Source organism: Psittacula echo, assembly GCF_963264785.1.
Source record: "Psittacula echo genome assembly, chromosome: 20".
Lineage (NCBI taxonomy): Eukaryota > Metazoa > Chordata > Aves > Psittaciformes > Psittacidae > Psittacula > Psittacula echo.
In genome coordinates this window covers 4,097,680-4,330,248 of record NC_137756.1, presented here as the reverse complement: position 1 = coordinate 4,330,248, position 232,569 = coordinate 4,097,680, and the positions used below count along the sequence as shown (strand labels likewise).

Genomic DNA, 232,569 nt, shown 5'->3' with positions numbered 1-232,569 from the left:
AAAAGGCCTGACCAGCCCCTGTGGGCCCCAAGCAGGTGTTTGACCATGCAGTCATGGATGGACCAGGGGAGACCTCTCACGAAACAGCCTCAGCCCTACCTGCACCTTTCCACACACGCAAAGGGGTGAAAGTCATCCTAATACTGCTTGCTCCAGCCCTGGCTTGCTCCTGCTTGGACATTGTGCCGTGTGCGGTTCTGTAAGCATGGACACAGTGTAAGAGTAACTACTCATTGGCTAATAGTAGTAAATGGAGTAGTAATGTAGTAAATATGCATAACTTTAACCCATCGTGCTGAGCACTGATATGCTGGAGGCAGGGCATTGGAAAACACACAGTGTTTTAAGGGTCCTATGGGGATTGTTAGGGATAATGCTTTGCTGTGGACATCCATTCCAGGCCAAAGCTGCAAGACAGCATGAGGAACAGCTCAGGAAGAACTGGGAGTATGGCAGCAAGCTTCAGCCTTGGGCCCCAAGAACCCATGGGGTACCCATTCTGCTCCCGCTGCTCCAGCTCAGGAGGCTCCCAGCTCTCCCACCCTTCCATCAAGGCCGAGGGGAGCAGAGTGCTTTGACAAACCTGATGAAACAGTTGAACAGAGCAGCCCGATAAAGACCTTATGCAATACAAAAGGGAAAATTACCACAGCTCGTCTCACTCGAGCACATTTCCTTCCCCCAGACCCACAACCAGCAACGCCTGCAGGGAGCCCCACCAGTTTTCCTAGCTTCACCCACTCCGGGGTTAGGGGTTTATGGCAGCAGCCAGCTACAGCCACGCTTCCAACCCAAACCATCCTATGATTCCTGGCAGGGCTGGGCTCAGCTCCATCCCCACTGGAGAGCTGCTCCAACACTCCCATCCTGCTGCAAGAGTTGCTATGATGGTCTCTCGCTACAACCAGCACCTTGGCTGCAATAAAACCAGGCCAGAGCTTTGTTGTCAAAGCTACTAACCCATGGGGCATCCGTCAGGGCTCAGAATCACTGCAAGCACTGCGATGCTCTGCCTGCTGCAAAGATAAACCCAGCTGCATAACTAAGGCAAGCAGCCGGTAAACTGCGTTGGTGTCTTACAATGCATTGTGGTCGTTCAATGTTAGCCTGCTGGAAGGGAAACCTAAAAAGCAGTTAACAAAAGGTTCACATTAACTATCTTCAAAAACCACCCAAAACTACAATCCTAAAGTAGCCGGTTCCTCTCTACCTAGGGAAGTGTTGGTGAGGTGTGTTGGAGGAGTTATTGCAGCCTGCACAACACAATGTGAAGGCTGCTTAAAGAAAACCCCACACAGCCCTGAGCTGTGCCCAGCATCCTCTGCCGAACGAGGAGACCTCACTACCCTGGCAGTGAGCCCTGCCACAGTCTGAGGAGAGCCAGCTCCCCATCTTCTTTGCACCCAGGAACCAGCTCCCAAAGGAATCCGTTTCCCTTACTGCCAGCTTTACTCGCTCACTGCCGGACCATGCTGGTGAAAGGTCAAAAGTGGGGTGAACCCCAGGGGTTTTGGTAGGGTCCCTGCCCAAGGTGAAGCAGGAGAGCTGCAGACCCCCCAGTGCAGCTCAGGGGGGAGATGAGCCCCAGCACTGGAGGGAGGATGCTTTCACAGGGCTTCGGTTGGGTTTTGGAGGGGAACGCACCCTCCCACACCCACGGCTCCGACTTCCTCCTTTCAGCCCCAGCCGACTGTAAGAAATAGGAAGGAAGGATTGGGGTGCGTTGCAAAGCTCCCGATGCCCCTCTGCTTTTCCCAGCCAAGCTCGAGAAGCTGAGACCATCCCTATCCCAGCTGAAGCACAGGACGGAGCAGAGGGCTTGATGCAAGGCGAGTACAGCATCTCCATTTCTTTGCTTCTGTTCCTTCTTTCTGTAGGGGGGGAAGCAGCCAGGCGACAAGGTGCTTTGGTAGCTCTGGTGTTTCCAGTGGATTTGGGTTATAATCCCTGATCTAACCTCTGGCTGCTTAGATGGGCTTTGGGAGCACAGCATGGTGTCCCTCCCACATGTGGCATGGTGTGGCCGTTGCTGTGCGCAGCCTTTGCAAAAGCAGCTTCCCTGGGCTGTAATGGTGTTGGAGGCAGGATTAAGCATGGAACTGCAGGTAGTTATCGAGGAGAGGGTGTCAGACCCCAAACAACTCCTTCCTCACCACCCCACAGGGCTGGAAAGCAGAGCAGAGAGGGTGCAGCATCCTCCCTCATCACCCTCACACATGGCCCTGGGGAGAGCAGCGCTGCCTGCGTGCCCACCAGCAGCACCAGGCAAGCACCAGGGCTGGGGGCAGCGCTGGTTCCCCTCCCAGGACATCCCTCTTCCTTGTGGGATCCCATCCACCATCACCCGCAGGATGTGACGGCTCAGAGGGGAAGAGGGAAGCGGCGCGGTGACATGGCGCGAGCCGGGCTTGGTGCGGTGCCACCACCAGCACAGAAGGTCCCTGCACCCCTGCGGGCCTGCGAGAAGAGGTGGGAGAAGGGATGAGAGCCTCGCTCCTTTCCTCTATCTCTCTGCGTGCTGTACACATGAAATACCCTGCTGACACCATTGAAAGCAGCGGTGGGGAAGGCAGCAGAGGCTGCAGGCAAGCTAACCCCGGGGACAGCAGGTCCTTCCCTAAATCTCCATGGCTCTTGGATGCAGACAAAATGCGGGGCACAGCCCAGGGGTGGGGAAAGCAGCCTAGCATCTCCATGGGATGCTTTTCCCAACACCACAGCCCCAGGTCGTGTCCTCACAGGCAAATGCGCGAACGCAAGAGGAGGCTTTGCACCCTGCAGCCAGTGTGGGTGCTGCTGTGTGGCTCCTGCGAGGTGTGGGAAGGCTTTAAGCGGTGCATTTTGCTGTCATGGCTCTCACATCCTGCTTCACAGATTGGTTTTGCACTTTTTGTGTCCTCATCCTGCTGCTGTTCTGTCACAGGCGACCTCAGCGCTGGAGAGTGTGGTGCAGGGTGATGTATTTTCTTAGAGACAGACATAATCAGGTCACCACAGGACTGCTGGTGACAGAGGATCCCTCCTTTGCTCCCTTTGCTCCCAGGAAGCTTTGCCAGCTCCAGGGGACAGGCTGTGCCCTTGAGCAGATCTCTGGGTCCCTGCTCAGGCCCAGGACTCTGTCCTGCATCTCTGCAAGCCATCACAGTGTGCCCACTGGGATCATTCAAGGGGTGATGCCCACTGGAGATGAGACACAAGAAATGGCTTCTCTGCTCTTAAAAATCCCAGACTGGTTTGGGTTGGAAGGGACCTTAAAGCTCATCCAGTTCCAACCCCCTGCCACGGGCAGGGACACCTTCCGCTAGAGCAGGGTGCTCCGAGGTTTCTTGTAGGTTGCCTCTCCAGGTTTCCTGCAGCCCCTTTAGGCACTGGAGCTGCTCTAAGGTCTCCCCTTCAGGAGCCTTCTCCTCTCCAGGCTGACCCAGCCCAGCTCTCTCAGCCTGGCTCCAGAGCAGAGCTGCTCCAGCCCTCGCAGCATCTCCATGGCCTCCTCTAGACTCACTCCAACAGCTCTAAATGCCCCAGAAGTCCTGCAACACTGGGCATGAGAATGCATCCTCCCATTGTGCAAGAAAACAGATGTTTAGCAAAGCACTGCAGGGGGGTTGTGGCTAACAGACTGCAAGACCTGTCTCTGCTGTTGAACACTCGTCTTATTTATAGCAACAGGATTGGCACTAGCATCCACACTTCCCCTTCAGCCCTCTCTATACTCACTCCTTCATGCTGCCCAGCAGCGTGCTCCATCCCACTGACACCCCCTGGAGCATTCAGTGCCTTCTCTGAAGCTGCCTTCACATTTTGTGGCTCACAAGCCCTTCAGGAGACTCTTGCCCTGCCTGAGCCGTGCCAAGTACGTAACATACAGCAAGTGAGAGATGCTCCACAGATGGAAAACCCTGGTGGCTTCTGCAGAGGACTCCTGGTGAAGCAGAGCCCCAGTCCCAAGCTGCCCAAGGCATGTGGCGCAAAGATCAGAGCTCAGGGCTAAGGAGGACCCCATGCCCCATGCAGGTACCAGGACAGCTACCAGAGCCTGGTAGCATCATGCCTGCCCCTAGCAGGGGTGCTCAGTCTCAGCACCTCTCTCCCCAGCCTGGGATGAGGTTGGTTGTAGAGCTCTGCAGTTCTGCTCCTTCACACCAAGGCAGGAGGATGGACTATGTGCATCCCTCTGCTCATCTTAATATATGAAAAAGAGGAAGAGAACCCAACATCCCAGATGATGAAGAGCACATCCAGAAGAGTCCCCATCGAGGGAGCTGGAGAAAACGCTGCTGAGGCCTATGTGTGGGCCCTGCTAATGCAGAGTCAGGATGAAAACCTGCTTTCTCCAGCCTGAGCACCGTAGGGAGGCAGGCGAAAGCAGAAGCCCTACTTGCTCTCTTTGAAGGTCACCCTACGTCACGTATACGCTCAGCCACCCACATACCAGTGAGCAATTTCCCTCCACAGCAAAAGGAAAGAAGTGGTGAGGTCTCTTCTGCTGCTCTCCCTACCACCAGCGTGTGTGGTTTACCTTCTTGCAACAAGGGAAAGAAATGACTTTGGGGATTAGAAAGGCAACCAAATCCAGCCCACAAAATGCACCCTGCATTACAAAACTCACCAGGACCCAGAGCTGGCTTACGTGGAGCTTTCCACTTTACTTCTGGGGTTTGAGAGCTTTCTTAAACCCAGTTTTAATTGGAAACTTGCCCCATCCCTGGCAGTGTTCAAGGCCAGGTTGGACACAGGGGCTTGGAGCAAGCTGCTCCAGTGGAAGGTGTCCCTGCCCGTGGCAGGGGTTGGAGCTGGAGGAGCTTTAAGGTTCCTTCCAAACCAATCCAGTCTGATGCTATGATTCTATTTTATAAGATGAGCCTGTAAGCAGGAGCCTCTAACCCCAGTGAGGATGAGGAGAAGAGCTGGAGCCCAATTAGGCACATTTGGCCAAGGTCACTGTCCAGCAAGGTGCATCCAGGAAGGTCCAACAAGGCCCTGGTGTCCACCCCGCCTTGATGAGAACTTTTACTCTGAAGTCAAGACCTTTTCCTTTGTTTCTTTTTTTACCTGAAGAGTTTTTACCCGTTGTCTGCAAGCTCACACAGGGCTGGCACGATTTGAAGGTGACACAAATCGGGGGCCAGCTAAGCACATCAAGAGCGTAGAACACAGACAGGGATGGTGCAGCTGGGACGGTAAATGATGCCCTTAAAACTCTTTGCCAAGGTGGACTGTGGTGGAGGAGAGGTGCCTGTGGAGGTGTCTTTGTGAAGAAGGGCTCTGCCCACCCATCACAGGACGGTCTTGGGACAGCCACAGCAGGGTGAGCTCCTGGGCCACACCGCTGTGAGGGCTTCATGGGGTGACCGCAGGGGCACCTCTTGCTGCCTGCAGAGCTGTGAGACGGGGCAAGGCTGCTGGAGCAATGCTGGGGAGGCTGGCTCCAGGGCATGGTGGGTTCCCCAAGGCTGCAGACCTTCACATCTGTGTGGCCCTGGCCATAAGCAATGGTGGCAACCAGCCTTAGTGGTCCTGCCACAGCTCCAAATCCATACGACAGCTGGGCACCAAACCTCACTGAAATGACACCCATCGGCCTACCTACACCTTTCTGCCCTTGGGAGGAGGCCAGACCTTCTTTCAAGACTGATCTATGATTGCATGATTCTAGATGAGGCTTTCAGTGCCATGAGTTAGTGGTGGTCTTGGCAGTGCTGGGGTAATGGTTGGACTTGATGATCTTGAAGGTCTTTTCCAACCTGGTTGATTCTGTGGTCCTTTGGTTGTCTGGTATCTTACAGAGACTGATGAGCTAAGAAAGGACATCCAGACGTCTCAGCGTCTGTTGGAGTTTCCCTGTTTTCTCATTCCCTTTTCACCGTGCTGTTAATCCAGTGGGTCCACAGGATGGGGGATGGCACTTGGAGAAGTTGGCAGGAGCCAGAGAGTGGTTGTTTACTCACTCAGGGCTATTTCGAACCCGATGACCTGCTTTTGGGATGTTGTGTCAAATATTGCAAAATAAGGACAATGTTTGTTGTTTCTTTAGGCTTTCTTATTCCTTTTTCTTCTTTTAACAGATTCCTCTTTTGTCACTTCCCCTTGTACATCCATCTTGCAAGGCTGGGTTTTGCTCCAGGGTTGCGCAGGGGGAAGGTGTTATGGGAAATGACAGTGTTGGTGGGCATGATCTCATTGACACGGCAGGACGAACACTGGGATATTGCTTCCCAAGAATGACTTCGCCAACTTCATGGGTAGCATGAAGCTTCTGGGATCAGGAGCTGTGCTCTGGGGCAAGAAGCAAGTAGTGTGAGCAGCTGAGACAAGCACTGTGCGAACGTGCTTGTGAAGAACAGGGTCTCTGTCATGCTCTGGAACAGGGGTGGAACATCCCCCTGGGGCCACCACCCCCTGCAGCCACTTTCTGTAGGGTTGAGGGCTCCCTTCCCTGTGACTGCTGTGCACAAGGTGGTCACAGCGATGCTCTGCTTGTCTTGCAGAAGATGTTTCGTGACCGCTGCCTTCAGCTGCCAATGGTGAGCTGGGTGCTGCTGCTGACCACAGGTGAGCTCAACTTGCCTTTCCTCGCTGCCTTCCTCCCTGCAGCTTATGTGGGCAGTGAAATAGAGAAAGAACCCAAATGCTGCCCAACAGCAGCGTGAACATGGCATTGAGAGGCGTGCAAGCATCAGATCCTGTATTTCCCAGGATGTGGAGTTAACTCTAGGTAGAATCATAGAATAGTTTGGGTTGGAAGAGAAGTTAAAGACTGTCTGATTCCAACCCCCTGCCACAGGCAGGGACACCTTCCACTAGAGCAGCTTGCTCCAAGCCCCTGTGTCCAACCTGGCCTTGAACACTGCCAGGGATGGGGCAGCCACAGCTTCTCTGGGCACCCTGGGCCAGCGCCTCAGCACCCTCACAGGGAAGAGCTTCTGCCTAACAGCTCATCTCAATCTCCCCCCTGTCAGTTAGACCAGCTAAGGGACAGCAAGGCAGGTGAGGACCCTGCCAGGGCCTCTAGTGTGGGTTTTATAGGCAGAGTTTGCTGAAGGCAACATGGGTGCCATGTGCTGGGTGTCAGAGCACCCCATGACTGCGCTGCTACAGACCAGCCTCCCCCAAGTGCCCCCCACACCAACCCCATCTTCCCTCTGTTTCAGCCTTTGCCATGGAATGCCCCAAGATCAAGGTGGGGACGTGCAGGGACTGCATCCAGTCTGGTCCTGGCTGTGCCTGGTGCAAGAAGCTGGTAGGTCCATGTAGGCTTTGGTGTGGTCGGCTCTGTGGCAGTGGGATGTCACCCTGCCCGCCCAGCTCTGCCTGCAGTGGAGGGGTGGGTTGCATGGTGGGAGACCTTCATGTCCTACCTGGTGGGTGGGGATCTGGCAGGCAGGACCCTTGGACCTTCCTTTCTCCATGCAGATGTGGTTTGGGAGGTGGGTCATCTGGTAAGGAGCCCGCTGACCTCCTGCTCCTCTGCTTTTGTTCCCTGCTGATGCTGCGACACGCAGAGCTTCACCAAGGCCGGCGAGCCAGACTCCATCCGCTGCGACACCGTGGAGCAGCTGCTGCAGAGGGGATGCCCGCGCAGCGACATCGAGTTCCCGGTGAACGACATTGCAACCACACAGAACAGCTCCTTGAGCAGTGACGTACAGCTTGCTCCCCAGGAGATGCACCTGAAACTGAGGATAGGTACAGGCTCCCTGGCACTCCCAGTGCCCTCCTGCTCACTCCCAGCCTCAGCTGGGACCACATTTCCTCCTCCTTTCTCTTTCCCTTTCCCCTTCTTTCTCTTTCCCCTTTCCTTTCCTTTCCTTTCCTTTCCTTTCCTTTCCTTTCCTTTCCTTTCCTTTCCTTTCTTTTCCTTTCTTTTCCTTTCTTTCCTTTCCCCTCCTATTTTTTTCATTTTCCTTTCCTTGTTTTCTTTTCTTTCCCTCTTCCTCCCTTGTATTTCTTTTCCGCTCCTCACAGCCCACATTTCCTCCCCTTCTCTTCGGCAAGTGACGAGGATCCCAGCGGGAGGGGGGTGCCGGGGTGGGATGTGAGCCCCAGCACAGCAGATGATCCTGCATCCCTGTTCCACAGGGCAGCCAGCTGTATTTGAGGTGAAATTCCGCCGTGCCATGGGGTACCCCATTGATCTCTACTACCTCATGGACCTTTCCTACTCCATGCTGGATGACCTGGAGAAGGTGAAGAAGCTGGGAGGGGAGCTGCTTAGGGCGCTGGAGAGCACCACCCCTTCTCGCCGCATAGGTGAGCCTATCTCCAATCACTGAGAGCTGGGAAGAGCCATGGGGTGGGATACAGGCAGCAGGCAGCGTGACCCATCCTCTGCAAGGCTGGAGAGCATTCCAGGGCAAAGGAAGTGGACATGGGGGCCAGTAGACTGTCCATGCCTGCTGGTCCCTGCTGCCCCTGACATTGCAGTCTTGGATGCCCTAGGGTTTGGCTCCTTCGTGGACAAGACTGTGCTGCCCTTTGTGAACACACACCCCGAGAAGCTAAAGAACCCCTGCCCCTCCAAGGACAAGCAGTGCCAACCTCCCTTTGCCTTCAAGCACATCCTCTCGCTGACTGACGATGCGGAGAAGTTCGAGAGCGAAGTAGGGAAGCAGTACATCTCGGGAAACCTGGATGCACCCGAGGGGGGGCTGGATGCTATGATGCAAGCAGCAGTGTGTGGGGTGAGTCTGTGACCCGTGCTCATGGAAGGTGGCTCTTCCCCTTTCCAGGTAGGCTTTGGAAGCCCGTCATATCTAAGTCTTAATTCAGCAGTGGGGTAGGTTACTTTGGGGGTTATGAGAGAGCATCTTAGCCCAGATCTCCTGTAACCTACCTCCCCCATGCCCACAGCGTGGCTGATGGGACTTGGCCAGGGCCATACCATGTCCTCCCAGCTCTGCTCAGGGACAGGTCTTCATGCCACTTGCAGGACTTGATCGGCTGGCGCAACGTGACCCGCTTGCTGGTGTATGCCACCGATGATGGCTTCCACTTTGCTGGTGATGGCAAGCTTGCGGCCATCCTGACCCCCAACGATGGCCAGTGCCACTTGGAGGACAACATGTACAAGAGAAGCAACGAGTTTGTAAGTACCAGGTGGCTGCTCAGCAGCTCTGCACCCTCAGCTGTGCTCCCTCAGGCAGGATATATAATGTCACACAAAAAGCCTGTTGCTGAGACCACAGCGTCACCATAACCACCATCGCTTGGGCTACAAAACCTGAACTGTCCACACTTTTGCTAGTGGGGGAGATTGTGCTGAATGAAGCATCCCTCTCCCTACCTAGGACTACCCTTCTGTTGGGCAGCTGGTCCAGAAACTTGCTGAAAACAACATTCAGCCCATTTTTGCTGTCACCAGTAAGGTGGTGGATGTTTACAAGGTAAGGAGACCTTCAGATGGTCCAGGTGCCTCCCCAGGAGGACAAAAAGCAGCTCTGCATGTCCTTCTGCTGCTGTGGTCCCCCCATGCTCCACCATCAGCACAGGGGGACCACTCACCTCTTTGCTCTCTGTTGGCAGAAACTCAGTGAGATGATCCCAAAGTCGGCAGTGGGAGAGCTCAATGAGGACTCCAGCAACATCATTGAACTCATTCAGGTGGCCTACAATGTAAGTGCTAGAGGAGGCTGTGTTTCACCCATTCCGGAGCAGGGAAAGGCTTCCATTGTGTGTCCTTATCATGAGGGAGCAGCTGGGATCTGGGCTTTGAGTACAAGACACGCTGAGTCCCTCTGCCCACAGCAAGCAAGAGGTTCCCACCTCTTCAACGCTGTTATTTGCCTTTGAGAATCACCCCAGGCAGCTGAGAGCCCAGGCTGGGATGCTTCCTGCCCCTATCTCCTAGGCTGGAGCGAAACCCTGCCCTGCAACTCCACACTCCCTTGCTTTGGTCTCCTTTCGGACTGATGGCACTTGCACCACCATTTCCCCACAGAACCTCTCCTCACTGATCATCCTGGACCACTCCACCCTTCCAGATGCCCTTGATGTCAAATATGACTCCTTATGTACTAAAGGCACAGCCACAGACAAAGCAAGAGGGCAGTGCGACAACATCAAGATCAATGAAGAGGTACATCCCCCTGCACAGGGAACATCCTGCAACCAGCAGGTCCCTGATGCCCATCCTGTTTGACAACATGAACCCAGCCTCATGTTTCAGGCTTCCTGGTCACATTAATGTCCAAAATGCTGTGGGATTCAGCAACCTCTGGTTACTGAAGCTGCCTTGATGGCCTTTGGCCCTTCCCTGTCTCACTGTGCACTTTCTAGGTTACCTTCAGAGTGAAGGTTACAGCCAAAGAGTGCATCAAAAGCCAGTCCTTCACCATCCGCCCCCTGGGCTTCACGGACACCCTCACGGTCCACGTGGAGAGCAATTGCAACTGCAACTGCAAGGAGCAGCCCGACCCAGCCGCCTGCAGCGGGCAGGGCAGCATTGTCTGTGGGATCTGCAGGTATGTGCCATCCACACAGAACACTGTTCCGAACGCTGCCGGAGCTGGGGAGCTGCTGGAGGGGGCTGTCAGGTCAAGCCCAGGGCTTGGCTCTGCAGCTTTGCACCAGTTTTCTCTTTCAGAGGTGGATTACATTCATGGACATGGGAGACACAATGTCTCTCCTGTTGGTGAAGCCTCTGCTGCTTTCCTAAGGGCACCCAACCGCTATCCACCCATCCATCCACCCATCTACCAATCTATCCAACATTCCACCCATCCATCTAACCATCCCTCAAGTTATCCATTCATCCATCCACCAAACCATCCCCTGAACAGAAACAGGTCTCTGTTTCACTCAAAATCCCACTCCTGGGTGCAGTTCCTGCAGGTTTTAAGGGCACTTCCTGGCCCCTTGGTAACAGGGAGGGAAAAAGACTAGATTTCCTCAGGAAATACTCCTCGGCAAGGGTCTGGAAATTATAACTCTAACAATAATTTCCAGGCAACTGTTGGGTGTTGTAAATAGGACTTGGGGACAAAGCAGTGTTTCTGAGGTTTCCTCCCAGTCAGCCACCCTGCTCCAGCATGGAGCAGCACCAACATGCCATGGCTGGGCTTTGGTGTGGCTATCCCAGATCTGCTCCACTTTGACTGGGTTGTGGGCCTTGCATATGCTCAACAACACTTCTTGTGGCCACTGACCTGGGCTCGCTCCTTTCCTTTGTTGGCAGCTGCAATCCAGGCTACATAGGAAAGAACTGCGAGTGTGACACGAAAGGCAAGAGCAGCAAGGAGCTGGAGGGCAGCTGCCGGCAGGACAACAGCTCCGTCATCTGCTCGGGGCTGGGGGACTGCGTGTGCGGACAGTGCCTCTGCCACACCAGCGACACGACCGACAAGCAGATCTATGGCACCTTCTGCGAGTGCAACAATGTCAACTGCGAGTTCCACAACAGCCTTCCCTGCGGCGGCAAAGGTGACGTGGCTCTGATGGGTTCTCCACTGGGGCGCTGCTTAGAAAAACTTAACCATAGAACCATGGAATGGGTTGGGTTGGAAGGGACCTTAAAGATCATCCAGTCCCAACCCCTGCCACGGGCAGGGACACCTTCCACTAGAGCAGGTTGCTCCAAGCCACTGTGTGAAGCCTGGCCTTGAACACTGCCAGGGATGGAGCATCCACCACTGTTTTGGGCAACCTGTTCCAGGAGGTGCTGATTTCCCTGCCAAACCCCAGATGGGTGGGTTTGAGGGTCCTGGGTTCCACCACACCACACAGTGCAGGGGGGGTGATGCTTTCCAAACATGGTCAGAGGGAGGGAGACCTGGTTCTCCGCAGCATCCTTGTCACATCTGAAAGGTCTTCCCATGCAGAGCGGGGCAGCTGTGACTGTGGGGTGTGCAAGTGCAATCCTGAGTACCAGGGCAGCGCCTGCCAGTGCAAGAAGTCAACAGAAGGCTGCTTGAACCAACACGGCAATGAGTGCAGCCACCGAGGGACCTGCCACTGCAACCGCTGCCAGTGCTGGGGGGGATATCAGCCCCCCTTCTGCCAGGAGTGCCCCAGCTGCCCCTCGCCCTGTGGCAGATACGTGTGAGTGATGCACATGGAGATGGCACAAAGGGTGGTGGGGGTCAGGCACAGGAGGTCCCTACCTGTGCTTTGGCAGAGCTCAGCAGTGGCCAAAGCCATGGTGAGTCTTGTCCCTGCAGAGGTGAGCTATGGTGACCTGTTTTGCAGCTCCTGCGTGGAGTGCAGGGCCTTTGAGAGTGGCCCCTTTGAGAAGAACTGCTCCCAGGCCTGCTCCAACATCCGTGTGGTGCAGAATGTGACAGGGGAGAGCAGGCAGTGCAGGGAGAAGGACTCCCAAAACTGCTGGATCTCCTTCCGCATGTTCCAGGATGATGGCAATGAGATATACACCGTCACCGTGGATCCTGAGAAAGGTACCCCAGCCCTGCTGCTCCTGCCCCTCCGCTTGGCGGCCTCAGCAGGGGCTGCAGCCAGACACCATTTGCCTGCCCCACAGAGTGCCCAAAGCCTCCCAACATCGCGCTGATTGTGGGCAGCACCATTGCCGGCGTGGCCCTCATTGGCCTGGTGCTCCTGCTGACCTGGCGGCTCCTGATGGAACTGTTTGACCGCCGGGAATACCGTCGGTTCGAAAAGGAGAAGTCCAAGGCCAAGTGGAATGATGTAAGAGAGCCCATCTGTACTGGTGGGCTGTGCTGGGACGCTTGTCTTCATGTGGTGGGGACATCTGGGAGGGACGTTCTTTTCAGTGGTAGCCATAGCAGACCTGCGCCCTCCCCACTGGCCAGTTTCACAGACTGGATGGGTTTGCAGGGTGCTAAAGCAGCCTGTGGGCTCTTCTGCCAACACTGTTGAGGTAGAGATGTGGGTGGGATGGGCAATGCTCCACCAACAACATGGACTCCTCGCCTTTCTCCCTCCAGGCTGATAATCCCCTCTTCAAGAGTGCCACAACCACGGTAGTGAACCCCAGGTTCAATGACCAGTGAAGTTGAGCAACGCCCAGCAGCACTGGGACCCGCTGTGAAATAAGGAAATGCCAAGCTAAGGAAATCCCAGACCTCCTCTCCTTCATCCTGTCAGTTTGTTCCCTTCTGCCAAGAGGTCACCAGCACACCAGGCACTGGCTGAGGGGCTGTACCGTGCCTGTGTCCTGGTGCAGCTGGGTTAGTGGAGCTGGGAGAAGGGAACAGACACAGCTTTGCCATGGATGGGACTGCAGATCTGGTCCCACCAGTGGGCACACACAACAACTCCTGTACCTGGTTACTGCCTCTCTCAGCTCTTGATGGCCTTTACCTTCTGGCAGGACTTTCAGACTCCAAAACCAGCTGAGTGCACAGAGCACTTCCAACATTGACTTGGAGCTGGAATTGCAAACCTGCCCTTTCCCTTGAGCTCTAGCAGGATCTGTTCCCACGCTGCTCCATGCCTTCACCTGCTGCACTGGTCCTCACCACTGTATTTGCACTGGTGTCTGAAGCACTCACAGCTGAGCTGGACTTGGAGGGTCCTCCAGGCTGGTGGTCTGCTCTGAAGCTTTCAGTGAGGTGATGGGCCCTAAGGGCCAGCGAGCACCTGTACCCAGACACAAAGAGCAGCTGGGCAACGTGCACTGAATCTTGTGTTGCTCCCCTCTCAGACCTACCTCAGGCATGGTTCTACTTGGGCTCCTGCAGGCTTGACTTGCCTCTGCCAGGCCTTGAGCCCTCTGCATCATAAGGACACAAAGGAGCAACTGAACTGGGAAACATGGGCACTGAGCACATGAAACCAAGTTTGGCCACAGGGTGAGATCTTTTCCCTGCTCTATGAGTGCATCAGACACACTGAGGGCCAGTCGTGTGCAAGATCCAGAGCATCTGCAGCTCAGCACTTGCACAGCAACTAATTGCTCTTACACTGGGGGGTCATTCCTGTGAAATAGCGGTACAATTCCATATTTTCTTTGAGTTTGGGAATAATTTGCATACAGCTGTGTTGTGTCCCATCTTCATTTGCTCTCTGAAGAGGTTTAATATTAATAAAAACTAATATATATAAAGTAAATACATCTGTCCAGCTAAGAATCAGGTGCAAGGGCAGCAGCTGAAGTGTTCTTCAGAGAGACTTCAGCAAAACCCTGCCATTGCCAGCAGCTCCCATCCATAGATACTGTGCCTGGAAAAGATGCTGGCCAGAGACACAAACTGTCTTCTACACTCATTTGCCATCTACATCCCCTGCAAACCAAAACTGACTCACTAAATGATGCAGACCAGGGCTTGGATGCAATGCCCATTGCTGGGGAACCGGGTAGAGGCTGTTATGTGACGAGACTGTCCACCCTGCTAGCAGCCACAGGTTTTGGTGCTGGTGCAGTGTGTGCAGAACAAGCACAACCACGCACATGCTTTGGGGGACAATCGGAGAAAATTAGATCCAGGCTTTTTCCAAAAGAACTATGATTGGTCGCTGCATTAGACGGAAGTATACGCTAGAGCACGTGCAAAATCCCCGAGGAAAACAGGGAGCTAGGAGGGTCCTTCAGGCCCCTGGTCTTGCTTTAGCCCAAAGGCTTGGTGGTCCCTCTGTGGAGAACTGATGGCAAAAGTCAGAAGTATTTCTCAGCCAGGTGTGGAACAGCTTTTCCGCCAGGCTCCAAACACTGCCCCATCTTTTCTTAAAGGTCTTTACTTTCCATCAGGAATAGTTGGACCATATTTCTTTTGACTTGGGGTGAGGATTGAGCCAGCTGAAGTCAACATGTTGATTCTGGTAAGAGCAGAAGTCAGCAGTATGGTGTGGGACACCCTAAGCAGTTCAAGTGGCCATTCTGCAGGCTGGGAGGGCAGAGTCATAGAATCACTGAATAATAGAATGGTTTGGGTTGGAAGGGACATTAAAGCTCATCCAGTTCCAACCCCTGCCACGGGCAGGGACACCTTCCACTAGAGCAGGGTGCTCCAAGCCCCTGTGTCCAATCTGGCCTTGAACACTGCCAGGAATGGGGCAGCCACAGCTTCTCTGGGCACCCTGGGCCAGCGCCTCAGCACCCTCACAGGGAAAACCTTCTGCTTTATCTCCAACTTGAACTTCCCCTGTTTCAGTTTGAACCCATCACCCCTTGTCCTATTGCTCCAGTTGCCGACAAAGAGTTCCCCTGTTACTGCACATAAAACCTGCACTCAGCCCATGCCACACCACACCACTCGAGACAAGGCTGAGATGAGGCAGATACATCTGAGCCCCTGCTCTTTGGCCACTCTGTGCCCTTATGGGCTCCTCCTATCTGAGGAACCACCACCTCTCCCAAGGGAGCAAGAGGCAGAGGGGCTGCAGGAGCTGCAAGGCCACATCCCCAAAGAAACACCATCCTCCATGCCTTCACTTTTATTACAGCCAGGACCTCCCCTTATATTTAAGTCACTTGTACGCCAAAGGGAAGATTTCCAATGTTCTTCAGATAACGGGACCAGCCCCACAAGTTTTCCATGCAGAAGCCCAAGTCCCGAGCCAGCCGCTTTATGAGGAGGAAGGTGCCTCCCAGTCCTGCTGCTCCGATGACAAAGAGCCCTCGATTTATTATCTGCAAGTGCAGAGAAAAACCCCAGCATCACCCCGAGGTTTGCTCCTACCTGTGGCACCAAAGTCTTCACACCTATCCCACCACCAAAGCAGGATGCTCAGGAGGGTCACAGTGTGGAGAGGAAGGACAGGCACCCCCACTGACCCACCTTCTTCTGCCATTTCCAGCGCTGAACCGCCTCGTGGTAGCGAATCCTGGTGAAGGTCACCTGTGAGGGTTGGCAGGAGCCCATCACCACCTCAAAGCCAGCCACAGGAGGAGGTGGTGGCAGCTCAGTTGGCGCTGGCCTTACCATGGTGTACAGCGGGACGATGGTGGAAGGCATGAGGGCGTGGAGGAAGTTGTCCACGTGCTTCCGGAAGATGAACCACGTTGAATTCACGTGCTCACGCATCTGCAACACCAACAGTCACCCCTTTGCAGGGCATCTTTGCTATTGTGCTGACTGCAGAGAGCAGAGCCTCCCCAGCCCCAGCGGCATTCTCAAGGAGCTCTTAGGCTCAAGTCTCCCACATGAGGACACAACTGCAGTCTTACCATAGGCCCTGCCAGCTGTGTGCATTCTGTTAGGACAAGAGTGTCACCAGAGCCACAAGTCAATGTGTAGCTTGCCTACCTCTATGTAGTTGTACATGGCTAAATCTGAGATGGCGTGGTCATCTGGCACCCTCAGCCTGGAGAATTCGGGGAGGCAGGCACCTGGGAGAAGAAAGCTCATGGGCAACTCCTCATCAGGGTATCCAGCAGGGATCCTCCTCTGCTCTTGCTCTCCTCACTCACCAAGGTCATTATGGAACTGGTCCATTAATTCATCAAAGACCAGACAATCCTCAAAGCCCTGGGAGGAAGATTAAAGGGTGAATAGGCAGAAGGAACCATGCGTTCACAAGTGCTCTCATGGATGCTCAGCTAATTTAAGTGTTTGCATGTGCAGGGTCTCACTGACCACGGCTACAGAGCAGGAGCCTTACTCCAGGCCAGAGAAATCCAGGGGGTTGCCTTTCCCAGCAGCCTGGGACCCACTTCCATGCAGTCCTCTGCCCCATGGCAAGACAGAACAACCACCCCATCCCTTTTCCTCCCCAGAGTACCACCAGGTCCTTGCGAGCAGCCAAGTGCATGAGGGGAGCTCAATACCTGCCAGTGCAGAGGACATCAGGCTGTGGGACAGCCCAGCCCTTGAACTCTATGGAGCTACACCCTAAACCCAGGTATTTCTGGGTGAAAAGATTGGGGACCCAAATGATGTAAGTGAACTTACTGCATTCATGCCCTGTCCATAGAAGGGCACAACGGCATGGGCAGCATCTCCCATCAGCACACACCGGGAACCAAGGTGGTAGGAAGAGCACTTCACAGATATCATGGCCTGGGCTGGCAGCAAAAAGTAATCCTGCTTCAGCTCTCGCCTTCAGGCAAAACAACAGATACTTCACTTGGGGGACCAAAGAGACAAGAAGAACAAGTCATAGAATCAGAGAAGAGTTTAGGTTGGAAAGGACCTTAAGATCATGGCAGGGACACCTTCCACTAGACCACATTACCCAAGGCTCTGTCCTGTCATGGATGCAGATTTCATGCGACATCCAAGCACAGGGAACCATGGCAATGTCAGCACTGGGATGCAAAACTCAAGCCTATTCACTAGGCTAATTGTGCTGGGAAAAATGTGGAAGCCAGAAAATCTATTTCATTAACCTATAGACCAAGTATTTTGTCTGCAGGTTCTAAGCTCTTCACACAACTTGAACGTGGGTGGAAAGGGTTCAGTCCCCAGTGCCACCAGGGCCCCCCAGGAGGAGCGGGATGCTCTGGCTCTCTGCTGCTACCCTGATGCCGTTGGCCCAGCAGTGAGAGGGTCCCCACTGCTGCTGGGCACTCTTGTGTCTCCCTGCCTGGATGCTTGTTTAGCCACAGTTAGTTAGCACCAGCTTCACTGGGCACCCTGTGCCAGCGCCTCAGCACCCTCACAGGGAACAACTTCTGCCTAAGAGCTCATCTCAATCTCCCCTCTGGCAGGTTGAAGCCATTAAAATGGAATAGGTCTGTGTCCTGCTGCAGTGCAGACACGATGTGGACCTACAGGCCAAGGGGGTCCACCCCAACAGCATTCACCACCACATCACCAGGACCTTGAGGCTGGGTGGGGATGGGTCCCCTGCCTTCATAGCACTGTGTTGATGAGCAAGAAGGGGAGATGGGAACACTTACTCTCCGATGAGGGGTATGGCATCTGGGAAGTAGGTCTGGAAAAAGCCCAGCACTTGCTCACCCGTTGTGAGCTTCTCAAAATCCTCAAAGGGCATGAAGAGCGTGCAGGTGAATGACTTGTCCTGTCAGCCAGGGAGGGAGGTCAGAAAGAAGCCCAGAGGCCACAGAGAGCACCTGGAGCTCAGTGCCCAGCCCGTCACCCAACAATCACACCCCGTGCCCCATAGTGGGCTTGCATACCCTGGGGAGCAGGCAGTGTGTGATGGCCAGCATAGGTCTGCCCTGGTGCTCCCATATCCAGTTCATAACATTCAGAGAGCTGGTCGGGGGGGGGTTGAGTGGACTCAGGTGCATGGCAGAGGAGTGCACAGGTACCTGCTTGGTGCTGTGAGGCAGAGGCAGCTCTGTGGGTCCTGTCCTGCACCCCTCCCAAGACCCAAGGGATCTGGGGTTCCCTCCTGGCACTGTGCCATCCCTCCCAGCCCCTGCCACCACAACCAGTTTATCCCCACAAGCTCCATTCCATGCCCCACGGGAGCATGGCCACGGATTATCACCATGTTGGGCAGCGCAATCATCATGAAGGTGTTTCTTGGCCAGATATGGAGGTAGTTTGGTTCCATGGCAAACTGAAAGAGAAGGAAAATCACCATGTGTGTGTCCGTGCCCTGCTCAGTTTCCCCAGCCCAGCCTCTGCTTCCCCTCCACACTAGCACACCAGCTGCCATCCTTCGTATCAATATCCATAGGGCCCCTTTCTGGAGCCTGATGCTTCTGGGAGACAGAACAAGACTAAGAGGAAAAGGCAGGAAAGATGGGCAAAAAGCTGACGGTTTGCAGTCACTGAGGTCCTCACAGACACATTCCTGTATCCCCAGGACCTCTCAGAGTTAGAGTTAACCAAAACATGGACCCCACCACTAAGATAGGAGGAGCTGTCTGCCTTCTCCTAGGGAAGTTTTAATCCCTTGGTTAAGCCCCAGGTGAGAAATCAGTTTCCCTAGAGCTTCTGTAGCAGAGCACCATGAGAGGGGAGCAGCCTCCAGGACAGGTACACTTACATCTCCATCCTTGGGAGGGATGCTCAGCTCCATATACCCGTGAGGAATGTACTCATGACTGTAGTTAAAACGTGTTTGCCTCATGAACTGCTTTCTGACTGTTGAGAAGGCTCCATCACATCCCACGATGAGGTCGTATGCCACTTCCAAGGGTTGCTGGTCAGATCTGAAAGCAAGAAAGCCCCTTGGATCCATGCTGCTGTGATTCCAAGGCCAGCTCAGCACTACTGGGCGCAGTCCTTCTGCCTTCTGCAAAATGCCAAGGTAACCCCCAGTGTGATAAATCTTGTAAGGGGGGATTGGCTTCACTGACTGGGAATCTCAGCATTAGGATAAAAAAGTATCCTACAGGTTATCAAAAGCACAACTCTGCCACATCTACTCAAGAATGCAACAGGCACTGCTGGCTCAGCGCTGCTATTCCATAGAGCATGAACACTGCAATGAAATCAGGTCAGTGAGGAAAAGCTTTCCATGACTTGGCTTCAGTGAGCACTTGAGCCCAGAACCACCTGCCGTGGGCTGGGCTGCACCCCCAGAGCATGAGCAGCAGCTCAGGGAGGGAATTCTGCCCCCCTGCTGCTCTCTGGGGAGACCCCCCCTGCAGCCCTGATCCAGCTCTGGGGGCAGCAGCACAAGAGGGACGTGGAGCTGTTGGAGCGAGGCTAGAGGAGGCCATGGAGATGCTGCGAGGGCTGGAGCAGCTCTGCCCTGGAGCCAGGCTGAGAGAGCTGGGCTGGGTCAGCCTGGACAAGAGAAGGCTCCTGAAGGGGAGACCTGAGAGCAGCTCCAGTGCCTAAAGGGGCTGCAGGAAACCTGGAGAGGGGCTTGGGACAAGGGCCTGTAGGGACAGGCCAAGGGGAATGGCTTTAACCTGCCAGAGGGGAGACTGAGATGAGCTCTTAGGCAGAAGCTCTTCCCTGTGAGGGTGCTGAGGCGCTGGCCCAGGGTGCCCAGAGAAGCTGTGGCTGCCCCATCCCTGGCAGTGTTCAAGGCCAGGTTGGACACAGGGGCTTGGAGCAAGCTGCTCTAGTGGAAGGTGTCCCTGCCCGTGGCAGGGGTTGGAACTGGGTGAGCTTTGAGGTCCCTTCCAACCCAAACCATTCCATAATTCTATACGACTAGCTGCCAGCCCTGATGAGTGACCTGTCTGTGTAAATGAGCACTATGGAGACTGGCACATCATTCCCTGCACAGCTCAGCATTGTATCTCCATCCTGCTGCCAAGCTGCTGGGGGTTAGAAGGTTGCTTCAGTTCTTGTCAGCCTCCCCAGGAGCCCTGCTGTCATAAGTGTCCTTTCCAAAGCTGACGCGGTCTTGCCCCCTCAGTAATCACACACCAGTTTCAAACCATGATTACTCAATTGTTTGAGGTTTTAGGAATGATTAAGCAGGCACTCATTGACCACAGCACTGCATCCCAGGCTGTGCAGGGATTACCTTTTGATGGTTAATGTCCCTTTCTCTGCGTTGCACCCCAGGAGCTTGTGTCCAAAGTACAGTTTGGTGTTGGAGTACTTCTCAGCAGCTGTGGAAATACAACTAAATGTAGAGGCTTGTACTGTGACCCCTCCTAGCAATTTCCAAGGGATCCCTAAATTATAGGGACTTTGCCATTACAGCAGGTTTCCAACAACTGTATTTCAAGATGGGATGAGGTCCCTATAGTGAATGGGAAATTTGGCCTGTCCTGATGATATACTTTGCCACACTGCTCCAATTCCTATTTATCTCTGTACAATTGGGGTTGCAGGAAGAGTGGCAAGGCTCAGGAGGTATCTCCTGCTTTGTCTGGTGAAGCTCTGGGGCAGAATCCCATGCCAGGAGCCATGAAGTGGAGACAACTCCTGCTCAAGGGTGAATGCAGGAGAGGTGCATGTGCAGAAAGGCCTTGAGGGGGACCTGTTTGAATATCCTTTTGTGTCAGACAAGCAGAGATTTTATCCTCACAAACACAGCTACGTCCCAGTTGCGCTTTCTGAGCACCAGGTTACGTAGAACTCATAGACAGCCTGGGGCCCAAAGTCTCCTGTTCAAGGGGCAAAGCCTAAATCCTGGGTGAACAGGGCAGAAAAGTATCTGCAAACAGAGCTGGCAGCCTACCTGTCAGCAGCTCTCTGTTCAGGTTTGCTCTGTCCACGGACAGGATGTACTGCAAGGCAAGCAAACACCATGTTTAGGAGGCATTGCTGGAGGATGCTCTGCATGGCCAGATGAGGAATGCCAATCCTTCTAAACAGCCGCACCAAAACCAGGGGGCCATGAAACCCTTTTCCTGCTCACAGCATCCTTCCAAGGAGTGTGAGCCCTGCTGTCCATCACACAGAGGTACAAACACCACCAAGACATCTCCAGAGTGACAGCGTGATGCCGATACCTGGTTCTTCTTCCCATAGGGAATAGAATACTTCTTCCCTAAAGGTGTGTGTATCCTTCTTGCCAGCATGGGAATGCCTTTGGACACAATCTGAAATGGAAGGAAGCACAATCCAGGCCTCTGGCCAAACTGGAGCTGCCAAGGGGAGGGCGCAAGTCGCCAAGGGCCATCCCCCCTCCTCAGATCACACTTCAACCTGGCCTTGAACACTGCCAGGGATGGGGCAGCCACAGCTTCTCTGGGCACCCTGTGCCAGCGCCTCAGCACCCTCACAGGGAAGAGCTTCTGCCTAAGAGCTCATCTCAGTCTCCCCTGTTCTGGCAGGTTAAAGCCATTCCCCTTGGCCTGTCCCTACAGGCCCTCATCCAAAGCCCCTCTCCAGGTTTCTTGTCAGTCCTCTGCCTTAAGTAGAGCCCAGGGTTGGGTGCTGAGCCCAGGGTTGGGTGCTGCGCCCAGCCTGGGCTGCCCAGGTACCTGCTCCTCCATGCCCACAGCTTGCAGGGCTTGGCGTCCTCGGTGGGACAGGGCCAAGTTAATGCTTCTGCCACGGGTAAAGCTGGCCATCCGGATATCTGCAGGGGAAAAGCAGCTGGTTATGGAGACACTGATACTACAGCATCTCCCAAAATCCCTACGGCAACAGCAGCAGGGCATGCGGAGTCCATGTGCCCCCACGCTGTGTGCGCAGAGAGCACATTCAGCTGTTGGGAAGGCAGCTGAGCAGCTTCAAGGGCTGATTCTTCCATGCCACCTCCAGCCTGTAAGAAGCAGCTGCAACCAAGCGCTGCAAACGGAACATTGCATCCCAACAGCTCCCTGTAGTGCTGGAGGACATCATCACTAAGAGCTGTTTCCCCTCTCAGTGAAGGGAGACAAGCAGTGAATGCCTGGCAGCTTGTGCCAAGACCCATCCTGGTCAGATGGAGATGTCTCAGCATTGGCCTGCTCCTCCTTTGAATGGCCTCACTCAGTGTTGTCTATCCAGTGCATGCAGCAGAGTATGCGCTAGATACTCCAAAGCTTTCAGAGTTGCATCTCAGCAAACCCATGGGCCAAACACTGGAGCAGGGTGGTAAAATCCATTCAATCCAGGAGGCAGCTAAGAGCAACCAGAAGTTTTTTCAATGTGTGGCACTGGTGGCATGCACAACATCCAGCAAAGAGTTTAACAGGTAAACCACTGTGAGTGTCACCTTCCACAGTGTCATTCTGACCTGCCTCTTGGCACTGCCATCTCTGCCAAGGTTCAACAGCATTGCACGAACATTCTTCATGCAGAGAACAACTTCCAGAGGCGAGGATTTGAATCAATATTTAAGCCAAGAACTTGAAAAGGCATCATTTGAGTAGCTTAAGGGTGGGTTTCCTCCACACAAACCAACACATTTCAAACAAATGCTCCTCCCCACCACGGAAGCTAAAGAGTGAAAAGAATATCCTTCAGGTGCCACACTTTTGGGTTTCATTTTCTTCCTGCAGTTTCAGTGAGCTCACATAGTTCCTCTTTTGCTTCCCCAAAAGCTGTTATCAGCAAAAGGACAGGAACACATTAATAAAGCAGCAGTGGTCAGGCTGAACTTACCTTCTCTGGCTTCATAAACATCGACGTGGAAACCTCGCCTTGCAAAGAAACAGGCATTTAATGCACCCACCTACAAGAGAAGGATCAGGAATGGCAGATGAAGTGTTTCGCTATTAGATACATCACAGATCACTACTGGATCATAAAGGGAAAGCAGCAGGCAGGGGATACAGTTCAGTATATACAAGAAAACCCTTTGATCAAGAGCCTTAGAGGACTTCTTCCAGGAGAGAAGTGCCCTGACACCCCTGCTGTGCCCACAGGGCCTCTGAGACAAGAGTCATCCATCAAAACTCATCACACAAAGTCACACCAAGAGCTAAGCCCTTCATCCAGACACAACAGGAGCTGGAGAGACAAACTCCCTGCTCCTCTCCAGACTAGGTTTATCTTTCTGGATAGAATTCAGGGTGCTGCAGCATTCCCTTGGGAACACAGCAGGGGAAGCTAGACCTGCGCAAAAGCAAGATGTCCCCTTTAAAAGGTCCTCACACTTGTGTCCTGCTTGTTATTTAAACGGATGGTTGTCTTTTTGGGGTTTAGTTTCCATCATTAATCACTGGCAGAACTACAGATTCTTGTGTCATCACTCCTTCCTAGCAGTACGAGGACCAAGAAGCTAATAACCAAAAGGTCAAAAGACAGAGTTAACGCTGCTATGCTGTCCTTTAAAGTAAGACCACTCTGCAAGTAGCAAAGTAGGCAAACCATTCCCAAGTGAAAATGGGCAGAGGGAAGCATTTCCTCTTAGCCTAGTGTTTACCAATAGTCCTCACAGACCATTTCACCTTAGTGACTTGGTTAAAGCCAGAAGCAGATGAAGGGCAGAGGATCTGGCAGGCCAAGAGAGGACTGTGATTTAATCTATCTACCTGGGCACTATCTTCCTCTGAGAGAAGGACTCTTGATGGCAGCATTTCCCCCAGCAATTCTGTGATGTATTGGTAGACACCATTCAAGACAAGTGCCAGCCACAGCCATGCATTACATCCCTGGGATATCTCAGCAGCAAACCTTTCCCTTGAGGGGAAGAGATGTTCTCCTACACAAAGCTGTCAGAATGAGCCTCACTGCCTTCCAACCTACCCCTCCATAACACCCCATTGTATGACATTCACCCCCCATCCACGCAACGCTTTCACAGCTCTGGCTTTTGTGCAATCACACAGCAGCTAAATCGAGTTTCCTACCAGACCACCGCCGACAACAGCGACTCTTTTCCCTCGTGGGTCACTGGTCTCCATCTCTGAGGCACCCCCAGTTGCAGGTTTTTAGTGCTGTGTCCCTGTTCCCTGTCCTGCTGCGCTGCCCTCACCAGCAGGGAGGAGAAGGGGAAGGACATGGGTGGCGGAGTCACATCTGAGTTCTTGCTCCTGTTAAAGTTTAACTCCCACCACAGAGGCTGTCGGTGGCTCAGCCTGGCCGTGGGGACAGGCACGTGGTTGCTCAGGTGGAGAGATGTGAATGTGGAGCTATTCAGCCACGTTGTGAAAGCTTTAAAGCAGTTTTCTCTTGAAAAGTGAAGCAATTCTGCAGTCTTCAAGGGCTTCCTACTGAAACACACCCAGAGCATGAGGAGAACCTGCATCTGCCAGGCTTCTGCTGGTGGTTTGCTGGGCTGCAAGTGCAGAGGACGATGTGGAGTAACTCCTGGAGCCCCAGGGGCACTGCCTGAGGGTGGGATATGGAACACGACACTTGCCCAGGGGGCTGATCCCATCTGCCAGGATGTCACACTGTGTGTGGCTTGAGCACATTGGGGTGTGATGGTGAGCAGAGAGTCCAGGCCTAACTTGCAGAAGGACTTGGATGAGGCTATAGGAGACACCTCTCTGTGCACCATTCCACATGCCTGTCCTTGGGAGGGGATGCTCTGCTGAGCCAACACTGCACACAGTAAGCTTTTAAAAGGGAGCCAATTACAGCCTACACACAACAGTTAAACAGCAGCAGTGGAAGCACACACATTAAATACCTTAAGTACTATTTCCTGCTAACTCTGCAATGCACAGGCTGAAACATCAGGTTTGTCTCAACAGAGCAAGGCCAAATCCATGCACAAGCACAACATCATTCTCCACTGCACATTCTGGTTCCCAGTGCAGCAAGGGATGGCTGCTCCTAAGGGGATAGGGAGCAAGCACCACACCATAGTCCCAACTCATGGTACCATGCATGGAAAGGACATGCAGGACAGGGTCGACAGCAGCCCCAAGCTTAAAAGGGACTGCTGGCTTTTGGGGTGCCAGGAGTCTCCCATGGGGCTGGCTGGGGTTGTTAGAGGCTGCTAGTGCCCACGGGCCCCGGCACTGCATCCAGATGAGTCTCTGCTGAAGACCCTCCATTGGATTTCTATGATCTACACAGCAGTGAATTGATCCACATTATCTGTTTGACTCACACACCCCCCAGCAAAGAAAACAGAGCAGAGAGGGCAAAGGGCAAGGTAGGTTTGACATAGTAAATAGATTATTCCTTTCGGGTGATCTTCCCATTAGATTCACTCACAAACTGCACCAGGCAAAACCAACATAAAGATGTTCTGCACTTTACACACGGGAGAATGTGGGAAGACATGGAGAAAGTTCTACTAATGCATGGGTTATCTTTCTGTATTAAACATCACCAGACTGCTGAGAGCATGAAAAAGCATTGCTTGATTCGAACCCTCAGTGAGCCTTCCAAGGAGTCCTAGGTGAAAACAAAAATACCAGGAGAGCATGGACCCAGCTTAAAGGCTGCCCTATGAAAAACCAAGGGAAAAAGTAAAGAAGGGAGAAGTTGATTTATGTTGCTGAAGCAAAAGATATGCCAATATCCAAGGAAGAACCACAAGATTTTATTTTGTGTGCTTAAATCAAGTCTAAACCCTGATTATATGAGGGAAAGATTGAGAAATAATGAAACAAATATATGCAATTCCAAGCTGCTTAAGTTAGCTTCCAACAGCTCTTTGGGAAGAAAGCGTTGGCCAGCTTTGTAAATATGAGATTTGGGAAGTATGGGGAATCAGAGCCCTCCTGGGGCTGAAAATGTGGATTGCACTTATTGCACCTCAATGTTCAAACCCTGCAGGAGCAGATTTCCTTCTATTCTTCTTCACTGGTAATTATTTATCTGAGTAGTGTGTGAAGCCAGTTCACACGGGTAGGGCAGAGTTCTGCTACTTCCTGTACCAACAAAGTGCAGTCTTACTGACACTAGGCTGTCAATCACACAGAACTGTTCAAATACAGGCTGATTTCAGCAATGCTATGGTCCAGTTGAGGGGAACATGTCCTGTCAGTATGTGGGCCACCTGCAACAAGAAAAATGGCTTTACTGTGTTGGGTAATAGCCAACAGTGCATCAGTGCATGCTTCCTGCAGCTGCAAAAGCACAGTGTAGATGTGTCAGATCTTATAACTCATGGTGGAAGGTAGCTGAAGAACAGGGAGAATCATAGAATCCCAGACTGGTTTGTGTTGGAAGGGACCTTAAGGTCCTCAAGGACCTTAAGCTCATGCAGTTCCAACCCCCTGCCATGGGCAGGGACACCTTCCACTAGAGCAGCTTGCTCCAAGCCCCTGTGTCCAACCTGGCCTTGAACACTGCCAGGGATGGGGCAGCCACAGCTTCTCTGGGCACCCTGGGCCAGCGCCTCAGCACCCTCACAGGGAAGAGCTTCTGCCTAAGAGCTCATCTCAGTCTCCCCTGTTCTGGCAGGTTAAAGCCATTCCCCTTGTCCTGTCCCTACACGCCCCTGTCCAAAGCCCCTCTCCAGGTTTCCTGTAGCCCCTTTAGGCACTGGAGGTGCTCTAAAGTCTCCCCTTAAGGAGCCTTCTCCTCTCCAGGCTGAACCAGCCCAGCTCCAGAGCAGAGCTGCTCAACAACATCTCCCTTTGCTGATTTCTGCTAACAGCTAATAGCACTATTCTGGAAGGAACCAAGAGATCTTTCCTGGTACAGATTACAAACCCATGTAAAAGTGAAACGGGTTGAATGTTTATCCCTTATAATCCCATTGGGTAAATAATCTGTTCAGGAATTCAAATCCCATCCTAAGGGGGTTATACAGACACCCCTGCCAGCAGGGCACTTATGCCTGAGGATGCAGCTGCTCCATCCTGTCCTTCTGTTCACAAAGAGCCATAGCACAGAACTAGCAGCTTTGTTCTCACTCATGTAACAGTGAGTCCTCATGCTTACCCCAAAGGCTCAGCCTAATTTACAAGTATGTTCCTCCCTTTGTACCGTTTTTCTTGGTGAGAGGTGGTAGGGTTTTTCCCCAGGAATTTCTGATTAGCAAAGGCCTCAGCCGTGTTGTAAGAACATAAATCCTACTGGATTTACATTAGCCTGAATGGAAAATACATGCAGCCCTTATTCAGCAGGTCTCTGCTGGCTTCATAAGGAGACCCAAACCCCAAACAGCCATGGTAATCGCTGGGTGGGTTGTGGCTCTGTGGCAGGAACACAGATTAGTATCATCTGTAGACCTCGTCTGACCCTCACGTTTATTCCGCAGTAAGCAAGGGTTAATTACTCAAGTTGTAATATTGATCACATCAAATCATTATTTAATCTGCCTCAACGCCACTGTTGCATTAAAGACAATATTCAGGGCTGGATTTAGTGAAGAACCACAAAGGACTACGTGGTCTACCTTGCTCTCCCCATCTGTGCAGGAAGGAAGGTGGTGTGGTTTAAACTGAAAAGTCCTTGGTCAGGGTAAGCACTACTCAGCAACACCTAGAACATTGGTGTGTTATCAGCATTGTTCTCAGACTAAAGCCAAACCACAGCACTGCACCAGCTACTACGGAGAGAATTAACTCTATCCCAGCCAAAACCAGGACAGAAGAACTAGAAGTTTATATCATGGCTCCCTGTTTACTTACGTGGGCAGGGCAGGGATGGTGCCGCTGGTCCAGTGATGTGCCGTGGATGTGGATGGGAATTGCTCATGGGGCACTGAGAGCATCCCTGCGGCAGGGTAGTGGTGGTGGTGCACCACAGATGGCCTGGGCCTGTCTGCTTTCACAGCCAGGGGAGCAGGAACCTGCAGGTCCTTGGCAGAGGGACAAAGGGTGATACATGAAAGCTGTGCCCCTATGAGAAGGGTCCCTGGCTGCTGGGCTGGGTTCCCATTCGGCCAGCCCTCGGTGAAGGATGTGTCTGGAGATGAGTTTTGCAGGCTCCAACACAGAAGGTCCAGCAAACACCTGGTGATATCCAATTCCACCTCTGTCATTCAGAGGCATTCACATTTAGCCCACTGGTCTACACCAAGGAAACACACAGTGACAGGATGGGCTGAGGAGGAAGGTGGAAACCAGGGGGACGCATGCTCTTCCCCTGTCACCTCCCTTTAGACACAAAAAGCTGCAGATGTGTCCACTGTCTCCTTCAGCACCACCATCTGCCCAGACATCTCCCCAGTAGCAAGGGGGACAGGCTATTCAAAACCAGAAACTGCGCGATGTAAGGGAAACAGAAAAGGACTTCCATGCAAGGCAATGCTTGGTGCAGCTCTGCCATTCCCACAGCGACCCACCCTCCACAACGGCTGACGAGGCCAGCCCTGCTTCTCGGATGGCCTCCTGGGACATCAGTGCCCTGAAATGTGAGAGCTGGCAGCTGCTGTCAGAGGCTTTCTGTCCCAGCAGATGCACAAACCCATCAGCTCCCTCCAGGCCAAGGGATGGGTTATGGAAGAGGATTGTGTTTCCTACCCTCTGTTAAACCCAGGGCTCGGGGGACTTTACAAATAGCATGTGGCAAAGATGCAAATGAGCTGGGCAAAGGCTGTAGGACTTTGGGAGTTATTTCTCAGTACCCAACAACCTTAATATCTGAGAAAAAGGAAACAAATGTGACTTAAAGCACAGGGAAATACATAGTTAGCCTGGAAAAAGAAGGGTAGGGAATATACCTCACTTTCTGCGACACTGGGACATCCCCTCCTCCCCAGCAATCATCTGCCCTTGTTTCTTTGGTAATAAATGCCACAGAGATGAGTCTAGAAATACATTTTCCCAAAGCACTTAAGGATGCTAAGGAGCTAAATCACCTTGTCATAAACAGCTTAGGAACTGGGCACCGAAGGATGTGTTCAAAATCATCTGTCTCTTATCAGGCACTGGACATGTTTTGGAAATAACCCTGTAGGGATCTACACCCCAAAATATCTGCCCTTTCAGAACTCAGTAGCACACCTGTTTAGCATCTCAAGGAGATCAGCCACTGCTCTGTGGGAGCAAGGATGCCCTTCAGACCCCAGTGTTGTTACCTGCTGTACAGAGTGAAGCAGGGAAGGGCTGGCTCCAGCAGGCTGTGTGAATGCCACTGGTGGCAGAGCCTTCAGCATCATGTTCTGCATGATGATCTGGTGCATCTGAGCGTTCTGCATGAGCATCATCTCTACCATATCTGGGAAGAGGTAACCCCAAGGAAGAAAGTAAGAACTTTAGCAGCAGCTGACAAGCAGCAGAGGCACCTCGGTAAGCAGTGCCCTCCGGTATATAGAACAGTCACTGCAACCAAGACATAGCAGCTGAAAGGGACACATAGAATCAACTAGGTTGGAAAAGACCTTTAAGATCTACATTATTATTAGCATTCTTTACCCAGGCAGTGCAAAATTAATGTCTATGAATAAGACTGTTCATACTAGCTTCCCTGTTTCTCCTCCCTTCTACAAGAAACTTGCTGTTGAGCATCGTCTGTCAAGTTTCCCTGCAAGCCCACCCCACTGGCTATGCTGGAGATGGGCTGAGCACTAGAGCTCTCTTGCTTCCTCCAGCACGGACCAGCTCCTTGCAGCGCTATCCATTGCTTCAGCCCACAATCACTGAGAGGTTTCCTCAAGCTTATATGATATTGCAGTGCCACCTTGAGAGTCCACTGCATGCATGTCAAATCCATTAACTATGGTCTCTGGGTCCTAATCACAAAGGATCTAGTGTGAGATGTCCCTGCCCATGGCAGGGTGCTGGAACTGGATGATCTTAAGGTCCTTTCCAACCCAAACCATTCTATGATTCTATGACCTGGGCAGGGGGAGGAGAAGGGAGGGGGGATTAAGAAAGAGGGAAAACAAGATCAAGGCAACTGTTCTTTTTTGAGGTCATACCAGAAGTAGTTCACACCTATTAGCTTCAGCAGTCATGCATAAATTGGGACTGTTTTATTTATAAAAACAAGCTCTGATTTAAAACTCCAGGCAGAAAGAGCTGAGAAAAATTGCAGTTTCATGAATGAGGATTTCTCTGTGGGATGAAGAAATATCTGGCTAAAGGTTGAGCCAGGGAAATCATCCCAGGGTTTTGTTCATGTCTTATTTCCCGGTAGCATCCAGCTATATTTAGAAACAAACTCTTTTTATTGGCATTGCACTATATCTGGAACAGTGCTTTTAGCTGTTCTGTCTTGTTTCCAAACACGGAGCTTAACAAAAGCCTGTATTGTTTGAGGAGATCGAGCAGCGGGTTAAGGGAGAGAAAAAAGAAAGGAATAAAACCAGGTTTTAGAAACCTGACTGGTAGTTTTGAAATCATCCATACACATGAGTTTGACTTTGTTCGTATTACTCAGTGCCATGTCTTGAGCTGGTTTGCTTTCCCAAGCTTCCCTGGCAGCTTCATCTGGCTTTGCCGAGTTTGTATTCCCTGTTTCTTTAGTTTCAGTGAAAAGAGTTTATCTGAAAGCTTCTCAGAAATGATATCTAATACATATAGCCCAGTGCAATTCCCACAGCCCCAGCAGCAGCCTCATCACAAACCGGCATGTCACTGACTAGCTTGGATGCTGTCCTGTGCCCCCTTCCTACTTGCTGTGGCACCTCCCTGCCCTCTCCAGCCTGGGTAGTGGGAGCTAGGTGGGTACTTTACCTTCTTTAATGCTTCCAGAGCGGGGGGCTGCAAAAGGTTGGGCAGGGGGAATCTGTGTGATCAGGGGAGGCTGCTGCTGAGGTAGCTGCTGGATGATGGTGGCAGGCTGAGGTGGCATCTGGAAAAGAAAGGAAAAGGAAGAAGTTGCTACTGGATTTGTCTGACTTCCTCATCTCTGGGGAGGAAGAGCGGTGGGTATCATCTGCCTGGACTTCAGTGGGGCTTTGGACATTGTCTCCTGTGAAATCCCAGCACAAGCTGGGATCTACTTGGCTGGGAAGCAGCCCTATGGAAAGGGGCCTGGTGGTCCTGGTAGACACAAGCTCAACATGAGTGAACAGTGTTCTGCTGCAGCAAAGCAAGTCACAGGGTGCTGGAGAACATCAACAAGTGCATCACCAACAGAGATAAAGATGTCATTATCCCACTCCACTCAGTGCTTGTCAGGCCACACCTGGAATACTGTGTTCAGTTTAGGTCCCTGCTCTACATAAAAGATGTGGACAGGCTGGAAAGGGTCCAGAGAAGGGTCACAAAAATGATCCAAGGGCTGGGAAGCTCTATGAGGAAAGGCTGAGAGAGCTGAGACTGTTCAGCCTGGAGAAAAGAAGCATCAGGGGAGACTTTATCACCATGTTCCAGTATTTAAAGGGTGGCTACAAAGAAGATGGAGACTCCCTTTTTACAAGGAGTCACCTGGAAAAAACAGGGGGTGATGGGCACAAGTTACTCCTGGGTTGATTCTGGTTGGACACAAGAGGAAAATTTTTCACAAGGAATAATCTCCCCAGGGAAGTGGTGGATTCCCCAACACTGGACACTGTTATGGTTGGGCTAGACAGAGTGCTGGGACATCTAGTCTAGCTCATGCTGTGCCTACACAGCAGAGTGTGGGCAATGCTCCCACTCCTCTTGCTACCTCCTTCCTGTGGTAAATCATTCCCACTGTGAATTTTGTGCTTTATTTGTAGGTTTTGCCTACGGCAGTAAGGGTCCCATACAACAGCAAGAGGTGTAGCATCCCCTTGAAATTAACATTTCCATACAGCTCCCAAGCAGCTGTTGTTTCAGACTGGCACAGCACTATGTCAGCGTTTCATAGGAGAGAGGATCCTTACCATCTGCTGGATAATCCTTGGTGGCTCCTCTGGAGCTGGAAAAGGTATCTGGTAGATGTGTGGGGCAGCAGATCTGTGGTTGTGACAGTGTCCTCCAGCTGGTGCAGGGGGCTGTGAAAGCTCTTCCAGAAGGTGCTGCTCCTGCAAAATCAAGTATCTTCCTAAAGAAAACCTAGTCAGAGAAAGGCAGGTAGGATTGTTACACTCTCTGGACTAAATGGGATTAGCCCCTGGAGCCTGCAGCAGGGCACAGCCTTGCTCACTGAATCACTGCTGCAGATACATCCTGTGTCTGATGGGCAGACCACAAGAGACCACTGCATGAAGAGAAGCACTCAACCAGTGCCTGCCTCTTCAGGAGCCTGCTTAGTAAGGTTCCATGGGATACAGCCCTAGAGGGCAGGTGGGCCCAAGGCTCTTGGTTGTTATTCAAGGATCATGTGCCCCAAGCTCAGGAGTGTTGCATCCCAACTAGAAGGAAGTGCAGCAGGAGGGCCAGGAGACCTCCTTGGATGGATAAGGAGCTGCTCAGGAAAATTCAAAGGAAAAAAGAGGCTTATAGAAGGTGGAAGCAGGGACAGGCGGCCTGGGAAGAATACAGGGATGTTGCCCGGGAAGCTAGGGACCAGGTGAGGAAGGCTAAGGCCCAGTTAGAATTGAACTTGGCTAGGGATGTTAAGGATAACAAAGGGATTCTATAGGTACGTAGCGAGTAAAAGACAGACTAGGGACAACGTAGGCCCCCTCTGGAAGATATCGGGAGAACTGGCTACCCAGGATTTGGAGAAGGCTGAGGTTCTTAATGACTTCTTTGCCTGGGTCTTCACTGGCAAAAGCTCTGACCGCACCACCCAAGTCTTGGGAGGCGAACGCAGGGACTGTGAGAATGAGGACCCAAGGCCCACTGTAGGAGAGGATCTGGTTCGAGACCATCTTAGAAACCTAAACGTACACAAGTCTATGGGACCTGACAAAATCCATCTGCGAGTCCTGAAGGAGCTGGCGAATGAAGTTGCTAAGCCACTGGCTATCATATTTGAAAAATCATGGCAGTCAGTGAAGTTCCCGACGACTGGAAGAAGGGAAATATAACCCCCATTTTCAAGAAGGGGAAAATGGATGACCCAGGGAATTACAGACCAGTCAGTCTCACCTCTGTGCCTGGCAAAATCTTGGAGCAGATTCTCCTGGAAGAAATGCTAAGGCACATGAAAAACAAGGAGGTGGTTGGTGACAGCCAGCATGGCTTCACTAAGGGGAAGTCCTGCCTGACCAATTTGGTGGCCTTCTATGATGGAGCTACGAAACTGATGGACAGGGGCAGAGCAGTTGACGTCATCTACCTGGAGTTGTGCAAAGCGTTCGACACTGTCCCACACGACATCCTTGTCTCTAAATTGGAGAGACATCAATTTGATGGGTGGACCACTCGGTAGATAAAGAACTGGCTGGATGGCCGCACGCAAAGAGTTGTGGTCAATGGCTCGATGTCCGGCTGGAGACCGGTAACGAGTGGTGTCCCTCAGGGATCGGTGTTGGGACCGTTCTTGTTCAACATCTTTGTGGGTGACATGGACAGTGGGATTGAGTGCGCCCTCAGCAAGTTTGCCGATGACACCAAGCTGTGTGGTTCGGTTGATACGCCGGAGGGAAGGGATGCCATCCAGAGGGACCTCGACACGCTTGTGAGGTGGGCTGATGCCAACCTTATGAAGTTTAACCATGACAAGTGCAAGGTTCTACACCTGGGTCGGAGCAATCCCAGGCACAGCTACAGGTTGGGCAGAGAAGAGATTCAGAGCAGCCCTGCAGAGAAGGACTTGGGGGTGTTGGTCGATGAGAAAATGAACATGAGCCGGCTGCAGTGTGCGCTCACAGCCCAGAAAGCAACCGTATCCTGGGCTGCATCAAGAGGAGCGTGACCAGCAGGTCGAAGGAGGTGATCCTGCCCCTCTACTCTGCTCTCGTGAGACCTCACTTGGAGCATTGTGTGCAGTTCTGGTGTCCTCAACATAAAAAGGACTTGGAACTGTTGGAACAAGTCCAGAGGAGGCCACGAGGATGATCAGGGGCTGGAGCACCTCCTGTATGAAGACAGGCTGAGAAAATTGGGGCTGTTCAGCCTGGAGAAGAGAAGGCTGCGTGGAGACCTCAGAGCAGCCTTCCAGTATCTGAAGGGGGCCTACAAGGATGCTGGGGAGGGACACTTCATCAGGGACTGTAGTGACAGGACAAGGGGTAATGGGTTCAAACTTAAACAGGGGAAGTTTAGACTGGATATAAGGAAGAAATTCTTTACTGTGAGGGTGGTGAGGCACTGGAATGGGTTGCCCAGGGAGGTTGTGAATGCTCCATCCCTGGCGGTGTTCAAGGCCAGGTTGGATGAGGCCTTGGGTGACATGGTTTAGTGTGAGGTGTCCCTGCCCATGGCAGGGGGGTTGGAACTGAATGATCTTAAGGTCCTTTCCAACCCTGACTATTCTATGATTCTATGATTCTATAGTGCAGTTTTCTCCCCACATGTCTTGAAGCCATATGGTTTTCAGCACAAGTGAAAAGCAATGGGGCAAAAAAGTGAAGAACAATCTGACAAAAGCCTGGAAAAATATTTCATTAATGGTAAGTACTCTCCAAAAACTTGAAATTGTAGAATCATAGAGCAGTTTGGGTTGGAAGAGACATTAAAGCTCATCCAGTTCCAACCCCTTGCCATGAGCAGGGACACCTTCCACTAGAGCAGGTTGCTCCAAGCCGCAGCTCAAGAACTAAAGGACAGGAAAAAACTGAATCCACTTCAGCAGTGGATGTGCAGATAACCTGACCCTTTCTGTTGTTTCTGCTCTTACCCTTAGCTCCTGCAGGAGATCTTTCCTTCGCCTTAAGGCACTTCGTAGCATATCCTCACATCTGTTCCCTGAAGGATGAAAAGGCCATTATCTTCTCAAAGGATCACAAAGACAGAGCTATTATAGCACTTACGTTATGAGATTTTGGACAAAGGTGTTATAAGAGAGCTTGACTTCTTCCACAAAAGGCTTTAGGCTACTTTTCTTGTCAAATCCATGAAGAGATAATGACTTTGTACCCCATGCAGACACAGCTGTCCAGCAGGCAACATAAAATAAACTCTCTAAAGCCCCTTTTTAACCTCCTGGCTTAGAAACTCATTTCAGCTGGAAATGTTCTACAAATACTCTGTACTTGCACAGGATGATTGTGCGAAGAGTAAAAGAAAGTTTGTTGTGACACATCCAAACAAACCCAGCTTTGAATGTCACCTTTGCTGTTTCTTTCTTGTTCTGAACCAACTTTCTGTTCAATTCTTCCCACTTACAGCTGATCTGGAACTTGCTTGAAGTGAAAATAAGCAAGAATATTTTCACATCCATTGGGAGCATCTGCTCTGAAAAGCATCACTTTGTGTTTTGAAACTAAGTTGGTAAAGGAATTGTTCATTTCTGGCCACAGCATTGAAAGTTTCCAACTATGTGTGTATCAGCTCAATGGATATGAGCCCGGAGGCCAAACTAGAAATATTACTGATTGTCTACTGGTAGCCTTTAATCCATAGATAATACAAATAGTGCGTATGTCATGCAAAGAAATGAATGTACTGTACACGGCATGTGTAGGTTCCAGGGAATATTGTTGTAGAGAACTTATTACTTGTACATGAAACGTCACAATAGTCTTTGGAAGGGTTTCATAAAGACACTTATTCATCACCTTGAGCCATTCACTAGCTTATATAGTTATTTCTCTAAGCTTTCCAAGTTTTGTAAGAAAGCTGGGATTCCTGACCTCTCTGCCCAAACCAAAGTCAGGATGTAACTATACATGCATGGTTTTCTGGTAAAATGGTTCCCACCTCTTATCAGCACAGTCCTCAAGACCAACTTTTTCAGTATAACAACTTATTTCATAAGCTGAGTCACATTTTTTATGCTGAAAACCATCCTCTGGTCTGCACAAGGCTGCACTGGTCACATTCAAAGGTGCAAAGCAGCATTAGCAGTGGATCATTCCTCCTGCCTGGATCCCTTGAAGACACACAGCCATCCTAACAACTCCTTTTCTGGGTCACCAAAGCCAAGCATGCAGCTGGACTGCACCAGGGGCTCACTCCTAGGTAGCAAAGCTAACACAAGTAGGATCTCCTGCAGAGCACACCTAGGCAGGAGGTCATTCTTCTGTCAGTGTTCAGCTGGTTGATCACTTCCCTTTGTCAGAAATAAACAGATGAAGAAATTCAAAAGATAAATGTAGGCAGCTTTTAGGGAGAAGATTTGATAATCTGGTGTGGTCTGAGAACATCACTAAGCCCTTCCCATATTATGTTCATAATGAGAACAAATGAGTCTCTTACTTGCAGCTGGAAGAGGCGACTCCATCTTCTCTAGGTTCTCCTGTTCATTTTCTAGTCTCTGTCGGTAAAACCACAACAAGAACTGGTTATGAGTCAGGCAGCAAAGCTCACAACAATTTCCAACCCTACCTTAAAGGCATAGGTTTGGGATGGAGGAAATAAAGCAGAAGTAGAGACAAGCAGTGCTTCTGAGCTGCTAAATCACAGCTAGTGACAGCTACAAGAAGCATTCATAGAAGTATGAAATGTCTCACTACAAATCTAGTTATGGTAAAAGAATAGTCATGCTTCCAACTGGCCAGACTATCCCAGACCTGGAAATTGATAACATGGTGAATCAGGAGACTTACACATCACTTCTTTTATAGGGCAGAGAGCTGGATCATATGAAGAACTTGTACAGTGTTATTTAAGTGACAGTGACTGTAGCACCACTGCACATTGGTCTGCCTCTGCTTGCATGAAAAAAGGGGCTCTCAATTGGCTGCAGATCCTCTTTGTATCTCAGTAGAAATACAATGATTTAAAATACAATGTTAACGCTTAAACATGCAAGAATAAAACAAAGAGCAAAAGTGACCACTGCAGAGATTTTCCCTTACCTTTTCGAGGAGTTTGAGTCTCAGTCGTGCCAAGTGATCCACCACTGAAGGATCTGCCATTGCAGTAGTCTCCTGGAAGAGCAGGCAGGCAAGAACAGGTTAAAAAGCTAAGAAAAGGCAGAGAGGTTTTCAATCCTCATTTCTTCCCCTCCACGATCTTCGTAGGATAATTCCATTAGAAAAAAAAAAAAAAAGAAACAAAATCAGATTGTAAGCAAATGAAGGAAGAAGAGAAAAGCTTTGGTTTCCCTCCGGTAAAACTGAGTACAGATGATCACCACAAGATCACAGACACAGCTTTTTCTGCCCTTTCTCTCAATGCATTTTTGTGCTGCAGATTGCAACATCACAGAAAGGTAACTAAGGGTGAATATTTGCTTGCTCTTAACTGTCACTAAGCCTGGCCCTCTCTGTTGTTAGTGTCCTCTAAGTAGCTCAGAGTATTGTGCCTGTAACCTGGCTGCTAAGTGTGTAGTGTCAATTCACAACATAAACAAGATAATCTCCAGGTGTAGAAGTTTACCTACCTTTTGTAAAGCAAACACCCAGCACATTAGTGGGCAGGAAGAAAAGAAAGAAAAGCCAACGGTTCTTCAACATAAGACCACTGATAAGCATCAGATTATGATCTTGCTGATTGATACACGATAACAACATTTATCTCACTGTAAGGGGGACTTTTGACATAGTTCTTCATACGAGTTTTCATCATCAGGTAGGAACTAAGAACTCAAAAAATTAAGCAGCATAGCTGGAACTCATCCTCGGATGAGTAAAAGAGTGGAGAGGCTATGGTATAACACCCGTTTGATTACCATCTCCCAAACAAACTGTAGGGTGTCTCCGTCTCCCAGCAAAGCACTCCCAGCATAAAAACCAGCAACATTTTACACTGACATCCATAAAATCAACACCAAAGCATGAGAAAGAAGTCAAGTAACAGTCATTCATTCTCAGTACCACTTTTTAAGACTGGAGAGCAAAGTTACAACCTCTTCCTTATTTGAAGGCCACAGCAAAACTGCAGCTGAGCCACTGCTGCTGGCTGGAGCAAATGATAGATGCCGTAGGATCACCTCCTCCAGCTGTGACCCACACAGCACATACGTACAATCTGCCCTTAAAAATACACAGGCTGGTATCTCTGGATAGGTCATAGAAACTGAGACATGGGGATCCCAAAAATAGCTGCGCTATGTCAGAGCTGGGGCTCAGCTTGCTTTGGCAGAGCCCAGTTGCAAACGCTCTGAGGGATAAGGCAGAGCAGAAAACCCTCTCACGTGCCAGCAGTTGTCCTGAGAAACCACTCTGTGTACACTTTAGTGCTTTAAAAGCCCCATAGATTTTGCTTCTTTTCTCTCCAGTATCTTTGATCCCTCATTCTTTGGGCAACAACGAGTTTCCCATTTATCTTAAACTTAAGCATAAACCTGGTTATGGAAGTAAACTGCATAAGTATTGTTTATTGAAGTGTTAGGCCAAGAAAGGATTACATTTAGATTGCTTTAAACCTAGATTCCTGAAAAGTTCATTGGAAAGCTTCTCATTTGTTATGTGAAATTTATACAAGTGCTCTCCAGGCATTTTTCCACACCCCTTGTGACTTGGAATCATAGAATCATTTAGGTACCCTATCCCCATTCAGATGCCTCTTTTCTAAGCAAAATAATCAGTTTATTTTGTCCTCACATAGCAGATTTCCTTTATCTATTGATCTCATAATTCAGCTGGGAAGGTATAACGGAAGAGCCCACACAGACTACTCCCATACCCACCTATTGGCCTCTGCTATCAGTGACTATCAGAAGGTGCTGCTTCAGCTGCAGCTATGACCACACTTGGGCTATACTGTCTGCACGGTCTCATGTTTATTCTAGTTGCTTCTCTCTTTACCTTTCTAACTCATAAACCCTTTTATGAGGAGGTGACCAGGGTTGTGGGCAGCATTTGGGCAGTGAGGTAGCAAAGGAAGCTACATTGGTGTCTCCAGATGACCACAACAGGTACAAGATTGCTGACGCTCTAAGTAGACTTTTAGAGTGCTGCTGAATATCAAGCTGATGTCTTACCATCAACTGCTGTCATACAGTGTTCCCAAGAATTTAAAATTCTAGAGCCTTCCTTGTAACACAAATAGAGGGTTGGAAGAAAGGTTGACAAAGAGAAACAAGTATAAATATTCAATTAAAAATACAGTGCCAGTGTTAAGCAAATGAGCCAACTATAGAGAAAAGGAAGAGAAAAAAACTTCTGCTTCATGTAACAATTCAATACTAGATAAAAATCATACTTTCCAGCACATCTGCTAAAGAATCAAGCTTTTCCCAAACTTATGGATGGCCTTGCCACAATGGGATCCCTACTGTAGGGACACCTTACAAACTGCTAATGTATGACTTGCCAGGAATGTGCCAGATGGTACAAGAGGATCTTACAGATTCCCAGCCTGGTTTGTGTTGGAAGGGACCTTAAAGCTCATCCAGTTCCAACCCCCTGCCACAGGCAGGGACACCTCCCACTAGAGCAGCTTGCTCCAAGCCCCTGTGTCCAACCTGGCCTTGAACACTGCCAGGAATGGGGCAGCCACAGCTTCTCTGGGCACCCTGGGCCAGCACCTCAGCACCCTCATGTGTTGCAATAACGTCCTATGTACATTTGAAGCTAAGCATACGAATAAAACATTACAATTAAGAGTTATTCCATGCTCTGTCATGCAACTGTGCAAGTAAGTCTCTTTGTTTACCTTAATTATGATTAAGCGCACTACACTAATCATATATGATACATACATGATACTTCACTACATTATTACTGTCTTCTTATATGACCATGGCAAACCACTAGTCTGCAAGTACCGCTCATTTGCTTGCAAGTAGGTTGCAGCAGCTCCCAGAGTTCTGTTATGGTTTTGTTGCCAGCCTGATCTTAGGTCCCTTTTCACATACTTCCACTTGAGTCAATTCAATTAGACTAGCACTTGAAATCCTGACATTTTAATAGACGGGGATATAAGAAGATACAATGCACATGTTGGTTATTAAAACCTCAAACAACAATAAACCAAAACCCAAACAAACATGACTTATTAATTTCAGTTTTTTAGCTGAAGCAAGAAGTCAAACAGTATTATTTTAAACCATTTGTTTTTCTCCAAGTGACATATTTGATTGGACAAAATTGCCATTATAAATGCCATATTGTCTTTTTTAGGGAACTTCTTTGCTCCGAGCTTACTTGTTTCCTTCTACTTCTCAGATGGTACCAATAACACAAGGTTTTGCACTAAGGAACTTCATAATTCAGACTTAGTCTCTTAGCACTGACTGGGGGCAAACTCAGGATCCTGGCTGTGATGTCGGAGGGCATGGCAGCACTACCAAGAAAAACACATGAACACCAGGGCTGACAAAGGAAGAGATGACCAGGATTAGCCTCAGGAGAATGTCCACCCAAGTCATATTTAATGTCCCTGAATGGCTTACTCATCAAAACTTCCATTCTTAGAAGAACAAAATTGGTTGTGAAGGAAAGTCAACACATATTGTCCCCTTGCAACCTCTGCAGTGGTTTAAAACTTAACCTTTACCTCAGCTCTGGATGCAGACAGGGGTGCCAGCCCTGCCTTGCTCCTAGTGTCCTCACCTTTCTCTTTGGAGCATTGAGCACACACTGCTCCAGTCTTTTTGTTGTCTATGCTGAAATATTTACCTATTTATATGTGGGAAGCTAAGAGATGGATGCAGAATGGTTTAGTCCGAGAATAAGAACATATTTCTTCCTACATTCATTTTGAATGATGGATGATATAGGCATGGGCAACCCAGATGGCACAGACACAGTTCACTGGAGCAGAGAGGTACAACAGTATCTGAATTCGGGGCAAAATCCCACACAGGGAAGAGCCGAACCTAATGGCTAAATGCATAGAAAGGTGCAGGGATAGAAAATGAGTTAATACATCATGAAGATGCATTTCAGTATTTATTGGAAAGAAAAAGCCAGATAGCAAGAGAGTATCTCCAAACTGTCGAGTGACAAACTGGATTAAAGCATGTGTTTTTCAGTATGATTTAATGACCTCAAGACACAAAGAAACCGCCACTTGTGTTAAGTGGTTAATTATACTATGTTAAGAGTATAATATATATAATATATAATTAACCTGTTAGGGTTAATTATTCTCAGTATTAAGACAGGAACACCTTACTTCTCCCTTGTTACCTGACAGTTACTTCCAGCCGTTCACTCTCCCTGCACTGGTTCTTCCTTGATGAAGGGATTCTACAGGTGAACTTACAGCTGCAATAAAAACAAAACAGGGAGATGCTAAAACCCAGTTGCAGAACACACACGGAGGGACAGCCAGGTGTGCTGCGAAGAGTAATTGCCCTGCAACTAAGCTGGACGGTTAATCCCGCAACAACACCTCTCTCTATCTCCAACAAGGCGAGGGACAAGGCCATCAACGCCGTGACCCGCGGCTTCAGCAGCGGCAGAGCGGGGAGAGCGAACGCTACCTCAGCCGCTCCGGAACCCGCCCAAACGGCCTCTGACCGTTGCTCGGCAACACCAGGGTGAGCTTTCCCGCGGCAGCCGCCCCCTCTCCCCATTGGCTGCTTCCCGTCCCTGGGCGGGGCCGTGGCTGGCGGCCCGTTTGAAACTGCCCACTCAGCGCAGGGCGAGCTGCGGACTGCTCCTTTCCCATTGGTGGCTGCTGAGGGGGCGGGAACAAGCGGCGGCAGCGGGAGCGGCGGCGGAGGGCGCGCTGTCCATCGCAGGCGCCAGAACGGGTGGGCGGGGCGAGCCTAACGGCTGCTCTCGGCATTGGCTGGCGAGCTTCGCCAATTACCGCACAGCTTCCTCTCTGCTCCGGGCGCGTAGGCCAGCCCCTGCACTCTCATTGGCCAGTGGGTGTGAGAGCCGCCTCTCGGTTGGCTGAGGCGCCCAGGTGGGCGGGGACAAAGCTCTGGGGCGGCCATGACCGAAACTTGTGTGTCCGCTCCGGTGTGAGAGAGGGGCCGTGAGGGGCGCGGGTGGGCTCGGCTCCGCCTCAGCGTGCCCCGCTCGCCCGACACATGGAAGCGGAGGAGGAGGCGTGGAGACGGAAGCTGGAAGCTGGCAGGGCCAAGGTGAGGATGGAGGGGGGGGTTTCTGTCATGTGGGGTCCGCGCAGGTCCCGGCCTGGCTCCCCGCGCCCTGAGGTGCCCTCGATAGGGGTGTTCTAGAGCTGCCTGCGGCATCGCCTCTGCCTGCCCCGGGTGCAGACGGTATATAGGTATTAGCTTTAGTGAGCAAGGAGCTGCTTAAAGTAGTGCGTATGTCTTCCCCCTGTTTCTGCCTGTTGGGTTATTTTGGGGGAGTTGCTTGGTTGTGGTTCGGGTTGGTTGGGTTTTATCATTATTATTATTTTTCCTATTTCGTTATTTATATTATTATTATTTCTCCTATTTTTATCTAGGATTCCACTCAGTTACTTGTGGAAATACTGTATTTCCAGGTGATACTCTCATCCCAAATTAGGTATTCTGTGTTTTATTACCTCAGTGGCTAGTCCTTACGTCTGCAGGTGGGTTAGTGGAGAACTGAGCTGTGGTGTTTCCAGCTGTGCCCTTAGAGAACACTTCACAAGCTTTGAGCTGCTCTGTGTCTGCAGTTAGGTGGTTTAGTAGGATTGTTGAAAGACCTCATAGTAATTATTGTTTGTATCTATATGATTAACACCTGATATAGATTAACCCTCTTAAATGAAAACTGCTGTCTTGAAAAAACTGGTTAGAAATGCTCAATTACTAATCCCAGCCTGGTTTGGGTTGGAAGGGACCTTAAAGCTCATCCAGTTCCAACCCCTGCCACGGGCAGGGACACCTTCCACTGGAGCAGCTTGCTCCAAGCCCCTGTGTCCAACCTGGCCTTGAACACTGCCAGGGATGGGGCAGCCACAGCTTCTCTGGGCACCCTGTGCCAGCGCCTCAGCACCCTCACAGGGAAGAGCTTCTGCCTAAGAGCTCATCTCAGTCTCCCCTGTTCTGGCAGGTTCAAGCCATTCCCCTTGGCCTGTCCCTACAGGCCCTTGTCCCAAGCCCCTCTCCAGGTTCCCTGCAGCCCCTTTAGGCACTGGAGCTGCTCTCAGGTCTCCCCTTCAGGAGTCTTCTCTTGTCCAGGCTGACCCAGCCCAGCTCTCTCAGCCTGGCTCCAGAGCAGAGCTGCTCCAGCCCTCGCAGCATCTCCATGGCCTCCTCTGGCCTCACTCCCGGCAGCTCCACGTCCCTCTTGTGCTGCTGCCCCAGAGCTGGATCAGGACTGCAGGGGGGGGTCACCCCAGAGCACAGGACAGGAGGAGAATCCCCTCCCTGAGCTGCTGCTCACGCTGTGGGGGTGCAGCCCAGCACACAGGGGGGTTCTGGGTTCAAGCTCACACTGAAGCTGGATCATGGGGAGTTTCTCATCGATGAGCAACCCTAAGTCCTTCTCCTTGGGGCTGCTCTATTCAGTCTCCCTCAGCCTGGGTTTGTGCTGGGTTGCCCTGACCCAAGGTGCAGGATTTGAGCTGTTATTCGTGTTCCCTTTCTGTGAATATACTGTTGAATAAGACTGGCTTGTCTGCAGCTACAGCTTTTCCCTGTTGCCACCCCAGCAGGACTGGAATGGGGGACTGTAGGTAGAAGGGGATAATTGAGGCTGCATGGAGCTTTGGGGAATTTGGACAGATTAGATTTTCCCGTGATGTACTGCAGCCCTTTCACTCCTGATATCTTTCCTAGTGATTGTCCTACAGGCACAGGGACATGGTCCTTTCTGCAGGGCACCTGTCTGGAAATCGAGCTGGTGTTGTCAGAGGTGGCTTGGAGTTGTGCTGTCTGCCTCAGATCTTTTCAGCTCCCTTCTCCCTGTGTTGCACAGAAGGCAAGGAAAAAGAGTTACTGGGAAGGGGGTGGGGTTGTGGCTGTAGCTGCACTGGCACAGCTTCATGGGGGGCCTGTCCTTGATGTATCCCACCCAGATGCAGCTATGGTTGCGACACTTCCCACTCCGCAGCTCCTCATCTGCTTGCCCTCACAGCCTTGTTATACACTGTGTGGACACAATCCTTGTTAAAGATCCATTGCAGGATTAGTGTTTGGATTAATAGCAAGAGAAAAAACTTTGAGAACAGGAGATTTTCAGGTTGAAAAGTTACATTAGCTGTGCAAGACTTGTGTTAATGTTTGTAATCCTTCTCAAAGTGCTATATCTGTCTATAGTTAGAAAAATGGGATGGACTTTCCTTGAATAAGTTATTAGTTTCCACCTGTTGTACAGCTGTTGTTTGCCATTGGGGAAAAAAAATGTAGGGCCTTGCATTATGTTTCACATTATGTGTGCAGAGCCAGTGTTGCATGTATTATTTTTCTTAACTATGTGCTAAATATCTCTTATCGAACTGTTTAAGACAAGTAAATTCTTAGCAGCTCTATCAATGTTGCTGCTCCCTGGTATCACATATGTGGTACACTGAAAGGAGAGGTAAGGGTTTAGAAAAGTAAAGATAGATGTAGTGCTCCCTCTGCTTATTAAAATGTCACAGAGATCTATTACTTGGCTGGCAGGTTGCTTGCACCAGACCATCTTCAAAAAACCCCAGGCAAATGAATGGAAGCAATATCCATGGGAGCTTATTAAACACAAAAATAGTATGTTAGGTATGGAAAGCAAATGTATGAGCTACACACTCCTTGCTATGCTTACACCCAACTTCTGACATGTATACCTGAAGTTGTAGAGCTAAATTATGGAACAGGTTCATATCGGGCGAATTACTGGAATAAATGGACCTTTGGTCTTACTTGGTGTAGTCCTTTGCATGTTCTTAACATTGACAGGCAGAGAGAGCTGGGCTGGGTCAGCCTGGACAAGAGAAGGCTCCTGAAGGGGAGACCTGAGAGCAGCTCCAGTGCCTAAAGGGGCTGCAGGAAACCTGGAGAGGGGCTTGGGACAAGGGCCTGTAGGGACAGGCCAAGGGGAATGGCTTGAACCTGCCAGAACAGGTGAGACTGAGATGAGCTCTTAGGCAGAAGCTCTTCCCTGTGAGGGTGCTGAGGCGCTGGCCCAGGGTGCCCAGAGAAGCTGTGGCTGCCCCATCCCTGGCAGTGTTCAAGGCCAGGTTGGACACAGGGGCTTGGAGCAAGCTGCTCTAGTGGGAGGTGTCCCTGCCTGTGACAGGGGTTGGAACTGGATGAGCTTTAAGGTCCCTTCTAACACAAACCATTCCATGGTTCTATTATTCTTAAGCCCATAGTAGGATTTGGTCATGCTGCTGAATAAGTGTGTTGCAGGACTGTAACTTCCTTAAAAAACTTCCTTTGGATAGGTCATGTTTTTGAAGGTTCTTTATGATAGAGCAGTGGGAAAGTGTTTCTCTTTCAGTTCTTTCCTTTTTTCCTGTTTTCTTGCTGCTGCCCTATTCATGAATAGAAATGCAGTTCTGAAAGGGAGAAATGTCCCTGAGCAAATACAGTACTTCCTTCCTGTGGGGCAGGCCAACAGCAACTTAAGGTGATCACATCTCTGCAGTGATACTCAAGTGCTTGGTATTCATTCAGATCAGCATCCTGAATCATGTCCCTGCATCACTTTGGGGGTGCTCACACCAATTGTGTGCCGTGGGCGTCTGTTGTAGCAACTTACGTGTAGCAACCTCTACAGTCATGCTAACCGCAGGCTGATAGTGCTTGAATCTGGAATTGTGAGCTGCTGGAGGGGGTTCTGCCCTCCTCTTATTTCCCCCTCCAAGTTTTTTTTTTGTCTTTGGCATCCTTAGATTTTAGTCTGTTAAATAATGACTTGGGGAAGGAACATAATATGAATGCTTTCCTCTTTAAAACAGTGCTCATGTTATTCCCTTTCATATAGGAATAAAATCTCCATTACTGAAATGTATTTAAATTATCACCTGGGGTAAACGTTGAATGTGATGGTCTTAAAGGTCTTTTCCAACCTGGCTGATTCTCAGATACTGTGACTAATTGGAAATTGTCATGATTTGGCAGGTAAATACTGACTGTATCAGGTACCTTATTAAACATTTATTAAACCTGCTTAATAAATGCAGTACTGATGGCCAGGATAGTGGTTGGGAGACAGAACAAACCCCAAGATTCAGTGCTGTGCTTTTATCTTTGGTTTTTTTCCACTTCAGTTTGGTAGTGTGCATGTCAGCCAACTGTGTCTCTCGTTCCAGACCGGTATGTGCTGTACCTCGTGTGTGAGAAGCCTTTGCTGTTCCTTCATTTTACATGTTTTCACATAGTCAACCAGGCTGGGAAATACCTTCAAGCTCATCCAGTCCAACCATTCCCCAGCACTGCCAAGGCCACCGCTAACTCATGGCACTGGCGGCTTCGTCTACACGATGTGTGGTCACTTCCAGGGACGGTGACTCCAGCCCTGCCCTGGGCAGCCTGTTCCAATGCCTGAGCACCCTGTGGGGAAGGATTTGTTCCTAATATTCAGTCTAAATCTCCTCTGGTGCAGCTTGAGGCTGTTCTTTCTCGTCCCATCCCTTGTTCCTTGGGAGCAGAGCCCAGTCCCTCCTGGCTCCATCCTCCCTTCAGGCAGTTGTAGGGAGCGATCAGGTCCCCCCTGAGCCTTCTCTTCCCCAGACTGAACCCCCCAGGACCCTCAGCCGTTCCCCATCACACTTGGGCTCAAGGCCTTGTACCAGCTCCATTGCCCTCCTCTGGCCCCACTCCAGCACCTCAATGTCTCTCTTGTAGTGAGGGGCTCAGAACTGAACACAGGATTCGAGGTGCAGCCTCACCAGTGCCCAGTACAGGGACAGTCACTGCCCTGGCCCTGCTGCCACACTGGTGCTGATATAGGCCAGGATGCTGCTGCCTTGGCTGCCTGGGCACAAGCTGCTCATGTTCAGCTCTGTCAGTCAGCACCCCCAGATCCTTTTCCATGAGCAGCTTTCCATCCACTCTTCCCCAAGCCTGGGGTGTTCCTAGGAAGTTCTTCCACTTCATCAGTTTGAGGAAGCTGTAGAAAACATTCTTGGCTTTTGTCTAAGAGCACTTGCTGCTTATGTTTACTGTATCTAAGAGACAGGCTCAGGTTTATTTGAACAACCTGTTTCAATTTGGTGCTGATGTGATTTTCTGCTGTGTTTCCTTTTCTGTGAGTATTGTTTTGGTCCTAATTTTTGAAGCATGTAAAGCAGTGGATTGAGGAGTAAATTATGTTCAGGTAGGCTGGGGAAAGCTGAACAGTGCTGCATCTGCTGTAGTTTTCCTGTCTGATGGCTCCTGCAGTTAATCTGGGATGGGGATGACACAGGGACCATGACACAAAACCTGGCAGGCTTGTTCTTTGCATTTTGGGATGCTGGTGTGGTGCTGGTTGTACCAGATCAGAAATGCCTTGTGGCTGCCACTTCTAACTGCCTGGACATGGTGAAATGACGTTGGTACCTGCAGAAAGGCCGGGTGTTGCAGAGAGCTGCTTTGGGTGCTACAGTGGATGGTGCTGTTGGTGTTCCTGTGGCATGCTACATCTTGGCTAAAAGTGAAGCTTCTGTCTTTGCACATGGAGCTAGAAAGCAAACTGAAAATTAACTCCTTCAAAAGAGGAATGATGGGATCTCACTGAGATGGGGAGAGTCGGTGTTAGATGCTTTCTTCATATTTACTTTATGTTGGATGAGTATGTAACTGATGATACTCTTATAATGACAATTCAATTTATGTAGCTGATTAAAAGCTTTGAAAACCTGATACTGCCCAGAATAGAGCTTTTCCCCATCCAATGATTCCATAATCTGGAATGTGTTTGACTCCATACTTTTATGGACCAACAAGTCTGGTAGTTCCATAATATTCTGGGGTACTTGGATATTTTTGTATCCTAGAACCACAGCCTGGTTTGTGTTGGAAGGGACCTTAATGCTAATCCAGCTCCAACCCCCTGCCACAGGCAGGGACACCTTCCACTAGAGCAGCTTGCTCCAAGCCCCTGTGTCCAACCTGGCCTTGAACACTGCCAGGGATGGGGCAGCCACAGCTTCTCTGGGCACCCTGGGCCAGCGCCTCAGCACCCTCCCAGGGAAGAGCTTCTGCCTAAGAGCTCATCTCAGTCTCCCCTGTTCTGGCAGGTTCAAGCCATTCCCCTTGGCCTGTCCCTACAGGCCCTTGTCCAAAGCCCTTCTCCAGGTTTCCTGTAGCCCCTTTAGGCACTGGAGCTGCTCTCAGGTCTCCTTTTAAGGAGCCTTCTCTTGTCCAGGCTGACCCAGCCCAGCTCTCTCAGCCTGGCTCCAGAGCAGAGCTGCTCCAGCCCTCGCAGCATCTCCATGGCCTCCTCTGCACTCGCTCCAACAGCTCCACGTCCCTCTTGTGCTGTTGCCCCAGAGCTCGATCAAGGCTGCAGGGGGAGCCTCCCCAGAGCACAGCAGAGGGGGAGAATCCACTCCATGACCTACTGCTCACGTATCATCTGTATTATGATTTCATATGCTTAACCCATATGAGTAGGACAAAATAAGCTTTGGTTTTAACTGTGCATTTAAAAATTCATACTCATTTAGATGTTTAGTCATGGCAAGTTTTCGTTCTTTAATGGCATATACTTTGTCTCCCTTCATTAAATGAACTGCCCTCTATGATGGCCTCTCTCTGCCCCTCCTTTCTCATGTTTTCTGATTAAAGCAGCTTCCTCTCCATTTTTGTGCAGGTTTCCTGCTGTCCCTTTTCCGCACGTTCTCAGGTTAATTGGTGCAATAGCTATTTTTGACAGATACTGCCATCAGTAAGTGCTCGAGTTAACACTTAATTTCAGAGAGTAGTGTTTATGTGTCACTGCAGTTTTATTTACTGCTCTGTTCATTTTGCTTCTTATGAGAGTCAACACAATCTGTGTTTAATCTGCATTCAATATTAATAACTATGGAAATAAGAGAACAGAATCTTAAAAATAAGCTATTTGTACATAAGCATCTGAACTGCTGATAAGAAACTGATGACTTTCTGCAAATGTGTCCTCTCAACAGACTGCTCAGTTTAGCAGGTATGTAACTGTGTATTTGCTGAGTAGCTAAGCTGGCAGGTAAATGTTGCTATAATGGCATGGGTGTAAGGAGAAAGGACTGAACTAAATCCACTGCATAAGTTGATGGAAAGAAACAGACAAGATTTTCCTGCAAGGTGGCTGTTTTGAAGGAAAAGCAAGTTGTCAAGCAGTGGATTTTTGTATGTCTTGCAGGTAGAACTTGGTGATTGTGTTTGCATCCCGTCATCATTTGACTATGTGTTTTATCTCATCACAAGGATACATTAACACTTGATAACTTGTGGTTGTAACCTTGGAGAAGGCTTTTTCCTCATGAGAAAGATGTCTGGGTTTATGCTGTGAGGGAAATGCTACTCAGTAATGCTGCCTAAACACAATGCTAGTGCTGAAAATCTCATAATCCTTTTTAAGCTGTTTAAGGTGCTAAGGAAAGTTGGGTAATAAATTCTGGCAGTGACATTCTTTGCAAGTCCCTGGTGCTTCGGCGAGCTGCGATAGTCTGATAAAGTAGAGCATCTGATTCTTCAACAGAAGATATTAAAATGACCTGGCTTAATTGATTTTCTATTTATGTCCTGTTGGCTGCTTTCTGGCTAAGAAGTTTTGCTGAATTCTCTTAAGGGGGTAGCAGGGAAGGAGCATGAGGATTCACTTCCGTTAATTTTAATCTTGAAGCTTACACTGGCAAAGATCTGTTTAGATGCATTTGGAGGGGGGTTATTGTTTTTGCTGTCCATGCAGAAAGACTGCTTGATGATGATTTTTTTCCTAATGATTCTAGTATATTAACAGCTCGTGCTTTTACTAATCTGTCTTGCTGTAATTCGGGATTGTCATTGACACACAAAGTTTCACTGAGTAAAATTGGATTCTCGTATGGAATTGAGTCTTTAGTACTGGTGTGAGGTTTCTTGCTTAATTGCACAGTTATCCAGTATGTGCTGAATGTTTAGGAAGTAGGAAGATAAGGCAGTTTTTCTGCAGATGTATATATTTTATGAAGATAGGATCTTCATCACCCATGAGTGTGTTAATCTTGTGGTCCTGCTTCCTTTTCCTCACTTACCTCTCCCTCTACCTCTTCCAATCTTTTCTGCACAGTTTGCTTACTTCAGACAACGAAAAGCAAAAGGCGACAACGCGCAGTCGCAGAAAAAGACGGCGAAGAGGAAGGGTTCGTCTGTCCACTCGCATGACCTTCCGCAGGAAGAGTACGCAGTAGCGGCCCAAGGCGCTGGTAAGGGTAGAGAGAGTAAGGGTGGAGATGCCAACCTACTGGAGCGTAAGGCTGGAGACACCAATCTACTAGAGAGTAAGGCTGGAGACACCAATCTACTAGAGAGTAAGGCTGGAGACACCAACCTACTAGAGAGTTATGCTGAAGACACCAACCTACTGGAGCTTAAGGCTGGAGATGCCAACCAACTAGAGCTTAAGGCTGGAGACACGAGCCTACTAGAGATTAAGGCTGGAGGCACCAACCGACTAGACCTTAAGGCTGAAGATGCCAACCTACTCGAGCTTAAGGCTGAAGGCACCAACCTACTACAGAGTTGTGCTGAAGACACCAATCCTATAGAAAGTAATGCTGAAGAGGCCAACCTACTACAGACAACAACAGAGACAGAGGTAAATCTTAGTATTTCTTGTGTTTTACTTCACTTCATTTACAAATAACAAGTATTCCAGGTGATTTTTAAGTAAAACTCAGTTTTACTTAACTGGGTATTTGCTCTCTGGGACTGTCAACTAGCTGTCACTGGGAAGTAAGTAAACTGATGTATTTCACTTGTAATAATTAACTCTCTTAAAAAGTGATGTCAGTTACTGGAACATCTCCATTGTGTGGACTGGACAGTCAAGGAGCTGTTTGCTGTTAGCCTGCTAAATTAAGGTCTTTCACCTCTCACTGCCATGAGCTTCTCTTTGGGCAGAAGAACTTCTCTAGTTATGTGGCTGTGACTCTGTGAAATGGCAAATCCAGACTAAGAGGCAAAACTGCCAGGACCTTATAATACACACAGTTAGTTTGGTGTTGCATCACTTTGCTGGCTCAAATGTGCTTAATGTTTTCTGAAATAACAGAATTTGTCCCAACATGTTCCAGCCATTGTAAAGCCAGTATAGACCTTATGTTATCTGACAAACTGGTTTAAGATGGGACTCCGCTTGTGCATGATGTGTTTCAGTTTTAGTTTTATACCAGCTGTGGATTAGACAGTCATGTCATACTTTCTGTCTTGTAATAAGAATAAGCAAAATGTAGTTTTGAATATGCTTGGGATTTTTTTATAGCTTGCTTCAGAAGCTAATGATAGTTTCACAAGCTCAGAAACTACAGGGCAACTCTTTGGCTACAACAAACTGTATCTGTCCTGATGTGGGAGCTTGTTTAAACAGTAATTACCCAGTGCATTTGAGCATGTTGTCTATGCAAAAACTGGCGAGTTTTGGGAAGGCAGTGCCTTCTGAGCATGATTTGTCTTCACAACATACAATCAGACCGTCAAACTAGTGTATTTGCAAACCTGTAGTAACAGAGTATGCCATTTGCATGTGTTATCCCACTTTCTCTTGTGAGGGTGTCCCTACATTCGGGGTATCCTGAACCTGTTAGCATTGCAAAGGCTTTTATGAAGCTTCATGCCAAGCTGTCTGCACTGAGAGGAAAGCATACACTGTTTTGTCACTTGACCATGGCAGTACCATTGTTACGTTTATGTGAACTCAAAGAAACAAAACAAAAGCCCTTACTGCTTCTCAACAGCTTATGTTCAAATAGCTGGTTTGCACAGCAAATGGGATTGCTTTCTAGGTTATGTGGAGAGGGCACCTCTAGGGAGACAGGAATCGTTTGGAAACTACTTTGTGCAGGTTCAAAATACAGGGAGGGCTCTGGGCTATGTTTTCTAAGGAGTCCTGCAGTCCTTGTGAATCCAGTGGGAGGTAAATATCTTTCAAGGTATCAAGCTAAGTATATGCCTCAGAAAATAGTACTGCCTTTGTCATTATCTGAGTGATTTTAGCATGTTTGTTAAATAATCATGGAATGGTTAGGGTTGGAAAGGACCTTAAGCTCACTTAGTTCCAGCCACCTGCCCTGGGCAGGAACACCTCACACTAGACTATGTTGACCAAGGCTGTGTCTAGTCTAGCCTTGAACACTGCCAGGGATGGGGCATTTACCACCATTAATTTCCTCTCAGTTAGTAAACGAATATTTCTTAGTCAAGGCAGGAGTGCTTAACTATATTAGCAAGCCACAGAAGCAGAAGATAAATATTGAATCTCAATGGGGAGGCTTAGCCCGAAATTTTTCAGTAGACATTCATGGTAACTTTAATTTTATTTACGTTTATTTTATTCATGTGAACATGGATAACCAGCTGAGTTTAGCATTGAAGTCTTTCTCTCACTGGCATGTTGTGTGACAAGATAGGCCTTTCTGGCTTGTGTGCTTAGGGTGTTTCTAAAGTAATTGTGTTTTTCCTTATGTATCTTTAAAATGGCTATTTAAAATGATGTAGTGTTTCTTCCATTTGTTTACTCACCAGGGGAGTGCTGACTTGTCCAACTGGGATGTACTGAATGATTGTGCAGCTGAAGTAAGAGTGAAAGAACACGTATTTAGTAAAAGATGCTGATATGTATGTCAAAGAAGAGTAGGATAACGGGTTACTAAAAAGATTAGTTACTGAGTATTGTTTGCCAATGTGATAAAATGATGCTATTTCACTATTTTACAGTGTAGAACAGGTACTTACCTGTAGATACATGTACTGGCTGCGAAATTGCTGGCTAACAGAATTAGTTCTAGTTGGAATCATGGGCCTTGTCCAGAGAAATTCGAATGCTGTTTTTAATTGAAAAGTAGGCTCATTTCTTAGTTGTTTCCTACATTAAAAACAAAAAAGTATTTAAAATAAAATACAAGATTCTGTCTTCTCTGTGAGAATTATGACAGTATTGCTCTCAAGAAACCACAGGCCTGACTGGGGCAGCTTCTGTCTTTGTACCTGTTTCTTGTTTTGCTGTTAAAGGCCATAGAAACTCAGAGTATGTTGAATATTTGTCTGCAGTAGCTAAGATAAAGTGGCAATGTGACTTGCCTTAAAGAAGGACATTTAAATAACGTGAAGACAGTCGATGCAGCCCCTGTGACACACAGGAACATGCTTCAGTGCCACAAATTGATCATGGGTCTAATCCCTGGATAATGAGATATACTGCAGCCTTTCATCTACATTTAAATTGAAAACCAAACAAAAGACCCAATAAAAACTCTTCATTTGTTTTTGGTGATGCTCAGTGTTCCAGTGGCTGTTCTCTCTGCACACTTGTGTATTTGCTGCCTCAGGATCCTTGAAGTATATGCCAAAGACGTATATCTCTGTTTACTCACCATATCAGGTTTGCAAGGTAGCAGTGGTGCTAGGACGGATTACATAGTTGAAATGGCTGAATAGGAAGGGGAGGTAAAAAGAATTACAAGTAAAACCTGGGACTTCCTGAAGTTCAGGGCTTGGCTTGAAGGGGTTGCTCATGTCCTGGAATCATAGAATCATAGAATAGTTAGGGTTGGAAAGGACCGTAAGATCATCCAGTTCCAACCCCCCTGCCATGGGCAGGGACACCTCACACTAAACCATGGCACCCAAGGCTCTGTCCAACCTGGCCTTGAACACCGCCAGGGATGGAGCAGGGAAGAGAAATCCTCTGCTAAATGAAATTTTGAAAAAGAACAAAAATCCTGCTTTCTACAAACAATTCTTAGTACTCTTGATAAATACGTGGCAATAGTGAAACTTACTCTGCAGATGATTGTTGGGATTTGCTCCATAAGCCATTGAAAGACAGTGATAAAGCCTCTAAATAGCACTTTGGGCATATAAATAAGGCCAGTAATATTTGTTTGTGGAAGCATGTCAGCTTTGATAACAGATGAAAGTACCAATACAACTGTCTTAAATGTTATCTGCTTGGTATTAGCAAAGTCTTTAGAAAAAGGTTTTAATAATAAACGTGTTTTAATTTACCCACATAGGGGTGAATGTTCTCTTTTCATTTGGAGGGAGGTGGAAAGAAAACCCTTTAGTATTGAGCTGTAAATGCTTTGCAGAGAAGACTGGTTTTGTTCATTGTCCTCATATGAGTATGTCCAGTCCTTTGGAAGTCCTGTTTCATTTTGGAGCTTTCATAGAGATGAATTATCCAGCAGAATCACAGAATTGTTAGGGTTGGAAGGGACTTGTGGAGATCATCCAGTCCTTTTATGTCTCTATGGTGAGTGATAGTATCTAAAACAGGATAAGTGTTGTCTGACTTTTCAGGGAGATTCTTACTCATTGAAAGACCCAGGGTACATCTGTAGTAAATGAATACAGTGTATTTTATGCATACAGTGAGACTTGTGTGGGAGTTCTGTCATCAACTTTCTTATGACTCTGTCTTTCTGTGTTCAGGTTAATGAGGTGCTGAGGAGTACAAGCCCTTGGAAAAATGAAGTATTAGAAGCCCAGCAACAAATGTCTTTGTTTCAGAACCGTATCAGAGAGCAAAATGCACATCTGGAGATGCTGCGTGAGAAAGCACATGACCTGGAAGTACAGCTTGAGTCTTCCCAAAAGGTAAAAACTGGTTGAAGTGCCTTTATAGTTAGGAGTTGTAGGTAGTTAGGGTTTTGGTGTTGTCATGCAAGCCAAGGTGGTGCTTTCTCGAGGAAGATCGTGTAATGAGCTTTAAGTTTGTCTGTAAGGTAACACTGATGTTTCAGGAGTGAAACTGCGCTTTAGCATGGAATTTAAAGTTTATTCTTCTGAAGGTAATGATATTCAGCTAAAGCAAAACAGCTGCTTACAATGTAAGTTCGGTTTTGGGTTTTTTTTTTTAATGAAACAAGGGATTTAGTTCTGGCTCTTGAAAATGTGCTAAGTTGTTGAAATTACTCCATTGGTTTCCATTGCAGAAGGGTTGCTCTTTAACTCTGTTACTCAGCTGTTGTATAACATGAAGAAATTTCCATCAGAAGCAGGTGCATCTGATTTTGAGCCTTTGGCACAGGGTGCCCAGGGAAGCTGTGGCTGCCCCATCCCTGGCAGTGTTCAAGGCCAGGTTGGACACAGGGGCTTGGAGCAAGCTGCTCCAGTGGAAGGTGTCCCTGCCTGTGGCAGGGGGTTGGAACTGGAGGAGCTTTAAGCTCCCTTCCAACACAAATCATTGTAGGATTCTTTGAGGCATGTGGGAACATCGCTGACAGAGGCTTGCAGTGGGGTGAAGGTTTCTGGATCTGCTGTGTAAGCATACATTAAAGGAACAGCCTAAAAGATCTGATTTCCTTTAAGCGCATAACCAGCAATGCCATGGGTAGAAGCCTTAAACTTTTAAGTGAGTCAGATGAGCCAAAATGTGAGATGGCTCTTATGTTAGCCTACTCCTGCCTTTGGGAGTAAATGGATGTGAGGTGGAGAGGCATCTGTAGCTCTGACAGTCTTTATTTTAGGTAAAATACCTGAAGTTTGGGACAGCCACTATTTTCTTTCTTTTTGGACTCAGAGGCACATCATTTGTTATTGCTTAGACAATTTGCTACTTGTTACCATATTTGTTACCAGAGTCTTTCAGTAATCCTTTCAACTCTCAAGGCTGTGGTTAAAAATCCTATTGCCTAGGCAAATGATACACCTTGCCCTTAATAGTAAGTATTATTTAGGAAGATACGTTGAAAGCACAAGGCTTAGGGAAATTAAGACATATTTCAATGGCATATTTCATATGCAATATTTCTTGTTTCAGAATACCAAAGATAAAGAAAATACATTTGCCCAAATGAAAGAGGATGTGGAAGATACAGTTCAACAGCTATGCGAAAGCACAGAAGAAGAAGATGTTAAAAGTCTCCAAGATCTAGTGGCATCAGAAAGATTGTCTGTACTACAACATACCCTTTTGCTCCGGGACTCAGAAATAACAGAATTGAAAAATGAAATAGCTTTATCGAAAATGAAAGAACAACAACGTATGGAAGAACTGAGAATCAGTTATGAGAAGGATATTTGCAGACAGTTGGAGAACTTGAGGGCTGAGCTGGAGAAGTGCCACAGAAGAGAAATTGCAGAAGCCAAGCAGGTGTATGAAGAAGAAATGATTTTAAAATATAAGAATGAATTTGAAGAGTTAAAAAGAGAACTCTGTGCTCTGAATTCTGAAGAGCATGTTCAGAGTTTGAATGGCATAATAATTGACTTAAATAGGAGTCTTCATGAGTCTGAAGTTAATAAAGAATCTTTGAGAAAGAGACTTGAGAACCAGCAGGAAGACTTTGAGAGAGAAAAATCTGAAATTGAGACTAAATACAAAGATTTGATTGATGGGCTGAAGTTGCAACTTTCTGATGCAGAAGAGCAGCTCAAAGAAGCTGAGCAATCTAAACAAGTAAACCAGTCCTCGAATGGAGAGATTCAGAAGCTGAATTCTTTCATCAAGGAATTAAATGAGAAGCAACTTTATGAGGCTAAAACCACTGTAGATGTAAGGCAAAAGCATGATGAAGAGATTATCTCCAATGAAAAGCTAATGAAATTGAGGGAAAACCAGGTTTTACCAGAGATGAGAGCGGAGCTTGATGAGATGTGGAATAAGCCACACCAGTTGACAGGTGAAGATGAGCTAGTTCATGAAGAACTAGAGTTCCAGCATGGCTTGGGAGTAGGCTCCTCAAGGGATCCGTTAGTAGAAATTAAGAATTCAAAGATCACGGAGAATAATGAAAATAGTGAAGGTGATAACCTGTCTCAAGAACACTTGCCAGTAGCGGGGCTTTTTAGTGGTGATGAAGGTATATTGGCTAAATATCTCATCTCCAGTGAGAGACCAGAAGAGTCGTATGCGTCCAGCACTTCTGAAGGTTATGCCATTGAAGAAGGTAGGTGCAGTAGGTATGGGTTAGACAGTATGCTTCTAGAACCCAGCAGAGATTTTTTATCTGCATTAAGCTTTGGCCTTGATGAGGAAATTCATCCTAGTGATCTGGCTCAAGAGACTTTTGAAGAGACTGAGGTGAGTGCAAAGGCCTTTGTTTCATTTCTGTCAGATGGCTCCCTGCACCAAAGCAAAATAAGTGACCACGATGGTGATGTAAAGGATGATGAGACAACCAGTTTAGTAGAGAGATGTCTAAAGCTGAATGAGCAGCTGCATGAGAAGGAGTCAGCCTTGAAGAAATCTTATGAGGAGACCCAAGAAGCTGTTGGAAAATGGGAAAAAGTAATGGCTGAGCTCTCCCAAATGCGTGTGGAACTGGATGAGGAACGTGAAGCACGGATCTCTTGTGAGAAACAACTTCTTCAGAAAGCAGAGAAGGAGAAAGAACTTGAGAACAAAATAATGTTTCTAATGAGGCAGCAGGGAGAGGATGGAGAAACTTCAACACAAGTGTCAAAATCCTCTGCCTGGCAAGACATGATAAAAGACCTCCAGGAGGAAAGAGAAATGCTGCTGGTGCAGCTGCGAGCTCAGGAGCAATTAGTAAAAGATGTTCAAGAGCAGAAAACAGCTTCCGATTCTGTAACAAGTGAAGTACAGTCTCTTTTTGGACGTCAGTTAGCTGCTTTGCAAAGTCAGAGGGATCAGATGCAAAGCCAGCTTGATGCTCAGAAGAATAAAAACCAGACAATAGCAGAGCTGCTTGGTCAGAAAACTGTGTCTGAAGAGACATTGCTAAAAGAACAGGAGCTGCTCAAAGCTGAAATCAATAATAAAGAACAAAATTTAGCACTCTTATTAGAGGAAAAAATAGCCTTAGGAGAGAGATTATCTGATGTGGAGGCGGATCTAAGAAAAGCAGGAAAAACACTAGCAGACAATGCTGGCATCATTGAGGATCTTGAGAGAAACATACAGGAACTTAATGCTGAAGTGAAGAACCTCAAGGAAATACACGAGTGTGAGAGACTGGAATATGAGGAGAGGTTAAACTTCAGCAACCTGGAAATCCGTAAACTTAATGCTGAAGTAAAGACTAAAAGTACTGAATACAGTGAGGAAAAAAGCCAGTTGACTGAAGAAATTGCCCATTTGAAGAAGGCTTATTTAGAGCTTGAGGCTCGCTTGCAAGAGTCCTTTCAGTCTGCACAAGCTGCACAGGAGGCACAAGCCAAGATGGTGAAACATTACAGAGAGGAAATGGATAAAATGGAGACTCAGCACCGTGCTGAGTTAACTAAAGTGAGTTTGACACACAAGAAAGAGGTAGGAAACCCAAGCAGGAGGCTTGGGATTTTGGAATGCTTAAGATAGACATTGTAAATGTTTATATGCCTCTTTGCAGATAGAAGAATTAAAGGCTGAAATAAAAGATAAAGTAGAAAACCAGCAGAAGTTGGAAGAAGAAAGAAAGGAACAGATTGCCTTAATAAAAAAGGTAAATGCTGTCCTTGGGTTGATTTCAGAGAAGCAAACTCATTTTGTGTTGTTTAAGCAGTATAAATGTTTTAGAGATGCAAATATCTAATAATTGGGTCTTTTTTTCCATGGTGTCTTTGATTTGGGGTCAGGAGGAGGGGAGAATTCTGGTTATTTTGTTGAATCAAGTTCTTCAGCTGAGTATTCTCTGCAGGTACATGAACGAGAGCACGATCGTGAGATCTCTGAGCTGACCATTAGACACGAAGAGGAAATGGAGAAGCTCCGTGCTGAGCTAAATAAAGAACAGCAGCTCCTGTTGGATGAACTTCGGCAGCAAATGGCAGCCACACACAAAGCAGAGATGGAGCAGGCTCAGCTCCAATCCCAGGTGAAACACAGGAATTACTGCAGCGGTTACCTGGCTGTTGCAAAAGAAGGCTCCTTGATTTTTGTGCATACAATGTGAACTCTTTTATATTGGCAGTCCTGGGTTGGACTTGATCTTAAAGGTCTTTTCCAACCTGGCTGATTTTATGTAATGCTGCCATAGAAGAGTTAGGAGTGGTGGGTGGTAGTAGATATTTTCTACAGGAGTTCTCCAGGATCCTCACTGTAATTATATTTTAATGTTGATTTTGAAGAAAACTGGATGCTGAAATTGGGTTAAAAAACCAAAATAAAGCAACAACCGAAAAACCCAAGCACCAAAACCAACCAACCAAAAAAACCAAACCCCAAAAGCCCAACTTTGTCATCTTTCATGTCTTGATGAGTTTAACAGATGGATTTAAAGAAAATACCAACCGCTTCCCACTTTTTACTTATCCCACTAATGTAATTAGGAATGCTTCCTGCTAAACTCAAGTGTATGAACCTGACCTTTTCCTCTCACTACGTACTGGAAATGGGAAGAAATGTGTCCAGTTTTAGGTCTAATTACAAGGTGTTGCTGTAGTGTTAAGAATTGAAAAGTTTGGTTGGTCTATTTTCGCTGCCATTTCTAACTGTTGAATATTTAACACTTCTTTTTAAGGAAGCATGGTGAATTTTACTTTACTTTTCCAATATGACTTCAGAATTTTGCTTCTTAAATTACAACCTCTAGCAAATATGAGGAATTTTTCCTAATAGACAGCAAAAGGTTGGGGCGAGCTTGTGTTCTGATCTGACATTGTGGAGAAGTGGACAGACACAAGGTATTTGGTAGGAGATGAAGTTAAGAGGCAGGTAGGGAAAGCATTTTGCACTGAGAATGTTATGCAAATCTTACTGTAATAAAAAAGCAGCTTATTTTCATGGTTCTGTCATTAAAAACCACTCTTTCCTCTGCCATGAAGAAATACTTTCCAAGTACAGAAAGACAAAACTTAAATGTGTTAAACTGCGTGTGAAAAAGGTGAAACTATTTGCTTAGAGGGGAGGGGGAAAAAAACCTTCTTTCTTTTTTTCTCCATTACAGACACTGCACAGCCTTGAACTGGAAGCTTTACGTCTAAGCTTAAATAACATGCATACCTCTCAGCTTGAGCTTACACAGTCTAACTTTAGAAAAGAAAAGGAAACTGCCCTGGTGGAACTCCGGGAGATGCTCAATGATAAGCGTGCTCAAGAGGTAGCAATTCTGCAGAGCCGCCATCAGCTGGAGTGGGAGAAGATTAAAGAGCAGTGTCTGAAGGAGAAGGAAGACCTAATGACAAAGCATCAGCAAGAACTAGGTATTAGAATTTGGGAATAATGGACCAGACATTGAAACCCCATCAGTATTTGTCTTCCTCCACAGGTTCCTGTCTTGGTGTAGAGGTGGCACATTAATACATCAGTATGAATGTAACCACTTAGGAGTTCTTGAATGTAGAGGCTGAGAAGAACTCTGAATCAGATGGTGGAAGAATCTGGGTGGGGAGTTGTGGACAGTTAGCTGGGGGACTGGAGGAAAGACATTTCTTCTCAAGGAGGCTATGAGGGCATGTCCCAACTAACCTGGGTGCTGGGACACTGTCTTGTCACTTAGATGATACTTCTTTCTGTTCTGGACCATTAGCTGGGTAGCTGGCACCAACTCTGAGTTTTCATTTCCCACTGGAACACTTGAAATAAGGTTGCATGCTAAGGCAGTGATACTTCGAGGCTGTGAGAAGGGGATTGATAGGCCCTTTCAGGGTTCCTGCAGACCAAGGTGGGTGCTGAACAAGAAGATGGAATCAATCTGGGGAGGAGCTGGGAAGGAAGAAGCCATTGGTGTCAGTGATAACTGAGCAGATAATAGCATCTGTCTTGCAGTCTGTTTCTTAAGCATTCTTAGAAAAAGTCTGAAGAGAGTTTCCTTCTTGCTGCTGCCTGAGATTCTTTTGCTGTATCTCTGGAGATAGAGATGCTTCGAACACTTCAGAGGGATGTGAACTGAAATGCTAGCATCTAAAATGACACTGATAGGCGTTGAATATATATCTTTAAGGTTGAAGGTATGGGTTTGAATAGAACCTGCTACCTTACACTGTTGCATGCCTACACCTGTGTTTGATGCAGAAAATGGTAATCTCGCTCATATTTCTACTTATCATTTAATCATAACATTGAATGTAAATTTATTAATAAGTGTTTTATTTCACAGTTGATCAGAGAAAGAAAATAGAATTGGAAATGGAAGAGAAACATACCCAGGCATTAGAGGTACAAATTCTGTTCTTCATACAAGAAAAAGTTAAACTCCTTTCAGTAAACTAGAGATGGTAGAAATCCTGTGTTTGCTACACCTTTATTGTAGAGGACAAATAAATGGAGGAGAAAAGTACTCCTTTACTGAGTATGTTTGCTTTAATAATGCAAATCTTCCTCTCTTAGGCTCTCAAAAGAGATTGGGAATTGGAGTCTGATACACATTTAAAAAACACGGTTGAAGAGCTGTCTGGAAAACATGACACAGAAATGGTGGAACTGCAGAAAACTCTGGAGATGGAATTAGAAAAAGTCAAAGCAGAGCTGGGTCATCTTTCTCTGGAGAATGAACAGTCTAAAAGTAAGTGCCATGGTGTGGGAAGCAGTTGTATTTATTGAACAATGGCAAAGCTAGCTAAGTGTTTTTAGAACCTGCATAAAAAGCAGATACAATCTATATCTATGTACTCAAAACCTGAGTCAATGGCATAAGACTCTTGAAAACAGGATGATACATGAACAGGCTGCCCAAAGAAGTGGTGACTGCTTCATCCCTGGCAGTGTTCAAGATCAGGTTGGATGGGGCTTGGAGCAAGCTGCTCTAGTGGAAGGTGTCCCTGCCCGTGGCAGGGGGTTGGAAGTGGGTGAGCTTTAAGGTCCCTTCAACCCAAACCAGTCTGTGGCTCTAAGTAAATGAAAAATTGTTTAAAGCCTCGTTGGCTGTCTCGTGCTTTGACTTCTATAGGGTGTGAGATGGACTATGTTTTCCTTCAAGTGTATTAAAGGGAGGTACTGTTTTGCTTCCAGCTGAAAACCAGCCTTAGCAGTTAGTGAATTAACCAAAATTCTGCTGATTATTATCAATAGCAGCTGCTTCTAACAAAAAACCCACTAGGTTTGCTCTGGGACTAGTTAAAGCTTAATGGAACAGTAGCTTTTTTAGACACTGTTCTGGAAGTAACCTTTATAGACTACTGTAACTGAGCTTTTCATTAACAAGTACATCTGTCTATGCCTTTTGCTGAGGTACAGATAGGAGATAGAACTAGGAAAAGTTTGTGTAGGTCTCAGAATCTGACATGTTTGTTGAGATAGTGGTTGACTGCCACAACAGTGTCAGATCTGCTGTCAGTGATGGCATATAAAGGAGGCAGAAGATGCAGAATGCCAAGAAGTGAAGAGAGATAGCTACTCAGGTTGCCTAGCTTCTGAGGCACTATGCAGGTGAGAGACATGGGAAATGAGGAATGTGCTCTAGGGAACCTTGCTTGAGCATGGAAGTTGGACTAGGTGACTCCTAGCGGTCCCTTCATCCCTTCAGCCATTCTGTGATTCTGTAATATTCTCTCCAGGTAATGCAAATGCAGTATTAAGGGTGTTGGATGATGCTGGCAGGCAGGCAGCAGGACCAGGTTTCAGAAGTGAAGCATAGCCTTTTTGGCCTGCCAAGGACTAGATGCTTTCACAGTGTTTGGCTCACCTTTGGCTGCTGCAAGAACGTGTTTGTTCTTCCCAGCCTGCACTAACTTCACTGGATTTCCCTGAACCTCTATCAGTAAAATCTGTTCTGTGAGGATAACGTGGCATCCCTTGCAGCTCACTGGGGCTGAAATGTGGTCACTTGATTGCAGATTCTTTCTGTGCAAGTCAAGATTTGTTGACCAGATGAGGTAGTAGCACATTTAGAAGATTCAGAGAGTGCTCAGTGCCAAGGCAGAGCATACTTGGCGTGAGCTTTCCTAGTCCTTCCTGTTCATCTCTTGGTCATTCTTTGTAGGATCTGAAGAAATGCTTGTTTCTCTGGATGTGGGCTTCTAGTTCAGGATGCTTGTTTGTGTAAGCAGAGAGCAGATGCTCATCCCTCCAGCGCTACTGTTGGTTATCTCTTGGCTAACAGCAGAGATGTGGAGACCGGGAAGCACTGTGTGGAGACTTTCAAATGCTTTACTGTTCAAGTGTTTTGTGATTCCCTCTGAGCTACCATTTTAGTCCAGAGACGTGCATTTCTATTTCAGTTGCATAAAAGCTGTGCAGGTTATTCAGTAACTGGGATGATGGGGTAACAGAAGTTACTTTTAATTTTAGTGAAATGTATAGAACTGGAGGAGCAGCACCGGTTAGCCATTACAGAATTACAACAGCAGCTGCAGGCTGAACATAACCAACTCCTAGAAAACATGAAGATGAAAAGCCAAGAAAAAGAAGAGAATCTTCAGAAAGAGGTAAAAAATAATAAATACTCATTTAGGGTGATTCTATATAGCAAAAACTAGACAATATACATGCAGTTTTGGTGACTTGTTCGTATTTAGGGATTGTATTGACAAATTAATACTCAGCTCATGAAGCAGGCAAATACTCTGGGATTTTCCAGTAATTCAGAATCTTTTGAATGAATTGCCTTTGTGCCGTTTGGTGCTGTTTTTTCGTCTATATTTATGTGCTTAATTTTCTGGTTCTTGTGTTTCATTTTTATGTGACTACTACTTTATTTTTGCCACTGCTGATAAATATGGCATCAAGAATAAATTTCTCTCTCTCAGAGGAGTGGGTCTAACAGTCAAGTGCTACTCCATATCTCTGATTGCCCGGATGAGTTGCTGAGATTGCCACTAAGCATTTCTACCTATTGCTGTCAGAACTGTCTGTTGCTTATCAAATAAGTAATTAGAATGAAACTGGTTTAAGAAGTTGGGGAGTTTTGGGTATTTAACATGTGTTCCGTAGCTGGAGAAACTTCAGGTCATGCATGAAGAGCTCAAGACTCGTTCGCAAGAAGAAGTCAGGCACCTTTGGTCTCAACTTGACAGTACTCGAGCAAATCGCCAAGAGTTAAGTGGTAGGTTCAGAACTGATGCCCTTTCTTTTTTGCCTCTTCTTCATATAGAAGTACACATTATTGACACAAAATACTTGTGCTCATGTACCAGAACACACAGATAGGTCACAGTGTTCTGTTTCTGAAGTGAGCACTGAGTCAGTGTCAGATGAGTAGTTGATTCTACATTGTCAAAAAGTATGGTGTCACTATGGAGAAAAGCTCCCTCCTGTGGTTTTCCTTTCCCTTCCCACTCTTTCATGCACACTATCAAAATTGTTAGTGGAAACCAAACATTTTTCATTGCAATATGAAATTAAGTATGAAATAGTTAAAAAAGGGGGAAAACGCTGGTCAGTGCAATCACATGCTGCTATTTGTATTCAGTATGGGAGCAGGTAAGAATTAAATTGAGCAAGCTGTTAATTGTGGGTAGGTAGTGAAGCTTACTGCTTAGTTTATGGCTTCGAGTAGTTTATTGTGGCTATTTTATTTGGAGATAATGAAGAGATGAATCTGCTTCAAAAAAAGGCAGAAAGGCAGAAATATTTTAAATTGTGATTAGGTTGTATCTTGAGGTAGAAGTGGCTTTTTTTCCCCCTTTTGTTTTGAGGCAAGTTAAATAAAATACGTTTTTCCTTGACACTCAAAATGGAGATTCATCATCTTTTGAAAGGCTATTAATTCTTCAATACAGAAAAGCCCTGGAATAAAGAGCTATCTAATTAAAAACATTCAGGTGATACTTTTGAAATCAGAATGAATGACAGTGTTGTTTTCCTATAAGGCTAAAAATACCCTCCTTTTTCCATGATGATGCTTCGGTTTAAAAAATAAACATATACTCTAAATCTAAAAGCAACAAAAGGGAAAACATTGTGCACAGCGGTTAAAGATAATAGGTTTTATAGAGTCATAGAATGATTTGGGTTGGAAAGGACCTTAAGCTCATCTAGTTCCAACCCCCTGCCATGGGCAGGAATACCTCACACTAGAATTAGTTTTATGTGTATCTGTATTAAGCTTATGAAAATGTTTTGAAGCCTGAGAGAAAATAATGGCTGGCTGAAATCTGACCATATGCTTTATATATCTTAAGATTTTTGTTTCAAGATGTCAATGTATTGAACAAAACTTTACTGAACAGACTGTAGCTTGACTTTTTCAGATCTGTTTTGATATTACAAAGTTATAGTAGATGCCAGTTTATAGTATATGCTGGAATTCTTATATTTCCTCTCTGTAGCCCTGATCTTTATTAACCTTTCAAATGTCTCTCCATGTTTCTAACTGCCCACATTCTTATTCTTTGGACCCTTTCTGTTTCTTCTTCATCTTGCTTGAGATGGTGAAGCCAGAATGCAAGTCCATGGTCCAGGTGAGGGTATCTCTTTTGGCATGTGAGATCTTAAAAGTGTTTTGTTTTCCTCTGCTTTTCTTCACTTGAGTGATCCTTTGGCAATGCGTTTGGATTGATTTGAGGACTTGTGGTGGTGGGTTCACTGCTCTGATGTACAAGTGATATGCCAGTTCAAAACTGTTAAACGCTTCTCAGGGTTAATGTTGTGCTGGCAGACTTTACTGGTTAGGCAAAACCTACCTGTGCCAGATTGGACTCCCCTTCTATCCCATTGCTAGTGTTACCAGTCCCTGCTACAATGAGCACATGTGACAATTAAGCAATATTGCAGGACTCTGCATGTTACTAGCCCAGACCTGAAACCCAAGGAAATGAGGAGGTCTAACAGTTTTCTGGTAGTTTTGATTCTTGTCGTGAGGATGGTTTCTCTGAATGCAGTGTAAATGGAGAACATAGGTTCACTGTCTTCTGAGGAGGGAACATTTTGTCTTCAGAAGTTTATTTTATTATGTAGCTGCTGGTATAACATTTTACCGCTGTCTCAACAACTAAAATATGGCTGAACTTCACAGAATGATTTAGCCTAAAGATAGGTATTTCGGAGTGCTTGAGTTGGTTTTGCCTCCATTCCAGAGCTAAAAGAGCAGCTCCTGGCTCGTGCGTCACAGGTGGAAGAAATAGAGCGTTTAAAACAAGAATTTGAACAGCAGTGTCAGCAGAGGAAAGGTGAGCATGAAGCTGAATTGGAACAACTGAGACTTTACTTTGAAAAGAAGCTAAGGGTTGCTGAAGAAAACCACAGAGAAGAATTGACTTTGTTGCATCAGAGACTGCAAGAGCTGAAGGACTATTCACTGTCAGAGTTGGAAATGAGTCAAGATCAAGCAGGGGACATCAGGTGATTATTCCTTTTCCCTTTATCTCATGTTGTGACAGCACTGCTTGCATTATGTTTTTAATACTAAAGATGATGTTAGCTTCCAAATATATTGGGATTGAGCATTAGGTGATCTGTAGTTAGAAACCCAGTGATGGAAGTCACAAGTGTTCAGTCCTGAGCAGTTATTATAGTTGCTTTGTGCCTACTTTCAGTAGTACATTGTAAATCAGCAAGTTCATTTAATTTGTGACACATTCCAGTCTTAAACTTGAAACCCCTTTTCTCAGTTCTTCTGTCACAGTTTTTGAAGAGGCTGCTGAGAAAGAGAGAAAGGATACACTTGTTCAGCTAAATCAACAGCTGGAACGACATCAGGTAGGATTTTTGATGTAATAAAGTTCTACTGCTCATTACATGACTTATATGAAAATTGATGTCAGATGTTAATTTGAGAGGTTTTCGAGACATAATTTGAGACAGGCTTAATTATTTTTGACAAGTGTATTGTAAATTATCAGTTCTCAGCCTAGCAGAACAGACGAAACAGTGTTCTGTGATTTTGTGTGCTTTGTTTGGGTTATCCTGTGCTAGTAAGGAGCTTATCAAGGCTTTTCTACACAAGTGCAGAGCTCATGGTGTTTCTCTTCTCTATAGCTTCTGTGGTAGTTGTGCCTTCTATTGCTGCCTGTTCTCTTCAAATGCAGTTGCTAATTTGGTCTCTCTTCCATTTACACACCTATTTTTATGTACCTCATTGTAATTTAAGAACTCACTTCTTTGCTCAACTTACTTGAAGTGAACAGAGCGTTTCAAAAAGGATTTTTCCTTTTGGTTTTGGTTTTAGATTTTTCTTTTTTAAATTAATTATAAAATTAATGTATTTTATTTTTAGTAAGGGAATGACAAGGAGAAAAGGCATCCCCAGGACAATGTGAGCTCCATTTCATTAGTAAATCACACAAAAAATGCATGAGTTATGAGAAATGTACACATCATACCTGTTTTATTGCTGATGTTTGATTACCTAGCTGAGTATGAAGCTGCATTCATAGTAGATGGTTATTTTAAGTTCTGTGGTGTACACAAAGGGCTCTCTTAATTGCTGAGAGTCAATAGTTTCTCTATCCAGATGCACGTGGGACTTCCCCCTCTATTACACACTCAAACAGCTCCTGAAACTCAGAACTGCCTTGTGGCATGGTTCCAAAGCATGTCTATCTTGAGGGGCTCTGATGCTCTAGCAGCAGATGGAGCACCAGGAACAGAGCAAAGCCAGCAGGTTTTTTGGAAACCAGATACATGCCTGTTGAGCAGGTGCTTTTTATTGCTGCTGTCACTGAAAGATACTTGGCATGGTTTCTTCAAAGCTGAAGATGTCTTTCTCTAACCCATTTCTTGTGTAGGAAGAACTTGCCTGTTTGCAAGTACAACTTAAAGAACAACACAGGTGTGAATTAGATTCCTTAAGGTCTTCCCTTGCACTTCAATATAAAGAGGACCTAATGAAAATTAAAATGGATCTGTCAGACAAATATAGAACAGAAATTGAGGAAATGAAAAGAAAGCATTGCTTAGAACTTGAGCAGCTCCGTGCCCAGCTTTCAGAAGAACATTTAAAAGGTAAGATGATCTGACAGACTGGGAAGTAAAACAGTAAGCTGCTTGTGGGGCTTATATTTTCCTCCAAATAGGCTTTTCAGTTTTTGATTTGTTATTATCTCCCAGGAACTATAGGGAACATATGTTAAACCCTGGCATTGAGCACTTTGCTTTGTGACTTTGGAAGCACAACTCAACATGGCCATAAAAGATATGGTGACCTGAAGTTGATTATTCTCTAGTAAAATGTACTACAGCTGTGGAGCTGATCAGGTTTTCCTTCTTGATGCCTGGGAGGGCACTGTCAATTCCTGAATTAATATGTATTTGAGAATTTCTTAGTCTTGTCTGTCAGTTATGTTAAATGTCTCCTCTATATGTGTGAAATAGGCCAGTTCCATAGAGTACACCCACTTCTATGTTCCATGCCTCTTCTGCCTGTGTTTCTTTTGAGGGTGTGACAGTGCTCTGCTCATTTAAAGTTAATATTTCCTTTTTCTCCTGTGTTTTCCACTAGTTGGCAGATGAACTAGGATGAAGTTTTTGAACACAGAGAAAAGGATTTCAGAGGAGCAGAATTTGGAATAGGTTTCTCTCACTGTTCAGGTTTAAGTTCCTCTTCAGACTAAATTGAATAAGACTTCCTTATGTGATCATAGGTTAATATAATTTCCTAACCATTGCTGCTTTTCTTGGGATTATAATTTATAGAAATATACCACCTTGTATTGATTCAATGTGAAATGCATATATTGAGGTGCAGGTTAAGCTATCATGGCAGTTGTATCTGCAGCGCTCATGTTGGAGCATAGTATGACTTTATAATCCATACTTTATAGCTGTGTGTTATATAGCTAACTGTAGCTATATTCCTTCTCTTAGATGTGGTAATGCCCCTCCCAAATCTTCGCTCGCGAAGCCAAGCCATCAGTCATAGCTATATTCCACTATATATTGGTTAGAAGGCTCAATATGACTTAACATCTGCAGTTATATTTCCTTTTTATTTTATTTTTAATACTAGACAGTATATAAAAAGTGCTTAAAAGAGAATGCTTAAAGACTTCTCCCATCTGCCTTTTTTGGGAAATGCCTTATGTAAAAAGCATGTGCAGAAGAGGAGGTAAAGCTTGCATGAATCTGCCATTACATTGCCCAAAAAGAAAGTCAGGTCCTGTGGCTGTTGCTGGCAGGAGGAAGGTTCTGCCACAGGCCTCATGATCCGTCCCCATTATTCTTTGTGTGTGGATACTGATACATTTCAAAGGTGATGATAAAATGGAACGAAGTACAAAATCATCTTGATGAGGGGTTCTTGTTGATCTCTAGTTAATATGGCTACTGATAAACTGCACAGCTGACAACATCAGCTTTATTTCTGTGCATTAATAAAACCTGTTAAAATCAAAGAAGGTCCAGAATGTCATTTTATTGTTTTGTTTTCTTTTTGCTTTTCAGAAATCACCAAACTGCACCTACGGAGTGCTCAAGATGCAGCACGTCAGGTTGAAATGGAGGTGGCTGAGCGAATGTCTGTGCTGGAGGAAGAGCACAAAGCTAAGCTCTCCCTCCTCAACTCTGAGAAACAGCGTATTGCAGAGCTTCTGGAAGAAATAGAGCACTTAAAGGAGGAGATTACTAAACAAAAAGATTCCTCTGTGCAGAATGAAAAGCATCTGAAAGAGGAAATGGAAAAGGTAACATGTATTACAGTAATGTTTAGCAGAGAGTTGGGCAAGCTCAGATGTGTTGGAGATAGAAGCAGCACTTATCGTTAAAAGTGTGTAGTCAGTGATGGTAGCTTCAGCTTTAAATGGACTTGCATGAGTACACACAAATATTGGAATACAGAAGGTCCTCATCCTGAACATCTCCCTGCAGCGCATCAGAGTGTCCTGGTGCAAAAGTAACATGGTACAGTTGCATATGGGGCTGTTCAGCCTGGAGAAGAGAAGGCTGCGTGGAGACCTCATAGCAGCCTTCCAATATCTGAAGGGAGGCTATAGGGATGCTGGGGAGGGACTATTCGTTAGGGACTGTGGTGATAGGACAAGGGGTAACGGGTTCAAACTGAAACAGGGGAAGTTTAGACTGGATATAAGGAAGAAATTCTTTACTGTAAGGGTGGTGAGGCACTGGAATGGGTTGCCCAAGGAAGTTGTGAATGCTCCATCCCTGGCGGTGTTCAAGGCCAGGTTGGACAGAGCCTTGGGTGCCATGGTTTAGTGTGAGGTGTCCCTGCCCATGGCAGGGGGGTTGGAACCTGATGATCTAAAGGTCTTTTCCAACTCTCACTATTCTATGATTCTATGTCATGTGGTAATGGAGAATTCAGCAGAAAGCACAGAGGCAGATGGAAAATATTCTCTGCTGAACAGGTCCTCTCTGAGAAATTTCTGTCTTTGAAGCAAATAACCAGAAGTAACTTTTCAGACCGTTTTTTGAGGGAAGAAGAGAGAATTGGACAAGAGATTTCTGCTTTGGCTTTGCTTAGGTGTAGCTCTTAGATTTTGTAAGTAAAGAGAATCCTATCTGGCACCACAGAGCCATAGAATTCTTCAGGTTGGAAAAGACCTTTGAGTTCATCAAACCCAGCATTACCGCTAAAGCATGTCCCTAAGTGCCGTGTCTACACATCTTTTAAATACCTGCAGGGATGATGACTCCACCACTGCCCTGGGCAGCCTGTTCCAGTGCTTGACACCCTCTGGGGGTAGAAATTGCTCCTGATATCCACTCTAAACCTCCCCTGGCACAGCTTGAGGCCATTCCCTCTTGTTACCTGGGAGAAGAGACCAACCCTCGCCTCACTACAAATCTTTTCTCTTACCTGTTAAGTCAGCTGTCCTGTCTCAGGATAACCTTAGCTCAGATGTTAATTCTTTGCTTAATTTGTTCTAGTATTTGAACGCTTGAGAGAATTAGATGGATGAAGCTCTGATTTCTCAAGTCCTATTTTCCTTCATTTTTAATGAGAAATAATGAGCATCCTTTTGCAGACTTAAAATCTGATGGAGAAGGCCAGAGAAAACAGTTGCAGACTGGAGATGACATGGAGGCTCATCTGAAGCTTCCAGTAGCAAAGCCTTCAGTACTAATAGTTATGTTATTAGATATTATTATATTATATTATAATTATATTAATATATAATTATTTAATATTATTATAAAATTATTAGAATTATATAATATATCATTATATAGTAATATAGTAATTATATTAATATATTAATAAATTAATATTATATATAATTATAATTAATATATTATTAAAAATTAATATAATTATGTTATATATTATATTAATTACCTGCAGGATCTTGCTTGTGGCACTGCTGGCTGGGTAAAAGATAAGTGTATGCAGAATGTGGTGTTTGAAATGAGCCTGGCCCACATGCTGATCCTCTGTCTGGAAATCCATGTTTTGCGTGCTGTCTGGTCTCTATCTCTCAGAAACACAGTGAACCAATTTCCTCTATTGTTTCTCCAGTGAATCCCAGAAAAATCATCATGGATTGTGTGTTAATCAAAATCCTTGGGGTTTTTGCCTTTTCTGCCTCATCATTTAGGTTGTAGCAGAAATGAATGCTTAAATATTTGTTCAAAATGAACTTTCTAAGGGAAAACAGAAGAGTGTACTTCATAATAATGTGATCTATTACTGCTTTTACACTCCTATGTGATATTACTAGCCTTTAATTTTTTCTTAAGGAGAGGATCCTGTTGTTTTCTTAGCTTACTATTTATTTGTTTACCACTTCCATGTATTTTTAGAGTCTTTTTTTGCCTTTTGTCACTTGAACAGTCTTTCAGTGCTTTGGCTTCTGTTTTTATGGTACATATTTTTTATACTGCTTTTAATGCTACCTAAGAGAACTGTCCTTGTGATGGACTTGGATACTGCATGTAAAGTATATGGAGCTGGAACACAGAAAGAGATGAGGGGTTTAAAAGAGGTTTTTAATCAAGCTCAAAGGTGGCCAGCAAGAAATCTGGAGAGGGGCTTTGGACAAGGGCCTTAGGGACAGGACAAGGGGAATGGCTTTAACCTGCCAGAACAGGGGAGACTGAGATGAGCTCTGAGGCAGAAGCTCTTCCCTGTGAGGGTGCTGAGGCGCTGGCCCAGGGTGCCCAGAGAAGCTGTGGCTGCCCCATCCCTGGCAGTGTTCAAGGCCAGGTTGGACACAGGGGCTTGGAGCAAGCTGCTCTAGTGGAAGGTGTCCCTGCCTGTGGCAGGGGTTGGAACTGGATGAGCTTTAAGGTCTCTTCCAACCCAAACCACTCTGGGATTCTATGATTTGTAAGCTGAACTCCTGAAATGAAGGAAAGTGGCCCAAAAGGAAGATAACATGGAGTATCTTATTAATTCTAGAATTTTGCCTTAATTGTTTTTTTCTTACCCCGGTTAATTCTTAATAATGCGCTGAATTCATATAGGTATAAATTGACATTTCAGCCTTACTTTTATTTGGAAGTAAGCAATATTTTGTTTCACTGCAAGAATTGAATCTCTCCAAGACCTTAAATGCCTGAGAATGTTCATTTCGCACGTCAGTTTGGTTTTGGTATTTTATGCAAAATTGTGTTCACAGATGAAACATGAAATGGCTGAGGATCACAAGAATAAACTAAGAGAAGCCAGAGAAGAAGTCCAGAACATAGAGACTATGTACAAATTAAAAGAGAGCAAATGGAAATGTGAAAGTGAGGACCAGAGGATCCAAGCAGAGGAGAAGTTATCACTGTTGCGTATAGAACTGCAGAACAGAGGCGAATATGAGAAGCAGAAGTTACAAAAGGAGTTTGAACTTCGTGAAGCTGAAATGAATCAACTTCAAGATCACCAAGCTGCCAGGATTCTGGAATTGGAGAAGCTGGTAAAAGAGCAGCAAAACAACTTGCAGCAGCTAGAGGACAGCCTTGCGAGTGCACAGGCTGTGCAGAAAGCTCAGGAGCAGTATGACACTGACCTGCAGGCAGCCAAAGCACTTATGGCAAAAGAAATGGAAAAGGCCACGCTTTGCCTGCAGGAAGAATGCGCACTGAAACTTGTGGAAGCACAAACCAAGTAAGTCCTGAGTGTTTGAGCACTCTTCACTTACCAGTTCAGTCATTGTTATTGCTGCTTTCTCTTATTTTAGAGTGGTAGTGATGTAAATTGGTCACTTGATGGCACCAGCTAACTTCGTGTATGTAGAGCTCACTCCAAAGTAACAATAATGCCGTCCATTGCAGTTTACTCTACAACTTTGCTTCATGGAAATGCATTGAGTCTATTCTAACAAATCAAATTAAGTGTGGTCAAGTTCTGTTTGTTACAGTTCAGAATACAACACACAGCTGAAAACCGGCTTTAGAGGAAGTGTTACAGGACATGGAAGTGGAAACAGTCTCAAAGTTTTTTCAAGTGTTTTCAATTAATTCAAACGAATTTAAGCAAGCTGGTGAATGAAGCTTGTGTTAATCACTGAATGCTGAGGCTGATGGGCTGAATATGGTATTCTGCAGCTCTGGTTAAACAGGAAAGCTGTAATTGCTCTTTTTCTTCTCTTTCCTGCACCCGTTGTTTTAAGTGTGTTAAAGGAAATACTCAAATAACTGCATGTTTGTATTTGCATGCATTGCTTCAGATTTATCCCTTCTTTCCTCCCTAAACAGATGCTCACAGAATGAGATTAGGGAAATAATTACATTAAGGAAACACTAAAAGTAGAAACTCAGCCTTTAAATAGCCCATCACTTTTCAATTATTGATGTCTCTATCCAAAAAATACTATAGTTGATGATTACAGTAAATTGCAGCACCTCTGATACTAAATCTTCTGCATCAACCTCAGAGAGCTGAAATGAGTTTGGAGGAGCCCTCAGGTATCCCACATCCACTTTCAGAGTTGTTTTATGTCTCAGTCTTAACCAGAAGTTTTTTGAGATGATTCTTACGACAGCTGGTTTACTTGCAGATAACACATTTGGGGTGTAGACAATGTGTATGCTATATCCCAGATGCTTTCATACTGCAATATTATCTCAGAGTGAACAATGTTTGTATGTTGCTCTCTATTAGTAATTTAGTAGAGGTGCCAATCTACCTAGTAGTAAACAGACACTAGCAAGTGATCCTGCATATTCATGTGGCTATGAAATCCTTGTGGCTTGCTTTGAATTTGTTGTGTTTGAAACACAAAGTCAGATTTGTGGCCTTCTTATTTTCCTTTGGGTTTTATTTTTAGTTCAACTTAAAACCAAAACAAGCAGTGCCTTTTTGTCAATATTCTCTTAACTTTCTTGGAAATAATCTAGGTTTATGGAGGAGCACAAAGCCATGACTCAGAAATTCACAACTGAGCAAGAGATTCTTCTGCAAGAGCTGAAAAAGAAACACGTCGATGAGCTGGAACTCCAAAGTCAGCAGTTACAGGAGAAGCATAAGCAGCAAATTTTGTCTCTTACGACTGAGTTTCAGACAAAGCACCAAGCTGAAATTGAGGCACTTAAATCTACACTAGCAAGTAAACAGCAGATCCAGCTTGAAGCTTGTATTGCTGAGCTACAGGCAAAGCACCAGGCACAAATCGATGAGCTGGAGGCTAAACACTTATCAAACCTGGATTCCTTAGAGTCATCCTACCTGTCTGAAATTCAGAGTATTAGAGATGAGCACAGTCAGGCTCTTGAGAAGCTGCAGCTGCAGCACACAGAACAGCTCCATGAAAAGGACAAAATGGGTCAAGCACGCTTGGATCAGGAGGTACAGAGGTTGAACTTAAAGCATGCTGAAGAACTTGAGCTTTCCCAAAATAAGTTGAAAATTGAGTTAGCTACCCTTCATATGGAAAAACTTAAAGCCATGGCTGTTGAAACAGAAGCAGCTCATAAGGTGAGTCAGGAAGAAAACTTGGCATAGAAGGTAAAATTTCATGGTATGGGATGCCCTTTTCCCTTGTTCTTGGGGTGTATTTTGACAGCCTCCCGCTAACACTCATGTGTGGCCTTATTGTGAGCTGAAATAGGAAACTGAAGCTGAAAATTAAGTCCATCTGTTGCTCCCCTCCCTGAATGCCGAGACTAATGAGTTTTCTGTGTGGAAAAGGTACAAATGAGGTAAATATCTTTAACATAGTTCAGATTGGAGGGTCTCTCTATTTGGTGTTTCAAAGCTTCTCTGCCTGATAGAGTAATTCTTCGGAAGTGATTAGGACAAAGTAAATGCAGTTCTGTACATTAAGCTTCATCTCTAGGACTCTAAAGATCCTCCCTAGTGGCACAGTATCAAAGGGAAGACTAGAAGAAGGGTATCTCTAAAGGTTCCAGATAGGGTTTTGGGAGCAGGTTGTTGGTGAGTGGATCTTGTCTTAGGGCCTTTAGCAGTTGTCCATAGCTTTACTCTTGACTTGGTGGAGATTTCAGCTCTTTTAAGAGTTCAGATGGCTAAGAGATGATGCCAAGACTTTTCCAGGTCAAAGAGGTAAGAAGGCTTCGCTCACTGCTAAAACTTCAGAACCTTCCAGAGAGAGATGTTCTGGTTTTCAGACTTGTTTGTCACTATGCCCACTTCTCAAACTTCTGATTCTGTGTTTGTTTCCGTCCCCACAAAGGCTAAGAGGATGTCCTTTGGGGGAAAAGGTGCGCATTTTTCTTCTGTCCTATCTGTGCTAACTAATCTTAAATCTGCATTTTAATTGTTCTTGAGTGTAAAGAACTTCAAAAAGGTAAAGTTGAAGATTGTGCTGAGGGGGAGTGATGCCATGGGTAGAGGAGTAAGTAGGGGAGTCTAAAACTTCTACTAGATAGGAAAAATAAACTCATTTCAATGATATAGGGAAGTTCAGGTTAGATATAAGGAAGAAGCTCTTCCCTGTGAGGGTGCTGAGGCGCTGGCACAGGGTGCCCAGAGAAGCTGTGACTGCCCCATCCCTGGCAGTGTTCAAGGCCAGGTTGGACACAGGGGCTTGGAGCAAGCTGCTCCAGTGGAAGGTGTCCCTGACTGTGGCAGGGGGTTGGAACTGGATGAGCTTTAAGGTCCCTTCGAACCCAAACCCTGCTGGGATACTATGTATATGTATGTCTGCTCATCATTCATGAGGCAGTATTTTTCCTGTTTACTTAAGCTTTGATACAGCATGACGTGTGCTTTAGAAGTGGTTTATAAAAACGTTTGTACTTCATTCTTTTTCTCCCCTTTTTAAATTAACGCTTGCACAGGATGAATTGAACACAGCTCTTCAAAATCAAAGAAGGTTGCTGGAAGAGGAGAAACGTCTGGCCCTGGATATATTACGTGAAGAAGTGTTGAATATGGAGGACAAGCACAGAAAAGCACTGCAAGAACTTCAGGATCTTCATGAGACAGAAATGAAGAAGCATAAGGAGGAATACTCCAGGGAGCTGGAAAAAGAATTGGGGAAACTAAAAGCACAGCATGAGCGTGAACAAAAGGTCAGAGTGTTGCTAATACCTAAACCCAAAATAATCCATAGTTTATCATAAAGTAAAATCAGTTTTATAAACCTTAGAAGTGAGGTGGTATATCCAGATGCTTTTTGGATGGTTTTGGTTTAATAGTGCCAATAGATAAGATGAAGTTAACATTTTTAAGCCTTACTTTACCTAGAAGAACTTAAGACAATTCATACATGTGATGTATTTACATGTAAATCCCTGTTTGCAGTGTTCTCTTTATCGGGGTGGAGGCTGTTTTCCTTTGAGTTCCTGCTGTGTATTTAATGCAACATTTGAAAGCTGCCGTTTTGACAGAAAACTAATAGGTAACAATTTAGGTCATTAACCATTTGTGGAAAGTAACTGCTCACTTCAGGCCTTTATAAATGAACAACCTTTGCTAACATTGATTTCTTCTTTCATTAGAAATACTGTTACAGTAAGTGGTACTTTTCCAGATATGTTTTCTCAGTGAGGGCTGGAAATCTTCCTAGTTGTCCTTAACACTTTACCGTTTCTTCCTGTTGGAAATGTGTAAGGTTGATTGTTTTCTTTCATCCTGAAGGCTAAAAATTGGATCATCTACACTAAGTTATCTTTAAACAGTGAAATGGAATAAGTCTTTTATAGAGTCTGACTTGTGTTGGTGCAAGCAGCCACAAGCGATAAAGACTTCCCTTTTCTATATTATATGTATTCTCTCTATTCTAGTGGCTACAGTGACTCAGAGAGGATAATAGGGGAAAAAAAAAGGAAACAAAGTAACAGAAAACCCTCAAACCTTTCTCTGGTACTTTTGATGAACTTTGTTGTATCTCATAGGATAACTGCATTAAATATAGCTATGTAATGTTTAATCTCATTCGAGCAAGAGAAATCACATCTCAACAAAATACATTCTCCCTGTGTTTTTTCTCTGCCTTTTTCTTCCTTGTTTCTTTGAGTTTCTCTTAGGGAAGTGTCTGTTGGAAAGAACAAGTGGGGAATATGTTGTTAGTCTGACCTAAATGGTCTATAAATACAGGAGATACATGGTATCTAATGCCTTGTTGGTTCTTAACTATATATATCAACTCGCTTTTTCTACAGTCAGCATGGTGATAGATAGCAACTGTGTATGACCTTGAGGATTGGAGAGAACTGTTGTGAAAATACTCTGAAGAATTTGATTGAGCTGGATGGGTTTGGTTTTAGCTTAATTATAACACTGTGGCTAAAATCTTTTCTATTACTTATTTGTCTGCAGATGTATGCTTCTGCATCAGCCTCTGAAGTAGAAACTGCACGAACAGTTCTTCTGGCTCAATTTGAGGAGGTAAAATTGAAGCAGCAGCTCCAGTTCCAGGAGGAGATTGAGCTGCTGAAGTGTCAGTCGGAGGTACTGCTGGAGCAGCAGATTGCACAGCTCAAGGTAGGGGCTGGTGGAGCTGAACTTCAGAGTAGGCACTGCTAAACTGGTGAACGTTTTTGTTCTTCAGCCGTATGAGTTCGATTGTCTTGCCTCACAATGTTAGAACTAGAAAAGAAGCATTGGAACGCTGCAGTGCTTTGTAAGCAGTTATAGTATTTACTACAGGGTTACTACAACACTATGGTATTTATTATGGGGTTGTCTTAAAATCCTGAATTGGATGTGAAGCATCCTTCAAACAAACCAACCAGTCTTTGCTCTAACCAGCATTCCTTGAGTACATTTGTTCAGTTTGTCATTTGAAACTTTTTCTTCTTGTTGTCTGTATAAACCATGCCCTTGGCCTATCATCCCTTGTATACTGCACTTGTGTATATATGGCAAAGCCACGTTCAGCGTTATCTAAACTTTTACCCAGAGTGTGACGACAGTGAGCACTTTGTGCAGGAGGTTTTTGTTTGTGGTTATTCTTCATTTCTGCTTTCTTGGGGTCATCATTTGAGTTCCAAACTTGCATCTTGATAAGCATTTTTAAGATTCTGTCTTTGGCCTTGTGTGTGATGTAGTAATTGCCTCTCATCTTCTGAGCCTTGTGCAAATTTCCTTCAATTGGTTAGGTGACAAGACCATGTTACATTATTAGACTTATGGAGAAGGCACAGCCTGTGTCAGAAGAGACAGAGAAACTTGCCAGCACGCTAAGGTCGGTGCTTACTCAGTGTTATCACTGTACTGAGCATGTGGTGAAAGCAACCTGTTGAGCACACGTAACGTAGATGAAGTACCACCTCCTTATTTGCTGCTCCTTGGGAGATTTCAGCAGATCCTTACTGTTCTTGTCAGTGCTCCAACCTGAGGTGGGACTCTTCATAATAGTTCCACAAACCTCTACAACTGGGTGCTGCAGATGGGCAGAAAGTCTCTCCTGTTTCCTGCCTCTGGTCCTCTGTGAACGGTCAGAACAAAGAACGTGGTCGTTCTTTGACCTCTCTCTGTCTGGTGCAGCTGTCTTTTGAAACAGAGGACACAAGTATATCCTGAAAAGCTTCTGGAGATATATTTGGCATTTCTGTCCTCAGCTGAACCCCAGCCTTCAGTCCACAGAAGCCAGGACTGGACTGACTGTTACACATATATCCCCAAAGTAATTCCTGGTCTTCTCTCTCTTGTGCTGTCTAGGCACCTAAATTAGCATTTGGGACACCAGAAACCTCTCTTCTTGTTGACATTCGGCCAGGGGTAATGCTACTGCTAGTACAGCTGTCTCTTGTGGCTTTTTTTGCCTTTGTTAACTTGATGATGTGTGTTTAGTCCCAGAAGAGACTGACTGGATCTCTTTGCAATGGCAGGCTGAACTGAATCATGGTCTGATACAGGTTTTTGCAGTGAGCCTTCCGCTGCCTGTTTCCCGCGTCTCATTTCTGCCATTGTCTTCATGCCAACTGTGCTTTCTTGCTTTCTTTGCCTCCCCTTGTAGATTTTAGACATTCAGAGTTCATTTTTACAGCCCAACATTCTCTTTTACTGAATGCACTGCTACTGAGAAGAAGAGGCAGGCAGTTTCAGAGACTTTGTCCACAAGTTTATTGTACTGGTTGAGGAAGGTCCTTGTCCTCCTCTGTGTCTGTTCATTTGTATCTTGCTAACTGCTAAATACTCTGCTGTTTGACTCAGTGCGAGGACTGGCTGAGTCTTCCACAAAGGATCCAGGACAGCTCAGGTGACTACAGATGTTCTGAAGGCTTACTTCATGCCCTGCAGAAAAACTGCTTTCTTGACTTACCGGTGAAAATGGCAGCTATCACCTTGGTGTGTATTAGTGTTCATAGACCAAATGGCTTGAGGGTTTTTTATACCATGAACAAGGAGTCTCATTTCCAATTCTGCTGTTGCAGAAACAATTACTAATTAGGGTTCCTTTTAGCTTCTTCCCTGGGAAGGGGTCCCAGGACCTTGTTTCACCTCCCTTGTTTGCTGGGGCAGGAGTGAGGGATATCTGATAATCCTTCCTTTAGAGTGCTTTGGAGCACTCTGAGGTGAGATACAATTGAAGAGCTTCCAGAGCATTTAGCTGTGTAAATCTACCTTGTAGATTTTCAGTCTGTTCTGGTAAACTGTTGTTCCTATGTGGAACTCAGTACTATGAGTGTTGTACTACATGAAGTTGCTTCCAGTGGCTTCTGTCCATCTCTATATTGACTTACCTATCTGTTGTCTGATCCTCATTGCTATCTCAGCAGTGTGAAACGACCTGAGTCTCAGTGACCACGTTCAGATAGTTTCTTTATCTACCTAATTATTTTTAAATCATCATTTCAGCATAATTTTGTTGATTGGAGGTGATAACCATGTAAATTACTGCTAGTTAATCTGAGAGGTAAGGCATGCACGTGTGTAAAGAAAAAGTAAGAGGAGGGGGGATAGTGAGGGTTTGGTTGTGGATTCTGAGGTGGGTGTTTTGGTTTGTTTGGTATTTTTCTCTCTGTAAACCAAAGTATATTATGTGACTTACACAGGAAGAATTTGAAGCTGAAAAAAAGGCATCACTGCATGACAAGGAGCAGATGTTGATTCAGGAGAGAGAGAAGGCACAGGCTGCTCACCAGAAGGAGCAGGAGATGCTATCAGCCCAGCTGCAGGAAAAAGCAGCAATAATTATCCAGGTGCGTGGAAAGAATTTTAAACCTAGACTTTAAATGTGCTTTTGTGGCTGTATTTTAACACAGTGCTCTCACCTTTGTCAAGATGTTTGTAGAGGGACTGTTTGTCTTCTTGTGATCGCTAGTTGTCAGGTATGATGGTCTCTTAGTTGCAGTGCTAGAGCAGTTAACATAGAAATTTAACTTGGATATTGGCTTGAAAACTGGTCCAGCTATTTTGTGGAATCCCAGACTGGTTTGGGTTTAAAAGACCCTTAAAACTCACCCAGTTCTGGCCCCCCACCCATGGGCAGGGACACCTTCCGCTAGAGCAGCTTGCTCCAAGCCCCTGTGTCCAACCTGGCCTTGAACACTGCCAGGGATGGGGCAGCCTCTCTGGGCACCCTGGGCCAGCGCCTCAGCACCCTCACAGGGAAGAGCTTCTGCCTAAGAGCTCATCTCAGTCTCCCCTGTTCTGACAGGTTCAAGCCATTCCCCTTGTCCTGTCCCTACAGGCCCTTGTCCCAAGCCCCTCTCCAGCTTTCCTGCAGCCCCTTTAGGCACTGGAGCTGCTCTCAGGTCTCCCCTTCAGGAGCCGTCTCTTCTCCAGGCTGCCCCAGCCCAGCTCTCTCAGCCTGGCTCCAGAGCAGAGCTGCTCCAGCCCTCGCAGCATCTCCATGGCCTCCTCTGGACTCACTCCAGCAGCTCCACGTCCCTCTTGTGCTGCTGCCCCAGAGCTGGATCAGGGCTGCAGGGAGGGTCTCCCCAGAGCACAGCAGAGGGGGAGAGAATCCCCTCCCTGAGCTGCTGCTCACACTGTGGGTGTGCAGCCCAGCAGACAGGGGGGTTCTGGGCTCAAGTGCACACTGAAGCCGGGTCATGTGGAGCTTCTCCTCGCCCCATTTCTCAGGGGGATTAACACTGCTTTATAGAAGATTGGATATTTGCCGTTTTGTTGTCAATGTATTAATGCCACTATATCTATCAGGTTTTTGTTAAGAAAATAGTGCTCTAGCAGCTTTTGTTAGACCAACTGAGCTATAGTTTGAAGGAAGTAAGACAGGCAAATGAGAAGTTTGGATCCACAAATGGCAAAGATAATATTGTTTGCCAAACAGAATGTAATTTTATGTCTCCTGTAAAGCAAATATCTAAGTTGAATCTCAGATCCCCGAAAAGAGAGGAACAGCTTGAAAAGGATTCTGCTTTACTCGGGAAGTTTAGAAATGTTCAAGTCTTTCTCCAAGATTAAAATAATAGCTTTGAGTTTTCAAAACAGAAGATAAAGAAAACAGTCATGTCTTCACTCACAGTTCAGGAAGCTCTGACCAAAGTGGAAGTTTGATATATTAAACTGTTCTGTTAGGCCTGTATGTTTAATGGTAAAAACTGGGAGTAAGACTTTCCTCTATGGGAAAAAGTGCATTATTGTTTGCTGCTGTTCCTGCAGGATTTGGTGAGGGGTGAGAAGGTTGGTATGGGAGTAGAATGCTGTTCTTTGCGTCCAGTTTCCTCCCAAACAGATATTTGGGCTAATTTGTTGGCTTACTTATGAGGCAAAGTTTCTAACAAAATAGTACTGATTCTTTGGCAGCTGAATCTGGTGGTCAGAGGTGGGTATATACATACATACGTGTATTTTAATATGTATTTCCAATTGGCTAGGGGGGGTATCATCAGAAATAAGTATGAGGAGAGGAAACATTTATAGAAACTTGTTTCAGGCAGAGCTCAGGGCAAAGAAAGCTGGCACTGATGATACTGGATCAAGTTACTCTTTGGGTTTGTGTGCTACAGTGTCAAAATTCATGCTAGGACATTGCTTAGTGTCTTTGAGCCATAGCAATGAAAACAAACCAAGAGCAAACCGCAGTTTAACACAAAGGTTTTGCAAGCTTTTTGCATTGTCTGGGTCTGAATACAAGGGAGGCAGCTCCCTGAGGAAAAATCAATGTCAGAAATGGAGAACTGAAAACCAGACCATTCATTTTTACTCTTTCTGCTATTCGTTTCTAATAATTTAGGGGACGACGATTGTGTGGATATATCCGAGGTGATGAAGGGTAAGATCACTGGGTGAAGTTCAGAGTTTAAGCAAAATGATCAATTTTGCTGCATTGTTGCTATGTTTTCCACAGCTGGAAAAGAAAGTGGAGCTTTTAAACCATGGAATGGAGGAGACCAACTCTGAACTGGAGACACTCCTTGAGCGGCGGGATAGAGAAAACCTAGAAGGAGGGAATTTGGTAGCCATGTTGAGATCTGATATTGAGCAATCCAAGGAGGAAAGGTTTGTTCATCTTGGGTTACCTAATGCTTAGTGATTGGTTGTTCTGTTTGCTTGTTTTCTCGCTTTTCATAAAGAAATCAATAACTCGGCAAAATTAAGCCAGCTCAAACGAATAGTGCAGGATGCTGGTATATTGGTTTCAGTTGCAAGCTTTTTGGTATGTGTGGTTTTGGGGTCTTGTTTTTGTTTGGCTGTGTTGCTTTAAGTTACCAAACTATCTTGATATGGAAAGTCAGATTTACAATTTGTATTCCTTGTTTCCTTGTGGTCTGATGGAGACCTTGGTGTTTTGGGGTTTCCACTGTCCATTTACTTGGAAAAAGGTAGGAAATGGAAAAGGCCTCTTGGTCACTGAAACCTTTCAGTGCACTGGGGATGGTTTGATATGGCATTGGAATGCGTGGGTTAGAGAAGCTATCATGCTGAATAAGGTTCTAGAAGAATTTCCTCTCTTATCTTTAAGAAACTGGCTTACTTGTTTTTCTTAACACTAAAATGTGTTCCTAACTATGATTTTTGTTGTCTACTGTGCCAGAACACCCCTAGGTACTGGGATGTCACAGATACTATAGTAGTAGATGTGTTCTCCCTAGTGGTGCTTCCACAGATAATGGAAGCCTGAGATGCTTGTGATTGCAGTATGATCTCTCCATCTACCTTTGGAGAAGACAAAGGGGTTTTGCTCTGTGGAAATGGCCTTGGTTTTTGAGTCATCTAAATCATCTTCACTGATAAGTCCCAACTGTGGCCATTTTAGACTGTCACTTTTTCAGTAGGTTCAGAGTGTCTTAAATCATGTGCGTGCAGTTTTTGAAGTGTTCAGTATCTTTTGTTCTAGGAAAAACCTGCAGGAATCTTACCAGCACGTTCTGAAACTGCTTCTGGAGTTGGTGAAAGCCACAATAGCCGTTGAGGACCTTATCAGTAGCAAGATTGGTCTCTGCCTTGATGATAGTGTGTCTTTTGGAGATTCTAGAGAAAGTCACAGTATTATGGAAGAAATGGGATTCATGCAGTATTTCAAAGCCAAAGAAAAGCATCACCTAGAGAAAGGTGAGTACACATCTGCATAACTGAATGTAAGCAGTTCACTTCCTTGAAAAATGCCTTTTCATTTCCTATTATATGGCTGAGGTTTAGAAAGGGGATGTCTCTTGTTGCAGTTTTCTGTGTCTCTTTCAAAGTTGCTCCACACTGTGTCTGTCAGTATTCCTTCGTTTCAATTCTTTTAATAGTGCAACTTAGTTGTACTATTTTAGTTTATGTTGCTGGAAAAGGCTGAATAGATGATAGGGCAGGAAAGAGGAACTTGATGAACGCAGAGGTTCAAGCCCTGATACATAGCACAATAATCCCAAATGTTGGTTTTTCAACCCTGAGCAACTGATGTGTACAAGTTTTCACCTTGTAATACGGCCTCAGGACTAACCAGTGTCACTGTCTGTCAGTTGTTACCTGAGTGGCCAGTTCTGTGTCATTATTTTGTGGTTTAAAATAGCTTGCCTGTCTCCAGTCGATGAGCTGCTTGATGAAACTCTCACAGAAGACAACCAGCTGTCTGCCGTGACTGACGAGGGGTCTGAATTGAGCCAATACTTATGTGAAAGTGTTTTTGCAAAGCCAGAATTGGCATGTGAAAATGAAGAGATGATACTGAAAACTTGCCGCCGGTTGCACACCGCAGTGGAGAGACTTCTGGAACTGGTTACAGAATCAACTAAACAAGTAAAACTTTTGACTCTATATAGATGTGTCATTGCACCAAAAATGTGAATTCTCTATCTGTAGGATTGGCTACTACAAAGAAACAGTTTGTCTGAATACATGACAAGTTATCGATATAGGGATGTGTGTACATCCCCTGCTTCTTACAGTGAAGGTTTTGCTCTTATTTCTTATAAATGAGACTTCACCAACTTCTTTTCCTCTTCTATCCTAGAGGAAGGCTGTAAGTCAGTTGCTTCAGTAGATTTAAACTAGGATATCAGATGCATTCGGTAACTTCAGGAGACCAAGAGCAGAGTGGTTTTGAGGAGGTTTCATTGCACTTCACATCAATACTCCTTCAACATTGCTAAGTAGGTTCAAGAAAGCTCAGTCCCATGTGAAAATGTTTAGGAAATATGCAGCAAGCAAACATCCTTGTAATTATATACAGTGCTAAAAGGAACTGGACTCGCTCTTGTGAAAGGATTTGAGTATTTCCATACTGAGTTTTCCAGTGTCTAGGCATTCAGCTTTGGGAAGAGAAATTGTGAATCTGAAGTAGATGCCAGAGTACTGTATGCATTTGGAGCACCGAAGGTAGTGCAACAGTTATTATTAGTGTGTGGAGTAAGGAAGCCCCTAATTTAAGAAAACATGTGAAGGGAAGGAAGATATCTGAAATTCATTTTCTTGTCAGGTATTTTGTGCAACCTAGAGATAAGCATCTATGTGAGATGCATATTCACCATCTTAAAAAATCCCTCCTAGAATGAGGTGATTCCTCTTGTACTTTTAGGTACTGGTGCTAGTTCCACTAGTATGGAACTAACTCGTGGTTAAAGTTCTTGCCCAAGCCGTGGCAGATGCAGATTTTTAGGTCACCTCAGCAGCTGCATTCAAACATACTGTGCTTGCGTTTGTGAAAACCTGGTTATCTCCAACTTCTCTCCACGAGGATAAGCTAAGTACAAACTAAATGGGAACAGGGCTGCTCTAGTTGAACTTGAGACATTGCACATAGAATCATAGAATAGTCAGGGTTGGAAAGGACCTGAAGATCATACAGTTCCAACCCCCCTGCCACGGGCAGGGACACCTCACACTAAACCATGGCACCCAAGGCTCTGTCCAACCTGGCCTTGAACACCGCCAGGGATGGAGCATTCACAACCTCCCTGGGCAACCCATTCCAGTGCCTCACCACCCTCACAGTAAAGAATTTCTTCCTTAGATCCAATCTAAACTTCCCCTGTTTCAGTTTGAACCCGTTACCCCTTGTCCTGTCACTACAGTCCCTAATGATAATAGGAATGCAAGCTGCATTGTCTCTGAGAACTGGTGCCATCCATACTTTGGGAACCTGATGATGTGTTGACTTCACTTTCTATTAGACATGCCTGAATCTCTTGAAGAATGAGGGGTTGATTTGAATTTCAAGTGGCTCAGGAATTGTCAAACTGAGCAGTTTAGGCAACTAAAAGGTGTCTCTTTTCATGCACAGTAAAGAAACTTTCTTCCCCAGGGAAGATTTGTGGTTAAAAATACAGGTATGTGAGTACAGGGAGTCACCAAAGTGTCCAGGGATTTTGGGCCAAGTCAACCTAGTACTGAAATGAAATTTGAAAACCTGGACCTTAATGCATTAATGTTATTGCAAAAATAAGGTTTATGTTTAAATGCCTATTAGTTAGTATTATTAGATTGCATGTACATGCAGGGCCTGATGTGAGGGGCAATGATTTATTTGTAGCTGGAGAAAATGCATGAAAACCAAGCACAGTTTGAAGAAGAATTCAGCCGCCAGAACCGGGAAACGGCCCAAGTGGTAAGTCAGCACAAGGAGCTCCTGGAGTGCCTCGGCGAGGAGAGTAAGGCCAAGAATCAGCTGGCGTTGGAGCTTCATAAAGCAGAGGGTAAGAAAATGAAACCAACAGAAGGAGGTTTTAGTGTCATTTATTCAAAGCTCATGCCTCCAAATATTTATGATATGCTTTTTGCGACTTCTGCCGTTGATTTGCCTGTTTAGAATCATAGAATCAACTAGGTTGGAAAAGACCTCTCAGATCAAGTCCAACCTTTTAATCCATTTTCTGCATTTCAGATTGCTAAATTACTTGAAGCTTGGGTCTTCTTTTGCAAATCTACTACTTTAGTCCCGTATGCACTTCCCTGGGGGCAAGTGTGATAGTGCTTAGTTCTATTCTTATACCACTGACTGCATGTGAAACATACCATCATTTTTAAAACAGCAGTTTGCGTTCCTGCATGTCTGGATATGGGCGCTTGGATTATTGACAAGATGCACTCCCAGTGTAAATCAGCCCACTTGTCTGTCCTTGGAAGGGTTCGCATAAACTAGAGCAATGTTTGATAGTAGCACAAGCCATAAAGAGGTTCTGTAAGAGAGACAAAAAGGTTGAGGCTGTTAATCTTGATGCTACCACAGACTGTATGTACCAATCTAATCCCCTCCTTGCGAAGATGACTTGAGGTCTTTGCTTTTACGTAGGAGAATCTTTGAGGGTTTCTGTGTCCCTCAAGTTGAGCTTCTCTTCCTGATCGTGGCATTTGCTTTCCGGTCCTCTTCTCACTCATACTCCTTCAGGCTTATTTAGTCTTTCCAAAATCCTGTTTCCTTCCTTTCTGTGAATAATTCCTGGATTTCTTGGGCTCTGAATCGAACATTTGATCTTACTTCCTGGAGAATCTGTTCCTACAAACTTCAGCCCCCAGCACATGTGTCAGACTATCCTATGTTGTGAGGTGGTCCCAGGCCATCCAGGCTTAACGATCCCCATATACATTCTACATGTTTGGAGACATTTTGTGCTATGGCAGCCTCATTAATTACAGTAACTGATACATGTTATTCCTTAAGATCATTCAAAAAGCCTCACCACAGTTAAATTTAAGCCATCTTGTACTTTTTCCTTTCTATGTCACCTTCCATTGTTGGCAAAAAAATTTTACTCATGTTTTCAGGCTGCTTTGTTCCAACAGATGAGTTTGTCCATTGCTTTATTTGCATTCCAACTTCGGATTTTAGGCATTATCGAAGGCTATGTTGCAGAAAAAGCTGCCTTGGAAGAGGCCTTGAATCTGAAAGAGGAATCTGAACGTCGCCTTATTGTGGAGCTGGAGAATATGCGTGAACGCTTCCAGGAGCTAACCCAGGAGCAAGCAATCCTTGGTGAGGAGTGGGTGTTTCATATCTCCAGTCAGGGCAAGCTGCCATGTGTTCCTGTAACATATCAGACTTTGGTTTGATGACCCTGGCAAGCAGCTCGGTCTGGTACAGAGGTTGGCAGGGAAAAAGAAAGTAAAGCAACTGATGTTTTGCTTCTAAGATGTTAGTACTGTAAGTGAAGAGTGTCGCTATAGTCTTATGCTTAGTTAGAAATGGGAAGTGAGAAAATGAGAGGCATGTATTAGTTAGTTGCAACAGATGATTAGCATCTAGTTAGTAACTGAAATGCTGGTTATTTGACACTACAAAGAGAAGAGTTGGAGATTCAAGGCTTTTGACTGCTTCCACGCTTAAGGAGATAGCTTAATAATGACAGAAGAAATAAAATCCTCCTGGGAGATCATTTGAATTATGGAAAAAATGCGATGATGGTGTGTATCCAGTTTCATATATAAGCTTTTCCCTTGCTCCCCAGCCTTGTCTGGTCGAAACTTCAGTAAGGGTGACTGTGGAAAGATTTTGATGATCAAGTTCAGAGTGTGCATAGGGTTTTAAAGGAGAAAGTATATAGGTTGAAAAAGCTGGATGAGGTGGTGTTGTTGGAGAGGATAGGGTGAGGCAAGTATTTAAACTTTAAGCTTAAACTTTAAGGTTGCCCTTAAACCAGCCTTAAGCCAGCCTTAAACAAAGGGTGGCTCACTGCAAGCCATAGCCAGACACTGAAATGCCAAATCAAACTCGTGTAAGTAGATGTAAATAAGCAATCTGCATAATTCATTCTGTCACTTCACGACTCCCTCAGACCCACAGATATGTTATATGATGTAAACTAACTACAGGAAGCTTGCGTAGGGAAGTGGAGTAGGATAGAGGGCAACTTTTCAACATACTCTATAGAGTCTTATAACACTCCATGAGTGGAAGTTGGTGCTGTGGTAATTCACACTGCAAATGAAAGAGCGTACATTTGAACAGTGACAGCAGTGATTTAATAAAACCCATGAAGAATCTCAGTGTAACATAGCAGGCTTACATGTAAGATGTTTTTCTGATTCATGGAAGATGATTGAGGAATATTACATGGCTTGCACTGTGCAGGAACTCACAACTAGGCTATGCTGATTCTTAATGAATTTCTGACCCCTTTGAACAGCATTCTGTAGTTTTGACTTCCTGAATTTGCAGCCTCAATGTCATTCTAATACGTCTGTAAGTGCATTTCTCTGTGTCACCTTCCACCAGATATTTTATCATTTGGGATCACCACCTTTCCATTTCTGTGTTTGACTGGACACAATCTATATGTTGCAGTTAATCTGTCCACTCCTCAGGAGCCCCTGTGTTGACTCCTGCCTGACTTTCAGTCCTGCTGTATCATTTCTCTGCAACTCATCTGCCTCTTGCCTCTCCCCCACCTCATCTTCTCTCCTTCTCTTAACTTTGCTGCTTTTCACCTACCCTTCCAATTCTTGACCACCATTGCCCTGCTGTCATGGGCAAACATCCTTCAGTGTTCTTCCTTTTGGCTTTGCACTTGACCTTTCAAATGTAGTGCAATCAAAATACTTGTGTTGTACATAGAATCATAGAAGGGTTTGGGGTGGAAGGAACCTTTAAAGGTCGTCTAGCCCAACCCACCTGCAATGAGCAGGGACATCTTCAACGGAAATGGAGTAGAATATTTGCAGTTGGAAGGGACCTATAACAATCATCTTGACAACTCTTGGTCATCCCTAAAGTGACAGACAGCGTGTTATTAAAGACATGTCCAAATGCCTCTTAAACACTGACAGGCTTGGGGCATCGACCATGTTTCTGGAAATGCTGTTCCAATGTTTGAATGCCCTCTCAGTAAAGAAATGCTTCTTTCTGTCCAGTTTAAACTTCCCCTGGTGCAGCTTTGAACTGTTCCCACACATCCTATCACTGGATGACAGGGAAGAGAGATCAGCACTTCCCTCTCCATGTCCCCTCCTCAGGAAGCTGCAGAGAGCAATAAAGTCACCCCTCAGCTTCCTTATCTCCAAACTAGACAAACCCAGAGGGCTCAGCCACTCCTCAGAGGACATTCCTGCCAACCCTGTCACCAGCAACTAGACCAGCTTGCTCAAAGCCCCATCCAACCTGGCCTTGAATGTTTCCAGGGATGGAGCATCAACCACTTCTCCGGGCAAGCAGTGCCAGTGCTTCACCACTCTCAGTGTAAAGAATTTCTTCCTTATAGCTAGGCTGAATGTCCCCTCTTTAGTTTAAGACCATCAGCCCTTGTCCTATTGCTACAGGCCCTATTAAAAAGTAGAGAACATATATTAGTGTTAAAAGTTGTGCCCATCTTTGATCTCTCGTGGCATCTTAATAATATCTTACTATTACCTTAAGAGAAAAAGGAGTAAGTGGTCTTGTGCAGATTGCTCTGGCTTACAGACCCTGCCCTTATTTGTCCCCGTAAGCAGAGGAAGAGGTTGAGAAAGAGTGCTCCTCCTCAAGGGAAAGGCAGTTGAACAGAAACAGATTCAGGGGCTGTAACTAAAACTAAATGCATGTTGTGCTTGCTTTACAACAGTGGTTATGGCATCGAATAATACATCCTACAGCAGATGCCAAATCATTCCACGGTGTTGTTGAACACAAGTACATCTGTGTCTCATGGAAATGTATGACAGATTACAGAGTCTGTAAGTCTGTGTCAGTGAGTCCTGCTGGACTGAATCCTGCTTGGAATCCCCTGGAAGGAATTAAAAAGCCAAGAATGTTGCAACCCACTTGCATGGTTATAATGAAAACACATTTCTATAGTAGCTGTAGTCTAATTCCAGACATGGATCAATGTATATCATCAGGAGCTTTGTGCCATAATAAAGGTGAAGTGCATATCTGCTGAATAAGAGGTGGGAGCTATCTGTTTGCATATGAATTTCTAGTGATTAAGAAGATGGAAAGGATGGCAGTGTCCTGTTCTTGTCTTGTACATGTCTGTCTGTTTTGATTTCTAGGAACACCTACTGCTAATGTAGCACAAAAAGAAGGTTCAGGTTTGTAATGATGAGTGTGGGGTTTTTCTGGTTTGGGTTGCTGTAACACCTGAGTGAATGAATTGCTAGTTTTGACTTTAACAAAGAGGAATAGTACTTCATGAATAGTCCCAACACATTACTGACATTACGAATATCTTGGCAAAAAGAAAGGTATGACTTCTGTGAGACATCAGAAAACAACTAAAACTAAGAATGTTCAGCTGACCAGTATTTAAGGGGAAAAACACCCAGTTTTGCTGCCATAAGGCTTAAAATGCCTTGTACTATTATCTTGATGTTTACCAGCTTCATTTTTCTTTTGAGGGGATGGAGTGGGTTCTAATTAGAAGCTGGGAGCTTCTAATGCTACATAGTGAGCTGTCAGAATGATGGGGGAGGCACAAGAAAAATATTTGAGGTGATGTAAAACAGTGAGCTCAAAAAGACAGCAAGAATTGAAGGAAGTCTAAGGGAGACTCGAGAAATGGAATTGAATGGGGGGGGTAGATCAGGAAAAAGGGGAGAAGAATGGGAAGGAAGGCTTAGTTAGGGGTGCAACAGTGAAACTGAAAACAAACAAGAAGGATCATAGAATGGTCTGGGTTGGAAAGGACCTTAAAGCTCATCCAGCTCCAACCCCCTGCCATAGGCAGGGACCCCTTCCACTAGAGCAGCTTGCTCCAAGCCCCTGTGTCCAACCTGGCCTTGAACACTGCCAGGGATGGGGCAGCCACAGCTTCTCTGGGCACCCTGGGCCAGTGCCTCAGCACCCGCACAGTAAAGAACTTCTTCCTTAGATCTAACCTGAACATCCCCTGTTTCAGTTTTCACCCGTTACCCCTTGTCCTATCACTACAGTTCCTGATGAAGAGTCCCTCTCTAGCATCCTTGTAGCCCCCTTCCAGATATGTGAAGTTTTACGCTGATGTTGGAGGTCTGATGCTGAAAAAAATTTGTAGATGCCAAATTGAGAGACATTTTCTAATATCTATTTTCCCCTCCTGATCTTACGTGTGCAAACTGAACTCCTGAGCAGCAAGCATTTAAGTCTGATAAATTCATTGCTGTCATGATTATGTTTGGCGGTCTACTCAAAATAGAAGAATGGTATGTTTTTAGATGAATTTTATTCATGCACACACATATACATGTTCTTAGATGTATTCTCTTGTTTCTAGACTTTTCCCCCAAAGGATGTGAGCTGGGTAAAGCAAGTCACTTAGGTGAATAAAGAATGGTGGTGTAGGTAAATTCCCATTAGAGTTAAAAAGCTGCACGGGGCTCTTACTCATTAATGTGTCTTTATTCCTCCTGTCCCATTCAGATCTCCCCCAAACATATTTTTATCTAACTTAGTTTTGGTAAGCACCTCATTGTCTTGAAATGTGCTGCTATGCGCTCAAAGAGAGGGAACATCTAACCTTAGCTAGTAAGGGTATCAGAGCTAGCTCCCACCCCAGCCATCAGTAGTACTCTTCCTCTGGTTTGGAATTGTTTATAGAATGTGGAAAATATGATGAAAATCATCTTGTTTGGAGTTGATTGCCATGTCCTATGCCTTGAAAAGTTGACACCTTCTCCCTTTTCTGATGTGTAGTACTAATGTGGATAGAATGGCCTTGCTAATCAAATGCACTTTGGCTGGAGCTTGGCATTTGCTAATGGTGATTTTGGGAGTGGGGAGGAGTGTGCTGCGGTATTACCAAAGTGGCATTGCATGATCTGAATTGGCATTCATTAAATAGGAGGTTTGTCCATGCGAAGAAACAAATCTGTGACCTGATGGCTCATATGGCTTGAAAATATATTGGTACACTTGGGGAACATGTGCTTAAAACAAAACCCAAACAGATTACACTTACTGAGACTGCCAAAATGTGATACCTGCTTTCTATGTAACATTTCCAATCTCACATAAAATCTGTTAGCTAATGACTTGCATTCCATTAAGGCGCATTTCTGTCTGAGGAGGTGCCAGCACCTCAGCACCCTCACAGGGAAGAGCTTCTGCCTAAGAGCTCATCTCAGTCTCCCCTGTTCTGGCAGGTTAAAGCCATTCCCCTTGGCCTGTCCCTACAGGCCCTTGTCCAAAGCCCCTCTCCAGATTTCTTGTATCCCCTTTAGGCACTGGAGCTGCTCTAAGGTCTCCCCTTCAGGAGCCTTCTCTTCTCCAGGCTGACCCAGCCCAGCTCTCTCAGCCTGGCTCCAGAGCAGAGCTGCTCCAGCCTTCGGAGCATCTCCATGGCCTCCTGTGGACACGCTCCAACAGCTCCACGTCCCTCTTGTGCTGTTGCCCCAGAGCTGTTAGTCTATATTTAGTCTATATTTATATATAAAATAGTAAACATTTAGTCTATATTTTTGCCCCCAAACAGAATCTACTTTAGTTTTTCTCTTTGTCCAGTTGCTTTAACTTCCAGAGAGTCTTCCCAGTCCCTGTGCATTCTGTTGTTATCCTTACTCCGTTGACGTGTTCCCCAATGTTTAATGAAAATGCTATTGCATCTTTCTAAGCTTGTGATGCTTCTCCTCTCAAGCATGCACATTGAAATGTTCGTGTTTCTTGGCTTATTTTAAAGTGTCTATAAATTTCATTAAGTGCCTGTGGATAGTGAAGCACTAGAAACGATGTTGTGAGGAGGCTGTGGAATCACTTAGGATTTTGAAGGTTTGGACAATAGCTTTAGTTGATGTTCGATCAGAAATCATGTGGATTGAGCTGGTCATGCTTGGAAAGGGGAATTGTCCCGTTTTGGGAAGTGGGCTGGATGACCTTATTGGAATCATAGACTTACCTTGTTCTCTATGGCTGAAAACATTTAAGATGAATAATGGAACACTTGAAACTAAAGAGCTCTTGCAGGACCCTGCTTTAAATACTAAATAGGCAGACTTCTATTTTCATGTTCAGGTTACTTAGTGATATTCACATTAAAATAGTTTTGTTCTAAGTGCAGTCACAATAGAGTCTCAGTTTGGGTCTCCTAAACAGTGGATTCAGTACATCCAGGTGATCGAAAATGCAGTCTGTAGCTATAAATTAGGTTCTTAATAACTTAAATAACCTTGAACTGTGTATGTTTTCGAATTCGTGGTATTTCTGTTGCAGTCTATGTAGGGCAAATATGTGCCATCTTTTTCCCAGGAGTTTCTTCCCTTGGCACTGGGCTAAGTTTCTGTAAGTGTGACTTTTCTTTGGGTTTTAATCCCCGCTCAGGTTCAGAGAACGACATTAACTTTGTTTTCTCATAGCAGTTAGCATCAGGGGAGGGTTGGGCACTGAAAAGATGGACTGGGTGCTAACTCAACGGTGTAGACAGCAGCAGCGGTATCCAGCATTAGATGGGGCAGAGGAGTAATTGAGGGGCTGACCTGTTTCTGGATGTTGGAGATCTAAGGAGGATCTCTGCACAGCAGTTTTGGAGAATTGACAGTTCATTATTGGATGGCTTGATTAGGAAGAGACTTTAAGTAGGATGGGATAAAAGCAGTGGCGAGGATTTAGGATAGAATAGTAAAGGATGGGTTTGAGAGACTAGGTGGCTGACAGTGGGGTGTGGAGCTTAGACTTAGGGATGGAGCACATCTGGAATGGAATGAATTTGGAGGATTGAGGAATTGGTTTGGAAAGAGCCTATGGGGCAGGAAGAGTGTGGAACTGTGGTTGAGGGCAAACACCTGGTCAGGTGAGATGGGACTCTGGAACTGTGAGGTCTTCAGGGGTGAAGGTGAAAGCTTTCTATGTGCCCAGGATATCTCCAATGGGATTCACTTTGGGACTGAGAATGGATGCCCATGTGTTCCTTCACTAGTACATACAGTAGTCTTATTGGAGATACCTTTCAGAGACACAATAGGCAGTCAGGTATCAGACTTCCTTTTATGTCTCTTGCATTTCAGGAGATTTTTGCCTTTGGTTTTGATGCTGAATTTAACCTCATCTTCAACTCAGTTTGATTTTTGTACCCTGCACTGATAACTTTGTTATTTTTGTGTCCCTATTCAGGTCTACTGAAGGAAGTAGAATATTTAGCAAAGGAGAAGTTAGATCTTCAGTGTCAGGCAGAAAAGGACCATTCCAACTTGCGCTCTCAAATGAAAGTGTTGGAGGTGGAACTGGAAGAACAACTGCATAGTAATCAGGACCTGGCTACTCAGTTACTGGAGGTTGCTGAATTGAAACAGCAAATTCAAGTGCTTGAAAAACAGCTTAAAAACCAGCGACAATTCATGGATGTAAGCAAGCTTGGCACCACCCTACCATGGCTTTGGAGGTGATAAATACTCCTTCTAGCTTATGACTGAGGCTGGGAAGATTGTCCCTAAAATGGGATACTTTCCATTTGGTTTGAAGTTAAGACCTTGGTATTGTAGTCACGTAAAGGTAGTTTTAAAATTCCCTTTCTGTATTGTTACAGGATATTTTTTTTCCTTTTTATTACTTGCTAATTGTAATTTGAATGTACACAGGAGGCAAAAAGTTTGCTGTCCTTTTGATTTCTTGTCCTGTAACTTTAGCTGTACTTTCAAGACTGTTAAAAGGTGTTAATTTTGAAGTGAGCAGTTTCTTCACCACAAAAACAACCCCCACGTTTTCCTTGCACTCAGTATTTTGATGAGATGCAAAGTTTCTATTAAAAGCTTTTCATTCTCTCTGGCTGGCTTTACAGGAACAAGCTATAGAAAGGGAACACGAACGTGATGATTTTCAACAGGAAATTCAGAAACTGGAAGAACGGTTAAAACTGTCAGCAAAATTGCAGACTTCAGGAAAACCCAGAGAGTACAGGGTGAGTAGAATCACACTCAGTGGCAAAAGGAGCTTGTTTATTACCATTAAATACCAAAACCTATGTTGTCTTTGGGTACCGGGTCTTGAGAGACCTTTTTTGCCTGTTGTCACCCAGAGAGCAGGTTTTCCGCCAGCTGACTGGGCTGCATATATGCAGTGAGAGTATACTTATATTGTTTCTTCTGGAGATGGAAGGAAATGTTGTATATGCATCACTGCAAAGTTGCACAGTCTTTAAGTCTGGTTTAAATTCAATGAGGAGAACACAATACAGACACTTGACTCTAGAGAGCACACGTGAGGGATGACTTCTGGGTTCTAAATGTGTTTAGTTGTTCCACCTGTAACAGTTGTAAAAAGAGATGTTCTTTGTCTGCATGTCTTGTCCTATTTCAGTTTATAAATGAGTCCTTTTTTTCATGTGTTTGTGTTTGATTTCAAAGATTAACTTTTGCTTTTGTGTTTGTTGTTTTGGGTTTTTTTCACATAAATGAACATTATACAGAGCGATGAATTGATTCTGCAGGTATGGAAAACAGCATGAACATCTCTTTAACTTTTCTTTCCTTTTTCTTTTAGTCTCCTCTATTAATTAGATCTGCTTTGGCTTTTTTCCCCTGTTCTTGATATGTCAAGGCTTTAGTTTGACTTGGAGATAAGGATACATGTTTTAGGGTGGCAGAATTCTTGCAGGGAGTGAGGAACTGCTTTCAGTTTAATTTTCTGTACCTAAGTGCTTCATTCTCCTCTCTTATTGCTCAGGTGTATTACAGGCAGTTACTTACTGTAAAAGAGCTTTTTGGCATGAAAGGAGAAGTTGAGGTTCAGATTGTGAAACAAGGATAATGGAATGTCAGTGGTCCACTGTGCCTTAGTCTTCAGCTCTTGTTTATGGCCCTGCTCTTGACAAAACTTTAGTGTATATGCTACTTAATTTCATTTTCAGCTATTAATTTATGTGCAGTTTATGAAACTGCACCTTGGTATTAGAAAAGCAATACTTTTAGTATTCTCAACTAGTCTGTGATGCTCTCCGTGCTTATTAATTTAAGTAAATTAACTCTGTTCTTCTCTATTTTGCTATTTCTTCTTTAGTAATATGTGTAAAATACTAGAAGATGTGAAATTCTATATTAATGTAAAGAATTTTTACTTTATGATATTTAAAGTGGATTTTGCAGAAATTCAGACACTTAGTGATGAACAAAGCATTTTTTAGTTTGTAAAAAATCTCATCTTCCTTGTTCCTTGGTATTGACCAGATTATTTCTCCCTTAGGTTTCCCATTGCTTTCCTATCTGAGTGTGCTTTCAATGTGCTTGATGACTTTATCACTTCCCATGTAGTCTCTCACACTTGGTTCTCTCCTGCCTGTTAGCCAAGCTCCTAGCCTTGCCTTCACGTTGATTACTGGGATGAATGAGTGACCATTTTCCTGAAGCTCTGTGCAAAATTGGATCTCAAAATTGATACCCTCTTCATGCTTAAGTGATTTGGGGAAAAGAAAAGTCCCTGTTCTGCATTGACTACTGTGAATCTTTCTGATTTGCAGGAATTGAGTATGTTACGGTGCATATGTAGCTTTTAATTCTTGATATTTTCCTTTAAATTGGAATTCCATGAAGTAATGAAAGAGGGGTCTGTGGTTACAGAAATGCGTCTAATGCTATTAGTAATAATCTATGTAATCTTGGGATTCATCTTAAACAAACAAAACCCAATCAAAACCCACTCCCAAATCACAAGGTCCCTTTTGATAACCACTGGGCCTTGGGTACTTTGCAAGAATACTGCCAATATTAAGAATACTCAAATGTGTACTTTAAGAGCTCCTGGATTTGGAAAACAAGAGTTCAGAAAGTTACTTTTTCATCCTTTCCATCCACATTTAGTTTTACTTTCATCTGGGATTTACTACTACTTTAGTCTATAGTAGAACTCTACCCGCTCTGCCATGAAATTGCTCTCGTCCAATTGGAAGCTTCTTATATTGACTGAATGGCTATATAATGTGATTTCTGTGTAGGTAGAATCTTTGCAAGCAGAAATAAAACAGAAAATGGATGACTACAATAAGCTGTTACTAGAAAAGGAGCAAAAGCACCAAGAAATTACAGCTCGTGATAAAGAGATAGAAAAACTGATGGCACAGATTGGAGAACTGAAGCATAGCGGTACCGAAGTCTCAAAGACTGTACTCTGCTTGGAGCAACAACTGCAGAAAATGAAGAAAGTGGAAACTGAATTAAAACAAGTAATTTTAACGTACTAATTTAAATGGGAGTGGCATTATGGAGGCAGGGCCTTCATGGGGTTATCAGTGTGTTACAGTGTTGTTTGAGACTGTCCCTGAGACTTAGTGGTGAGTTAAACTGTTGTGTCGATGGCAGGTATCAGAGCCACAGTTTTAATCGCACTTTAGTTTTACTATATTAAGTAGATATTTACTATATTACATAGAACTATGAGCCTACTTACTATAGAGACTGCTTTCTGATGGTTGTCACGTTTGCATAGATCAGTTGCTCTTTTGCTTCTCTGGCAGTTTCCAAGAAGATAGTGTTCCTGAATGTGAAACATTGTGGGTCTTCAATAAGTAACTGTATTTAAAATCCTATTTTAATTGGTAGCTCTTCTTGCTATGTGTCTTTGCAGCCAGATCTGTTTGCCATACTCTAAATTTTGTGCTTTCTTACTACTGCAGATTTAATCATAGCTTAGAGTTAAGATTAACGTTTCATTTAGCAACAGTATTCATCTTGCACCAAACATCTAATTAACCTTTTCTACCTTAAACTAAATGCTTCCATTTCCTCCCAGCAGTTTTCGTTGGTTGAGTACTGCTGGTGTGCCTGTTGAGTCTGAAGATGTAAGATTGGCATGATCTAAACTAAGTAGATTAATTTAATTGCTAATTCTGTAAATATTTGCTGCCATTATTTTAATTTTTAAAATATTGAACAATTATTTTTTTATGCTTTAGCTTCAGCTAATGTCAGACCAGTCAGTTGCAGTTTATTAGGTACTGTTATTCCCATTTGTGAGACTGTGTCTTCAGAAGTGCCTGGTTTTATACTCCCATGTGCATGAACGACATTGGCATACTGGAGCAAGTCTGGCAAAGGAACATCAGCATGGTCAGAGGGCTTGAGGAAATGAGTGCTGAGAGGAGGCTGGAAGAACAGGATCTGTTTAGCTTTGCAGAGGACTTACTGTTGGTCATGACCACATAATATGAGGTTACAAAGGAGGAGGCAGGCTTGAGGCGCATATCGTAAGGATAAAAAGATGTGAGCGTGAACTGCAACAAGGGAAATTTCAATTAAATGGTAGAGGGAAACAGTCATATTGAGGCTAGTGCCAATAAGAAATAGGTCTGGAAAGAGTAACTTTGAATACAGAATGGTATCTTTGTGAAGAATAATAACTAACCTCTCAGCTAGCAGATCCCTTTGTCCTGCTCATATGTGCATGGAGCAGGTCTTTTGTCTTTTTCTGCTCCAGTTTGTTTCAGTTGTTTAGATTGATATATACATCGAATCATAGAATGGTTTGGTTTGGAAGGGATCTTAAGATCATCCAGTTCCAACCCACTGCCACGGGCAGGGACACCTTCCACTAGAGCAGCTTGCTCCAAGCCCCTGTGTCCAACCTGGCCTTGAACACTGCCAGGGATGGGGCAGCCACAGCTTCTCTGGGCACCCTGTGCCAGCACCTCAGCACCCTCACAGGGAAGAACTTCTGCCTTATCTCCAACCTGAACTTCCCCTGTTTCAGTTTTCACCCATCACCCCTTGTCCTGTCACTACAGTCCCTGCAGAGTCCCTCTCCAGTATCTCTGTAGGCCTCCTTCAGATACCGGAAGGCTGCTATGAGGTCTCCATGCAGCTTCTTTTAGACACTTCTAGTTAGGGTTGTGGTGGGAGGATTGCTCATCCTTTTGCTTGAGGTCTTGAAAGCGTTGTTCATTATGGGAATCTGCTGTCCTATGGATTCTGGTATCGGTGGAAGAAGGTACCACGTTTGACTACATCTATTTGGGACCCCAGAAGAGCAGTGAGGATACACAAGCTCTGACTTTTGCCTGGGTTGCCATTTGTTTTTATTGGATCACCACAGCAAGCTCAGAACATAGCAGCTGGGGAATGCCAGGAGAATCTTAGCTCTTGTGTTCAGAGCTATGGCACACTTGCAGCTGTGCTCTTCAGTAAATGTAGGAAAATCTGAGGTAGGGCAGCCCGGTTCTTCAGGAATATGGATTGGCACATGGTTACTGGAGGGGTTTTGTGGGTGATCAAGATGGTGTGGGTAATGTCTTATTTTTACTTGCTATAAAACAAAGGCTCTGTTGTTGCTTGGATTTTGATGTTATGTGGATCCTTTCATGTATGGCAGCAGGATGCCTGAGGGGCTGGTTTAACACCATGTGTTTCGTGTGAGTGAGCCAAAAACGTTCAGTTGCTTTGAATACCTGTTTCCTTTTAGGCCATTGGGATTATGTACTTCTTGCACTGGGGTTTCTCAGGGATGATTAAGTATTTTGGCAGGCATGTTCTCTTAGGTGGGTATGTATATTGACAACAGTTAATTCTAGCAAGCAACAAAAAATGTCTTTTGCAGGATAAAGAGGCATTGCAACAGCAACAGTACAATAACCTGATTCAGATCTCTGCCCTCCAGTCCAAATTGGATGAAGCGAGGCACAGAGTGCCAGCAGACAGCAGTGCTGCTCCAGTGCTGAAGGAGCAGTTAGAAGCAGAGCAAGAAGCACTTCAGTCGAAAGAGAGAGAAGTAAGAGTTTGTGCAAACTTGTATTTGGATATTTAAGCCATTCAAAAACCCAGTGACTGATGTTGTAGTCAATGTGCCTCTTACCCAGTATTCTCCATTCTTCTTTGGCCTGAACTAACCTTCCTTTTTCTTGCTTTGTTCTGTTTTGTCATCCCCCATCCGTCTGTCTTCCTTCCCGCTGGAAACTGTCTTGTGACGATTTACATCAACTTTGAGACTGATTGATCAATATTTGTTGTAAACTGATTTTCCTGTCCTTTTAGAGTTGAGGTGGAAGAGAAAGTAGATAAATTTGGGTTGACTTTGATACTGAGTGATAATTCCTTTACGAACAGAAGGGGCAAGTGCCCATAATAGTGTCATCTGACCTTCTCTGTTTTGAGAGCTAGAAAAAGTTAGTGATGTTCTAAGCTGAAACACAGTGTAACTGGTCACATTCTTCAGAAATTCTATTGGATTTACATGCACAGATACATACACCCATCACTGTGTTTGTGGTATTTTGTAATTATTATTGTAGCTGTAATACACTGTGTGTGTACAGTTTGTGTGTGTGTACAGTCCAGTTTAAAATGTGCAAAGAACAAAAACATGGCTCATCCTGTAGTTATTTGTATACTGTTGTTTCAAGAGCAGTAAGGTAATAAGAACTAATTTCTTATGAGTGGAAGTTCCATGTCTCTTATGAAGTCTGACTTCAAGACCCACTAAGCCTTTTCCGTTCTCAAAGGAATAGAACTCTTACCCATGAAGGCAAGAGATGATGAAACCTGTGGGTGGCAAAATCACAGTGTTTCCAAATAGCTCTCAAGCTTTCAGACAGCTGCAAGGAGTGCAATGTGTAGTTGCTGACTCCTTTTACAGGTTGAAGGAGTCAGTGCTCAGAACTGTTTTGATTGCTGTGATACTGGGATTAGCACTACAGTATTAATTTCTATCATCTAGAAGGAGGAGAATGGTGATTATGTTAACTGCTTATGATTACATTAGACATCACGTGCTAACATGTCTCCTGCTATGTCACCTTACATCAGTCAAGCTTTGATTGTTCAGAACACAGAGTAACAAATCTTTTATGAGCAGTTAGGTTTATTCAGAAGAAAATGGAAACCTACCTTTGCAGCACTTTGATTTTGCAGCTGAGAAGCTGGAACATCAGCTTCTCACTTTCTTTTTATGTCTCAAGTATTCTATTCATGCACATTGATTAGAAAGAGTTTAAATCTTAGAATTTGCTGAAGATACTTGTTCTCAGTAAATAAGGTGATGAATAAAGTTTTCTCTTTTCTGCTTAGATCAGGACATCATTGAAACAACTATGCATTTTCTTCTTTCTTTCAGATTGCAAGCTTGTTAGACCAACTAGAACAATATAAAGAGAATTTGATCAGTAAAAATGAGGAGATATTGCAGCTGAACTTGCAGTTAGAGATGCAGGAAAAGCTTAGCACTTCCAGCATCAGCCAGCTTCAGTCTGAGAATGCACACTTGAAGGTAGGTTTCTTTAGCTGTAGTGTCCGTCAGCTCAAACTTCAGAGCCTGCTTTCTTGAGTGCTGTGGTCTTCATCTTGTGGTGTTATAAACAGACACTTAGTTTGCTTCTCTTGTCAAGGGAATACTGCGTTACTGTTACAAGGCTAATGTTGGATATTGTAGAACACCCCCACAATGCTCTAGATTCGTGCTTATGGCATTATCTTCTACGGTCATTTGATGTAATTAAAAAAACGTAGCATTTTTCTGGCCCTAACAAGTTAGAAAACTGGGTGGTTGTCAGTCTGGCATCTAGAGTGTTCCTCTCTTACCTTAGCAGTTGAGAAATACTGTTGCAATCTAATCTAGTAGTACAAATCCAACCAAAGCAGCTGTAGTTGTGTTCTTGAGGTCTTTAACCTTATAGTAAGGAGGAGATTGTTTAAATAAAGCTGTTAGTTCTGTTCCGCTGTTAGGTTGGCAGAGAAAGTAAGTCCTTTCTAATGAGATTGCTGTATTTTTCTGATCAGGAGGATCTAACAAAACTTCACGCGAAGCAAAATCAGGATGTGGGTATTAGTGAGTCCTCAACTTTGTCATTCCCACAAGCACTACTTGAAGAAAAGAATCAAGAAATCGATCACTTGAATGAACAAATGAGGAGGCTGCAGCATGAGCTAGAGAATACCCTGGAGGATAAAGTGAAAGTACTTACTCTATGTTCATTGCTTGATTTTTTTTTTGGGGACGAAAGAATCTTACTGTAAATTAAATCTATTCTGAGTACCAGCTGAAGTGTGCAGTTCTTCCTGCTGTTGAATGTCTGACTTAATGCCTGTGTGATTCAGGAGGAAAATGTCATTTTAAAGTCTATGTGCAGTAGTCATTCTGCCTACATACAGTAATATTCAGACTTTATCCTTTTGCTCAGGTTGTGGAAGACCAAAAAGCTGAAATTGAAGAACTCAGATCACTTGTCGAGCACCTTCGCAGTGACCAGGAAAGGCTGCGTAAGGACAAAGAAGAAGAGGTAGAGCAGCTCCATGGAGTAATTGAGAAGCTTCAAAAAGAGCTGGCACAACTTGGACCAGTATGTCACGAAGTTAGTGACAACCAAGATGATCTCTATCAACTTGCATTGGGAAGGCCAGTGGAAAACCTTCAGAATGAGTTGAAGAAGGGACTATTGGACTGGCAGGGTGATATTGATCCAAACAGAAGAAACGTATTGCTACTCTCCAAAGTGAGAGAACTTCAGGAGGAGGCAGAGCTTATCTCAGCTGCTAGAGAAGCTCTGCAGCACCAACTGGAAGAGAAGGAATCACAGTTCAAACTGGAAGTGGAAATTCTGGAGAGAAAATGCCAAAACTTACGGGAGTCATCAGAGCAGCACGTTGCAGAGCTGACCTCTCTGAGAGCGCAGTACAACACGCTTCAGGAAGAGCACAGCCTTTTCCAAACCCTTTTTTCTCAGAGAGAGGCTGAAGCCAGGGCGACTTCTTCTCGCCTTCAAGAACTTGAAGATATTGTGAGAGAAAGGGAAGCAAATATTCTAGAGAAGAACAGGCAGATGAAGAGAATGGCAGATCAACGAGAAGCTGACACAACCGAGTTGCAATACTTAACAGAAAAGGCAGCAGAGCTTCAAACCGAGCTGGAAAAGAGAGATGCAAGTCAGGCTCAAGATGTTTATAGTCTTCAGTTAGAAGTTTCTAGACTTGATTCCCAGATGCAAGCACTGAATCAGAAAGAAATAACTTATCAGAAAGAAATCAATGAGCTGCAAGGTAGCACTGCAAAACTGAAAGATCAAATCAAGGCGTATGCGAAAGAGCTTGAAGCCTTACAACTGGAAAGAAGTGAGCTGATTTCACAGTTGGAGTCATACAAGCCAAGGGAGCAACATGGTCAGGAGGAGACTCTCCTTCCCAAGACTCTCTGCGAGACAGAAAGAAAAGGCATAGCCCTTAAAAGAGGAACGGAGGAATTGGAAGAACTAGAGGCAAATGTTGATCAGCCACTTGCAGTACTGGCTTCCCCCACTGATAAACAGGTATGTGATTTGGTTTTAATAGTATTATCTTTTTTAAAACACAAAGCCCTTTAGTTTATCCTTTTCAGTGCTGTAAGAAAGGGTGAAGATGAATACTGTGGCATAAAAGTGGCTGTGGTGACTCAGTTGAAGGCTCTGTTTGTAGTTTCTCCAGCAGTGACTAGAGGTAGATGCCTGGAAGAACTAAGAACAGGGCAAGCATACATGGAAACCTAATCCAGTCAGTTTTTCTGAGCTGGGTATAGTTTGGGGCATGGATCCTAAGGTATGTGTTGGGTGTTGGGAGTGCAAGAGCTGCAGGGTGGACTCCTTGAGAAAAGGCCAGGGTTGCTCCATGCTGGGCAGAGCTGGTTCCACCGCAGGCCATAGCTGAGCCCATCAGCCACGTGTGCGGCACTGCTGCAAAAACATATTTAGGAAATCATGGGTAAGATGCTGCACAGCCAGTGAGGAAAAGAAGTGTGAGAAACAGCCTGTTGAAGAGACCGTGCTAGGGCAGGTAGCCACACTGCAGGGGAGGAGGTAGAGGAGTTAGGAATGAGTCTCCTTGTAGCAAGGTAGGCAGGGATGTCTTTGCAGTTTGAAGGTGGAAGTCTAGCCTTGGCCTGGTCAGTAACTATGCCTCACACTATAGGAAAGAGGATGGAAAGGTTCTGTGCCCGTTCAGGTACCCAAGCCTTCAGGCTGGAAAATAGCCAGTTATGTGCAAGGATCACATCAAGTAGGGAAGTGTTCAAGAACAGGTTGGACAGAGCCTTGGGTGACATGGTCTAGTGTGAGGTATCCCTGCTTGTGGCGGAGGGTTGGAACTGAATGATCTTAAGGTCCCTTCAAACCCAAACCAGTCTGTGATTCTATGTTTTTCTTCCTTGCAGTGACTAGAAGTAGATGGTCGACAGTTTCTCCTGCATTGAAATGGCAGGCATAGGAATTGTCTGTAGACATCTTAACCATTTTTTCCTGGTGCCCTGGGTCAGGAATTAAGCCTTAGGATAGTTAGGTAGATTTGTCCAGTTAGTAAAGCAATGGTTTTTGATGTCTGTTTGAATATAGGAAGATTGTCTACACTGCTAAGGAATAATACCCTTTCTTTCCTGCTTGATTCAAAAGTCAGCTCTGCAGAAAGACATTTGCTTATTGTACAGTTGGGGGGGGGGGAGGTTCTCTGCTATTGATGATATGCTTGTTAAAAAGCCTGGTTAGCTGGCATATAAAATACACTAAAGCATCTGATAATTTTTATGTAATAATAGATACAACTATTAAATTAGAAAGGATCTTTGGAAGTTAATGTTTTTCAGGTTTTAAAATAGTATTTAAATTCTCTTACACAATTAACGTGTTATTTCATTGTAGGACAAAGATGAAGTTGTGTTTGACTTGAAGACTCACCATCTAGATCCAAAAACTCCAATAAAGCAATCACAAGAAAAGACCTTGGTTCGGGAATTGGATGCGATCAACAACTCTGAAGAGAAGCAAGATCTGACAAAGCATAGCCAGCAAATATTGGGAAGTCATCAAACTCCTGATGCTCCAAAGCACAACCTGAACATAGGCAAAGTCAATTTGACAGATTTCCAGGATTTCAGTGCAGGTATGGCTTCATGGGGGTCACCGGAGATTATGAGAAAGCAAGACATGAGCATGGAAGTTCAACCAGTGCTGACACCCTTTTCGGAAGTGGAAAGCACAGATCTTGAGATGATGCACACCAGGTCATCCATACAGGAAGATAATTCTGGATTGCTGGGATATCCTAACCTGTATGAAAACAGCAGTGACGAAGCAGCAGTGGGAGTAGGTAGAAAATCTCCTGCTTTCTCTGAAAGTACCTACTCTGTTGATGACGACCAAGATATGGAGAAGAAGATTTTGGTAAGTGATGTTTCATGTCTGATTTAATTCTAATTAAACAAGGCTGCTCAGCTCAGTCCCACTCAGATCATTGTAGGGCCATTGGCTCAAGTAGTAGAGCCTTACACAGCAAGAGAGGTGTGTAAGGTTCTGACCTGTATTAAAACACTATTTACCACTGCTTCTGATAAGCCTAAAATTGAGCAATAAGCTGTTTACAGCTGGCTTTGTGTGCTGTGTGTCTGCACACTGCTGATGTAGTGTCAGTAAAAATCTGGGTATTACTCTCATGCTCTCAAAAGACTCTTTCAAATCCAGGTACTTTTGCAGTGATACAAGCAGGAAGTGAATGATAAATTGGTGATAATGCTTCATGTGCAAGTAATTGAGTTAAAACATGTAAAAGTGTTTTGCTCTCACAGTACCCGTTTTACCATCAAAGTTCTCCACTCACAACTATCTGTCATTGTTAGTAGAGACTGAGTCAAAATTGAAGAACAGAGGTTGTTCTTTTTAGTGGCAGTATTTTGTATATTGGGTCTGTATCATTTCACAGGAAGATAAAGTTTATACTTAGAAAATGAATCTTCAGTTGTATATTGTTGTGCCTTGCTTTTGAAGGGCAATTAATGATAAATACATGTCCCTTTCTTAACAGACTATTGAAAGGGAGATAAAAATGTGATGGAATGCATTCCAGTGTTGCATTCACTGTGGGATTTGCCATCTCCAACACTAGAGATGTAGGCATTTGCTAAACTCTGCAGTAGTAACAAAGCTGTTATAAAATGCAGCAAACTCTACAGCTGGACTCTGAAAACTAAACTCATCTGAAAAATTTCTTTCCAAGCAGATGAGAGAAGCTGACAATCTAACTTTAACCCCTTCGGATTTACAAGATGATGTCAGATCAAGAGCATCTGCTGTAGATGAGATGAGTGATGGATATGGCAGCAGTAAGTTTGACTTTGGAGATTCCTTCCGCCTTCAACTTCATTATAAAGATGTTACAACATTTCCTCTTTCTCCCATTTTCCTTTACTGTAGGTCTTTTATTTGAAAGCTGTGCCTTTGTCAGGTGGATCTTTGTTTAGGGAAACTTCTATATTTGTGCTAGCAGAAGTCTGCTTTTACCTTTTCAACTTTACATACCGAAAAGGAGGCATGGGGGTTTTAGTGAGACCTGACTTAACTACGATACTTTCTCTGACGCTAAAGGCAACTTAGAACCTTTTTACTTGTAGTTAGTCGAGATCTCACCCAATAACTTCAGCTGCATTCAAAGTAGCAGAAGAAATCATGGTTATTTTGCAAATGGTTATGCTGGTTTCAAGTGCTTTTCATCTCTGTAATGCTTTTGGGGGGCTGTCTCTTTCTTCAGATACCAGCTCAAATTTTGCAGCTAAACTAAAGCAGGAGCTACAAACGTCAGAGCACCTGGATGCTAGTTTCATGGCTTATCTGCAGTACCGTGGAATGTTTCCAGATTTTATGGAATCAGTGAGAGAAAAGGAAATACTTTCACCACAGCTGAAGGTAATACATGGTTAATAGAAGCAATTTAAAACTGAAACAGCAGAAATGAAATGCTGGTATCAAATAGTTAGCTGTGACCTTTACACTGGAAACTGTCCTGTAATGGTTTGAAATTCAAGCTGATGATGGTTCTTGAATAATTATTTCATCTCTCGTGTGACAAATTTCCTGACATTTGTCTTGCTTGTACTTGCTAGAATTGAAGATTTTGCTAGGACAGCACTAGTGATGTTCCAGAATATGACAGTACAAGGACTAATTGATCTGATTTATGGCTTTGTCTTGGAGGCTTTACAGAAAGCTGTTTCCCAAGCAAGCATAGCTAGCTGACATCATGCTGCCCTGCCTATTCTTGTCGTTCTCATATGATGGAGAGCTGTGGGAACACCACTACAAGGTGTGGAGGGATCTTTCAAAGTCAGTTCAAGGAGCATGACGAATGTACAGAAGACTGAGCAGGGATTACTTACTCCAGTTTAATATGACAAGTTAAAGAAAGTATATGCCTGGGCCTCTTTGATTTGATGCTGTAGCTGAACAAGCTCTCAGCCATTAGAGGAATCCCAGCTTGTGAAGGGGAGATATTCAGTGCTCCACATCATGTCATCTGTGACGCTGGTGAGAAGTATGTGGGTAAGTACAGCAGGCTACAGGGAGCTCTTAAATAAAAAGAAACCAGAAGAAATACACTTCCTAGAAAGTGAATGCTGCCTCCTCAAATGTTTAGCAGATTCCTTCAGTTTATTCAGCAAAATGGAGGAAGATCTGTGCAATGAAGGAAGGCTGTGCAAGGGGAAGGTAAGTCTGATTTCAGACTTACACTGGCTGACACAAGTAACTCAAGATGAAGGAGACTGGACCTTTATCTTGGCTTGAGGCAGAAGGAGGAACTTTCCCCCATCCTCTGAAATGTCCCTTCAAAACAGGCATGATGCTCTGGCACTGGAGAATGAAAAGCACATTGAGTGTCTGACATGGTGAAGGAAGCCATCCATGCAAAGGTGATGCAATCACCTACTCGCATTAGAAGCAGTGCTACCAGATAAGCTTGTAAAGGATTAGTAATCGAAGATTCCTTACTGAGGGGCACTGAAGCATCAGCATTTGCCATCCAGACAATTCCTCTAGAGATGTTTGCTGCCTACAGGAGCTTGAATTTGTGGCATCACTGAGAGACTGCCAAGCCTAGTGAACCCTGCAGATAACCATCTGCTCTTACTGTTCCATGTAGGAGCAGTAATACCATAACTATATACAATAACAATACTGTAACAAGGCAATTTGGAACCATCAAAAGCAACTCTATGTCCCTCAGATGAATGCTAAAAGGACTGAGAGCACAGATGGTATTCTCCTCTATCCTCCCAGTCAGAGGAAGGTGTCCAGGATGGAGGACACAAACAGGAGAATACCTAGCCGTGTAGCTAATGTAACCTGTACTTAAGGTTTAGATTTCTGTGATCATGGAGAGGTCTGCTGGGAGCAGATGGGATTCCTCTGACCAAGTAGGACAAGAGTGTCTTCACCAATAAGCTGGCCAAACCTATAAGTTAGACTTAGCAAAAGAAAGGGGTAAGGTTTTGAGCAACAGAGAAAAGCCAGGAGCAGCTGATGTATTAGGAACAACAGGGAAGCACCTATGAAATGCCTCAAAGGACACTGGAACAGGTTGCCCAGTCAAGCTGTGGACGAGGCTTTAAGCAACCCGATCTAATGAAAGATACCTCTATGTGGCAGAGGTTGGACTAGATGATCTTTAAAGGTCCCTTCCAACCCAAATCATTCTGTATCTAGACCCTGTATCTAAAAAGTAATAATTCTCAAGAGCATAGTTTCATAGATTTCGTAGAAGAGGTGAATTTTACTCTATCTTAGGAAACAGTTTCTTCTGTGGATTGTTAGTCAGAGCTTTACTGGCTGTAAGATCTGAATGCAAATTGCGCTACTGAATGTTTAGTTGGAACAATTTACTGTGCTTCTGTTGTTCGTGTTTACTAAGGTTTTCATCATTTAGCTTTGGTTCTTGAAGTGATCACTGTTTTGATTCAAGTGGCAGGAAAGCAGCTCAAGTTGGTTCAAAAGTGAAGTTATTCCAAAAGTGCAAAGAAAGAATATCAAGAGTTAAAGAGAAGTGCTCTGTGTTGTTGCTGCTGTTAAAGTGAGTAGCAACGAGGAGCAGCTCCACATCACGCTGGGATATTTCTGATGAGATGTGTGTAGAAAAGGACTTAAATCTCCGGTGACCTTCCTTGAAAAGAGACCAGGAAACATCTGCGCATGATGTAATAGTTTGTGAACAGGGAATTTATTTGAGAGATTATTTTTCCTGACAGTGCTGGAGGAAACAATTTCCACTGTGTAACTTATTAGGACTGATTATTTTGGGAGATGTTATTTGTACGTAAGCTGCTAAATTAAGCCAAAGTTGTCTAAATACATAACTCATTTTATCTGGCATCGCTGGGGTTTAGTAACCTGGCTTCAGACTTGATAGAATTCGATTTATTCCCAGGAAAGTTAACTGAAGAGTTCAGAAACAACAGAGGTAAAGCACAGCCCTTGGCCTAAATTGCACATAAGCGTGTGGATGTGCGCAGCAGCACGATACTCTGGCTGCGGCTCCCATTTGTATTTTAACATTGTGAATGCACTGTTTAACAGTACAGCGGCCACTGTACTCTTGGATATTGTCCTTAGTTGTGGGGAGATAAAAATTCTTTGGTAACTTGGCTCACTGCATGTGTGTTTGAGTATGGGTATTGGTTTATTCAGCACACCAAGTAGCAGAGCAGACCTGCGTGCTTATATCTATATCGCAGATATCAGACAGCAACCTTATTTTCATTGTGTAGTGCTCTCCCATCTTGCTGTTATACTACTGGGATGCTGATGCCTTTCTCCTAACATTATGCCTCTTTCCCTTCTCAGACTGTGCTGAAGATGGTGTATGAGGAGAGCCGCAAGATCCTGGCTTTGTCAGAATGTCCCTTTGATTTCAGGGAGCTGAAAAACGTCCATCAGACCCAAGCGGCGATGGAGGGATGCCACAAGGAGGGCTTAGCCCTGCTGGATGCTATACAGTCACTGAAGGATTACCTTGGCAAGGTGGCAGATAGAGGAAACAAGGTATGACACTAAAAATATCCTATAAAGCAAGGATATGAGGAAAGGCTGCCTGTTCAGCGTGGAGAAGAGAAGGCTCAGGGTGCCTGATGGATATATAAGTGGAGCTGTTGGAGCGAGTCCAGAGGAGGCCATGGAGATGCTGCAAGGGTTGGAGCAGCTCTGCTCTGGAGCCAGGCTGAGAGAGCTGGGCTGGGTCAGCCTGGAGAAGAGAAGGCTCCTGAAGGGGAGACCTGAGAGCAGCTCCAGTGCCTAAAGGGGCTACAGGAAACCTGGAGAGGGGCTTGGGACAAGGGCCTGTAGGGGACAGGCCAAGGGGAATGGCTTTAACCTGCCAGAACAGGGGAGACTGAGATGAGCTCTTAGGCAGAAGCTCTTCCCTGTGAGGGTGCTGAGGCGCTGGCACAGGTGCCCAGAGAAGCTGTGGCTGCCCCATCCCTGGCAGTGTTCAAGGCCAGGTTGGACACAGGGGCTTGGAGCAAGCTGCTCCAGTGGAAGGTGTCCCTGCCCGTGGCAGGGGTTGGAGCTGGATGAGCTTTAAGGTCCCTTCCAACACAAACCATCCTATGATAAGTATGCCAAGGGAGGGTGTCCAGAGCATGGGGCCAGACTCTTCTTGGTGGTGCCAGGCAATAGGACAAGAGGCATAAAACTAAAACACAGGCTGTTCAACCGAAACATGAGGAAGAACTTCTTTACTCTGAGGGTGACTGAGCATTGCAGTGGGTTGCCCAGAGAGATTATGGAGTCTCCATCCTTGGAGCTACTCAGGAGCCACCAGGACACAAGCCTTAGTGATGTGCTCTGGGTGATGCTGCATGAGCAGAGAGGACTAGATGATCTCCAGTAGTCCCTTCCAACCTCAACCATTCTGTGATTCTGTGAAGGTAACCAGTCTTTTACATCTATAGAAATACATATTGTTATGTAGTTAGTGTATGTGTGTTGTATGAGGGGCAAGGGACTCTTTCTGAAGTAGGAACAGTCTTTTTTAAGCACCTTTGGTCCCTTAAATTAACAGGTTGATATACTCTTACACAGGAACGAGATGAAAGACAGTAGGTTACACTTGAGAAAGATGCCATTTAAAATATATACGTTTTTAACAGGAATTTTCAGGTATTGCTGCTGACTGGAGAGGAGAACTTCTGCAAGCAGTACAGAGCGTGTTTGAGAAGGAGAGAAATGTGTTGCAAATTGACTTGAAGTCTCACTTCTCCAATCCTGGGTCTGGTGGGGATGGTTCATTAGTAGAAAAACTGGAGTACATCATGAAACAGCAGGTAAGAAAACCTCTTCAAGTGTTATGCTTCTAAATTCTATCTAGAATTCTCTCTGGAGCTCCACAGACCTCTCTCGCAAAGGGTAGATGTTGAGCTAACTCTGAATCAGGGAATTTTTGCTTCAGTAATTTAGGTCTTAGGTAATGACCAAATGGTCTGTATTAATAATTATGTATCAACCATTATTAATAACTGTTATTCTGTTTGGAAGCTAGTGAAGTGGGTTCTCGTTGTTCCTCACTGTTACCATTTTGCACTAATATGAAGCATGAACTTAGTCATTTGAAGTGCCTTACACTGCAAGGGTGTCTGTAGGGTTCATATTTTTAGGAAATATGGTAATAGCCTTGTGGATTTAATAGGATTTGGTTTGTTTTCAGGAGGAACAGAGGCAGATGGTTGTAGAGCACCTTTTCTCCTCAGACCGAAATAGCTTGCTCTCAGAAATACAGGACCTCCGAGCACAGCTACGTATGACGCATCTTCAGAACCAAGAGAAGCTACAGCAGTTGCAGGAAACCCTTACCAATGCAGAAGAAATTGGGAGCAAACGAGAACATCACCTTCGGAGGAAAGGTAATCATCACCCAAGTCTTTGTTACCTGGTCTTCCATGCCAGCTCTTTCCTTTTTTTTGCCTGGAAGATGAAAGGCAAAAAAGATTGTTCTGCAACGAAGCAGATCATAGAATGGTTTGGGTTGGAAGGGACCTTAAAGCTCATCCAGCCCCAAACCCCTGCCATGGGCAGGGACACCTTCCACTAGAGCAGCTTGCTCCAAGCCCCTGTGTCCAACCTGGCCTTGAACACTGCCAGGGATGGGGCAGCCGCAGCTTCTCTGAGCACCCTTTGCCAGCGCCTCAGCACCCTCACAGGAAACAACTTCTTCCTTATATCCTACCTGAACTTCCCCTGTTTAAGTTTGAACCCATCACCCCTTGTCCTGTCCCTACAGTCCCTAACGAAGAGTCCCTCTCCAGCATCCTTGTAGCCCCTTTCAGACACTGGAAGCTGCTCTGAGGTCTCCTTGCAGCTTCTCTTCTCCAGCCCCAACTTTCTCAGCCTGTCTTCATATAGGAGCTGCTCCAGCCCCTGCTCATCCTCGTGGCCTCCTCTGGACTTGCTCCAACAGCTCCATGTCCTTCTTATGCTGTACAATTCTTCAGTTTTACTAATGCATCAGGTTGCTGTCATTTTAGCAGATGAAGGAATTCTTTCTAATGTTAGTAGTTAAGAAAACTGTGTGAAAAGCAAAGAGAACCTTTAAAATAACCCAAAGCAACAGAACTGAAGAGTGACTCCTAAATAGTGCATACATGTAGAAGCAGAAACAAGGACAGTAAAATAATTCTTTTATGTATATATATATATATATGTTTGCCAGTAAATGGATGCGTTTGCTTAATGAGGGTTAGAGTCCATTAGCAACAGGTTACTTACAATATATCCCAGCAGCTCAGGGTAAGTGATGACATATTGTCAAGTTCTCTGTAATGCAAATAACATTTCCTTATCCTAGTTGAATTATTAGAATATAAGCTTCAGGAGGAAAAATCTATTGTAAGTGACTTGCACAGCACCCTGTCTGAGGAGCAGAAGAGAGCCTCTGAAACGTGTGATCTCTTGAATCAAGAAAAAGCAGCCCTGAAATCAGAGCTTTCTGAAAGTAAGCAAGAGAATGAAAGGCTGCAGAAATCCCTAGAAGAGCTTCAAAGGGAATTGAACCAGTTACGGTGAGAAGTAACTTTATTCACTTATTTTACTCATCAGCAGGTCTGAAAGAACTTTATATACTATATATATCCAATGAGGATCCACGACTGGCTTAGCTCTTGGAAACACCAGGAGGAAAACGAATCTCTCACTTCTCATGGCTGTGTTAATTTTTCTTCAGTAATGGCCTAGACCCCTGCATCCCTGATGTACCCCACTCCTGCAGCTTTTGGCTTAGTCTTTTGGGTGGTACTTCTGTTTGTCTGTCATCTTGTGTACGCTTCCCCACCTCACACACCGCTGGTGTTTTTCTTTCACAGGATAGCAGCTTTGCTCTGCCAGTGTAGGTAACTTCTCTTTATTGTTACTAAACAGTGAAATCCCAGCTTTGCTTGCAGGACGGTAAATGTTTTCAGCTGGTAAATAGCTGTGACTTGAAAACCGGCTCTCTGCAGAAAGAGCAGAGGCTTTAAAGAACTAATCAGTAGACCAGCTCACAAAAAGTAACCCAAAATACCTTGCTGGCGTTCTTGGAAGAGGATGTCCTGTTCTGAACGCAGACAGAAGTGACGTTTTGAACTTTGCAGGTCTGAGTTGGATAAAAAAGAAAAGGCTTTAACAACTGCACTTGAAGAGTTGAAGGCTGAGCATCTGAAGCAAACTGAGCTGCAAGATCTCTTTGAGGAACAGCAGCTTCAGCATAAGAAAGCAGCATATGAAAAGACAAAGGCCTTGGAGGTAATGCCCTACATCTCAGTGCCTCAGGTCACCTCCCTTGGTGCATGAAGTTAACTCTCTAACATAACTAACAGGTTATTTTGCAGTCTTTCCACATCAGATGGTTTTTGTTTAGTAACTATTATAAAACGAAAACATTCTAGTGCATGTGCATAGGTTTATTTTCTCTTCACAGAATTAATGCTTTCCATTGCCCTTCCTAACTGCACATAGAGAAATAAGCAGAAATGTTATGCCTTTTTTTCCTCTCTTTGTATCTTAGTATTTCCAGAGCTTAACACTTTCATGTTTTACGAGTACTGCCCCTTGTTGTGTAGGGAGAGCCAGATTCTCCAACTGTGTAACTGCGCCCTTGATTGCAGAGCAAATGTGCTATGAGGACGGGATGTGTACGATCAACTGAGATTATAAAGGAAACCATCCAGTGGTACATTGGCTTGGCAGAGAGTAACTGGAGCTTTTCCAATATAACATGTATTTTTGGAGGTTAACCAAAGTCTTTTTGTTCCCTTTCTTCTAAACTGAACAGAAAAGAGATGAAGAGCTTTCTCTCTGATACTGTGATAACAGTGACTTGGTGCTTGTAAAAGGCCTACAGTGACTGGAAAAGGAAGAAGATTTAACATAAGCCTTTTTTTAAACTTAAACACAAAATCCCAACTCCAAAACAATCCTAGTTCAATGCCTTAAGTGAGGAAACACAATTCTGACTCCTTTCCTTGTAGTCTGGCCTCTCACATCATCTTTCTGATAGGTGTTTAGGTTTCTGGGTGGGTTTTGTTGGGATTTTTGTTACCACTTACATGGTAGCACATGGCACTAACATCCTCTAGCTTTTAAAAGGGAAGCTTATGCAGGGAAGGCAGGGCCCATTTTAGTCAAGGCAAAGAGAGAAGTGCATTGCCCTAGGTATAGCTGTGCAACAGATTCCCAGTTCACATCCCTGCAGGCTTGCATTCCCAAATCATCCCTTCTAGCACTGCTATAAAAAGTTGATGCCACTTAGCATCTGACCTGGCTTTCTACCAGATGAGAGGACAGGTCAGCTCTGACTGTCTGCAAGCACCCTGGGACTGCCCCTTCATTGCTGCTTTTCCTTCTGAAGAAAGGCTGGCTCCCAGAATGGATCTAGGGATGGACTATTTTTATCTGTCTGCACTGTGTGCTTTAAGCAGATGGGCTGTAAAATCCAGAGGTTTTACAGCTACTCTTACTGCTTAGATTTTTCAGCCTTTTTAAATCAACGTGGGTGATTTCTGCTTCAGATGTAACTTAAGGGGATTGAGTGATTCCTCACTAATTGAAGGTCTTGCTAATTGAAGACAATATTTTAACATTACATATTTGGTTTTGTTACTTGGTGTCATTGAATCCCAGCCTGGTTTGGGTTGGAAGAGACCTTAAAGCTTATCGAGTTCCCACCCCCTGCCACAGGCAGGGACCCCTTCCACTAGAGCAGCTTGCTCCAAGCCCCTGTGTCCAACCTGGCCTTGAACACTGCCAGGGATGGGGCAGCCACAGCTTCTCTGGGCACCCTGGGCCAGCGCCTCAGCACCCTCACAGGGAAGAGCTTCTGCCTAAGAGCTCATCTCAGTCTCCCCTGTTCTGGCAGGTTAAAGCCATTCCCCTTGGCCTGTCCCTGCGGGCCCTTATCCAAAGCCAGGTTGCATGTCGGCTCCTTTAGGCACTGGAGCTGCTCTAAGGTCTCCCCATTCTTCTGGCGTTTGTAATTAGAAACTTAAACTTGCCATTTTAAATTAATTGGGTTTTTTACACCTGAACTACTTTAGTTCAGTGTTCCTGGATAAAACAGGAGGCTGGAAATTGCCGAATGTGAGCCAGCCCCCCACTGTCTCTGCTTCCCCTTTTGAACAGGAGCTGCAGGCTGCCTTGGAGCTGCAGTTGATGCAGAAGAGCCAGCTGGCTGTTTCCTTGGAGCACGAGCAAACCGTCAGTGATAATCTCCGCAAGGAACTTCAGATCGAGCACTCCCGCTGCGAAGCTTTGCTGGCCCAGGAGCAGGCCAAGCTGTCGGAGCTCCAGAAAAATCTGGATGCTGAGAAAAATCGCTCTTTGGAGCTCCTGAATTCCTTGAATCACGAACGTGTTTTGACAGAGCAGTTGAGCGCGAGAGTGAAAGAAGGTGCTTCTTGTCAGTACAGGGAGTCACTGCTGGAGCAAGCCTTTGTTCGAGAGCTCCAAGCCCAGCTGGAAGAAGAAAGATCCCGAAGCATGGAGCTAGCTGCTATTATCGAGAAGATGCACCAGAAGGCCATTCGTTCCAAAAGGCAGCTGGAGGCTGAGGTACAGATGTGCTGTGAAGAAACCCAGAAGGAGAGAGAAGTCAATGACAAGTTACGAGCTATGCTGGAATCTCTCCAGGCTCAAAAGCAAGAGGTAATCCGGTCCTTAGAGGCCCAGAAGGAGAGGGAGGCAAAGCTGAAAGCTGACTGGGAACAACTGCAGTTGCTCTACAAGGCCATGAAAGAGCAAGATAGAAACAAGAAAGAGGAGAGAGACAGAGAGAGGAGACAGCAGCAACACACAGAGGTAGAGAAGCAGAAGAACTGGCAGAGAGATCAAGAGAGACTGGTGAGAAAGCTCTGCAAGTTTTGCCTTACACTGAAATAGCCACAAACTGGGATTTAACCCTGTGGGGGGTGGTGTTTAATGGAAATGTTTCCTTCCCTTGAAACAAAGCTTTCTGAAAAACACATTAGATGAGAAATGCAGGAAAAGAGATCAAATGCAGCTGTTCTCAGGGGGTTGTGTCTGGGTTTGCTGTTGACAGAAGCTGATCTTTACATCTTAGCCTGTGCTGGGAATTGACAGTTGTTAACAGATGGAGAAGGATATGGCTTAAACACAGAATGGAACTGAATTAGGTTTCATGTCATTGCCCTTATTTTGAGCTAGGCTCCTAATTATGGTTTGCAGCAGTCTGGATTTTGCCCTTCTTGTTTCTCAACTCCTTGGCTTTCGTTAGGGAAGGAGGGAAGCTTTGCAGGCTCTCTGGAGATTTCTCAGTCACCACGTCTGAAAATGGATGGAGAAAATACCCATTCCGGAGCCATTGAATGGCTTCCTGGTGGCCCTTCCCCTAAGAGTGGTCTGTGAGTTAAGGAATACTGGGATGGATATGCTGGATATGGATAGTTAGGTGGGATGCTCTTACTTGCCATCTGTGTATGTGTATATCAAACCAAAACCAAAAACCACTCGTGTGTGTATATATATATATATATATATATATATGCATATGTGTATGTATGTATAAGATGCAATTGCCTACTCCTTATTCTGTTCTAACAGCAGAACTTGGAACAGCAACACCAGAGGGATGAACAAAGAATTAAGGAACTGCAGGGAACAGTGGCAATATTAGAAGAACGCAGTCTCCTGTCACCCAGCCATCAGCAAGAACTGTCCTGTGCCTCAAAGAAAGATCGAAACGTGAAACAGGCAATGACAAAAGAAACTGAGAAACCACATTTGCAACAGCAGCAGCAACAGCTAGAGAAGATAAGGCAGCAGTTGCTTTCTGTAGCTGTGCACCTGAACGAGTTCATAGATAAAACGGTGGATAAGTGAGTAGTTCATAAAATAGTCATTTGCTTTCCACTTTGCTCATGAACTTGAGTGGGTCATGGCTGAGATCCCTGTGCTGAGGGGAGTGAGCAGGGTTTCTGCTTCCAAGGCTCAGCCTTGTGCGAGACCATGCTTTTGTGGTGCCAGCAGACTGGTTATTGCCACCCACTGCAGCCATTCCCCTTAGAATCTTGTGTGCCTGTGTCTGAACTAGATCTTTGAAGCAGCCCTGCTTAACACCTAACTCCCTACTGGAAAGAGTTGGTTGGTAGCTTGGCAGCTGCAGCAGTCTGATTAGAGAGCAATCAAAACAGCAGGCTCATTGATACATCTGCATGCTTAGAATGGGAAACTCCATTGAGCATGGCAGGGAAAAACAAAGGGTCAGGAATGAATGGCCAAGTAGCATTTAATTTCTTATTTCTTTAGCAGCAGAGTAAGATACTGGTGGTGTTTTGCTGCAGCCTGAATTTGCGTGATAGAATTTCAGACTGGTGTAAAGTACAGACTTCTGAGCAAATCCTGTGCAGCAGTAATTAGAAATGCTACTCTTAAAAATTAACAAAACTTGCTCATTTCTGTGTGCATTCATAGTAGTTTGTGTGATGAAGAGTGCATAAATACAGCCTCAAAACTTCAAGGGCTTCCAGTGGGGAGGAGGAATCAAATGTATTTTCACATCCTGGGCTGCATCAAGAGGAGCGTGACCAGCAGGTCGAAGGAGGTGATCCTGCCCCTCTGCTCTGCTCTCGTGAGACCTCACTTGGAGCATTGTGTGCAGTTCTGGTGTCCTCAACATAAAAAGGACATGGAACTGTTGGAGCAAGTCCAAAGGAGGCCACGAGGATGATCAGGGGCTGGAGCAGCTCCTGTATGGAGCCAGGCTGAGAAAGTTGGGGCTGTTCAGCCTGGAGAAGAGAAGGCTGCGTGGAGACCTCAGAGCAGCTTCCAGTGTCTGAAGGGGGCCTACAAGGATGCTGGGGATGGACTCTTCATCAGGGACTGTAGTGACAGGACAAGGGGTAACGGGTTCAAACTGAAACAGGGGAAGTTTAGACTGGATCTAAGGAAGAAATTCTTTACTGTGAGAGTGGTGAGGCACTGGAATGGGTTGCCCAGGAAGCTGTGAATGCTCCATCCCTGGCGGTGTTCAGGGCCAGGTTGGACAGAGCCATGGTTTAGTGTGAGGTGTCCCTGGCCATGGTAGGGGGGTTGGAACTGGATGATCTTAAGGTCCTTTCCAACCCTAACTATTCTATGATTCTGTGATTACTACGAATCACCCTGATACTGAAAAATTATTTCTGTTTGACAGAACAATCAATGATTGGCCTGTATCAAGTGATGAAGCTGTAGCCTCTTTACTGCAGACATTAAAGGAACTAAAATCAGATTTATTATCTCCTCCTGCATCTCAGGTAAGGAAAACAGCATCTATATGTTGATCATCAGTAAGTTGTTCTGTATTCTTTGGATTGCAGCATACATGTCAGTTGATTGATTGACTTCCTTCCCTTTCTTTTTCAGTAAAACATCCTGAGAAAAATCATTTTTTGCCTTGGGGGTGGGAAAAAAGATGTCCTCACATTGTCACTATATGAGCATATTTTAGTATCAGCCTCTTGCTTTTTTGTTATGCTGCAGAGTCTACTTCTAATGGTGTTTTTCTTCCTAGATGCACAATAATATATCCAAGGGTATCAATCCCTGGGATGTGTGGCTGCTGCTTCTGGATGCATCCAGAGACAGTTGGTTTTCAGTGAACTGTCAACTTGTTGTCAGAAAGCCCAGGAGTGGTTTGTAATCTCTGGAGGGCTGTTCTGACTGATGTCTGCAGTATTGCAAGTCTAGGGGCTGTCAAAGGCTGAGTCTCAGTCTTCTGATATGAAATACATTATAAAAACTTCAGTATTTTAGATTCCATCTTATTCACCAGATAACTTTGCCCTATCATTTATGTCTTTCCCTCGTAATAGAGATCTTCAACCACATTTCAGCCAAAATTTGGGGATTTAGGGCTACCTAACGGTCCTGGCTCTTGTTTGATTCTGCCTCTCTCTATTCCTTCACCTTCTGGATAGCAGATCCCCAGAAATCACACCTTTGGGAAATAGTTCTGACTGTCTCTGGTACAGGAAGAGGCTTTTGTAACTCGTGTGGCTGTCACGTACTCTGTAACACAAGATGTATGACAAGCCGCTTTGGCAGGCTGCAAGCTCTGCCTGTGTCTTAACTGCTTACAAAACACCATAAATACTTCCCTTATGTCACCTGTGCAGCCATTTAGGTGGTTGCCAAATGGATCATCTCCAGCCTTGAGGAGAGGGATGTGACCTCTTCCCTGGGGAGTGTCCATGGAGTTATTTTGGTTAAGCCTTCGTCTTACAAAGCTTTAGAGCTCTCTGCTGTGGACAGAATGCTCAGAGAACCTGTGGAGGGGGACGAGACAACCTTATGGCTCTGTTTAAATCTGACTTAGAACTCCCTCCAGAGCTGAGCTCTTTTTCTGGCTCAGCTCCCTCTAAGTTATTACTCCACTGGTAAAGAAAAGTAGTTCTGGGTTGTTTGTTTTTCCTCTGATACTGTTAGGTCTTCTGCATTACGAACTCTGTTCCAAATGCTTTTCACAACATTTAGGTTTTCCAGGCGCTCATCACATTAAGCCCAGGAATGCCATGCAGAATAGGAGTTCCTTGTCTTGTTGGACCACACTTTGCAATTGGCTCCTCTAGGGACTATGGCCACGCTAAAATCAAGGGACTCAAGTTTTCTAGCTTCTTTTGTTTAACAAGAGAAGTTTAGTGGAGCACTCTAAAGATGTTTGCCTTTCAATAGCTTAGGCAGCAAAACCCGTCTTGGTATCGTTGCTTTTGTGGGCACAGATGTTCCTTTCTCTCTGCCCTTTTCTTTGATTTCTTTTCCAGAATCACCTTTTGCTTCAGTTTCCTCCCTGAATTTCTCTTTCCTTTAAGATACTGAACTACATGCTCTGGAGACCAAAGAAATTCACTGCTGTTACCTCCTTGAGTTGTGATAATGTGGGACTATTAGACAGGGAAAGTGGCAAACGCCAAAAGGGAAAACCTGTGCCAAGGTGAATATGGAGTCAACTGGTCAGTCAAAAGCCAAGTGGTGCAGTAGAATCAACTGCATAGATGAATCCCATGGAATTCCTTCAGATATTACAAGTATCTGTTACCACCTTCAAACTGAGCTTTTGTAGGTCTGTAGGTCTGTAGGATGGTGGGACCATGATCCTCAGTGGGGTGCTTGCTGAGGAGGCCAATACGGAGCAGTTTTCCTCCCTTTAAGGATGATACACATGGGTTTTTTTCCTCATGTTTGAACTATATACTTATCTATCTGAAGCGTATTTTGTACCTGAAGTCCTTATCTCTGCCCTCATGCTCAAAGTGCTCTTCAGTCTCATCTCAGTGTGTGATATGGCACAGGCGCTATGCCAGTGAAGGACACACAAAGGGAAATGCATCCTTCAGGATGAGAAAGGTTCAGTGGAAAAACCTGAAATTGTATAGGACATCTGTGAATTAGATGATAAGTACAGGACAAGAGTTTAACTTGGACAGAAATCAATGCCTAATTTCAAAATGGTTCTGAGGGTCGTGTTAGATTGTTGAAGCATCATTTAATTCATTTTAAATATGCTGAGAGGTGGAGAGCATTTCATACAATCGTGGAACGGTTTGGGTTTGAAGGGGCCTTAAAGCTCATCCAGCTCCAACCCTGTGCCACGGGCAGGGACACCTTCCACTAGAGCAGCTTGCTCCAAGCCCCTGTGTCCAACCTGGCCTTGAACACTGCCAGGGATGGGGCAGCCACAGCTTCTCTGGGCACCCTGTGCCAGCGCCTCAGCACCCTCACAGGGAAGAGCTTCTGCCCAAGAGCTCATCTCAGTCTCCCCTGTTCTGGCAGGTTAAAGCCATTCCCCTTGGCCTGTCCCTACAGGCCCTTGTCCCAAGCCCCTCTCCAGGTTTCCTGCAGCCCCTTTAGGCACTGGAGCTGCTCTGTGTCTCCCCTTAAGGAGCCTTCTCTTCTTCAGGCTGAACAAGCCCAGCTCTCTCAGTTTCCAAGTGTTGAGGAGACTGCTGCTAAAGGGAATAGGATTCCTGTACAGCCACTCAGAGAAATCTGTAGCGAAGAGGTAGCTTAGTTAACAATTGCTTTGATCCTTCTTAAGAAAGGCTGCCTGTGTGCTTCAGCTGCCCATCCTACCACTGAACACCTGAATGCCACTGCTGGTTTTCAGCCTAGTTATCTTCACGGGTTTTGTCCATCAAGTTAGGTTATTACTCTCTTTGAGATGTTTGCTGTGGGAGTAACATGCAAACCCCATCACAGCTCCCTTCCTTTGGGTTTTTTTTTTAGATCAGATCTACGTGTGATACCAACTCTGTTCAAGAACTGGAAAGAGAATCCTGGCAGCAAGAGAGGAACATTTTGCAGAAAGCTCTGAAACAGGCTGAATCAGAACTGGCTAAAGCCAGTGCTGGAATTGCCAACAAACCACTGGTAGAAACTTCCAGTCCTAAGGTAAAACTCTCATGATGGCCAGCAAAGGGGCTGTCTGGAGCTCTTGGGGCGAGCAGTGCCACAGGCTTTGGCATGTCATTTCAACCTCTGACACATGGCTTGCTTTCGCCATCTTGCCTGTTGTACAGCTTTGCTGTATGACAGCTGTTACCAACTCAGGATCATAAAAACCTCTGGTGAGTTCAGTCCTTGGTAGTACTGTTCTTTAGGCATTGCCTAAGGGATTAATGTCACATGTAGGACAGGTAATTTAGTAATTCTATTTTCTTTCTTTTAATCAAGGTGATAATAAAACTTCCTGTTGCAGAGGAGCCAGGAAGTGGACAGCTCAGATTTGGAGATACATCTGTCAGATTATGGCATTTAGGTTTCACTTATTTGCTGTAGGCTTCAGTTGCTATCTTAAAAGGTGTTTTTATAGATGAACAGTTTTATACACTGCATATTAAATTAGGAACACCTTCCCCGATATACCTCATCAGAGAAGTTCCTGTGTAACTTCCTTGGTCTTAGACAGGAATGTGCACCCAAAGTAACCAAGGTCTGTGGAACCAATTGCTACTCTTAAAGGAGAGGGAGATTCAGACTTCTTGTCCAAGCATGAAAATACCCAACATCCACTATTTTTAATCTGCCCTCACCAATCTTAAATACTTTTTATTCCTCTGACACTTTTGATCATAATCAAGCCTGACGGGCACTTATCCCACTGTGTTTTCTGGTTAATATTTAAAGCAGATGTTAATTTTTTTGTTAGAGTTAAATTGGTTTAGCGTTTCAGATACGACTGTGTTGCTTTGAAGCCTTCAGCAGAGCTAAGGCAGTCTGACACTCCAAACAGGGGGGCTTTTTAGCTACATACAGAATCCTTCCTGCTGCCCTTGTGCCCATGATATCGGTGTTCCATGTGAAGGTGGCTTGGTTGTGGTTGGTGTTTTGCACACCAAGCAGTAACCAGGCCAAAACTTTCTAGCCTAGCCAAGACTACACAGATATACACAAACTCATTAGACTTGGTACAAGCCTCTATGTGTGGTGTCCACTGCAGGAGTGTCATACCATGGCATTGCACCAAAACTGGCTGAGTCATGGTGGCTGTGACACAAATACTTGATCAGAATTACATTTAGAATCGCAGAATCACAGAATAGTCAGGGTTGGAAAGGACCTTAAGATCATCCAGTTCCAACCCCCCTGCCATGGGCAGGGACACCTCACACTAAACCATGGCACCCAAGGCTCTGTCCAACCTGGCCTTGAACACCACCAGGGATGGAGCATTCACAACCTCCCTGGGCAACCCATTCCAGTGCCTCACCACCCTCTCAGTAAAGAATTTCTTCCTTAGATCTAATCTAAACTTCCCCTGTTTCAGTTTGAACCCGTTACCCCTTGTCCTGTCACTGCAGTCCCTGATGAAGAGTCCATCCCCAGCATCCTTGTAGTCCCCTTCAGATACTGGAAGCTGCTATGAGGTCTCCACGCAGCCTTCTCTTCTCCAGGCTGAACAGCCCCAATTTTCTCAGCCTCTCTTCATATAGGAGGTGCTCCAGCCCCTGATCATCCTCGTGGCCTCCTCTGGACTTGTTCCAACAGTTCCATGTCCTTTTTATGTTGAGGACACCAGAACTGCACACAATGCTCCAAGTGAGGTCTCACGAGAGCAGAGAGAAACTTGCACTGCTTCCATGCTTCATAATTATAAATGATCTTTCTACATTTTGGTAAAGCCACATAGGTTTTAGATACCCACAGTGTGGGAGATACTGCTGGGAAAAGCTACTAACTTTTCTGAGCTTTCTGTAGCTAAATCTTAACAGATTGGATTTATTTTTGTTTCCTGTTTTTGCTTTTTTTCCAGTTGCAGAGATTATATAGGAAGTACCTCAGAGCAGAGAGCTTTAGGAAGGCTCTGGTTTATCAGAAGAAATACCTCTTGCTGCTTCTCGGTGGTTTTCAGGACTGTGAACAAGCCACCCTCTCCCTGATAGCCCGCATGGGAATCTACCCCTCGCCTGCAGACCTGCAGCTTTCTGGATCACGTTCCCGTCCTTTTACCAAGTTCAGATGCGCAGCCAGGGCAATCATTGCCATATCAAGGTAAAGCCAAAATGTGGTCTCTCTTACGTGATATTTTCCTGGGAAGTTTAAAAACCGAGAGTTCCTATGGCGTATCCTAGATTAATATTAAGCAAAACCTACCTCCAAAACTAGTTCAAACGGATGGAGAGGTATCATGCAAGATTCCCATTCTTGTGACCTGGGTCCCTGCCTGTGGCAGGGGGCTGAAACTAGATATCTTTAAGGTTCCTTCCAACCAAAACATTCCATGATTCTATGACTTCTTAGCTATAACTTTGGCTAAACTGCTATTGCAAAGTCAGTGCTGACTTGCATGTGTACTGAACTATAGACTGATACAAAGCTGTTTCTATCCTAAGGGATACCCAGCAGCAATCTAGTTGAGAATCAGTGCACAGCCATTACAAACTGTTTTCCTTTCAGGTCTGTTCCTTATCTATTTGGACTCACTGAATAGTCTGTCTTGTTTCAGAGTGTGATCATCTCATCAGTGATGGTTTTCCCCTCTTGAATCTGGTAGCCTGTGTTTCATTGGGTTTGAGTCTATCATGTTCTGTCACTTACTGTCAGATGGGTTTTGTTAACTGTACTTTGGACAATATGCCATCTCGTAATGGGTTTTAAGACCACTTAATGAAAAGGATAGTTTTAAATGCCATCTTTATGCCATCCAGAGGGACCTGCACGGGCCGGAGATGTGGGACTACGTGAACCTCATGAAGTTCAACAAGGCCAAATGCAAGGTCCTGCCCTGGAGTTGGGGCAATCCCAAGTGAAACACAAGCTGGGGGAGACTGGATGCAGCATCCCGGAGGAGATGGACTTGGGGGTGCTGGGTGAGGAGAAGCTCCTCATGACCCAGCTTCAGTGTGTGCTTGAGCCCAGAAGCCCCCCATGTGCTGGGCTGCACCCCCAGGGCATGAGCTGCAGCTCAGGGAGGGGATCCTGCCCCTCTGCTGTGCTCTGGGGAGACCCCCCCTGCAGCCCTGATCCAGCTCTGGGGCAGCAGCACAAGAGGGACGTGGAGCTGTTGGAGCGAGTGCAGAGGAGGCCATGGAGATGCTGCGAGGGCTGGAGCAGCTCTGCTCTGGAGCCAGGCTGAGAGAGCTGGGCTGGGTCAGCCTGGAGAAGAGAAGGCTCCTGAAGGGGAGACCTGAGAGCAGCTCCAGTGCCTAAAGGGGCTGCAGGAAACCTGGAGAGGGGCTTGGGACAAGGGCCTGTAGGGACAGGACAAGGGGAATGGCTTGAACCTGCCAGAACAGGGGAGACTGAGATGAGCTCTTAGGCAGAAGCTCTTCCCTGTGAGGGTGCTGAGGCGCTGGCCCAGGGTGCCCAGAGAAGCTGTGGCTGCCCCATCCCTGGCAGTGTTCAAGGCCAGGTTGGACACAGGGGCTTGGAGCAAGCTGCTCCAGTGGAAGGGGTCCCTGCCCGTGGCAGGGGGTTGGAACTGGATGAGCTTTAAGGTCTCTTCCAACCCAAACCAGTCTGGGATTCTATGAAATGTAAGTGGGTTCCTTCTGTGCAATTTCCTTGTCTAGTAAAAATGATTACTACCGAGTTTAAGACTTTCAGGAGACGGCACAGAATGTCTTTCGGCTCTTGTCTTTTACATGGATGCTATAATGGTTGCAATATCAAAGGATGTAGAGACAGTGACCTCCAAATTACTTCTCCTAGTTGGGAAGAGCTGCCACAGAACTCTGGAAACAAGGGACAGTGCAGGAGCAGTGCCACAAGGAGCAAACCTTTCCAAAAGGTAGAGGAGCATTGCAGAATAAAATGGGATGAGCCTTCATTCTAATGACCAAAGTTGAAGAATGTTGCCTCCATTCCTGCAAGGATTCTTATTTTGATGCCAGCAAAGTTTAACATTAAAATTCAGTGTATTTTGACTTATTTTTAATGATTGCCCAAATTTATTTTGTTACCAAGGTTAAAGTTTTTGGTGAAGAAGTGGAACAAAGTTGGCAGGAAGAGCACACAGGCTGAAACCATTGCTCACAGCACAGGAGGTTACACAGGTAAGCCTTTTGGTACTTTGTTTTAATCATAATTTCTCTTTAGTGTTGCATTCCATTTAAAAACAAACCCCAAAGTATACCCATAGAAGTGGCAAAATCTGTTCACCTGTTAACACAGGGACAGGCCAAGGGGAATGGCTTGAACCTGCCAGAACAGGGGAGACTGAGATGAGCTCTTAGGCAGAAGCTCTTCCCTGTGAGGGTGCTGAGGCGCTGGCCCAGGGTGCCCAGAGAAGCTGTGGCTGCCCCATCCCTGGCAGTGCTCAAGGCCAGGTTGGACACAGGGGCTTGGAGCACCCTGCTCTAGTGGAAGGTGTCCCTGCCTGTGGCAGGGGGTTGGAACTGGGTGAGCTTTATGGTCCCTTCCAACCCAAACCAGGCTGGGATTCTTTGAACCACTGTGGTGTGGTTTGTTATGAAACCTGAGTCCTGCAATCCCTGCTGAACTTCTGCCTCACTGCAAAACAGCATCTTGGTAGCTTCATGAAAATAATATTTGGGTTTGGTTTTGAGCTCTTTGGTGAGTTAAAGGACTTCTCTGAAGGGGTTTTTCTGTTTTAATGAAAACAAAACACCCCGCTGCCCTTCCCAAACCTTCACCAAACCCAACAAACCCTATCTCGTTTCTGTGCTGTCTCTAGAGTCGGGCAGTGTAATTCAACTGTAACGTGTAGTTAGAGCAAACAAGAAGAACTAAGTTTAAAGAAAATACAGTATTTTGCTGATCTCAGCCATTGGGACATCCTCTGTGTGGATGGAGCAACGGCTGATGAGAAACCAAGTCTGGAGTAAGAACAAAGGGCGAGTTCTCCATCTGCAGGAAGCAGTTGTTTGAGAGCGAAATGCAAAACTTCTGTGAAATCTGATTAAAATAAGCAAACAAAAACCAAACCAAAAGAGCAGTTGGCTGTAGAAAGTGTGTTTGGTTTTAAATGCAGCTTAAATACAGTTTAATTGTGCTGTAGTTCCCATGGGGTTTATTGGGTATGGTTGTGATAGCCTACTGTTTATGATGATTCCCAGCATGCGTGTTTTGAACTGTTTCCTATTTAACACAGCCCCTGGTGCTAGAACTGAGGTCCTGGATGAGCTGCAGCCCCCAGCCGTGAGCTCCCCCCCGACCCGGGACACCGGGCTGCGCCCCAGAACCAGCTCCACAAGGTTGGGGACCCCCTGCCCCAGAGCATCCCACCGCCTACCCCGCAGGTCAGTCCATGGTCACTGCCTCTGCTGCACCACCCCAATGGACAGGCTTTGCAAAACATAACCACTGCCTGGAGGAGGTACTGGAACGAGAAGAGGGGTTTGTTTTCTTACATCTGGGAAATGGTTTGTTTCTTTCAAGATGTTACAGGAGAAATCCTCTCATTTGCTTTAAGCACACCAACTTTCCTGGACTGAGAGCATTCCTAATGGTGCTTCCACCAATGTGGACCAGGATTTACAATGGCCAGGCTGGATGGGGCTTGGAGCAAACTAGTGGAAGGTGTCCCTGCCCGTAGCAGGGATTGGAACTGGATGAGCTTTAAGGTCCCTTCCCAAACCAGTCTGGGATTCTGTTTGTCAGCATTCTGTGAGGGGTAATTCTTATTGCCTTTGCTGTCCAAGTTGGAGATGAATTTCTGAGCACCCCGTGGAAGTGGCTCCCCTACCTTATGACAGCACTGCATTAGTGCTAGCTGCTGTCAGCCCCTGGGATGCACAGAACAAGAGCTGGAGCTCTTGTGGGGTGTTTGCAGTTGCAGTTTTTCATGAATGGCCAGTTCTGCACAGAAATGCAACCCCAGCTGCTTGTCACTGGGCTGGATTCACAGGTGACATTCTGCACAGTGCTGCCGAGAGAATGCCTGAGCTGCAAGGTGGCCTTCACTCATCACTGACCTTCCCAGTCCCAGGCTCTCCTGGAACCCAGGGTAACCTTGGCCACTGCATAGCCCATTACTGGGTGTAGTATCTCCTCTCCCAGACCACTCTTCCTCATACCTGTCTTCCTCCTTGAAGTCAGGATTTGCAGGAGTTGATGTGGAAGGCAGGTAGCTGTTCGCAGTCCTGTCAGCTTGGGATGTGTTGTTTGTCCCTTCACCTCCTTGATAGTTTAGAAGCTTCAACCAGTAGGCAAGAATTTCCTTCCTAAAGACAAAAAGAATAGCAAGGAAGTAGCTGTGGTGATCCAGAGGTACCCAAGGCAGAAGATGCTCTGAATTATTTCTGGTTTTTAACACTGCTGACTGATTTGGGGGGGCTAGATGGTGCTTGTCATGAAGGACAGGTACTGTTCTGCTTTGCACAGACTTCAGCAAAACATTTTGGACAATCATGAGACCTGCCAGCATTTCCCAGAGGACTTCATCTACCCCATCCTCTTCCTCTATCTTGGCATGTGTCTGGGTCTGACAGCCACAAACAGAAGCTGGCAGCTGACCTAGCATAAAAAGTCATGTGTATTGTATGGAACAAGCAGGTCCTGACTGATTACCCAGAGTGACTGGGTTAGTGGCAACTCAAGTCTAACGTGGATTTGAGATGGGTTAAACAATACCTATTGCTGCTTTCTTTTCCTGGCAAGGCTATATGAAAGGAAGGGATGGATAGGAGCCGACTTCCACTCATCCAAAGGTGCAGGGTGAAGGAAACTTCACAAATAGCAGTGTGTTTGAACAGTGTCCCCTCCAGTACATAGTTTTGCTAATATTTGTAGTTTGTTGTTAATGTCCAGAAAGGAAACACAGTGTTAGCATCTGAAGATAGCATTTTACCTGCTGAACAGGAGCATACATGCCTGGATGCAGCACGCTCCTCTTCAGTCCTTCTCTGTCTGCAGAAGTGGGTCTTCTCGCTTGGCCATTTGGGCGTGCCTCTGACTGCAGCTTTCTTACCTGAGGTACTTTGTGTTGCATAAACCTAGAGAGATATTCATAGCTACACCAGCTCGCATCAAAACATCCTTTCTTTTGACTCCCTTGTATACAAAGCTGCCCAGTTTTACATGTAACTCTTTGGTGGTGGTGGCTTTTACTGTTGTTCCAGTTTGCTCTGCACTGAGTTGCTGCCTTTATGAATGTATTATTATATTTGAGGGTATAGCACGAGAAGGAAATAATTTGTTTTCCTTTTAAGACTGCATCCGTCCACAAGTTCAGGTTCAGAAAAGTCACTTGTGCCTACTGAGGATCCTGAACGATCCCTAACGGAATACATCCATCGCCTGGAGGTTATCCAGCAAAGACTGGGGGGTATGCACCCAGGTGAGAACAACCTCTTCCCCTGCTTTTTGCAATGCTCTTCCTATATTGCCTATAACACTTGTAGGGTGTGAAAAGCTTCGTTTGAGGGAATAATTATTGAGGGAGGGAGGGATTAATCTCTGAAATGAAAACATTTTGTGACTCGTATCTAAAACCATGGCACATCTGAAAAGGAGTTCTTAGGGAAAGTCTCCAGAGATGAGGCTGAATAATTTCATGTGATTTCCACCTCTGTCCTGTTATCAAGTCTCAATAAGCAAGTGTTGCAGTTTAAATAAAGCAAATTAACTCTCTACACAACTTTAAAGTCAAAGAGAACCACTGCAATAGCTGAACAGGGCCTTCCCTGCAGCACACACTATAATACTTTCCTCATTTATTACTTCCTTGTATTCCATAGCAGATTAAACAAGAATTGGAGGCTAGTAAAAACAGGCATCTAATCCTAAAATTGACTGAGGAGCACACACAGGATTGTAGTGGCACTTAACTTTGCTGCTTAGAAACCTCCCACCTAACTTCTAGACTGAATTACTTCACGTTCTAGTCTTGTATCACAGAGGTAAGGTGTGGAGGCTCCTGAGGAGCCTGCTGACAGCTGCTCCTGCAGGGACTTTGGAGCATCTATCCCAAAGCTTGCTTCACCCATCCAGGTTTATGTTGTTCCCTGGTCTGAGCTAATGTGGGCCACCAGGTCAGGTAATGCCATCAGTGTTTTGATCCAGCCTTTATCCCTTTGCTATTGCTGGTTCCTTCCCCATGTTACTTCTGGCTGCTCAGCCCCACAGTCAGCTTACTTCATGAGGCTACTTTTGGGTCACTGTGGTCCTTGCTCTCTAGGCAAGCAATCAGACTTAACTGCTTTTGGAAAAATAATGCTGATTAAATTAACTTACAAGGCAAATTTTGAATGATCACACATTGCATTCCTAACACATCCTGTAGCGTTAACTAAGAGGTTAAATGTTAAAATGATGTGTTTCTCTAGGAAGAGAGGAGCTGGGCTCTGTCAGCATTGAACCCAGGAGTATGGTATGGCTGGACAACAGCTCCGGGGAAGGGCTGAAACACTGCCTGTGTTTCTGGCTGAGTTGAGCTAATAAATATCCTAGTTTTGCTTACATCACTAAAGTCAGCAGCTACAGTGACACTTCCATAAGGGAACTCCTGACATTGTTCTCAGCAAGGTTTTGCCTAGAAACCTTAATTCCATGACTTTGTGGGGTTTTTGTCTTTTCCCCCTCCCCCAGATACTGCAATTATTTATGGCAGATAGAGAAACAAATGTTAGAATTGAAACCTGACAGCATTTATAGAATAGCTATTTTGCTTTATGGTAAGCATGGAATAAGTATTCCACAACTGGCACACCATTAACAGCAATTCTGAGTGGAAAGTGCCTGTCACTTCAGGAATTTCCATGTCTCCAGAATGATGTCAGAGCAATGCTGCAGCCTTTCCAACAATGCTGTGAGCAGAACTAATGGACTTTAAAACACCTACTCAATGACAAGACTTTCTCCAGCAACAGAAACGTGTGTTAAATCATCACCAGAGCAGTACAGTTGAACTGCACAGCTCTGTTTGTGGTGTGTGAAGTGGATGATGGAGCGTTGGTTTGATGGTGAAAGTTTGCTATGGCAGATGAGGAAGCTTCCAAATCTTGGTTTGTATTGTTCCTAGGTGGCTCATGAAAACGGGAATTGCTTTCAGGGTAGCTCATATGAAGCACACGGAGGAAATAACATGCTGCAAAGTGCACCCTGTTGCTCCATAACACAAATGGGTTTCTAATCCTCATTTATTTACATTTAGGACAAGTTCCAGGCCCTCCTCGCCAGAGGAACATGAAGTGATGAGGATGCTCCTGAGATCCCTACTGCAACATCTTCCCTCAGTTACTGCTTCCGAGTCAGGCCATACATAACAGAGGCACTTGCGACCTCTTGTGCAACTGAATAAAGGGCAGTGCTTTTGCATCGGTTTTTTATATGACTTTTTATTATATTTTAGTACTTTAAGAGGAAATTACTTTTCACTAAGAACAGCATTTTACATTCTCATGTGAAATCACTACATTAACAGCTGAAGCGTGCCTGCCTTGCTGTACTGTAAGTTGCAAAGAGTCTCTTTGGTGTTTATTTTTCTATAGTGTATAGGTGGACTCCTTGTAAAAAAAAAAAGAAGTTGTTATTAAAATGGCATTTTATTAGTGAATGCTTACATTGTGTGGTTATTTGTTACCTTGCTTATTTACTTTTCTTGCTGTTCCTAACATTGTTTGGGTTTTCGTATTTCAGGAGGATCAGTTGGACTAACAGAACAGCTAACATACTACACATGAGCTTCTGTGAGTTTGGGATTTGCACTTCTGGTTTTACAGTAAATAAGACCTCCCTCCCCTTGGTCTTTATATATAGAGTCCCAGAATGGTTTGGGTTGGAAGGGACCTTAAAGCTCATCCAGCCCCAAACCCCTGCCACGGGCAGGGACACCTTCCACTAGAGCAGGGTGCTCCAAGCCCCTGTGTCCAACCTGGCCTTGAACACTGCCAGGGATGGGGCAGCCACAGCTTCTCTGGGCACCCTGGGCCAGCGCCTCAGCACCCTCACAGTAAAGGGCTTTTTCCTTATCTCCAACCTGAACTTCCCCTGTTTCAGTTTGAACCCATCACTCCTTGTCCTATCACTACAGTCCCTCTCCAGCATCCACACTGAGGAAAGCAGCATCCTTGTGATGACCCTCAGCAGAGAGGTGCCTTTGTTGTTGCTCTGCCAGCTCAGAACCAGGGACCACAGCCACATTGCTCTGCAGCACTGCACTATGGAGGGGAAGTTGCTCTTGCCCCACTGCTGCCACCAACCCGAACCTGCTCACCCCAAAAGAGAGCTGTTTCCCACAACAGTTGTTAGTCAAAAGCTTCTTCCCCACACTCTCGCTCTAGGAGAGTTATGGCTACTGGTGGAGCTGTCCTTGTTGTCAGGACTGAGCCCAAGATCCATGGATTTGCCTTTGCCTGAGCCTCTGGGGGGGCTGCAGGAATGCCGCGGGAAGACCACACCTTGGGTCCTGCCGCGTGTTCACTCCGCAACCTGCGGCTGAACTGGGAAAAGCTTCAACCCAGGCTCCCAAGCAACCGTTTCCTGCTCCCCTCCGCAGTGCCCTTCAACGGTGGTTGCCTTTGGAAAAGGTTGGGTTTGGGTTTTTTTACCCCAAAGTGTAGTTTCGGTGCCTCAGATGGGGCCACAGCTCCAGCGGGCAGGGCAGCGGCAGAACAGGGACCCCCTCCCTAAGCATTGGGACCTCCCGCATGCCCAACGCTCCCTGCCCTCATCCCGGCCGCAGCCCCAACACCCCCCCCCCCTCTAAGGCAGCCCAGGCCGCACCAGGCCCTGGCGGCGGGGCGGGGCCGGGCGCTCCGCTCCCCTCCGCGGCACCGCCTCCCGCTGCCCGCCCCCGGCCCCACCTGCGGCAGCGCTGGGCGGTGGCTGTGGCGGGCCCCGCTCGCTGCTCGGCCGCGCCATGGCGGCGGAGCGCGGCGGCTGCTCCCTGGAGGCGGTGCCGCTGCCGCCCGAGGTGCGGGAGAGCCTGGCGGAGCTGGAGCTGGAGCTCTCGGAGGGTGAGCGAGCCCGGACCGGGCACCGCGGGCGGGGACGGAGCGCGGGCGGGGTGCGGCTCGGCTCGGCTCTGCCGGCGCGGTCGTTTCCGCTGCCCGCCCGGAGCAGGGGCCTGGTCTCGCTGAGGGGCCTGCGGGGCGGCGGGAGTCACGTCCCCCGCTTCCCGCTGAGGCGCAGCGGCGGGCCCGGGGCTCCTCACCCGCCCTCGGAGGGGAACGGGGCTCGGGGCGGTCAGGGCCTGCGCCCGGTGACGGAGGAGCCGTGCTGAGGGAGGCGGCTGCATCCCCGGCCCCCGGGTGGAAGAGGCTCCTTCAGAGGCGTTTGGGAATGGCCATGAGGTGGTATTGTGTTCAGGCGGAGCTGGCGGCGGAACGGTCAGTTAGTGTGCGACTGGACGGTCTGAAAGTACCGCTTTTGAAGTATCTTTAATTACAGCTGCAATCTTAAACCCCTTGCTTCAGATCTCTTCATAATTCCAAGCGTTTTTATGCTTCGCTGTATCAAGTTTCCAGGCAGGAATGTGGTGAAATTCTCTGCTTCTCTAGTTAATGAGCCCCTGAGCTGAGGTGGCAAAGTTGCAGTGCCAGACTGAGGGTTCAGCTTGACAATGTACTCAAGCCCGTCTGAAGGATGAAGGCATGTGTATGGAGCCAGGCTGAGAGAGCTGGGCTGGTTCAGTCTGGAGAAGAGAAGGCTCCTGAAGGGGAGACCTGAGAGCAGCTCCAGTGCCTAAAGGGGCTGCAGGAAACCTGGAGAGGGGCTTGGGACAAGGGCCTGTAGGGACAGGCCAAGGGGAATGGCTTTAACCTGGCAGAACAGGGGAGACTGAGCTGAGCTCTTAGGCAGAAGCTCTTCCCTGTGAGGGTGCTGAGGCGCTGGCACAGGGTGCCCAGAGAAGCTGTGGCTGCCCCATCCCTGGCAGTGTTCAAGGCCAGGTTGGACACAGGGGCTTGGAGCAAGCTGCTCCAGTGGAAGGGGTCCCTGCCTGTGGCAGGGGGTTGGAACTGGATAAGCTTTGAGGTCCCTTCCAATCCAAACCACTCTGTGATGCTGTGATCTGTTGGTTTCCTGCCACCAAAAGGTACAGCTCCTTCCATTCCGTCTCCGTGCTTGTGTTTGGTGCTGATAGGGGTCCTTCTGTGACCCCTGGCAATTATACTTGTTTCCTTGATGGGATTGGGGTGAGGTTTTTTTGCATATTAATTCTGTGCTGTGGCCCGCCCTGCAGACAGGCAGGGGGTAGAGAGACTGAGGCAGCGTTTCCTGGAAGCAGTTCATTATTGCATTGTCCCTTGCTATGCTGTCAAGCTGCACATTTAACAGAAGAGTTAGAATCCTTTAAGTGCTGTGGTCCTGGGGTGGGAGTGTTCAGTCTGCTCCTCAGATGTTGCGGTTTTCAGTACATGTAGGTGGGCAAAAATGACGTTGTTTTACCTTAATACTCTGGCTGACTTCTGCTGCGGTTTAGGAAATGATTCACGGGTTGGTTGTCCTTGCCTTCAGTGTGGAGCCTTTGGTGCAGAGGCAGGGGAAAAGCGCAGGATTAGTAACTTTGTTGTCCAGGTTTAACGTGTCGCTGCATGCCTGCCCAAGCGGTAGGAAGCAGTACCTGACACGTGCTGAGGCTTGTGCAAGAGCCGTGCCAGTGAGCTGCTGGCACCCGTGTGCTCTCATGTGTTGGCCACAGCTCTGTGTTGTGTCCGCTGGTGTTTGTGGGTCAGCTGGGATATCCTGTAGTGGGCTTCTCTTTGGTGTAGGTGCTGGCTGGGTGTTTGTTTAACCGCTGGAATCTTTCTTTATGGGTTTGCAGGGTGTTAAACCTGTGAAATGTCCAAAGTGATTGCAAACCACCTTAGTGCAGCGCATCATTGGTCATAGAATACCAGACTGGTTTGGGTTGGAATGGGCCTTAAAGCTTATCCAGGCAGGGACACCTTCCACTGGAGCAGCTTGCTCCAAGCCTCTGTGTCCAACCTGGCCTTGAACACTGCCAGGGATGGGGCAGCCACAGCTTCTCTGGGCACCCTCTCCCTACAGGCCCTTGTCCCAAGCCCCTCTCCAGCTTTCCTGTAGCCCCTTTAGGCACTGGAGCTGCTCTTAAGGTCTCCCTTCATACTGAAATTTGTATTGATATATAGCTGCTGGATTAAGTGACTGCATAAAGTGATAATGTTAGCTCAAACTTCTTGTCCCCTCTGAAGGCTTAGTTTATGGTATCAGCTGCGATTCCTTTTCTGCTTGGCCTGAATGACTCGAAAGCGCTTGTAGGCAGTTCTTCAGCATCTGGTAATATGGTTTTGTGATGGCCTTGGCAGTCCTTGGGTAAAAGTTGGGATTTATGATCTTGAAGGTCTTTTCCAACCTAGTTGATTCTGTGATTCTATATTATGTGATCACTTGACATCTGCATGTGCTGCTTTTAATGGAGCCCTCTGTCATTAATATTCCAAACTTCCTTACTTGCAGAGGAAGGAATAGTGGTCTGATACCAGTGGAGATTGACAGTTATTTCCCTCTATTTGTCAGAGCACAATCCAGCCCTTGGTGGGAGGCTGTTGCTGACAGCAGCTTCCTCAAGCTTCCAGTAGCCTTTTTGTGGGGTGTACAGTGCTCTTCTGCTCTTGGTGCATGGAGATTGTACCTGACCTCTGCCTGAAAGAAAGGTCGTGTGTGTGTGTGAGAACAGGCAGATTGCAGAGATTTAACAAGGGGTTTCTTTTGCTAGGCATGCTGTGAGTTAGAGACAGTTGCACTTGGGAGGATGTTGCCATAATCCCAGAGGAAGCATGAAGGGAGGAAAAGAAGCAACTTGAGAGCAAGTTCCTTTTTACTTTGTATGCGTACTTTGTTAATAGAAATGCCATGTAAGTTGTGCTGGGGCAGGGGTAACGTCTGTTCTTGTTGATTACATTCTTTTCACCTAGAAATAAATCAAGATTACGATCAAAAACTGTCTTTGGTTTTGTCCCACGTTGTCATAGTGAAAGCTGGGAAGAGCATTTGCTTTTAGATGTAGAGAACAATGAACCCAGAGTACATTGCTGCTTTCTAAACACTCCAAATCGCAAATAAAGTGTTTAGCTTTGAAGAGTTTTGGATGGGGAGGGAACTCCAACTCTTGCCATAGTTCTGGTCACGTGTGCTCTTACGGATCCTTCTGCTTGTACAGGATCTTAATCTTCTGATTGACAATTGTTCATATTCTTCATGTACTAGAAAAATAATAGTTGGGGGTAAAAAAGAATCCCTAAGCAGTGCTTGGTGGGTTGTTACTTTAACCCTGGCATTTCTTTCTTGCTGCAAAAAATAGTGATTCTTCTAGTCGCTATAAAATGGGTTTTCCTTCTGTGCTCTGAAGGAGATGGAAGGTTATAAACCCCTCTTTAAAAATCACAATCCAACCTGCAGTGGAGATTTTGGAAGAAAAAACCATCCCTGTGCTTTTTTAAAGCCTGTACCTTTTTATGGTAGTGCATTGTATATTTGTCTGTATTTTTAGATATCTAAATGTACACTGCTTTTCATTAAGGCATGATGCTTGTGAAGAACAGGTCTCATTTAGACACAAATTCTACTTGTGCAACTTGTCCATTGATGAAAACCACATTGGATTTAAAAGCTGTGCCTCAGGACAACTTCTGACTGTTCTCTTGTGCAGGAGACATCTCATTTTTATCCTTTACAGAGCTTTCCCAGTTCTTCTGCTGCAGTGTTTTTCCCATGGCACATAGCTATAATTTGCTGGCTTATGCAACCAGATGCATGGTTTGGGTAAGAGAAACCCTTCCTCTAGCAGAAATAAATCTTGACATTCAAAAACCTCTTTCTGCAGAGCACAAGGCATGGTGCTTCCGCTGCATTCGCGTTTGAGCACCTTCACTTTTACTCTCTTAAGCCCCGGAGGTGTGGAATTGGGTCATTTTTTTACTTCTTCCAGGTCATCTCTGCAGGAAGATGCCTCACTTGTTCCTTTCTAATCCAAGGACAATATACTTAAGAGTAGAAGGAGTCAAAGATTAAACTGTGTTATGTGTCTGTAGCAATGAGGAGCATCCCACTGCTGTTAGCTTGTGTGGCTTTGTCTTCTGGAGTTGTTTATGGTGGTAGTCCCCTCAGCTCTGTTCAGGGTCTTAAAGTTACATATGACTACACTTGTTTCTTTCCTCGGAGATTTCTTGTACTTATTGCTGTGTGGTTCTGGTGAGCCCGGGCCATTTGGATGCATAACATGATTTACATCTAGGAAATGTTACCTAAAAGCTGAGGAAGGAAGAACGTGGGTTTACAGACTTCCAGGTGGCTGGTGGACCAGCGTGTGAACGTTACAGCACTTCTTTCTGTGGCCTGAATTTGTGATCAGCTTTAAACATCCAGAATATGGGTTTGTTTCGTCTTCTCTTTCCTGGGAGTTTGTAGGTCGGGCTTATTTTGGAACTGAGCTGAAACTCTCAACAGATGTTACCTACTATAAAGAGGCTGAAGATGCTTTTTTCTAGTTCACATCTATTCCGTCACCCACCCCAGATGGGAAATGCTGCTCTTGATGGCTTCAGAATGAGTCCTGAGATAGAAATGTATCATCACGTAGTTTCTCATCTTAATTAGAACTTGATTTCGCTGTTAATTTGGGATGTTGAGTTTTCCCTCTCTTAACACGTCGCTCCAAAGTTTCTTCTGAGCCTAGTTAAGTTTTAGTGGGAAGCATGGTGGTTTAGATGGACTGTTCAAGGTGTAGGTTGCTCTGGTTCCCAACAGGATGTTCACATCTGCCTCAACAGAAAGCTCACTCTCATGTCGTTTTGATCCAAATTATTTATTTCCCATTTCAGAAAGGAAGAGTTAGTGCTTGTGTGACAAGGGCGCTTTGTCTGGTGGATGGGGTTTGGTTTTGGGGAGCTTGGGGGCTTTTATGTGAGTGGAAGAAAGTGTCAGCTAAGAAGTGTTTAGTGAAAAAAGGTCAAGGTATTTAGTGTCTGACACTTTTTGGCTACAGCAAATATCCCACCAAATACTTTGTAGTACCTACTGGTTTCTATTAGCTCATACTAACAGTCTGGTTGGGGTTTTTTAAAATTAATATTAAATTGATAACAGGATACTTTTGGGGGGCAGAACACCTTATAAAAAACTAAAGGTAGTGGTCAGAGCTGAAAAGTTTTAACTTAATTGCTTTTGTTCCACTAGGAGTATTGATGTGCTGTTAGAATACTGTATATGATATCAGGTGAGGAAGACACATATGCACACACACTTTGCTGTGAGAAAGCATGGAATTTGGGTGTTCAGGTTTTTTTCTGCTCTTAAAGTAGTATTTTTATGTTAGGGAAGTCTTCAAAAAGTATGTCTGCAAACTGCAGTTGTTTACCACTTCTGCTGCCAGCTTAATACATGGAAATACATATAATCTGAGGCTGTCAGTGGGAAAAACTGTTGGAGCTGAGTAGGCAGATGCTTGGTAAGAGGGTGATGGTCTGTGAAACTTGGCCTGCAGCATCTTCATTGCTTCATTTCTGGGTCCTTCCAACAGAAAGTGTTAATATTGTGGTTGGACCTGGGGCTTGCCAAATGCCCATGGGGACTGAGGATGTCTACAAAGCTTGTTCTCACGTGTTACTCCTGCTGCAGGTATTGGCAGCTGGTTGCTGTCCTTCACGCTCGCTCGCGTTTGGGACTGAAATAGTCACACAGTGCTCAAATGCAAGCAGGTTTCTTATTTTTTACTTGTTTTCTTTCTTTTTATTTAATATATTACTTAGTGTCTTGTGGCAAGGAGTGGTTGTCATTGCGAGCTTCATGGTTCGCATATATAGGGATCCTTTAATTCTGGTTATGTACCTGAAGAAGGGTTTGAGGGCTCATTGTTGGTGCCTGTCAGTTGGTGAAACACAGCTAGCTCTTTCTTGCCAACCCTGTCTGGAAGTCAGGTCCTATCGTCGTCTTAATAAATACTTGCTGCTTTAATGCTATATTGAATATGAACCAACAAGAAGTAGCCAACTCAGTTTTGCCTTACGTAGGTGCAAGCATAGAATCCCAGACTGGTTTGTGTTGGAAAGGACCTTAAAGCTCATCCAGTTCCAACCCCTGCCACGGGCAGGGACACCTTCCACTAGAGCAGGGTGCTCCAAGCCCCTGTGTCCAACCTGGCCTTGAACACTGCCAGGGATGGGGCAGCCACAGCTTCTCTGGGCACCCTGTGCCAGTGCCTCAGCACCCTCACAGGGAAGAGCTTCTGCCTAAGAGCTCATCTCAGTCTCCCCTGTTCTGGCAGGTTAAAGCCATTCCCCTTGGCCTGTCCCTACAGGCCCTTGTCCCAAGCCCCTCTCCAGGTTCCTTTTAGCCCCTTTACGCACTGGAAGGCTGAAAGTCATCCCATCACATTAGTATAATTGTAACAGTGACAACTGAGACTCTTGTAGCTGTGTTTGTCGCATCACTACCATGAAAAACAATTGTACACATTTTTACTGCTGTCATAGTTTTTTACACACATTCTCCCTTCATTTTTTTGCTTCAAATGAAAAGACGTTCCTCAAAACGGGGGCAGACTGCCACTTCTCATTGACCTGTAGGGATGCGATAGAGCTGAGTTTATTACCCAGACCTTGCTGTGTCCTCAGTGGAATTACTTCATAAACTAGGGATTTAAGAGGGAGGGCAGTTAACATAGATAGTGTGAAGAGTTCAAAGTCCTGTGTGCACTTCTGTGTTGTGAGAGAAAAGCAAACTGACCCGTTTTCTTTTACTTCACTCATCCCATGTGCTGGATGAGCAGAGTAGATACTTCTTTTCTTTCCTCCCCACTGTTTTGGAAGGGAATGAGAAGCTGGTTTAAGGGCTCTTGTTGGGTTGACCTTCAAGGTTAGCAACCATACTGGGGAGTTGTCATAGTGGTGGAATAATGTGATTGACCATGGTTTTCATCTGGAATGCACCTTCGCTTTGGCTCTTATTCCCACTCTCCCATCATATTAATTTTTCATCAGTGTTTTTCTTTCCCCTGCTCTCCCTTTTTTCCTCTACCTTCTGGAACATGGCAGGGTGAGGAAGGTGTCTTGCTTAGCTGACAGCAGTCTTACGCTTTCTGTCTTTAGCTCTTTCCCATGAGAACAGTTTTGTGAGCAGTGAGGATCTGCAGAAGACATGAGGACATCCAATCTTATTTTGATGTCTGTGGCTTCCAGCTTTGCAGTGATGCACTCGAGGCCTTACAGGAAAAGGACTAAATCTACTGTGGTGTTAATTTTATTGCTTTGAGGAAACAGAAAATGCCCAACCAGGAGAACTGGGTCATCAGCTTTCTTTTCAATCATAGTGCAGTTTCAGACTCAACCAGTTAGGTGGTCGGGATTTCTTGTTTTGGCTTTTCGGTTTCTGCTGTAGTTAATCAGTGTTTAGATTATTCTCTTCCCTGTGTTTGGGGTGGAACAACGTAAAACAATCTCTGTCTCTTTCAGAACCAATTCTGCATTGAGTGGTCGACTGTAGTTGTAGACTGAGGTTGTGGTTGAAGACTCAAGTGACAGCTCGATATGTTCCTGGGAGATACCTTAAGTCCTTGCTGGTCTGAATGGCAACTGAAGTGATAAAATGTCTAGCCAAGCCATGGGCAAAGTCTGTCAGAAATTCCTTCAGGATTTGAATTCAAAGGGTGGCTACAAAGAAGAGGGAGCCTCCCTTTTGACGGGGAGGCACATGAAAAAGAAGAGGGGTGATGGGCACAGGTTACTCCTGGGGGAATTCCAGTTGAACACAAGAGGAAGATTTTTCACAAGGAGCACAAGAAATAATCTCCCCAGGGAAGTGGTGGATTCCCCGACACTGGACACTGTTAGGATTGGGCTGGACAGGGTGCTGGGATATCTAGTCTAGGTCATGCTGTGCCTGCAGAGGTTGGAGCAGATAATCCTTGAGGTCTCTTCTAACTTGGGATTCTATGCTTCTTCAGCTGTCATCCTGGGCAGCCTGCTCCAGCTGACCCTGCAGGAGCAGGGGCTTCAAGTAGGTCCAGCTTGAGACATTCTTTCCTGCTTCAGCTGTTCTGTGGCAGAGCCCTGGTGTTTAAACCTTGTTATTCTTTTATATGTTGCTTTGGCAAGGAAGGTTAAATCCTGCTGTGGGACAGGAGTATGATGGCAACCTGTACTGGAAGAAAATTAAAGGAAATACAGCTTTCTTGTAGCCCCTTTAGGCACTGGAGCTGCTCTAAGGTCTCCCCTTCAGGAGCCTTCTCTTCTCCAGGCTGCCCCAGCCCAGCTCTCTCAGCCTGGCTCCAGAGCAGAGCTGCTCCAGCCCTCGCAGCATCTCCATGGCCTCCTCTGGCCTCGCTCCAGCAGCTCCACGTCCCTCTTGTGCTGCTGCCCCAGAGCTGGATCAGGACTGCAGGGGGGGTCTCCCCAGAGCACAGCAGAGGGGCAGGATCCCCTCCCTGAGCTGCTGCTCACGCTCTGGGGGTGCAGCCCAGCACACGGAGGGGTTCTGGGCTCAAGCACACACTGAAGCTGGGTCACGAGGAGCTTCTCACCCAGCACTCCCAACTCCTTCTCAGGGCTGCTCCATTCAGTCTCCTGCGGCCTGGAAAAGCTTTTCCAGCCTTCAAGCTGGAAAAGAATATAACACTGTGATCTTCCTGCTTCCCTTTGTGCCCTGTTATCCTTTGTGCAGTGGTTTTATGATGAAGTATGGGGCACCCTCTGCTGCTGCAGGAGCTCATTTTTTCCATCTCCAGTGTTGCACACAGGAACATCTCAGGTTTTGCAGTGAGGATCGTGTGCTTGCCTGGCTTCTCTACTTTTCTGTTCCTGACATGGTGGAGCTGGAAGCAATCTCCCTTTGCCCCTGGGCTCTGAGCAGGGGGCTGTTTGACCAGGCAGCTGAACTAAAGAAGCAGCCGTTGCCCAGAAAGAGAATTCCTGTCCCCAAACTATTACGATCAAGGTAACAGTGGCAGCAAGTTCATAGGAGAGAAATTAGGATTTTTTCTTTCTTAAGCAATTCAGTGGGTTGAATTGGCTCAGCCAGATGGGCTCAGAGCTGGATTTGGGTTGGGGGGAGAAGAATGAAGGAGGGTGCTAGTACTTCAGCTCAGCTGCAACATGAATCCGTTTTGGTGTCTGCTTGTATCCATATGGCTTTTCCTTCAGAGCTGTCCCGGATCCAGCCTGGAATCATAGAATCACAGAATCACCTGTATCTATGGCTCAATATTCTATAATCTTTACAGTAGCATAAGGTTCAATAATATTTTAAATATCAGTGGTTGTGCGTAAATCCTGGTATCTGTTACTTTTGCCCCAGCAAGATGTACGGGTCTTAAACTTGAGATAAGTCTGTGTTGCAAAATCACTGCAAGAGTGGATGGGGCTTGGAGCAAGCTGCTCTAGTGGAAGGTGTCCCTGCCTGTCGCAGGGGGTTGGAACTGGGTGAGCTTTAAGGTCCCTTCCAACCCAAACTAATCTTGTGATTGTGTGATAGTTGTGATGATGAAGGTAGCTTATGGGTTGGTTTGAGACGATGGAGTGAAAACCAGGAAATGGTAGACAGTAGTAAGAAACAAGTGAAGTCTTTCACTTTTTAAATGGAAGCTATATAAGGAAGATTTGACAGATTCGGTGGCTGAGTAGGTACTTACACAACTGCTGTATTGCTGATGCCTTTTCTCTGGCAGAACCAGTATTATCTGGCATGCATCCAGAAGAGAAAAAAATACTTTAGAAGTTATAATAAACTACGAAAAAACATATGTATAGCTAATATCTGAGAACTTGTATCTTCTGCACTTCATTGCATCTTGCACAAGGGGGCTGCTTTTACTGTTTATTTGGGTTGTTTCTGTTTGTGGTTAGGCTGTTTTGGGCACTTTTGTGCTACAAACAGGTTTTTGGTTGGTTTTATCAACTCTGTCCAAAGTCTTCTGCCCTAATGACAACCCACGTGGGTTTTGGTGGCTTTACCTTTCTTTAGTGGATATTTGTAAGCAGCAAGGTGAACCAGTAAATACTTTATGCTCAACTTTGAGCCATTCTCTGTAGTGCTTCAGTCCTGCTTGCTGTGTTGATGCATTTCAAGGCCAATACGCTAAATCATGGGCATTAACACATGTGTTTGATCTTATTTTAGGTGAAGCGCACATGGGTATTTTTTTAATAGTAAAGATCAAAAATGATAAATGAGGTGGGTGCTGTCTCTTGGAGAATGACTGAATGCATTCAGCTCTGTCACGTTGGCAGTATGGTTGTGCACTGCAGTGAGAAGTAGCAAGATAAGGGGGGGAATTAACAGCCTTATAACTTTGGACAGACACTTCCCTTAAGAAGAGGCATAACTATGAGCCATTCCTTTTCTCCTTGCTCTTCCCGGTGGTGTTTGCGCTCACTGAGCCCATAACTAGTGATAAAATAGAAATGACCTTGACTAAATCACAGCAAGAGGTAGCTTTGCTGTGTTAAAACAAATGATGTTTTGACAGTGCAAAATAAAGACAGATTATGAATTGGTATGAGATAATTCCCTGTGGTGACTGAAGGGTACTGTTGGGTAGACTGATGACTCATGATGTTATCAAAATCGTGTTCATCACATGAAATAGGTTCTCAATGGCCTTTTATAAAGGGAATTCTGAACTTAAAAACTTGAGAATGTCTTTTGCAATCGTTGCTGGGTATTGTATTTGGGAGAACGAGTGCAGTGAAATCCTGAACTGGTGCTAGATAAAGACCACTGCCTTGTTTTGTTCCAGGAGGACAAGATGACTGTTCACTGGGAAATAATACTCTTGTGCATAGTGGGTGGAAGTAACTTCAGCAAAATGGGGTTCAGATCATGTTAAGTGGGGATATTTCTGTAAGCACAATTGTACATTGTGACCAGAGAGGGAGAAATCCAGAAGACCTGATCATGTTGACGTACTACCAGGTAATAAAGTAGTAACTTAGGCAAGTTTATGGATTTGTAGGCATTTTTAATAGAGGTGAAGTAATATGCATTTAATGGGATGAAGCCATTGGGTGTTTAATGGTAAGTATCAGTGTATTTGAGTAATTTAAGGAAAGTTATGTTTAGAAGAAATTTAAATTGCCAACGTTATAGGAATTGGTGTTACTCCTTTGAGACTCATCTTCAGGTTTTGGACTGTTTTTTCTGTGTGTTTTATTTGATTCCAAGCTATCCAAGTACTTTCAAATTATTTATTGAGTTTCTAGTTTGTGCTAAGTAGTTAAGACTACACCTGCCATGAGCATTAAAAAACCCGTCTTTTGGTACGTTTGCTAGAGAAAATGTTTGAGGAAATTGAAGTGGTTTGGGGTTGGTTTGGTATTTAAACCAGAGAGCACTGTTATTGCAGTTATTGCTTGAATTCAGTCACAGAATACCATCACAAAATGGTTTGGGTTGAGATGGACCTTGAAAGGTCCCCTAGTCCAACCCTCCTGCAATGAGGAGCGACACAGAACCAACTACATCAGGTTGCGCAGAGCCCCAGCAAACCTGACCTTGAATTCTCAAGGCGTCGTGCATCCACCACCTCTCGGGGCAACCTGTGCCAGCATTATACCACCCTCATCACAAAAAAGTTCTTCCTGGTTACTTTCCAAATAGTAATTCTCTTTTCTTCAGTGTCTCAGTACATACTCAGCATAAGTTCTTTTTTCCTGGTGCTCTAAGTCTTGTCTCCTACCTTCTTTCCTACTGCATGCAGGAAAACCTAACAGTATACTATTCCTTTCTGACTCAAGATGACGAGACAGCTGGAGATCAGCTTAAAACAGATGACAAGTAGAGAAGAAGTTTTCTTTGCCAGTGCTAGCCATGTGGTTTTTATTCTACCTCTTTCTCTTGGTATCAGGTCCCAATAGTCTTTCTTTCTGAAAAATGCCTGCTGTCTTTCTTACACTAAATGCTTACAGAATCTTAGACAGGAAAGGACTTCAAGAGTGTGCGGGGGTATGTTACCAGATAGAATCTCAGTGATGTCTTTTGCCAATGCAGTCCTCTGCTGCCCAACAAAAGTGGGAGCTTGGGGCACAAGGAGACCCTTCGCACTGGATGGTTACTGCTTTACAAGCAGCCAGGAAAACAGCACATGAAGGCTGCAGGATGTTGCCATTAACACATTCCCATGGAGAACCAGCAGTGCTTCTAGCAGAACGTCTACCTACGTTCAGGAAGGATGCTGAAGCAAGCCCTTATTAGTTCCTAACCTTTTTTAGGTGCTTATTAAAAGATCTTGGCTCCCCTCAGTTGTTTTAGAAAGTTTCAAAGAACCACAGAATCCCAGACTGATTTGAGTTGGAACAGACCTTAAAGCTCATCCAGCTCCAACCCCCTGCCACGGGCAGGGACACCTTCCACTAGAGCAGACTGTTCCAACCCCCATCCAGCCTGGCCTTGAACACCGCCAGGGATGGAAGTAACGCTCAAGCCTCTGCATTAACTCAAGCAAACATATTAGGTAAGGATGTTTTGATGCTTCTGTGAAAGTCATGAATACACATGATTTATTAGAGGAGGTTTTGAGCAGCAGGTCCTTTAGAGACTGAAGGGTGTCGGAAGTGGAGCCTAAAAATAGATGTAACCATAAAATCTGTCTCTTGCAGAAGAATGTCACACTGATGTCTCTTCTTTTTTTAGGTCTTTCAGTAGATTTGGCTAGGTCTTGATGCCATGTTACTAGCATCACTGATTTCCAGCTTTTGCAGGAAGAGACTTAACTGATAGCTTATGTAGCGAATTCTATTCTTACTTACAACAAAGAAAGTAACAACACGACCTTAAGGAGAATCTGCTTGCAGAATATTGACTTTGAAGTTATTTTTTGGTGTGATTTTTGTTGTCTTTGGGGTTTTTTCTCTCCTTTCATAGCTGAGGACTTAGAGTTTCCCAGGGATGTTGCTGAGGGCTGACACAAGTAATCAGCTTCTTGATTTCAGGCAGTCTTCTGGAAGGAAGGTTAAAATAATATTGCTTTTCTAGTGTGAGGTGTCCCTGCCCATGGCAGGGGGTTGGAACTGGATGATCTTAAGGTCTTTTCCAACCCAAACCAATCTGTAATTACTATTGGGATGAAGAAACCTTAGCAACTGTAAAAGCTTTTGCATTTTAAACTTCTTAAGTATCTCTGATAATTTGAGAACTAAAATGACTTTCTAAATTGATGAATACATTTGTGAAGCTGTTGGAAGAACACTTGAGTATCTAATAGACATATATGAGGGTTTGAAACAGTTATCCACTTGTGTCAGTTTTTGAGTGTTTTCAACCCATGGCTTATGGGTTAGGGCATGTACACTGGAAAAGCTGACAAGTAAAATAATTCTGGAAAGCTATGATGCTTTTGTTCCTGAAAAGTAAAATGGGAACATCTAATTTGTGAAGCTCCTCAGAAGGATTTAGCCACAAAACTGTAGAGAACATAGGACCATTGGTCTGTATGAAAGCGACTGAATTCCAAGCCACATACTAACAAAACACACGCGAAAATGAGAAAAGCTGTGCAGTTTGGGGGTATTGGAAGGTTTAGAATTGAGGAATTTTGGCTGAAAGGTGGAACTGTTAATAATAATAGTCCAAGGCAGCTTCCTGGGGAAAGGAGTTGCATTTCCAAAAGAGAAATCTTGTACCAATACATGTATATAGTAGTATAACGATCACGCTAAATACATTTTTCAGGAGCAGCTCAGGTTCTGAGGGGCTGGAGCTCTAATAGAAGAGCTGAGTCCCTGCAGTCTTGGCTGTATTACTTACAGTAATGTCATATTCAGTAGTGAACATATTCAGATATGGCAGATGAGCCATTTATTATTTGTTACCTTTCTGTTACTTAAAAATTTAAGGAGAATGCTATTAGAGAGCTTTGGAGGTTATTCCCTGGGTTGTTCCCATAGCAAATGATGTGCAGGTTTTCGAGGACTCAAGAGCTGCCTGTCACTTTCTAATAGAAGCTTTTTAACTAATATTTCCAGATCCTGGCATGGAGAATATCGTAGCCTAGGAGCTAGGTGAAATAATGCTTAAGACTAAAACAGGCGGTGAAAATACTGCCCAACCTTCTCTACAAGAAAACTGTGTTGGACTGCTTCCCAGATTCATTTAAATGTGTCCAACTAATGGATAATGGAGAAGCTGATGGGAACACAGGACATTGGTTTTTACAGCTTTCTTACTAGACCTTTGATTTTTTTTCCAGGAATAAGAAGAAAATGCTCTTATGAATTAGTAGATAACTGTATATTAGATCTAATGGAATTTTCTTCCTTGTCTGACTCAAGACTGGAGAGAGAAGAGTGGGGAATATGAGAAACGAGATCAGGTTAGATGAATGGGCAGGGCAAGTGAAACTTTGCGTCTGTACAAGTCATGTCAGCAGCTTCTGCAGATTAATTGAACTGGAATTTAATCAACTTAAAATTCCACAGCTGCTCCTAAAATGCATTATGGCCATTAAAATGTCTTCTAATCATCAGTCAAAATGAAGGGACTAACCCTGACTCGCAGAGTATCTGTATGCTTTGTATTAGCAGTGCAGGGACTTCTTTATTCCAGACAAGCCCTAGAGCAATTCTCTGTTGTGAACAGGAATGGCTTTGTCCCGTGAATGTTTAAAGCAATTATTCAATCAATTTCAGCATAATCTGGGGGGTCAGTTTAAAACTGTGAGTGCATTTCATTGGTCTCAAAAAGCCTTTAAAGTCTTGGTGGTAATTGAAAAAGCTGCCATGATAAGAGATGGTGTTGCATGGTAACTGAGTGTTATGGAATGATTGCTATACTGGGGGAAAAAATAAGTACAGGTTCCCAACTTTAAGGCAGAACAGTCCATTTTTTAGCATTTATATGGATTTATGGCTGTGTCCCAGTCCTCTCTGGTGACAGTAAAAGTAAATCTGGATTGAATAGCTCTATAGTGCTGTCCTGAAAATGCAGAATTCAGACTTCATGGGTTACTTAAGAAATAAAGAAAAGGAATTTTGAATAAGCACTTCTGCAAAGCATTATTAATCTAAAAAATGTAATAATAGTAATAATAATAATAAACTTCTGTGTTGGAAATGGAGCTCAGCCAGCCTGCTGAGTAACCTCAGATGGACCAAGTATTGCAACATGGAATGGAGCAGATGTCACCTGCATGCCGTTGCCCTCTCCCTTGTGCTGCTGTTATCTTCTGGGATCCCCATCAGTAAGTTCTTACATTGCCTGGAAGCCCATTTGCTTCAAGGTTAGAGGAAAAAGAAGCAGCCCTTTAGCATGATCCTCTGACAGCCTTGTTCTAAAACTTGGGCAGCTTTGCTAAAGCGCTCTAGACATAAAATAGTTTAATGTGCTCCTGTTAAACACAGCCTTGTAGTTGGCTTAAAAAGTGCTCCTGTAACGCAGCAATTGAGGGTAACAGCAGCGCTGCCTTCGCTTTGCCAAGGCTTTTGGAGACAAATGTCAAAATCTGTTGCTTTGAACTAGGACAATTTCACTGCTAATGAGTTTCCTGTGTGGAAGCTTCTATGTTCCAAACTCTCTAAAGCTTTCCAAGCTGTATTCTGCACAGATCTGAAACTATTTTAATACAGGTTATACAAGGTGAAACGAGATTCAGGTGTTATCTTGGAAGATACTGGCTTGTGCAGGCAGTGCCCTCTTCCCTGCCCTGCATCCAGTCACAAGCATTCAACAGGTTTGTCAGGTTCTGAACACCAAGAGGCACTGCTGGGGAGCTTGGTGGGACTTTTGAGATAACTAAATCTGATTTTAGGGTGGCTTTTCCTACCATAATGTATCTGAATGAGACCATTTTGAGGAGAAACTATTGCAGGTTCTCTATTTTAGGATGAAAAACTTGGAACATGTGGTGCCAGCCTAATAACTCCTTCCAGGTACCCTCGTCTGTACCCCCAACCATGACCTTCCTCTTCGTGTGCTCTTGCATTCTGAAGCCTGTTCTATCTTGGCGAAAGAATTAGGAAACAAAACACCCATCTATTCAGTATTCTGTTCATTGAACAATGTCTCCTCAGTGTACTGCCTGAATCAGAGGTCTTGTTGAAAAGTAAATGTGGTCCTATAGAGCTTCCCACTACTTGGACACAAGGGAACACAGTGAACAAGCTTAAGGCTGATATTTTTGAACTTCCATGTTTCTGTAACCTTAATGTTTGTCTAAATGTGCCTTTTGAGCAGTCAGACTTTGTCTGTTAGTCCTTGGTAGCATTGCATATGGTGGGTTTTTGTACCAGGCTTCACTGGTATGACATCAAGTGTGTGAGCCTCCTGAAATTCATAGATGAGCTTTAAAGGAATTGCTTGCAAACTGTTTTGACAGAGTGATTCCAAGTGATGAAGTGATTAGTAATTGCTTACTAGCGATCAGTTTTAAGGAGCTGTGGGGGAAGGCTGGTAGTAATGGAAGAGCTTGAGGAAAACACAACTGTTTGAAGAACTTTGCTGTTTCACCAGTGGCTGAGGACAGCGTTGTGCCTTGCTACTCCATATTTCCTCTTGCTCTCCAGGCTGTGGGATACCATCCCGTGTGCTGCCCCAACAGGCCAGTGCGGAGCAGTCACTTAAGACTAATTCTCCCCACCCATCCCATGTGGTTTCCTCACACGTTTTGTTTCCTGGTTCCATCTCAGCGAGGTCTGGGGGGCTCTGAGCAGCAGAGGTGTGTCAGCAGCAGCTGCTTGCAGGGAGCAGATCTGTCTGTCCCCACTGCAATCCTGCCCTGTGCAGCCGCACCCTTTGCCTGCCTGCCAGGGTGTAAAATGGTTGGGCTGCCGCACCCCTCCTCAGCACCCTCTTAATGAACTGGAACCGCTTCCAGCACATTTAAGTGGCCTTTCAAAACCACTTGCAGTAGTAACAGCACCAAACCTGCACACCACGTGTGACGTGAGCTCTAGATCATGGTATGGACATGGGCAAGGTGCACAAGAAGATGATCAGGGGCTGGAGCACCTCCTGCATGAAGAAAGGCAGAGAAAGTTGGGGCTGCTCAGCCTGGAGAAGAGAAGGCTGCGTGGAGACCTCATAGCAGCCTTCCAGTATCTGAAGGGGGGCCTACAAGGATGCTGGAGAGGGACTCTTCATCAGGGACTGTAGTGACAGGACAAGGGGTAACGGGTTCAAACTTAAAAAAGGGGAAGATATATGCAGAAGCTCTTCCCTGTGAGGGTGCTGAGGCGCTGGCACAGGGTGCCCAGAGAAGCTGTGGCTGCCCCATCCCTGGCAGTGTTCAAGGCCAGGTTGGACACAGGGGCTTGGAGCAAGCTGCTCCAGTGGAAGGGGTCCCTGCCCGTGGCAGGGGTTGGAGCTGGAGGAGCTTCAAGGTCCCTTCCAACACAAACCAGGCTGGGGTTGTAGAAGATGAACAGAGCGTGCATATGAGAAAAGAAAAAGGAGAACCTCTTGAATGAGTTCCCTGGCTTTGACCCTCATGGCTGTTCTAGTACAGTTACATTTTTCTGTGTTTCCTTAATACTATATTTTAATCTGATTTCCCTTAGTGTCCTTTGGCCTTGTCTTGGGAACTTACCTACTAACCTGTCCTGTTACTGTACCTGGTGACTTTGAGGATCTTAACTTGCCTGTTGCTGTTTAAGCTGCAAGTGTAACCTGAGCAAAGGTCTACGATCTTTAGGGACATGGGTTTGTAACGTAGACATTGTGTTGGTCTCCTGCACATCAGCAGCAGGTAAATGCCCTCCTCTTTCTGACCTGGAGCCGGACTTTCTCTGGATGAGGTTTGTATTGGTGGCTCGGCAGGAAGAAAGCACTCTGGTTTGGAAACTCAACATTTGACAATACAGAGAATTGTCTCAGTAGTCATTCTCTCCAACCTGATTTAGAAGGAGTTGTTTCTCACTCATGAAAGTAAGAATCTGGCTACCAAGAAACCAGAGTCTTAATTTGGCTGGTTGTAATAGCTAGAGCAATTGGATTGTGCATGACTGGAGGCAGGTAAGATAATGCTACAAACGCTAGGAGAATGAATGAGGTTTTCTCTGTAGTTAAAAGTGTTATTCCAGGTTCAGAGCACAAAACCATCAAAAAGTAATCCTAATGTGACCCACTGAATTACTGTATCAAGGACAAAGGAATCCTAAGAACTACTAGAGCATAATGGTATCAACATCCTCTGTTTCTCAAATGATTTGGGAAAGGCTTTGGGAAAGAACTACTGAAACGAATTCCCTGTTGAGCAAAGTCAGTCTGACCTCTTCATTTTCCTGCTTTCAGGAGGTTAGACTAGAGATCTCCTGAGGTCCCTCCCAGCCTGAATTACTCTCCTATTCCAGGATAATTTTTCAGGAGTGCTAGAAAGAATGGAAAGAGAGGAATTATTTCATGAAGGCTTAGCTGGAGAGATGGAGGAAGAAGGGAGCTTACAAAGAGCCCTGCACAGCTTTTAGGGAGTGGATAAATGAGTGATTTGGGAGGAAGTAGATGCATCTGGTAACAGTGACATCTAGCAGACAATAGATGAGCATATCTCAGGAAAGGATGAGGCATGTGTGAATAGGGAACACTTGAGAATCGAGCTTATTTGTATGGACCTCATAGTGAATAGCTACCATGGGGGAATACATGATAGAAATAGAGGTATTGGAGTTAGCCATGTGATGTTAAGAAGCAGAGATGAGAAGCCACTGTGAATGATTTGAAAAGCAGCTTAATAATATGACCTTAAAAATGGAATGGAGTTATAAACATGACCACCTCCTGAATAACAGCATTTTTAATGGATTTCCCAGTTTACTCTGGGATTGGCCCAATTTTAGACCCTTTATTTTTCTCAAGCAATTGGCAATGGAATACTTTCTAGATTCCAGTTGGAAAAGTAAAGTTAAATAGCTAAGTATCTTGGTAAGGAGATTGAGAGGCAATGCTGTCAAGTCTATGGACGCATGTAGGTCAGAATTCATGGGCTGTGTTCTGGGAAGTAGCAGGTGCAAAGAATAGGAAGAAATGGTGGCTAATCAGTGGAAGCAGTCTTGTGTCAGATGTAATAGTGTTGAAAGCATGCTCTGTGCAGTCTTGTGGCAGATGTAATAGTGGTTCTCCAGTCTGAGGCATGCCAGAGTGGTTGGTACTACTATATTGATAAGTTTAGGTACTGCCAAACTGTGTTCTCAAGATGGAGAGCTTTGAGCAAGTTAAATGTCTGAGTGGCTTAGATGGAATCAAGTGGGTGCCACTTAATATCTGTAGTTTGATGTCAGTGGGAGTGCTAGTAAAATGATTGGCACAAGAGGAGGAAATAATTATGAAAGAGCAGGGGTAGGAGATGCACGAAGCTGAATGTACAGTATACAGCTACAGTAAGTTTGGGAACTGTTAGCCAAGGCCCAGTATGTGTTGGTGCAGCTCTTGAATAGATTATAGCAGCTTTCTGAAGTATCATGCTCGTCTACTACTGCAAATCTGTTTGCTTCTGCTGCCTGCAAGCTGGGAAAGATGGAGAAGGAAATGGAAGAATAAGTTAGGAATTGGTAGTTCTGCATCATCTGGGTGTATTCAGGAGGCTAGTTACTGCTTACATGAAAAACAAAGGTGATGAGGGCTCTCAAAGGTATCATGGAAGGAAACAGTAAGATGCAATGGCTGGAAACATAACCTTAGATGGAAAATAAATACATTTTTAGTGGTAGGAAATACTGGAACAATATTTTTGCTATTGGAGTATTTTGAAGTCAGGGTGAGATATAAAGATGCTGCTGTTCTACTACAGCTGTTGAACTTGCAATTAAAACCCAGTGCAACTTAAAAGATCTGTGTTAGAGAGAGTATGTAAGTAGATAAATCTTGCATATGGCATTGACCAATACTGAGAACCTGGCCCATGTACTCATAATAAAAAGTTACATATCTGGCTTTGCTTAGGGATGGGGAGAAGCTTGTAAGCTTAGGAATGTGTTTTTGTCTTCATGATCAAATCCCTCATTTTGGGGTACTTCTTATTAAACTCCAGCACTGAAATACGCTGTATTTGTGTCAGTTGGTAAGTCTTGAATAGCGAACACAGGATTACAGCTGGAGCATTTGTCAGTGAAGACAGAGCCAAAGTCATTGAGTGCCTTGGCCTTCTCCATATCCTGGATAATCAGGTCTCCCATTTCCTTCCAGAGGAGGCCACACTTTCCCTATATCCCTTTGAGGAACTGATTTTCCTATTGTCAGTAGCAAACTAATGGCTCCTGTCTTGTCGTTAAGTAGGAATGGCTGAGCTGAGCAGATGGGAGGCGTGCAGGAGTCAAGCAGTCCATATTCTATAACCAGCACTGATAGGAGGCTGGTTTGCATGATCAGGTGGGATAGGCTTGGTCCTTGATAATGGTGTGAGATGATGAGGTTAATGTTTGTGAGTGCTCACAGTAGCTGTCTTTAAATAGATCTAGTGTGTGCTGTGTGCTAAGCTTGGGTGGTAAAGCACTGCTCCCATGTGTGTGAGTAATTGAGAAAGGCTTTACAAGCCATGTTCTTGCACTTTCCCAGGGCCTGGATTCAGGAAAACTACGTTTGCTGATCATTTACAGTCTCCTAACCTCAGCTAGACACTTAATAAGGAATGTTGCAACTAGAAATCAATGTAAATAAGTTCAGCCATCATCGGGACCCATGCTGGGCCTTCCCAAGCTTGTAAGCACTGAGGTGATCCGGTCATAATGGGGATTGATGGTTTTTCTCCCCTGCCATAGCTGTGTGCACCAGCTGGCTTGCTCTTCTGCATGCTGCCATGAATAATTCAGCTGGTTTCTTCTCTCCACTGTAGTTTATCATTTTGTAGTGTTGAAGCAATGAGTTGTGTGTGGTTTAGATATTGCAGGTTATGCGACTTCTCTTTGTACGTTTGGAATGTGAGTTTGGAGCATTGTGCTGTGGTTCGTGTCTTGGGGTTTCCTGGTGGGTTTGTGAAAGATTTTTGTGGTCTAATTAATGAGTTGGGGCTTCCCATAGTCATGGATTTCTGAATGAGGCTGTTTCAGTCTTTAGCATTGTGCATTGTGCCTGAACAGCATCTTTGCTGTGATACGTTGGGCTTTGTGGTTGCTCCTGAAGTATGAATGTGAGGTTTGTGCAGCTAGTGCATATTTCACACACCATGGAGCGTTTAATATCTGTAGTAGATGGTGTAACTTCTGGGGTATTGGTGCAGAGAACAACAACAAAATCAATGTCACTGCCATCCAAAAAGCACACCAATAAAGCCTCAGACAAGATGTGGAAGTTTAATAGTCAGAAGTATCTTCATCGTGCTCATTTATCACTGTGCCTTAGGTAATGAGTGTGTGGAGGATGTGATCAGAAAGGAGTTACGACAACTGAACAATTTCAAACAGCGTGAAATGGTGCATACATCCCCTTTTATTTTTGCACGTGCATTCCTCAAGGCAAGGGTGATTGCATAACATAAGACATTTATTATTTTGGTTTGTGATTGCTTGTTTTAACTGAATTAAACAGAGAAAATTACATCCGATATAGCCAATGATTTTCTTCTCTTCACAGTGGTAGTGGAGAGGAATGTGTGTTAAAGTTGTTGCAAAAAGCACCGAAGAAAGGCAGTTTTTCCCTTATTGTCCTCCGTCTCTATGTCTGGTTGATTCTAGATTTGCATCTCTGGGGGCAGTTTTCAGGGAATCTTTTGTGGTAGCCATAAAAATAGTTTGGTCTGAGGCTGCTCCCGGACGTTATGGCAGTAGAAATTGTTGATGCAACCAAGGTAAGGGACATGGTTTTGTACCTACTAGCAACGTATCTTCCCCCTCCTTCCCGACTGCATGCTTTTGGGTAAGATGACTTGGTTCAGACAGTTCTTTTCTGGCCTAATTCATTATAATGGTTGATTACAGCATGCCAGACATGATTATTTTACCTTGATGTTGTATCCCTGATGCACCTAGGAAGTGACAAGCAAAAAATCTGACTATTTTCATCTCTGCAGTACGCTGAGATTTGGGTTATTTTGAAAGACCATTTTCTTCAGAGTGAATGTTTGAAAGGGGGACCCAGTGCATGCACACAGCATCCTTTCAGAAGCTTTTTGGTTCTGTATTTTACCTAAATAATCTTCAACTGTATCAAAAAAATGTATTTTTAGCTCAGATTTTAAAAGCAACTTTCCCTTGATCTGCCCAATCACTCCTGGTCTGCTGTTTTTCATCTTCGTTTGCTGGCTTTTGTGGGAAGCAGACAGTACGTTCCCTATTTACCAGCTGATTTCCATCACTCCCCCCCATACATACAGCTTTCCTCAGCTTGTTAAAAGGGGATGGCAGCATTCCTGATTTACATCATAATGAGTTGAGAAAGCTGTATCTGGTTTGATAAATTCTGTTCATAACCTCTGGGCGAAGACTCTAATCAACTTTAGAACACATCCAGTGTTTCAGACCCGCTTCTCATACCTCTGAAGCTGCAGGAGGGATCATGTTTAGAAGCTTGTATCTGCTGAGGAAATACAAACTGTAATCTAACACGAGCTTAAAGAAGATGGTTCTTCATTTGTCCTTCTTATGCAGTAAGAGATGAGAGTACGTTTCATTGAAAGGAAACATCTCAAGTTAAAAACTAGTCCTGTTTCATATCAATAACTGTAAGAGCAGAACCATGGTCAGACTGGCACAATTACAGATGTATGTATAGCTGGCATCTGTCTGTCTGTTCCTGTATCCTACAAAGAGTCCTAATGGGATAGATGGGACGTGGTCAAGTTTGAGCTTTTCTTATGTCCCCATGGAGTGAGCTTAAGGATTTTCTGAAGCAGCAGAAGAGCAATTCATTAATGGGGCTGAGCCTGGAAATTTGCCAGGTTACTTTTGTGATCTGATTATTTCATCTTCTTTTACCCTGTCAAATGCCACCTCCTGGCAGATGAAGCAAATAATGGCTTCAAACCAGGGAGCTCAGCATCGTTCAGCATCCACATACACTTCACAAGCGTGGATTTGCACAGAGTGGGGTAACCTGGCATGCATGGACTGATCCCATCCTTGCTGCACTGCACACTTAATTCACTCTGGCTTTTTGGTAGTTTGTGGTTCCTTTGTCTAGCAACTGCTTTGAAATATTGATATGAAAAAGTGGGATATGTGTCAGGGTAGAATTTTCTAATTCTAACATTTCTTTGCCAATAGCAAAACTCCCAGTTGCTTGATCAGGCTAAATTTAGGCCAAGAAAAAGCACAACAGGCAGTTAATGGTATTGTAAAATAGGTGGTCTTGTTGCGTAATTGTGCATGAAGTGGAAAACGTAGCCTTCTGCTACTAACATATTGTTAGGTTTGCTTCCTTTTCTGTCATTAAGATACTTGTAATTAGTTAGTCAATATTTGTCCAGTTCCTGGAGCTTGGCATTTCAGTGATTTCATTGTGTATGCAAAGGTTTAATGGAGCTGTGTACGTTGCTGGTTTGGTTGAAAGGGACCCAAACCAGACTGGTTTGGGTTGGAAGGAACCTCAAAGCTCACCCAGTTCCAACCCCCTGCCACAGGCAGGGACCCCTTCCACTAGAGCAGCTTGCTCCGAGCCCCTGTGTCCAACCTGGCCTTGAGCACTGCCAGGGATGGGGCAGCCACATCTTCTCTGGGCACCCTGTGCCAGCGCCTCAGCACCCTCACAGGGAAGAGCTTCTGCCTAAGAGCTCATCTCAGTCTCCCCTGTTCTGGCAGGTTCAAGCCATTCCCCTTGGCCTGTCCCTACAGGCCCTTGTCCCAAGCCCCTCTCCAGGTTTCCTGCAGCCCCTTTAGGCACTGGAGCTGCTCTCAGGTCTCCCCTTCAGGAGCCTTCTCTTCTCCAGGCTGACCCAGCCCAGCTCTCTCAGCCTGGCTCCAGAGCAGAGCTGCTCCAGCCCTCACAGCATCAAAGTTGTAATGTGTAGTAGTTGAAGAAGTTGTGTGTCTCCATCTTGCTACTATTGCGTGCAGACAAGTTCTGTACTGTGACAACTTAAATTCTGTCACAGGGGTGAAAGTCCTGCTGCAAAATAGGAATCACCAATAACTTCAGTGAAGTTGTGCTAAACTTCTGGTACTGCTTAAAAAACATCTCGATGCTCTCAGGATGTTTAAAATAGGATCTTCAAAATAGAATTATAGGTTAGTCAAATGCATCACCATATGGAATGATCAGATGTCACTTATTTCCATCTTAAATGGATTTCTATAATATGAAAGATTATAATCAAGATATCTTCACACTTCAGTTAGCTCATCATATACGTACTAAATTAAGGCATCAATTGATAGCCCTTACTTCAGAAAACAGCAGTGAATCAGGATGAAGGACTGCTGTTCGAATGCTTTGCAGACTTGGAGATGGAAGGAAGTGTTCTTTTCTGGATTGTAAAGATAAAGCTTCACCCGCTCCTCATGCAGCTCCAGATTTCCATGCTTTTTAATGGCAACATGGACGTAAGCTTAGCTGTGGCTGAAATACTGTGCTGTAGAATGAGTCCTGGAATGAAGGTATGCTGTATAGAAAACAAATGGGACTTTTCACAAGAAATGACATGCCAGAACGGACTTCAGCTTACATGTCAAGTTAGAAGTGCTTCCTTATAGCTATGATGGCAAAGCATGAGTTTTATAGAAGAGCAAACAACTGGAAACTGATGTACTTACCACTCTTAACCAGAAAATACCCCCTCAAACCACGGAGTTTAGCAGTATAACATCTGTATACAGCCCCTTACTTCAGTATAAAGTTCAGTAGTGATGGACGTACAGCTTGTAATGCAATTTGAGGAACAGAATCAAGGGTTAAGATTGAAACAGGAAAAATAGGAGTAGCTAAAAATGTCAAACCAAAACTACTCAATGGACTAGTTATTCCCAGACACTTGTGAGATGTCCTGCTGGTTTATCAACGTGCTAGTAATAGTTTAGCTGCTAGGAGAAGAATCCAGTGGTAAACATCTGTTTTGCCAGGAAAAGTGGTGGTTCCTCAGCTGGCAGAAAAAGGATAAAGAAACCCACAAGCATGGTTTAGAGAAGAGCTGTGTTGATGTGGATCCTGTTTGGAACCAGATTGTTTAATGAGTGCACCACTTCCAGATAGAGATTGTTGTACAGATGGTTCTTGCGGTGCTTATTACAGGTAAGATGCACCAGTTACTAGGTATTACTTGCGTGTATTAGTTTCAAGCCTTGGAGAGGTAAGCATCCTTAAGAAACTGTCTCCCTGTTGATGTTGGCACTCTCTGAAGCTGCATCAGGAAAGCTTGCAATGCACATGCATGATAGGACTCAAGCTCATGATCTCTTCATGCTCTAATACCTGTAGTTTCAGAGCTTGTGCGGGAGATGAACCATCTCTTCCTTGTTCTGCTGTCATCTGTGTTGGTGAGGTCTCTTTTCCTGTGTGCTTCCATTGTTTTCCTCAGGACTGGTTGGCACATGATTTACTCTGAGGGATGCGTACCATGACAAACAAACATTCTTCTGCTGGCTGCATGGGTCCGTGTTCCTCAGCACCATCGTTTGATTCTCCAGCTGTTACACCAAGTGTTACTGCCTTTCCTTACTGTTGGCCTCATGATAGTTCTTAGAAATACCTTGATCATTTTTGCTTTTGCAGTGGACAGAAATCACAGATGTCAGAGTAATTATTTCTTCCACAATTTTTTGTTGTTTCTGACTTTGAAGTAAGTCAAAATCATGCAGCAGTGCAGTGGTCCTGCTAGGGTACTTCTAGAATCATGCAAAATACAGCTTGGTGAGTTGTTTCACTTAACGAAGATACTTGCCATGTCTAAGAGGTACAATCAGAAATCAGTGCCTGCTGCATTGATTCTTCCAACTCCACCAAGCCTTCAGATGCAGTTACAACCTGTCCCCTGACACACTGGAGATCAGATTTTTCCAAGGGTGACATCTCAGTTGTGTTTTAAACTGCCAGCTTGCTGCTGCCTTTTCAAACCATTCAGGAGCCAGCTCTTCAGGCAGCACTCCCTTGGCTCCTGCTTTATACTGATGGAACTGGCAAAAGTTTTTGCAGTGATTTGTCAGTAGTCGATACACCTGAGAGTGTGATATACCTGATATAGTTGATATACCTGATGTAGTTGATATAGTTGAGATTGTGACTGTGCTCACTGGTGCCTGAACAGTTGAATCCTTAAAGGTTTTATCTTCCAGATCTAATACATCTTATTCTTTTCATCCACATTTAATGCACAGTCGTCTCATTTAGAAGTCTCGTTATTGACCAGGAGGCATTTCCTTACCTTTAGCAGGTGGAGCCATCCTCAGTTGTCTGGTACCCACCGTCATCTTGTGCTTACATAAGGGACTCTTGAGACCTCTTGCCAGCACAGTGTGGTGCCTAGTTTCTTACAGCTGCTCCCCAGGGGAATTGAAGTGCAGACTACTGATGAAGGACTGGAGAAGTTGCTCACTTCATAGCAAGCTCCTTCCCATGAGCTGTTCTGTGTCTGTCAGCATCTTGCTCATCTTCCCTTCTCCATCAAAAGCCTTCGAGGCCTCTTCAGTGCAGGTGTACAAAGGAGGTAGAGCAGCACTGGGTATGTTTGCCCTGTATCTTCATGAACTGAAGAGGAGAGGCTGCTGCACTCTCTGTTAGGCACACAGTGTTTGTGAGCTGCATCACTCACCTATGCCCAATTCCTAGTTCAAGAGAAGCTTTTTCTAAGCATTGTTATCCAGTGGGTAGAACTACCATAAAATACTTGAGATTACAGAGTCAGGACTTCAGGAATGTGAAGAGGCATGACAAGAGTATCTAGGCAGTGAAGCCTGTGCTTGTTTGCTATTCCTGTGGTTTTGAAGAGCATTGAAGCATTTACTCTGTGTTCAGCACCTACTTTTCAGCATTGAGAATAAACTGGTTGAAATTTTGGAACCCAGCAAGTGTATAGCCAATGAAAAATAAGCGAGGAAACCCTAATTACATACAGGTAATATTGAATTGATTAATTTGGCATGGAGATTCTGTTAGCTATAGTGGTCACACTGAAATAAAACAGTGCCTGGGTAGATTGGACAGATTCTTTGTGCACTCATCAAGAAAATGGCTTTTGTAGATCATTTTAAGAAATGCTAACACTTCCCTTTATGACTAGCTTAATTTTCTTGCAGCCTCTAACATGTTTTGCAGTATTCCAGCTATTCCAGGCAGAGCACTGACAGTTGACTCGGTGTCCTGCTTCATCCCAGGCTTCCCAGCTGGTTTGCTGAGACCGAGGAACCTCATCTTGCTTTTGTGTAATCTAATAACTGGGGAGAAAGTGAGGCTAAATGACAGCAGCTGTGGCCACCACACACCAGCTGTGGCTAAGCAGCTCTTTTGGGAAGAGGTGAAGGCTCACAAAGAACCCCAAATGATGGGTTAATCCCACTGAGGCTCTGAGGGGTGGGCAGCGATTATCAGGGGGAAGCAACCCCCCCCCCCCCCAGGCTTTAGATTGAGGAACAAAGGAAAGCTTTGCTTGGCAGCAAAGTGGGAATTGCCAGTGGGGCTGGAAGGTTGACAGAGATGCTTCTGACTTAGGACTTTTCTTAACCCATTCAAGGAAAATTCTTCAAGTCTGCATTGTAGCAGGATCAAAGAGTGCAGGGAGGTGCCAAAGCTGGAGAGGAGCTGGGTTAGATGAGACTCTCTTTTCAACCCTCTCTGCTGATCTGCTGCTTCCATGCTGTACTGCTTCCGTTGGGTGATGCCTGACCTGCGCAGGGATGCAATGTAAGGATTACTTTAGGAAGCTGTGGAAATGACTGTCCTCCCTGAAGCTGTGCGGTATGGCAAGTTTCTGTTACGTGCAGCATTTGTTACTTCCAGAGTTTGCTGAGATTGCTTTTGTCTTCTAAATGACTTGAAGTTTTATGATAAACTGTTCTTCCTGCTGGTGCTTCTTGTCTGGGTTTTGGTTGGGTGGTGGTTTTCCCTTCCATAGCTGAATATGCTGCACCTCTTTTTGGTATCCGTTTCCTTTCTTCATAGAACTGACTTAGGAGAGCTGATCACAGTGATCACAATGACAGTTTACTCTCAGGCATGCAAATCTGCTTGGGCATTTGTGTTTTGGTTTGGTTTCGTTCTTGTTTCAATAGAATTATTTAATATATATATAAATCATATTTCTGTGTATTTCCTCTGAAATTTCCTCTGCTCAAGGAAAATAGTAACCAGAGCATTTCTGTCTTTTGTCTATATTTTATAGGAAATATTTACACAGGTTTATGAGTAGAACCTGACAAACTCTGGTCGGTTGTAGTTTGCAGTGATTGAAGCACTCCGGGGTTTGCGTTTTCTATTCCCTTACCTGTTTTGAACAGCGTCTTCAGGCTGTCATTGCTTGTTTTGGCATTCTGTCAGTGACTTTAAATGAGGTGAATTCACTTATTTGTGGAGTGGTTGAATGAAATTACTTTGTTTCTGTTAGCACTGTCCTCTGATGTAGGAGTGGGGTGGACAGATGAGGAAATAGCAGCACATAACGCTAGGGACAATATTAACCAAACCCACCACTTACGTATTAAGACAAATACACAAGGAACATTTTAAAGTACAGAAGAGGAACTTTTCTGTGTAAAATCTGACTGAGGAAAAGAGGTTCTTGCTTCTGCCTACCCAAACCACTTGTCCAGATGAATTAAAAATTACTGTTATTAGTATAGTATACTGTATATATAGTTAATAGCCTCATTTCCAAGGAAATCCCATGTAAATCATAACCTCTCTTTCTCTGGATTACCTTCATAACTTGATTCTGCTGTTTGCCTGCAGATAAGGATTGGTAAGGATAAAGACAAATACCTGGCATACTATAGGACATGTCAGATCTTGCTCAGAGAAGCTGTGGCTGCCCCATCCCTGGCAGTGTTCAAGGCCAGGTTGGACACAGGGGCTTGGAGCAAGCTGCTCCAGTGGAAGGTGTCCCTGCCTGTGGCAGGGGGTTGGAACTGGATGAGCTTTGAGGTCCCTTCCAACCTAAACCAGTCTGGGATTCTGTGATGTTAATGCACACCTATGACTGAGGTCAGAGAGGCCTTAGGAGTGGGGTGGTGTTCTTGGAGTTCTGTCAATCGCGAGGTTTCCTGACATTAAGTTTTGATTTCTTGTGTGAATAGGATAGGGGAAAAGTTTCAGGTTTGGCAGGAAGCAAATGGCCAGAGGTCGGCTGATTTACATGGGGATTTTTTCCCCTCTTATATGCCCTTTTCATCTGTATGTTGCTGGAAGAATGTCCTTGAAGCAAAAATCAAACTGTTACATTTTACTTTCGTGTCCTGATTCATGTCAACGTCATTACCTGCCTACATTTGTAAAATTCACCTTCTATTTGCGCATGCTTCAAAAAATATTATCAGGTATCTTTAATATCTTTAATCTTGACCATATTTCATGCTGGTTTGATTCATTTGCCCCAAGTAGGGAGGGATAGAAGTCCACTTTGTTAGTGGAACTGCAGAGTACCTCACCCTCTTTAAGCAGGTGTGAATTGTGGGAGCTGGGAGTTGGTTTAGATCCCTGTTTTCATGTCTATGCTGAGGTCTAGAAAAGAGACAAAGCTTGTAAGATGTTGGTGGGATTTGGGGTGTTTTAATACAAAGTTTCCTGCTGGTTTTGCATGAAGTTCTCTTGGTAGAACCGTGGCAATGCAGATCCTGACATGTTTCAAAACCTCTTCTGGGTCTCTATAGGTTTGCTTTTATTCTACTCTGTGAAAAGACCTCATGTTTTACCAGTGGAGCTTTACCATGTTTTACCAGTGGAGTCTGCAAAACAGGTTTAAAATGGGATATCCAATGATAACTGTGAACAAAAGCTAGTGCTGGAAGGAGATTGCCACCTCCTAGAACCTGAAAGCTTCGTTGTCTTAACAGTGCATCTGTTTTATGCTGTGTAAATGGTAAATAACTCCAGAACCAGGTTGAGCACTATGCTGCAGACAAAACCACTATCCCTCTGTTGCGTACCTCGAAGACACTAATGATCATATCTGCATGGGTAGTATGGATATGGCCATGAATTTCTCTGACATCCCCAGGTCTTTGTTGCTGTTATGACTCATTCAGAATTAGCCAGTTTAATCCTAGGGATCATGAAAATGAGAAGGCTTATTTAGAACCAATTCAGTAACTCAAACCATTATGAATTTGTTTCTTTATTTCTTTAGGAGACATCACTCAGAAAGGATATGAAAAGAAAAGAGCAAAGCTGTTAGCACGGTACATACCATTAATTCAAGGTAAGAGACTGCATGTAAATTACACCTTTTGTGCTAAATCTGGGAAAATATGTGATGGAAAAGTTCTCATTAAATAGAATAGACGACTTAATGGTGTTTGATTGACATGGCATCTAACCAGTTTCTTTGAAATACTGTTTAATATAAACTATTACTTCTTAAGGTGTCTATTGGCAGACTTTATCTTCAATGGCTGAAAGCTAAATGCCCAACTTTTTGGTTCATTTTTATACTAGGACATTTAAATCACTCTGGGTTTGAAGCCATTGTGCTGCCACTGAGCTTTAGGCTTGTATTTGCTAGGTAAATGCTTCCATAGCTTGAGAGATTCTGGTTGAGAAAAGGGAAAATGAGAGGACAACTGAGATGAATGGACCTGATCATAGAATCATAGAATCAATAGTTAGGGTTGGAAAGGACCTTAAGATCATCCAGTTCCAACCCCCCTGCTGTGGGCAGGGACACCTCACACTAAACCATGGCACCCAAGGCCTCATCCGACACTGTAGATAAATGAGAGAAAGAGAATCACAGGTATTATTTTACAATGTTAGTGTTATGCGTCAGAGAACAGAGGGACTAATGCTGTGATTTTGGTCCTGGCTTAGCTCAGATATTTACAGAAGTTACTAATTTGAAGGAGAAATGGGCACCTCCAGCCAGTTTTGTGCAAACTGTGGAACTAGATGATAGTCTCTTTTGCTTTGGAAATCTCGACGTAGTGATGCCTTTGGCTCTTTGTAGCAGGAGAGACGGAAGTTTTATTCCCTTTATTCCCTTGAGTTCTGCTGAGCTGTGGTGTTTTACAGTGTGTATTTGACGTTGAACCTTTAGAATGTGATCTGGAGTTTCATCATGGGGTTTCTTAGCATGGGATTGTTGTGGATTTGCTGTTTTACCCACAGCTATAGCTTTTCCCTTAGCAAATATATAATACTCTGTGGATCATGCAGGACCTAACCTGTCTTAATAAAACGGCTCATTCCTTGAATAGAAGCAGTTTGGATTTCTGTGATAAATACTGCAGTCAGCAGCAAGCTTTAGCTTCACCTGCCAAGAGGAACTGTTTCACTGATTTTGAGACCAGGACCTGCCTTGGACTGGGACACCTCACACCAGACCATGTCACCCAAGGCTCTGTCCAACCTGGCCTTGAACACCGCCAGGGATGGAGCATTCACAACTTCCCTGGGAAACCCATTCCAATGCCTTCAGCACCCTCACAGGGAAGATCTAACCTGAATCTACCTTTGATAGACCATACCTTGTACTTTTCTCAAACGAACCACGTCAGGAGCCCAAACTGTGGTTATATCCATCATCCTAGGTAGCTTGCTTTCTTCTTTTCCAATTAATGTGCTTAAATAGACATTGCCTCTGCTGACTCAGCTTGTGTCACCAAGTTTAGGTAAGTGATGTGGCCAACATTAACTTGGAAGTTAACAGCCAAACAAAGAGTGTTTTTACAGGGATTTTCGAAGGTCCATGGCCTCAGTCAGCCAGCCATCTTCCCCTGCTTGCTGTGCTTCATGCTATTCCCTGCTCCTAGGGCTGGTTTTGCTGACTCTCTGCCACAGAGGCTTTTCGTTGTCTGGCTTCTGGTTCTTTTGCTGCCTGCTTTGATTAGAACTAGGCTGCATGGCACTTGGGTAATTTATACGAATTTGGGTTGTCACTGACAGGCAGTATCCCCTATGTTAGGAGAGCTGCGCTGCTTGTGAAGTATCTCCTGAACTGCAGCTTTGGGTACTTCAGCCCAGCATTCATTAGAGTGGGATGAGTTTTACACTCTGCTTAGAATGGACTGTCATTCTGAGAAATAAAAGTTGTAGCTTATGCCACGTAGGTGTTCTGCTTACCAGTCTTGTCATAATGTCTAAATGAGCATGTCTCTTGCTGTTGGCATTTTCATTGAGACAGTTTAATTTCCTGGCTAGTATTTGGATTCATTGGATTTTTAACAAATGCTTTTGTATTTGTTGCTGCTTCCTTTAATGGCAAATAGTAACACACTTAAAATGGTTTCATTTTCTCCAAGCTTATGCGCTGAAGTTTACTTCCTTGGGTAGAGGAAAACGTTACAGAACAGTGGAAGATTGTCAAGCACAATCATTTATACAGTGTCTATTATTATTTCTTTAAACTCATGATTTTCTGATATGTTGTGCTGGGTAATAAATGGCATTGGGTAGACCCTTGTGCAGTTTCACTGATGCAGAAGGTGTGAACACTTAGATCACTTCAGGTCTTGGAGACAAAAGTGTGTGCATCAGGTAATATGTTCTGGGATATGATATGACAGCAAAGAATGGTCAAATTGAACTATGACCTGTGTAAGGGCTGGGTGCTTAATAACCAAGGTAAGATTTCTCAGACCAAAAAGTGAAGAGAGGTCCTCAGATTTCAGGCTCTTGGGGGCTAATTTCCATTTACTCTCCTGCCTTAAGTTTGCTATGAAAAGGTCCAAAACTCAGCACGTTTCATGTAAAACTGCAGCATCTCGGGTCATTTTTGTGAGAAGAGTTTGGCTGGTTGTTTTCCTTTACAGTTCAGGAGGAACTAACTGGAAATAACTATCCAAAAATTCTGTTTAAAGCAGTGTGGAATCAATGTCTGTTACGGTGGAGCTGGACTTAACCTACCTACACATCAGCATAGCATCAGCTTTGCTGAGAAGACTGAGTAGTGTGAGGTACACAGGTGATGGTGAAATCAATGGGTTACAGCAGATACTTCATGTGAAGGTGCTACACAATGATGCACCTCTTCTGCCATGATGCATGAGGCAGTACTAACAGGGAAGGAGAAGCTAGTTTCATCACACCTGGTCCTGCACCTTGCATACATTAATAAACACCTGAAAAGCCTTTGAGGAAAGATCTTACCTATTCTTGTAGACTGCCTGTCTCTAACTAGGAATGTCCTGAAGCTCCCTCTCCTTTAAGGCAGGCAGAGGCAGAGCCAACTAAGAAATGCTGCATTCTTCAGCCAAAACCTCCCTGGTTTTGGTAGGGACCCTCTGTGAGTGTGGATGGAAAACAGACCACAGTGGAGAGGGATGAACAGGAGGTCTGCAGGGCTTGAATCCATGGAGAAGGGCTGGAAGCCAGAGGCAGGGTTGAAGAAGATGTGCTGAAGAGCCTTGGGTGGTGGGTCTTTGGGCAGAGCAGGGTGCTGGGTTTGGAGGAGACAGCAGAGAGGGACTAGGGCAGAGCTGGGTAGAGCAAAAGGCTGGCCTAGAGCCAGACCGGGAGTTTCCCACACTTGGGTTATTTTCCTCCTTGTTGTGCCCCTTTTCCTTTCTTTTAGTGCTCTGAACCTGGTGCTTGTCTTGTGTTCCTTTCTTATTTCTAGATCCAGTTCCACAGCTGCAGAAAGGTTTAATGGTGCACAAAAAGCCTGAAGTTGGCCTCCCTCTTCCCCTCTCTTTCTGCAAAGCAGTCTAATGGGATATGTTGTCTTCTGCAGGCTGTATTTTTGGAGGCATCGTACATAACCGGGTAGCAATGCAAGTGAAACTGAGCTGAGGGATTTGTTGCTGTGCTACTTTAGCTCCTTTGGCTTTCACTTTTACCATTAAAACGTAGAATATTTTTGATTCAGCTAGTAAACTGCTTTAACTTATATAAATTAACTTAGTTTAGAACTGAAATTACTATGAATTTCTGCTTTGGGAGATTAGATTTCCAGATCAGTCTTTTTGCAAAGGTAAATTTGATTTGTCTAATCTACCAAATCTATTTAGATTTGAATTCCTAATAGCTGTTACAAATAAGGGTTTGCTGAGACATTGGTGGAAGTCTTTAAAAACAGTTGAGTTTGACCTTAAGACATCACATCTTACACTGATTAGATGGAAGAGGCAATAGAGCAACTGCTCTGCATGTGTGTTCTCAGAAGAGTCATCTTGCAATAAAGTTTGTGCTTTTGCCAAGTGTGGTTTTGACATTTCTCCTATGAAGATGAGCTGAGAGAGCTGGGCTGGTTCAGCCTGGAGAAGAGAAGGCTCCTGAAGGGGAGACCTTAGAGCAGCTCCAGTGCCTAAAGGGGCTGCAGGAAACCTGGAGAGGGGCTTTGGACAAGGGCCTGTAGGGACAGGCCAAGGGGAATGGCTTTAACCTGCCAGAACAGGGGAGACTGAGATGAGCTCTTAGGCAGAAGCTCTTCCCTGTGAGGGTGCTGAGGCACTGGCCCAGGGTGCCCAGAGAAGCTGTGGCTGCCCCATCCCTGGCAGTGTTCAAGGCCAGGTTGGACACAGGGGCTTGGAGCAAGCTGCTCTAGTGGAAGGTGTCCCTGCCCGTGGCAGGGGTTGGAACTGGATGAGCTTTGAGGTCCCTTCCAACCCAAACCAGTCTGGTTTGGATTCTATGATTCATTTATCTTTGCGTGTCTGATGTGTTTAGCCAGGCATTCTCCCCAGCAATGCTTGCACTTGTGGTCCTGTCTACTGGTCAGTGCTCTTATCATAAATTGGTTTTGCTTCTATAAATCAAAATTGCTTGAAATGTCAGTGTTAGTCTGGACTCTGCAGCGTTAGTGAATGGAAGAATACATTTATAATTCCAATATTAACTTTAATTTCATCCTGTGGAAATGAATTGTTCAATTAATTGGAACAAGCAGCTTTTAGCTTTTGCTAGCTTTGGCTAAGTTAAAAACGGACAAAATTGAGTGATATTGGATCAGGTCTTCAGTGTGTGCTGCTTAAAGTGTTATTTTTGTAAAGCTCATCAGTGTGAATGGGGGATTTAGCAAATTACCCAGCTGCTTTTGCTGAAGGCCAAGGTACTGATTTGCATAGTACCAGAATAAATTACCAAGTTCACCAAGCTTGTAGAACGGGATTTTTCTGGCACATACTTGTGCAGCCTAAGAGTCACATGCAATATCTTACTGGTTTTACCAAAATTGATGCTTTTCACATTGATCCTTGGTATTCCTCCATTATGAAGTGAAACTTTGGAGAAAGTGAAGAGATTTAACCTGAAGAAATGCACCTGTGGTTGCCAACAGCAGCACTGATTTTGTGCCTCATCCTTATTTGAGGGGTACTTCTGAGGTTCAGTGATACCTATTTCATTGTCATGGCTTCGTTGTGGTCTTATGAGTCCCGATTCCAAGGCTGTGTGGTCACTTGCTTACATACCTGTAGGATAGCTGCAGGAGTTCAGAATGGGGTTCATGGGCTATACGCAGCCTGCATAGAAACAGATTTCTCAAGCTGAGTACTGAACTGTAGGACTGGCAAAGATAAGAGGAATTCAGAGTGGAGCGTTAATCTCTTCTTCCACTTAGAACTTATTACTCTCTTTGGGAGGAAAAAAACCCAACTCAGTTATTGCATTATCTGTTGCATCTGCTTTTTTCTTGGCTCAGGCTTTGAAGAAATTACTTGCCTTAATCTTTTTAATTGAATATAAAGTTGTTATTTATTGTATCCAGATCAACAACTCTCACTGGACTCTTGACTTGTGGTTATGTTAAACATTCATTCACATGAAATGCACAGTACAGTTCTTGAGTGTTTTCAGCACTCTTCAATTGTCAGGTACGTTGAATCAATTCCATTGGCAGACTAAAGTTGCTTTTCTTTTAGAAACACAATTCTGCTAAAGGTTTTTCAGGGCATGGTTCCTCTTTATACTGGGTAAGCACATGATGTTTCAGCGCTACTCAGCTCCATGTTCAAGTGCCCTCCATTGAGGACACTTCAATTCCTTTACTGTCCTGTCTCATTTTCCCTATCAGCACCTGTTATCTACTTAAAAAGCTTTGCTTTTGGAAAGTAGGAAATGATGTTCTATCTTTATAGCAAACTGTAAAAGGCAGGAGCATGCCTCCAGAGTTGGATGCCCAGAGAAGCTGTGGCTGCCCCATCCCTGGCAGTGTTCAGGACCAGTTTGGATGGGGCTGGAAGCAACCTGGTCTAGTGGAAGGTGTCCCTGCCCCATGGAAGGGGGATGGAACTGGATGAGCATTAAGGTCCCTTCCAACACAAACCATTCCATGATTCTGATTCTATGATTTCTCTTGATGTCCAGCAGTTAGACGGGAGAGGGTTGATTCCCTTTCCTCCCTCTGCATGGATCTGGCATGCGGAACACCTAATGACAAAGGACTGTAAACAAAGTAGAGCAGTTTTTTCTGATTCTCAGAAGTGTTTGCTATCTTCTGTGTGAAATGCTTATCTGATGAAGTTAGGGTTTAGTTTAAATAATTTCAAATGCAGTTGGAAGATGAGATTTGGTTTTTAAAGGTATAGACTGAGGGCTCCAGTTGAACTTGTCTGTGTTCTTGACACCTACTTACTCAGGAAGTAGATGTTTTATTCATGAGCCTCAATTTGTACTGAAATCAAACTGTATTCCAGGTGTGGATCCATCCCTGCAAGCAGAGAACAGAGTGTCAGGCTCTTCACAAGCTACCGCCACTGGTGTGAAACAGCAAAAATCCCGTTCCAACAACTCAAGGGACGAGCGCTTCCGATCTGGTAAGGACACGAAATGTAGCTAAAATAGCAGGTGTTTTAAGAGGGAAAGTAGTACCTACTACACCTAAATAAAAAGCTGGAAGTGCTTTGGGGGAATGGAAGAGCTGATGAGTATTGTTCAAGTAGCTTTTTGTATTTCTTATACACGAGTGGGTTTGTTTGAATCCAGAGTGGAGGAAAAGGCAGGAGGGAAAGAAACTGTAGCCATGCCTTCCGACGTTTTTCTTACTGTGATTTTTACACCATGCTTAACAATTCTCTCTTGTTTGCTGAGAAAAGTGATTGGGTTGCAGTTTATGGAGCAGTTATTTAAACATTTAAAAGATTGCATTGTGTGGGTTGGGGGCTATTTTGTTAAAGAAAGGTGATAGGATTATTATATTTGTTGTAGCTCACTTTCAGATATTTCCTGGTTTAAAGCAAGTGCACAAAAAAGGGAAATGTCACAATGGATATTCTACTTCAAATTAAATAGACACCACTGTGACAAACCTGTTTTGGAAACTTCTGTGAAAACACCAATATCCTCATCACATCCTGTTGCCATTGTTACTTCTCAGGTGGTTGGAGTACAGTTTCCCTGTGAAATTCCTTGTCACAATAGTAAGAACAGGCAGGTGTTTGGAAGGTGCGTTCTCTCCTACCTACCTTCAGACTGGAAATCTTTCTGTTTGTTTTCTAGGGTAATTATATGTCTTGGGTTTGGGGATGGGAAGTGCAAGTAGTGGCATGCACTGCACATCCTTACTGTGTTGCTGGTCTTGCATTGCTTTGCTTTTTAGCATGGTGGTTATTGCATCGTATTTGTATATTATGAAAACTAATTAAATGACATGTTTAAGAGTATGTACAAATTGGTTATTTACATTTATTCTTGCATTTCAAGTGTATCATCAATAGACTTTCACTGTTGAAGATACTGGGGAAAAACACAACAAATTTAGTGGTTGAATTACAGCCACGTTTTCCAAGTTACTTCATGACCAGTTGGATTCCAAATAAATTACAAGCATGAATCTGATAGAAATTAGATCTTTAAAATAGCATGTGGTGGTGTTAAACTAACAGATAAAATATGCACAAAGAGCAGAACTACAATGGGGAACTATTAGCTGAGAGAGCTGGGAGGGTTTACAGCAATATGCTATATATGAGCACTGCGCTGTGTATGAGCATTGTGCTGTCTACATGGACATTCTTCCTGTCTCAAAGCCTCAGATGTCCTATTTAATTTGCACGAAGGATACTTAAAAAAGCAAACCAGTAAAACAGAAGCAAGTGAAGAACCCTGCCATGCTACTGGTGCTGTCTGGGGGAAGTTTGGCATTGGGCTCACGCCACAGTGCAAGACACGTAAAAATGGGTGAATATTAACAAGTTCAGTTCCCATACTTGCTGATGTAGAGTGTCTTTAGATGATGAATAGTGTCTTTAAATGTTAGTCTGGCTATCAGTGCTAATGATCAGTGCTTCCTCTTTTCCTAGAGTTAATACTTCTATGGTCTTGTTGATTTTAACATTCTTTAAATGGAATTTCAGTGGTTCTAAAGCACTCCTCACAGCCTTGTCAGGCCAGAGCTCAGCCAGTACTGTTACACCTCAATATGAGCATTTCTGAATGACCTGAAGTGTTCAGTGGACAGTGACTCAAGATTAAGCCTGATGTGTAGGGATTTTAGATTATTTCTTGTACTTATCACTGGCTAGTGCCTAAACTGTGGGTAGAACTTTACATGGACTACCATGTACTTGTTGAAAGTATTACTACTCTGATTCTAATAGATGCTGACTCATCTAGTTGATTCAAGTCTGAAAATGCTTCATATTGGAGTTGACTTTCAGTATCTGAAGGGGGCTGCAAGGATGCTGGAGAGAGCCTCTTGATCAGGGACTGTAGCAATAGGACAAGGGGTGATGGGTTCAAACTGAAACAGGGGAGACTGAGGTTAGATCTTAGGCAGAAGCTCTTCCCTGTGAGGGTGCTGAGGCGCTGGCCCAGGGTGCCCAGAGAAGCTGTGGCTGCCCCATCCCTGGCAGTGCTCAAGGCCAGGTTGGACACAGGGGCTTGGAGCAAGCTGCTCCAGTGGAAGGGGTCCCTGCCCGTGGCAGGGGTTGGAGCTGGAGGAGCTTTAAGGTCCCTTCCAACTCAAACCAGTCTGGGATTCTATGATGCTCTTTTTCAAGGGTACTCATTCTGTGAGGTTGATGTCTGCCTACAGCATGCGTAGAAATGTTGATGTCTCAGAAAACACCAGTTACTGCGAAGTGGCTTCAATTGGTTCCTCCCAGTGCTTTGTCAGAAAGAGTCACAATGTTACTTCACAAAGCAGTCCCAATTTAGCTGAGAAATTTTAGCTATGCTAAAAGCATTTTCTACCTAAAGAAAAGATATCCATCACCACTGGCTTGAAATGTTGTTAGCTTTTTAAATTTCCCCATACTTTGGCATACATTTGAAGGGTAAACAGCCTTAGGCTATAATTCTTGATACCATTGCTTCTTTTATCCCTTTCTTTGCCTCTCGTGACTTCTGCTATGTTCTTTCCAAGAGCAGCTGATGAGGGTGGAATGCCACTTTTCACAGAACAGGATCTCTTTCTGGAGCAATTGTAGTTATTTTAGAACCATCAACAAAATGACTTCAGAAAAGCAAGTGGAACAATTTTGCCTTTTTATGTAATTAATCTGCCATTTACTAGCTGAAAGCTCATTTTTTAATAGATTCCCACAGTTGTCCATTTAAATTAACTCTAATTTTTATTATCCACCGATACTTGTGTTCAAGCAGTAAATATTACCAAAAAATTCCAACAGTGAATGCCATCAATAAATACTGTAGGCTACTCAGGTACCTAATAGTTCCTGGGACGACAGTTAACATTCCAGTGCTTTACCTAGGCTTTTATACTGTTAGAGGATGCGTGGTAGAGAGAGGGAGAAATGCAGGGACTTTGCAAGCATTCATTCATTTATAAGCACTGAAACTCTTGTACTTGCAATGCAGATGGTGATGCAGCAGCTATTGCTGCTAGCTTTTCTTCCAGGGAAGGTATGCGGTTTCTGGTGGAGGTTCTGTGCCTTCTCCTGTGCTCAATCCCACTACTGCCTGGTTTGGGGTCAGAATACAAATGAGTTCGCTGGTAAGCCTTGAGGGTGTCTGAAAAAGCTTTCCTGGCACCTACACTTTCTCTTTCCACCCTTGCACTCTTTTCTGGTTACTGTTCTTAAGCTTATTGGAGATACAGCTGTAATATACAGACTGTGTGCTCCTGGAACAGAACCCCCCTGTGTACTGGGCTGCACCCCCAGAGTGTGAGCAGCAGCTCAAGGAGAGTATCCTGCCCCTCTGCTGTGCTCTGGGAAGACCCCCCCTGCAGTCCTGATCCAGCTCTGGGGCAGCAGCACAAGAGGGACGTGGAGCTGCTGGAGTGAGTCCAGAGGAGGCCATGGAGATGCTGCGAGGGCTGGAGCAGCTCTGCTCTGGAGCCAGGCTGAGAGAGCTGGGCTGGGTCAGCCTGGAGAAGAGAAGGCTCCTGAAGGGGAGACCTTAGAGCAGCTCCAGTGCCTAAAGGGGCTGCAGGAAACCTGGAGAGGGGCTTGGGACAAGGGCCTGTAGGGACAGGCCAAGGGGAATGGCTTGAACCTGCCAGAACAGGGGAGACTGAGATGAGCTCTTAGGCAGAAGCTCTTCCCTGTGAGGGTGCTGAGGCGCTGGCACAGGGTGCCCAGAGAAGCTGTGGCTGCCCCATCCCTGGCAGTGTTCAAGGCCAGGTTGGACACAGGGGCTTGGAGCAAGCTGCTCTAGTGGAAGGGGTCCCTGCCTGTGGCAGGATGGTCCCTTCCAACCCAAATAATTCTACGATTCTCTGAACAGATATAGGACGTGTCTGGGGAGCTGTTCCTGATGAGGAGCAGGCCTTCTCACCTGTGCAGGTGCAGGGTGATCCCTGTAGAGCAGTGGGCAGTATACAGCAGCTCCCTTTCATTGCCTGTGATAAAGCTTGATCCCACACTGATACTCTGTGCTGTAGTAGCCTGCCTGGAGTCATGCTGCCTTTTAAAGTCATTTTTACTTCACCCTGACTCAACACCCTGCCGGCAGTCCTTGTCACAGGGATGCGATCATACGGGACACTTTAGAGTGCCATTTGTAGAGGCCAACAGGGCTGGTTGCTTTAGCTGGTGGCGTTTGGAGACCTGTGAGAAGCAGGAAAACCGGTCAACCTATGAATGCCATTTTTAGTTCAAACAACGGTAGAAATTCTTCCTCCTGTCCCTAAGGCAGGAACAAGAATCAGGGGCTGATAAAACAAGCAGAGGCTACAAACAGAGAAGAAAAATGCTCTTTTAATAGCTGGAGGGTTCAGGGTCTAATACTTCAGGTGATTTATAGTCCACAAAGTATTTCTTAGTGTTCCTCTCCCATCTTTTTTCAAGCACATGTAGGAAGAAAGGAAATGAGAATAGGTACTTAAAATGGAAGAGAAGATTATGGGGTTTACTGCAGCAGAGGAAGGGGAAAATGTTTTGAATCGATAATAAATTGTTGATGGCTGTTTGCAGCTTGCGCAAGAGCAGAAACAAGTTGCTCAAGGCTTTTTCTTCTGCTTTTGGACATACTTTTTTCTCACTTTGGTACGTGTAATCTTCATGTTAATCAGATGGTGGGCTTGCTGATGTCAATCAGATGGTGGGCTTGCTGATGTCAATCAGATGGTGGGCTTGCTGTTCAGCTTTCCACTGCTCACTGCTGAACAGTTACGTTCTCTGCTCTCAAATACAGTGCAGTTCAGATCAGATTTGATCAGCGTTTAATGACTAATTCACTGAGGAAGACCGAAGTCCACAGTTCTTACGTGTTAAATCAGTTTCACAGTCCCTTTTTAACCCTGTACTAGTAAACAATGGCGGAGAGCTGCTGTTTGCGATTCTGCTATCCAGCTAAGCTTTAATTTATTACTGTCCGAATTTTTGTACCTTGAATGTTCTGTGGCTTTAAAATGATTTCATTCCTTTTACTTTAGCAAAGTCTCTTTCATTGTGTAGCTAATGTAGAAAAGCTCTTAAAGGAAACGTGGGATAGGAACGAAGCGTTCCAGGGAACCCTTGAATTTATTTGGCCAAGAGAATGGTCTTACTCAATTGTTATCCACGGACAAGATATTAACAGCAAAATTCCAAGCTGGAGATAGATCTTAATGAGTGTAGAAGGAACTGATGTGTTTAATCAATGCTATAAAAATAAACCATGAAACAGAATGAAACAGCATCCTGACTGGCTCTGCTGTTATCATTCAATCTGGTGTTTTCCAGCTTTGAGGTGGGAGTTGGGAGGGCGACAGGAGGAGGTGGAGCTGATTTTGCCCTCTGGAAATGGAATAAAAAGTAGTTCCTGTGCTTGCTACCACAAATCTGTGTGATGTTATGACCTGTCCCACTCTCCTTTCTTAAGATTCCTCAACGCACCCTTGCCTGGAGACAGGCCTTTCCATTCCCTACAAGCACAGCTAGCTAAGACTGCTGCCAGTTTTTAATCTGCGATGTTATATAAGGACTTGATGAATATATATAAAGAGTATAAATATTGCATGTTATTCTTCTCTTTTGGAAGACCTTTTCTGGAGTGAAAAACATTGATGTTCTACCAGATGCAAGAAAAATGTCTTCTAAATTAAGCACAGATATATGCATGGTTGAGCTGAACGCATGTCATACTTACCGTCTGTATTTCAAAGCTTGGTTTTGACTGCAAGTTCTGCCACGGAAATGTGGCTTCCGTAATTGGCATTTTGTCCCTTAACTTTTAAAAGCTGAAAACATGAACTTTATGTAATATTCTCAACTCTGTGGATAGCAGTAAGTGCGTAAAGTAACACAGGAAAACGTGTGTTGAGTTCTGATTAAGCTTTCTGGACTTATGTGGAAATCAGAGGTTTGCGTCTGGATATCCATAAAAGGGAACTTCAGTGGTGGGTATCTACGAGGAGAGGAGGGAGAAGTGAGCACAACCAAAGATCAGGAGGAGCCAAGACTTGTCCAAAAGCAGTAGCTCAGATGTGGGGAAAAGGAGGCAGGGAGAGAGAATGTTTAATTCATGACACAGCTCCTTGGTGTGAAGGTCAGCGGCAAAGGTGCCAAAGGAATAATCATGTCCCAAAAGACAGAGGTTTAAAAACTGGGGAGGGGGTTGTATATTTTTATTTATTTCTCCTCATAATAGCATTGTCCTTGAACCTCACAAGTTGGTTGCACAGAAAGTTCTTACTTGAGACAAGCATTTACCTAGTAAATTCCTACCTAGTAAATTCAGCAAGGCCAAGTGCAGGGTCCTGCCCTTGGGTCAGGGCAGTCCCAAACACAGACACAGGCTGGGTGGAGAATGGATGGAGAGTAGCTCTGAGGAGAAGGACTTTGGAGTGTTGGGTGAGCTGTTGGAGCGAGTCCAGAGGAGGCCATGGAGATGCTGCGAGGGCTGGAGCAGCTCTGCTCTGGAGCCAGGCTGAGAGAGCTGGGCTGGGGCAGCCTGGACAAGAGAAGGCTCCTGAAGGGGAGACCTGAGAGCAGCTCCAGTGCCTAAAGGGGCTGCAGGAAAGCTGGAGAGGGGCTTGGGACAAGGGCCTGTAGGGACAGGCCAAGGGGAATGGCTTGAACCTGCCAGAACAGGGGAGACTGAGATGAGCTCTTAGGCAGAAGCTCTTCCCTGTGAGGGTGCTGAGGCGCTGGCCCAGGGTGCCCAGAGAAGCTGTGGCTGCCCCATCCCTGGCAGTGCTCAAGGCCAGGTTGGACACAGGGGCTTGGAGCAAGCTGCTCTAGTGGAAGGGGTCCCTGCCCGTGGCAGGGGTTGGAGCTGGAGGAGCTTTAAGGTCCCTTCCAACCCAACCGAATCTGTGATTCTATGATAAGGCTTGTAAGAACACACAGGTGATACATTATGTTTGTGTATATGTGTATTTTAAATTCAGCTGAACAGATGATCTGGGGAGAGTTGCAGGCTTGAAAAGTGACATTGTTACTGCAAAGAGCTAATGAACAAAGAATAAGACCAAATATATTGCATCCTCTGGAGAGTCAAGCTTCTGGCTTTATGTGCAGTATTTGTAATCTGGTTTTGAAATGGAGAATTGAGTAGTTGTCCCTCAAGTGTTGGATGTTTATTCAGTGTATTGGGACTCAGCTGCCTTTGGAAAGTGTTCCGTGCCAAGACTTCCTGAAGGTTCACATTGATGTGCTGTGCTTTGCTGTTTCGTGGATGTTCATTCTCTGGAATGCTCGAAAATCGCTTCTCTTTCTTGTTAAAATAGGAACTTCCGCTGAGCTATCTCTTGCTTTGTCAAAGTCGACTGAAATTAATCAGCCTATTTAAAATAAATTAGTGCTTAAGAGCCTCATGCTGAGCATGACCAAAGCAGGTACAGAGCTGGTACCCTGAAATACAGAGCTTTGCCTGTAGTCATCATCAAGGTTAACCCCTATAGGTATGGGGCAGGGAATTACTTTTAGATATATCTGTGTCTCTTTATCCATATGTCAGATGTGTGTGTTTGCCATGTGCCTGAGTTTCACAGCCCGTGTTTGCAGCCTTAGATGGATACTTAATGAAATAATACATCTTTGTGTTCCAAATTGAACAGTTTTGTTCTGTAATTGTTCTGTAACAGCTTCCACATAAAAGCAATGTGATAAGACAAGCGCATAATCACAACACTTTTGGGCCCCTTGTAGCTATGTGTAAGTGCAGTCATTTTGTACTTGTTTTTCATGAGTTTGACTCTTTAGGCCATAAGTTAAAGTATATTTTTGGTCTGCCTCATTTCTCCTTGGTATCTGTTCTCATGAATTTGCTTTCTACGTAAGGCTTCTCTTTTGACAGCACTGGAATATATCTGTGTGAAAGAGAAAAATCTGCTGAAGGCAGTTCAGAACTACTTGAATACATTAAACTTTATCTGCAGCGTGGTCTTGATTGAACACTAAATTCCTCTTTAATCTCAGTTTTGGCTTACAAGTAAGAAAATATACCCAGTGTGCATATTAGGGCAATTTTTGTTTTCAGGAAAGTGGAAACATTTTGTGTCTCTTCCCTTATTCTTCATACACATTTTGCCCCTGCTTTCTATTTTGGATTACTTGCATTCTTTTGTGAAAGCTTCAAGTGTACATTTTCCACTTACTTTCCCATTTTCCCATTTCCGAATGAAGAGGCCAGCGCTGTTGCCAGTTTGTCTCCATTTATATTTCCCCATAAAATGAAACTAAATCATAGCTCAGAACAAATGTACTTGGTATTCTGTAACTTGAGTACAAGATTTGTCAAGGTGTTCTTCCTAAATGATACTTTCAAAGCCTCTTTGGGCTGATTTCATGAGAAAATATGTCAACTTGGCCCTTAACTTTTGAAACCATTGCCTCTGAGCTTAATTTGAGTGAGGGACAGGCATGTTCATTCAGTCCTACTACACACCCTTGAAGGAGAAACAGTTGGTATGAGTTGTCACAGCTTCAGGATTGCAAACTGTGTTACTGTGGCTTAGCTTTGGACGTTCCTGCTGCCCAAGAAGTGCTGCTTCCACTGCATCTGGGAGCCTTATCCTTTCTTCAAGCTAAGCAATTGGGCTACACAGGACTAAAGCCATAAGGGCCATCATGTGCAATTCAGCCTTTGGATTTGAGCATTGATGCTTTCTGTGTTTTTAGAAAGGAATAATGGTTGAACGTAATCTCTTAACCTTTTTTTCTGTTTCTCTCCTATGTAGATGTCCACACGGAAGCAGTACAAGCAGCACTGGCAAAATACAAAGAGAGGAAGATGCCCATGCCTTCAAAAAGACGGTCTGTTCTTGTACACTCTTCAGTAGAAACGTACACACCTCCAGGTATCTATTGAGTTAACCTACATAAATCTTGCCAGGTGAACGTACTAGCAAATAGAAAGAGCAAATGCTTTGTAAGTATGTTGCAATAAACCTCTTCTGTATTCATGGCTGCATTTCCTGATCATCAGGTGTTGGTTGGATTTGTCCTTTGATGGCTTTCCTCAAGATTTTTAGTGTCTCGTCTAGAGATACTGTAGCTGCTAAAGGTACCCTTGAAAGCAATTCCAGAGCGAGCAGTTGCCCTTCATGCATTAGGTATGGTCTCTGAGGTAGTGCCTTGCTTGGAAGGAGATCGTCTTGGCAAGAATGTCAGAGCTGTAAATATCATATTCCACATTGCATAAGCTTCTTTTTTTAAGAGTTGAAGAAAATGCCAGAGCATGAAGTTGCTGCATTGACTTGAGGGAACATCCATCAGGTGGTTTCAGCGGTGAGGAATGTAAAACTTCCCAAAAATCAGATGCTCTAATTCAGCATCAGATTGGTTAGGTCAGAATTCTTTGTTAAGGGGAAAAAAAGTAATCTTCCTGTTGTCTCACAATGAATTCTCTAGAGATTAGGAAAATCTTTCTCCAGATGACATGTGCTAGCACGCCAAGTGTTTTCAGGGCAGCGTCTTGTATAGAAAGAGGAGGAATTGCCCTAAGCTCTGAAGTTTTGAACGATGTGCTCTTGTCTTTCCTGATGAGTAGAAGCACACTGACCTCTAGTGCCCTTCCCCATCTAATCTATTTCTTATCCCCCTTCTGTTAAAGATGCTGCTCTCTTGCTTCTTCTTTCTATGCTTCTCATTTAAAGGAAATTTCACTTTTCTTTGCTAGTCGCACACTTTTATATATTATTTTTGTGGGTTCGATGGTTATTTCATTAGTTAATAATAAGCTGCTTTTGTAGTCTTATATATGGTCTTTCTTTGCCCTTACATTTCTGCTGATATGTTAAGGTGTTGTGCTAAAGATTAGCTTATTCTTCTAGTACTTGTATACTCGGAAGCCCATGAGGGCAGTAGTTATAGCAGGGTGGTTATCATGCACTCAAGTTTTCTCATGTCCGTGTTAGTTTTGTATGTGAAAGTTGTCGTGAATTCCATAAAGTGAAATCCTGGACAAAATGAGCTTACAGTGACCATCTGTATACCAAGGCTTTGGGAGAGAGGCCCTGAGGTTTCTGTTTATAGCTCTTCAAAGCAGTATTCCTTCTCACCCTCCAAAATAAACTGGTAGAACAAGCATCAGTGCATTTTAGGTAGCATCACTCCGTTTCTCTCATTCTCTTGGTGTGACAAATTACTATGTGCTTGGCATGAGGTTTAGCACGACAAAAAAAGAACACACCACTGTTCTGCCTAGGATTTGGTGCCCAGAAAAGAGCTGGCATCCAGAATCCTGCTGAGAGCAGAGGACAGCTAGTCCTTCCTGTCTTAACATTTAAAACCAGAAGAAATCTCCTTGCACTTGTTTTTGAGAGAACCAAAATACCATTCTCTTTTGAATCCCTTCAGCATTTGAAGAAGGGTTAGTGCAGTTCCTGCTGTTCCCGCTCTGCCTGAGCTCAGGGCTCTGTGTGCTGCTCCAAAGAAGCAAAGTCTTGAGGAAGTTGAGAGACTCTCTGAAAGCAAATGGAGATGCTGTGGTGAAGTGTTAGGTTATGTGATAAAAGCCGGGCTGCACACCTTTGCAGGAGCACAAATAATACACTGCCCAAGCTAATCCCGGGAGACATCAGCCTGTCACAGATCCATTTCCACAAGCCCAGGAGAGCACTGGGAATAACAGAACGTGGAATCCACTTTAAGGACTTGAGAGAGGGGTCACCCTCTCCGGGGCTGTCCCTGCAGAGCCTCAGCACCCCTGTCCAGGCATGAAACCCATCCAAATTAGTCAACACTAGAGCACCTTCTGAACTGAGGCGAGGATGCTGCAGAGGAGTACGGGGCACATTCTGCAGGGCAGAAGTACTTTGGGACCATGAGAAACTTGTTATGGGATGTCTAAGTGAGGAGCCACAGATGGGGAGAGAGGTAAATTTGGGTGGCTTGGCGAGGAATAAGTGTGGAGTAAGAAGATAAAAAGGTTATAAATGGTAGACTTGCTTGTCCATGCCCTGCATGTGACCCTGCAGTCTGTCACCTCTTCCTGTTACACTTCATTTCTAATACTTGTTCTGGGTGATGGACTCTACATTCTGTGTGTGTGGATTGGCTGAGTCAGTGAAACTACATGAGGAAATCATAGAATCTCAGCCTGATTTGGGTTGGAAGGGACCTTAAAGCTCATCCAGTTCCAACCCCTGCCATGGGCAGGGACCCCTTCCACTGGAGCAGCTTGCTCCAAGCCCCTGTGTCCAACCTGGCCTTGAGCACTGCCAGGGATGGGGCAGCCACAGCTTCTCTGGGCACCCTGTGCCAGCGCCTCAGCACCCTCACAGGGAAGAGCTTCTGCCTAAGAGCTCATCTCAATCTCCCCTCTGGCAGGTTACTGCCATTAACTGAAGTGGGACTACAGCTGTAGGCTCCTATGTCCAGGTGCCTGCACTGGGAAGACTGGGATCCAGGGACAGCCACTTGGCAGGCTGAGAGTCTTAAGTCCAGCTAGCTGCTCAAGGGCTCCGTGTCATACCTGTTTGTGCTTACATGGCTTCCATCCTGCTTGTGGTTTTGTGTCTTTGTGCTGCTGGAGAGCGTCATCTCCTAACGTGCCTGCCCAGGTGGTTAGCAGAGAAGACAAGTATACTTGTGCTGGGCTTTTGAAGGATACAGAAGCGCTCTGTTGTATTCTGAAAGAAGAGTTAAGTGTTTCTGGGATTTGTCATGCTGTTTCTAAGAGAAGGTGACTTCTTAGGAGATACCTTTATGAGAGAATGGCCCACTGAATGAATTCTGTATCATGGGAGATCAGGCCGTTCAAAACTATTCCAAGGACTTGGTTCAGCTGTAGCAGTTCACAAAAATAAGGGTCTTTTTATGGGCCTGCCATTATTTGCAAAGTTAGCTCAGCAAGAAAGATCTGAAATTGCAAAGAACCTGAAGTAGTGCTGAAGCATCCAGTTTTGGTGTCTTGAGCCATTAAAACCACTGCGTTAAAATCCTCCAATTGACAGAAGTTCGTGCAGTTAAAACCAGGCCTTCTTAATAACTGGAGTCTGTTACCATCAGTCACCAGGAAGGAAGCATCGGATTCTAGTCACAACATTAAATTCCAAACCAACTCCTGACTACAGTAATGGAACTGCTTTCAGCAGTCACCCTTCCAAAGTTGTTAATGTCCCTTTGTTTTCGTCCCGTGGAGTCTCTCCTCTTTCCCATATGGATTTCCCATGATTAGGACTTGAGTGTTGATGCAGACTGCATCCAAAGGGTGGTGGTTCTGCTGCTTTCCTGGGTCAGGTCCCAGCAAGGAAGAGCTGTAAGCCAAGTACATAACATTCTGCTCCCAGTGATTAACACCTGGGACTGCCGCAAGCTGGTTACTGATGGATGTCACCTTCTGACTTTTCTGTTGTGTTGCTTTAAGGATCCTTCATTTTTATAAACGTTTGATATTTTGCATTTCAAGTGGCTTTTTCCATCCCACCCCACTTACGGAAGACATTGGAAAGCTTAGGAATGTTAGAGAGGCTTCGTTAAACTTGTATCTGGATAAGGAGATACTGTCAGAGTGTGTATTCTTTGCAAAACTTGCTTTTTCGATAGTTCCATTTCTCACTCTGCAGTGATAATAGATTGCAAATGCGGTGCTTGCTCGGTTTTATTTTTTCCCCAAACCTGTTTGTAATCTCGTTCCATATTCCTGGAATTGTTTATTTTTGCTTGCTGCCTGAAAGACAAGGGGCAGGTTTGGCTCTTCCCCAGGAACACATGGAGTCAGCAGCCAGAAACTCCAACTGTGGCAGTAGCCCAGAGCTGTCACGCAAGGCCCGGCCTGGGGAATGGTGATGCACCACAGCTGTATCTTCTCAAAGATCAATTGTTGGGGTGTTTTCGTGCCACATTGTCATGTTTGATATTGGATGGTCACGTAAGGAGAGATCTGGGAGTTTACCTGTGAAAAATTGAGTTAAATGGGCTTCTTAGGAGCTGTGGGTTTGGACTGTTTAAGAGCAATTATTCTGAAGCTGTTGGAAATGCACAAAAATGAAACACCTGGTAACTGAAATTTGCTGCCAAAGATGAGGAAGATTTTTTTAATATGGCTTCAGCAAAATGTATATGAAATTGTATATGGTTGATGATGGAAAATTAAATGCCAACGGAAAGGTTGCAGGATTTCTGATGTAGCCCACCCCAGTGTCACCCAGGATTTCCATGTCTGGAGTACAGGAATGGAAACTTCTCTATTTCAGAAGCTCTTTTCCAGCCTTTGATGACTTCTTAATTGGTTTGGCCATTGTGTGTGATTCAGAACCGCTCTTCACAAACTGACTTGATGTGAACTTTTATCACTATATCATAGAATCACAGAACCAACCAGGCTGGAAAAGCCCTTTAAGCTCATCCAGCCCAACCATTCCCAGCACTGCCAAGGCCACCACTGACCCATGGCACTGAGGCCTCGTCTCCACGGGGTGTGAGCCCTTGCAGGGACGGTGACTGCAGCCCTGCCCTGGGCAGCCTCTTCCAATGCCTGAGCACCCTGTGGGGAAGGAATTGCTCCTCAGCTCCAGTCTGAACTATCCAGTCAGTGCATTGTTTTAGGAGCTCCCCTTCAATTATCCAGGTGGAAAGTGGAGGGGGAGAGGCCTATAAAGGATCAAGTCCTTAAAATGCAGACGTCAATTTAGGAGGACAAGGTTATTTTTATTTTTCTGTAATAAAACTGCCTGGTTTTCACTCAGAACCAACTGGGATGCGTTTTCTTGCTATGTAGAAACACCTTATTGTTTGTTATTGAGTGGATAATAAATGTGGAAAATTGAGTGCCAAAAGGGAAACTTCTGGAAAGCTGTAAATAACTGAATTGTAGTAAAAATAGGAGGTCTTTATCAGACTTATAACAGCAACAAATACACATCTAGACAAAAGCTACTTTACTAAGCATTTCTCTCTAGTGCTTATTAGTATCAGGTGATGTGGTTAAGATACATGCTTTTAAATTCCATGCTTTTATTCCTATAAGAATAAATCCCTTTTATTCTTAGCTTAATGCAATTACTCTTTGATTGGTCTTCCAGCACGCTGATTTTTCAGTCATTTCTTGTCCAAGAATTTGTCAAAAGAATAAAAAAGTGAAGAATTTCCCCCCCAAAAAAAAAAGAAAACAAATGGAATTTAATCAGGTGGGATGAGATCCAGTTTACCTGTTCCGAACCAAAATGTTCTTTCAGTGAAATAGGTATGGAATGCTCACGGAGAATGCCTGGGGAATGTACTGGGTACCTTAGGTAGAAGCCTTTTTTGAGCCTTAGGTCATTCAAAATACAGGTGGTCACTGAAACTTTGCTGCAAGCGTGGTCTGACTATACTGTGTAGAAGTTGTTGCATTAACCTAAAATGGTGTTGAGCCAAATGTGTGCATGTGAATATACCATTTGCTTAAGGCACACACCTCATGTGTAGCACATGAGAACGCGACGTGAAGAACATGGAGCAGCTTCATGTTCCGTCTGTTGGGTCATTCCCACGTTACATGCCTGTCATCATTATTTTAATCACAGACACATCGTCAGCATCAGAAGATGAGGGCTCCTTACGTCGGCAAGGGCGGATCACCTCCACTCCGTTCCAGAGCCATTCCAACGTAGAGCCCTGGCTTAACCGGGTTATTCAGGGCTCCTCCACCTCATCCTCTGCATCTTCCACCTCATCCCATCCAGGAGGGAAACCTGCTGCTGCTTCCAATACTGCTACTGTCACCGCTGCTGCCACTGTGCTTGCAGATCTCATGGCACACACCCAGCTAGGTCAGTAAAGAAGTGTCGTTGGAATAATACCAGGTTCAAAAATCCCAAAGCAGGGCTAAACACAAAAGTCTTCACCAGAAAATACCTGTAAATAGCCTTAAAATGTACAATCTACAGACCAGGTATGTATGATATATATGTGTTTTATTTAAACCATGTTCATGAGATCTGAACACGCATTCTTCTTGGTAAAATGCTTGATTTATCAAGAAACTTAAAGTTCAGTTTTACTGCATTCAACAGCAGAATTTCAAAGGGATTCTATTTTTGGTGCATGCTTTCAATCCGCATGTATTTACCCCGGACCATATCAGACTGTGGATTGCAGAGGTGAATTGGTAAACAGCCAGACTAGAAAAGCATCCAGAATGATTTGGAAAGTTATGAAATCAGAACTCCTGACTAGGCGAGATTTCAAGCTCAGATGGGGTTTTTCCTTCAATAATAAATAAAGTGTAAAATATAAGTCATGCATAGTCCTTTATTGTGAAACTTAGAATGAAAATGGAGAACTGATGGTAAGCCAAAATGTGCATGTGAGTTTTGTCTCAATCTCTGTAACACTGGAGATTACTTTCTTTGTCATAAATTGTTGAGCACTTTACCCAGCTCTTCCTAAAGTCTTGTGCTTTTGGAAGGGTTGGCAGAGAAGCAGGGAGGAAGGCAGTCTGTTCCACCATGGGAATAACTTTTACAGTGGTTTTATCTACTGTAGTGAAGACTGATAGTGGATTTATGTGTGTGCAGCAGGTCTGCACTAATGTTAAATGATGAGAAAGGACCTGGAGGAGAAACAGGAACTTTGTATTTCAATAAGTCCTCTCCCTGAAGTAATTTACTAAAATGAAATGAAGAATTCGGTTTGTATTTCACCTATGGGCTACAGCATGAAGTTCTTGTGCTTCTAGTAACATGCAGTAGGCCTCACGTATCTTATTCCTGGACATTTCAGGTTTTGGCTGTTTTAGTGCTCTACTTAGCTGACTGTTTGTTAATCTGTGCCTCTATGCCTGTATACTCCATACAGACAGTTTTGTCTCAGTTGTTACTGAGAACAGGTTAGGTTAGGTGAGAAAGCCCCTTGAAACGCTTCAGATTTGAACTGAGTATGCAGGCTTCTGTATACTTGGAGATGTCAGTTAACAGGAGCATTTAAAGCACAAATGCATTTTGCATATACCTGTTCTTTTAGCTGATCTGGCTGTTGGGTTTGGAAGCTGTAGCTGCCCCATCCCTTGCAGTGTTCAAGGCCAGGTTGGAAACAGGGGCTTGGAGCAAGCTGCTCTAGTGGAAGGTGTCCCTGCCCATGGATGAGCTTTAAAGGGCCCTTCCAACTCAAACCATTCTATGATGATGATTGTGTGACATTCGCAAGCAGTGGACTGCAGTATTGGAATTGCAAGGTTGCAGTATTTAAGGCAGTTGGACAGGAATGCACGTTATTTTTAAGCTGTTTATCTTTCACCTATAAAAGCAAGTACAACATCCACATATTGGTTTGAGGGCTTTTGTTTTCTTTTAGTTTCATACTTCCTTCAAGTGAATAAGGCCAGCAATGTGTCTGGGTGGTTTTTTCAAGGTTACCATCTCAACTGTGGGGTATTTCCCAACTTAGCTTTTGTTAGAGTAACTGGAAACATGGATTATCATGGTATTTGACCCAGTATTTATTGAAAACCTGAAAAGTACAATTCCTTTTCCTAAGGGGAAGCAGAGTTATGAGTTCTGAACTGCTGGGGCTCTGTAAGCAGTTTTACCAGAGTGGTAAGAGTGAAGCGGGTTAGGAACAGTTTCAAAGAGTTTATTCGAGAGGAGATGTCAAAAGGTAGTGTCTTGTGGATCACACTGGTTGATTGGTTTCCTACAGACAAAGCTATCATACAGCAATCTGCAGGTCTAACCCTAGGTCTTGCTAGGCAGGGGCTTTTCTAATGTGTTTGAATCTTCACCCTGAGCCTCCTCCTTAGAGACTTTCTTCCTGATGCCTAGCTTCTAATTTTGTCTCCCATCCATTCTTTCTTGGACCACTGCTCTCTCTTGCATTTATCTCTGTCTTCTAATCAATAATGGAAAGGAACTTCAGGCTAAACCCAGTTAACTCTTTCCTGCAGCCACGAGTCTGTCCAGACTATTTCTGGCTACTCACCACTTCTCTTTCTCTGCTTTGCCACAGTATCTCTAGATGATAGAGACTCATTTCATGGATTCTCAAGCACCTATATTAACAAAATACCCAAATAATTAATGAAGCTAATAGGATTCTTATCCAAGCATAAATTCTGGAAAATTGAACTTATTCTATGCATAGATTTTTGCCTTCTCAAGGCAGGATGGGGAGGAAGAGTCAGTTCTCTGCTGTATGTAAGAACAAATAGCTATGGACAGCAGAGTTGTTCATAACAACCCCTGGTATTTCCTTTGTTGGTAAGGGATGTTTATTTGCATGAAACTGGGCTCTGAGATGTTTGTAAGATCCATGAATGCTGTAGATGAGCACCTCTATATATAGCTATTTTTTGGTGCTTGTTTCCAGTTGGGAATGACTGTTAATGGGGGTTTTGTGTCTTTTCTGAGCGTTCTCATTTTTTGTGTTATGTCTTTGAGCTGTTCCCAAGTACACAGCTCTTCTGCAAATGTTCCCAAATAGCTTCTTCCTTATGTTATTTTCCAAGCATCTAATTGCAGAGCCTTTGTATTTCAAATATCTGCCTCATGCATGTGAGGGGAAGATTTGTTTTTTCCCAGCAGGGATATGCATTATAAAACCTGCATCCATTCAGCGTTTCAACTTCCGTGCTTCATGCAGGGCTTCTCCCCTTTGCTCCAAGCCGCATAGTATATGTCAGTCTCTCTTGTCCTCTCACTTGATGGTTATATTGTTGATGGTTATATGTGTACATCACTTTGAGTGTATAGTTTGAGTCACCTTCATGTTTAGTGGTGACAACTTCCATCTATAGGAATGGCATTTTGAGGCCTTCCAGTGATGAAGCCACCCTGCCGGTACATCCCTAATTGTAGTTCTTGCTGGTGTGTTCAAGGAGTGGAACCTTTAGACATTGATATAATCACTGCGGGTTTTGTCAGTTGGGAAGTGTGGACTCCTGAGCTATTATGGCACTATGGGAACCAGGTACATTTGACTCTGATTAATTTCTGTGCTGTGTGAAGTCCATGGTTTTGGGACTTCAGTAAAGCTAAGGGGATAAAACCAGCCGAAAAGCAACTCAAAAAGTATATAGAACACAGCAAGAGTGTTTCAGTTTACTCTGAATACCTGGGCTTTCTGTATGCTCTCTAAAATGGTTGTACAGATCAGCCTTACACGTAGTGGTCACCTTTTCCTTTTACTGGTTTTATCCTGGGCATTTGTCAGAGAGACAAAGTGATACTTTGTCCTTCAAGTACCTTACCCACATGGGAAGAATTTGTCCTTCCTTGGTACCTAGAAAGGCAGGTCTCTGCAATGCAAAAATTGGAAAATGGGAATGGATTTCATTCTTCTTTCAGTGATCCCTCTAAAACTGCAAAGAGCTGCACTGGCGGCTTGTGTGGCAGCCCCAGAAACCTGTGAACAGAGCTATGAGCACTTGGTATCTTCGTGCTAAACCCTTCCTCAAAAAGCCGGGTCAGAAAGGTTGGGGGGGGGGGGTGTATTTCACAGCTCTGCCTCCATCTGCCTGTGCTTTGAGTTCTTTCTGCAGGATCTGTGCTGTGTTGGGGTCCTTCAGGGGGTATCACTGCAGAGCTGCGTGACCGCAAGCAGTTCCTCCAGCACCATGTCCTTGAGCATTTCCTTTTGCTCTTTAGGATTCTGAGTATTTCAGGCCTCCAGTTCTGATTTTTTTCCCGTGTTGGAACACTTCTCCCAGGTACTGCCGTTTGCTAACCTGTGGTTCCATTCAAAACCGTTCCCCAACCTACGTCCCCGTTTTGGAATGATGATATTCCCTAAGCACAGTTTTGCAGAACTGTGGTGCAATAAAAGATATAAGCATTTATTGCTCGTGGCAGGCACCGTTAAAAGGAAAGCGTGCCATGTCTGGCCACAAATAATCACCTTATGACTGCCTCAGGAAACCCTGTGCTAAGTTACCTGTTGTGAGCAGCGTGTGTATATCATTTTGACCTCTAGACCAAGTGTTACAGGCATTCCAGCTGTTCTCACTGATAGATGCCCCAGTGAAGAGTGAACGGTGTCTCCACCTCAACATAAAGAGGAAGCTTCTACCTACAGTATTGTGAGACTATTAAAAACAGGTTGTAAGAAAAGCTGCTAAAGGGAAGCTATGACTGCTCTTATGAACTGCAAGTGACAGGTTTTTAAGTCATCATTTCCTTTCCTCTGAGGCATCTCTCATCTCTCCGTGTCCATCCTCAACATGTGTGCAGACCTAAGCGCACTGTCCATGCTACCTAAAGTCTTGATCTGTGTTTCTCAGCGGAAGACTTCCTCTTACAGCCTGCAGAATGTAGATAAGTGCTTCACATTGTCCTTCTGCAGAAGTTCTGTTCTTTTAAACCTCATGCTTCTGTCTCTTTCTCTTCCTATGGGACTTAAGAGTACTCATTCCAGTCTTGTAGAGAGGCTTTGGCTGCCTGTATTTCTTCTTAGAGATGCGAGACAGACGTTCTTTGTAGACTTGTGCTGTTCACTGATAATGCATCTCCTTGCTTTCACCTTGAAGTGATGAAGTGAGCAACCAGTCTCTGTCAGAATTTGTTAGGATCCCTTTGAACGCTGGAACAGCTCCTCTCCACTGTGGAGAGGCACCGTGGTTCCTTTCAGGATTCCCTCTGTATCTAGAAGATTTCAGTTACAGTTTGAGTAGAGAAATCAGAGTTCAGCTAAAAACATAAAACAATAAGAATGATGTAAGAAGCAACTTTGGATATATTGATTCTTAAGATGACTGATGAGCTCCTGTGTCTGTCTTCCATTCCTACAGATAATCACTCTGCACCTCCGGATGTCACCACTGGTCTGGTGGAACATTTACATCACGAGCGCCCACAGGTTGCATCAGTACGAGGAGTTCCCAGAGGCTACAACAGCAGCATCTTGGAAACTGCAGATGGTGATTCTGTTATAAACCTTCTGCTTTTCAGTCTGTGTCCCCTTTCCTGAATAAGTGAACCCGTAACAGAGCTTGACACCCATCCTGTGCTATGTCCCTGCCCCTCCAAAGCTTTGCAGTAGTATGGTGTATCTGTCAGTCTACCATGGGAGAGGAAACTACTGCATTTCCCATGCTCTGCTGGTTGGAGACATGTCCCCACTTCTGTACATTTCTACAGTAAAAGGCAATGTAAGCCCTTTTGTCTCACATTTTAATTTTGTATTGCCTCAGAGCTTGAAATTCCAATAACTACAAACAAACATACACATTTCTATTTAATTTAAAATAAATGTATCCCATACACAAACAAAAGCATTCAGTGTGGGTTTGTGTTCTGGTTATTTCTTGCTAGCCCTGTAAAATACTGCAAGATTCATTTGTCTTTTCCAAGCATTGTCACACTTTCAGATCTGAATGAATGTTAAGGCGTAGCAGATACCTAGACCCTGGAAGAAAAGAACATTCTTTAGGTTTGTATTGGACTCTCATGAAGGAGTCAGCGGTTTGAAAAGCTGCATTAGAGTGTGAGAAGGTAAATTCTTCATCCAGGTAGCTAGGGAGCAGCATTATATTAAAACAAATAACTCCATGGTTGAAACTGTTACTGATTAAAGCTGGTTTTTTCCCAACCAAGCTGCTCATCTTGAATGACTGCTGACTGAGCTTAGTGTTCTGTTGTAAGCAATGTGGCAGCATGTGCTTTAGTGTATGTTTATTTATATAGGGTAAGTAATAAATCTTTTCTCTTTGGCAGGTGTTCCAGTGAATAGCAGAGTGTCCTCTAAAATCCAGCAGCTTCTAAATACCTTGAAAAGACCAAAGCGCCCACCTTTGAAAGAGTTCTTTGTTGATGATTTTGAAGAACTCCTAGAAGGTTAATTTCCTTTCAGATACCTTTTTCACTCCTTTTGTAAGCGGGTCACAGAAGAGCTGATACTTCTTAGCCAATGCTGTTTTCTTTTCCCGATAGAAACCAAATCACGGTAGAGTTCATGGTAGAGTTGTTTCATTGGAGACAGGTCAGATGCTATCACAAGTGAGACAGAACCTTCAATTCAACCCTTCTACTCAGTGTACTTGGTCTCCCTTCCTCCCTCACTTTGGAAATTCTTCTGATTCAGCCTAATTTGGATCAGTGTGATGAGCTGGTGAACACTTAAGACTGTGATCCTTGAAGGAATTCATTGGTGCATCCAGAGACTGTCATGCTTGGTGATAGCCCACCATCACTTTTTGCCTCAGAGATTCTAAACTCTGCCCTGCGGTCATCAGCAAATGCATAGAGGGTACTTTGTGGAGTAAGACAGGGCATAGCCTGAGTTTAACTGGTGGTGCAGTGGACCTCTGGAAGCCTATGACAAACCTCTTGCCCATAGCAGGTCTGACTAGATCAGGCTGCTCAGGGCCATGTCCAGTCAAGTTCTGAGCATCTCCAGATGTGGAGATTCCACAGCCTCCCTGGCCACTTGCATTCAGCTGGTGTCTACAAGCACTCCCACATCCTGCTCTGAGAAGCTGCTTTGTAGCTGGTCATTGCCCAGATACAGTTAGATGGAAACATTTACTTCACTAGTACATGGAATTTATTATGATAATACTGTTTGCATGCATGTTAATACCGTCTTCTTGAAATCCAGAAACTTTCCTTACTTTAGATGTTCAGGGGAATTAAATGCATTGAGTACATTGTGTATATGTCTTATCTGTGCGCTAAGTAAGTGAAAGGATAGTCCTTGTACACGCTCTTGCAGGTATCAGCTAAAACCCACTGTTTTCTTCTCTGTATGCATGTGTCTAAGGAGAAAGAAAAGCATCTCTCAAAGTGACATTCTGGAGAGGCCATTGCTAGGTTCTCTGTTACCAATTTGTTTGATACTTTAAGATAGGAAGTGATCATGGTTCTAGTCCTTCACTGAACATTTTTCAGGCAAACTTTCATTGAGGTCCACATATGTCATTGTGGAGAACAAAGAGCGTCACTTTGAACTGTTAATTGTAGTTATTGCATAGATTGAGTCTTAGCTAAATCCAGCTGTGACTTTATGTTGCTAAGATCAAGATACTTCACCTACTTGAGCAGCTTGGAGCAAGATTTTAACAGCAGGCTGCTCAGAGAGCAAGTGGCTTACAAACCCTGCAGTGTGCCACAGCTGAGAGAGATGATCCAGAAATCAAACAGAACATGCTGTGAGAGGTACAGTTTTAATTGTAGATAATCCATATCCAGAGCATTTCATCAGGCTTTTTTTCTTTGTTTAAAACCCCATATTGCTATAAAGGGATAGCGTCATTCTTCATTGCCTGTTTCGAATTTGGCGCAGCAAGAATCAAGATCCAGTTGTCACTGAAGCCATTCTCTCTGATAATGCTTCTTGACTTGGTGTAGGCTGTCATTTAAATACATGTGCAGAACAAACAACAGAAAATACATCTTTCCAAAGCAGAGGAGTGAACTAGGGATTCAAATTCTGTGTCTAGATGCTTTGAATAATATTGAATCAGAAAGCTAAAGTGATGGTAATTACTTTTTGTGAAGCCAACAGATGATTAGCATAGCATCATCATATAGCAGAGGAGAAGCAATGATAGCTGTGAGGAAGAGGAAAGTAGGAATGGTTCATAGAATCATCTTTTAGGTGCATGCACATTCGAGGCCAGGTTGCACGGGGCTTGGAGCAACCTGCTCTAGTGGAAGGTGTCCCTGCCCATGGTAGGGGGTTGGAATTGGATAAGCTTTAAGGTCCCTTCCAACCCAAACCATTCTGTGCTTCTGTGCTTTTGTAAGGATTGACATTTGCCCTTTTCCTTTGCTCTGGTTTCAGTGCAACAGCCTGACCCAAATCAACCAAAGCCTGAAGGAAATCAAATGAATGTACTTAAAGGTGAACCCTTAGGCATGGTAACCAACTGGCCACCTTCTCTGCTGGCTGCCCTGCAGCGCTGGGGAACCACCCAGCCAAAAGCCCCTTGTCTGACAGCATTGGATACAACTGGGAAAGCTATTTATACCCTTACCTATGGTAGGTATTGGTGATAACTGTAAGGAAGAATCAGGCATTCCTTGTGGAATGAACAATTTGCTTTACTTTAGGAGGGACTGGCTGTGCTCATGACATGCTTTGAGATTTGAATGCAAATTACTAATCCATTGTATGTGAAGGAGATTGTAAAGGAAGTTAATGAAGGGAAATTGTTTATCGTATTGATTCTTTACAAATGGCTGTTTATAAATTTCAGACAATTGGGGTTTATTTTCTTTAAAGAACACTGAAAATAGCCTAGGAGGGACAAAACAGATGACTAATAACACACTCTTCAGAGTGCCAGAGTAGACATAAAATTTCAGCATGGTTTTGCATGCTGAATGCAGTTCTTACAGAGAAGACTTGCGTTCAGGAGCACGTTAAGGATGTTATTGTGGGAAGTAAAACTTGCCTGAATCAATGAACTAGAAGTATTGTAGTCATTGCATTATTTATAAGGTCATTTTGTCCCTAACTGCAGCATTTCTTTCTGTGCTGTGTTAGAATCCAAGTTTCTTGTTTGCATTCTTAGAGCTGAAGTGTGCTTACAGGAACTGAGCAGCTGCATGAGTTCCATTACTTTGCAGTGGTGCTGTGAGAATTCCTTAGAACATTGTGTTTAGTTTTACATTTAAAGATAAAAGAAAGGAAAAGCCAAACTGTAAAGAAGCCAGGCTCTAAATAGTATTTGGACTCTGCCAACTGCACTGAATTGTCAGTTCTGTACAGAACTGCCCATCTGATGTATCTGAGCCCTGTGGAACCCTTTTTTATAGAACTGGAAATTAAACAGGGACAAAAGAAAAGTAGAATTGAAGATGCTGGGGAGGGACTCTTCATTAGGGACTGTAGTGATAGGACAAGGGGTAACGGGGTTAAAACTGAAACAGGGGAAGTTTAGATTGGATCTAAGGAAGAAATTCTTTACTGTGAGGGTGCTGAGGCACTGGAATGGGTTGCCCAGGGAGGTTGTGAATGCTCCATCCCTGGCGGTGTTCAAGGTCAGGTTGGATGAGGCCTTGGGTGCCATGGTTTAGTGTGAGATGTCCCTGCCCATGGCAGGGGGGTTGGAACTCGACGATCTTGAGGTCCTTTCCAACCCTGACTATTCTATGATTCTGAGTTTGAGATTGACAAGCACAAGTTAACTGATGCTTGCTACACGGTCTGAAAGGCTTGAATGTGAATGTCAGTCCATGATAAAGACCCTCTACTAGAGAGCTGAGTTCAGATGCATGCTCTTTGCCACGGCATGCTTCTTTGTGCTGGGGGGTTCTTGCTTTGATTTACCATTTGCTGTTGCTCCATGTTTTATAAACAGGGTGGTTCGGTTTTCTTAGCAAAGCTCTGCTGGGTTTGGAGGCTGCAAGTTAGAAGTTGATTTTTATATTGTGTCAAATAAGCAGTTAGAGTGTTGCCTTTGTATTTAATAGCTTGGAATAATGCTTTGTTCTGAAGTATCGAGAGCTCTAGATCATAACTGAGCACTGAACTGGCATTTCACAGAGCCCAGTAATGTGGCATTTATTCCTGCCCTTTGTTTCTTAAATTTCAGTTAATATTTTACCCAGTTTAGGATTATTCCCAAGTACTTTGCTTTCTCTAAGAGTCCTTAAGAAGGAGTCTTACGAAGTGTCTTTTAGAAATGCAGTTAGGTTGTATCAGCCAGGCCTTGTGTGTGTGTGTGTGTGTGTATGTATGTGCTCACATGCACTTAACATGAGAAGAACTCAGTAGGTTTGTGAGGTGGGATTGCTTTCACAACACGAATGTTCACACACTTTTCCCTAATTATTTGCTCATGTGCCTGTTGACCCTGTTCTAATTGAACCTATTGCCTAGTGCATATGTAAAGCACTGAGATTTGCTAATTAAATGTTAACATTTTAGGCTCGTGGGGTTTCATTTCTGGAATGTCTTTTTTTCCTTAGGCAAGCTGTGGAGTAGAAGCTTGAAGTTGGCATATACCCTGCTAAACAGGCTAACCACTAAGAATGAACCATTGCTGAAGCCTGGGGACCGGGTAGGCTTCTGTTTGAAATGGTCTCTGGAGAAAACAGACAGTGAGGAACCAAAGAAAACCTTGTAATACTGGGAGCTGTAATAGTGTATTATTATCACACCATTTGCTATTTCTGTTCCTAGTTTAAATATGAACCTGAACATTGTTGCAAAGATTCTTTTTCCCCCACAAATGACAAAGCTGTTCCCTCCCCCCAAACGGCAACAAACCCCATTTCTTGTTATTCTGATGTATTTTTGTAGGTAGCTCTCGTGTTTCCTAATAGTGATCCAGTCATGTTTATGGTGGCATTTTATGGATGTCTCCTCGCAGAACTTATTCCTGTCCCAATAGAAGTTCCACTAACAAGAAAGGTAGGCAAATACATTCCACATACTATGGGTTTGTAAGTAAAGAAAGCAGGGGAGGTATCTAAATCCCATAGTCTTTATGTGGTACCCCTCAGAGCCTGCACTTTGAAAGCAGTCTGGTGCATCAGCTGAGCTGCTCAATGCACATTACATGCTTGGAAAGTGTTCAGTATTTAGTTGGGGGGGAATGGTATGAAGCTAGTAATCAAGTACTTTAGGATATGTAACTGTAGCAATTGTTTTAATTCAGTGTTTTTGCAAAGGCATGAAAGTGTTTCTCAACATGTAACATAGAAAAGCTCTTTTCAGCTCTCATGCTGAGTAGTGAGAGCACAGGCAGGCAGAGACGCCTCAGTTACTGGAAATACCAGTATAATCCCACCCACATTTTGAGAGTCGAAAAGGTTCCAGCTCTGCTCTTTAGTGCTTCAGGACTCAGAAACAGCATCAAACCGGCTCTCTGTTTTACCAGACTTCAGTAAAATCCCTGTTGGTTTGGAGAGGGATGCACAATCACTGCTTTTGACACTATTTTGCTACCATTGCTTGCCAGATCTGTTGCCAAATCTAACTTAGTTGGCACTAAGCAAAACTAAGCCTTTTGAGCACAGACTTCATTCTTTTGTCTTCCATGAAAAGTCTTACGGGCTAAAAGTTCTTTCCTGTGTTGCAGATTGGCTCAATACTTTCTAAACATGGAAAAGTTACATTAAACTGTACAAAAGCTTCGTTATTTGTAAGTTTGCCATAATGTGGTTTCTCTGTAGGATGCTGGCAGCCAGCAAATTGGATTTCTTTTGGGCAGTTGTGGAGTAACACTAGCTTTAACCACTGATGCCTGTCAAAAAGGCCTTCCTAAAGCTCAGACTGGTGAGGTGGTGACATTCAAAGGTATGTTTTTAAGCTACTCATATTTCTTTATAGGATAAAGAGCAGATATATCCATTGTTGCTATTAAGCAACAATTGCTGAGGCATACATACAAAGAACTGCCTTGATTGTCACGTCATTACTTAGTGCTGCTTCTTCCTGTCAGGGGGTGATGCTGCAGTATTTGCTTGCCTCCTGTTGTTATCTCTGAATAGTGGAAAGGGGGGAAATCTGATTTTTGGGACAGTAAGGACAGTAACTTCTCTTTTTCTTTGAAGGCTGGCCTCGTCTTATGTGGTTTGTGATCGATGGGAAGCATCTGGCAAAACCAGCTAAAGACTGGCATCCACAAGTACGGGATGCCAGTGCTGAGATTGCTTATATTGAGGTGATGCAGTATAACATACCTAACGTACAGTTACTCTGTTGTAGTTTATATCCCAGCATGTTTTCTTCCTTTAATCTCTTGATGCAATAAAAGAGGTTGCGATAACGTTTTTAACTGTGGAGCAAGGATGTTTCCCTCAGGGTTTCCAGGCAAACTGTCAATTGAGTGGTTGCTTGAAGATTTGGGATAATTGGCATTTTTGGATCCCTGGCACAATATGTTTGGTTGGGATAGACAAACAGTCAGATTTCATACGGTATTGGTGTATTCTCCAAACATAAATGTCTTATGCTAGCTTTTTGATTTCGTTAAAAAGCTCACTTCAGTTTTATAGTAAAATATCCTTTCAGTCCATTGCTGTAGATCTTGTAGATCTTGTTGTTAATCTGATGCTTTTGTAAACTTTCTGTTTTCAGTACAAAACAAGCAAAGAGGGCAGCACAGTGGGCATTACTGTATCTCATGCTTCCATGCTGGCACACTGTCACGCATTGACTCAGGCGTGTGGTTATTCAGAAGGTAAGTTAGATGGGTACAACTTCAGAATGATACTCACAGCTTTGAATAGTCAGACCATTTATGTTGCAAAATCATATTTATTGTCTTAAAAGAACTTTAGATAAGCAGTAGTAGCTTTAGGTGGAAAGGGAAAGACAAACTTCCTAATTCGTAACTGGTGTGATATGAAGCCACTTGTGAAATGATAATCCGTGTGTGTGTTAAATGGTTTTAACCTAAGATCCTTCTCAATTTTATTCAAGGGTTTGGATTTTTCAGTCTTCATAAATGTGTGGTCTATAACCATAATTTAAAGATGCTTGTTGAAAGTAAAGTCAGACACTTCCAGCTTAAGCAGCCTCTTAGGAAGAAGAGGAAGAAGGAAGGAGAGCATAGCTTTGATTTCTTAGTAGTTTTGGAAGTGTCATAGTTGCCTTAGCAAATACTTTGAGCTCTTGAATAGCCTCATAAAAATATGCTTCTAAAGGCTATATTTTTTCCATTGCTTGCAGCTGAAACACTAACAAATGTCTTGGATTTCAAAAGAGATGCTGGCCTTTGGCATGGAGTATTAACAGTGAGTATTGGAATGAAGGAGAAAAAACTGTAGCGAGTTGCTTCTTTCAGGGTAGAGTATTGGTATGGGAATGAAGGAATGAACTTTCTCAAACTCTTTGTGTTTCAGTATTTATATGTTTCAGTAACAGGCTGCACAGTCATAGCTGATGTTTTTACACATAGTTCTCACAGCTCAGTGTAAGGGTTACCCTGTAGCTGTGCTAGTTTGTTTTTTAAGTACATGCTGTGTATTCTTTGAGCCACTTGAAGGTCTCATTTGTTAATACTTTTCTCACAGAGCGTTATGAACAGGATGCATGTCATCAGTATTCCCTATGCATTAATGAAGGTTAATCCACTTTCCTGGATACAGAAAGTCTGCTCGTACAAAGGTAACCCTAAAGTGTTTTACTTAACCCATCTCTTTATGGATGATTTAAGGAAATGAAAATAATTGTTTGTATAAAATACCTGCTCTAGCTGAGGCCAGTGCTGCTTTATCCAGCTGACTTTGTTTGCCACAGCTTTAGGGTACTCCATTTCAGTAATACAGATTCATTGCTGAGTGACGTTGATGGCTTCCTCTAACAGACCTTTAAAGAACCTCTTTTTCTCACCTCAGTATTGAAATGTATAGTAAACATTTAAATTCTCTATAATCAAGTCCATCTGGAGGCATTGAGCGTACATGTGTCATAGCGGTTAAATATCTGGCATTTGTGTTTGTTCTCTAGGTTTGGAATCTGTTTCATAGATTTATATACACAAAAGTACCTAACCGGTGTTTATTCTCTTCTGCATGTGCACCATAATTGTGTTTTTACTTTCAGCCCGTGTAGCAGTAGTCAAATCTCGTGATATGCACTGGTCACTTTTGGCTCAGAGGGATCAGAGAGATGTCAGTCTGAGCTCTTTGCGAATGTTACTGGTGGCAGATGGAGCTAATCCATGTGAGTATGGGTGCTTTTTCAGTTCAAGGTGAGCTAAAGCACACTGTAAATCACACAGCTCTGCATCTGCACTCTAGGAGCTCAGCAGCACTGGCTATAGTTCATCTTCAGCAGCAGTATTTCTTTGCCAAGGACACCGGAGCAGAACTTCCACAGAAAATATTCTGAAGGATTATTCTTTCCATAAAGAATAGTTGGCAGCATGATTTTGAAAGAAGCTTTAAAATTTTCAAGTAAATCATAATGCCATTTTCAGTACTAGTTGCTTATGTATTGCATGTAGACATAAAACCTTTGAGTTGCTGTGTGTCTGATTCTGTACATGCCCCTAGGGCTTGTCTCAGTCATGTGCAAGGACATAAAAATGGAAGCAGTCACAGCCTTAATTCAAAACCAGGACAGCTATTAACTAGAGTAAGTGGTAGGTTCTTGCCTTTCTTTGTCACTCATATGGTGGTGGCTTTCAGTAACTAGAGGAAGCAGCCAAGAGGTGGTAAGAATATACCTTAGTTGCTTGATTTTGCTGTTCTCATACACCGGAAAACCAAGTGTTTCAGATTCCTTGCAGTTGCATAATGAGAGGTCTGCAGCTCCTGCTGGCTGAAGACGAAAGCCTGAAACTAAGATGTTATTTGTTGTAAGCACATTTCAGAGCTGATGCTTAAAGTTAGGTAGTTCAGTCTATAGTAAAATGCTGTATGTATGCTACCACTGCTTTTTCGTTGTTGTTTTCACTTCTTAGCTATATTTAGATGTGTAAATTCATTTTTTTTTTAACTTCATCTTTTCATTAGTGCTGTACTCTTAGATAAACTGACCTGAAATTACACCTAGGATGTAGAATAATCAGTGAAGTTTGCCGCTTTGCATTATGTGCTGCTATTCCACAACTGTAAAATACAAAGCTGTAGGTGATGCTGTATCCTCTTGCATTTTGGGCTGAGTCCTAAAGGCCAAGTGAAGATCTGAACTGAAATGAAGATACATCAGAAGTACCTGATGTTAACTTCTAAATGCTTTGGCTCTGTGACCTCTATAAGAAACGCTGTTTGCTCTTAGAGGAGCTATATAGGAAGCCAACAGATACAGTTGCTGTTAGTGACAAAATATTCTGATCACTGAAGGACTTCCCATGATGTTAAGTGTCCCAAAGTGCTGCTAGAGAAAGAGAGTAGATAGTTTTGAATGCCATGCAGTGAATTAGTTGTTAACCACTGGGCGGTTTTCCTCCAAATCTAACACCTAATAATAGGCTGGAATGTCTTTTAGACAAGTACGTTGGTTTTGTGCATGGATGCAACAGTATTTGTTTGGCTGAGCATAAGCTTTGGAGTCCTGCAGCTCACCCTTTCCTGACCTTGCAAAACGTTTCCAACTGTGTGATTGTTCTTTTTAGGGTCAATATCTTCATGTGATGCATTCCTGAATGTATTTCAATCCCGAGGTTTGAGACCAGAAGTTATCTGTCCCTGTGCTAGTTCTTCAGAGGCACTGACTGTTGCTATTCGCAGGTAATTCTCTTTTCTGAGAAGGGAACTGAAGCATTTCTTGACTATTGAAATATATCTGGTTTTAAAAGGAGAGTCAGCAAAGGCCATCACCTACATAAAGATGCCGAAAGACTCGGAGAGAAGAAGTTTGAGGCTCACAGGTGTCTCCTTCATTGAAGGATGGGGGATTTTTGTTTGCTTTCTTTATAAAGTCTTAAGATTTTCTAAAGATAGTCAGCCATAAGGTTGGGTTTTAACAGCGTAAGAAAGTGAGGTCTCGTGCTCGTTGTTGCTGGAGGACCTTTACAAAATGCCCCCAAAAACCAGACTGTTACTTATTGGTAGGAAGAAGATGCTGAATCTTCAAGTAATTGTTTATATACAAACCAAGGGCTTTAAAGAAAGAAAGAAATACTTATAACTGGTCTGAAAAAGACCACTGGCATTCTGGAGATAGCAAGAGGTGCTCTGAAAAAAGGCACTACTCTAATTATTAGCAGCCCTGTGGATGGAATATACTGGGATTTATTGAAAGTGGGTTTGATCAGAATGTACTTTTTTTGGAAAATCAGTTTCAAGAAAACTTTGAGATTTTGGAGAGTTCTGTCTCTGGTGGGAGAAGAGACATTTCCCAAGTATTAACAAATGCACTTCAAGAACTGGTTTTTACAGTAGCATCTGGGATCCTTTGCTCTGCTACATCCTGAAAGTTGAACAGTTACACAGAAGGGAGTTGTTGGTGTTCGATCAATTCTGCTCAGTGTCAGAAGTGCCGAGTCCTCCAAACACTTCCTCATTTTCCAGGGGGTTTAGAATATTTATCCTTTCAATGCTTATTCTTGGCACTTCTTTGCCCATAATAGAACTAAATCCTCTCTCTAACATTTTAGAGTGAGAGGAAGCTACGGGGTGTTCTGTTCTAGGTCTTTTTTCATCTAATTGGAATACATTACCAGTCTTGAACACTTGTTTGTTTAAAATGAGAAACTATAACTTCTCTTAACCTCCGCACAATGTTTGTGATGACCATATTGCCATTGGTCTGTTGCTTCATATCTGATTTGACTTTCTGCTTTGCAGACCTCCAGAACTGGGTGGGCCTCCTCCAGGAAAAGCAGTGTTATCTATGAATTGTCTGAGTTTTGGCGTGATAAGAGTGGATACAGAAGAGAAGTTGTCAGTGTTAACTGTACAGGATGTTGGTCAGATTATGCCTGGAGGTAGGAAAGTATTTCACGTAGGTTTAAGCATACTCCACATCAGTTATTTTACTCTTATGAAATAAATCAGAATGTCAAATGATAAATACCTTTAAGGTAGTATGACTTATGTTTTGACACATCACCTGAACACATGGCAAGTAAATACTGTCTCAATTAGATTATTCAGTGTTTTCAGTAGAGGTTAATCCACAACAAATTTGAATGACTGTAGGTTTTGGTACGGGCAGATGCTTTTGGCTGGTGTGCAGAGGTGGTTTAGTATTCACTTGTTAGCATTAGTGCCGACCGAATAACAAATACAATGGAATAAAACAAAATGTAAACTGTATTGAGAAATACTGTGTCTTTCATCCAGGAGTGACAGTCCACATGTTAGAATACAACAGAACAGAACGGAATATCCCTGTTGGAAGGGATCTACAAAGATCATCTAGTCCACCTTCCTGACCAGCTCAGGGCTGACCGAAAGTTAAAGCATGTTATTGTCCAAATGCCTCTCAAACACTGACAGGCTTGGGGCATTGACCACTTGTCTTGGTCTCCAGAGTGACTTGGGGCATTTGACCACCCTCTCAGTAAAGAAATGCTGCCTAATTTCCAGTTTAAACCTCCCCTGAGACAGCTTTGAGCCCTTCCCACATGTCCTGTGGGATAACAGGGAGATCAGCACCTCCCTCTCCTCTTCCACTCCTCAGGAAGCTGCAGAGAGCAGGGAAAGTCCTCCTTCAGCTTCCTTTTCTTCAAACCAGATAAACCCTCAGCAAGGAAGACATACCCTTGGTAAAAGAGATGACGTTGAGGAATACTTAAGCAAAGTGCACATGTACATGGGCCCTGATGGGAACTTGTGGAGTCTTCATTCTTGGAGCTATTAAAAAGCTGTCTGGACATAGTCCTAGGCGGCTGGCTCTAGGTAGCCTTGTCTGAGTTGAGGGGTTGGACCAGATGACTTTGGGATGTCTCTTCCAACCTCAGCCATTCTGAGAACCCTAGTCTGCATATCCCAGCGAACTGGTCAGTCCTGGATTAACCTCAGTCTCTAAATGACATCTGTTTGCAACGCTGTGCTTCTTAATGTAGGTAGATATGGGTATTGTTCCCCAGCTCATTGAGTGGACTTAAGGAGAGACTTTGTCTCTTCCCTGTTGTTCTCTTTTGAGGCTAGGCTCCTGAGTCATGCTTTATTTGGAAAGGAGAGGAAAGCACTCTGAGGAAGATGAATAGAGTTAGGGTGCCAAGGCAGACCTAACACTGTGGACAAGGACTGCGCTATGTGTCCTGAAAGACCACTTAGTGCCGTCTACTCCAGAAGTGAAGATGGCAGCATTTAGGTAGGTAGTGTAATGTACCTTGGCGCTATCTGAGGGTGCCACTGGCTTCAGGCCCTGTCTGACCTGGTCTGGATGTGCTTGGAGAGGATGAGATAACAGGTTTATTTGAATTCTCCTTACTCTTTCAGGTTTACTGCGTAGTGACCAAAGAGCCTGACTCGTTCTAGTTTCTTGGCACCTCTGGCTCTGCTGTTAGTGGTCCCATTGTGAATTTAATTTCTTGCTGAGCTGTGGTTCCAAAGCCTTCCACTCTGCAGAGCATTTACTCAAGGTACAGAGAAGAGGAGAGCCACCTCTTCATCAGGGACTGTAGTGATGGGGCAAGGGATGATGGGTTCAAACCGAAACAGGGGAAGTTCAAGTTAGATGTAAGGAAAAGTTCTTCCCTGTGAGGGTGCTGAGGCGCTGGCCCAGGGTGCCCAGAGAAGCTGTGGCTGCCCCATCCCTGGCAGTGTTCAAGGCCAGGTTGGACACAGGGGCTTGGAGAAAGCTGCTCCAGTGGAAGGTGTCCCTGCCCGTGACAGGGGATTGAAACTGGATGAGCTTTGAGGTCCCTTCCAACCCAAACCAGTCTGGGATTCTATTTGGTGCTATTTCAGCAACCACCTCTTCCCTGTACAGCAAGGCCCTCGTTTTGAGTAAGAGGAGGCAGACACTTTTCCATTTGCTGATAAAAACCTCAGCCATCATGTAGCAGGTAGCACTGGTCTTGCTTCGTTTTCCTCCTCGCTCCCGGAAGCACTTTGCAACCAGTAAGGTTGGTGGTTCAGTTTCTTAGCGAGCTTATATTCCCATTCAGTAAAATAACTCTGCTTCAGCTTAACACTCGAGGAAGTAAGGCTGTAAAAACAGGCCAGTGTGGATACAGGCACTGAGATTAATGTCTGTGCATTGTTCTATGGCCTTAATGTGAAAACATGAGTGAATGCGATGGGGGAAAAGAGTCTGGTGAGCTAATCTCACTTAATGGTTCATCTGAATGTTCAAATTCAGGTTGTTAAAGTTGTCTGCAAAGTCCCAGAAGCTGCTAGTGGCTTCTGTGTCTCAACAGAATGATTGTTTTTCCACTTGAACTAGAATACAGATGGTATGAACTGCTGCTGCTGTCTGGTTTGCCTGTTCTCACTACTGATGTCCTTTGAAACCCACTGAAATTCAGCTGTGTTCTACTTAGATTATGGGTTAATCACAGGAACGTGGAGGGAAAAACTTGCACGCCGTTCAGTTAGTCATGGATCCTTTGGTGAACTGAGGTTGACCTTGATGTTGGTCCAGTTTTTGAGAGTTCAGAAAAGTGATATTTGATGCAGGATCAAAGGAAATCTTTCTCTGGGTCAGTTTATCACATGGAGATCCTCCTGGCTTTGCTGTAGGCTTGCGCTCTGGGCAGAGGGTGCTTGACTACACTAAGGCACAAAGCAGCTTACGGTTGTGTTGCAGCTTAAGCTGCTCTTCATATTCAACCATTGGAATTGTAAAGCCACTTGGTTAATCCTGTGTAGTGCATTTGCTCAATGGCAGGTTCAAGTCTGCTTATGATGTCGGAAGGATTACCTGTATGTTTGTGGATAAGTAATTTACCTTCCTCTTCTATGTAAGTTGTTAATGAAAACCATATCCCTGCCCTTGTGAAATGCCTTGGAGCACTGTCTGGCAAATCTCACGTCTCCTTCAGATTTAGGGTGCCATTGACAGACAATTTGCAACACTATCATGACTTTCTACATCAGTAAGAAACATCAAGTGACTTACCTGATTGTGTGAGGGGAGAACAGTTAAATGGATATCCATTTAGTGCCTCAGAGTGATAGGACTTGTAATTGATTGCTATGGCTATTTTAAAATAGAGTAGTAAGCGGCAAAACTTCTTGTAGGTTAAGCACGGTTGGGCAACTTAACGAATTAACTCTTTTAAAGCTCTAATCAGCATTGGGCTATCAATATCTGGGGCAGATTAGCTGCAATTTGACCAAATGATACAAATTCCAGGTCTGAAGGTATATTTTTAGCAGAAATTTCTCTGTACGTTCCTTAGGTCAGAAGACAATGTGGTAGAATTCTTTCTGGAGGATAAAATCCTTTGTCTTGAGTGGCTCTTAGAAGAAAATTGTTCAGTTTCCAGAGTAGGAAGAAAGGCGGCCAGCAGTCATTTGGAGATGTGTGCCAAATGAAATGCATGACTTAAGGAAACTAGTGACTTATTTCCAAATGAGTCTGCATGTACATTCTAACAGTGGCTATACTTGTGCCTTACCTAGTAAGATCTGTGCTTTTTCCTGTGTAGTATTCCTAGAGGATATGCTCTGTCCATTCTCACTTGGTGTGTGGCATACAGGAGAGAACATACCACCATTTCCTTTCCTGTTAGTTGCCCTCTTGAATTACTCCGCTGACTGATGGTTCTTGCTCTTTATATGGTGTTGGGTTTGTATTTTTAACTTTCCTTACATTGCTGTGCTTTCACCAAAGGCCTAATTTGAGTCAGATACCATTCCTGAAGGCTTTGTTGCATCTTCTTATCCTCAGTGAATACACTGAAGTGACTACATACCCCAGTTTCTCAAACGTCTTATGACACGTAAGCTCGCATTCATTTGGTCAAACATTGATCAAACAATTTGGTTCATTTGGAGCCTTCTTCGCTGTGAAAGAAGTCTCCTAGCCAAGAAGTAGTTGTCATGCTGAGGTTCGCTCAGCCAAGCCAAATGGTTTGATCTCCTTACCCTTGAAGATCCCTGGCGTACTTGAAGATGCCTTAAGGTCCAGATGGTGAAAAGGTCATGGACAAAGTGTCTCCACTTCTGCCCTCCTTTTCTTCACATCTTGCTATTTGTTCTGAGACACTGAGCCCACCTGCTTAGGGGATCTTATTCAACAGACCCCTCAGCACCAGGATCATGTCCTGTGTCACTGGTGCTTAACCTATAGGCTGCTCTTGATGCCACATTCTCTTCAGTTGCCTTGGCTGTTCACTTTCATCATCTACCATGAATGCCAATCACAAGGAAGTGCAAGCATCCATGAAGAAACCTTCCTATCAAAGATAGCATGGGAATTCTTAAGAGAGAACTAGTATGTATTCTCCTGGAATCTTCTGTGCAGCTCCTGAAGTGATGATGTTTTGCCTCTCCTGTTGACCACCTTGGACTATTTTGCGTGGTTTCTGTCTAGGACTGATGTTACTAAGAAGCAGTATTTGGCTCAAAACAATCATTTGTTCATCTTTTTCATATTACACTGATAAAGATGGAAGGGAATGTACCAAACCTCTCTTCTGCCTGCTGTGTGCCTCCATCTTTCACATCACCTGGGATGCACCGGTCGTGTCATCTTGGAAGCTTATTACACCTTACACTTGGACCTGGATATGGATGCTAGGGGTATTCAGTTAAGTTTACCTCCTTGCTACTTCCCAGCGAAGTGTTTCCGTTGTTTTACAGGGATCCTTCTCACATTCTTTCCTTGATGAAAGAGTAACCCTCTCTAATGCAGAAGATTTGTATCCCCATAGCTCCTAATCATACAAAGCCTGCCTCATAGGAAGAATGCTGCAGCAGCCACTTTCTTATGCTCAAGCAAAAACTCTGGGTTAGTGCCAGATCTTGGGCTTCTGCAGATGACCTTCTGCATCTACAGTTACAGGTTCTGGACTGTGACTGTACTCAGTACCTTTCCCAGAAGTTCAAGGAGAATGGTTGGCATTTCCCAAGTGGCAGGATGCTTTCCCCTGTCTTCCATCTATGGGTCTCTTGGATGTTATTGTTTCCTCTGTCTGTGTCTCAGAAAATATGTGCCCAGATTCTGGTAGTTACCACGATGCATTTCCCTGCAAAGGAATCTGGTTCCTTCATCTCGAGTGCCTGAGGTGTAAAAGCAGTTGTTACAGAACAACTGTGAAGCTTTCAGTCTTTTTCCTTAGACTGTGCATGTGAGGTAGCAGTACCTTGTTCCTGCTCAGTCCTTAGAATCTATCACAGTCATCAGCAGTGTGTTCCTGTCTTAACATGATGGCACAACAGCTTGCCACTGCTTACCTTCTCCTGTGGCAATGAGTTCGCTTGTGATGGGGCATTTTCTTCCAATTTAAATGTTGTGCTTTAGATGCTTGTGTGACCACCTTTAGGGTCTATATTCTTGTTCATCCTAATCTAGGAATTTGGCTTGCTCTGTGCCTCTTGCCCTTCCCAGGAAGGATTCAGGTCCTCGCATTGGACACCCTCATATTCTGTTCTCTTCAAAGATGAGGTTTCTCTGGAAACCCTTCAGCAGTGGTGGGATAGAGGCATTTTATCCTGGTCTTTTAGTATTTTTCTTAAGGCTTCATGCTTCTAGAACAGAAGTGATAACTCAAGGCTGGAGTGCAGAGGAGTCCCTCTTGGTTTTATTTTCATGGACCCAGGCTTTTTAGGAAGACTTGCTGGCCTTAAGAAGATCCTGGAGTTCTGCTGCTGGCACACAGGAACAATCCAAATGGATATCAGTTGCATACGGATCCACTATGAAACTGTGAGAGAGGAACAAGAGAGCACTCTCTGACACTCATCAGGCACCTTCTGCTGGTGCAGGCTTCTGACATTCTTCTTGCCTTCCTGCTGTGCTGGTCTTGAAACCTTCCAAAGCTGAATCCAGTCTTCAGTAGGGCATCAGTGCAGTCATTTGTTTGCACAGCAGGATTTTCATCCTCTGCCAGAAATCTCATGGCAGGGTTAACTGCTGAGAGCCATCATCTGTAAGAATGTACATGTGGACTCATTTGAAGAAAGCAAGCTTTACTTACCAGTAATCAGTGTTCTTCATGATGTGTAGTCCACATGTACATTCCTGTCCCATCTGCTTTTCCCTTCTTTCTAATTCTTTTTCAGATGCAATGCTGTTGAGAGAGAGACTGAAATGGTGGTAGATGCACTCTCTTGTATGTCACACATGAAGCAGGAAAAGAAGGAGAAGCAAGAGTGCAGGTTCCACTTTGCAGTATCACATAGCAGGGCAGAACTCTGCCTGCTGTTAGATTGTACGTGTAGACTGCCTGTACCATACATTGGTTACTGGTAAGTTTCTTGGTTTGTTTGGGGTTATTTAACTTGATCAGGGCGATAGGATTGTCCTTGGGCTTCATGGATGGAGCAGCATCTGGGGACTCTAGGTTGGGTTTCCCATGTTTGTGAATGAGTTGAGGATGTGCCATTTGTGTATGTCTACAAATTGTGCTTTCCCTTCTCTCTGCATCACTGCTTAAGCGTTACAGAATTACAGAGTCCATTGTACCTTATCTCTCCACCTCCTTCTTCCTTCCCTTTTGGACTACAAAAGGCCAAATCCAGACTGCTTAAGCAAGGGCTCTACTTAGCCAGAGAAGCATCTGAGGAAACAGTGATTTCAGAGGTCAAATATAAGCAGTGGCCAGACCAAAGCTCAGTGTAGTGTTTGTTTTACAAGTGTGTGTATCCTTGATCAGAAATAGGAGTATTTATTTCAGTGTAGGAAGAGAAAACTGGTAAGGGTAATAGCACCTTTATGAAATGCAGTTCTTTTAATGCGTTAAAGAAGGGCATCAGACTGAGGATAGGTATCTTCTTATTTTTCATCTTTACTCCCATATGTGCTTGTACTTGATCAAACCTTTCATGTTGCAAAGAACTTGCTGTGGTTTTGGATTCGGTTGCAGTGATGGGTACACTGTGAAGCACTGTAGCAAAACCAAATTGCATTGGCAAGCTTGGATCTGTAATCTTGGAGAGCACATTACAGAGGCTCTCAGGAAGATGGAACTCTCTTGCATGCCGTGTGTTTGCTGTAGCTGATAGGTAAATGATACTATAATCTTGAGCTGCCCGTCAGTGGCAAAGCAGCGTCTGTGTCAGCTGCTGAAGTATACCAATGCTGTGACTCTGTTCTTTCTCTCCCTTTAGCAAACGTGTGTGTTGTGAAGGTGGATGGGACTCCTTATCTGTGCAAAGCTGATGAGGTTGGAGAAATATGTGTGAATTCAGGTGCCACTGGGATGGCGTATTTTGGCCTCCTTGGAATCACCAAGAATGTTTTTGAGGTTGGTATTTCTCTTTGTAATATCCAGTTTCATTCTGTCTCTTAGAGAGGCAATTTGGACAAGGGCCTGTAGGGACAGGCCAAGGGGAATGGCTTTAACCTGCCAGAACAGGGGAGACTGAGATGAGCTCTTAGGCAGAAGCTCTTCCCTGTGAGGGTGCTGAGGCGCTGGCCCAGGGTGCCCAGAGAAGCTGTGGCTGCCCCATCCCTGGCAGTGCTCAAGGCCAGGTTGGACACAGGGGTTGGAGCAAGCTGCTCTAGTGGAAGGTGTCTCTGACCGTGGCAGGGGTTGGAACTGGATGAGCTTTAAGGTCCTTTCCAACCCAAACCAGTCGGGGATTCTGTGATTACAACCAAAAATACAAAGTACAATGAGCAGTCAATGAGCTGCCTCTGTATTCTGCAATCCAGTGTTGTGCCTGTGTTATCATTTAAATTCATCTTAGTTCTGCATTAACACATAATCCTTGTGTAAAGTTACCTGAAGACGTTTCAAGGCTGTTGGTGCACAGCTTGGGACATAAAGTTAGAAGTTGCAAACGCAAGCTGCTTCATGCAATCAAAATGCATCTAGAAAAGCTTCCTTTGTGTATTGCAAACTGTGTGTGCTTTTCAAAATGAACATTAGTGTTGGTTTGCTGTCATGCTTAGGACACCAAGTGGTTTGCTTTTGGGTATCTGAAATTATGTTCGTAGATACATGGATGAAGATACAGTAAGGATGATCAGTCCTGAGTCTCCTAGTTCATCACAGCAAAAGCAATCTTTCTGCCCAGATTCTCCTCACAGTGGTATCCCAATTTCATGTTTTCCCTTTTCTGGCAAGAAAGGAGTGAAAGTCCTTTGAGAGTCGCACACACACACACAGTGTTACACTGGACAACAGTTGGAAGACTCAGCTGACATACGGAGTTCTACCAGAGAGATGAAAGTAATCCTCACCATCGTCCTCTCTTACAAAAAAGCTGTCAGCTTGCCAAGCCTCAACACTTCAAGCAGCTTTAGCCTTCAGCCCTGTGCTAGTAAGAGACAGCAAGAAACCTGATGGAATGGAAGAGCTGGGAGGTGGGAGGAAGGCAAGGAAACCACCTGATGAGATTAATGCTTTGCTCTGGTTCTCTGCTGTAGGCAGCCCCATCACTGCAGCAAAATGAACTTTCTCAAGGTTCTGATAGCAAAGTGTTTGTCGCAGTTGGAGAGATGTGCATGGGTACATATCTCAGAAGCAACAGAAGGGCCTCCTGATGAAGTGCTGTCTGAGTGTGTACTATTAATCCCAGTTTGAAAAGCGGTGTGAGCTCTTGTTATGGAGGCGAAATGGCTGAGAGAAAGATAAGAAGGAATTCTACCAGAGAGTTCGGAATAGGTGTGCTCTTCATTACCCAAAAACCCGTGTGGTGTTGGTACTTGACATGGTAGTAACTATTGTCATCAGGTAATTCGTCAACTGAGTGTAGAGCTGCAATGAAACGGAAGCAGAAAGCATTTTAGCTTCACTTTTCTCACCAGGACTGTGAGTGTCTCAATACTTCCATGTCCTTTCAGGCCATCCCAGTGACGGCAGCCGGAGTGCCTGTTTCAGACCAACCCTTCACAAGGACAGGACTGCTTGGCTTTGTGGGTCCTGTAAGTGTGACTGAGCCATCTGGGGCTCTGCTTTGTCCTGACTCCCAGCTCTTAAACAATGCCTCTGAATTCAGCAGCATTCTGTGTCAGGGCAGTGACCTTGGGATCTTGAAAAGGATTTTTGACTATAGTCAAGCATGTATCACCCAGAGTCTGGAGGTTTTCCCCCTCTATTTCTAACCCTGTCTTCTTTTCAGGACTATCTGGTGTTTGTGGTAGGAAAACTGGATGGCCTCATGACAGTTAGTGGCCGCAGGCACAATGCAGATGATGTGGTAGCCACAGCACTGGCTGTCGAACCCATGAAGTTTGTATATCGCGGAAGGTAAGTGGGTTAAAACCTCCACCACTGCTTGTTGGACTTTGTTGTTGCTTTTTTCACCTGCAAATGATCAACAAGTAGCATAGTGTACGCAGGAGCTCTGCATGTGCATTTGTACATGGGTATTTTGTAGTAAAGATGGCCCTAGGTTGTGATATGCCAGGTAAGAACTTGGCTGTCCCTCCTAGCGTGGAAGATATTGACAGCCTCAATGTATACATACAATACATACAATGCTTCATGTATAATAGATTTGAAATTAGTTTCACTTAGTATTAAACACAGATCATTAAGTGTCTGTTTAAAACTTCTTTCAAAGCTTCTTTTAAGACAGTCAACTGATGGTTGTATGCCAAATGTAAAACACAACTCCTCTTTGTCCACTTAAGCTTTCCATGCAGACTGGCCTAGGGAAGAACTTTGCAGCATGTTCTAAAGAAGGGTGCTGAAGGACCTCAAAGATAGTATGTGTTGTATCACCAACACAATTGCTCTTCAGTGGCTCAGTGTCTGCATGGAGATTAGTGATGAGTGGTGCCCTCAGGGGTCCATACTGGGACCACTACTGTTCAATATCTTCGTCAGCAACACAGACAGTAGGGTTAAGTGCTCCCTCAGCACATTTGCAGGTGATATCAAGCTGAATGGTTGACCTGAGGGATGGGACACCATCCAGGGGCACCTGGACAAGCTCAAGAAGTGGGACAGTGTGAATCTCATGAGGTTCAACAAGGCCAAGGGCAAGGTCCTGCACCTGAACTGGGGCAACCCCCAGTATTAATACAGGCTGGGGGATGAAGGGATTGAGAGCAGCCCTGAGGAGAAGGACTTGGGGTTGTTCCTTGATGAGAAGCTCCCCATGACCCGGCTGCAGTGAGCGCTTGAGCCCAGAACCCCCCCATGTGCTGGGCTGCACCCCCAGAGCGTGAGCAGCAGCTCAGGGAGGGGATCCTGCCCCTCTGCTGTGCTCTGGGAAGACCCCCCCTGCAGCCCTGATCCAGCTCTGGGGCAGCAGCACAAGAGGGACGTGGAGCTGTTGGAGCGAGGGCAGAGGAGGCCATGGAGATGCTGCGAGGGCTGGAGCAGCTCTGCTCTGGAGCCAGGCTGAGAGAGCTGGGCTGGGTCAGCCTGGAGAAGAGAAGGCTCCTGAAGGGGAGACACTATTTTGGCCTTACCTAGAGGGGCCTTATAAGAAAGACAGTGACAGACGTTTTAATACAGGCTGTAGCAACAGGACAAGGGTTCATGGTTTTAAACTAGGAGAGGGGAGATTTAGGCTAGATACAATGAGTAAAATTTTTACAGTGAGGGTGGTGAAACGCTGGGGCAGGTTACATAGGGGTTGATGCTGTAGCCTTGGAAACAGTCATGGTCAGGTTGGATGGGGCTTCAGGCAACCTGATCTCCCTGCTCATTGCAGGGGCAGGGCTGGACTTGATGAGCTTTAAAGCTCCCTTCCAACCCAAACCATTCTATGAAAGTTGAGCTCTCCTTATCTTTGCATCGCTTTTGCAATTCAACTATCACAAAATTAATGGCACGTACCTGGTTGAGGCTTTATTAATATTTTCTCCTAGAAGATGCAAGCCTAAACCTAATGTAATTCACAGATGGGCAGAAGTCTTTTTCAGTGCAAGCATTGCTAGACGTGCTGGTCAGTAATTTGGCATAGTTCTTATGTCCATAGAAAGGACATCAAATGTAGGTACAGCAAGTTCAGCAGGCATGATGGGAGTTACATAGGGAAGGTTTGTAGAGCCCCTGCACGTATGGAACCTGCCTGTGTTAAACATGTGCTCTTTGGTGACTGCAAATCCTCTTGACCCCCAATAGGAATAAATTACAATAACAAACCTACATTTGCTCTCAATTTGTCTGTAATCTTGTGATAATCTGGCATAACTAATGCCTGTGTGTGGTGAAACAGTGCCATTAAAGGTTGCAGTCGTTTCCACGTTCTAATAAACCCTGCTGTGTTCATCCGATGTTGCATCCTATCATTCTTCTGTCCTTTGTGTTTTAGGATAGCAGTGTTCTCTGTCACCGTTTTGCATGATGATCGAATAGTGCTTGTGGCAGAGCAGCGCCCTGATGCGTCAGAGGAGGATAGTTTTCAGTGGATGAGCAGGGTTCTACAGGTAGTCAGTCTGTCCTTTCTCTCTTTACAAGTGAATAAGGCTGATGTATGAAATGAGAATATTAAGAGCACCTTCTTTTCCATAAGGAAAACCTATCAGTGTAACTACAGAGAGCTGCAATAAGCTGACTTCGGATTGTATGCCAGGGTTAACAGTCACCAGATTTTATTTCAGCATGGTTTTAAACTTCATACTACTGGGATGATAGTTTTTCTTTGTGTAAGTTCTCCGTATCTCTGCTGATTTCCTACTGGCTGGAGAGTTAAGCCTGAAAATGTTAAAGTACACACTTAGCGCCAGGTATCAAAACAGACTCTGAAATCCTGTTATGTCACTGACATCCTTATTCTAGATTTCCGACAGTAAGCATTAAAAATGCTTTTCCCTTGGTAACTTTATTGTGTTTCCGTGGGGAGGCTAAGAGGGGAATTGCATTTGAGGATTTGGGAATTAATCCATTGGTTCTCATAAAGTAAAAAGCAAGAGAGCAGTTCTGGAAGAAGACGCTGGTAAAGGGACAACTAAAGGAAGGCAAGAGAGAACATCTTAAGGGAGGATTTCTCTGAAGACTAAGACAGCTGTGTAATAATGGTTTCTAATTTTGGCTCTGTAATCTTTTTAGAGGGGATATCTGGTAATAGAAAAGCTGCTTTTCATGGGAGAAAGTATTTTATTTCTCATTTTAGAAGTGTCACAGCTAAACCAGACACTGACGTTTTAGGCAGCGAGATGTTTCCCTCCCTGGTTTCGTGGGTTTATGTTCTACTGCGCTTCTGTGATTGTGCCATACGTGCTAAATTTGATGTGATATCATTTTGGCTTTTTAAAAACTCTGCACTTTTTGCCCACTTTTAAGAGACTTTCCTAATCCCTGATGTGCAGGTGGCATCCCCTTGGTAGAGTGCACAAGCAAAGTCCTGGGTCTGCTCCTGCTCCCATTGAAGTCATGGCACAACTTCTATGAGTTCAGTGAGTGCAGAATTGGACCCTTTATTTGCAAATTGTGGTGCAAGTAAAAACCTTAATGTTATTAAATGACTTGAATTCAAATTCTCGCTCTCGCTACATCCCAGTTCATAACGTGGAACGTCTTTCTTTCTTTCTATCAAGGCAGTTGATAGCATTCACCAAGTGGGCATCTACTGTCTTGCCTTGGTGCCAGCCAACACTTTGCCAAAGGCTCCACTTGGAGGAATTCATATTTCAGAAACCAAGCAACGCTTTTTAGAGGGTGCTCTGCACCCTTGTAATGTCTTGATGTGTCCACACACTTGTGTCACTAACCTGCCTAAGCCTCGGCAGAAACAACCAGGTGAGGAAAGGAGCGTGTTCCCTAGTTCTCTGTCTCTAAGGGGATGCATGGAGAGGGGTCTAGAGGCAGCTCAGGGCTGTGCATGTTGGATGGCTTTAAACTGCCTAACTTGGCAGAGCTTGGGGTGTTGTCAGAGCGTGCCAGACCTCAGAGGGGGCATTACGTTATAGTCTGCCCCGATTCCCAGTGAATGCAAGGTCATCCAGCACAAACCCATTTCATGCTTCTGTAGCTATGTTATAAATTACTCCTGTACTCGCCATCTTGCAAAGGGTAGTAACTCAAGTACGGACAGACCTCAGTTTGCTGAATCAGTAATAGACTGATTTTTAATGTACCATACTGATAATGGAGTCATTTTTAGTGTACTGTCCTTTTTCTATGCAGTATGATCCTTGGGTTTAGGTTTTCATCTTTTCAGTTGTATGTTACATGCATAGTGTTCTGCAGGCCAAGTTATAGATTATTACATGTTCCTTACACTTCTTTTTCCTCATTTTGCACTGTTTTTAAAAATGCAGATGTTGGTCCTGCTTCAATGATAGTAGGAAACCTTGTTGCTGGAAAGAGAATTGCACAAGCCTCAGGGAGAGATGTTACCCAGCTGGAGGATAACGACCAGGCAAGAAAGGTAACGTGTCCTGATCTTACTAAATATTTGCATTGGCTTATTCAGAATGAAACAAGAGCAGTTGTGGTATCCCACTGAAACTAAGCATGGTGCGTTGTGAGTGAATCAGTGTCTCCTTTTTTCCTCTTGCAGTTCCTGTATTTAGCAGATGTTCTTCAGTGGCGAGCTCAGACAACTCCAGATCATCCCCTCTTCCTTTTGTTGAATTCCAAGGTGAGATGCGCTTTGGGTCATACTTGGAGATGGAGATCAGCAAAAGAGTGTTTGGATTCTAAGAAAATCCCAATGAGAATTCTTTTCCTAAAATGCTTCAGGTTATTTTGAGGAAGCAGACAAAAAGTCGCTAGTTAGCAAGCAGCAGAATTCTTCCACCTCTGGAATTTCAGTATGGATTCTGCCTAGCTTAAAACATTGCAGTAACTGCATTTCCTGCTGCAACACAACTTTTGTCCTGTTAATGGAAGCCACAATTCTGTCTTCATCCCTGAGCACAAGGGTAAGTGGAAGTCGGAGCTGGACCTTTACTCAAGGTCTGTGTGAACCCTCATGACGTATCACAAGGCAACAGTCGTGTTTCTCAGCTAAATACTTGTTTTTACTCATAGCCACTCTGCTCTGCATGTGACTGTTGGTAGTTCTGGAGAACTCACATGCCTTGCGCATCCAACACTTTGTAAAGGGGTCTGAAACAACCTGCACTTGTGTATGTGCCTCAGTATTTAAGCCTTCGTGGCCTTGAGGAATATTCCTGCTGTGTTGTTGAGAAAACCCAAATCTTCTAGATTCTTCTGCTGCTATTCTGGCACTTTCTTTATTGCCTTCTGGAAAGAAAGAAGGGGAAAGCTGGTCAGTTGGTTTTTGTTTGAGCCTTTAGTCAGTAGCTACCCTTCCAGGGACAGTAACAGCCCAGTGACAAATTGGGTCTACCTTGCGCTGTGCTGTACTGCAGACATGTGAGATAGGGAATGTGCTTTCAGAAGTAAAGGGTTTGCCTTTGGGAGTCTCATTTAGACAGGCAAAATGGTTTAAGACATGGTTCAAAGTTCTGACTTTTTCTCATGGGGCTGCTTTAGCAGAAGAAACTGCCTCAGTATTGCTAAAAGACCCAGAATTGGCTTATCCTTCTCTCAGAATATTCTCTTCTCCAGATGCATCTTACCAGATGCACAGCTGGGGGAAATACACTTTAAGAAGTGACCATGCAAAGCAACCACAGCTCAGGTTGCCTCTCTGACCTTTCAAAACTGTCTATATCAAAGGCTGCAGGTTGGGCAGAGAAGAGATTCAGAGCAGCCCTGCAGAGAAGGACTTGGGGGTGTTGGTTGATGAGGAAATGAACATGAGCCGGCTGCAGTGAGCGCTCGCAGCCCAGAAAGCAACCGTATCCTGGGCTGCATCAAGAGGAGCGTGACCAGCAGGTCGAGGGAGGTGATCCTGCCCCTCTGCTCTGCTCTCGTGAGACCTCACTTGGAGCATTGTGTGCAGTTCTGGTGTCCTCAACATAAAAAGGACATGGAACTGTTGGAACAAGTCCAGAGGAGGTCACGAGGATGATCAGGGGCTGGAGCACCTCCCATTTGAAGACAGGCTGAGAAAGTTGGGGCTGTTCAGCCTGGAGAAGAGAAGGCTGCATGGAGACCTCAGAGCAGCTTCCAGTGTCTGAAGGGGACCTACAAGGATGCTGGGGATGGACTCTTCATCAGGGACTGTAGTGACAGGACAAGGGGTAACGGGTTCAAACTTAAACAGGGGAAGTTTAGATTGGATCTAAGGAAGAAATTCTTTACTGTGAGGGTGGTGAGGCACTGGAATGGGTTGCCCAGGGAGGTTGTGAATGCTCCATCCCTGGCAGTGTTCAAGGCCAGGTTGGACAGAGCCTTGGGTGGCATGGTTTAGTGTGAGGTGTCCCTGCCCATGGCAGGGGGGTTGGAACTGGATGATCTTAAGGTCCTTTCCAACCCTGACTATTCTATGATTCTAAGACGTCGGCAGAGTTCCCTTTGCACTTTTGAGACTGCTGATTGCAACAGCAGCTGGAGGTGTGGCTGAGCACGGTGAGGCAGAGCTGATGCAGTGCTTCTGCTGCTGCTAATACTGATGCTGCTAATATGTTACTACTATTTCCCTTGGACTGTGACATTTCAAGTATTTGTAAGATACTCTTCTTGTGGTACCAGATACATGCAGAAGCTGATTCCCTATCTGATATTCAAAATAACATGTGTAACATTCAGTAGTGTTCTAAAAGTTCATGTTACCAGCAGCTTGGTTTCCAAAACACCTAGACTGAGTCTTCAAAAGTCTGCTGTTAAACTAAGGACAATGAAACGTTACATCTGCAGCGTGTACTTTGTGGAGAACAGTTTGAAAGTGAGTAAAGTTTCCTGATACTGCTCCTTTTCTGTGCAGGGCACTGTAGCCAGCAGTGCATCATGCATACAGCTACACAAGAGAGCAGAAAGGGTGGCAGTCGCACTGCTGGAGAAAGGACGACTGAATGTAGGTGACCATGTGGCCCTGGTTTATCCTCCAGGTAAGGGAATGCAGACAGCAAAAGTCAAAGTTAGGCACCACAAGGAAAGAAACAAGTCTTGCCCAGATGGAGCATTCAGACACCCGTTTAGTACAGCACTATATGGCAGTGACTTAGTGTTTGGAGGAGGAGACTTTTTGTCATTATTATTTTATCATTTATCATATATTTTGTCATTATATTATTAAGTTGCTTCTTCTACGTTTACCAAACATTTCAACCTCAGAGAATGGGATAAAACCGCATATATCCATTAAAAGCTAGATTAGAGATCTAAGTGTATGGACACTCTATCTTTCCTGAGTGGTTGTCTCTAGAAGTGAAATCTGGACCTCAAACTTGTATTATTAATATGTATTTACGAGTGCACCTAAGGAAAAAAGAATATTACCTCATAGAAGTAGGATAACTGCATATTCCAGAGTGATAACTGAAAAACAAATGTCATTGTCATAACCCACAGTACTTTGTTATTTTATCCTGCCTGTTCATGAAAACATATCCCTACAAATGTAAAGTTTGTAGGGTTTGAATCAGTTTTGCTAACTCTCAAATGCAGAATCTTTTAACCTTATAGAATGGGGCATGGCTAAGAACACCCTGTTGATTTGAAGAGACCTTTGTGACAAATCCTTACCTCTTAGTAAAAGAAACGGGTGTGTTTTGATCTTGGAGAAAGAGTTTGGCCTTTTGTTCTCATAAAAATGGCTTTAATTTTACATATATCCTTTACAGGAGTAGACTTAATAGCAACTTTCTATGGCTGCTTATATGCTGGCTGTATACCTATCACCGTTCGCCCACCTCATCCACAGAACCTTGCTACCACTCTGCCCACTGTCAAAATGATTGTAGAGGTACGTATAAGACATCCCCCTCCTAGTGCTTTTGATAGGTGCAGGATAGTTGATGGAGCCTCATACATTGCTTTGCCACAGTCCGTATAAAATAAGGCAGGAAAAGAAATAATCGGTATGCTGTGGCTGACTTAGTAAATACCTTTTTTTACAACTCATTTAAAATGTTCTGTCTGTTGTGATTGTGATTTTGCTTCATTTCCAATGAGGATTTTTCATCTATTCACCTTACTGGTTCTCTCATCTGGATGGGTATGAAATTACTTGAGCATTCATTCGTTAGTTTTATACATGGTTTTGATGCTGTGTCTTTTACAGGTCAGTAAGTCTGCCTGTATACTGACCACACAAGCGATAATGAAACTGCTGAAGTCCAAGGAAGCTGCAGCAGCTGTAGATATTAAGACGTGGCCCACTATTTTGGATACAGGTACAGAATGTTTGCCAAAATCCAGTTTGAAGGCTGATTTCTTTCTTTTGTTACACCATAACTTCCTAACTGAATGGATGTATCTAACATAGCTGTCCAGAAACTATAGCAAGCATCTGGTGGTAATGCTGTAAAGATCCATTCTTCTCCTGTGTTTTACAAAATAATACTATGGCACTCTTCTTTTCCTGTGTTTTAAATAGATGATATGCCTAAAAAGAAGCTGGCTGGTATTTTCAGACCTGCGTCTCCAGATATGTTGGCATACTTGGACTTCAGTGTGTCTACTACTGGTATATTAGCAGGAGTAAAGGTAGAGTAACAAGAGACAGATTATTCTACTTCATTTCCTTATATGCAGGTATATTCTGCATTCATTCCTCCTGCCAGAGAAGAAATACAGAAATGTAAGTGGAGCATCCTAGTGTTCAGATGCATGACATCAACGCTTCTTGATGCACTTTTTGGAGGCATTCAGCCTTTACTGGCTCTGTGTGAGGGATCACCAAGGGCACTGATGGAGTGTGTCTGTCATTAAGTTCATGAATGTTTTCTTTTCCAATTTATAGTAGAGATGTGAGATGTTGTTTAGCATCATTCAGTGTCATGACAGATGTCATTGGCCACTAGCATGAAAAGTATCTGTGAACTTTTGGGCTTATATCCCTTTCTTGTGTTTTAAAGGTGCTTAAACCCCCCCCAAACCACTACATGTTGCCATGTCTTCTACATCAAACATTTCTGTATTTCATGTGACACCCTTTTTGGTTTAAAGCCCCTGAGAGCACCTCTTTTCCTCCTGCAGATGTCACATGCAGCTACAAGTGCCTTATGTCGCTCTATAAAGCTACAGTGTGAGCTGTACCCTTCACGTCAGATTGCCATCTGTCTTGACCCTTACTGTGGCTTGGGATTTGCTCTGTGGTGTTTGTGCAGGTACGTCCTTTGGGTCGTAGGCTCTCCCATGTATTCCTAGCCTTCTCTAGAACCCCAGGGAACAGTCATGGCTGAAACTGTCCGAGAAACCCAAATTAACCTTTTTGTAGGTATTTCATAAAGTACATTTTGGGGTAACAAAATTCATGTAAGTTACTTGAGTAACTTGGGGTTTGCAAGTGGAATTAAGCAGATACCAAATCCAAGAAAAAAAGGACTTCACTGCGTATTTCACATTGATTAAATAAATCCTTTTAGTCTTTTGAGAGTAAACTGTATCTATGTACAGTACCCCCAAGGTGTTGACTGTTGCAGATTTATTTCAAATTCTTATCCAAGGGAATCTAAGGGGAGACCTTAGAGCAGCTCCAGTGCCTAAAGGGGCTACAGGAAACCTGGAGAGGGGCTTTGGACAAGGGCCTGTAGGGACAGGCCAAGGGGAATGGCTTTAACCTGCCAGAGGGGAGACTGAGATGAGCTCTTAGGCAGAAGCTCTTCCCTGTGAGGGTGCTGAGGCGCTGGCACAGGGTGCCCAGAGAAGCTGTGGCTGCCCCATCCCTGGCAGTGTTCAAGGCCAGGTTGGACACAGGGGCTTGGAGCAAGCTGCTCCAGTGGAAGGGGTCCCTGCCCGTGGCAGGGGGTTGGAACTGGATGAGCTTTAAGCTCTCCTCCAACCCAAACCACTTTGTGAAGCTCAGATAGATTCCAAGCTCTCAGTTTTCCTGTATTTGCTTCATTATAACTTTATGTAACTTCTGGCTTTTTATATGCTGGCTTGAAGTTTTCATCTTTCTATTTCTTCCTCTCCCTAGTGTCTATTCGGGTCATCAGTCTATTCTAGTCCCTCCTCTGGAACTCGAGAGCAACGTGTCCGTCTGGTTGTCTGCTGTCAGTCAGTATAAAGTGCGTGTCACGTTCTGCTCTTACTCTGTGATGGAGATGTGCACCAAAGGGCTTGGAACACAGACTGATATACTCCGGGTGAGTGGACTTTGTTTTTCAACATACTGGCATCTAAGTACATGTGTCCTTCTGAAATCTTTCATTTTAGCCTGCAGAAGATGGGTCCATAAGTGTTTTATGAAGCCTGTAATTATGACTTGCTTTTTGGGAAACACTGAGATTGCTGGAAGTTTCAGCTCTCAGGTTTCTGATGGGGAAGAAGAGGAGTTCTTCTGGTTTCAGCTATACTTATTTGTGCCACCTCTGTGCTGCTTGCTGGGTATTGCGTTCTGAAATGGCTGTAATCTTCCTAGCAGCAACAATTACACAGTAATTGATAGTAATAGTAATTGATAGTAATTGATAATTGATCCATTTATTTTTGAGGGATATCTCTTAACTGAAACTGTATTTCCTTGAGGAGCTGCCTCTGTCTCAGTGGCAGGAGTGTTCCCACGGCTGTAGTAACTAAGCTGCTCAGGACTTCCACTGGGAATGTCTGGCAGCTTGTTGTGCACAAGAAAGTGGCTTCACTGCACTTATTCTCAGTATAGACAGCAAACTCTGTCCCTCTGTTCTCACTGAAGGGAATCTTGGCCCACAACCAGTTGCTACAGGTTCACATTCATGCTGATGACAGCTACTAATGTCTCAAATACTCTGCTTGCATCTGAACTGGGGCGAGCAGGTCCCTTGTGAGCCCAGCCCTGTGAAACAATGACACTTTGTGGGGTTTTCAGCCCAGAATGATAAATGGCTGGGTTGCAGCTATACGATGCAAGTAGTTTGTGTCCTGTGCAGAAAAAAACCCTGCCACAAAGCGTCTTGGCACAGTTTTAGAAGGTTGTCATGGGTCGATGGAGCCGAACTGAGTGTGGGCCGTGTGTATAGTGTATAACCAGTTCAGGTCAGTTATTCCGGTGTTTTGGAACTCCATCTGTTCTGTGAATTGAAATGGCTTAGTTCTAGAATTGTTGACTTCAAACTTAAAAGGTTGTTTTCTTCACCCAACCTCTCAGATGAAAGGAGTTAACCTGTCCTGTGTGCGAACGTGCATGGTGGTTGCAGAGGAGAGACCAAGGATTACATTAACACAGTCTTTCTCCAAGTTATTCAAAGACCTGGGCCTCTCTGCTCGTGCAGTGAGCACTACGTTTGGGTGCAGGGTCAACGTAGCAATTTGCTTACAGGTGAGATTAAACTCTTTATTCCTTATACAGAATCTCTGGGAACTTTATAGGAAATCATGTTCATTCGTGTAAGTTCTTTTCTAAAAAGCTAGAGCTCCATTGCTTGCTTACTTCATCACCAAGTAAATCAGCTTTGGAGATGTGCGTTATGGTAATGTCACTGTTCTGTACTAATGGACCAATTGATTTCCCCTTCTAATACAGAGGACCAGTATTAAGAAACTTGTTTCCTTCTTACTATGCAGCAGCAGTATTAAATACAGCTTCCTGTTCACAAATACATGAAATACTTCAAGCAATGCTATTTCAGCTTTTGTGTCATTCAGATTTTGTCTGTTTGAAAACCAGCTTATGTATATGTTGAATTAAATGGAAGAAAGAGTTCCTTAAATAAATCTCAGGAAAACTGATAAGGATAGCAGGTTTTTTTACTTCTAAAGATCTCAAATGAGCATCAGCAACATGCAGATACATTTGTCTCACCTCATGTGAGAGCTGGACTTCTTTTTACAAATGAAGGTATAAATCGGAAGCTTTGAGGGGGAGAATATGCCCATAAAGTACAAACAGCCCCACTTCACAGATGGGAGATCACAGTTTCTGTGGTTTCTGTCACACATATTAAAGGAGAAAAGGTTTTTAACAACCCCTAGAGAGATGGTCATAAAGAAATGTGGCCAGAGCAATTTGATGAATCGGTAGATGGAAAAATAGGAAGGCTATAGATGAAATTCATTAAATTCATTCAGTAAGGCATTTCAGATGCCAAGTGCAAAAGAACGGCTTTCTGAATTGGCTGTCTAAATAGGGATTCTAAAAGCCAGGTTTGCTTAGTTGCTGTTCAGACTGCACATAGGGGGGAAAAAAACCCCAACAGTTTTTATGCAGGATGTTAAATGGCAATGTGAAAAGTACTGCAAGAAAACTGTGAAGACTGAAGCAGCCCCTTCATTTTATACCTTTTTCATCTCTGTTCTCCATTCTTGAGCCCTTTATTAGTGTCTTGGGGGATTTTTAAGGCTCTTTTCCCCATTCTTCCAAAGTGATACCTTGACTATTTAAATCACAGATTTAAATGCCTATAGATGGATAGCCAAACTGAATGGGTGTTTGATACAAGTTAACATGCAAATAAATGCATAATGTCTTCCAGCCTTGCTGGACTGTTTTACTGAGAAGGTGTTTCAGAAGCAGCAAGCAGCCTTTAGATACATATGGAGGAGGGATAAAGCAATAGGCATTACATATTATCTGCCTTAAAACTCTTCTTGTTTATTAACTGGGATTTCCATGTTTCCCAGTGAACCACTTAAAAGTAATGTGAAATGGAAACTTTCTGTTCACTCTATAACAGTATGAGTTTTGTTTTCTGTCTGACTGTGTGTATCTTACGTTTCCAGTGCCTCTTTGTTTGTATTTTCTTTTTTCCCCTTTCTCTCTGTTTCACACACTTTGATGGCCTCTGTTACTTCTGTTTGTGATCCTGCTGTCAGCCAAACAGGCTGGGCAAGCTGGCTGAACAGGTATAGTGATGCATGTGTGCTTGTAATGTCCTAAAGTCAGTCTGGTTCAGCAGTATTACTCCGTAATGAATGTATGTCATTTGAGAGTTGTCATCTGGAACAGATGAAGTGAGATTTTTTTCTTCTAGAGAAGTTCAGTCTTACTCACAAAGAGCACTTGTAGCTGAAGTACAAAACCTCTTTCTCAAACGAGCCAGAAAGGGAGCTATAGCAATGATAAAAGTTACTGAATGGTATATTCCTAGAGATAAAGCTCATACTGTTCATTTGTGTGGCCATCAGTGCCACTGAGCCTCAGCAGCGCTATGAAAGTACAAGGGAATATCATAAAGACATTCTCCAGCAGCACAGTCTTGAGCTGATGGCAAAGTGGTCTCATTTGAAGTATTTCTGTAATGAGAAATGTGCTGGGGGAAGGGGGGGACAGTCACCAAAGCTTTGCCTATTTTTGTAGCTTTAATGTGCATTTCACAGTAGTTGCTGGCTCTCTTGAGATTCAGTTCTGCTGGGGAGAAAATAAAGTCCCCTGTTCCCGTGGTGGGAAATGGGAAACTTCTCACCAGAGCTGGTCAGAAGGTTTCTTCTGGGACTGCAACAAAGCTTTGCCTGTGCCCAGGCTGTTACTGACAGCAGTCCTGTCAAAATATGGGTTGGTTGGAGTTATGTTTTAGTTAAATGTTGTTAAATGTTAGTAACCATTTTCTTCTAAGTCAATAAAGCTGTTATAAAGCAGAACAGTTGAGCTTCGGGACAGGGATTAAGGCCCTCATAGGTTTATGCTTACATGCTTTGCACTTGCTGTTTCTGCAGGAGGTGCTTACCAAATTAAGACTTAACAGTATAAATATGTACTTCACTTTGTGCATTCATTTACTGATTCCATAAAACATCAAAGCTTGATGGCAGTCCCTCTAGTAAGGGGGGCTATTTTACTACACTTCTGATAGATTAAGGCAGCACTTTAAGTGTCAATAAAAAAGGGAGAGGAATTTGTGAATTTATGTGGCTGTGAGAACGAGAACAGGATTTTCTGGCTTCTGCTGAATTTGTTTCTTCCTTCTTATTCTTAGGGAACAGCAGGACCAGACCCAACAACAGTCTACGTAGATATGAGAGCACTTCGACATGACAGGTACAGATTATGTTAAAGCATTAACTATTTAATGTTCCTCCTGTAGAGCAGAAAGTTCAGCCTCATTTCCTTGGTTTGCTGAAATGCTCTTGGCAGCAGCTAATCTCTCATCACCATATACAAGGAACCTCATCCTAGAGGATGACAGCTCTGTGCTAGAATTGGTCCAGCATCTCCTCCTCCATCACTTGTTCTGCTGTTCCTCTCTAGAACCTCTCTTAACTTGCTGCCTGTTCATCAGTCTCATATAATCTAGACCCATTAGCTGGTCGTATGCTTAGCAAAAGGTGACTTTGCCAACTGGGTGGTTAGTCACAGAACCACAGTAACACTTGGAGTAGGCAGAATCTCTGATGTCCCTCAAGCAACCTCCTGCTCAAAGCAGGACCAGCTTCAAGACTTCATGAGGTTACTGAGGGCCATGAGCAGTTCAGTACAGAACATCTCCAAGAATAGGGATGCTTCTTCTCTGTGTGTGTGTGATGAGACTGACACCCACTCGAGGGAAGTCTTCCTTAGTGGCACTTCCCATTTTGCATATTATGTCCCTGGCCTTTTCTCCTTACAGTGAGCAAGTCCAAGAAATCTGGCTCCATGTTCTCTCTAACGGTCCTTTAGGTAGTGGTAAAAGTAAATTAGAATCTCCCTTAGTTGTTTGGTTTGGTTTATGGGTTGGTGGTTTTTGACTCTTCCCTTCAGACAAAAGCAACTCAATCCCCTCAGCCTTCCCAGACCCAATGAACTGATGTCAGGCCTGTACTACAGCCTATCAAAACACACACACACACGCACATGTACGCACATGTCACCTGGAAACTCGCCACGGATACATCATTCCATCAGTTGTAATTCTGTAGTCATAATTTTCATATTAACTTATCTCTCAGTTAGTTAACACAAGTGCTGGCAGCACAAAGTTTAGAGTGAGACTGTAAGTTTAGCAGGGTGCATGCACATATGTATTTGTTTCTGTACTTAATTTAAGAAGCATAATATCAAGACTTGTGTCTTGATAAATAAAATATAAATAAAGCATTTGCTTTATTTTCTTTTAAATTGATAATGTTAAATTAGGGGCTTATGTTAACTGGGAGCTTTTGTGACTAACTCATCTCTAATTTTTGCAAGCTTAAATCTTAGCTGTTCGAAGACAAGCTCTTCACCACGTTTAGCATGACCCTGCTTGGCATCTGAACAGATCAATGTAAACTACAGTCATTTTCTCCTTCTTGAATGTATCACTATGACTTGCATGGTATATATTCCTTTTCAAACCAAGTTCAGTCGTATCCTCAAAGCTGCCACTGCGTTAGCTCTAGCCTATAGGTGTAGGGATAGTCTAATATGACATGATGTGTAGGAGCTGCCTCTCTTGTATGCCTCTCCTACTGCACTCAATTCTTGTTCCTTCTGCAAATGTGCTGTCTTCATAAGTTATGCTGCTAATGTGCTGCATGGTGTCACTTAATTCTGTTTAGGCTGCTTGCTCTTCACTTACTGTAATTCCTACTGCCTCTCTGCCATGGGTCAGTGTGGCAAGCAGAGGTGCCACAAAGTCCAACAAAGAAGGTGAATGTAAAATGCTGGTGGAACTGCAACCTTCAAGCTCTGTTGGAAACAGTTACTCATCTCTCCAGAGAGCTGTTTCTGCTTCGTAAAAGAAACGTGGTCTGTGGGAATGCTAATAGGGAAATCTTGAAGACAGCTAGAACTCTTTAACTTACTGCATTGAGAATAACTGAGCAAACTGGCTGGCATCGTAAGAGTTTGGTCAGTGCAGCTAAGGATAGGATAATACTTGAACACATCTATTTGAGTTCCTAAATCCTTGTACAAATGTATTCTCTTATTTTTTCAGGGTGCGTTTGGTAGAGAGAGGTTCTCCACACAGTCTGCCACTTATGGAGTCTGGGAAGGTGAGAGCTTGATAGCATCCTTCCTCCTCATGACCAGCAGCTGGATAGTGAGCTGCTTCAGCTGGACCTCAGTACAAAATCTGTGCAACAAGCTTCATTAATCACAGTATGTCTAGGAGAGGCATTAGAGAGAGCACGAAGTGAACAGCTATTAAAATGAAGCCAGGTGCAGGAAGTGAAGCAATAGGATATGTTGCTAAAACTGAAAATATCAGAGGCCTTCATGTGGAAGGCATTTTTCAGGTGTGAAACAAACTTCAAGTCTAAAGCAGCAGAATAGTTCTTGGACTTGAGAAGACTGAGCAACTTGGTAGGAAGATATGGTTGATACCTATGGTACAGAGAAAAGCAGAAAGAGAAGACTGCACAGATTGTTGTCTTCTGTGGCTCTGCATTGTTAACTTTTCTTTTGATGAATTCAAGTTCTCTTCTGTTTGCTTCTTATTCCAGATTCTTCCAGGGGTCAAGGTCATCATAGCACACACGGAAACCAAGGGACCTCTGGGAGACTCGCATTTAGGAGAGGTAAAGCTTTGATGCTGTTGTACTTGTAGTGATTTAATATATAGGTAAATCATGTCAGATAAATGCGTATCTCTTAATCACCTTAATGTGGCAAGTGAATGAACTTTGCACAGAGCTGGAACAGTTTACATACTTGTATGTATGTCTGCGTGGTTTCCTCCCTCCTCTGCCAAACTATGCATATATATGTATATAAAACTCTTTTTTACTCCTTTCTCCTGGTCATTTTCTGTGAGGCAGAAGTTAATGACTTATTTTAATAAAACTACTCCTGGCATTTTAGGAGCAACAAAATTGTCAGTGGAACAGATCTTGTAAATCTAGAAATGCTGCTGCCTGGGTCTGGCAAAATAACCAGTGTTTCTATGGGCATTATTCCCTTTTGGTTTGGTGCTTGTTATGGTTTTTATCTTCTAGATATGGGTGAGTAGCCCACACAACGCTACTGGTTACTACACAGTGTATGGAGAAGAGGCACTGCACGCTGATCACTTTACTGCTCGCTTGAGTTTTGGAGACACTCAGACCATATGGGCTCGGACTGGGTACCTTGGCTTTCTGCGCAGAACAGAACTTACTGATGCTAGTGGAGGTGAGAGAAACCAAATGTGCTTATAGAGGCATGTGTTGGAAACTACTTGGGGTAGTTGAGCTAGCAAAGAGAAAGCTGTCCTGCAAGTTTATCCTGACTCCTACCAGAGGAAAGTGCTGGATACAACAGGAATCGTTCATTACTAACTACCTTTCAGAGCTGGTAGAGCATGATAAAACACTCGACCAAGGGGCTCTGAGCTTTCACCCCCTCTCATTTTCTAGGGTAGTGACCTAACCTGCAGGGCACAGCTCTGTACAGGATGCTTTGGTGGAATTGTCCTTCTGCTGCTGTTCAAAGTGAAAGGGCTCCCTGTTCTTGAGAAAGCTGGTAGTTGAGAAATCAGAATCTGTGAGCGGCATTCACAAAGGAAGAGAGGTGACAAGGCAGCGTATTACTATAGCAAGGTTTTGTGCCTTGGAGCTTTCTGAAAACTCACAGAGAGATGTTTATCCCTGAGGAACAATCCCAGTTGTCCTTGAGTATGTCAGCATTTGAGAAGCTATATATGGTGAATTATCACAGCCACGTATGCAGGAAACACAAGTATGCTTTTTGTCTCAAGTTACATGGTTGAGCAGAGTTATAAAATAGATGCAAAATAAAACCCAAAGTTGAACTGAGCAGAGTTACTGGATGGACGTGGCAATGAGAAGAGCATGTCCTTACAGAAGCATCTAGGCGAGCTTTGCTTATTTAACCTAGCAAAGCTAAGGCTGAGGAGGAGATACAGCTCTTCTTGCTGCATTAACTATGAGGCACTTCAGAAGCTGAGTATTGCTGGTATGAGAACAGTGGGTGTAAGCTGGTTTTAAAAGGAAAAGTTACCTCTGGAAATTGGAAAGTGTTCCTATCGATCAGAGGAGAGAAGTTCTCTGGCAAGAAGAGTGGGGCAAAAAGATGCTTTAACGCTGTATCTTGAATGGATTTATGAATTGAGATTACATGAGGAAAGGGACAGAATTAGATTACCCAGAAATTCCTTTTAGTCTGAATTCCCTTGCTTGGAGCCAATAGTCAGAAGTGCTACGTGACCTCTTAATTCTCTTCTCTCCAAATGGTAGAGCTTGATGTGTAGTAGACTCTTTCTCCTAGGAAGCACCTTAGAACATCAGGAATAAGCACATACAAACGACCATGTTTGTTCGGTATATCTGATGGTGTTTCTAATGTCTGTGCTATGTTGCAGAGAGGCACGATGCCCTGTATGTGGTAGGCTCTTTGGATGAAACACTGGAGCTCAGAGGAATGAGGTACCATCCCATTGATATAGAGACCTCTGTAATAAGAGCACATAAAAGCATTGCAGAATGGTAAGAGCCTCAGTATTACTTTTCTGTATTCTTTTATTTCTTCTAAAGCAGCAGAAATTAAGCTTTGTGGAACAGAGTTTAGACTGAGAGCTTGCCGTAGAGTGAACTCAGCAAAAGTTTGCATAGAAACTACTGCAGTGAGAGTAACTGAAATATAATGTCCCTCTTGACCCTGCCTCCAATGCTAAAAACAAAATAAAGCCCACACCTTTATCAGAGTTTGATCTTCATAGTCTGAAAGACAGGAATGGCAGGATGGGAACAGAGCAGCACAGCCTTGACTTCCTTGACTGTGTCAGAATGTACATGCTTGGATGTGGTAAACACATCTTCAGGATTTCGGCGTGGAGAAGAGAAGGCTCTGGGGAGACCCAAGAGCAGCTCCCAGTGCCTAAAGGGGCTACAAGAAACCTGGAGAGGGGCTTTGTACAAGGTCCTGTAGGGACAGGCCAAGGGGAATGGCTTTAACCTGCCAGAACAGGGGAGACTGAGATGAGCTCTTAGGCAGAAGCTCTTCCCTGTGAGGGTGCTGAGGCGCTGGCCCAGGGTGCCCAGAGAAGCTGTGGCTGCCCCATCCCTGGCAGTGTTCAAGGCCAGGTTGGACACAGGGGCTTGGAGCAAGCTGCTCTAGAGGAAGGTGTCCCTGCCCGTGGCAGGGGGTTGGAACTGGATGAGCTTTAAGGTCACTTCCAACCCCAATCATACTATGATTTCTTGAATGGTTTCATCTAACACACATTATTCTCACGTGTTAACGGATGATGTATGCCACTTGGCTGTAGGTTCTCTTCAGTCTCAAAGTGGGAATGTTTACGTGTAAGCTTTGAGAGGTTTTGTCTTTCCATAGATGATTCTGAAGGTTTACACAGGTACTTTAATTTAATCATGTGTACACACAGCGAGTGTGAAATCTTCCTGGTTTAATACACAAGTGCAAAGGACTTTTAAATACACGACTGTGGACGTATAAGAGAAAAAGACCTACTTATATTTTGTACATGGACAATTAAACCAAACGGTGGCAGAATATTCCACGAACTTAGTTTTCATACTTCCTTATTTATTAACATTTTCACATTAATATTCTGTTACTTGTTCTCATGTCTTATATTGTTCAAGTCCTTACAAAATGTCTTTCCAGTGAGCCCCTCTCTGATAACTGGCTTCCTTTGACTGTAGTTTTTTCTCACCGCTTCTATTTGTATCATGCCAACAGTGCTGTGTTTACATGGACCAACTTGCTTGTGGTGGTTGTGGAGTTGGAAGGCTCAGAACAAGAAGCGTTGGACCTGGTTGCCCTGGTAACAAACGTGGTTCTGGAAGAGCATTATCTCATAGTAGGTGTTGTAGTCATTGTGGACCCCGGTGTTATTCCCATTAATTCCCGTGGTGAGAAACAACGGATGCACTTGAGAGATGGGTTTCTAGCTGACCAGTTGGATCCTATTTATGTTGCCTACAACATGTGAAAAGAGAAAAATCACACCAAGGCTAAAGCACCAAAATAAAGGGACCTTCCAAATGGTAACATTGGAACCCATTTTCTGTGGTTTTAAAAGCGTTGAAAGGGAAATGGAGATGCTTCTCTTCACAGACCTTCATCTCTCAGATTGCGTTTGCTTTCATAAATCCATTGTAACAGTTGCAGCTGACTTAGGATGGAGAGTTCACTGAATTCCTGAAGGAAGCTTGCGGGAACTGTGATGGACCAGTGGTTTTTCTACACTAATTCTGAATGTCAGTACTTGATGCACTGCATAAAAGGACATAAAGTGGGGTGGGGAGAAAACACCAGCTGTGAGGACAACTCCTGGAAACAGTACTGAGTCATGAGTACCCGTTTGGAGTTCACCCTCCATGTGATCGTCTGCAGTATATTGGCAGTATCTGGGTTCAGGCGTCACTTGCAAGACTGCACACATCTCTGCCATATTCTCTACTGTAATGAAAGGAATTTTGCACATATTTGCAATTTTAAAAATGCAGCCTTTTTATTTGAAATCACTGACTTACTACCCCCATTCAGAAGAAAGAAATTCAGTCCAATCCCAGCGTCAATATAACAACGATTATGCTGCTGTTCAGCTTTTTTTGTACCAAGTGAAAACAAATACTGCAGCTGTAAAAACATTACTTATTGTGCCATGCTGGACTCTGTAATGCTATAAACTTTGTAATAAAATATAAATTAATATTCACTTTTAACCACGCGATGCAGGAGCCTTCACTGCTCTTACTGTTGTTAACTTCCAGTTGCTTGTTTTCATAGCGTTAGCTGTGTTCTGCCCTGCATAAAAACAAGTATTTGAAAACTCATTCCAAAGCCAACAGTCTCCGAATGGGTCATAGAAATTTTTATGCAGCATGGTCTTACAATATGTTTTCCCTGAATATCCTATGCTAAAATTTATCATAGTGCTTTTACTGGGGGTTTTTCCCCACCATGGAAACAAAACTCAATGTTAGGTAGCTTGATCCGCTGGGGTACAAACTGCCTTGGTTTTCAGCGTTGCATTCAGACTGTCTTGTTCAAGCTGCAATATCCAGTTGGTTGGGTCACGCTTGACTGATGAGAGTTACGAAGTTCTGCCTGATCTAATACTGCAGCACACCTAATTCAGAAAGAATGTGAAGTGATTCAAAGACTTCATGTATTTGAAGGTAAGCGTGAGACTAACAAATAATTATTTTTATAGAGTTGTTGAAGAGCTACATAATTTCTTTATATATATATATATATATATATATATATAATGCATGCATTTGGCAGAAGAGCCAGGTTATTCTGCAAGGCAATTCTGCCTGGATCAGTGCCTAAGGAAGATGGATGTCACTCTCCCGATACAAGGGTCTCAAATGGACTCTTTGTCAAATATAAACTATAAAATCTTCAACAAAAAGCTTCCATCTGTGGTAGTTCTTTGCCCATGTGGTGTTTGGCTGTGGTGTATCATACAGCTGCATACTCGGACTGTAATTATGTACAGAACTTGAGTAACTTATTAAATACAGCAACCTCTAACAGTGGGCTTTGGGACACTGCTTGTGATAGAACAGCTGGCTAAAGAACGAACTACCTAACCCCATTTTAATAGTGTAGGTTTTTAGCAAATAAAGCATTGTGAGATTTTTGTATTGAGCTACAGCTGGCAGTGAGAGGAGTTGCCTTGTAAACCACACCTGAAGCAGAAAGCACATTAAACAGTTCAAACCAGTCTGCCTTGCCGAGTGCTGAAATGCTGTTACATCAAAAACGCAGCTCCTCCGTAGTGCAGTTTTCACCAGTGTTGTGGAGAGTTTTAATGCCTGAAGAGCCTTTTTGCTGCCGAATTTCATTACAATTAAAGCGATTGCGCCTCCTCAAAGCCTGGATGTTCCCGAGTTTACTCTGTTCTCAGTATACATCGCCATGCTCCGGGGCACGGCACTGCCAACTGCCACACACCAAGGGGGAGGAAACATCCCTCCCCTCAGCAAGGCGCCACTTACTTCACCCAGCAAAGCCAGCGCCGAGCCGCACAACACCGCGCTGGGGCAGCACACGGGGAGACAGCACCGGCGGGGCCGGCAGGGACACGGCTGCGCCTCGCCTCCGCTGTCACCCACCCGTGAGGGAGAAGGAGGCGCACCACAAAATGGCGCCCGCCTCCTGCCGTCACCACCCTGCGCCGCCGCCGCTTCCGTGTGGGGCCGGGCCAGCGGTCCCGGGGTTGGGTTCCCGCGGAGCGGCCCCACGGGTGCGAGCAGTGCGGGAAGGCGGTCGTGCTGGCCAAGCACCGCGGTGTGCCCAGCGGGGAGCAGCCGTACCGCTGCCCGCTGTGCGCCAAAGCGTTCGCTGCCCCCTCGGGGCTGGTCCCCCACAAGCGCACGCCGAGCGGGGAGCGGCCGCACGGTTTCGCGCTCTGCGGCGGGGCGTTCATCGCCTCATGGCGCCTCGCCCCGCACCTCCGCTCCTGGAGTCGGGCGAGAGGAGGTCCGTGTGCTCCGCCTGCGGGAAGGCCTTCAAGCAGGCGGCGGCCTTCAAGCAGCACCTGAAGACGCACGAAGCGCGGGTGCCTCAGCGCTGCGCGGCCTGCGGCAGAGCCGTCTCCAGGGCCGCGTACCTGCAGCTCCACATGAGGACGCGCAGCAGGAGCGGCCCTACCCCTGCTTGCTTTGCAACCGGGCGTGTGAGGGACGCTGTGAAAAGCACCAGCAGGATGAGGAGAGGCCTGGTAGACCCAGGTCAATAACCACCAAGGCAGAAGCACTGGGTGGTAATGAAGAGCAGGAGCAGAAACAGCAGCACCAAGGTGACCAAGGTCAGCAGGCTGACCTGAAGCAGCAGCAGGAGGTGGAAAGTCACTGGAACAAGAACTGTTCTTGGCCCTCCACAACGTGGCTCATAGGAGGTAGCGTCTGGTTTCCTTCTTACTGAAAGAGAAGGACGTGCTGCAGGAGACCATGTTTCCAAATGTGATGTGAGGTTCAGTGCAAACACATCTGTGGGGCGCAGCACATGCATAGGAGTTTGCTGAGGCTCCCTGCAGTCACCGTGCTGTGCAGAACCCTCTGTGGTTACCCCCTGCTCACAAGCCCCCGTGGTGGTGTTTGGTGTCAGCATCACTTTCTGACACAGACTTCCAGGGATTCCTGACCAAAGCACCTGCTTTAACTCAGATTGGATGGGGAATGCTGCGTTGCGTGCGGAAATAA

The 232,569-nt window shown here is 44.7% G+C and overlaps 5 protein-coding genes across 7 annotated transcripts; 3 read left to right on the top strand and 2 right to left on the bottom strand.

Moving 5' to 3' along the window:
- The first annotated feature begins 1,700 nt into the window (after positions 1–1,700).
- ITGB2 (integrin subunit beta 2) lies at positions 1,701–13,904 on the top strand. Its single transcript, XM_080632107.1, has 16 exons — positions 1,701–1,829; positions 6,489–6,552; positions 7,152–7,240; positions 7,503–7,686; positions 8,080–8,250; positions 8,440–8,681; positions 8,930–9,085; positions 9,288–9,383; positions 9,523–9,612; positions 9,938–10,075; positions 10,276–10,460; positions 11,174–11,418; positions 11,817–12,036; positions 12,184–12,389; positions 12,473–12,639; positions 12,900–13,904. The coding sequence occupies exons 2-16, from the start codon at positions 6,492–6,494 to the stop codon at positions 12,963–12,965; spliced, it is 2,316 nt and encodes a 771-aa protein (XP_080488233.1). The 5' UTR covers positions 1,701–1,829; positions 6,489–6,491; the 3' UTR covers positions 12,966–13,904.
- A 1,472-nt stretch (positions 13,905–15,376) lies between these two features.
- On the bottom strand, positions 15,377–24,019 carry KMO (kynurenine 3-monooxygenase; the record flags this gene model as incomplete). The annotated part of the gene is made up of 15 exons (XM_080632069.1): positions 15,377–15,544; positions 15,693–15,752; positions 15,837–15,938; positions 16,161–16,243; positions 16,325–16,382; positions 16,806–16,953; positions 17,756–17,877; positions 18,313–18,384; positions 18,817–18,982; positions 20,257–20,344; positions 20,920–20,968; positions 21,194–21,283; positions 21,668–21,765; positions 22,776–22,845; positions 23,966–24,019. The coding sequence occupies 15 exons, from the start codon at positions 24,017–24,019 to the stop codon at positions 15,377–15,379; spliced, it is 1,428 nt and encodes a 475-aa protein (XP_080488195.1).
- Positions 24,020–26,057: 2,038 nt separating this feature from the next.
- LOC308228668 (uncharacterized protein C21orf58) lies at positions 26,058–37,266 on the bottom strand (the record flags this gene model as incomplete). Its single annotated transcript, XM_080632068.1, has 8 exons — positions 36,733–37,266; positions 36,131–36,188; positions 34,611–34,678; positions 31,765–31,905; positions 30,647–30,764; positions 29,047–29,186; positions 27,656–27,825; positions 26,058–26,073 (listed from the first exon to the last, which is right to left on the bottom strand). The coding sequence occupies exons 1-8, from the start codon at positions 36,790–36,792 to the stop codon at positions 26,058–26,060; spliced, it is 771 nt and encodes a 256-aa protein (XP_080488194.1). The 5' UTR covers positions 36,793–37,266.
- Positions 37,267–57,826: 20,560 nt separating this feature from the next.
- Positions 57,827–131,108, top strand: PCNT (pericentrin). The gene is made up of 47 exons (XM_080632073.1): positions 57,827–57,993; positions 58,097–58,189; positions 58,385–58,561; positions 59,633–59,888; positions 60,785–60,843; positions 61,015–61,189; positions 62,914–63,050; positions 63,556–63,667; positions 65,640–65,904; positions 66,174–66,261; positions 67,290–67,506; positions 68,944–69,182; positions 72,078–72,553; positions 73,786–74,362; positions 75,688–75,921; positions 77,171–77,335; positions 79,852–79,998; positions 82,113–82,264; positions 83,103–83,317; positions 83,778–83,989; positions 85,722–85,884; positions 87,018–87,161; positions 94,179–94,408; positions 94,843–94,962; positions 95,470–95,490; positions 96,991–97,218; positions 99,585–99,755; positions 101,097–101,249; positions 101,759–101,929; positions 102,160–103,281; positions 104,638–105,159; positions 105,989–106,094; positions 106,520–106,674; positions 109,603–109,800; positions 110,907–111,080; positions 111,461–111,656; positions 112,598–112,811; positions 113,379–113,529; positions 115,405–116,121; positions 116,842–117,116; positions 118,433–118,535; positions 121,504–121,668; positions 123,530–123,768; positions 125,683–125,771; positions 126,830–126,977; positions 128,889–129,016; positions 130,832–131,108. The coding sequence occupies exons 1-47, from the start codon at positions 57,928–57,930 to the stop codon at positions 130,870–130,872; spliced, it is 10,206 nt and encodes a 3,401-aa protein (XP_080488199.1). The 5' UTR covers positions 57,827–57,927; the 3' UTR covers positions 130,873–131,108.
- A 1,430-nt stretch (positions 131,109–132,538) lies between these two features.
- Positions 132,539–229,936, top strand: DIP2A (disco interacting protein 2 homolog A; the record flags this gene model as incomplete). Of its 3 annotated transcripts, XM_080632053.1 has the most annotated exons (39): positions 132,539–132,635; positions 162,755–162,826; positions 169,197–169,316; positions 178,070–178,189; positions 183,842–184,087; positions 189,037–189,165; positions 189,962–190,081; positions 192,030–192,227; positions 194,162–194,253; positions 194,496–194,606; positions 195,371–195,494; positions 195,752–195,861; positions 196,278–196,380; positions 196,872–196,936; positions 197,216–197,309; positions 197,748–197,867; positions 199,264–199,378; positions 200,438–200,577; positions 207,821–207,957; positions 209,502–209,582; positions 209,780–209,907; positions 211,928–212,042; positions 213,153–213,354; positions 213,876–213,985; positions 214,118–214,198; positions 216,395–216,518; positions 217,254–217,375; positions 217,694–217,805; positions 218,009–218,118; positions 218,611–218,741; positions 219,554–219,722; positions 220,703–220,873; positions 222,367–222,396; positions 223,467–223,528; positions 225,387–225,444; positions 225,895–225,969; positions 226,387–226,561; positions 227,751–227,874; positions 229,091–229,936. In XM_080632053.1, the coding sequence occupies 39 exons, from the start codon at positions 132,539–132,541 to the stop codon at positions 229,341–229,343; spliced, it is 4,746 nt and encodes a 1,581-aa protein (XP_080488179.1). The 3 variants fall into 3 exon arrangements, with proteins under 3 accessions (XP_080488179.1, XP_080488178.1, XP_080488180.1); XM_080632052.1 differs by lacking the exon at positions 222,367–222,396; XM_080632054.1 differs by lacking the exons at positions 189,037–189,165; positions 211,928–212,042; positions 213,153–213,354; ... (14 more) ...; positions 227,751–227,874; positions 229,091–229,936 and having other exon boundaries at positions 209,780–209,911.
- Positions 229,937–232,569: the final 2,633 nt, after the last annotated feature.

Bases quoted from the DNA above. Each gene is read 5' to 3' on its own strand.
- ITGB2 (XM_080632107.1), top strand. From the start codon at position 6,492: ATGTTTCGTGACCGCTGCCTTCAGCTGCCAATGGTGAGCTGGGTGCTG. The intron at 10,076-10,275 runs GTACATCCCCCT...TGCACTTTCTAG, and splicing joins ACATCAAGATCAATGAAGAG to GTTACCTTCAGAGTGAAGGT. The intron at 10,461-11,173 runs GTATGTGCCATC...CTTTGTTGGCAG, and splicing joins ATTGTCTGTGGGATCTGCAG to CTGCAATCCAGGCTACATAG.
- PCNT (XM_080632073.1), top strand. From the start codon at position 57,928: ATGGTGAAACATTACAGAGAGGAAATGGATAAAATGGAGACTCAGCAC. The intron at 63,668-65,639 runs GTAGGTTCAGAA...CCTCCATTCCAG, and splicing joins AAATCGCCAAGAGTTAAGTG to AGCTAAAAGAGCAGCTCCTG. The intron at 123,769-125,682 runs GTAAAGCCAAAA...TTTGTTACCAAG, and splicing joins GCAATCATTGCCATATCAAG to GTTAAAGTTTTTGGTGAAGA.